At 40.3% G+C, this 228,292-nt stretch overlaps 4 protein-coding genes and 1 non-coding gene across 11 annotated transcripts; 2 read left to right on the top strand and 3 right to left on the bottom strand.

Annotated features, from left to right (window-relative positions):
• Window positions 1-6,463: 6,463 nt before the first annotated feature.
• On the bottom strand, window positions 6,464-6,536 carry Trnak-cuu (transfer RNA lysine (anticodon CUU)). The gene has a single exon. It is a non-coding gene; the product is annotated as a tRNA-Lys (tRNA).
• A 20,692-nt stretch (window positions 6,537-27,228) lies between these two features.
• On the top strand, window positions 27,229-105,582 carry LOC134753543 (GTPase-activating protein CdGAPr-like). The gene is made up of 26 exons (XM_063689453.1): window positions 27,229-27,919; window positions 35,006-35,103; window positions 36,971-37,047; window positions 37,410-37,510; window positions 38,286-38,421; window positions 40,022-40,178; window positions 40,356-40,534; window positions 41,734-41,825; window positions 58,119-58,176; window positions 58,942-59,068; window positions 60,180-60,358; window positions 61,052-61,235; window positions 62,123-62,251; window positions 67,394-67,544; window positions 75,256-75,345; window positions 76,601-76,689; window positions 77,454-77,598; window positions 84,053-84,113; window positions 86,657-86,793; window positions 89,229-89,359; window positions 89,802-89,934; window positions 90,990-91,099; window positions 91,922-92,038; window positions 95,023-95,094; window positions 96,718-98,505; window positions 99,191-105,582. The coding sequence occupies exons 1-26, from the start codon at window positions 27,866-27,868 to the stop codon at window positions 99,267-99,269; spliced, it is 4,674 nt and encodes a 1,557-aa protein (XP_063545523.1). The 5' UTR covers window positions 27,229-27,865; the 3' UTR covers window positions 99,270-105,582.
• A 4,880-nt stretch (window positions 105,583-110,462) lies between these two features.
• On the bottom strand, window positions 110,463-116,614 carry LOC134753591 (uncharacterized). The gene is made up of 4 exons (XM_063689513.1): window positions 116,476-116,614; window positions 115,856-115,942; window positions 110,852-110,961; window positions 110,463-110,635 (listed from the first exon to the last, which is right to left on the bottom strand). Exons 1-4 carry the CDS (start codon window positions 116,546-116,548, stop codon window positions 110,492-110,494), a joined length of 414 nt encoding a protein of 137 aa, XP_063545583.1. The 5' UTR covers window positions 116,549-116,614; the 3' UTR covers window positions 110,463-110,491.
• Window positions 116,615-125,046: 8,432 nt separating this feature from the next.
• Window positions 125,047-207,706, bottom strand: LOC134753497 (copper-transporting ATPase 1). 7 transcript variants are annotated; one of them, XM_063689378.1, is made up of 31 exons: window positions 207,409-207,706; window positions 201,792-201,868; window positions 200,190-200,223; window positions 165,769-165,886; window positions 164,969-165,093; window positions 164,085-164,206; window positions 163,060-163,239; window positions 162,477-162,568; window positions 162,102-162,210; window positions 161,155-161,321; window positions 159,707-159,807; window positions 159,090-159,218; window positions 158,139-158,325; window positions 156,541-156,638; window positions 154,910-155,045; window positions 150,852-150,992; window positions 149,642-149,750; window positions 148,633-148,792; window positions 146,215-146,314; window positions 144,002-144,202; window positions 143,559-143,715; window positions 142,461-142,599; window positions 141,887-142,010; window positions 141,168-141,297; window positions 136,752-136,894; window positions 135,152-135,244; window positions 132,897-133,007; window positions 131,544-131,687; window positions 130,164-130,240; window positions 128,866-129,009; window positions 125,047-125,213 (listed from the first exon to the last, which is right to left on the bottom strand). In XM_063689378.1, the coding sequence occupies exons 2-31, from the start codon at window positions 201,799-201,801 to the stop codon at window positions 125,096-125,098; spliced, it is 3,699 nt and encodes a 1,232-aa protein (XP_063545448.1). In that variant the 5' UTR covers window positions 201,802-201,868; window positions 207,409-207,706; the 3' UTR covers window positions 125,047-125,095. The 7 variants fall into 7 exon arrangements, with proteins under 7 accessions (XP_063545448.1, XP_063545452.1, XP_063545449.1 ...); XM_063689382.1 differs by lacking the exon at window positions 165,769-165,886 and adding an exon at window positions 165,394-165,507 and having other exon boundaries at window positions 200,186-200,223; XM_063689379.1 differs by lacking the exons at window positions 200,190-200,223; window positions 201,792-201,868; window positions 207,409-207,706 and adding exons at window positions 127,279-127,309; window positions 185,629-185,769.
• Window positions 207,707-208,114: 408 nt separating this feature from the next.
• On the top strand, window positions 208,115-222,076 carry LOC134753491 (glia maturation factor beta). The gene is made up of 4 exons (XM_063689365.1): window positions 208,115-208,312; window positions 218,816-218,925; window positions 220,724-220,811; window positions 221,735-222,076. The coding sequence occupies exons 1-4, from the start codon at window positions 208,205-208,207 to the stop codon at window positions 221,852-221,854; spliced, it is 426 nt and encodes a 141-aa protein (XP_063545435.1). The 5' UTR covers window positions 208,115-208,204; the 3' UTR covers window positions 221,855-222,076.
• The last annotated feature ends 6,216 nt before the right edge of the window (window positions 222,077-228,292 follow it).

The following is a 228,292-nucleotide window of genomic DNA, read 5'->3' on the forward strand; positions in this document are numbered from 1 at the left end:
GTTTGTTGTATGGGAGCCCCATTGAAATATTTATATTATTCTGTTTTTAGTATTTGTTATTATAGCGGCAACAGAAATACATCATCTGTGAAAGTTTCAACTGTCTAGCTATCACGGTTCATGAGATACAGCCTGGTGACAGACGGACAGACAGACGGACAGCGGAGTCTTAGTAATAGGGTTCCGTTTTTACCCTTTGGGTACGGAACCCTAATGAGCAATTTATCACAATAAATTCGAAACTTAAAAAATATATGGGAAGATTAAATAAATACAAGACTTAAAGTACCTTATTTCTAATGCTAAAAAAACGAACATAGTTTGAGGCCCGAGAAAGGATATGGGATAGGACTGCGTCTTAGTGTAATGATGACAATGATTAATGAAGTACGGAACCCTCGGTGCGCGAGTCCGACTCGCACTTGGCCGGTTTTTTTAGTATTTGTTGTTATAGCGGCAACAGAAATACATCATGTGTGAAAATTTCAAGTGTCTAGCTATCACGGTTCATGAGATACAGCCTGGTGACAGACAGACGGACAGTGGAGTCTTAGTAATAGGGTCCCGTTTTTACCCTTTGGGTACGGAACCCTAAAAACTATACTGTATTGTATCCTTTCCCGAGCCTCAAAATTTATTTAAATCGGGAGATAACAACCAGTCAGACGGAATTACTTTCGCATTTCATTTTTTTTTTTCATTTTTTTTTAATGTTTTGTTTCGTGTTTAGTCGTCTATCTAAATACAGTGTAAACTCCATATAACGTCACTCGATATAACCAATGAGGATATAATAAGATAGAGCGGTACTGTCATAGTAAATTTTGTAACCACTGTAAATTCACTGCCGTCTATCGACATACTTTAAAACTAAAAATGAAGATTTATAAAAATACGTTAAAATGTATTTAAATATAGATAAATGTTTTTTTTATTTGCATTAATTATTTTTATATGATTTTGACCCATGTTATTTCACTGGTATGCGTTAAAATTATAAATAACAAAGGAAACAGTCAACGCCCTCTATACGAGAGTAGGCCAAAACTAGTGGCGCCATCTGATCGAGACTCAAATTTTCGTGATTTTCGAGGCACTTTTTTTCCCTAGACTGTATCCATCTATTACGGAGTTATATCTATCTTTGATATAACGATTCACTCCCTATAACGTCGACATTTGTTGCCTATAGTTGCTTCATTTCCATATTCATTTATCTCTATATAACAAAAACTCTCTGAAGCGTCAAAAAACGTCCGGTCCCTTGAGTGTCGCTATATAGAGTTTACACTGTATTCTTAATACAAGCCTTTAAATTAGAAACATGAAGATAATTCTCGATGTTATTGTACATTGTACACCAGTCTCTAGGGGACATAAAAGGGGGTGGCAGTTGACGTCATCTTCAGTTATGATATCACCCCTACAACTATCGCTACTAATATTATGTAACTCTGTCTGTTTAGCTAATGCTTAACCTTTTAAACGCCAAGAACGCCTAAAGGCGTCCTAACTAGTCTTGCCCACAGCCCCATGGACAAACTATTTGTGTTATTATTATTATTTAGGGTTCCGTACCCAAAGGGTAAAAACGGGACCCTATTACAAAGACTCCACTGTCCGTCTGTCTATCTGTCTGTCTGTCCGTCTGTCTGTCACCAGGCTGTACCGCATGAACTGTAATAGCTAGACAGTTGAAATTTTCTGTTGCCGCGTTAACAAGAAATACTAAATACAGATTAATATTAATATTTAAGTGGGGCAAAAAAAATCACGTTTGTTGTACGTTTTATGCGTAATGGTACGGAACCCTTCGTGCGCGAGTCCGACTTGCACTTGGCCCGTGTGTTTTTTATTCATTACCTTATGGCGTACGCTGTCAAAGTAATAAATTAGAAACATGAAGATAATTCTCGTTGTTATTCTCTAGGGGCATAAAGTGGCGAGTCATAAGCCAAGGGCAGAAAGGGGTGGCAGGTGACGTCATCGCCGGTTATGGTTACGAATATCACCCCTATAAATAGACCGGTTATAGACACTCCCGTTTTGTTTTGTTGCGATAATTTCGTGTCACGCAATACCACAAAACCACAGTAATTTGTACAGTCACGGACTTTAATTGTTGAGCCATTTAGGGTTTATACTTTACTTTGTTTATTTCATATCGTTACCCAGGTAGCAAAGTGACGCCAGCGACGTCATAATGACGTAATAATGACGCCATTGTTATTGTAATTAATCGTGTAATTGTATTTAATTCAAATTTTATCAGACTGAGAGACTGAGTGATATATATCACTGACAAATATTTTCACATGTCTATCTTGACTGAATGTATAGTGGGAAGCAATGTATATAAATTAAGATCTTATGTTACCATATGTTCATTGTGAATAAACGATTTCATTCATTCATTCATTCATTATGAAGTCATAATGACGTCGCGGACGTCATAATGACGTATAAGTGCTACCTGGGTAGTAATGACAACCAACGATGGTTCATAATTTTTAGTATGTGGGTATTTTTGCACTTTGTATTAGTTTTACCTCAGCCACCCGTTGACCACGAACGCTGTAAAGGGTTCGAAACGTCTGGAATCGGGATGTAAAGCCTGACCAGGAATATATGATCACGCGCCACGTTGCGGAATTTCACTGAAACTAATTTTTTCATACTATACTGAACTGTCACCCTATACATGAGAATAACAGCGCCCTCTTGACAATGATCATATATTTCTGGTCAGGCTTTATTATAAATTCAATATACGCGATATAATCCGTTTTCATAGTTTTATTTCATGTGTAACTATCGCGGTAACCGAAGACAATATAATGACAACCAAATTAGCTTGAACCTTAGATGGATCAACAATTAAAGTTTGTGACCGTACGTTTGTACAGTCAAGTGTAAAAATATGGATGTAGACAACTTACTCAAAAATATGTCCCATACTTCTTAATTCGCTGACATAAGAGCAGATTTTGGAGCTGATTTGTTCACCCATATTTTTACACTTGACTGTACAGTCGCCATCAGATATATCGGAGCGGCCGAGGTGCTCACAAATCTGAACACGCCTCTATTGTCAAGGCGTTAGAGTGCGTGTTCAGATATTGTGAACACTTTGGCCGCTCCGATATATCTGATGGCGACTCTACATATATACTTTACCTATCGCGTGACGCGTCGAACATGACTTGATGGTCCATATGACAGTTCCTTAAAGTCTCTTTTCGTTGGGCTTAATTGAAAAAGTCTTCTTCTTCGTTTGCCATGCCCTAACGGACATCGCCGACGGCGACCACCTTTGCCATCTCTCTCCTGTTCTTAGCCATAGAAAAAGAATTTGGAATTAAAAAGTAATCGAAGAAATAAGTTTTTACCGTATTTTTTAACCGACGAAAAAACGGAGGAGGTTCTCAAGTCGACGCGTATACGGCGTATATTTTTTTTTGTTTTTGTTTTTTTATTTTTTTATTGAAAATTTTACTAGAATTATAACATTAAGTACCTTAAATTCGCCAAACTGTGAAACAGTTTGTTGGCGGTGTGTCTCCACGCATAACTTTTTACAGAGCAGTCCGATTTTGATAATTCTTTTTTTATTGGAAAGCGAGTTTCCTTGCGGTCGTTCACTTGGAGTATCCTATTCTATCGGTACTGTAATTGATCTCCTCGACCCTAAACATTCCCTTCACCCATGTAACGTGCTGAACGCCTGTTACTCCTAAACATTTCTGGATCGTAAACGGCTCCCTTGACCCAAATACGGTTTTGCGCATTGCGGGCGCTCGGACACCGACGTCTTATTTGTCTAAATTTATAATAATACTAGCTTTTGCCCGCGACTTCGTCTGCGTGGACTTAGTAACCCCAGCTAGAGTAAGAATAGCGCCTGGAGAAAGTCTTATAGCAATCATTCAATTTGAGCGTAATATGCACACAAATATTAGGCAACTCATTAATTATCTCAATTCCACCATAATTCCACCCCGCTTGTTACCCTCTTAAGGGATGATTTTCGGGATAAAAACTATCCTATGTCCTTCCCCGGGACTGAAACTATCTCTACGCCAAATTTCAACTAAATCGGTTCAGCGGTTTAAGCGTGAAGAGGTAACACACAGACAGACAGACAGACAGACAGACAGACTTTCGCATTTATAATATTAGTATGGGTATGGATTTAAAGTTTATGGATCACATGACTTATTTTGTAAGTTGTATTTAACCGGCTCTTCTTAGAACAGGTTAATGATAAAGATAGTTTATTATTCAAGTAGGCATACACCGTTTGATTTGATACGGGCTTGACCAAAGGTGAGGGTTTTCAGTTAGTGTAAGAGCTCTTTCTCACTGACGTCCAGTTTTTTGCAGGTACGGTTTTCTGCAGGATCCAGTTTTAAATAGTATAAATGCTAATATAGTAACATAAGTAACGTTAACACGATCATTCGGAATCATGCACGCATACTACAGAAAACGGGATCCTGCAGAAAACCATACCACAGAGCTCTGTGTTGAAGTTCTAGACTTGTAAAATTGCATGTTAGGTTTTTATAAAATGCGTTCCTTAGGTGTACTGCGTAACGTATATTGTATATCTACTCCCAAAATACTAGAAACTAAACATATTTATTGACTAACTTTTTCTGCATTGCATCAGTTTTCAGACAAAGCTTCAGTTAGTCACTGGTGAGTCAGTTCTGAAATGAACATTTCGTGGAACCCGAGGGGGATACGTCTCCCTCGTGTCTCGCCATGGTGTCTGAGGGGGATGCTGTTTGTTTTTGGGAAGACAGGTCCATTAGAATAGGAATTTACCTTACCAACAGAGGGGCATTCCATTCCATGAGCTGTCTCGTACAAACGCAAATGCGTTAATTCGTATATCACTTAAATTTTTTCAACGTTTCGTTTCAAATCGATAATTATATTTTACTGAATATTTTTCACACCCATTGTGACATAATAAAACTTATATACCTTCAAATCCTCAGAAAATTCACTTTGTGAAATGCTCATAAACTTTTCAATCAACTTTCTGGGAGATTCTGTTTTTTTTAATAAACCAAAAATTGATTGGTTTATTAGAAAACACAATCTCCCTAATGAGGGCGCTACAGGTTGGTCGAATCAGTCTAAACCGAAAGGATCAGCTCATTTATACTCTTTTTTTGAGAAGAGCTAATATGACCTTGAATGAAGTATATTATGTATATACATAATTATCATACATATGTATTCTGTAGTATATTCTGTCCTTTTCTTCAGAAAATTTTATTCTGAAAGGTACATTTACTTAACTTAATTCTTAATAGCAAAAAACATAAATTGTCCTGTAGCAAACAAAACATTGAACGGACGACCTCTCAGTACCCTCCAGGGTTCGAAAGGATAATTATCAATGATAGTTATCTTGATAATTATCGCGATAATTATTATCGATTTGATAATAACATTAATAACCTAAAACTTACGAAGATTCTAAGACGAGATTTTAAAATTTACTAAAGAATTTAAAGAAAATAAATATTGCACCATCCACACCTGGGATAATTATCCGATATTTATCGCGATAATTATCAAAGACTATAATTATCTGGATAATTTCGAACCCTAATACCCTCTCAAAGTTTGTCCTATATACATTCCAATTCCACCTTCAGCCCTTTAATAAGCCTATTATATTATAGGTATGTAAGATATGCCTATGACTAATTAGTATTGTCGCGACGTCTAGCCTCGATGGCGTCATTAAAATGCCTATTGACTTGAGATAGATAGTTATGTATATGTTATCATTCACTTATTACCCTTGAACTCTGTAAAGTATATTTGTGTCATTCTTAAGTAAAAGGTACCACATTTGTTGCTTACCATAAGGGTGAGAATTGCTTGCATCTCTACACGAATAACTTGTCAGAACGTCCTTGTATGGTGAGCGACAATGTGGTACCTTTTACTTGTGAACGACGCATTTGTCCTTGTAGTGTTGAAGCTACCATCTTGAATCTCAGCTTTCTATGTATAGTAAAATACATTACCCTCCTTTGCGTCGCGCCGTCTGGTAAAAATTGTGACCTAGGCTTTCGAAAGTTACAAAAAAATACTCAAACCGGATAAGTGTGACAGTGTCAATATAACTCGACTTCCGTCCGAGACTATTTCCTAAAGAATTTCTTCTACATCGGTAATCGGTCCAACCGTTGAAGTATGAAAAGGATACATATACTATAAAGTACAAATAAATATAAATATGGACGTGCGCTTTTCATACATTTATAAAATACTTCAATAAATGGAATAATGTCGATTAACCTTTCGTATGCGCTGACAAAAAATTGCTATTTAAATAGCAAGCTAGACAACTTCATGGATGTTACTTTATGGAGCAGATCTGCTACTAAGCATACCAAAGGTTACTCAAATCAGAAAAAAAAACAAAAAGTTGTTTCGCCCAACGTGGGGCTCGAACCCACGACCCTGAGATTAAGAGTCTCATGCTCTACCGACTGAGCTAGCCGGGCTGTGTCCGAGTGACCCAATTTAGCTTACTGCTTCCGAGCAAGGTTAACTCTTGAAAACGAGTTTGCCTTCTTGTCAAAATGGCGTAACTTCATATAATTTACATGCCGCTTACGCTCTTTTGTAACTACTAAGTAGTGTTTTAACCGTAAGAATTGTGACGACCCACGATCTTATGTGAAAGATTATAAGAATTGTATTAGATTGGAGCGCAGCTACTGCTGTTATTTTTAACTAGCTACCTATGAATAAATTTGATTTTTAAATATCGAATGCGAGCAATATTAGAGTTGCCAGTTTAAAGATTTATTTTTATGTCCCCATAAATACGTAAGAGCTGAATTATGGTTTCCGTTTTGAAATAAAATTGTTAATAAATTATTGAAACGAAAATAAATGTAAAACAACTTTTAAAATAATGTACTATTTTGTTTGCTTTACATTATGTTTCTATTGAAAGTATGAATAAGAGCAGACTTTTTACCGACTACTTTTCTTAAAGATTACAAGCATTATCACGAGTGTATATCAACTTACTCTCTGTCATTATACTCATTATAAAATTCTTTACTTGCAAAAAATAAATGCACCGGTATTTCGCAAAACACGCGCAACATGAAGATGTTGATACAAATCCTCGCCAGTCTGCCTGTGACCACGAACGTAACGTCACATTCGAAACGTCAGGCCATAAATAAACGTCAGTTTTTACGCGATTATTCTCCCGTGGACCCGTGTTAGTTAATAATTCTAAATGTGTTTTTTTTTTTTTTAAACTGCTGTCATTTTACTCCGTAAATCTCATCTGTGTTTTAAATCCTAATAGGACGGTACCATCCATGTGCGGGTCCGACTTATTTCGGCTTTTTAACGAAATCTCAATAATTATTGGCCATTTAGTACCGTTATTCGGTTTGTAAGATATTTGTGGGTCGTTCGTACCGTATCGTAGAACAAATAATTGACCGATCACCGACACACTTAGGCCGTATGTAGTCTTCGCCGCGATTTGTTCTGTCACGTTAAGCTATTTTAGTTCATAAAAATATATAAGCCCTTTAAGTCTTTGCGTTGGTTTCTAGGGACACCCGATATGTATGTGCGGATCAGATTGAACTGAATACATTGTCATACTGCATACCTTGCTTCCATACCTATTTTCATACCATTCCGTTTCAGGCTAATCTCTATATAGTAAATGTCTATTCCGCAATTTCAACTGGCAGAATTTTTCATTTTATTGTGCGGATCAGATTGAACTGAATATATTGTCATACTGCATACCTTGCTTCCATACCTATTTTCATACCATTCCGTTTCAGGCTAATCTCTATATAGTAAATGTCTATTCCGCAATTTCAACTGGCAGAATTTTTCATTTTATTGTGCGGATCAGATTGAACTGAATATATTGTCATACTGCATACCTTGCTTCCATACCTATTTTCATACCATTCCGTTTCAGGCTAATCTCTATATAGTAAGTGTCTATTCCGCAATTTCAACTGGCAGAATTTTTCATTTTATTCTTATCATGCCACTGACAATATCAATGTCATTAAAAGTAATGTTATTCATACGAATATTATATTATATTGATTATATTTGCCCCCAAAATTATAAGTAGTGACATACTAGTTCGTTGACGGTTGGGTACTTAATCCAGTAACTATTTTACACAATAACTCATAATTTACCTGTTTTCGCCGTAATCGGGCAAAAAGCGTTGTTTTCGTAAGCGGAATTTGCTACAGGTTAATTCCTAATGTGTGGATTGGTCGATGATTGATTTTACGTTTTTTTTTTCAGATACGCAACCATGCAACGACGTAGGTTGTGAAATTTGGACACCGACGGCGGAAACGTAAGTTTACTCTTACAAAATAATATTTTTTGTGGATGGTAGTAAAAATGGTGCGCTGGTGGCTTAGCGGTAAGAGCGTGTGACTTGCAATCCGAAGGTCGCAGGTTCAAACCCTGGCTCGTACCAATGAGTTTTTCGGAACTTATGTACGAAATATCATTTGATATTTACCAGTCGCTTTTCGGTGAAGGAAAACATCGTGAGGAAACCGGACTTTAATCCCAACAAGGCCTAGTTTCCCCTCTGGGTTGGAAGGTCAGATGGCAGTCGGTTTCGTAAAAACTAGTTCCTACGCCAATTCTTGGGATTAGTTGCCAAGCGGACCCCAGTTTCCCATGAGCCGTGGCAAAATGCCGGGACAACGCGAGGAAGATGAATGAATGGTAGGAACATAACCCTACTCATAGTGTTGTGTTCCTGCCGGTGAGTATACCTAAGGTTCCCATAGCTTAAAGAGGGCGTGGAATCTACTCGACCATTCATATTATAACATGGCGAATGTTCGCGAGCGCGGCCCTCACGGGCGCACGCTGTAGACCACTTCTAAGGATCCTAACTTCTATGGTGGCATTCGACTGCGCAGTTTTAGTATAGTAACCAGCTGTGCAGTTGAACTGCTTAAGGATTGTTGATCCATCTAAGGTTCAAGCTAATTTGGTTGCAATACTAACGGTATGAAATGTACAATGTAAAATAAACCCTAAATGGCTCAACAATTAAAGTCCGTGACTGTACGTTGTAACTAATTCTAGTCGGCGATGTGCACATACGTCCTTGTGACGAGACGAACCTAATTGACAGTTAACGGAAGTGCCAATGAACTTGACGGGAAACGGACGTTCTTATTTTAAAATTTGGAAATTGTCAAGGCGTTCAGTGTTGCAAGTTTTTAAAATAGACTATTTGTGACGGTAATATTGGATATTGGTGGTAAATTTATATTATCTAACTTATGGTTGAATCCTATACAATACAGTGTGATGGGTCCGAATAATATGACCAATGTTTACGTAGTACTAGAACCCTTGCAGGGTAACTACATACGACACAAGTGCCCAACAACAGCAACAACAACACAACAACAACAACAAACAACAACAACAACAAACAACAACCAGGGCTCGGAACCGGTATTTTTTAAAAACTCCGAAATAGCCCAATATTTTAATTTTTTTTATGCTCATTACGTAGGACTGAATCATGTATTTAGGAAACAATTTTGCATTATTAAAAGTCCCATTAAAAATGAAATTATATTTAACAAAAGAACGAAAAAGAACGTAATAATACCGGTATTTTTGTATGGAGCAAATAACGGTTTCCGACCCCTGACAACAACACACAATCACAAGAACAAGTGTTCTTTGCCCTTTCCATTGGATTATTTTGTCAACAAAATAAGTATAATTCAGAACCAATTTGTCAACATCGCTTTAGATCGCTCCAGATATTCTTTTACGCAATATTAGTGACCTTGCCAAAGAATTAGACATATGTGTCGAAGTCTACTCAAAGGTCCCTCTTTGGCGCTAACCATAAGAACGAGATTTGCTCGTATCTTTATACTAATAACCTGGCGTCCTTATGGCAAGCGACAAAGTGGGACTTTTTGCTGGGAAACGACACATTTGTTCTTAATAAACAATAAATATAGTTTTGCCCAGGACTGTATACCATCTTAACGGCCGGCAACATGGTATGTTTGCCAGACTACAGTGACTGTAGTCTGTGTGTAGTCACTACGCATAAAATACCCTCGCAAAACATTCAACTCGGTGGCTCAGGTGGCTGTAGCGCTGATTTTTATCTTTCTCCTTATTTGTGACAGTTACCCCATATTCAAACCCCCCCCCCCCCCCACTTTGTATAAATAAATGTAGCAAATCAAGTGGGTGCACCCTCGGTGTCTTTTTATAGAATGTTTTGTTTACGTTAAACGTCGTGGTCGTGTCTCGCCCACTAGTAGGCATTTAAGTAAAATGTAAACTGAATGTAGCGTTTGATATTTTTAAACAGACCAGCTTTAGACCGTTTTTAGGGTTCCGTCAACGGAACGGAACCTTATTACTAATACTAAGACTCCTCTATAGTTTTGAATGATTCACGGTTAGTTTCACTAGACTTATATTGACCGAACTCACAATAAAATACAAAAGGTAATCACGGTCTATATCCCGGTCACTATAAGTCTCCTCTGTCCGTCTGTCTGTCTCTCTGTCTGTCCGTCACCAGGCTGTATCTCATGAACCGTGATAGCTAGACAATTGATATTTTCACAAATAATGTATTCGTGTTGCCGCTATAGCAACAAATACTAAAAAGTACGGAACCCTCGGTGGGCGAGTCCGACTCGCACTTGTCCTATTTTTTGCAATTCAGCTTAAATAAAAAATAGTTATAGGGGTAAACATGCGTATGTTTTAAAATCCCTGCCTAACAATAGTATTGCTGCGTGCAATAGTATTGGCACGTTGGCTACGCACCCTGACACCCCCCTTCCTCTTTAGCCACTTCTGGTCACTGTATGAATCTTTAAAGTATCTATTATATAGTTGGCAAGTCAAGCAAGTCTAGTCAGTAGAAAAAGGCGCGAAATTAAAATTTTCTTCATTTTTTAAATTTACCGCCTTTTTATACTGACAAGATTTGCTTGACCGACTATAATTACCGCTATTAATTGCGAAAGCCTTACAGCTACTAATCGCACGCGGTCATTGACTGCTCATGTGCTCATTGGCCACTAGTTGACCTCATCTAAAGTTCAATATCATGTGGTCATTAGTCCAAGTCGTGTAAAAAAAGACCCTGAATTGCTAGCTTTTGCACGCTTGGTATCACTTCTGTATATATGTCGGGGGCCGATCGTAAGATCAGGCAGATCGTAAAGGGGCCGCCGGACGACAAAAACTCGTCGGATCGGTCGGATCAAAAACTAAGTAATCCGACTCACGCTTGATTGCACATTTTAGCACGATAGTTTAAAAAACTTCGTTTTTTGATTTTGTCATTTGCCCCCAGAAGTGGCCCCCATGTTTAAAATTCATTTGTTTACGTTACATGTCCATCTTAGGGTCACAAACTTACTTATGTATACATACCAAATTTCAACTTAATTGGTCCAGTAGTTTCGGATAAAATAAGCTGTGACAGACGGACAGACGCACGAGTGATCCTATAAGCGTTCCGTTTTTTCCTTTTGAGGTACTGAACCCTAAAAAACTAGCCAATGATTCTGTATGTCAAAGTCCTATGTATCTGTGTATGTAAATAACTATGTATGGCTATGTATGATAACTGTTAAAAACTTCACGAGCTAGTACCTTTTGTCATGTTCATGTCAAAGTGAAATTATCAAGTAAAACTGGTAACCGTTAACTGTCGCTTATGAGCGTGGGAAATGCTTTCAATTATGTGTTGATGTTGACAAATTGTAATAAATATCCTTTGCAAATGAAATTCTACCTTAAACCGCTTGTAATAAAGTTTAGTTTAAATCGGTTGATCGGTACATGTTCGCGATGTTCGGTGCTGTTCCTGACTCCTGACGTTCCTGTGAAGTTCTATTTTGAAAAATAAAACGATTATCGACCTTAATAAGAAGTGATAGTGTATTTTAAATCGGTTTAAAATTGATGACGCGTAACGGACTGTATTATTCGATTTACAAAAATTATATACGTTGAATAAGGAAAAATTACGCGAAACTCTGCGCAGGGGGCGCCACTACCACAATCTGAGGGTCTATCGTAAAACAAGAAAATCGTAATTTCGTTATCTAACATCTCTGTCACTCTTATTCGAGCGATAAAGAGGCAGATAGCTAAATTTCGGATTCGCGTTTCCCGGTAGGTCCCCTGTAAACAAACCGCCTTGATGCATCAATGTCATATTTTATGATCTCTGAAAACTTGTCAAAAAACTGTTAAAGGCACAGTATGTATCAGTGTTGGCCGAACGTTAATTGCAATTAACCAGTACAAATTGAACCGTAAACCGCAACGGACGATTACAGTTTACGGTTAAATTTATACTGCTTAATGGTTAATTGCATTAACGTTTCGGCCAACACTGGTATGTATAAGTGTTTATGGAACTACATGAACGTATCCTTTAGCTGTATTTTAAGATCTGTGGCAACACTAACAACAACTAGACATGGCGTCGATTAAAGGCTGTGTTATATTTAACTCTGTGTTTTAATTAAATAAATAATTACAAAATGATGACTCTGTAAAACAATATTATAATAAGAATACCAAGTCTCTGTCAAACCTTAACCCTAACCAAAATTATATATTAAAAAAAAAAAAAAAAAATACAGACCCTTACCTTGGTCTGTTAAATTATAGAAATACAGAAAAGCCATACCAGCCCTCACCGGCTCAGTTAATGTACTCAAGAAATTTAAACTCACTTATACCTGTATCTCTGAACGGTCTTAAACCTAAAGTAGTAACTATTGATAAACAAAAATATGAGCAATATCATGACTCTGTAAAACAATATTATAATAAGAATACCAAGTCTCTGTCAAACCTTAACCCTAACCAAAATGTTATGTTTAAAAAAAGTATTGATTCTCCATGGGTTCCAGGCAGGGTCCTTAAACGTTGTGATGAGCCTCGCTCATATTTGTTGGTGGATGATAGTGGTAGACTCTTTCGTAGAAATAGAAAATAATGATAAGCCTAAAATTACAAATGATGGTAATATGTTTGATGATTTAGATTTAGATATTACAACAGGCACCTTAGCACCAGCTGTTAGCTGTAGTAGTGATAGGAATTTACAAAATAACAATGTAACAGGCACTTCCCCTAATAATGATAATGAAACTTTGATTGATACTCCTGATAATGGTGAAGTTTTGTTAAATAACGATAATTTGGCTGGCCCTTCTGCTTCTGGTAATGTTCCTGTTATAAATGCTCCTCAAGCATTAAAAACTAGAAGTGGCAGGATAGTCAAGGTGCCTGAGAAATTAAATCTGTAAGTTATAGTAGTAGTTTATAAGATAAAACATTAAATTGTTATTGTTTAATATTAATAAAAGAGGGGGGATGTTTATGGAACTACATGAACGTATCCTTTAGCTGTATTTTAAGATCTGTGGCAACACTAACAACAACTAGACATGGCGTCGATTAAAGGCTGTGTTATATTTAACTCTGTGTTTTAATTAAATAAATAATTACAAAATGAACAATAAGTTATTCTATGCTTTACTAAACGGGCTACTGCTGCACTCTGGTGGCAGAACATTGGACTAATACCCCCTATTTACAGCAAATAGGGTATTACACTGTATTTAAAATAAATTATACACATATAGAAATCATCCATATTTAACTCAGGAGGAACACACAAACAAATTAATGCCCTTACCGGGATTCAAACCCAGCTCCACGAACACCGTTATTTAGCAGCTACAACGTATAAGACAGCCAGACAAAATTACTATAATTGTGAATTTCTATCCGAGATTGCACATGTCTGACATGTCGTACAATCTTGGTTTTGCGGTCCGCTGTACCCAATGGCCTGACACTCTTTTATAGAGAAAGATAGTCTTATTGCGATTCCTATAAGAGGAAAGAGAAAATAGTGCCATGCTTTGTCCTTATCACCGACCGGGTGGCATCATAAGTAGGAGGCGATGGCGAAATACCGAAATTTATAAGAGTGAAGGAGAAAAAAATCCTAATGCTGCCCAAATTTTATATGAATATTATTTCTCTTACCCCCTGACCCGGTCGCTCGGTGGCGCGTCTATTACTTGTATATACTATGGCTGTACCCAATTGCCTTAGGAAGCTAGAAAGACTGGGTTCTAGTCTTTCACTAGAACATAATATATTTATCCTTAATACTAAATCGAAGAGTATGGAAATGCATTGTACCGTGTATATATTGAATAGATTTTCAAGCTAGATACATTATAAAGAAAATCATGCTTAAAATGAGAGAATAATTTAATTCCTATCTTGTAGTAGTAGTAAAACACTTTATCGTACAAAAATCAAAACAAAACAGGAAAAATAACATTCTTCATTAATACAAAGGCAAACAACAACAAACAAAAACAACAACAATTCTATATAGGTACCATAATAAAAATATAATAGTATTGTATAATTAATAATGGATGTTTTTTTTTGTTTTTGTAATTTTGGAGACTCATTTGCTGAATAAATGTTTTTACTTTTATTCTGTACCTGTCAAGTGTCAACATTGCTTTATACTTTATATAATAAATAAATATAATGGACTCCTTAACTCAAAAAAGTTAAGTTTGTAAAATGCATGCTTTTTAAAGAAATAAACAGAATATATATTTTTTTACATAGTTAAGAAGGGGAGTGTGATGATTCTTAACTATATGAGGCTAAATTTGTTTATACAAATTTGTATAGCATCTCATTAAAACGTCCCTTGTTGATTTGTAGTATACTAGTATCGTGTAGGTCAGTTTTAATAGCCTGTGCCATATCTTTCGTGTAAAATAGTTTTTAAGACTTTAAAAAGTTGAACTCGGATGTTGACCAGATGGCAACACTAGAGATGTCAAATGGAGAGACGGAAAAAGGCTTGAGATTTTTGTGATAATATAAATAATAGATAATAACGAATAATTATAAGAAAGTGTAATTCCCACCCAAGAACAATTTAAAATAAAAATGTACAAAAGATTCAAGTATTTATCAAAGGAGTAAAGCCAGGATATTAGAGAGGAACAAAATATTTGGCACGTACAATATGAAAACTATGCAAAATATGTACCAGTAACACTAGCCCTAGTCATTTTCGGGTTGCCGCCTACCGTACGTCACAGTCCGGTTTAGAAAGCAGACGACCAACCGGTCGTGAGTACTGTATCTCATATCATCGCCCACACTGTTAACTTACAGTTCGTAAACCTTGTTACAAAAGGCATAAGGTTCACCGATGGACAGTTAAGAGAGTCGCTGTTTGTACAGTCGCCATCAGATATATCGGAGCGGCCAAGGCGTTCACAAATATCTGAACACGCCTCTATTGTCAAGGCGCTAGAGTGCGTGTTTAGATATTGTGAACACCTCGGGCGCTCCGATATATCTGATGGCGACTATACCTACCTATATAATAAGGCGTAAATTCAGCCAGTTCATTGCTTAACAGGGAATCTTAATTGATCGTTGTTAGTCTTTATGTGTTTGTAATAAGGGTTATATTCAGTTAGTTCAGTGTAAATCAGCACTCTTGACCGTTAGTGGACTTTATGGCCTTGAAATAAAGGTTAAAATGTGTAGTACTGGGCTGTCGAACGGACATTATTATATGTCGAATGGCTACTGGCTAGTAAAGTGAGAAAGTTCCGCGGATCAGTAGTAAGAACTAAGAACTAACAACACAGTCTTTTATATATTTTGCAAAAATGCGACACAGACGAACTGTATTGGATTGGACGAACTACATTAAGTTATTATTACTATAGAAAAGCCATACCAAACAATGAAATTGTCGCAATCGCAATCTGTACCATGCGACCAAAACGTCGTAAGTCGTAAGCGCCGTAAAATTGAGATTTACGCTCCGCTTTTATGGAAACAATAAACACACTGAATAGCTAGCCATACACGCACGGATTTGCCCGTCGGATCTGCCTGAAAGATGTGTGTGGCGAGAAATAGACACAGATTTGTCCGCCGGATGCCCGTCCGCTGCCCACCTGTGTCTATTTCTCGCCACACATTGAAGGATTTGTCCGCCAGACACATCTTTTAGGCAGATCCGACGGGCAAATCCGTGCGTGTATGGCTAGCTATTACTGATGGTTTGTTGTCAAAACAACAACAATTCATGGCGCAAAATACTGGTTCTCTATGCCAATTCTATTACAGTTATAACAAGGGCCAATTATTATATTAATAATTATTTACATAACCAACAAATCAAACAATACCCTGATAAGTGTGGATGGCATTCGTTTTTCATTGGGAAACATTCCACCTTGGCTGACAGTATTATTGTATTGTATTCATTGTTCACATGTGAATGAGATGTTGAATGGAATGGTAAATCGGATTAGCGGTTTTTTTTTACAAAAAATGGCAACGGGGTGAAAAACTCGTCACTCAAATTTTTGTTTTATATTGGCTATACGAACCAGAAGAGTATCATACTAAAGTTTACGCTCCGTAGCGAACGAATGTATCTGCCATTGCGAAAAATATTGACCGAAACTGCCTGAAGATGTAATAACAATTGAAACAATGAATATACAGTGGATTTCGGATACAACGACGATGAAGGGACCACCGTAATTTGGTCATTATATCCGGAAGTCGTTATAGGCAAAGTTGAAAAAGTCCAAGAAAAATGTTTACGCTGGTATGGACACATCCTCAGGCATCCCGAAGACCACATGGTGCGAGTAGCCCTAGACATACCAACGACGAAGTGTGGGCGCGGAAAGCCCTCCGCCACTTGGCTAACGACGGTCCAAAAAGACCTGAAACAAGCAGATATGAATATGAAACCCAGATATCGCACAAAATCGCCTGGAATGGAGAAAACTGACAAGGAGAGCCGACCCCAGATGATAAGAAATGGCGCAGGCAGATGATGATTGATGATGTTGATGATAGGCAAAGATTGCCCTTTGACGACCGATTCCGGTCGCAATATCCGAATGGGATTTCTAAGAATTTGTTACAAATAGTTCATTAAAAACCGTCCCTACACCCGGATTCGGCGTTACACCCGAAGTCGCTATATCCAGATGAATCTTGTACTAAAGTATGCTTTTCAATTCATGGGACTTTGAATTTACGTCGCTATAGCCCAGTGGTTCCTAACCTTTTTAGTACTGTCACCCCTTTGACTAAATAGGGAACTCGATTTTACCTCTCCTCCATAATCATTAATATTTTTTCTTGTAGAAAGGGACCACCGTAAAATGCCAGTTTTACCCCCAGGTTAGGAACCGCTGCTGTAGCCGAATGGTCGCTACAACCAAGGTGATAAATAAAATCCACTGTACACTCTAATGATCTGTAGGAAAGCAAATGATACGCTCACGTTGCCATCATAGCGCGTAATAGTCGTAATCATTAGTGCATGGCGAATAGTTTTTCGTAGCTTAGGGGTCCGTGTGTATTTTACTCGTAGTACGGTAGCGACAAACAAGCATCAAGTTGATGTTTTACCATTATAATTGACTAGCGACGCGCCCCGGTTTTGCACGGGTGCAATGCTGATGTATTATACACATAAATCTTCCTCTTGAATCACTATCTATTTAAAAAAAACGCAACAAAATCCGTTGCGTAGTTTTAAAGATCTAAGCATACATAGATACAGACAGACAGCAGGAAGCGTAATTTTGTGAGCTGCGTAATTTCAGCTGCAGGAATTCTAATACATAATGTCGGCAGACATGTTATTTTGCGTCGCCGCCGTGTGAACCAAACAGGCATTTTGTATGAAACTGAATGCAGCCAAAAAATAAGAGCAACCGACATTACGCAGCTCACATGCCTCACATCTCACAAAATTACGCTCATCTGGCTTCACCTTATATAAGGTTTATGAGGATTTGCTGTAACGGTTGACCGTTGAGTTTTTTTTTTTTTTATGAAATAGGAGGCAAACGAGCAGACGCATCACCTGATGGTAAGCGATTACCGCCGCCCATGGACACCCGCAACACCAGAGGGGTTGTAAGTGCGTTGCCGGCCTTTAAGATGGGAATACGCTCTTTTCTTTATGATATAAGACGAACGTTGCGCGAGATATAATGCTTGCCAATAGTGCCAATGGTCTCAGATAATGCCGAAAACCGTGTGACTCGTGTGAGGAGACAGGGCGGATCCAGGGAGAAGGTCATGGGGGACGTGAAGCCCCCCCCCCTCCCCCCTCTTATGGGCCCTGGTTTGAGTATGCAATAAAATCGCTATGTACATTAATTTTGTACCTACGGAACCCAAAGACAATGGACTGGCAACAATATAAAAACACCGCGATCGACCGTGAAGACAGTTATGTCAGTACAAACATACACACATACAAACGGAAGCTATTGTCTAACATTCGCACAATTACTAAAAACTGCCGTGAAAGGGTTATTATTAATTGTACGCTAAATATGTATTATTTTAACACTTTTGCACCTATAAGCTTAGGTATTTATTACATATGTAAGTGTTTTATTTGTAAATTTTATATTAAGGAGCACGGGACGATTTTTATTTTGTTGACTCAAAATTTAACTGGAAACGATCCCTTAAATTAAGAGCCTTCTCTTAATTGTAAGTTACGTCTATTTAGATATGTAATTTTGTGCAATCAATATGAAAATCGCTAGGGGCTAGGGACCTCATACAGTGCGACATTAAATAGTAGAAATTAAATAAAATGTAACAAAAAAAAAAAACATACTGAATTGTTGCCATATATTAATATGGAGTATAGATAGGCCCCTGGCAAGTCATACTTACTCGTATTTGCCACTATCATAACTGCAATAATGAGCCTTTTCAATAGAAACAGTTATAGATAAATAAGTACATAACGGATCATATAACTGCGCGACTATTAACGTTTTTTTGTGTCCACCACGTTATACGCCTTATCTCATCGTCCATTAAAATTAACCATTCGTGAATCTTATTCCAAAGGCATAGGGTCTAATAATGGTCATTTTGAAGTGTTATTGCTTACTAGCAATGACTACAAAAAAAATGGTGGTTAGGTAAAAAATTACTTTTGCTTCATTATTACTCGATTTTAGGGATCCGTTTAAGTTAAGATTTAAGGATCTTAAAAATAATGCAAATTGTGCAATGAAAAAGATAACGCAGCGTACTACGTAGGCGAACAACACGCGAACGCGAAGCGAAGCAATGCGGCGCGGGGTGAATCAATCAATCCTTTGATACCTTAAGTCCCTTAAGATATAAGTGTCCTACGTCCGCGTTACGTTACGTTCGCGAGTTGTTCGCTTACGTAAAGACGCAGCGTAAGCGCGGTCAAAAATAAACGTTGAAGCATTAGGCTTGCGTTTCAGAGATGTGCTAATTTTCGAATTGAATATCCTCGAATGAACCAATATAACTTCATTTACCTATCCTCACTCAGCACAGGACGTGGACGATATTCTATTGGTTCTTAACAAACACCTCGCATATCTCTGGTGACAGGTAGAAGTATATAAGAGCAAATACCTAGGGAATCCATGCATTGCACACTAAAGGAGGCAACTAGCAACCTGAAGACTTTGCTAGGCTTCGTGGAGGAGCTGGGGTGGTTAGAGTAGCGCAACCTTTTTACGCAAAATAGGCACATTGGATGTCGATTTGCGGAAAATGCCCAGCAAAACTAACTAACTATATCTCTGGTGGGAGCAGCACACAAACACAGTGTAGGTATATTTTCACACAAGCATATTCAGTACTAAAATGTTTGCACAGTGCCGCACACCGGTGGAATCCCCCCTTTAGATCTAAGAAGTGAATGTTGATATTGTATTGTATTGAAAAATTCTTTCGGTTTCAGAGTTGGTCCAATATGATGATTTATGTACGAGTAATATCAGCGGAACTCCCTTTATAATTCCTTTTATTAAAATTATAAGTCTTTATAAGTATGTATTGCATTTAACTATTTTAAATCATAATTTAAAAACCGGTCAATAGCGAGTCGGACTCGCGCACGAAGTAAAATAACGTTTGTTGTATGGGAGCCCCACTTAAATATTTATTTTATTCTGTTTTTAGTATTTGTTGTTATAGCGGCAACAGAAATACATCATCTGTCTAGCTATCACGGTTCATGAATAGCCTAGTGACACACGGGACAGAGGGTCCCGTTTTTACCCTTTGGGTACCGAACTCTAAAAAGCAACATAGCAACATTCAATCTTCAATAGGTTTATTGCGACCTTATAATTATGACATTAATTTTTTCTGTAAAGCTCGACTTATTAATTCATTTCGCTCTTGCCCGTTATCATAAGTACATGATTACATATTTGCGTGTGTGTTTATTACCTTACACCATTATTAAGTAGTTAGTGGCAATTTTGATGAGTCATTCCCAAGTAGTAATTTGTCATTGGTATTCTTAGTTCGCGATAATGATTTAAACAGATTTAATCATGTATTATTCATAAGCCTGTTGTACTAACACGTGGCTTAGGAATGTTGATTACCCTGGTGGACTATAATCATTAAAATCACCGGTCTCAATAGGGAATATTAGCTAGCCATACACGCACGGATTTGCCCGTCGGATCTGCCTGAAAGATGTGTCTGCCGGACACATCCGTGTGGCGAGAAATAGACACAGATGGGCAGCGGACGGGCATCCGGCGGACAAATCTGTGTCTATTTCTCGCCACACATTGACGGATGTGTCCGCCAGACACATCTTTCAGGCGACGGGCAAATCCGTGCGTGTATGGCTAGCTATTACACGAAACTCTGCGCAGGTGGCGCCATTACCACAAGGATCTATTATGAAACAAGAAAATCGAAATTTCGTTATCTATCATCTCTGTCACTTGCATATTCGAGCGATGAAGAGGCAAAAATTTTAGATTCGTTTCCCAGTAGGTCCTCTGTAAACAAACCGCCTTGATGCATTAATGTCATATTTTATTATCTGAAAACTTGTCAGAAACATGTTAAAGGCACAGTATGTATAAGTTACTCTATGGTTTACTAAAAAGGCTAGTGAGCTTTTGGCCGCGACTTCGTCTGCGTGGACTTAGAAACCGCAGCTGAGTAAGAAAAGAATAGCGCCTGGATTGTGTAATAGTAATACCAATCAGCAAGCAATTTGAGCATATGCTTAATTGCTTATGTATATCAAATTATCAGGCACTTCATTAATTACAATTCCACCCCGCTTTCGACCCTCTTAAGGGATGATTTTCGGGATAAAAACTATCCTATGTCCTTCTCCGGGAATCAAACTATCTCTATGCCAAAGGCTAGAACAGAAAAGTGTGATTTTGATCCCTCCTAGCACGGAAGAAAAGTGCTACTTTGATCTCTCCTAGCAGGGAAGAAAAACCCCTTTTTCAAATTGGTGATGTGAAAAATAGTACATTTCCGCACGTGTATCGAACGACGTTTTTTAATACAGTTTCGAAAAAATAAGATAAGCAACAAGTAAGGAATGCAATTCGAAACTTTTATATTATTAATTCTGTGACATCATTGACATTATGAAGAAGTGTTTTTCTAGCTTTTATTCGACTAGAATAGATTTTGTTATTATTATTGAACCCACTTCAATGAAAGTTTTTTTTCAAATGCATGTTCTATAAGACAGAAACAATTGTAAATATTAAAACATTGTACTATTATTACCTAAATATCGTTATTTATGATTATTTGTGTATCGTATATTTATAAAAACAATATCGAATGTTGCCTTTGGAAACTTAAAACATTCTTGCAGTAAGAAAATACGCCTCTTCTTTGACAGGCGTTCCGTTCCATTCAGACAACTTATTAAGAACGGTTTTTCAACATTAAAAAATAAACGTGTTATAATACTTATAATGATGAAGAGGTAAGTAATAAAATATGAAATATGCATATTTTTCGTAATCTTACATTAACAGTAGGTTTTTATGTTGATTACGACCAGGGACCGGCCCGCTATCCCTTATCGGGGTTTTATAAGGGTATTGCATAAGGCTTAACTCACCATACCCTTTGCCAGACGAAACCCTTTGTTTTGGTTTTAAAAACCCTTATATAAAGCTACCACATTTGAGTAATCGGTAGCCCAAATACCCTTACAAAACCCTTATCATCCGCTCACCAACACCTTGCATATTGCTTATAAGGGTTAGCCTTATAAAGGGCTTCCCTTTTAGCATATAAGCGTGCTAATTTAAGTCGTCTACCTTGTTCATAAAGCACACATTACTTCAAATCCGAGCGATCGTCGGCGGCGACGGCGGCGTTCTTTGACTAGGCACGTATTTTCTTTCCTTTTCATACACTACCGTAGATATATACTAATCCTGTCTCTTTTACGCAAAGGGAAACCTTTATAAAAAGCGCTTAAAGATAAGGGTAACCCTTATTAAGAGCTAGCCTTATTTTTGGTTAGCTTTTCGGTAAGGGTTAGTCAAAGGTAAGGGTATGAATAGGCTTGCAGTTCAAAAGGGAAAGTCTTTCAATGTGTTAGCCGTGTTTAAGTGTCACCCATTGAAAGGGTTTTATCGCGGAAAGGGTTGTCCGGTCCCTGATTACGACGTTTAAAGGAAACTAATATTAACACTCATCAATAAGTAGTCATGAAAAAAATTGGAAAGGTAAAAAGCACTAGTTTGCGAAAACCAACTTTCCGCACGCTAAACAGCCACGAAAAGTAGCACTTTTTGAGCAACTGTATTAAAAAGTTTTTTTTGTTCATTTCATGACCACGAATTCTAGTTCTTCAGTCTTAATCATAAATAATTAGGGTTACCAGTTACAAATTTAAAAAGTCCTGATTTTTAACTTAATTAACTGTCATACAATCTAAGAATTTTGAAATAAAACTATAAATAACGTAACGTTTTACGTAATTAGAAAAGGTTTTTTTTTAATGATGTTTATTATGTGCTTATCTAAAACTGATTGCCTCTCTAACCGTTATCCAACAGTTATATCTACACGATCAGTGAGTTCAATGACAACGTCATTTTGGCAGCTGACTCATGCTATGACTATGACAATTATCGTTGAACAAGTTAAAATGTTTTTTTTTTTAAATAGACATAGACTAAGCTAACGGTTTATTATTAAGTACTAGGTATTATGCTATTTGTTTTTTTTTTAACGTAAAATACAGGCAATTAGTTGAAACATTGAAGTTATGAGTGTTTTTCATACAGATTAATAGGCAAGCTTGAGCTTATTTTGGCTTTATAACCTCCTAAGACCCCGCGTGCAAATTTTTGTACATATTCCACAATCTATTTTGAACTTTTGTTGAGTAACTAAGGGTTCCAAATTAAAAAACAAAACAGATGCTTCTGGGTCTCAGGACTCTCAGGAGAATTCTAATATAAGTGGCAGACAAGAATACAGAATACAGAACTTTATTGGTAAAAGCAAATTTTACAGGTCACATTTTACATTTACAAAAAAATATATGTACATATGTTCTTTAATATAATGAATTATATATTTCATAACATTTTTAAACTTATAAACATTTTTAGATTTAAATATAGTTAACATGAATATATTTTTAAACTACCATGCATACCAAGTCGCGGGCACAGGCAATTTATAAATCTGCGTAAGCGTTTATTGAAAAATGTGCCATTTTCAATCAAAAGGGTACTTATTGTCGGTTGTCAATAAGGCGCTATTTCCATACAGCTTCAATATGAAATCAACCTTATTGACAAGCGACAATGTGGTACCTTTTGGTTGAAAATGTCACAAATGTAGCTTCTCCCCGCGTCTTCGTCTGCGTATAATGACGATTATTGTAATAAAATGTATCCTATGTCCTTCCCCGGGGCTCACTGTAGGTATCTCCATAGCAAATTCTATCTAAGGCCGCTTCCCCACTTGGCGGCGCGGTACTGCGTACTGTGTGCGTACTGCACCGATAACGCGCCGCCAAGTGGGGAAGCGGCCATAATCGTTTCAGAGGTGTAATCATAAACTAAGCATTAATAGGGACTGTGACCACTCACGATCAAACGGTCTGTGCACTTGCTCGCAATATTTATTGTCTCGCTCGGTTGCGTCACACTTGGTCACACCGCATGGGCGGCAGATGGCGTACGTGTTTTGTTTTGTTTTTGCCGTGTCCTGTTGTTTTAGGACTTATGTATGTAGGCACTTACAGCGACACGATTGACTGACCGTTTTAGACTTTATGAAGTTGTAATAATGTTTATGAATAGACAAGTAAATTGGACAATCGAAGTGCCGTGAAGTGAAGCTTGCACGGGGAAAATATCCCTAATTCGTAATGTCGTACTGTGTCTCTGCGCAGCAGAACGTAGAACATATGTGCCATTTTCAATTAAAAGGGTACTTATTGTCGGTTGTCAATAAGGCGCTATTTCCATACAGCTTTAATTTGAAATCAACCTTATTGAACAGCGACAATGTGGTACCTTTTGGTTGAAAATGTAACATATTATGATTGTCCCCGTTTCCCTGTAAGCTAATGAATGAGCCTGCATGGAATTAACACACCATAAGGCCGGCCGCACACAACCGGAATGTCTCCGAAATCTCCGAATGAAGCATCTGAATTAAGATTATGAAACCAGAGAGACATTCCGGCTGTGTGAGGCCGGCCTAAATTATGGTCTGATGAGAGCTTTGCTGCTATCCGAAAGTACTCTTCCCAACGCCACATCTATAATATGGAGCAGGAAATACCCAAACGTTGATTTGTTAACTTACGTAAAAATCATATCCATTACTTATCACATTTTACGAAATCTAGTACAGCAAATATAACAACTTTCATCTACTTCACCATTTCAATAAACTATGTAGTAAAATTGTATAACTAGCAACTAGCATTATCCCTAAAAGAAAATGTAAATAAACATTAAACTTTGCATAATATCAATCGATGACAGATATGTATTACTTCCTTATTACTACAGTTGGTTCAAACGAATTACAACCTTAATACAGGACGATAAGATCAACTATGATAGTCTAATAAACTTGCTAGTAACACTTTTTCTAAATGGAAATTGACGGGAACTCAGTACCGATGTCTACTCATATTTGCTGTGCAAGTTTGTGCTCTATGTAAACAACTGAAAGTTTATTTTCCAAAATCACATTTGAATCATAAGAGAGCTTGCGTAAGTAATCTGTCAATTGAAACTGGATTAGAATCGCAAAGTTATCTTCGTCAAAGGCAGTGGCGCTAGTGTAGCGTCAAGTAGCATTAAGGGATTAGTTCCAGTTTTTGCCGCGGACTTGAGTTATCTATGTACTGTCTGCTGTTTCTCATGAGATAATGTTGTCAGGAATTAATTATAAATTAAGTATTCATGGGAATATTAAATATAAACAGTATTGGTACTGGTATTAAAGAAAATTACTACATGTACTGTCAAATCTTATTGTTGAAGCTCACTTGATTAGGACTTATTAACGCTCGACTTGGGCCTTAACGCCTTAAAGCGCTTGAGCTTTCAAAGGCCTCAAAAAGCTTGAGTTTTCCAAGGCCCGAGTTGTTAAGGCTCGAGCTCAATCAATACCTACACATCAGTCTAAAAGGCTTGCACTTACGAGCTTATATAAAACTTTAATCGTTAAGGTTCTGAACCTTTTTTCAGGTCCAACCTTCAACACTCGGAGCCTTGAAAGCTTGAACCGTCAAGGTTTCGAGTATTTTACGTTCGAAAGTCATCAAGACTAGTATTTTAACAACACTAGATTGTACACATTTAGGAGATGATTGCACAATGTTATTTACCTAATCAACTTTTTGTTTATTTGCAAAGCAATGTGTGATTCGGTGCGTCATTGCCCCAATTATATTTTTTATCATTGTGCCGACAATGACTAATCCGGGTTTTATTTCTAGAGGAAGTCAATGTTTTGTATACGAACTAATGCTTCTATTGGAACTGGTTTAAAAACATTTAATGTTATTCAATCTACATTTAACACGTTTGTCATTTGTCACTTATAAATCTATAAATTGTTAATATAGAAACGAACTTATGAATTTATGATATCTACTTCTACTAAAAGTTTACGAATGCGTAAAAAAGTTGCAAATTTAGTTAATATAAAACAGTTTTACGTCTAGTGTACTTTTATCTTGTTACAATAAGCTTTTTATTTTACTTGCTCATAATTTCACCAAGCGCAAATAAATAAATAGCTAATAAATACCTTGATGTGTCGGGTATTTAAATATTTGACTTGCGTATCCAACCCTTTTTTTCTATTAGAGTTTCTGTAGGAATTATAGTTTGTCAAAGGACTGTCTCGTTTCAAACATAGACAGAGATAATCATACTATCTTTGTCTTAAACTAGTACTAACACCCAAAAGAAAAGGATAAGTTAAGTATAGTTTTTTTTTGTTCTAATTTACTGACAATTTGGTTTGACCAACTATACCATAACTATAGTTGGTCAAGCAAATCTTGTCAGTAGAAAAAGGCGGCAAATTTAACAAGATTTGCTTGACCAACTATAGCTTCTGCTCGCGACTTCTTCAGCGTGGAATGATTATGAATATTATGATGATGATGATTGATAAAAACTAGAGAATGGAAGCATTTGAAATGTGGTGCTAGAGGCGAATGGAAGGCATTAGTTGGAGAGACAGGATAACGAATGAGGAGGTGCTAAGAAGAGTGAGTGAAAGAAGAGCTATTCTGAACACTATTGCAAATAGACGCGGGAAAATGATTGGACACTTAATACGACACGACTACTTCTTTAAAACTATCCTGGAGGGGCGGATAGGAAGGAAGCGGGGTAGAGGAAAACCCAGACGCAGCGTTTTAGATCAAGTGAAAGAAAAAGTAGGGGTCGTGTCGTATCAAAAAGTCAAAGAGCTGGCGCGGGATAGGGAAAGCTGGAAGATACTCCACCGACAAGAGAATAACTCTTAAGTTAATGATGATGATGTCCTTTCCCGGGCTTCAAACTATCTTCATTTCATACCAAATTTTATCTATATCGGTTCACCTGTTTAAGCGTGAAGATGTAACAGAGAGAGGTACTTTCGCATTTATAATATTAGTAGGAGAAATATATGAGTTAAAAGTAAGCAATTTAAATTACCCCACTGTGGGGTAAATTCTCCGCGTCGGCATCACTGCGATCGACCGCAGTGCGCGGGGCGGGAGCCGCGGGAGGCAGGGCGCTGTCAAATCGAATTATACTCCTTGATTTGCAATTATGCGTTTATTTTACGAGAAAACGCTAATAAAACGAAATAATAGCGTCGCCTAATTAACATAACTGTTAATTTACCCGCGACGGTCGCCGCAGTCGCTTGAAAAGTTCAATGTTTGGTGTTAAAATATGTGCCGTGTATACACTCTGGTTTCTATTTTTGTTTTGTAGCCCAGTTTAACGTTAAATAATGTTTTTTGTGCCGAAATAAACTTTCGTAAGCATTTTTTAGCATTTATAACAGTTTGAAACAGTTCCGTGCGCTTACCGAAGCGTAAATAAACGAGAACCTCGATCAAACTTTCGATTTTTGCCGTGCCAACTTGAAGTACAAAATTGTCCTACTTTAGTGCCAAAAATAGTCAAAATAAACACAACCCAACTTCAAAATTAGTGTAAATGTGAACGTGGCTGTGAGTTTCGCATTAAGACTTCCATAGACTATTTTTTTACTTCAATCCACACATTCAAAATAAATAAAAAAACCTTAGTGAAAATAGCGCGAATACAAGACAAGTTTTGACGTGTAGATAAATATTAAAGTGAACAGATATAAATATGATTTGGAGAATATGAGGCGGGTGTTCGGGGTTTGCTCGGAGAGCTGGTACCTGTGCGGACAGAATGTGAGCCGTAGCTGTTGGTGTTGCTTGTATGTTGTATATTTTACTCCCTTTTTTTGTGTCCATTATCATTGGAATGGATCATACACAAATTTTAGTAATGTCAATGTAAAAACACTACTGGTAAGGGTCAATGTAGGGGTAGACTGTAGAGACGGGCCAAATATTTGGTATTCGGCATATTTTTCAATGTTTGTATTTGGCCGAATAGTTCGGTTCGAACTGCCAAATATATACCGGATAAACAAATTCTTTGAGGCGGTTCCTTTTCCTTTCATAAACATTCCCAGCCGGTTCAGAGGGGAAGGGTCTAAAACATGTTTGGAGTGCAGATCGCATACCTGTATGAACTTGTTTTCAGCGTTTTAGGCAATTTTAGCCCTACCGAATATTCGGCCGAATATTCGTATTCGGCCCATAATCGGCCCATCTCTAGTAGGCTGTCTATCAGGTAAGACTATGTACATACTCCACATGCTGTTTTGTTGCTTCTAACTTGCGTTTTTGCACATACTTCACTTAAAGAAGATTTTAGCAGTTAATGGTAGAGCAGAATGAGTAAAGCTTCCTGTCTGACTGTGTCTAAGTGATATAAACTGAGAATAAATATGAAAATTCTTGCCCTTTGATGGTCTTTTCAACTAAAAAATTGATATGCCGGTCTTCTCCACATTGACCTTATCTTGTTTTTTTTTAAACCCCAATTTTGCCATATTTTTAATTGGAAATAATGAAATGTTTCAATAATGAAGTCAGATTATGTGTATGGTCAATGTATTTTTTTTTCTGATTTGTTTTAGTACCTATGAGTCCAGTTTACTTGACTAAAAGATATTAACAATTTTGTTTTTTAATCATTATTTTGCAGGAACAACTTTTGGAAACAAATAAAATTATTTTATTAAATATTTTGATTTGTGTTTTTTAATTAGTCACGCTACTATATATAAATTATAAACTGTAATAGATGTCATATATTAAAGAAAAAGTGACGAAGCCCTCCAGTGGTGAGGTGGCCTAGGGGTTCATGGCGTTAGCTGCAATAGCTAAAGATGCCGGTTCGAATCCGGCCTTCACCACTATAGGGCTTCACTTTTTCTTTAATATATGACATCTATTACAGTTTATAATTATTTCGCATGTTTCAGTCTTGGGATTTGTATAAATACAGCCAGTTTTTGTGGTTTGTGCTGTTGTATAAACTTTGTTAGTCACACAGTGTTATTATTATGGCTCCTTGTTAATGGTTTAGTTAGCCAGTAACAACACTAACAACTAACATTTTAATTAATTTTTTTACCACCCATATTTACCATTAAAAGCTTAAACAGTATATGATATTAAGTCAAGCAATTAAGCTTATGCTCAAATTGAATAATTTGCTATTACACTTTATCCAGGCGCTAAACTTACTCTAGCTGCTGTTACTGATTCCACGCAGTCGAAGTCGCGGGCATAAGCTAATAAGAATATGGGGCATTTTCTATGAAAAGGGACCTTATTGTCGATGGCGCTTACGCCGCACAGCGTCGCGCGCCATTCTATTTATATCGGAGCATCTTTTATAATAGCGTAAGCGCCATCGACAATAAGGTCCCTTTTTATAGAATATACATATCATTATATTACAATTTACAGTAAACTAACAAACAAACAAGGCAAATATACACAGATTTGTGCCATTCTCAATCAAAAGGTACTTATTGTCGGTTGTCAATAAGGCGCTATTTCCATATAGCATTAATTTGAAATCAACCTTATCGACAAGCGACAATGTGGTACCTTTTGAAAACGTCACAATTGATGTTGTTTAGTATAAATGATAACTATGTCACAGAGAGCAGTTGATGAGTCCGAACAATTAATAGCTATGATTAGTTTTCCTTATTCATCGACAGCGCATGGTTTGTTGTGTCACTTGTTATTTCATAGCATACTTTGGCTGAATGTAAAGCCGCGTATCCACTAGAGGCACATTAGACTCACGGTTGAGGCAGCGTCTCCTCTTGCGCTGCCTCAGAGCGAGGCCGCCGCTCGACCCGAGGCTGTACACAAGATGCGTGTGCGTTGCTTACGTAGCGTGCCCTATTATGCGTAGCAATGTGACATCTGTTAAGAAATTCCATACATTTATATTACCAATAAAGTATGAGTATGAGTATGAGCATTACAACGAGCGTATGAGCATGCATACTTAGATATGATAGTTTTCATAAGTATCTCACGTGTTTCGGTCAATAGAGGATATTACTGCAATGTTTAGCCACCAGGTTACAGCACTAGCCTTTTTAGTAAACCATAGAGTAACTTATACATACAAGTCTTCAGAGATAATAAAATATGACATTGATGCATCAAGGCGGTTTGTTTACAGAGGACGTACCGGGAAACGCGAATCCGAAATTACGCTATCTGCCTCTTTATCGCTCGAATATGCAAGAGTGACAGAGATATTAGATAACGAAATTTCGATTTTCTTGTTTTGCGATAGACCCTCAAATTGTGGTAGTGGTGCCCCCTACGCATAGCCATGTTTTCCCAAGTATTTGTGTTTCATCCCTTTCCTTCATGCCTCAAACGAAAGTGTTGCAGATATAAATAGCTATGTTGTGTAACTCATGATTTCTATGTGTAAAACTAAAACCAAAGTTTAGGCGATTATGTGTCCACAGTACTATAATCATACAGTCTAAAATCGCGTGCTTAAAAATTAGCTTTCTGGTCAGTCATCTAACCGTATTCCATACGATTGACTCGTATACATATTAACATACTCAGATTACATTACCATACGGCCGTCGCACGCCCACGACAGTGTTAAGGTCATATATAATACGTTTATTGCCTTCTACGCGATGAATTTGGCCTTAGGATTCTCTTGAGAATTGAACTTATTAATTTTATTAGGTGACCTGTGACTAGTTTAGGAATAGGTAATTAAATACCAAAATGTTGTAGTAAATATTTCACTATGTTTGTAAAACTGGATTTAAAGGTATGAATCGAATATATGTCGAAATAGAAAAGAGTAGAAGCACGTAATAAGTAATATTGTCTTCGGTTACCGCGATAAAACCCGCCAATCCGTCAATTAATACTCGATATAAAACACACATTATATATAAAATAAAACTACAGAAATTTAGCACACAGTTACTCATGAAATAAAACTATGAAAACGGATTATATCGCGTATATTGATGATGAAGATTAGGTACTTCATCCCGCGGGGCGGGGGTCACGAGGTGATTAGGAACGCTATGACGGAACGTGCATAAAGCGCCGCGCCATTAGCTTAGGCTTAGGCATGTAAGTACACCTCCCAGCTGTGGATAACGTTCACGCAGAAGGCAATGAGCAGAATAAGAGCTCAGTACAATGACGCGTGCCGAGCTCTTATGCGGCTGCCGCGGTGCTGCAGCGCGTCGGGCATGTTCGCGGACGCGGGGGTCCCCGACTTTTTCGCGATAATTAGATCCCGCGTTGCCTCGTTCTGGAGGAGACTGCGCTGTTCCGACAACAAAATACTTGTGGCTGTTTCTGACGATATAAGGAGTCCGGTGTTTAAGCGCTGGATTTCTGTTCACATGGATCAGAACAGAAAATGACTGAACTAGATTTAGATTTATTTTTAACATGACTGGCACCCCTTTACAGTGTCAATTAGTTTTTAAGTAGTATTTAATTTTGTACGCAATATGGGTAAATGCCTGAAATAAAAACTTTTTATTTATTTATTTATAAGTGCGTGGCCCGGTGGTCGAATGGCACCGGCACACCGGCAGTCGGCACCTGCCGCGATAGCAGAGGACATCATCATCATCATCATTAACTTAAGAGTTATTCTCTTCCAGCTTTCCCTATCCCGCGCCAGCTCTTTGACTTTTTGATACGACACGACCCCTACTTTTTCTTTCACTTGATCTAAAAAGCTGCGTCTGGGTTTTCCTCTACCCCGCTTTCTTCCTATCCGCCCCTCCAGGATAGTTTTAAAGAAGTAGTCGTGTCGTATTAAGTGTCCAATCATTTTCCCGCGTCTATTTGCAATAGTGTTCAGAATAGCTCTTCTTTCACTCACTCTTCTTAGCACCTCCTCATTCGTTATCCTGTCTCTCCAACTAGTCCAGAGGACGCTGATTCGAATTCTTGATCACTTTTCCTTAGTATATAGGTATATGGCATTTATTTCAGTTTATAAATAAGTAAAAGGCCTGTATACACTGGATCCGTGACAAGGGATCCGGGTTGTTCTGCTCAAGTCGGTTCAAAGTCTTGGACAGACCACAGGGGCCCGTTTATCAAAAGCTTGTTGCTTGTAATACAAGTGGAAGTCCCTTTTTGACAGCTTTTGTTAGAAAAGGACCTTTACTTGTATTACAAGCTACAAGCTTTTAATAAACGGGCCCCATGTGTATCCGCCCTGTGACAGTGCGTAAAAGGCCTCAGTAGTATTAATTGTACGCAAAACAGACATCTGGTAAACAATTAATTCAACAATGCATGATTCATTCATCGTCGGTTGACGCGTGCCCCATAATAATTACGAGCTAATTCTAATGCTGAATAGAATTTAAACCGACTGGGTACATCCGCGAGACGAAGCGGGGTGAGGTTGTAAAGTATTAAATTTAGTTTTAAAAAAAAACCTTTTATTTATACCTACAGTACAGTACCTATTAGGGATCTCTGAGGAATTAAATAACTTAAGGCAATATCTAATGGAAACTACATATCACATACATTGTTAAGGCGAACCGTCCGTCCGTCCCTCCGCAACTTTGTAGTATCTTTACGAGACATTAAATAGACAAGTGACCCAGTTCACCGACTTTTATTACCGTTGTAAAATGCAGGAAGAGATCCCGAATGCAGTCCAAACTGGGAATACGTGCTCATAAATCTTCGTTTACAACTATATTCATTGTTGTAAAGCCATAAACGACTCGAACATTGTAATTAGTTTGAGTCTAGTACGGTCGGTGCCCCAACTCACATGAGTTAAACGTCTTAGTTAGTTAGTTTGAGTCTAGTACGGTCGGTGCCCCAACTCAAGTACGTTGCCATACTAATTTTTAAACATTTAAAACTCGCGTTTTGAACACATATCGACGCTGGAAATGAGAAATGGGATAAGCGACAGTTTTAGGGATATTGAGTTATATACATCGTTGGAATCGCCAGATTTTTCTGCATCGAATGGACTATTAGGTTTTGTACCCATCTGACGACTTTAGTGTCGCTTATCCAGTCTGTGATTCAGAGAATCACGGACACATTTCAATCACTAAACGACTTAGTTAGTTTGAGTCTAGTACGGTCGGTGCCCCAACTAGAGTACCCACGTTACCGTACTAATTTTAAACATTTAAAACTTTCGCGTTTTGAACACATATTAAATCATCACATTTACAATCGGGTCTAACGCGAATTTATTTTATTACCTTTATTTACCGACGTTTCGACGCAGGTTTCACTGGTCGTGGTCGCGGTGACCCGATTGTAAATGTGATTCAATATGTGCCATACTAATTGTGGCTAATAGGCGAATCGCCTGATGGTAAGCGATTACCGTCGCCCATGGACACCCGCAACACCAGAGTCGTTGCAAGTGTGTTGCCGGCCTTTTAGATGAGAGTACGCAGTGAAGGTTTGAAGGTCGTATCGATCCGGAAATACTGCGAGCTACAGCAAAAGCTGTGCGAGTCAGGAAGTTTCTGGAGAAATGCACAGTTGAATTAGTTGAGGACTGCCAAACTATCTAAGTGGTAAAGATGGAAATGTTGTCTTTCATCTCTACTATTTTACACTGAATTGAATGAACAAGTATCTGTTTCGAATTCGGACATAAAAGCTACATTCAGGGGTTGAAGGAGGGAAGGAAAGTTTGCGGTGTAGCCGAACTAGAGCTGTAGTGAATAGGCGCGGAGACAATTTACTTCCTTTATGTTATGAGGGAAATATACAATAATTCCTAAATAAAATAAAAAAAAATAAAAAAATTGGGGACATCTTACACAGATCGACCTAGTCCCAAACTAAGCATAGCTTGTACTATGGGTACTAGGCGACGATATAAACATACTTATATAGATAAATACATACTTATATACATAGAAAACAACCATGACTCAGGAACAAATATCTGTGTTCATCACACAAATAAATGCCCTTACCGGGATTCGAACCCAGGACCATCGGCTTCGCAGGCAGGGTCACTACCCACTAGGCCAGACCGGTCGTCAATGTACAATATCTTACAAATAACTAAATAAGCGCAATGTGGACGCACTTAAAGATAGTACGTTGTGTCAGTCATCACGGTCATATCTCCAACATTCATCAACACTTATCTGAAATTCTGAGATAAGTGTAGGAGTGGAAATGCGCGTTTATGATCGTTTAACGAGTCTTATCTCGAGTGGCTCTCGGCACGAGACAATCTTAGACAACTCAAGTGGTCACGAACGTTCTTTACTGTGGACGTAACACCTATTTTTATACCCCTAAATAGCTTCTGCCCGTGATTTCGTCTTAGAATTTATATTTCCATATCCTAGTTTCATATTACATCCTAACTCCGTTTTGATTCCCTTAAAGGATGATTTCCGCGATTAAAACTATTCTATATCTTTGTCCAGGGCTCAAACCATCTTCATACGAAATTTCATGTGAGTCAGCACTTCAGCAGTTACAAGATAAATACAATAAATAAATAAATATTATAGGACATTCTTTGTTCACTGATTGACCAAGTCCCACAGTAAGCTCAAGAAGGCTTGTGTTGTGGGTACTCAGACAACGATATATATAACATAAAAATACATAAATACATAGAAAAAGAAGACACATAGAAGATGCATAAAGAAATACGATGCAACAAACTTAAAAATTCCGAACCTCTGGTAGGGAATGCAAACCGGTTTTTATTTGTATGAAATTTCGGCTATTAACCGGCTATAAACCGATTTTCCATACAATTAAAAACCGGTTAATAATTGCGGTTATTATCATCCGACTTTTTACGCACTTCATAGATCTATGGGATATTTTGTTGTATGACAACTAAATGTTCTTTATTTTTGTTTCCAGGGCTCCCCTCACGGCTCCGTGATGTCCTGCCAGTCGCTGGCGGCGCGAGCGTTCGCGGAGCCAGACAAATCAGAGGCGCACTGCTCTAGCTTCCACAGGTAATGCTGTTGTTCCTCTGTCTCTGTGCCCATTGCCATTATCTGTTTTATCCGGCACACATTTTCTTGTTATTATAAGCCCCCAGAGATGGGCATTAATCGATTAATCTTTTAGTTAACTAATCAATCGATTAAAAATATCAATCGTCATTTTTTAATCGCGATTAATTTAGTTGCGATTAAATTAGTTGTGAGAATGTTCGACTAACAACTAAATTAGTTTTAGTTTCAATCTACTAAATTTCACGATTAAATCTATATTAAAACTACGTAGTCGCCCGTTTTTGCATTTTTTATCTTGCAATATGTAACTACAAGTACGTATGTATGTAACATACGGAGGTACTCGTATGTTGTAACTATGTTAGTTTGGGTTCCCCAGTTCTTATTTACCCTTAGATAAGAGAAATTTAATCCAATTTCAGAGAGATGCACTACTTTAGTAGCAAAATAATAGTGAGAACAGATCTCACTCCTTAGAAACGGTCAAAATATCGTAAGTAATACATGACTATTTTATTTTTAAACATCCGTTAAGATGTCCTAATCAGTCTGTCAACATAGCCATACCGAGGTATTCTATTCAATTTGCTTCTAACATTAGTCGCGAGAAAATAGTCTTACTAATTAGTCGATTACAAAATTTAGTTGTCCGAAATCAATCGGCAACTAATTTAGTTGCACTCTATACAACTAAGATTGATCAATCGTCGTTTTCAATCGTCAGTCGCAATTAATTCTTGTAATCTTAATCGTTAATCGTTAGTCGATTACATTTTGCCCATCTCTGTAAGCCCCTCGAGTCCCAGACATAGATAAAAACCGTCATGTGCCAGGTGTTTTGACTTTATACATATCGCGTCCGTGGAAATTAGAGGTAACTTTTCTGCAGACGTTAAATCGCGTCCGCGGGACTTCAAGGGTTATTGTCCAGTGTATCCGTTCTGGAGCACCTAACCTTTCGTTCATAAGAAGCCTATTGCAATGGGACATATGTACAGTAAGCTGCATGCAGACTTGAGTGACCCCGCCCTGCAAAAAAATCTTTACTCTAGCTTACTGTACCTATACTATTATCATAGAGTAACTTATACTAGAGCGGTACTGTCATAGTAAATTTTGTAACCCCAGTAAATTCACTGCCATCTGTCGACACACTTTAAAACTAAAATTGAAGATTTGTAAAAATACGATAAAATGTATTTAAATATAGATAAATGTTTTTTTTTTATTTGCATTAATTATTTTGATGATTTTGACCCATGTTCTTTCACTGATATGCGTTAAAATTGTTAAATAACAAACGAAACCGTCAACGCCATCTATACGACTGTAGGCCAAAACTAGTAGCGCCCTCTGAACGAGAATCAAATTTTCTTGATTTTCGAGGCACGTTTTTTCCTTAGACTGTATCCATCTATTACGGAGTTATATCTATTTTTGCTATTATATACTACACCTAAGTCAAAGGGCGGACGCGCTATACATCAAAACACATTTGCGTTTCTATGTTTGAACGGCACGTCTGTACACGCGGCATGCGTCATTGTGTGAGTAAGTTGCTTAAACCCAGAACTGAGCGGTCGGCAAAAGGTCGTCAATCTGGTGTCGCGGGGCGAGGTAATTCGAGTTGGGGCGGGGCAGTTCTGTATGGATTACTATTACTCATTCTGTGCCTAAGTGCTACTGACAGGTAGATAGAAGCAAAGCGCAAGGTATTTTGGGGTTATCCAAAGAGTGAATCTCGTGGCTAGGGCTTTAGATCCAATGAGTAATCGTGCCAAGCGGCATCGCCTGTGACAAAAGTGCATACTCACTGCACTTACTTCCCCCACTATGTAGGCTGATTGATGATATGTAATTTCAGGTCGGTGCGATTCAGTTCGGAGTCTCGGAGCTCGACGCGCACCGCCAACGATGTGGACTGCAAGAGGGAGACACCGGGTGAGACACTTTTCCATACTCAACTTGCGGCCCGCCGGGCTGTGTTAGTTGCACCTAACCCCCTGTCACCATTAAAATGTTCGTTAAATATTGTTTGTGTAGTTTCATAGTTCACTGCTGAGTGACGTTGTTATCAGTCTGTCAAATGTGGTGGGTGCACCTGGCCCTTTGTGTCAGTTGCACCAAACCGCCTGTCACCGTTAAAATATGTGTTAGTTTTTATTGTATGGGTTTCACAACACGCCTTATTGAGCTTACTGTGGGACTTAGTCAATTTGCGTAATGTCTTATAATATTTATTTATTATTATTGCCCATTCCACAAGTGCTTATATACGATTTCCATTTTGTTTTTTTTTTCAGCGTCGATATCGCTAACGGCGTTGTCGCTAACACCGATGTCTGGCGGGGCCGCCATGAGTCAATCGGCGCCCTCCGGCAGCGGTTTTTCCGACGCCGACACGGTACGTACAGAATACAATATTTGTGGTAGGACTCATACTCGGGTTTTGTCTTATATGGAGTCTTGGCTCATATGTATATTGGCAGTGTGGTGTTATTTAGTGACACGGTACGCGTACTTGCGTGCGAATGAAACTAAACATGACACCACTATTCAATCGATGAGTGCATAACGGAGCTGGTCGCTCTTTATTCCCTTGTGGTGGGGTCTCTAAATCCTTGATGAGACCCGGACCCGGGTATGTCCATAAACTACGTCTGGACCCGGGTATGTCTTTAAACTACGTCTAAAAGAGAGGTATGGGCACTGTGAATGACATCTCGCTCTCTGTGGTAGGGCACAGGACAGCGGATGTCATTCCAGATCTAGAGCAGAGGCCAACTGGGGACGTACCTCCACCTTACGGAAAACCGCAGCCAAATAACACTAGACCCCTCAGTGTAGCAATAAAGTCCAAAATCTGCCGTACCCTCCTTACGCTCCAGACCGGCGTGCCCTGAGTACAATTTTCTTTAGTCTTGAATAAATACGCTAAAATAACCTACAATATTGGATATTTTTGTATATTTTACTTACAATCGAAGTGAAAAGTAGAATGTATAACTCAGGCATAAATGTCCATTTTTATCCTCGACTATATTGTTCCTCGCTGCGCTACCAATAAATTGCTCGTGAGTATTGTCGTGTGAGGGTGTAAGATGAATCGCTTTATGCCCTTGTTGTACAATCTACTATTGCATAGAACAATACCTAAATTATTTCCTTGTTCTTTTCAGCCACCATCGCCTGCCTCCTGCCGCTTTCCTAAGCTAGAGGAATGTGCACATTTCCACTACGAGCGTGTATGCCTCGGCGGGCTCAGTATAGAGCTGGGACCGGCGCAGGAACCCGCTGACTCACCTCAAGGGGAGGGTAAGTTGTCACAACCAACCTCTGTCACTTCCATCCCCTGTAGGCTAGAAGTTAGAGTGTGTACAATAATGAGCAGCGAGGGAGGGTGTTACTTCTGACTCCCCTAAGGAAGAGTGTGCACATTTCCACTACGAGCGTGTATGCCTCGGCGGCCTCAGTATAGAGCTGGGGCCGGCGCAGGAACCCGCTGACTCACCTCAAGGGGAGGGTAAGTTGTCACAACCAACCTCTGTCGCTTCCATCCCCTGTAGGCTAGAAGTTAGAGTGTGTACAATAATGAGCAGCGAGGGAGGGTGTTACTTCTGACTCCCCTAAGGAAGAGTGTGCACATTTCCACTACGAGTGTGTATGCCTCGGCGGCCTCAGTATAGAGCTGGGGCCGGCGCAGGAACCCGCTGACTCACCTCAAGGGGAGGGTAAGTTGTCACAACCAACCTCTGTCGCTTCCATCCCCTGTAAGCTAGAAGTTAGAGTGTGTACAATAATGAGCAGCGAGGGAGGGTGTTACTTCTGACTCCCCTAAGGAAGAGTGTGCACATTTCCACTACGAGCGTGTATGCCTCGGCGGGCTCAGTATAGAGCTGGGGCCGGCGCAGGAACCCGCTGACTCACCTCAAGGGGAGGGTAAGTTGTCACAACCAACCTCTGTCGCTTCCATCCCCTGTAAGCTAGAAGTTAGAGTGTGTACAATAATGAGCAGCGAGGGAGGGTGTTACTTCTGACTCCCCTAAGGAAGAGTGTGCACATTTCCACTACGAGCGTGTATGCCTCGGCGGGCTCAGTATAGAGCTGGGGCCGGCGCAGGAACCCGCTGACTCACCTCAAGGGGAGGGTAAGTTGTCACAACCAACCTCTGTCGCTTCCATCCCCTGTAAGCTAGAAGTTAGAGTGTGTACAATAATGAGCAGCGAGGGAGGGTGTTACTTCTGACTCCCCTAAAGAAGAGTGTGCACATTTCCACTACGAGCGTGTATGCCTCGGCGGGCTCAGTATAGAGCTGGGACCGGCGCAGGAACCCGCGGACTCACCTCAAGGGGAGGGTAAGTTGTTACAACCAACCTCTGTCACTTCCATCCCCATGTAGGCTAGAAGTTAGAGAACTGTGTACAATAATGAGCGAGGGAGGGTAAGTTGTTACAAATGACCCCTGTTACTTCTGACTCCCCTAAGCTAGAAGAGTGTTCATATTTCCACTACGAGCGTGTGTGCCTCGGCGGGCTCAGTATAGAGCTGGGGCCGGCGCAGGAACCCGCGGATTCACCACAGGGGGAAGGTAATTAACTACAGAGCGATAGAGAGGCAAATAGGACGATTTGGTTCGTAAATGTAACACTAGCTCTGTAGCACAGATATAAATATACCATAGATGACGCAAATGCATCTACTTCGCGTGTCCGAACCCCGACCAAGCATCGAGGTTAACCGTCGCTCTTGACAGTCCACGCGCGTCAGTTGTGGGTCAAATGTAACTTGCAAGATTTGACCCGTATAAACATAGTTACATATAACATACATACTTACTTACATAGATACATTGTAAGATTTGTAAGTTAATAAAAAGCTTGTAAAAACATGATATTCAATTAAGTAATTGTTCCAGGCTGGATATCCCTAAAGGTCCGCTCACACGTGTCATGGCGCGACAAGTCGTCCACGCGGGCGCTGCACTGCTCGTGGTCGGAAGCCAGCGACGTTAGAGAGTGGACGCTGGCCAGGAACGCGGACCACTGCCGGCAACTAGACGATATGCTACACAGGTGAGGGTTCCGAGCCAGTATTATCATAACCTCCTAAGGCCCAGCCATACAAATTAAAAAAAAACCAAAACGTGCTACTGAAATTTGAACCTATAGTTCCTAATTCCGGCCTCTGATCATTATGTTCAGAAACAACTGGCATACCTACTAATACAAATTCGTTTCATGCTTTTACAGATGTATATACGACCGGAAAGTCTCGGGCTTGCCTAATCTAACCGAGAAGATCAACAGCTCCATGGACGAGACAGAGTATAGAAGCCTAATAGCGGACTATATGCACCACCTGTCCATTATAGCGGACGACTCCATCAACTGTGGACCCGTGCTGAACTGGCTGCAGATGGACAATAAAGGTATGAAAAACCACATATTAATACACTATTGATGACCTCCACCGATGAACAGCTGCCAGGCGGCTACTCTGGCCTGCACCGATGGACAACTACCAGGTACCCGTAATAACACAGGGGAGTACACTATGTAATAAAGGTGAGGGAGATGGAGAGATGAGATGGAATACAGAAACCTAATAGCGGACTATATCCACCACCTGTCCGTTATAGCGGACGCCTCCATCAACTGAGGACCCGTGCTGAACTGGCTGCAGATGGATAATAAAGGTATGAAAAACCACATTTTGGAGAATACAAAAGCAAATACACTATTTGGAGAATACAAAAGCACTTTTTTAAGTTTAAATGAAATTTATTCCATTTAATAAGATTACAGTGATCGCGGCACGTGTCGTTGAGTTCGGATCGGGAGCAGAAGAGAGCGAATTGCCACGTACAAATTAAAAGGCATCTACATGTTCAAGGCTCTATATGTTTTGTATTTTTTATCCCATAGCTCAGTACTTAGTCCATCGCTTTCACCCAATAACCTAGAACATTTTAGATCCCATTAACTCTCAATAGTCCTAATCCTTACACTCTGGCGCGTGCTGCCTCTGCGTGCGTCCCATGACACGGGCAAGGGCAGCACCACTCGGTGTACCCCTTACATTTCACTAGTGTAAAAAGGGCCTCTACGTGTTGACTTCGGCTCCGCGCACGCCTCCCAAAGGTCCGGAACACCGTTGTTCCGTGATGGGAAAGACATACCAAAGATAGATATAACTCCGTAATAGATGGATAGAGTCTAAGGAAAAAACGTGCCTCGAAAATCAAGAAAATTTGATTCTCGTTCAGAGGGCGCTACTAGTTTTGGCCTACAGTCGTATAGATGGCGTTGACGGTTTCGTTTGTTATTTAACAATTTTAACGCATATCAGTGAAATAACATGGGTCAAAATCATAAAAATAATTAATGCAAATAAAAAAAAATCATTTATCTATTTTTAAATACATTCTATCGAATTTTTATAAATCTTCATTTTTAGTTTTAAAGTGTGTCGACAGATGGCAGTGAATTTACTGGGGTTACAAAATTTACTATGACAGTACCAGTACCGCTCTAGTATAAGTTACTCTATGGACATACTAATAATAAATAACTTTTGGGTAATTTTCCGCAATATATACACAATACAATAGTGTTGTTATGTTTGCAGGGCACAAGCTGCTGGTGGCCAACGAGGACTCCAGCTCTATAAACACGCCCGCCGTCGCCGCGGCATATTCAGTACGGAAATACGTATCACAGGTAAAAACATACTATGTAACTCACAAGCGGTATTGAACCTTTAAGTCTAAGGAGAGACTTCGCCTCCTTGTGTGTGTTCTACCGCTTGTACAATGGGCTGTGCTCTGAAGAATTGTTTGACATGATGCCAACGGCCGCTTTCTATCACCGCACCGCTCGCCATCGGCAGGGTGTTCATCCTCACACCCTAGCACCTAAATGGTCGCGTACTGTGCGGTTTAAGAGGAATTTCCTCCCGCGAACGCTTCGGCTGTGGAATGCCGAGGTTTTCCCGAGGGGCTACAGTATGGGGTTCTTCAAAAAAGGAGTGTACAAGTTTTTAAAGGATCGGCAACGCGCATGTAATATCTCCGGTGTTGCAGGCGTCCTACGGTGACTGCTTACCATCAGGCGGGCCGTATGTTTGTTTGCCCCGACGTAGTGTACAAATAAAATTTAGAACCACAACATAATGAACAGGACTACATACCGGAATCTGCATCAGCTCCTGAGCTTCCTGACACTAATACATCCACACTGCGATTCGACTCAACCACATCATCCACCAATACGTCCACCACTCCTAGTACCTCACACCTACAAGGCACTACGAGAGAGCACGAGCAAACTGGCAGCGGCGGCGGCGCCGGCGCATCAACTAATAACTCAACGAATAGCTTGACGACACCACAAAATAAGACTTTTTTTCTATAGCAACTATGTACAAAATACTACCACACATACCAAAAAACAGATCTTAAATACTGAATTTAAAATAATGTATCAAAACATGCAAAGTCTCTTTAACAAACGGACAATCTTAGACGCATTTTTGAGTGAGAACCCCAATAAATATAATGTACTATGTCTCACAGAGACGTGGTTGTCTAAAGAAAAGCAAGAATTAATTCACATTAACAATTACGTCATCGCGTCGTCGTTCAATAGGACTAACTACACGGGAGGTGGCTGTTGCATATTATTGCGTGATCAACTAGTGTTTACCGAACGTAAGGACATCGTGGACATGTCCATCGAATATGTTATTGAAATCTCAGCTATAGAATTAAGTAAACTAAACATTTTGATAATTGTTATTTACTGGAATAGTAGAGAGACCGAAATTTTCTTTAAACAGCTGTCACGAGTTTTAGATCTCGTATCAAAAAAAGACCGCGGCAAAAAAATTATAATTGGAGGCGACTTTAACTTAGATATAATGCAAAATAATAATCAATCTAGATGCTTTATCGATCAAATGCTAGAATACCATTTTACTCAGCATATTAAAGTCCCGACCCGAGTCACGAACACCACGTCCACGTGCCTAGACCTGATTTTTACTAACTTCACTGATATCACACTGAAAACTGATGTAAGCGACCTTGGATTTTCTGATCACAAAAGTACCGAAATTAGCATCGATGTACATAGACAACATAGGTATAATAGTTCTCTCAAACTTAGTAAAAGACTATTTACTGAGGAAAACATACAAACTTTCAAAATAAAACTACAAGATATAGACTGGAACAGACTTATTAATTCGGACTTTGACATCAACCAAAACTATAAAACATTCAACGACACCCTAATAAATATTCTTAACAACTGCATTCCTATTAAACAAATCAAGGTCAACACACATACTAAAAAACCCTGGCTCACGAGGGGTATAAAAATCTCATGCCGAGCAAAAAGACATTTAAAAATCATAGTTACTCAAACAAAAAACGAGATACTAACTCGACACTATAAACAATATGAAAAGCTACTTAAAAGAGCCATAACCTCATCTAAAAAAATACAATACACCAAAAAAATACGAAAGTCCGACAACGTAGTAAAAGCCATGTGGCAACTAATAAAAGAGCGCACGAACAAAAATCAAATACGCACTCGACAAAACATAGAACTAGCGATCCATAATAAACTTACGTCCGATCCTAAAACTGTATCGAATAACTTCAACACATTTTTTGCGACCGTGGGCTCGGCCAGCTGCGGCAATCCACCGCGCGGCCGGCCTGTAATTCTACCCACCGTAAACACATTTTATTTGACCCCGGTATACCCCGAAGAAATTAAATCAATAATAATGAAACTTAAAAATAAAGTAAGTCATGGAATAGACGAGTTGCCACCAATTCTTTTCAAAAAATGTGTAGAAGAACTAACTTTTCCCTTATACCTTTTAATAAACCAATCCTTTAGCACAGGAACCTTCCCGGACCTTCTAAAAAAATCTTTAATCAAGCCAATACACAAAAAAGGATCCAAAACAGACCCTAATAATTACCGCCCAGTGGCTCTCTTGCCAACGACTTCCAAGATATTCGAATCCGCAATGAATAAACGCTTATACTCCTTTTGCGAAAAATATAGCATTTTTGACGACGCGCAAAACGGGTTCCGTAAAAACCGATCTACGACCTTAGCAGTATTCAAATACGTTCAAGATATATTGACTGCAATAAACGATAAAAAATACGCTATCGGAATACTGTTAGATATGTCCAAGGCCTACGACATGGTTCAACATGATATACTCTTAAATAAACTTTGGGGATTAGGGGTGAGGGGAATCACACACAAATGGTTTGCATCTTATCTAAAAAATAGAGAACAATACGTAGAAATTGAAAATGTCGACTTGACAACACGAGAAATTAAACGCGTTCGATCTGACGTACACAACATGACCCATTCCATCCCCCAGGGTGGAGTACTCGCATGCTTGTTATTTTTAATATATATTAACGACATTCCAAAACTTATAAAAAACGACTATTCTTGCGTTCTCTTCGCAGATGACATATCTCTCCTTACGTCATGCAAAGACAGTATGAGCATCAATAATGAAATAAACCTAGCACTAACTCCATTGATAGAATGGATGGAAGACCACAACCTAAAATTAAACATATCCAAAACCAAAATCATTCAATTTAGGCCGCATCAAAAAAACCCTCTAGACTTAAAAGTAACGTTTAACGGCATGGACTTGGAATGCGTAGGGACAGCAACACTGTTAGGGTTTGATATTGACACTAATATGAATTGGAAAAAGCATATTGCCAAATTAAAAACAAAACTGTCATCTTTTATTTATGCATTGAAAGAGCTTAAGAGAACGACAGATTTCCAATCTGCGCTTACCGCATACTATGCCTATGCCTACTCATGGCTTAAGTATGGTATAATACTATGGGGAAATAGTACGGATGTGAAAGACCTATTTATACTTCAAAAAAAATGCATAAGAATTTTAGCTAATATTTACTGCCCAGAAAGCTGTTTACAATATTTTAGGGAATATAAACTTCTTACGCTGACCTCTTTATACATCTTGGAAATGGGTAAATTTGTTAGGGAAAACCCAAACCTGTTTACCTATATCCGAGATCAGCCGCGACGATATGAATCCCGATTTAAAAATAACCTGGCAACAATAACAGGCTCTAATTTAAAATTATACAGCTCAAGTCCGTACGCCATGGCAATAAAAGTATACAACAAAATAGATAACACTATAAAAGCAGAACAATGTAACAAAACGTTCTTGACTACACTTAAAACTTACTTGATTGACAAATGCTACTACACTCTAGAAGATTTTTTTACAAATCCGTCTGATTAGTAACACCACTATTTTTGTACACTAATTTTAAATTTTAAATTTGGATAATATTGTAGATAAGGTTAAATTGAATCAAATTATTGACATATTGCACTCTAATATTAATTCTATTTCTAAAACATTTACATTCTTATTATTTTAATACTTATATAATTTGACATCACTTAATAATAATTATTTGCCCGTTTATTTCTGTATTTAATACACTGACAATTATCTGATTCAATTCGGCTTATATGTATAGAAACTACTAAATTGACCTACTTTTATATTATACACATAGATTTAAGATTAGATCCTAAGTATGCATGTAATATTGCTATGCCCCCACGGGGTCCATGTGGAACTACCAAGAATTTGTAATACCTATAAAACCATGGTTGCAATAAATAAATATGAAATATATGAAATATATATATGAAAAAAAAGTATTTTTCGCTGTGGGTCGCTGTTGTTCTAAAAAGTGTGCAGAAAATGATACGTTTCTGCACTGGAGCACTGTACCACAGATTATATAATACTATACTAGTACAGATACCCAATCCCATACTAAAAAAGCGCACCGTCCTAAGTAGCATATACTTGTAGGCTATTTTTTAGTTCACAGTAACGAACTAGATGGCGCACGGAGCTAATACAACTCTTACGACTAACATGCGTTGAAACACCTCTCTTGCGACATCTGTTGTAGCTTCCACGCAATAAACCAATACTTCACATTCACTTTTAAGGTAATTTATTACTAGATGGCGTTTCAGATATCAGCGACAAAATTAAAATTTATTTGCATGATTTTGAAGTTTGATTGGGTACTTTAGTAAGGCGTCAAAGTTTCGTTACAAACACTAATTAATAAACTAGTGGATGCGAAATGACTGCTTTTAGTATAAAAACCAGTGTCGCTAAACTCACACATTCATAGCCACGTTAAAATACGTTACACACTTACAAATTTGCTTTGATTCGTAGCAACTTTCCATACCAATAGGTTATTACCGGTTGACATTTCTCGAACGGTTATCAACTGTAGGCTACACGAGCGACGGTCTAAGATATAATGTCAAAGTTATAAGACATACGACTCTTTAACTATCTCATTCATCTCACAAAAGCTCGCTCAACGTTCACCTAATACAAAACACCAGATGGCGCTATTTTTTTATAGTTTTAAAATCACTTACTTATTATAGGCGAGAAAAGGGCTAAACAAACCAGTATAAGTAAGATCTAATTACGCATGGTTTGTTACGGATCTCACGGTCACGTTACACTGGTGTTTTCGAGATCTCTACACGCCTGCGAGTAGCTAACCGTTGGGAACTTCTTTCATTCGATGTAGGGAGGGGACAGTGTAATCCGAGTGTTTTATCGATATTTGTGTGTTCGGTTAGGAATTGATATTTCATTACCGTATGTTTTATAACATTTAGATTATATTTTATTTATGATTATAATATAGGTAGTAATAATCGTGATTGTATGAAAAATAATATGTAGTACAGTACAACAAATATCTAACTAAAAATTTGTTTCTTATTTATTGACCAACTAGGTTGTTAATGTAAACATTAAATATATCTTAAGGTTAAATAGATAAAATCATAGTTCTTTAAAGTCTATTAACTCGGTATTGTTGTTATTTTGTAATCACAAATCTGCAATTACCTATGTCAGTATTCGTCTTTAATAATTTGTAGCAGCATTTAAGCCCAATCTAGACGGGACAACCTGATTCAATTGTCAAATTAATTGTATGGTGTGTAAGCAAACATTAAACTGGATCATCGATCCCATGCCTATCAAATCAGGAAGGGGCGCTGCAAAATTCCAATATTTGACGCTAGTTTGCGTGGTAAGAAACACTTTTTATTAATTTAGTGAGCCCGAATGTCACTAATAATTACTAAATTAGTAATTAAGTTTTAGGCGTGTGGACGCTAGATGAGATCAGATGTGTGTCAATTTTATCCCCAGAAATCTTTCTCTAAGAAAAGCTGCGAGCAAATGGTGCTATATTTTTGGGGAAACTAATTTCCTTGCCCAGTAGCATTAATCCATTTATTTTTAATATCGGCATCTTTTGGAAATCTAAAACATTTAATAATAAAGAAATGGAAAATATAAATCGTTTATTCATGGCACGTTGCATGCATTGTACGCATAAGTACATTAAGTACCTAGTCTAATTATATTAACGATGAAAATATGATGGGTGTAAAAAACAAGAACAAATAAATGTATGTAAAGGAATACAAAGGTTTGAAAGGTTGCCATGAAATGACCCCGACTTAACTTAGTGCTTGATGACCAGAGCTGCCATATTTACTTATAGACATTGATTATCCCAAATAATAATTTATTACCTACTAACCAAACATCAAACTTGAAATATCGTAACAGTAAGCTTTAACTTTATCGATATAAATATCGACATTGCGCAGCATTTAAGTAGCGAAGTTATTTGACATTTAGGATAGCGAATATTCCAGATAAACGTAAAGAATAGTGACAAAGGATTATGAACTCTAAGTTCAAACAAATAAAATATAGTTTTACTTAACGAACATTCGTAAATAATGCAAAATAAACAGATTTTTCGTATTTATCGGATTATATTGAAAGAAATAACCACCGGTGATAGGAAATACCTCCACGTGAAAGGTTTTTTTAAACCGCTGTGATTTCTGCAGCTTAATACTGCACAATATGGCATTTTATTTAATTTTAAAATTTTTACACAACACAACATTTAAATTTAATTAGGTATAAATTTTTGTTAGACGAGCGTACGTATGACGTGAATGTCATTCGAGCATGAAGTTTACACAACAAACTGAGCATAGTCTGTGCAGTCTGTGAGTCGGCCGCTCGCTACTATTACAATTGTGGTATTTTCTATAAAAAGGGACCTTATTGTCGATGGCGCTTACGCCATTATTAACGATGCTCCGATATAAATGCAATGCCGCGCGACGCTGTGCGGCGTAAGCGCCATCGACAATAAGGTCCCTTTTCATAGAAAATGCCCCAATTATCGGTCGGTGTCGGTACCTACTACCTAGTACCTACCCATCGTTTCATCGTCTAATTTGTGCAGTAGACACGCGAGAGTCAATTAGCGTGACTCGCGCCATAGAACATTGTGCTAGCCTCGGGCCTCGCCGCAGTCGCCGCACTTGCCGCTCTCGCTGGGCGACTGGACGAACGGGTGTTGCTTTGCGTGGTTTTAACTCTAAGATTGCGAAATGAAACGCAGAAAACTTTTTTTTTTTAGGATTTATTGATTTTATGGACTAGGTACCTAAGCGTGTTTTGTGGCTTATTCAGTGCGGCTACCATGAGTTGACATTAGAAGTTTATGCCGATCGCAGTCTATTAAGCTCGTACCCCTATAATATATTTTTTAATACAGTTGCTCAAAAAGTGCTACTTTACGTAGCTGTTTAGCGTGCGGAAAGTTGGTATTCGCTTCGCGAACTAGTGCTTTTTACTTTTCCAATTTTTGAAATTAATACTTGTTTTAATTCATGACTACTTATTGATGAGTGTTAATATTAGTTTCCTACGTCGTAACCAACATAAAAACCTACTGTTAATGTATACGAAAAATATACATATTTCATATTTTATTACTTACCTCTTTATCATTATAACACGTTTATTTTTTAATATTGAAAATTGAAAAACCGTTCTTAATAAGTTGTCTGTATGGAACGGAATAGCTCTGGAAGGTAGAGGTAGGAATAGCTGCCGAAACGCCTGTCAAAGAAGAAGCGTTTTTTCTTACTGTTTCCAAAGGCAACATGCGATATTGTTTTTATTCCTTACTTGTTGTTTTTCTTATTTGCGCCGTTTTCAACCAAAAGGGTAGTTATTGTCGGTTGTCAATAACGTTGGTTCTTCCCATAAAGCTTCAATTTGAAATCAACCTTATCGACAACCGACAATGTGGTACCTTTTAGTTGAAAACGTCACATTTTATCGCAACTGTATTAAAAACGTCGTTCGATACACGTGCGGAAATGTCATTCTTCACTCGTCCCGAGTCTTGCCACTCGCCTACGGCTCTTGGCAAGATATCTCGGTACTCGTAATGACATACTTTCCGCACTAGCATCGAAATGTACTATAAAGGCTCCGTCACACACGCGCGTTTTGCGGACGGAGCGGACGCCGGCGCGACGGGAGCGCTTTCATTGCGCTCCGCTCACGCTCCGCCCGCAAAACGCGCGTGTGTGACGGAGCCTTTATGCGGTTTTCACCTATGAATAAGTAGGGTGATTCTCGAGGAAAGTTAAGGGTGGTTAAGGCGTATAGTTTGTTAAGGTTTTGTGTAAATTGGTTGAAATATGAAGATATTTGCTAATGAAGTCAGCTTTCATTGGTTTACCTACTAAAAAGTCCGCGATGGCACGCGATGATGTATGTCTATCTTTTAAGGATAACTTACTAAGTATACCCATTCTTATCTTCTACAAACAGAAACAGATTTCATAGTATGTGGTATTTGCAAAGCTATTTACACGGATACAGTATTAATAATTATCAAATTAAATACATTAGTTCTATTAAGCATTTCATACAGATTACAATGGTCTCTTACAAGATACAATTAAAATGAATATCTCAGCAGTAATCGTAAATTAAAGTTTCATTTCGACCCATATAACTTGTATGAAATGTTAAAGACGTCCGTTAGTTGCCAATTTTTACCACCTTATGCGCTGCGATCGTTTTACTTACCCCCACCATAATCTTCGCACGGTGCCAGTTAGCCAACATGAGGAAACAACTCAAAATTTGCATCAAATGCTTTGCCACTTTGCTCAGTAGATAAATAAAATACAACTGTCCCATATGTTTCTTAAATATATAAAATTTAAATGGTAAACATATAAAAAATGTCGTTAAAATGCACTTATTAAAAACTAACGACACAAGCTATGTATACTAAGAATCATATTTATGATAAGATATAGGATATAATATTGTTTTTCTTTATGTTATTCTCGAACTCCCCATCGGCACACAAACCTCCATAAGGTTTTGCCTACGATGGGTCTTGTAATGATCTAAAAAACTGTAATTTGCTTCCTTATTCAATAAATTAAAAAAAAAAAAAAAAAATATAGAGCCTTCAGAACTGGTATGTCAAAAAAATAACCCTACCTACTTTTAAAAAACCGGACAAGTGCGAGTCGGACTCGCCCACCGAGGGCTCCGTACTTTTTAGTATTTGTTGTTATAGCGGCAACAGAAATACATCATCTGTGAAAATTTCAACTGCCTAGCTATCACGGTTGATGAGATGCAGCATGGTGACAGACAGACGGACAGAGGAGTCTTAGTAATAGGGTCTCGTTTTTACCCTTTGGGTACGGAACCCTAAAAAAGCAAAACATGATAATATCAGGTTCTGTGTGATTCTATTTCTTAAAGATAAACACAAATTGTATTCCTATAAGTAAATTGCTAAAACATAGAGTTAAATAAAAACAACAACAAGAAGTTAAGGAGGATATGTTTATTTTTGATAGCTAAAGATAACCGTGGAGAAGACAACCTGTCATTTAATGCCTCAAATCCCTTATAAGCATTTGATTACCTTATTTGTGTTATAGGCTCGCTCGCTCACTGAATACATTGCAGGTTCAATATAATGACGCATTCAGGGTGCTGTTGCGGCTGCCGCGGCAGCACCCTGAACGTCTGGCATGTTTGCGCACGCGCACGTGGACGGCTGGACGGTTTCCATGCGACGCCACACAAGCGCTGCGCCGCGACGCTCTACGAAGTCTGCGTCAGCCGCCACACTCATAGCCTCCTGAGCGTAGTAGCGGGTAGGTGGGACAGTGGCATAGTCAGGAACTGGGCCTCGCTTCACAGACGCACAGCTGTCCATAGCCAAGACACGACAACGGATGATCGCCCTACACGGTGAGGCGCGACAGTCTCCAAAGCAGAAATGCGGACGAGAACTCTCACATGCACCCTTCCACAGGAAGGGTGTCGAATGATTAGGAATAGATTTAGCGCTTAAATTTATTAATTTCTTATTCTGAATTTTTTTCTGCGATCGCCTATGCTTCATTCTTTCTTTCTTTGGTATCTTCAATAACAGTTTTTAATCTTTTACAATTCGGTGTGTCGCTATCGGCTGGTCGCTTGCATTTTTTCGGTGTCATAATATTTCTGTGTCATATAAATCGCCTTCCTCCTCATTTTTTTCTTGATTTTTAACACCAGGGTAAACTTTTTTGGTGTTAATACTTTTAATTCTGTCGGTCCTTGGCCTAGAAAAAAAAAATAGGTACATAATATTGTAACGAACTGCTATATAATAATATACCTACTATTTTTTAGGGTTCCGTACCTCTAACGGAAAAAACGGAACCCTTATAGGATCACTCGTGCATCTGTCTGTCTGTCTGTCCGTCTGTTACAGCCTATTTTCTCCGAAACTACAGGACCAATTAAGTTGAAATTTGGTATACATATGGAAGTTTGTGACCCAAAGACGGGCATGAAACGTAAACAAATACATTTTAAACCCGGTGGCTTTTGGGGGGTAAATGAGAAAATAAAAATAAAAAAGTTTTCAAACTATATCGTGTTACATACCAAATGGAAGAGCTCATTGTGAGAATCTGAAATATATTTCTTTATAATTTTAAGATAAACAGTTTAGAAGTTATTCAAGAAACGACCATTCCCTCCCTTTATCTCCGAAACAACTGGGTCAAAAATGTTGATAAAAAATACACAAAATAGATCTTTACACGCACATAGGAAAACCTATTATACATGTGCAGTCAAGCGTGAGTCGGACTTAATTACTTAGTTTTTGATCCGACCCCTACGGGTTTTTTAAAGACATTTCACATAAAAAAACATTGTTTAAATTGTGTAATGTACGGGACCCTTGGAGCGCGAGTTCGACTCGCACTTGGCCGGTTTTTTTATTAGCGTAATTTAGTGTCCCACTGCTGGGCAAAGGCCTCCCCAAAACGCTGCAAATTGTGTTAAAGTTATGAAAATCGGCAAGATTGATCTTTAGTCCATATAAATAAATTTGACCCGAAGCACCAGAAAAAAAAAACAGGAGTAGAGTCCTATCGTAACGCGTGTAGTATTCAATAAAAGGGCATCTTGAGCCGGTTCTAAAAATATATCACATCATTACATTCCAGTGACGATAATTTTCAAAACATACCAAGTTTGGGCTCCTTCAGATACGATACCGTTGAATAATTTTTGATCAAATGTATCTCAAATAATACCTAATATCCAAGAAAGTAATTTTGAAAATAATTTCATTACTTTTTTTTTTAAACTGGACAAGTGCGAGTCGGACTCGCCCACCGAGGGTTCCGTACTTTTTAGTATTTGTTGTTATAGCGGCAACAGAATACATCATCTGTAAAAATTTCAACTGTCTAGCTATCACGGTTCATGAGATACAGCCTGGTGACAGACAGATGGACAGACAGACAGACAGCGAAGTCTTAGGGAACGAGACTTTTGGCACAGAATAACTAATAGTATGCTTATGGAAAGTCTCGTAAAATAGGTACTGAAGTAGAACTGTGTTACTTTGTAATATTGAAAATAAATAAAAAAAACAATGGAATTATTTTCAAAATTGCGTTCTTGGGGTTAGATATGAGGGTATCACGTATGATTTGTAGTATATTATACAAAAAAAATATCTGCCATATCGTATCTGCAGTATCGTATCGTATCGTATCTGGGAGGAGGAGGACTTGGTAGGTATTGAAAATTATTTTTATTTAAAACACGTGACTAAAATGTAATGACGAGACATATTTTTAGAACCGGCTTAGAATGCCCTTTCATTTAATACCATACACGATATAATAGGTTTCTAAACAAAAACAAATTTCTCCTGTTTTTTTTGGTGCTTCGAGTCAAATTGATTTATACAGGGTGTCCCTAGCCATTGGACACAGCCGAAATATACATATGCATTAGGGTATTTAGAACCAGTATACTCGTACAAAGTAGGTATCATAACAACCGGTGTAGCGGTTACGAAGAAATTAACAAATTACGATTTTTTACTTTGGAGCAGCCTGTATGTGTTAGTAGCTCCTGAGGTAATAAATAGTATGAAACCTTCTTCGACCTTTGTGATTATCTTTTTTATTTATGACACTAATACGATTCTGACTTTTGACAAATGTCATCATTGCCGCACATTTTCGAACAAATTGGCAACAGCACTGCCAATGATTAATACAGTATGTTTATTTTTGTTGTCGATTATTGGAAATAACTTTTGTTTGAACATTTATTTTTTTATCTTTTGTTCTAATTAAAAAAATATTAACGTTATAGAGCATTAACAAGTTTTGGGAACAAATCAAATAATTTTATTAAATATTTTGATTTTGTGTTTTTAAGAACTGTAATAGATGTCATATATTTAAGAAAAAGTGACGAAGCCCTCCAGTGGTGAAGGCCGGATTCGAACCGGCGTCTTTAGCTATCGCGGCTAACGCCATGAACCCCTAGGCCACCCCGCCACGGCGGTGCCCGTCCGAATTTCTCGACTATATGCCATCATAGTAAGACTAGGCGTCTTTAACCAGCTCTAAGGGCAAGCAGTGCGCGCTTGCACCTCCTAAACGAACTCCTTACGGATTTACGTTGTAGCGAGAGAGACTGGTGCCGCCATCTATGAACAAGTTTTGGAAGTTTTGGAAGTTATAGAGCATTCCTGAGAAGTAACCCTACGTGGGATTTCAGGGTCTGTCAAATGGCTAAGGTCACCCTGTATAGACTAAATATCAATCATGCCGATGTTCATAGCTTTAACACAATTTGCAGCATTTTACTGAATTTCGAGGTGAACCGCCAGGACTATACCGCGAACACCGAAGTTTGCAAACGGGCATCTTTTTTCACATCACCAACAAAGACACTGAATATATACATACGATAGGTATAGGTAACGATATGCACGATCTAATTAATTATAGGTAATCACATACCTTCTGATGTTGATGCAACTGGTGAATCTGGGAAGTTCTCTGTCGATTGATCTCCTTTGTAATGGACAGGTGCGGCTAACTTATTCAATGTTTACCATCTTCCTGTTGAATGAACCGCTTTTCGAAATGATCAATGCAGATATATTTGAGTCGAAGAGCATCTCGAGACAAGTGGGCAATGGTCATAATGTTACCTGAAAATTATATTTATATAATCTCTATTTTTAGTTTTCTGTCAAAAATTTCATTTTTGATACAAACTTTTATTGCTGGCTGTAAGTACTTCTCTTGCGTTGCCTGTGGAAAGCCCAAACCCAAACACAATTAGGTGGCGTTGTTTTATCTCAGACTTCCAATGGCCACCTCCTGTCTCCATCATCAGATCAGCTCGATGGCACCACAATATTGCATTGTCACCCTTCTTACATATGTATGCAAATTTTCGGCTTCATTGGAAACCGGGAAGTGGGCCTGGGCCTAAGCCTAACTTGCAATACTTGAATACAGACGTCCACCAGACGTCTGTCTCTGTCTACACTACACAGGCAGCAACAAGACAGGTGAAACTAAAAGCTTGTAATAAAGAGGATTTAATGCAAAAAGGTATTTACTACTACTTATGCAAGGCAAACATTGTGTCAGCAAACAATTATTAAATTATAAGAACAAGAACTTTTCACTGGTATATGTAAATATCAATATAAACCAACTAAAATATGGCTACATACTTTACATATAATATACAAAATATCAACTAATATTATTTCCATATAAATAAAATGGTAGCCTAGCGCTAAGAGAATGCAATTTTCCATCCGGAGGTTGCAGGTTCAACCCCCGGCTTGTACCAATGAGTTTTTTATAAGTTATGTAACTAACTAGCTCTTCGTTAAAGGACAATATTTATGTGATCTGTGACAATATTATGAGAATCAGCGGGATTGGAAAATCAGCGGGAAATCACTTTCATTAAAACTAGTGCCTATGCCAATAGTTAGAATTAGCTGCCAAATGTACATAATTTCCATTGTTTTTAAGGCTAAATTAGATGCTTGTAAAATGATGTAGGTGGGTATTTGGAAAACTTGATTTCCTAAACATCTATCCGTGTTGAATTATGTTCCATACTTAAAGTTTAACTGCCCATAATTAATACTTTCCAAGACAAAAGACAAAACTAAAATTTCAAAATGCAATGGATTGGAACACAACGATACACTAGGATTGTATGATCTGTGACAATAACATTATTTGTCACTGTATCTCTGTAATATGTAACATACCTGTTACACAAAAAATTATAATTTATTGAAACAAAATCTGTTTAGGTATATTTTATATCAATAGACAAATATGTACATTGTCAATACAACATACCTAAACTGCAAACACTTTTTAAGAGAAAAGGGGATGGCCGTATCTCCATACTATGTTAGTCCCCATTTTCCTCTCTGGATATTGACATTATGGAAAATATTTTTACATAATTGGATGTGCATATGTATATTAACCATAGCTATGCCCCTATGTTTGACTATTTTGAAAATTAGGAGCGAAAACAGATTTCATACAAATTATTAAAAGCTTTTAACTCTTATAATAATTAAAAATTCGAAAAAATCTAACATAGCTGTGGTTTATATACAAAAAATTGTGTCAAAATATTCTCAATAATGTTAATATCCAGAGAGGAAAATGAGGACTACGTTTGTATAAAAAGGCGATTTCGCGCGGGTCCTCCACTTTCGTCTTAAATCAATTATTGAATTGGTTAGAGGAAAGTTTAATGTAAGAAAGCTTTAAGAAAGTAGTAAAGACTTACCACAGTTGTCAATCCAAGTTTGCAATCGAGCACTGTCGCCAGTTGGGAAGCGGAACATCGACTTCTGACCGGTCATGGCCTTGCATTGGTAATACGAACACGTGGGCGACATTTTTCTGCATTACTTCTGTTTTCGAAAGCGTACGGTACGGCGTATCAAATCGTAGCGGATTTTCGAGTCCAAATCCAAGCCAGGTCGTCGTGAGTGCTGCAGTAATTGTCGGAGTCCTATTAATTGCCAGTCGCGTATGTGGAATGTCCGACAAAAGTCCGTTTGAATGCTAGGTCGTCGATTGCAATTATTGGTTGCAGGAAATTAGTAAATAAAAAGGTACTTAAGGTGCGCGTTTGACTTGGAAACCAAGCGAAGTGAAAACTCCAAAAACTTGGATTCTGTTTACAAACAAAGCATTCTTGCGTTTTGATAATGCAGTAGTGAGACATTGCGCTTTGCGTTTTTAATTTGTATTTTAACATCAGGACTACTTTAAAACACCCATTTAGATTATATGTATTCACCGGTCCTTTTTTTACATTTTGTGATAATTTTCGTAATTTATAACTTATACGTAATTATTTGAAATCAAACATAACATCACACCTTAAAAACGAGAAAACGAGAAACAAAACGCAGGATAGATGGATGAAACGGAACGCGAACGCACACACTCGTCCCGTTTTGATGAACATAAAAAGAGGACCTACCGCTAAGCACGTTCGACGTGTTGCCTCTCTGTCGCACTTGTAAATTCGTATGTAAGTGTGACAGGGAGGCAACACGTCGAACGTGGTCCGCGGTAGGCCCTCAGGGCAAAGTATGTTATCTTCATGCAAGGTGATACAACGCACCGCACGCGGTTTGTATGTGTGCGCGACTTGTATCTATGGTCGCCGCACGCACACTCAAACAAAATCTCGACCCGCGTTTCTCAGTGCGCAGGTCGGCTCCATCTAGTGACAATATTCAATATTATTTGGAAAGCCCAAAAACTGTCGCATGCTGTTACTTATGTGTGTTTACGTCGAAGACGGTCGCCATATAGTTGTGATTTATAACTTTCTAAAATAATGCATTGAATTCGTGCTTTTATTGATGTTTGTATTTAATTTATAATGTTTTGAATTAATGACACTCTAAATACCATTAATTAAGTCTTAATCTGTAGGATAAAAATTTCGTAATGGTCGATCGTGACAGTTGGCGCCATCTATTGATATCGATTTGAAAATAATTATAACGCCTTCGGGATGGGAGGGCATGACTGTACTTTCTAAATACGTTATTTTTTTCTTTTTTTTGGATAAGCAATTACTTAAAATTTTGGTTTCAAATGGATTTGTTGTACAATTACCATTCTGATAATTAATTCCATAAATAACGATATTTTTACCTAACTAAAAGTACCCTCAAGAAATGCTATAAAAAATTATATTTAGTCATGTTTTAAAAATCACATGAATTTTGCTTTTCTCCTATTCGAAATGAAAAGTAGAGTGTTTAACTCGGACTATTGGCGCTCTCACTGCGTTCGACCACCAAACTACCTCGGCAAAAATGAGTGCCTTTCATCCCTTGGTTAACAATCTACTATTTCTAGAAATTCTCCTGTTTTTAATGAGGGCTATCGTTTTTTTGCTCACTAGTTGGCGCCTCTGTTGATAGTGGTCCAAAAGACTAAAGAACAGCTGTCAGGCATTGAAGTGACAAGTGACATTTGACATTTCGAACTATGGAAAAGACCACCATCTACACTAGCGCCCCTAGCGGCGAATTCATACGCGTTAGCCCTCATTAGACACGAACAACAATGTGTATTTATAAATGCTGTTTTTTATAGGCAAGGGACGAAATCAGCTTTGAAGTTGGCGATATGATCTCAATAATAGACATGCCTGGTAAGTAACTCTTTTTGTATCTTTTATGCTTAAGGCCGTTCCATCGGTTTGCCCCTGTCTCTGTCACATTTCGCAAGAAAGAACGGGAAAGATCATGCGCGCCAAGTGTCCATTTTGATCGAATTTTGTCGATTTTTATTTATTTTAAAAACAATATCGAAATTCGAAAGCTATGAAATTACTATTTAAGTTAAGATTGTTTTTTCTTCTTTTTTTGTTTATAGTATCACATAATAAATAACCGAGTAAAGTTGGATTAACAGTCCGAGTTAGAGGTTACTTTGGGAATTAATTTTATCAAGCGAAGTGTCTTAATTCGTGTATTGGAAGCTATGCTATTATAGATAATATAGTTAAGAACTACATATATTTTTTCCAAGTCTACGAATATCAGCGCCTCTTAGAAAAACATGATCATATAAGGAGATTTTTCGCCTTCTGGCTCAGAGAACCGCCTTAACTAGCGAGTCTAGCGACCCGCCCCGGCTTCGCACGGGTGCAATGCTGATGTATTATATACGATGGTTAACTTTAACCATAGTATTTAACCGTTAAAGATTGTGCACTACAACTGTATATGTGGGTATCTTTTACTGATAAAAATTCGTGCTTCGCTTCTCTCTAGGCAGAAGGAAAGGTGTTGTATAAAATACAAAGTACACGTGGGATTCTTTCCGACAGTTTGCTATAACAATTTAATAATAATAACAAGAGACTTTTCTCAAACAAATACACGGATAAAAAAATACTTCTCATCTTCTCCAGGCCCTCAAGAGTCAACATGGTGGCGCGGAAAGCGCGGGTTCCGGGTCGGCTTCTTCCCGCATCATTGCGTTGCTGTCATCGGCGACAAGGTCCCGAGGCACATGACGCAGCCTCCTCCTATAGTCGGGTGAGTGTCATGTCTCCAGTTCCTCAAGAGTCCACATGGTGGCGCGGCAAGCGCGGGTTCCGGGTCGGCTTCTTCCCGCATCATTGCGTTGCTGTCATCGGCGACAAGGTCCCGAGGCACATGACGCAGCCTCCTCCTATAGTCGGGTGAGTGTCATGTCTCCAGTTCCTCAAGAGTCCACATGGTGGCGCGGCAAGCGCGGGTTCCGGGTCGGCTTCTTCCCGCATCATTGCGTTGCTGTCATCGGCGACAAGGTCCCGAGGCACATGACGCAGCCTCCTCCTATAGTCGGGTGAGTGTCATGTCTCCAGTTCCTCGAGAGTCCACATGGTGGCGCGGCAAGCGCGGGTTCCGGGTCGGCTTCTTCCCGCATCATTGTGTTGCTGTCATCGGCGACAAGGTCCCGAGGCACATGACGCAGCCTCCTCCTATAGTCGGGTGAGTGTCATGTCTCCAGTTCCTCAAGAGTCCACATGGTGGCGCGGCAAGCGCGGGTTCCGGGTCGGCTTCTTCCCGCATCATTGTGTTGCTGTCATCGGCGACAAGGTCCCGAGGCACATGACGCAGCCTCCTCCTATAGTCGGGTGTGTCTTGTCATCCTGTATACGTCATACAGCATTAAAAATAGATGTATTTTTTTTAACACGGAAATTACTTTGTAAATTAAAAATGTTTAAATTATACATGGAAACTTTGAAACAACTGTCATTCAAACCAAACCACCCTTTCCCGTAGCTATCATGGGCCATTTATTTTAATATTTTAAAATAATTATCTGTGTTATTGTTGTTTCTGGCCGACAGAATAACAACTAGGTACATTAATAGTGATATCTATTAAAGTATATTGAATATCTAGTAAAGTATACTGACATTATTTTTATCGGGTCTACCGCGATTTAATTTCATTGTTTTTACCTTAAATTCCGACGTTTTAGCTGAGTTGTGCACCAGCTGTAGTCACGGAAAGACTCAACAGCTGGTGCAACTCAGCTAAAACGTCGGAATTTAAGGTAAAAATAATGAAATTAAATCGCGGTAGACCCGTTCGTATAATTAAATATGTGTTCAACACGCGAATTTTTAATGTGTTGTATTCTTTTTACTTGCAGATCCTTAGCAGTAGCCCCAATAAAGCCAGTCCTTCGGAAACACGGGAAACTGATCTCCCTGTTTCGGAGTTTCATACTGTCCCGCCCTTCGAGACGGCGGCTCAAACAACAGGGCATCCTGAGAGAGCGAGTGTTCGGCTGCGACCTAGGGGAGCATTTACTCAACTTCGAACATGACGGTAAGTCTTATTGGTGTATTCCTATTAGAAATCGGAACGAGTCATTCCCATTTGCAGGGCAAGTAGACGGATAGGGATACGCGGCCGGCAACCCCGTTTCTCGTCCGAGATATGTATAGTGGTTTTCTCAAACTTGCAATGAAATATCCATAGGCTACGGTGGTCAAAATCGAGAAAAAAACTGTTTAAAAATTGAATTTAGCTTGAGCAAGTACCAGGGCCTCACGAGTTACTAAAGGTGTCGTTGACCAACCCGCCGGCGCGCGGGCCGCGGCTATTGTTCAAGACAAAAGACGGTTGCTTTATAGACCTGTAGTGCTAAGATGGTCGGCTCTTTATCATTTGTCACGTTCTAACAAATATGTAAGTGCAAAAATGACGCATGGCATGTCAGGTGATAAAAATGCGACCATGCTACCCCTGCTGCTGGGTGTGTAAGGCTGTTATGAAATTCCTTTACATATCAACTTCACTCATCGCAACGGATATGTAGTATTTCTGGACCTAATTTGAAGGAAGTCATGTCAACATTTTACCGCAAGTTTGAGAAAATGCTCCTCCCAGGATATCGGCTTCCTAGGCCAGGTCCCTACTGGCTAGGCCGAATTGTCTGATTGTCAGGTGTAAAATTTTACCAGGTATATGGTTCATGTGGGACAAAAGAAATGTAATCCATTGTAAATTTGTGGTCAGTGCCTCTAGTCCTCGTGGAATGCGCTGCAGCCATCGAGGCCCGCGGCGCCGTGGACGGCATCTACCGCCTGTCCGGGGGCTCCGGCCTCACGCAGCGCCTGCGCGCGGCCTTCGACGGCGGCGAGGCCCCCGCGCTGCCCCAGGACCCGCACGCCACGGCCTCCTTGCTCAAGATGTACTTCAGGTGAGTCCAAAACGCTACCAGTACTTCCGGTTCGAACACCATCTTGATAGTAGCCTCGTGATTAATTCCTTTGTTTTTTGCTCATTAATATTGTTTAAAGTGTAATATCGATAGCTTTATTATACAATAATCTAATGTGGTAGTGTGCAGTGAATGGAGAATTAATCTCAAAGCGTGTTTAACCACCATTTTGGAGTCAACGGCCGGTAGTCCACGTGCTTCTCGTAAAATCCAACTATCGGTTTTACGAGACAACTACAACAACCACCGAACAGCGTCGTGCTCTAAGAGCATTTATTTTGTTCCTACCCTTTTACGTGACATTGGCTACGGGCAACACCGCCCTCAAGTCCATCAAGAAAAGAAAGAAAACGCTACTTATGTTCGGTATTTAACCCTTATAATAATATATAATTAATCCATGTTTTTTTTTTAGCCCGAAAATAAGGTCGTGTGATTCGGTAACATGTGCTTTCGGTAGGTAAATAAAAAACCCTCTTTACGTTCAGTATTCTCTGCTATTGCTTCGGGCGTCTTACATGGATTCATATACCGAGACATCGTTGATGTACCTACGTAAGTGAAACGTTATTAGAATCATACAGACGTTCGGCTTGTATAAGTCCAGTCGCCATCGGATATATCGAAACGGCTAAGTTGCGCTTTCACGTCTTGATCATAGTAGTTTTGTTCTCATATTTGTGAATACCGAACCCCAGTACCCGCATAGTAAAGCCATCGAAGCTACATATTCTGTGAAAATTTCAACTGTCTAGCTACCACGATTCATTCTGGTGACAGACAGACGGACAGCGGATTCTTAGTAATAGGTCCCCGTTTTTACCCTTTGGATACGGAACCCTAAAGAGTATTATTTTTAATTTCAGAGAGCTACCTAACCCACTGTGCACGTACCAGCTATATGAAAGTTTCGTCTCCGCCGTACAGACAGAAGAATCCAAGCGGCTGAAAGCTGTCAGAGACGTGGTGGTCAAACTACCACCGCCACATTACAGGTCAGTACAGGTCGATCAGCTGGCGCGAATGGAATGAAAGAGTGAATGAAAATATCTATGTGTGTATCAATTTAACCAATAAAATGGTTGCTCTGACTGTATCAGGTATGAACCGAAAGCGGAACCAGATGTTTCAAATTCAGTTTATCGGAACCAGAAACTGAATCGGAACCAAAATCGGAACCGAAACCAGTATCGGAACTTCAGTCAGTACTGTCTGAAGGTACACATTACGCAACACAACACATACGAATAGGTATTTTTAATTCAATAACACGCATAAAATAAAACAACTAACTAGTGCAGCACGTGGCAAGCGGGGAGATGAGAGAATGACAGGTATAAACCTGTTTGTTTTTGATGTACGCCGCTCATGTCCCGCCGCCGCGCTAAATTTCGACACCCGTTTTTTTTTTATTGGTTCAAAAAATTACACAGCATTACAGTAGGTACTAATGCACTGCGAAATTTAGGACAGAAAGTAATACATACAAACAAAGGTACGGTATACAATCTGGAACTGGGTATGACAAATTAATTTTATATATCAGTACACAAATTCAAAGAAACGAGGTATATACACATAATAAAACAATATACAAAAGAAATATTAATAACTAACTGAGGACGGACGGTATAAGTTGAGATTAAAAAGTAACGGAACCGGAACCGAAACGGATGTGTAATACCAATCGGAAGTTCCGACTTAACGGAACCGGAGCTCCGTAACATCCCTAGACTGTATACCGATACAGGTGTCACACACTCGTACAATGATAGTTTCGTTCATTTCCTTTCGTGAATCGACCTGTAGTTTGAAAATCTTACCCCACTAATGATGAATTACGACAATAATAGAAATTGGGTCTGTGATCAAAGAGGATATAATAGGATAGAGCGGTACTGTCATAGTAAATTTTGTAACCTCAGTAAATTCAGTGCCATCTATCGAAACACTTTAAAACTAAAAATGAAGATTTATAATAATTTTTTTTTTTTTTTTTTTTTTTTATTGAGAAACAAACAGTCTTAAAGTAAACATAAGCAACTTAGCTAATAGCTACAAATTGATTTTTTATAGACCTATAGTTTCCTAATTCACATATAGAGGTACAATTAAAGAGTAATGATAAATAGTGCAAACTTGTAGTACCTAGTAGTTGTACATAATCAAAACAATAGTATACCAACTAATACAATAGCATATAAATGTATAAACAAGAGAAAAGACTTATACTTACACTTTTCACTTAGACTTAGACTTAAATTACTAAGATTACTTAAATTACTAAGGTTGCTTGCAACATTTCACCCTTATTTTAATAAAGAATATACAGTTCTTTTAAACAAGCCTAATGAACTGCTAAACAAATCTGCGTCCATACACTTTTCATTGTACTGCCTACACGCGCGCCCAATATACGAATGCCGTGCGTGTTTTGTTCTGCTGTTAGGAATGCTAAATAATGCCTTACTGCGACAACTACGTTCATTCCTACGGGGGACACGAAAGCAAATTTTATGTAATAAATCGGGGGCATCTACCACATTATTAATAATTTTGAATAAAAATGCTAAATCTGTACAGGACCGTCTAAGTGAAAGTGGCTGGATATTATGATGTGTAGCCGAGGAAGCGTAATTTACATAGTTACGACCCACTCGAAATTCCAGTGCTTTAACGAATTTTTTCTGGAGTCTTTCAATTCGGGTCTTATGGACATTAAAGAGAGGATTCCACACTACAGAAGCAAATTCCAATCTACTGCGAACGTAACTATTATAAAGAAGTTTATAAGTGAGAGGTCTTCGAAAAGGTTTTGCTACACGAAGAACGAAACCCAGTAGTTTGTATGCTTTGTTTAAAATATGATCTATATGAGGGTTAAACGTTAGTTTTGCATCCATTAACACCCCTAGGTCACGTATAATATGTTGTCGTGTTAGAGTACTGCCGCACAGCCGGTAACTGAATACAATGGGATCCCTTTTCCGAGTGAAAGTAATAACTGAACATTTGTCACTATTTAAAAACAGATTATTTTCAATACAAAATGTTTCAAAACTAGTTAGATCATCCTGCAGTAGGGCACAGTCAGCGTCTGTTTCAATGACTCGAAATATTTTAGTATCATCAGCGTATAAAAGAGCTTTCGAATTTGTCAGACACTCCGTGATATCATTTATATATAATATAAATAATAATGGACCCAAATGGGACCCTTGAGGGACACCTGAGGTGGTTATTTTGAAAGCCGATGAAAAACCTCCGAGTACAACACTTTGGGACCTATTTTCAATATAAGATTTCACCCATCGAAAAAGATCCCCATGGATGCCAAGGTTCCAGAGTTTCACCAGAAGCGTATTGTAAGAAATTTTGTCGAACGCTTTGGCGAAGTCTGTGTAGACTGCATCGACTTGATGCTTATTATCCATTGCATCTCGTATGACTTCACTAAAAGACAAAAGATTACTCTCCACACTTCGACCCCTGTAAAACCCGTGCTGACTCGGATTGATATGACGCCGTACAGCGTATGATAATTGATCAGTGACAATTTTTTCCAATATTTTACCGAATTGGCACAACTTAGAGATAGGCCTATATTTTTCGACGTCCTGGCTTATAGAACCCTTGGGTATAGGTGTAATCCACGCCGTTTTCCAGATTTGCGGAACCTTTCCCTCCTTGATAGACTGCTGAAATAATTTGGTGACCGGAACCACCAAAATGCCAGCACATTTTCTAATAAGTAAAGGATGTATACGATCAGGTCCTGCGCCTTTATTTATATCTACAGATTTCAGATACTTAAGGACCATTTCATTTGTTAACATAATTGTACTGAAGTTAAAAACTGGCTTTGGCGGTGGATCCAGACAGTCGATGTCCAGAGGTGGCAAGGTGGAATTTTCAAAGACTGACTGGAAATGATCACTGAACATATTACAAATATTTTCACCGTCTGATGCTGAAACACCCTTGTAATTCATTGTTTGAGGTATGCCTTTATTAGACATTGAAGACTTAATAAATTTCCAAAAATGTTTTACATGTGAATTTATCTTATCCTCGGAACTTTCTATATAATTTTTATAACACTCATTTTCTATTTTTTCAGCTCTTTTTCTTAAAATTTTAAAACTTTCATAATCTAACGGGTTACCATAACATTTCCATAATTTATGATATTTTCTTTTTTCTTTCAAAATCTTTCTTAAAGACCTACTATGCCATACAGGATAATTTGCACACGAGTTTCTAGAATAATGGCAAGGTACGTGTTTATCTATTAAGGTATATAACAAATTATTAAACTTGTTTACGCAACCTTCGATATTTAAATTATTGAAAAATGTGTCCCAATCTATATTTAATAGGTCGCTGTTAATATCATCATAGTTTGCTGAATAGAATTTATATATAAGGGTTTTAGCAGGTTTAATTGGCGCAGTATAATTAAGTTTTAGGTTTAAAAATAATGCAGCATGGTGTATATCCTCTGGAGTTAAAGGAATATTACACCTAGTGACTGTACAAAGCTCGTTACTAAATATGAGGTCAAGGACACGGTTATTGACATTAACAATGTTATTAAATTGATTTAGATTACTGAGTGCCATAAAATCATGTACAAATTGGACTATAACATTACTAGAGTTATTTAGGGATATAACTCCGGAGCCACCTCCTAACCATTCAGCATGGGAGATGTTGAAGTCCCCTGTGATAAGGAATACATCATCAGGGTGATCAAAAATAAGTCGAGAAGTTATGTCAAAAAATGATTCTACAGCATCTTTATGGTTAGATCCGTGCGGAATATATACGCATGCGATATTTAAGTATCTACGCTGAGAATTATTGTGATCATTACTAATAGGGAGCGATATCCAAACACACTCTGCGTGCGCGGGGGCGGGGGGCGGGGGGAGGGGCAGGGCCAGGCGCGGCGCAGCGGCAGCAGGTCGCGGCGCGCCGCCACCAGCACGCCCCCGCCACGCGCAGCGCCGCTGTCGACCTCCGACCGGTCGCACCTATATACTATGTATCTTTCGTCAACATATTCTCTATCATAAAAATTCGAGGTCAGCCAGGATTCAGTGATACAGATAAAATCGTAATCGGCCAGGGCAACTTGTGAAAAGAAACTATGCGATTTAGTTCGTAGTCCCCGTACGTTTTGATAATAACCGTTTAATAGCTTATCCGTCACTGTAGATAAAATTTATTTATTTGCATTATTTTAAAAATAAGAACATAGCATAGGCGTATATATGTACTGTGTGTAGCTATTAACAGCAGTCGCATAAAGGCACCATTATAGTACAAGGCAGTTGAGGCATTACAAAATAATACGATACAAAAACATATATATTGTTTATTGACAGATAAAGTATTTGCGATATGGCGGCGGGCGTATGTAAGTACGGGTACATATAAAGCGTTGAGGTAACGACAGAATTCATAATAATGAGACGCGCATGTAGGTATGTTCATAATAGCCGTAAGCAAATAGATGAAAAATGATGTTACTTGTGCTAAATAGACGAGAAGTACTTTGGCAGTCATTTGTAAAGACAAAGGGCAACAACAGAGTATATAATGATCATATTCACATGCATACATGTACATACTGATATAATATAAAAGTCACTTTAACTTTAATAGATCCGAATCATTATTTATCGCGACGATTCTAGACGTGTCGGTCTTACGTATGAGGATCTTACAATCGCGAGTCCAAAGGTATGCATACTGGAGCTCAGCTTTCCTTTCCCTGGCGCGTTTTAAAAGCAGTTTATTTGCCGGCGTGAGGTGATAATACGATAAAATGTATTTAAATATGTATAAATGATTTTTTTATTTGCATTAATTATTTTTATATGATTTTGACCCATGTTCTTTTACTGATATGCGTTAAAATTGTTAAATAACAAACGGAACCGTCAACGCTCTCTATACGAGCGTAGGCCGAAGGTAGTGGCGCCATCTGATCGAGAATCAAATTTTCGTGGATTTTCGAGGCACGTTTTTTCCTTAGACTGTATCCATCTATTACAGAGATATCTCTGCTGTGTTCAAACGATTTTTTTAAATGTGTTTAAGGTTAAAATAATTTATTTGTAATTTTCCAGAACGCTAGCGTACCTGATGCGTCACCTCCGCCGCGTGTCGCTACTAGGAGACGTGACCGGCATGACGGCGCGCAACATGGCCATCGTGTGGGCGCCCAACCTGCTCCGCTCTCCCCGCCCGCAGCACGCCCTACAACACGTCTCTGTGCAGGTGAGCCTTGTGAACATGTACAACGCTAGCGTACCTGATGCGTCGCCTCCGCCGCGTGTCGCTACTAGGAGACGTGACCGGCATGACGGCGCGCAACATGGCCATCGTGTGGGCGCCCAACCTGCTCCGCTCTCCCCGCCCGCAGCACGCCCTACAACACGTCTCTGTGCAGGTGAGCCTTGTGAACATGTACAACGCTAGCGTACCTGATGCGTCGCCTCCGCCGCGTGTCGCTACTAGGAGACGTGACCGGCATGACGGCGCGCAACATGGCCATCGTGTGGGCGCCCAACCTGCTCCGCTCTCCCCGCCCGCAGCACGCCCTACAACACGTCTCTGTGCAGGTGAGCCTTGTGAACATGTACAACGCTAGCGTACCTGATGCGTCACCTCCGCCGCGTGTCGCTACTAGGAGACGTGACCGGCATGACGGCGCGCAACATGGCCATCGTGTGGGCGCCCAACCTGCTCCGCTCTCCCCGCCCGCAGCACGCCCTACAACACGTCTCTGTGCAGGTGAGCCTTGTGAACATGTACAACGCTAGCGTACCTGATGCGTCACCTCCGCCGCGTGTCGCTACTAGGAGACGTGACCGGCATGACGGCGCGCAACATGGCCATCGTGTGGGCGCCCAACCTGCTCCGCTCTCCCCGCCCGCAGCACGCCCTACAACACGTCTCTGTGCAGGTGAGCCTTGTGAACATGTACAACGCTAGCGTACCTGATGCGTCACCTCCGCCGCGTGTCGCTACTAGGAGACGTGACCGGCATGACGGCGCGCAACATGGCCATCGTGTGGGCGCCCAACCTGCTCCGCTCTCCCCGCCCGCAGCACGCCCTACAACACGTCTCTGTGCAGGTGAGCCTTGTGAACATGTACAACGCTAGCGTACCTGATGCGTCGCCTCCGCCGCGTGTCGCTACTAGGAGACGTGACCGGCATGACGGCGCGCAACATGGCCATCGTGTGGGCGCCCAACCTGCTCCGCTCTCCCCGCCCGCAGCACGCCCTACAACACGTCTCTGTGCAGGTGAGCCTTGTGAACATGTACAACGCTAGCGTACCTGATGCGTCACCTCCGCCGCGTGTCGCTACTAGGAGACGTGACCGGCATGACGGCGCGCAACATGGCCATCGTGTGGGCGCCCAACCTGCTCCGCTCTCCCCGCCCGCAGCACGCCCTACAACACGTCTCTGTGCAGGTGAGCCTTGTGAACATGTACAACGCTAGCGTACATGATGCGTCACCTCCGCCGCGTGTCGCTACTAGGAGACGTGACCGGCATGACGGCGCGCAACATGGCCATCGTGTGGGCGCCCAACCTGCTCCGCTCTCCCCGCCCGCAGCACGCCCTACAACACGTCTCTGTGCAGGTGAGCCTTGTGAACATGTACAACGCTAGCGTACCTGATGCGTCACCTCCGCCGCGTGTCGCTACTAGGAGACGTGACCGGCATGACGGCGCGCAACATGGCCATCGTGTGGGCGCCCAACCTGCTCCGCTCTCCCCGCCCGCAGCACGCCCTACAACACGTCTCTGTGCAGGTGAGCCTTGTGAACATGTACAACGCTAGCGTACCTGATGCGTCACCTCCGCCGCGTGTCGCTACTAGGAGACGTGACCGGCATGACGGCGCGCAACATGGCCATCGTGTGGGCGCCCAACCTGCTCCGCTCTCCCCGCCCGCAGCACGCCCTACAACACGTCTCTGTGCAGGTGAGCCTTGTGAACATGTACAACGCTAGCGTACCTGATGCGTCACCTCCGCCGCGTGTCGCTACTAGGAGACGTGACCGGCATGACGGCGCGCAACATGGCCATCGTGTGGGCGCCCAACCTGCTCCGCTCTCCCCGCCCGCAGCACGCCCTACAACACGTCTCTGTGCAGGTGAGCCTTGTGAACATGTACAACGCTAGCGTACCTGATGCGTCACCTCCGCCGCGTGTCGCTACTAGGAGACGTGACCGGCATGACGGCGCGCAACATGGCCATCGTGTGGGCGCCCAACCTGCTCCGCTCTCCCCGCCCGCAGCACGCCCTACAACACGTCTCTGTGCAGGTGAGCCTTGTGAACATGTACAACGCTAGCGTACCTGATGCGTCACCTCCGCCGCGTGTCGCTACTAGGAGACGTGACCGGCATGACGGCGCGCAACATGGCCATCGTGTGGGCGCCCAACCTGCTCCGCTCTCCCCGCCCGCAGCACGCCCTACAACACGTCTCTGTGCAGGTGAGCCTTGTGAACATGTACAACGCTAGCGTACCTGATGCGTCACCTCCGCCGCGTGTCGCTACTAGGAGACGTGACCGGCATGACGGCGCGCAACATGGCCATCGTGTGGGCGCCCAACCTGCTCCGCTCTCCCCGCCCGCAGCACGCCCTACAACACGTCTCTGTGCAGGTGAGCCTTGTGAACATGTACAACGCTAGCGTACCTGATGCGTCACCTCCGCCGCGTGTCGCTACTAGGAGACGTGACCGGCATGACGGCGCGCAACATGGCCATCGTGTGGGCGCCCAACCTGCTCCGCTCTCCCCGCCCGCAGCACGCCCTACAACACGTCTCTGTGCAGGTGAGCCTTGTGAACATGTACAACGCTAGCGTACCTGATGCGTCGCCTCCGCCGCGTGTCGCTACTAGGAGACGTGACCGGCATGACGGCGCGCAACATGGCCATCGTGTGGGCGCCCAACCTGCTCCGCTCTCCCCGCCCGCAGCACGCCCTACAACACGTCTCTGTGCAGGTGAGCCTTGTGAACATGTACAACGCTAGCGTACCTGATGCGTCACCTCCGCCGCGTGTCGCTACTAGGAGACGTGACCGGCATGACGGCGCGCAACATGGCCATCGTGTGGGCGCCCAACCTGCTCCGCTCTCCCCGCCCGCAGCACGCCCTACAACACGTCTCTGTGCAGGTGAGCCTTGTGAACATGTACAACGCTAGCGTACATGATGCGTCACCTCCGCCGCGTGTCGCTACTAGGAGACGTGACCGGCATGACGGCGCGCAACATGGCCATCGTGTGGGCGCCCAACCTGCTCCGCTCTCCCCGCCCGCAGCACGCCCTACAACACGTCTCTGTGCAGGTGAGCCTTGTGAACATGTACAACGCTAGCGTACCTGATGCGTCACCTCCGCCGCGTGTCGCTACTAGGAGACGTGACCGGCATGACGGCGCGCAACATGGCCATCGTGTGGGCGCCCAACCTGCTCCGCTCTCCCCGCCCGCAGCACGCCCTACAACACGTCTCTGTGCAGGTGAGCCTTGTGAACATGTACAACGCTAGCGTACCTGATGCGTCACCTCCGCCGCGTGTCGCTACTAGGAGACGTGACCGGCATGACGGCGCGCAACATGGCCATCGTGTGGGCGCCCAACCTGCTCCGCTCTCCCCGCCCGCAGCACGCCCTACAACACGTCTCTGTGCAGGTGAGCCTTGTGAACATGTACAACGCTAGCGTACCTGATGCGTCACCTCCGCCGCGTGTCGCTACTAGGAGACGTGACCGGCATGACGGCGCGCAACATGGCCATCGTGTGGGCGCCCAACCTGCTCCGCTCTCCCCGCCCGCAGCACGCCCTACAACACGTCTCTGTGCAGGTGAGCCTTGTGAACATGTACAACGCTAGCGTACCTGATGCGTCACCTCCGCCGCGTGTCGCTACTAGGAGACGTGACCGGCATGACGGCGCGCAACATGGCCATCGTGTGGGCGCCCAACCTGCTCCGCTCTCCCCGCCCGCAGCACGCCCTACAACACGTCTCTGTGCAGGTGAGCCTTGTGAACATGTACAACGCTAGCGTACCTGATGCGTCACCTCCGCCGCGTGTCGCTACTAGGAGACGTGACCGGCATGACGGCGCGCAACATGGCCATCGTGTGGGCGCCCAACCTGCTCCGCTCTCCCCGCCCGCAGCACGCCCTACAACACGTCTCTGTGCAGGTGAGCCTTGTGAACATGTACAACGCTAGCGTACCTGATGCGTCACCTCCGCCGCGTGTCGCTACTAGGAGACGTGACCGGCATGACGGCGCGCAACATGGCCATCGTGTGGGCGCCCAACCTGCTCCGCTCTCCCCGCCCGCAGCACGCCCTACAACACGTCTCTGTGCAGGTGAGCCTTGTGAACATGTACAACGCTAGCGTACCTGATGCGTCACCTCCGCCGCGTGTCGCTACTAGGAGACGTGACCGGCATGACGGCGCGCAACATGGCCGTCGTGTGGGCGCCCAACCTGCTCCGCTCTCCCCGCCCGCAGCACGCCCTACAACACGTCTCTGTGCAGGTGAGCCTTGTGAACATGTACAACGCTAGCGTACCTGATGCGTCACCTCCGCCGCGTGTCGCTACTAGGAGACGTGACCGGCATGACGGCGCGCAACATGGCCATCGTGTGGGCGCCCAACCTGCTCCGCTCTCCCCGCCCGCAGCACGCCCTACAACACGTCTCTGTGCAGGTGAGCCTTGTGAACATGTACAACGCTAGCGTACCTGATGCGTCACCTCCGCCGCGTGTCGCTACTAGGAGACGTGACCGGCATGACGGCGCGCAACATGGCCATCGTGTGGGCGCCCAACCTGCTCCGCTCTCCCCGCCCGCAGCACGCCCTACAACACGTCTCTGTGCAGGTGAGCCTTGTGAACATGTACAACGCTAGCGTACCTGATGCGTCACCTCCGCCGCGTGTCGCTACTAGGAGACGTGACCGGCATGACGGCGCGCAACATGGCCATCGTGTGGGCGCCCAACCTGCTCCGCTCTCCCCGCCCGCAGCACGCCCTACAACACGTCTCTGTGCAGGTGAGCCTTGTGAACATGTACAACGCTAGCGTACCTGATGCGTCACCTCCGCCGCGTGTCGCTACTAGGAGACGTGACCGGCATGACGGCGCGCAACATGGCCATCGTGTGGGCGCCCAACCTGCTCCGCTCTCCCCGCCCGCAGCACGCCCTACAACACGTCTCTGTGCAGGTGAGCCTTGTGAACATGTACAACGCTAGCGTACCTGATGCGTCGCCTCCGCCGCGTGTCGCTACTAGGAGACGTGACCGGCATGACGGCGCGCAACATGGCCATCGTGTGGGCGCCCAACCTGCTCCGCTCTCCCCGCCCGCAGCACGCCCTACAACACGTCTCTGTGCAGGTGAGCCTTGTGAACATGTACAACGCTAGCGTACCTGATGCGTCACCTCCGCCGCGTGTCGCTACTAGGAGACGTGACCGGCATGACGGCGCGCAACATGGCCATCGTGTGGGCGCCCAACCTGCTCCGCTCTCCCCGCCCGCAGCACGCCCTACAACACGTCTCTGTGCAGGTGAGCCTTGTGAACATGTACAACGCTAGCGTACCTGATGCGTCACCTCCGCCGCGTGTCGCTACTAGGAGACGTGACCGGCATGACGGCGCGCAACATGGCCATCGTGTGGGCGCCCAACCTGCTCCGCTCTCCCCGCCCGCAGCACGCCCTACAACACGTCTCTGTGCAGGTGAGCCTTGTGAACATGTACAACGCTAGCGTACCTGATGCGTCACCTCCGCCGCGTGTCGCTACTAGGAGACGTGACCGGCATGACGGCGCGCAACATGGCCATCGTGTGGGCGCCCAACCTGCTCCGCTCTCCCCGCCCGCAGCACGCCCTACAACACGTCTCTGTGCAGGTGAGCCTTGTGAACATGTACAACGCTAGCGTACATGATGCGTCACCTCCGCCGCGTGTCGCTACTAGGAGACGTGACCGGCATGACGGCGCGCAACATGGCCATCGTGTGGGCGCCCAACCTGCTCCGCTCTCCCCGCCCGCAGCACGCCCTACAACACGTCTCTGTGCAGGTACCCAATATGTAGTTATAAAAAATAAAATAAATAAAATAAAATCACTTTATTTCAGACAATAGTCCATATACAAAATTATGCTATTATCTAACTTAAACTAAGAGTTGCTTCAGTCCCCATATGAATAGTCTTATATTTATTCTATATTAATTTTACGATTACTGTCACGTATATGGGGCATTTTCTATGAAAAGGGACCTTATTGTTGATGGCGCTTACGCCGCACAGCGTCGCGCGGCATTGTATTTATATCGGATCATCGTTTATAATGGCGTTAGCGCCATCGACAATAAGGTACCTTTTTATAGAAAATACCACATATGTTTTACATTTTGTTCTCGCTATGGTGAACGGATGACCAGTAACGAAAAATGGGGCTGTGCAGGCTCTCGGAGACGGTCTTAAGTATTCGATTGTCTGAGTTATCCATCTGTAAAGGTACCTGGTGATCAGCGCTTACGTCATTATTAACAACGCTTCTAAACGTAAGGTGCCTTTACCCGTGTAACGTCCAGGGACCGGACAACCCTTTCCGCGATAAAACCCTTTCAATGGGCGACACTTAATCACGGCTAACACATTGAAAGACTTTCCCTATTGAACTGCAAGCCCATTCATACCCTTACCTTTGACTAACCCTTACCGAAGAGCTAACCAAAAATAAGGTTAGCTCTTAATAAGGGTTACCCTTATCTTTAAGCGCTTTTTATAAAGGTTTCCCTTTGCGTGAAAGAAACAGGATTAGTATATATCTACGGTAGTGTATGAAAAGGAAAGAAAATACGTGTCTAGTCAAAGAACGCCGCCGTCGCCGCCGACAATCGCTCGGATTCGAAGTAATGTGTGCTTTATGAACAAGGTAGACGACTTAAATTAACACGCTTATATGCTAAAAGGGAAGCCCTTTATAAGGCTAACCCTTATAAGCAATATGCAAGGTGTTGGTGAGCGGATGATAAGGGTTTTGTAAGGGTATCTGGGCTACCGATTACTCAAATGTGGTAGCTTTATATAAGGGTTTTTAAAAGCAAAACAAAGGGTTTCGTCTGGCAAAGGGTATGGTGAGTTAAGTCTTATGCAATACCCTTATAAAACCCCGATAAGGGATAGCGGGCCGGTCCCTGGGGGAACTTCGATGTGACAGACACGCGCAGATACACACGTTAAAATATTATCAGTCGCAATCTTGCTAGAGTTAGAAACATTTTTTTTATCGATATCGATAGTTGGGTAATGGAAAAAAAAAACAGTCCACCAAATAAAAAAAATATTTAATAAAAAAAATTACTTGAGGGTTTTATAAAATTATATAGAATCAGATGCAATTTCTTCTTCGAAATCTACGCCAGTACACGCAGCAGCAAATGGCATTTTATTTGATTTGTGATATTGATAGGAGTAGATAATCATTAATTTCTCAACCTTCTCTGAGAGTAAACAGTTTCGTCATTCAAAGCCATTTATGTATACTGTTAAATTATGTATACTAATTGTATCTGTTTCTATATAATTTTATACAAACCTCATTTTTTTTTTATATATTGTTTTTCTTTGGTTGACCATCTTTTTCTTCTATAACCCAACGATATTTTATCGATATCGATAAAAAAATGTTTCTACCTCCTAGTAACATTGCGACAGTCTTTCTTTTTTGGCTCTGACTATTATTAACACCCCAGTTTTCGCATTTAAAAACTAAAGGACAATATTGTGTTAAATTTCAAAATAGCAAATAACTAATTGGAAAGTCATAGTTGGTTCAAAGTATCGTATTGTATAAATCAAGGAATATATTTGTTACAAATCGAGGACCTTCTTTTTGAAGTCAATCTAAATTATGTTTTTTTTTTTTCATTACAGGCGGTGGTTACGGAATTCCTGATTTGTTACGCGGAGGAACTTTTCGCCGAAGAGCAAGATTGGGATTCCGGACCGGAGTCGTTAAATTCGGTAAGTTGATTTTCTATGAGATATTGTTTAGGTCTCTCAAGAGGAAAATGGAAACTAGAGTAATTTATTTTTAGACATAACTATATTGTTACCAGTCGGTACAAGGGCTTAAGAGTAAGTGCTTAAAACTAAAATCCTATGCTAATAAATTGAAGAGCGCCGTAGCGCCGACGGGTTTGCGGCGAGGTTTGTATCAGGCGCAAGAATTCTTCAGGCATTCTTCAACATATATATATGTTAATAGTATGGTACTTGAAGTACTCAGACTGCGGGAATCAGCCAATAGCAATCGCCGATCAGTTTATAATAATAATAAAAAATTCAAAGTCAAGTCCACCACCCAACATAAGGAAACAATTCAAAATTTGCATTTGATTATTTTGCCACACATGTGGGTAAAATGCAACTTTCTTATCAGTTTTTGAACAATCAAGAGGGTATTTACCAGCTGGGGCCCATTTCTCGAACGATATTAGACTAATATTATTAGTGTATTGCTATGGAAACTCATACAATTTGACAGTTCGTGGACTAATAATATTAGTATAGGGACCGTGCGCGTTGGAGGGTCTGCCATCTTGTGGCCTGAATCGGAACCATAAAGCCACGCCAAAGCAAGTGCTGCCATCTTGTGGGCTACTTTGGAAGCATAAACTACACATTTAAGCCTCGCGCCAAAAATCTGACGTCTCCTGTGCTGCCCCCTACAGTTTATGCACGCTCCCTATAATACCTTTCGAGAAATGGGCCCCTGGTGTGGTGAAAATACCTAACTATTTTTTGTCTATTCACTTTTTGGATTTTTTCTAAATGGCGGAGCAATGGAGGTCCGCAAGGTCTACAGCTCACAGAATCGGGTTCCCCTCATCTGGCAGAATATTATTTGTCAGAAATACACTTCGAATAACACGTATCGCAGAAAACTTTTCGTCGAATGATACTTTAGCATAAATATATACTTGCCATAATAGTCATTTCGCATAATATTCATTTGGCAGAATTTTCTAAGTGGGTTAGGTTAGGGTTTTCTGCCAAATAATATTATGCAAAAGTAAATTCTGCAAAGTAATATTATGCGAAAAGCAGTATGCCAAAAGTATTTTTTCCAAGTAACATTAATAACATTATGCAGTACAAAAATATGTCAAAAAACTTTCTGCAACACAATAGGGAACCCACAGAACCACTAGTATAAATTGATTTTGTATTTCAAATTTAAAGTTTGATTCTAAACTGTGATTTTGTATTTGTTCAGGAGCAGTTGGAGCATGTCGAGTTGAGAGGTCACGACTCATGCCGACGTCCGAAGAGTTTACCGCTCAATCCGCCTACTAAATTACTCAGGTATGTATTACAGATGAAGTGCATAATTTTCTATCGTACTTTCTCGGAAACGTTCGTATTTGCAAAGTGGATATAATAGGATAGAGCGGTACTGTCATAGTAAATCTAGTAGCCATAGTAAATCACTGCCATCTATCGACACACGATTAAAACTAAAAATGAAGATATATACAAATACCATAAACTGTATTTAATTTGCGTTAATTCTTTTTATATGATTTTGATCCTTGTTTTTTCACTGATATGCGTTAAAATTGTTAAATAACAAACGAAACCGTCAACGCCATCTATCCGAGAGTAGGCCAAAGGTAGTGGCGCCCTCTGATCGAGAATCAAATTTTCTTGATTTTCGAGGCACGTTTTTTCCTTAGACTGTATCCATCTGATACGGAGTTGTATCTATCTTTGGTATTTGTAACCTTAGTACTTTTTGTACGGAGACTGACTGAAATAGCAACACACGTTCGTACGTTTCAGTGAAAATACGATGGAAAATAAATATGCACTATATTTTGTACGTGTTTTAATGTTTGTGACAAAATCGATTTGAAACTATTTAATTTATATGCACTTGAAAATGGATACCCTCCAAACATGGATAGTTAACATAAACAAGGACAGGAAAGATGCAAATGTCACATCTGAGACCACCCGGGACAGAGCGTCCTGAATTGTTTATTTTATAAAACACAGTACATATAATGTGGGGGATGGTGTCTCCCGGTAAGCAATATTTTAGCCTGTTATATCGTGTTGTCCCTCAGCCTGGAGGAGGCCCGTCGCCGCGAGAAGTGCACGTCGACGGTGTCTCCCCCCCGCCTGCCGCCGCCCTCCGGCGCCATCGCGGCCGCCGCGCGCGCCGGCCCACAGCTGCGGCCCGCGGGACATCTGCGGCCCAAGTATATCGAGGTACCCACCAACACCAATACTGCCGCCGCCCTCCGGCGCCATCGCGGCCGCCGCGCGCGCCGGCCCACAGCTGCGGCCCGCGGGACATCTGCGGCCCAAGTATATCGAGGTACCCACCAACACCAATACTGCCGCCGCCCTCCGGCGCCATCGCGGCCGCCGCGCGCGCCGGCCCACAGCTGCGGCCCGCGGGACATCTGCGGCCCAAGTATATCGAGGTACCCACCAACACCAATACTGCCGCCGCCCTCCGGCGCCATCGCGGCCGCCGCGCGCGCCGGCCCACAGCTGCGGCCCGCGGGACATCTGCGGCCCAAGTATATCGAGGTACCCACCAACACCAATACTGCCGCCGCCCTCCGGCGCCATCGCGGCCGCCGCGCGCGCCGGCCCACAGCTGCGGCCCGCGGGACATCTGCGGCCCAAGTATATCGAGGTACCCACCAACACCAATACTGCCGCCGCCCTCCGGCGCCATCGCGGCCGCCGCGCGCGCCGGCCCACAGCTGCGGCCCGCGGGACATCTGCGGCCCAAGTATATCGAGGTACCCACCAACACCAATACTGCCGCCGCCCTCCGGCGCCATCGCGGCCGCCGCGCGCGCCGGCCCACAGCTGCGGCCCGCGGGACATCTGCGGCCCAAGTATATCGAGGTACCCACCAACACCAATACTGCCGCCGCCCTCCGGCGCCATCGCGGCCGCCGCGCGCGCCGGCCCACAGCTGCGGCCCGCGGGACATCTGCGGCCCAAGTATATCGAGGTACCCACCAACACCAATACTGCCGCCGCCCTCCGGCGCCATCGCGGCCGCCGCGCGCGCCGGCCCACAGCTGCGGCCCGCGGGACATCTGCGGCCCAAGTATATCGAGGTACCCACCAACACCAATACTGCCGCCGCCCTCCGGCGCCATCGCGGCCGCCGCGCGCGCCGGCCCACAGCTGCGGCCCGCGGGACATCTGCGGCCCAAGTATATCGAGGTACCCACCAACACCAATACTGCCGCCGCCCTCCGGCGCCATCGCGGCCGCCGCGCGCGCCGGCCCACAGCTGCGGCCCGCGGGACATCTGCGGCCCAAGTATATCGAGGTACCCACCAACACCAATACTGCCGCCGCCCTCCGGCGCCATCGCGGCCGCCGCGCGCGCCGGCCCACAGCTGCGGCCCGCGGGACATCTGCGGCCCAAGTATATCGAGGTACCCACCAACACCAATACTGCCGCCGCCCTCCGGCGCCATCGCGGCCGCCGCGCGCGCCGGCCCACAGCTGCGGCCCGCGGGACATCTGCGGCCCAAGTATATCGAGGTACCCACCAACACCAATACTGCCGCCGCCCTCCGGCGCCATCGCGGCCGCCGCGCGCGCCGGCCCACAGCTGCGGCCCGCGGGACATCTGCGGCCCAAGTATATCGAGGTACCCACCAACACCAATACTGCCGCCGCCCTCCGGCGCCATCGCGGCCGCCGCGCGCGCCGGCCCACAGCTGCGGCCCGCGGGACATCTGCGGCCCAAGTATATCGAGGTACCCACCAACACCAATACTGCCGCCGCCCTCCGGCGCCATCGCGGCCGCCGCGCGCGCCGGCCCACAGCTGCGGCCCGCGGGACATCTGCGGCCCAAGTATATCGAGGTACCCACCAACACCAATACTGCCGCCGCCCTCCGGCGCCATCGCGGCCGCCGCGCGCGCCGGCCCACAGCTGCGGCCCGCGGGACATCTGCGGCCCAAGTATATCGAGGTACCCACCAACACCAATACTGCCGCCGCCCTCCGGCGCCATCGCGGCCGCCGCGCGCGCCGGCCCACAGCTGCGGCCCGCGGGACATCTGCGGCCCAAGTATATCGAGGTACCCACCAACACCAATACTGCCGCCGCCCTCCGGCGCCATCGCGGCCGCCGCGCGCGCCGGCCCACAGCTGCGGCCCGCGGGACATCTGCGGCCCAAGTATATCGAGGTACCCACCAACACCAATACTGCCGCCGCCCTCCGGCGCCATCGCGGCCGCCGCGCGCGCCGGCCCACAGCTGCGGCCCGCGGGACATCTGCGGCCCAAGTATATCGAGGTACCCACCAACACCAATACTGCCGCCGCCCTCCGGCGCCATCGCGGCCGCCGCGCGCGCCGGCCCACAGCTGCGGCCCGCGGGACATCTGCGGCCCAAGTATATCGAGGTACCCACCAACACCAATACTGCCGCCGCCCTCCGGCGCCATCGCGGCCGCCGCGCGCGCCGGCCCACAGCTGCGGCCCGCGGGACATCTGCGGCCCAAGTATATCGAGGTACCCACCAACACCAATACTGCCGCCGCCCTCCGGCGCCATCGCGGCCGCCGCGCGCGCCGGCCCACAGCTGCGGCCCGCGGGACATCTGCGGCCCAAGTATATCGAGGTACCCACCAACACCAATACTGCCGCCGCCCTCCGGCGCCATCGCGGCCGCCGCGCGCGCCGGCCCACAGCTGCGGCCCGCGGGACATCTGCGGCCCAAGTATATCGAGGTACCCACCAACACCAATACTGCCGCCGCCCTCCGGCGCCATCGCGGCCGCCGCGCGCGCCGGCCCACAGCTGCGGCCCGCGGGACATCTGCGGCCCAAGTATATCGAGGTACCCACCAACACCAATACTGCCGCCGCCCTCCGGCGCCATCGCGGCCGCCGCGCGCGCCGGCCCACAGCTGCGGCCCGCGGGACATCTGCGGCCCAAGTATATCGAGGTACCCACCAACACCAATACTGCCGCCGCCCTCCGGCGCCATCGCGGCCGCCGCGCGCGCCGGCCCACAGCTGCGGCCCGCGGGACATCTGCGGCCCAAGTATATCGAGGTACCCACCAACACCAATACTGCCGCCGCCCTCCGGCGCCATCGCGGCCGCCGCGCGCGCCGGCCCACAGCTGCGGCCCGCGGGACATCTGCGGCCCAAGTATATCGAGGTACCCACCAACACCAATACTGCCGCCGCCCTCCGGCGCCATCGCGGCCGCCGCGCGCGCCGGCCCACAGCTGCGGCCCGCGGGACATCTGCGGCCCAAGTATATCGAGGTACCCACCAACACCAATACTGCCGCCGCCCTCCGGCGCCATCGCGGCCGCCGCGCGCGCCGGCCCACAGCTGCGGCCCGCGGGACATCTGCGGCCCAAGTATATCGAGGTACCCACCAACACCAATACTGCCGCCGCCCTCCGGCGCCATCGCGGCCGCCGCGCGCGCCGGCCCACAGCTGCGGCCCGCGGGACATCTGCGGCCCAAGTATATCGAGGTACCCACCAACACCAATACTGCCGCCGCCCTCCGGCGCCATCGCGGCCGCCGCGCGCGCCGGCCCACAGCTGCGGCCCGCGGGACATCTGCGGCCCAAGTATATCGAGGTACCCACCAACACCAATACTGCCGCCGCCCTCCGGCGCCATCGCGGCCGCCGCGCGCGCCGGCCCACAGCTGCGGCCCGCGGGACATCTGCGGCCCAAGTATATCGAGGTACCCACCAACACCAATACTGCCGCCGCCCTCCGGCGCCATCGCGGCCGCCGCGCGCGCCGGCCCACAGCTGCGGCCCGCGGGACATCTGCGGCCCAAGTATATCGAGGTACCCACCAACACCAATACTGCCGCCGCCCTCCGGCGCCATCGCGGCCGCCGCGCGCGCCGGCCCACAGCTGCGGCCCGCGGGACATCTGCGGCCCAAGTATATCGAGGTACCCACCAACACCAATACTGCCGCCGCCCTCCGGCGCCATCGCGGCCGCCGCGCGCGCCGGCCCACAGCTGCGGCCCGCGGGACATCTGCGGCCCAAGTATATCGAGGTACCCACCAACACCAATACTGCCGCCGCCCTCCGGCGCCATCGCGGCCGCCGCGCGCGCCGGCCCACAGCTGCGGCCCGCGGGACATCTGCGGCCCAAGTATATCGAGGTACCCACCAACACCAATACTGCCGCCGCCCTCCGGCGCCATCGCGGCCGCCGCGCGCGCCGGCCCACAGCTGCGGCCCGCGGGACATCTGCGGCCCAAGTATATCGAGGTACCCACCAACACCAATACTGCCGCCGCCCTCCGGCGCCATCGCGGCCGCCGCGCGCGCCGGCCCACAGCTGCGGCCCGCGGGACATCTGCGGCCCAAGTATATCGAGGTACCCACCAACACCAATACTGCCGCCGCCCTCCGGCGCCATCGCGGCCGCCGCGCGCGCCGGCCCACAGCTGCGGCCCGCGGGACATCTGCGGCCCAAGTATATCGAGGTACCCACCAACACCAATACTGCCGCCGCCCTCCGGCGCCATCGCGGCCGCCGCGCGCGCCGGCCCACAGCTGCGGCCCGCGGGACATCTGCGGCCCAAGTATATCGAGGTACCCACCAACACCAATACTGCCGCCGCCCTCCGGCGCCATCGCGGCCGCCGCGCGCGCCGGCCCACAGCTGCGGCCCGCGGGACATCTGCGGCCCAAGTATATCGAGGTACCCACCAACACCAATACTGCCGCCGCCCTCCGGCGCCATCGCGGCCGCCGCGCGCGCCGGCCCACAGCTGCGGCCCGCGGGACATCTGCGGCCCAAGTATATCGAGGTACCCACCAACACCAATACTGCCGCCGCCCTCCGGCGCCATCGCGGCCGCCGCGCGCGCCGGCCCACAGCTGCGGCCCGCGGGACATCTGCGGCCCAAGTATATCGAGGTACCCACCAACACCAATACTGCCGCCGCCCTCCGGCGCCATCGCGGCCGCCGCGCGCGCCGGCCCACAGCTGCGGCCCGCGGGACATCTGCGGCCCAAGTATATCGAGGTACCCACCAACACCAATACTGCCGCCGCCCTCCGGCGCCATCGCGGCCGCCGCGCGCGCCGGCCCACAGCTGCGGCCCGCGGGACATCTGCGGCCCAAGTATATCGAGGTACCCACCAACACCAATACTGCCGCCGCCCTCCGGCGCCATCGCGGCCGCCGCGCGCGCCGGCCCACAGCTGCGGCCCGCGGGACATCTGCGGCCCAAGTATATCGAGGTACCCACCAACACCAATACTGCCGCCGCCCTCCGGCGCCATCGCGGCCGCCGCGCGCGCCGGCCCACAGCTGCGGCCCGCGGGACATCTGCGGCCCAAGTATATCGAGGTACCCACCAACACCAATACTGCCGCCGCCCTCCGGCGCCATCGCGGCCGCCGCGCGCGCCGGCCCACAGCTGCGGCCCGCGGGACATCTGCGGCCCAAGTATATCGAGGTACCCACCAACACCAATACTGCCGCCGCCCTCCGGCGCCATCGCGGCCGCCGCGCGCGCCGGCCCACAGCTGCGGCCCGCGGGACATCTGCGGCCCAAGTATATCGAGGTACCCACCAACACCAATACTGCCGCCGCCCTCCGGCGCCATCGCGGCCGCCGCGCGCGCCGGCCCACAGCTGCGGCCCGCGGGACATCTGCGGCCCAAGTATATCGAGGTACCCACCAACACCAATACTGCCGCCGCCCTCCGGCGCCATCGCGGCCGCCGCGCGCGCCGGCCCACAGCTGCGGCCCGCGGGACATCTGCGGCCCAAGTATATCGAGGTACCCACCAACACCAATACTGCCGCCGCCCTCCGGCGCCATCGCGGCCGCCGCGCGCGCCGGCCCACAGCTGCGGCCCGCGGGACATCTGCGGCCCAAGTATATCGAGGTACCCACCAACACCAATACTGCCGCCGCCCTCCGGCGCCATCGCGGCCGCCGCGCGCGCCGGCCCACAGCTGCGGCCCGCGGGACATCTGCGGCCCAAGTATATCGAGGTACCCACCAACACCAATACTGCCGCCGCCCTCCGGCGCCATCGCGGCCGCCGCGCGCGCCGGCCCACAGCTGCGGCCCGCGGGACATCTGCGGCCCAAGTATATCGAGGTACCCACCAACACCAATACTGCCGCCGCCCTCCGGCGCCATCGCGGCCGCCGCGCGCGCCGGCCCACAGCTGCGGCCCGCGGGACATCTGCGGCCCAAGTATATCGAGGTACCCACCAAACCTATCACATCACGTCACTTTGTTTAAAGGCTTGGCAGGTGACCCGAAAAAAATAAATATAAAGTGGGGGTCGTGTCGTATCAAAAAGTCAAAGAGCTGGCGCGGGATAGGGAAAGCTGGAAGATACTCCACCGACAAGAGAATAACTTAAGTTAATGATGATGATGATGAGGTGACCCGCCAGCTGATCGAAATACACAGGTCAACATTCTTTTCCATGTCTTGTTTTTTGTCCCCCAAAAAATGTGACGGACTGGAGCTTTTTGTATGAGATGAAATTTAGTTTTAGTTTTTTCGCATTTAAAATTTAATCTACAACTAGAAAGACATGCTATATGTATATAGTACTCGACTTTTTTTATTTATTTGATAGAAGAATACAAGCGTGACAGAATAGTCAAAAAAAATTTGACATAAGGTATGTATTAAAATATAATGTTTTTACAGGTCGGATCGGGGCCAGACAATCTTCCGCAATACCACACCGTATTAGATCTTCCGCTGTCAGGTTGGTTTGTATTCAATAATGCTTAAAAGCGTACCGGTGTGGACACAAATCAAAATCTGACACCGTTTTTACATGAGAGCAAAGAGAATTAAGAAGACAGAGTGCTCACTATACATCGGTTTCGTTACCAAAAGACTATTTTTTTCATGGTCTACATCTAGCGTCAAGTAGCGGAACTATCAGTACTGCTTCTCGACACTAGATGTCACATGTGTTGCGACTGACGAAAAGCTCAACAATTTATAACTAATATTATAAGCAGGAGTTGAAAAGAGTTCCCGTTATAATATTAGCTGAAAATCGTTTAGCATTAGACTTTCCGTTTACCGCGACATCTATGGTCGAGTAGCAGTACTGAGAGTTCCGCTACTTGACGCTAGATGTAGTTGTAGACTACGAAATTAATAGTCAATTGTGAGCAGAGATGGGCAAAATGTAATCGACTAACGATTAACGATTAAGATTACAAGAATTAATTGCGACTGACGATTGAAAACGACGATTGATCAATCTTAGTTGTATAGAGTGCAACTAATTTAGTTGCAACTAAATTAGTTGCCGATTGATTTAGGACAACTAAATTTTGTAATCGACTAATTAGTTAGACTATTTTCTCGCGACTAATGTTAGAAGCAAATTGAATAGAATACCTCGGTATGGCTATGTTGACAGACTGATTAGGACATCTTAACGGATGTTTAAAAATAAAATAGTCATGTATTACTTACGATATTTTGACCGTTTCTAAGGAGTGAGATCTGTTCTCACTATTATTTTGCTACTAAAGTAAGTAAGTTTAATGACCACACGTTGAAAACAAAATAGACCGCGTAGATAATAAACAACATGCAGATGTGTCATTCAATAGAACGTGTTATTTTTAGAAGATGCGTCGGCACTTGCACCAAAATGCAACAAACAACTTCCAGTTCCAGGTAAGTAGGATTATCCCATTGTTGTGTCACCGCGTGACACTAAAAAGAGTTTTACTATTGTCAGAGACAGCAAAATATTGATAGTTTCTATGTCTAAGATTTACTCAGTATCGTATAATTCAAAGTATTAATAATGCACCAACCTACTTTATTGTTTGCGATTTGTAAACAATGCAGTTTTTCGCTATTTGTCGTTATTACCAATATATCGTTATAATAATATTATTGCATTATTTGCATTGTCATTCAAGCATTTCAAATTAAACGTGTATACATAATTTTAGCTCAATCGGATGAAGATATCTGCTTCAAAATAAGTCGCAAAATTCTACCCAAACTAACATAGTTACAACATACGAGTACCTCCGTATGTTACATAGATACGTACTTGTAGTTACATATTGCAAGATAAAAAATGCAAAAACGGGCGACTACGTAGTTTTAATATAGATTTAATCGTGAAATTTAGTCGATTGAAACTAAAACTAATTTAGTTGTTAGTCGAACATTCTCACAACTAATTTAATCGCAACTAAATTAATCGCGATTAAAAAATGACGATTGATATTTTAATCGATTGATTAGTTAACTAAAAGATTAATCGATTAATGCCCATCTCTGATTGTGAGTACTCTATGTCTTCTTTATTGTCTTTAGTAAGACTGAAAACCACTTTACTAGATATAAGTTTATAATGTAATGTATGAATTGTAACTATATAATTTACATAAATAAAGAAAATATGCATAATGCAAGACGCATAACCTTGCTTTCTAGTTAAATAATAATAGTAAATACTTATTTTTTACTGTGTCAATTAAATATATACTTGTAACGTTTAATCTAAATAATTTTGAAGTTACGAAAGTCTGATATTTTATTTTCATGTTTAAAAGCGAACTTGTTAATTCATTGTAATTATACTAATACTAATGTACTAGATGTTTCGTAGTACTAATGTACTAGATATAAGTTTATAAATGTAATGTATAGTTTGCAACTACTTACATACATTCAATGTAATGTAATGTAATGTAATGTAACTGCTCTTAATATAATGCGCAAACGTGGAGTTACGAGATAGCCTAGTGTGATCCACTAAATTGATGTTTATGTAACTGATTTAAAAAATTAAATTTATTTTTCATCTCAGCAGCTCGAACAAGTCTACTTTCTTCACTCCAGGTAGTGAAGAAAGTGCGACTTTCCTCACTCCGGGGAGTGAAACAAAGTAGCTTTTTAATTTAGTGAAGGCCATGAACTGCCACTTCATACTTTGATTACAATTTTTTTTCTGAAATATTCTAATTCTAAATACATTTTAACCTTTAATATGTTCTCACTACTGAGGTGAAAAATTATGTGTGCAACACGAGAGCAAAGATATTTTACATCTCGTGTTTTTGAGTCGCTCGCTACGCTCAAGATTCTACCTTAGAATCACTCGTTTCGCTCGTGATTCAATTATAGAATCTTTCGCTTTCTCGGGACTCAAAATAAACACTCGCAAGAAAAACCAACTTTCCTCTCTTGTTGCACAAATAACTATTTCCTTGTTGTAATTTTTTTCGCACACCTTTTGATTGAAAAGCATTGTTTTGTTATTAGGAGCGAAGCGTGGCCTGAAGCGGTCTCCGTCGGGCTGGCGGACGCTGTTCTCCCGCAGCAAGCTGCAGCGGCACAAGGCGGCTCTGCGCCCGCAGATCACGGCACCCGCACCCGCACCCGCACCCGCACCCGTAGAGGTACTGATACAAGTATTTAAATCTATGTTATCTAATGTTAAATTTAAACTGAAAACACGGTTTTTGACCCTATCCTACAATGATACTGAAAATATAATACATTCTTATTTTTAAGTCTGTCGTCAAGTTGTCCTGACTCGCTCGCTTCGCTCTCCTACTCCTTACACACTCACACACACACTCGCATACACATCCTCCCAAGCACAACTGCATCACCTTGTCACCCATTCTCACACATAATTTTTAAGTTATCTAGATTTAATTATTCCAATGTTTATACTCTTTTGTTGAACCCCAAGATACAGGCTCAGCCTAGTTTGGGGCTTACCGGACCCCTTTTTGTGCATGCTACTATTCTTAATTATTCTCAATAAATTTATTCTTATTCTTATTTTGACGTTTTCTAAAATATATATTGCTCGACTTGGCGGGGGCACTGCCGTGCCCAGATTGAAAACCTGATTCTTTAAAATCTGGACATTCTTCGGCTCAACACTGATTTTAACTTTCACGATTTTTACTCATTATTATTCACAACGGCGTGACTTAGGGCCAGTTGCACCAACCACAATTAACAGACTGATCAACGTCAAGCGGGTCCATATTGGCTCACATAACATTACTTGTCATATTATTTTTCATAATAACGCTTTTTGATCATAATAATCATTTGTCATAATTTTTTTGCGTACAAATTTGTTGTATATAAATTTGTATTACCAAAATCATTGCTCATAATTATCTGTAGGCAGATTTTTTTAACAACATAATGTCATTTCCAACTATTCGTCACGACTCATAATGGTTTTTATAATAAACTTAAATTGTATAAGTATTTGAAAGCATGACATATAAAGTATGGGTGTATTGGAACGTACACAGCGATTTTTAGAAAATTAAAAGTAATAAATAAAGCCAAATTACATGCAGTTATTATTTCATACCCCATTTAATTTAATTATTATTATTAATTTTTATTAGTCATGTCTTCGCAACTTTTTTATTTTTATGTACCTAGCCTATTAAGCAATTTCGGCCCGCCAAGGAGTCGACGAAGCCCCGCATCGCGGGGCTCCTTTTTCCGCTCTGAGGAACACAAGAAACCTAACACTCCTCCTCGCTTCGCTCGTCGTCGTACCTATCCCGACTCTGGGACTGTATTTCTTTTTTGATAGCAAGTTGAATGTGGTGTGGATGCAAGATACCTGACAGTTTATAAATAAAACCAGGTAAAGTTTAAAATAAATATTATATAAAATTTTATTATTTAAAATCGTTATATTAAAAGAATATATGAAAATTAACATTAGTATTACAGATATTTATTATGATTGACATTATTAACATGAATGATTTGGTGTTACGATAGTTATGCGCAAAGACAAGTTATAAGTAATGATCATTATGATATAAAATTATATAACCAACATTTTCGGACTTCCAATAATCGAAGTCGCAATTTTATGTGAACTTTGGCGCACCCACGTCAAGCAGCAGAGAACTATGAAACATCCCATGCAATAAAATTTAGCGAACGTTAAAACGGTGACAGACGGTTTGGTGCAACCCGACCTTAATCGCGTAAAATAAGTTTTATATTTGCCCCCGACGTTTCGAGGACGGCGTTGTCCCCGTGGTCTCGGAGAAGACTGGCTAAAGTTGACATCAACATTTTCTAGGCGCGCGAGTTTTTCGAACTACAATTATCTGAACACGCCTCTATTGTCAAGGCGCTAGAGTGCGTGTTTAGATATTTTTGAGCACCTCGGCCGCTCCGATATATCTGATGGCGACTGTACTAACAAACGTAACTGTATTTACAAACGTTTTGCATGTTGGCTTTATGTCGACTGAATACTGACTCTAAAACTGTATTAAGACCTAATTGTAACGTATTCTGGCAAATAAACATTTCTATTCTATTCTAAATAAAATAAAATACTTGATTACCAACCATTATTGAAATAAGTTAGCTGTACTGACATTTCTTATCGCTATATAGTATAAAACAAAGTCACTTTCCACTGTCTGTCCGTCTGCCCCTATGTATGCTTAGATCTTTAAAACTACGCAATGGATTTTGAAGCGTTTTTAGGGTTCCGTACCCAAAGGGTAAAAACGGGACCCTATTACTAAGACTCCGCTGTCCGACTGTCCGTCTGTCTGTCTGTCACCAGGCTGTATCTCATGAACCGTGATAGCTAGACAGTTGAAATTTTCACAGATGATGTATTTCTGTTGCCGCTATAACAACAAATACTAAAAAGTACGGAGTCCGACTCGCACTTGGCCGGTTTTATTTTTAATAGATAGATTCAAGAGGAAGGTTGTATAATTTGTTAAGGTTTTGTGTAAATTTTTTAAACTACCCGTGCGAAGCCGGGGCGGGTCGCTAGTGTAAAAATAAATATGTAACAATAATACATTAATAACAGTGTTCGCAGGACATACCGATGTACCCAGCAGGCTTGAGGCCGGTGAAGTCGTGCGAGTCGCTCGCCTCCGACGGCGACACGGTGGCGCCTCTAGCGGAGAGGGCCATGAAACCTCTCAAACATCACACCAGGTATGTGCCCAACGATAAATTACTTATCGAATAATATAATATCATTTTTTCCTCGCAAGTGTGATGAAGTATGAAACGCGTGTGCATTGGTCATTACACACATCGGCTTTCTTATTGCGCGCTCGCTTTCAGCTCGCGCGCACAATATGTGCCGTTTTCGACCAGCGCTTACAGCGCTTGTCAGTAAGGCGATATTTCCATATAGATTCAATTAGAAATCAACCTTATCAACAAGCGACAATGTGGTACCTTTTGGTTGAAAACGTCACATATCATCTCGTGTGCCACATAGCAGACTTGTATCACAATGTACTATTTCAATCTCGTACCTGACTTAGGCAACTCAGCAAGCTTAGTTGCCTAAACAAGGTACTCCACTGAAAAGCTTTCCATTATGTCACGATTGTATACAATACTATTATATTGTTTCTTTTTATCCTAGATCGTCATCATGCGACTCTTATTTCGAGCCGTGGCAAGCGGAACTGGCTGACATGAGGCTCCGACTGTCCCCGCAGGAGAGAGACAGACACATGTTCAGTGAAGAGGATGATACGCACTGTGTGCCGGCACAGGTAACATTTACGTACCGTCAACCGGGGTGAATAGGGACGGCTGGGGTGAAAAGAAACAAAACTTGAAAGTGTGATTTACCCTGACAATTTCTTAGAAAATACCCACACAAATTGTACCATACAAAATCTACTATTATTTTTAATCGTATTACACATAATTAATTTTCGAACGGGTCTACCGTGATTTAATTTCATTGTTTTTATCTTAAATTCCGACGTTTCAGCTGAAACGTCGGAATTTCCTATTCACTTTAATTCAATTCAATTCGTTACGGAAATTACCCTGCTTGCCCTTAAGAGTTGGTCAAAGACGCCTAGTCTTACTAAGATGGCATATAGTCGAGAAATTGTGACGGGTACCGCCGTGGCGAGGTGGCCTAGGGGTTCATGGCGTTAGCCGCGATAGCTAAAGACGCCGGTTCGAATCCAGCCTTCACCACTTTTTCTCTCTTTTTCTTTACATTATTATTACGAGCCTATTGTGTCCCACTACTGGGCAAAGGCCTCCCCCCTCTTCTTCCACTCCTCCCGGTTTTGAGCTACATCTGGCCAGTCGCTCAAAAACGAGTCCAAGTTATCCAGCCATCTATTACAGTTTATAAAAAAACCGGCCAAGTGCGAGTCGGACTCGCGCACCGAGGCTTCCGTACTTTTTAGTCTTTGTTGTTATAGCAACAAAAATACATCTGTGAAAATTTCAACTGTATACATCCTGGTGATAGACAGACGGACAGCGGAGTCTTAGTAATAGGGTCCCGCTTTTACCCTTTGGGTACGGAACCCTAAAAATGAATTTGTTTGTCAATGTTATTGAATTCATTCATTCATTTATTCCTTTATAAAACATAGTTTTACATGTCAAATACAGTATTTCATATTTACAACTATTTACATCTAAATTACATAGCAAAACACATCAGTATCAATATAATATTAGGTATAAGATAATTATGTCAGGTAGGTACAATTATTATTTAAAATTTATTATTTACATGTTTAAATGATTACAGTAAGTTCATATAAGTATATCAAATCAATGACAATTCGTTTGACAGGACGATTCCCTATGCTCGACGCCGGCCGAGTCGGGCCCCGGCAGCGTGGACCCGAGCCCTCGACGGAACCTTAGGGTCGATATAGAGGCCGCCAACGAACTTGCAGAGAGGTAAGCAAAAACTGTCTGACAATATTTTAAGCTGTTGAAGTACCCTATAGTTTCTCATAATAGTTTCCATTTAACCCCTATTCAATAGTACATTACGATACAAGTGCGTAAAGTAGGAAATTCGGACGTGTAACGTTTTACAGTAGCCTTTAAATTTTCCACATACGCGCGTATAGTGCTAGTTACCGCACTAGGGCGGTAAAATAGGACTGTAAATCGTTGTGACGGATCGGCGCAGACCAATCTCTCTCCAACCCCGTTATTAATATATACTCTTGACTACTGCATGTAATGTCTTACGGGGAAACTCGGACTGCCTTGAACTGGTTGCACAGCTCGTACGCCTGTTCGTTCCATCTATAGCTAAGGCCCAATTTAATTTACGACCGCGAAGTCCTCACCTGTTAGCTGTGCCTAAAACGCGCACTATGTCTCATGGCAAATCACCACTTGTCCGAGCTCTACAGTATATCAACGCGCTCCTCGCATCAGCACCGGAATGTGATTTATTTGCAAGTAGTTGGATGGATCTGTGTAAAGAATGTATGAAGTACTGTGAGGCGATGGATAAGCGTGAATCATCTGTTTTGTATTAGTTTTTCTTTCTTACATTTGTTCTGTTGTCCTTTCTAGACTGTATCATGTACCTAGTTGTATAAATACTTTCTATTATAAATTTCTCAGTGTATTAGTTCGCTGTAATGATGTGTAAATTGTTTGAATTAATAAAATAATAATAAATATTGAATATGTCTGTGTCTCGCGGAAGTTTTGCTATTGAAATTCCATACGTTAATTAGTTTAATATTTGTGTGGTAACAGGAAACGCAGCGCCCTGGAGGAGCAGCTGGCCGGCATCGGGTACATCGACGGCGACTCCCCGCGCGCCAAGCCCGCGGAGAAGCGGCACTCCGCCCGCCACGACAACCTCGCCAAGCGGTCAGTACACATACACACGTACACACGTACACACATACACACATACACGAGCACAGAATAAGTTATAGCATAGAGTAACTTATACTAGAGCGGTACAGTCATAGTAAATTTTGTAACCCCAATAAATTCACTGCCATCTGTCGACACACTTTAAAACTAAAAATGAAGATTTATAAAAATACGATAGAATGTATTTAAATATAGATAAATGATTTTTTTTTATTTGCATTAATTATTTTTATGATTTTGACCCATGTTCTTTCACTGATATGCGTTAAAATTGTTAAATAACAAACGAAACTGTCAACGACATCTATACGACTGTAGGCCAAAGCTAGTAGCGCCCTCTGAACGAGAATCAAATTTTCTTGATTTTCGAGGCACGTTTTTTCCTTAGACTGTATCCATCTATTACGGAGTTATATCTATCTTTGATTATAGTATTATCATACAGAACGGCCGCGCACCGCCCCGCCCCGACTCGAGTTACCTCGCCCCGCGACACCAGATTAACGACCGTTTGCCGGCCGCTCAGTAATATTTTTAGGCAACTTACTCACACTATGACGCATGACGCGTGTACAGACGTGCCATTCACGCATAGAAACGCAAGTGGTTTTTGATGTATAGCGTGTCCGCCCTGTGTCACAAGTATGGTTTTATACTATGAATTTTCTTAAATGATTTTTAGGCCTCAGACCCTAATCCTAATTCGTTAATCAAAAACCTTTGTTTCTTTTATGAAGAGGCGCCTTAGACCCGTGCCGAGCGCGTGCCAAAGCAACCATGTCGTTAAAAAGCAACTATCGTGATAGTATTAAGGTTCAAAATGTAACAACTAATTCTGAAGTAACGAGTTTGGGTAATGAAGGACGAATTGCCTGTGTTAATAGGACCATATAAATAGGACGGTAAAAATTATTTTTAAACGAGTTTGTTCCCGTTCAGTCAGTAGCGGTAGCATTGGTAACCACTGAACAAAAGAAACAATAGTACATTACTACAGAGGCCGGGAAGTAAGGGGTTGCCGGCCGAATGCATATATACGGCCGAACGTAGTGAGGCCGGATAGTTATGAGGCCGACAACCCCTTTTCACGCCGATGTATGTATAGTGCTTTTCTCAAACATGCAATGAAATAAATAAAGAAATTACGAAATCAAAGTTTTAATTCTAAAGAAACTAAAAGTAAACTAGGCACAAAATATAACTACCACCTGTACCTATCTTTATCACACGTGTCGTATATTTTACACATGTACCTATAGTTAATCAATTTATTACACAAATGTTCAAAGGTATATTTATGTTTTCTTTGATTTTTCGCCTTGCATCCTTCTGACTGTAGTTTTAGCCACATAACTAAGATTACATCGTTTTTTATGTTGATATTATGCTTCACATACATCGTCGCCTTAAACATGGAGTATAATTAACAGGTATTCATTTAATATTTTCGTCGGATCTCATATTAAACAACACAATAAACAACGCACAATAAATCCAATAAAATAGAATTACAGATACACAATGAAAAATGTTCAACTTTACCTCCAAAACGATTAAAAAAACACCAACGCGTGTTTGAGTAGACATTTTTACCGCTAATATTTAAATGAAATATAGTTTGTCAAAGGACTGTCTCATTTCAAACATAGACAGAGATAATCATACTATCTTTGTCTTACACTGGTACCAGCACCCAAAAGAAAAGGATGAGTATAGTTTTTTTGTTCTTATTTACTGACAAACTGGTTTGACCAACTATATTTTAAATCTGTATTTGTAGGTAAATTTGCAATTCAATATTATTGAAATTTGTTAATAATGTTTTATTTATATATTTTTTGTAAATTCGATACAAATAAAACTGCAAAATGTATTAATTATCGTTTATTGTTTTTTTTAAAGGGGTATTGGCAGAATGTCATTCCGAACCATAAGCAAATATTGGTTATAGTTTTTTTTTGGCTGAATGCCATAATGCTGTGTCACAAATATATGTGAAATGGAAATTAATAAAGAGCCACTTCCCGGCCTAGGCCTGCAACTTTATTACATAGCATGTTTGAGAAAAGGCTTTTGTTTAACAGATTAGAGTGTGAGGCGTAAAAATCATTTGAGAAAATTCATACTATAAAATGGCGGGATCTACTTTAGAGATTACCTGACGATGAATGCCATTGTTATTTTGTTAAATTAAACCAAACCGCTGATTACCTGTGCAAAATGAAATGCAATAACAACAATAGATTCCATACAGATACCAACCTTACCGCTTGAAGAATAGAGTTAAAATTACGATATAGGACCTTTTGGAATTCAGCGCCGTAATCGCCCAGGTGTTGTTTATGTTTTGTTTAATTTCCAAAAGTTTCTAGTTCTATATAACTACTGTAATTTAACTATTCTTCAAGCGTTAAAAGTTGTTATCTGTTTAGAATCTTTTGTTATTATTGCATTTTATTTTGCACAGTTGGTTGGTTGGTTAACAAGAGATACCAATGCCATTCATCGTCAGGTAATCTCTCAAGTGGATCCCGACATTTTAAACATTTTATGCCTTAAAACTACGACATTCAAAAAATATTTACTTGTAAAGAAAAATGTTGATTGTATTTCGGACCATAGTTGACAGTTTACTTACTACTTACTTTGCTGGCTCAGCGACCCGAAGTGGATCTTGGCCTCCGATACTAGATTCCGCCATTCGTTCCTGTCCTGTGCGATTCGACGCCATTCGGCCGCTTGGAAGTCACATAGGTCTTTCTGGGCCTCATCGATCCACCGGTACCTTCCGACCGGACATCTCCCAGTTAGTCGCCCCAGATAAGCTCTCTTGGCCGCACGATCCTCTCCCATCCTCTCCACGTGGCCGAGCCAGTGAAGCCGAGCAGCCTTGCTCTCGCCGATGATGTTGGGCTCGCCCACCAGTTCTTCCACCAGTTTCATCTTTTTAATAAGGAAACTTTTATTTATTACAGCCTGTGCAAAGACCGCGATAGCCCCACCGCCAGCTCGGACTTCCAGAACTCGACCAGCGGTGTCAAAATGAGGTGAGCATTCAATTTCCTCACAGACTTGTTTCCTTGCAGATACTAACGTTTTAAATTAATTTTTAACAAGCAGAAACGTCTGCGAACGGTGCTATTGAGCTTTGAATAAATTTAAAAGTGCAAAAATTACTGCCTTGGGTGAGACTTGAACTCACGGCCTCTGGATCGATACTCCAGCGCTCTGCCGACTGAGCCACCAAGACCTCACCTTCTAAGCTTAACCTTTTGGACGCCAATGACCGATATATACGCACCGTAGGTTCAACGCCAATGACCGATTAATCGGTCATAGACCACAGAGCAACATAGACCTACATGCATATGCATAAAGTTCAATTTCAGTTTTGACACTTCAGTGACGTGGCGTCTTGATGACAGCTTTTGTGTTTAACACGGCGTCGAAAAGGGAAATAGCGTCGTCGTTTCTGCTTGTTAAAAATTAGAATGGGTAGCACATAACTGGTGAATTTCCAATATGAAGTGTAACGCTCTTACGGTGGATGTCGCTAGGGTCCCCCAGACTCATATAGTAGGAAGATATCCTGACTATGGATGACTTGGTGGCTCAGTTGGCAGAGCGCTGGAGTATCGATCCAGAGGCTGTGAGTTCAAATCTCACCCAAGGCAGTGATTTTTCCACTTTTTAAATTTATTCTAAGCTTACTAACGTTTTGATTGGCAACTGCGTTTGTGATAGTTACGATATTCCTACATCTTTACCAACAACAATTTTCAAATAAATATATATGCCTTATTTACGAGTATAAAACGCTATGAAATGACATTAAAGCGCACATGTATTTTTCGATAAAAAACAGAATCTGTACGGTTTGTTCATCTATTGGCTTTACGATTTGGTTGGTGTTATATGACTAGAACTATCTATATCTATATATACTTCGTTTTTTTATCATTAGAAAAAGACTACACGATCTTGACGTATCTTTATTGAAAAACACTTAAAAAATAAGTCTCAGCAAATATGTAACAATTATGTAGCATATGTTAATTTACCTTCTTTTGGTTTCATAAGTAATAGTTATTATTTTAATAGGGTCCCTAAAAACGAGGTACACAATTATATACTCGTGTTTTTCCTCTCGTTAGTCATAGTACTAATATAGTTAAAACTTTATGTAGTCCTTGATGTATTTCCTGAAAATAGTGTGGATCTTCTCAAATGATTTTTACGCCTAAGGCCCACGCGCTCAGACACAATGGCCGATCGCTCGCACAAAGGAAACAATGGCTTTTGTTTAAGAGAGTAGGGTCTTAGGCGTAAAAATCATTTGTGAAGATTCATACTATACTAAAATGAAAATTCGGTTGCCTCAATTTATCCGACTGTTATGTTATGAAAAGCTCTTGCTTTAATAGGGTAATTTGGATAGTAAATTAGTCAATGGCACTGTCTTTATAATATGGCATATATAAAAACAGTGTTTACGTGGATATGTCTAAAACTCCATAGAATAACTTATGAGGATACATGCCATTGTTTGTATTAGACGAATAGCACGATAGGGATAGAATAGTCATATAACGCCAACCAAATCGATCAAAATTAATTCAATAATCGTCTATGTCTAACCTCTAATTTTCCGCTTGAAATTAACTCAACAGAGAACGAACCTCGCCCAAAAAGTGCAAGTCAGCCCGCTACAGCAACCTCCACCAACACGATGACGTCACCGTCTCAAGGCTCAGCTGGCACGGGAAAGACAACCATTCCACTCTCATCAAAATAGACTGGCCTGTAGAAAACTCTATAAGCAACCTCACTAGTTCAACGCTAAATACTCCCATAACTCCCGCTACCCCAGTTTATGATCCCTTAGAGAGCGATTCCGAAGTAAGTGAGCATAATAAACAGACAATCAAAATTAACAATTGTGACAATTGCGATGAAGAGAAATGCTTAAAATGCGAGTTGAAGGCGGCGGATTATGAAAATATTAAAGTTGAAGATTACACAGATACTTTAAAAGATAGCTTGGATGCTAGTCCGGCTAATTCTACTAATATTAGCTATCATAATCTCAACAGGCTCTCTGCGGTATCTTCATCTACATCAGAAGGCACAGGTAAAAAAGAAGTGTCATATGAAAACTGCGATATGAAAGTCATGACTTCTTCCCACGAAAGCTCTTCTAGTTACAGTAATATTAGCCCTAAACCTGATGAACTTTACGAATGCTACAGCTTCAGCCGCCCGAACTATATAAATCTACAGTCTTCCAGCTCTAAAAGCTCTCCTGGCAGCCCTTTGAAAAGCCCTTTAAAAAGCACTATAAGTATCACCTTTAGATCGCCTACTAAAAAATCTCCAGACTATGAAGGTATAGATAATGACACTCCGACTAATGAGAGGGACTCAGTCTATGAAGATATAGATTTAGAGAAGAATTTGTCTATTGTTGAGGAAGCGAGCATACCGGAAGCGGATGCAAGTCTACCAACGCAACAAGCGTGCCAACCTCATAGTTTCACTGAAGATCTAATCATTCTGGAAACTCCTACAGACTCTGATGTGGATAACACAGATGTATACAGCCAAGTTAAATTCTTCAAGAAAAGTATAGAAGAAGTCAACGCTATGATACTAGAGTCACCACCGAAGGAATCGCACTATGAAAACATTTCTTTTGAAGGTAGACAATATGAGAATGTCGATATAAAGTCTACGCAAGAAAATGGAAACATTATTAAACCAAAAGAAACTCTAAATGTAAGGGAATTGGCGAACAGATTCGAAAGTCCAACAGAACAGAAGGGACCGTTCTTCGAAAAGTTTAAGACTGAAGTCAAATATCCTGACAAAGAAGAATCCCAACCACCACCTTCCCCTAAATGCTACAAATTATCAAAAAATTCCTCTAACGCTAGGTCTTTAGACGAAAACGCTTTTATAAAAGAGTTCGCTCCAGAAAAGAATTACGGCGACCGGAGAAAAAGTCTAGAAGTGAAAGACGTGAAAAAACAAAACAAATTCCTGCCAGATTTAAATCTAAATTTAAATATGGAGGAAGACAAACAAGCAACTACGCCTACCACTGAGAATAAAATATCTTTAATACAAAGATTCGATGCTAAAAAAGACATTAAAAACCTAATAGGTTTCGACACAGAAAAGAAACTAAGTAGGGAAAGAATAGAGAAGTATAAAGAGGAACGTAGAAATTTCCTAAGAGAGAAATACAGTTCTCAATCTTTTAGAAGTAACCCGGAGCAGCTTACTAGAGTTAAAGTGAAGAAAGAGGAAGTGAGTCCAAAGTTTGAGAGGAGGAACACGGTAGACTTGGGACAGAGGATGAGGTTTTCACTCGCTAGAAGTAGTCAGCAGTTGGACACCATCCCCTCCCCCACTAGCCCTGAGAGGGGGGAGAGCAGCGCTGGACGCCATTTTGAAAGGTACAATATGCTGTTTTAACCTCTTAAGGCCACTTGCACCATTCAGTAACCCGGGGTTAGCTGGTTAAACCTGGAGTTACCATGGTTACCAGTACAATTTGAGACTGGGTTAACGGTATAACCGTTTAACCCCGGGTTAGGGGGATGGTGCAAGTGGCAAGCTTAATAATTTTAACTCCCGACGCAAGAGCATGGATTTGTATCTGGATTCTGGTGTTGTCGTTCTGTCCCGTTGTCCAAGGGACAATAGTGGTACAGGTTGTTAGAACAAAATAAATGTTATATCACATTCTACTATACTATTTTTCAAACACGATGAGTACGGTGACAGGTGTCATCTCCATACAATTTATAACCTTAGAACGCCAAATCTCGCATAATTTTATTGATGAATCGGCGTACCCTCCCTGTTTGTAAAATATTATTATATGTATAGTAGATGGTCCATTACTATCATAGAACTCCATGTATGGTAAATTTAAATTTAAATAAGGTTATTTAGAGTGGTCCAGGGGAACGTAACCATGGTAACGAGTGACCCAAATAAATTGAATTACCCATTTACCTTTTGGCTGAACAAATTTGAACTTTATTACCGAGAAAGACAGGTGATCATTTTTTAATACTGTCCGCAGCTGAACAGACTTAAAAAAATACGGTATTCATATATTGTACATTATTACAGGAAAGAGAAGATGTCCCCGTCGTACAACATTAGAGACATGGCCGCCATCTTTGAGCAGAAGACGCAGAACAGCGGCTGAACGACAACGTGTCGTCGTGTCGGCGACGTGTCGTGACTTGGTAATACCGACGTGGACCTGTCAGAGCTGTGCTGTTAAAATATTTGTGTCACTCCACGACAAAAGGTACCTTATGACAGTCGGCGCTTACGCCATTATTAGCGGCGACCAAATACTAATGCGGTACTACGTCCCTTTCGTCGTGGAACGTCACATTTTTTGAGTTAAAACTAACTGACAAAAAATGTTGATGACGGTATAATTTAACTGCGGATAAGCGCTACGCTATATTTTCGCTCCATATGGGAATAGGGAATATTACGAAAAACTCTGCGTAGAGGGCGCCACTAGCACAAACTGGAAATAAACCACCTTGACGCATCAATGTCAAATTTATTCGTTACAAATAATCTGTGAAACAAAAAACTATTTAAGGCATAGTGTATATAAGTTACTCTATGGTTTACGGATTACGGTTTGTGCCAGTGCTGCCTCTGGCGGCAGAACATTGCAGTATACACCCTAAGAAACTGTTTCATCAAAATTACAAAATCTCTTATAGGTCGATGAAATTAAGTTTATGAATCTCATTAAAAAAATCTCTAGTGTACATTTTGACAGGGTCCCTAAAGTCGGTCTGACATTTTACCAGTACCCCTAGTATAAATTTCATTCGTTAGCGTTATTTTTGTATGGGATTTTGAACAGCGCGCCAAGCGGGACTTTTTGGAAACTCAAAATCCCATACAAAATAACGCAAACGCCGTACGTCACGTCACGATATATAGTATGAATTTTCGCAAATGATTTTTACGCCTAATCTGTTAAACAAAAGCCTTTGTTTCTTTTGTTCAGCGGCTACCAATGCTACCGCTACTGACTGAACGGGAACAAACTCGTTTAAAAAGAAATTTTATCGTCCTATTTATATGGTTCAAATTTATGTAGCAGCTCTGTATTCTGAAGGCCACAGGCAACCGATCGTCCTTCATTACCCAAACTCGTTATCTCAGAATGAGCTGTTACATTTTGAACCTTAATACTATCACGATAGTTGCTTCTTAACGACATGGTTGCTTTGGCACGCGCTCGGCACGCGACTAAGGCGCCTCTACATAAAAGAAACAGGCTTTTGTTTAACGGATTAGGGTCTGAGGCCTAAAAATAATTTGTGAACATTCATACTATAATGAATTAATGAAATTTACACTATGGCACAGTGCGTCACGCAATTATTGTTATTATGTACTGCTACCTGTGAATATAACTAATACTCTACTCATTGTAAATACGTTTGTATGTATTATTTTAAAGTTCTCGCTAGATTGGTTATTCAAAGTATAATTACACGGTGGCTAAAAAATAAGTGCATTCCCGTTGGCAGGGAGGTTTTGGGATTATACTGAGCAACTTTTACTATGGGACCAACCACGAAATCGCGAAAAAAAATTGTCTGTTTCATACATTTTGGCTGGTCCGTTTTCTATGGGAGGGTCATTTTTTTTCGCGATTTCGCGGTTGGTCCCATAGAGTAAAAGTTGCTCAGTATAATCCCAATACCTCCCTGACAACGGGAATGCACTTATTTTTTAGCCACCCTGTATAATATAATGTGGCAATATAGTTCATCCGCTGAGTATGGAATTTCGGTCATTGACCCTTTGCAGAGACAAGTAATATTTAAAGACTGGTAATCTCCGATAAGCGGTGGTGGCCGAATGGATCTGACGTCCGACTATCAATCCGTAGGTTGCGGGTTCAAATCCTGGCTCGTACCAATGAGTTTTTCCGAACTAATGTACGGAATATCATTTTATATTTACCACTAGCTTTGCGGTGAAGGGAAACGTAAGGAAACATCCGCGAAGAAATTCAAAGGTATATGTGAAGTCCCCAACCCGTATTGGGCTAGCGTGGGGACTATAACCCAATCCATCTCGTGCATGAGAGGAGGCCTGTGCCCAGCAGTGGGACGTATAGTTGGTCAAACCAAATTGGCAATAAATAAGAACCAATAAAACTATACTCATCCTTTTTTTTGGGTGCTAGTACTAGCGTAAGACGAAAATAGTATGATTATCTCTGCCTATGTTTGAAATGAGACAGTCCTTTGACAAACTATATATAGGCTGAAATATAAATCTCCGATAGCACATTTATCATTGACGGCATGATGTTAAGCTAAGTCACAAACATTCGTGGAATTAATCATAATTTTATGCCTATCCGTCATTTTGACATTTCTGTTTGAGTGAAAGAGACAAAATGTACGAGGTTGCATAATTTTACGGATAAAGGGGGTTAAACGCCTTAATAGTGGTAGGTTTTGCGTTTGACGGTGTGCGATTGTCTTCTTGACTAGGCCCCCAGGCAATCATATGAAAACAAATGAAGAACGCGAAATAGCGATTTACAGTCTTCATTTTACTTGTCTCTTAAGTCAACGTATTAATTTTTCCGTACTTGGTAGTCGGCCTCTAAAATGTATAATGTGGCATCACTTAGCTTGGTCCATTCTGAATAAAATATGCATACTGTCCTTCTCTTACTTAAAGAGTTCGATAGAGACAGCAATATGTTTGTGAGTGCAAACTGTTGTGAGACTAGTAGCAATGCACTGACCGATTTAAATAAATATTAAAATTTGTACCTTAAACTCATTGATATAAAATTAAAATTTCAAAAGCAGTTTTAAAATTAGTATTTGAGCGTTTCTTTTTTTTGCCATTTTTTTATGTGACCTTTTTTGCCACTTTTGTGTTATTTCTAGTCAGGATCACGAGCTCTTTCGATCCTAATGGGATAAAATGTCCCAAGGTTTTTTTCCTATTGGGTTACTCGTACCATCTCCCCATATACTTTGTATGGCGGTAACAGAAAGGAAAGTTTGAAAAATGTATGGAAATTTTGGGACGCTTTTTTTTCTCCTATAAGGATGAAAAGGGCTCGTGATCCTGACTAGAAATAACACGAAAGTGGCAAAAAAGGTCACATAATAAAACCGGCCAAGTGGGACTCACACACGAAGGGTTCCGTACCATTAACTATAAAAACGGTCACCCATCCAAGTACTGACCCCGCCCGACTTTGCTTAACTTCGGTCAAAAATCACGTTTGTTGTATGCGAGCCCCACTTAAATCTCTATTTTATTCTGTTTTTAGTATTTGTTGTTATAGCGGCAACCGAAATACATCATCTGTGAAAATTTCAGCTGTCTAGCTATCACAGGTCACGAGATACAGCCTGGTGACAGACAGACAGATGGACAGCGGAGTCTTAGTAATAGGGACCCGTTTTTACCCTTTGGGTACGGAACCCTAAAAAATGGCAAAAAAAGAAACGCTCAAAACGGTTTATTGTTTTTTGTGAAAAGTTTTTGTTTTAAAAAATCCACTTGTTAGACTTTGAAATAATGTATCCAAATATTATTTTGTAAAAAGTTTGTTTTTTTGTATTAGTTTAAAGAAAAATCAGGGTTTTGAGTTTTCATATGCTGTCAATCGCCACAGATATATCTGAGCGGCCTAGGGGCTCAAAAATATCTGAACAATAAGAGTAACTAATAATAATTTCTTGATGTAGTACAAAGTATTGAGTCCGAAATTATGATAGCTAAAATAGATGGCGCTGTCTATTTTTAGCTGTAAAAATTGCTATGTTAATCTTGTACAAAATGTGACGTTATCAATCAAAAAGGTACCACATTGTCGCTTACCATAAGGACGAAAATTGCTTGTATCTTTATACGAAAAACCTGTAAGAACGGCCTTAGGGCAAACGACAATGTGGTACCTTGAAAACGACGACAAATCATGAGGTATTTTCTTTAAACTAATTCAATTAAAATCTTAGGTTAATTGTTATGTTGAATTTATTTATTACTCTATATTATTAAAACGACTGCATTTAAACGTTTCATTAAATGCACGAGCATCACAACTTGAGTATTATTAATTATTATTATTTTATTAATAATGTGAATACGCGCCTGTCCGTGAATTGCTCGCACTTGACCATAATATAAGGTATCCCTTTTCGACCGAGCGAAGCGAGGTCTCAGGGCTAACTCTCACTTTCATGTTTACTTTCTCAACATTTGTAACAAAATATGTTTGTTGTTTCATTTGTTTTTTTTTAAATACTGAAATTGTATCCGAGTTTGCGAGCGGATCGCGGTAGCGCAGTGGTTTCGTTGCCATATTAAACATCATAGCGGGTGCTTTTAAAGGTAAAATATGTATGGGTACATACAACCATTTTAAATTCTAAAGGCATAGAACAGAAACAAAGTAGGTAGGTACATCTTACCCGGTAACAATTTTTGAAGTAAAACTTCTTTAGGCGCGACTAGAGGGTAACTCAGATTTTTTTCTGACGTAAGTAACGCTCAGTAATGACACACGCACAATAGTACACACGTCAAAGTGCCAACATAGCGATAAACGTCATCATCAAAGAAGTTTTACTTCAATCGCGCGTAAAGATTACACACACACACTTTTTTTTTTCATTATTATTGTTAATATCTTACTTTTGGGTGGCTTTTACAAAATTTAACAATTTCAACAGTATTTATCAAATTTAGAATTCTGATAACCTCCATAGACATCTGACAAGCGCCATCTAGTGAGCTCTCTGAGAAAGTTAAAAGTAGATTGCGCCATTAAATAATGGGGTTGACAACTATCAAAGGTTTGCATAGATGGCGCCATTATCAGGTAAATCTCACTCCAGATTTTATTCCTATTCACCCCCTTTATGCCTATTAACCCCGGTTGACGGTGGTTAATGTTTTTAATTTATTTTATTGCTAGTGACAGCGGTTAGACAAGTCCCATTTTAAGTTATATAGTTAAAAAATATAATTAGTAAATAGCGCCATCTATAACAACGAATACATGAATATAGACCGTTGATAATTATTTTTCCCTATCTGTCATTTCGATATTTCTGTCTGTTAGAAAGAGAAAAAACAGAGGTTGCTAAGTTTTATGAATATGGGGGTTATACTATACCTACCTACCTAAAACTACTAATAATGATAGTAATTTACACCCCTTACATTAAAGTGTCAAAAGGGACTCTACGTGTTGGCTTCGGCTCCGCGCACGCCTCGCCCAAGTCCGCAACACCATTGTTCCGTGATGGAAAAGACAGTTACCTACTATTAATCTATTTGGAGCAGCCTGTATAGTAACAAGTTATACAATTTTTGTATTTATACAGTTAAAGGCATTGGACCCATATTTGTGTCTTTCTCCAGTAAAAGGTACCACATTGTCACTTACCATAAGGGTGAAATTTGCTTGCATCTCTATGAATAACCTGTCAGAGCGTCCTTGTGGTAAGCGACAAAGTACCTTTTACTCGAGAACGACACATTTACCTTTAAAAGTACGTACTGAATGCATTTATCATTTTTGTAAGCAGTATTTAAAACTGTTAGGTGTTAGCGTAAGGGCGTTGCAGGAATGATAATTAGCAAATCAAGATGGCGTCACTCACACGCCAACATCGTGTCCGCAAGTGAGCCAATGTGAATCTTATTTGAATGCACTAAGGTTTAATTGACAGTGTACACCATAACACGCATCTCAGGTAGCATTTATACGTCATTATAACGTCAGCGACGTCATAATTACGTCATTATTATAAAACTATTTCCCAGGTAGCAAAGCGACGTCATAATGACGTCATTTATACGTTATAATGACGTAACGGACGTCATAATGACGAAATTAATTTTGTATCAAGCAGATACCTCTGCGAACGATGCTTAATAAGCATAAAAATAAATAAAAAGTGTAAAAATTCACTGTCTTGGGTGGGACTTGAACCCACGACCACTAGATCACTAGTACAGTGTTCTACCATCATAATGATGTATAAATGCTACCTGGGCTATGAATGTGTTTATATGTGGCGTTCTCAATCAAAAGGTACCAATTTGTCACTTACCATAAAGACGAAATTTGCTTGTATCTTTATACAAATAACCTGTCAGAGCATCCTTATGACAAGCGACAATGTGGTACCTTTTGATTGAGAACGTCACATATACAGGCTGATTCAAGAAAGCCAGTGTTTGTTAAATTGTGTCAGAAATTAACTACAAGTATGGTGAATTTGTTTTTGTTCATGTTATTTTTAAACGTAATTTGCCAATTATCATTCATGTAATGAAAGCTTATCTGTATATAATAACATCAAAATTGCACATTTTGTAACAAAATCAAGAAAAATCACACGAAAAACACATAAATATGGACAATAAATCAAATATCGCATTTTTTTCAAATCCTTCTACCTAATATAATAAACTTTTTGATAACTTCTATAAAACTGTCAAATCAAATAATATGACAACTTATGAATACATACATATATGACAAATTTTCAAGTCTGATTTTTATAAACTTCAGATAAAATATTAACTTTCTCTTTCTTATGTCATATGAAAGAAAAGGATTGAAAAATTACTCTTAGGTTAGGAGAATTACTGTCAGTTGTCAAATTGTAAAAGAAGACAAAATCCACTTTTATCTCTTTATATAGGGACAGTGCACGTTGTAGGGTCTGCCATCTTGTGGCCTAAATCTGAAACTTGAACTTCACATGGACACCACGCCAGAGCGAGTGCTGCCCTCTACAGTTCTTAGATGAATCGTTTAATGTCACTCGTTGTCATGGTTACGGTTAGGTTAGTTGAGCATGTTAGTAGACATTTTTTCTAACAAACTGTGCCACTTTTTTCTCTTGGACAACGGACCCACAACAACACAAATAAGTTTTTGGCGAAAATTACATTTTTGGTACGAGCTATTATCGCTGACTGTACTTTTCGTTCCACAGGCAACTAATACTCATCGAGACAATTCTAATAACCCAAAACACAATTAGGTTGCGTTGTTTTATCACAGAGTTCCTATGAGCACCTCCTGTCTCCATCATCAGGTCAGCTCGATGGTGCCATAATATTGCATTGTGACCCGAGATATATGTATGCAAAATTTCAGCTTCATCGGAAACCGGGAAGTGGGTCAAATTAAAGAGAATTAAGTAGACAGAGTGCTCACGCCATTCATCAGTTTTGTTACCAAAACGACTATAATTTTCGTAGTCTACATCTAGTGTCAAGTAGCGGAACTATCAGTACTGCTACTCGACACTAGATGTCACATGTGTCGCGACTTACGAAAAGTGTATTGCTCAACAATTTACAACTAATATTACAAGCAGAAGGAGTTGAAAATAAAGTTCCGGTTACTCTGGTTATAATATTAGCTGAAAATAGTTGAGCATTAAACTTTCCGTTCGTCGCGACATCTATTGTCGAGTAGCAGTACTGATAGTTCCGCTACTTGACGCTAGATGTAGACTACGAAAATAATTGTCATTTTGGTAACAAAACCGATGTATGGAGTGAGTACTCTATGTCTACTTAATTCTATTTGGTCAAAGTTAACTTGCAAGATTTGACCCGTACAAACATAGTTACATAGGTACATTGCAAGTTAAATAATTGATAAAAAAACTGTTAAATATTTTGGCTTGTAAAAAATGTATTCACCCTTATACACTTGCGCGTTGTAGTGTCTGCCATCTTGTGGCCTAAATCGAAATATAAACAGGTTATTATGCTGCCCCCTACAGCACTCTCCCTATATCTAGTAAGTTATTGTCAAATAAACATTTTTGAAATGCTTTTTTAATAAATGTTTCTACCTAACCTATCATCTAAACTAAATTCTATTTAAAAAATAGACTGTCTCAGCCAACATTTCTATTTCATTGTTATTTCGAAATTTATACGTAAATATGATATGAAGAGAATACTCGATTATGTATATAATTATAATTAAAATAAAGCATATGGAAAAAAAATCATATGTCTTACTAAGTTATACTAAGTATTTATAAACTACCATGAAATTCTACAATTGAAAATAATAGGAATGTTCTTTCCTCTCTTACTAATACCTATAGGCTTACGTAAATAGAACAAAGTACGTAGAGTGACAGGATGTCTGTGTGTACAAACGAACACTTCAATTATTTAAAAAAAAGTTGCAGCTTAAGTACTATGGATGTCTGATACATCATCAAAATGATTCGTAAATAGATTTTACAATACATCTGGTGCTCCATTACGACACCCTGTGCTATAATAAGCACATTACGTAACTACGTCGAAAATTTAAAGGGTCATATGTACTGTAAAACGTACGGTACACGTGCGAATAGGTAATTCGCAACTCGTGTCGATTTAAAACACTCCCTTCGGTTGTGTTTTAAAATTCGCCACTCGTTGCAAATTTCCAATTTTTCACACTTGTATCGTAAATAACTATTAATTATACAATCACACAACCCATGGTGAAAACAGAACCCTCATTAGCTTTGTCTTGTTTAGAGTTAAGTACTGATCTTAAGTAAGTACCTACTATTTCTGCTAGCCACTGGTTTGCGACAGTAATATTAGGAAATAAATTTCGCATTATTACCGCATAAGAGGGAACACACGCCTAGTATCATCACTGGTAGGATTTTCTGGTAGTAAAAAAGGGATAATTTTAATTCCGACGGCAAGCAGCAGCATATTAAAGAAAGAAAGAAAGAAAAAGCATTTATTAGCACAACATAACATAAGACTAAAACTAGAAATATACACAGAATGAGGTTGCGCTAAATGGTCCTTACTCAGCTTGGATATTCGTACTAAATTGAACCATACTATTAACATACACGGTTCATTTTGCTTTAATGCAACCCTGAGGTTTGAACTTCGCCTTTATACTTATTTTAATCGTTACTGCACAATAAATAACCAATCGTACAAAAGGCAGACTTAATGCCAAAAGGCATTCTCTACCAGTCAATCTTAAAACTCACCACTTGAAATTGAGCACCTATTTTACTTTTAGTACATGATTAATAATGATGAAATTTTTCCCAGTTGTTTCCAGTGGTAAAAGATGAGAAAGAATTCAGGTGTTATCACTAACAAGTATTCCTTTAAATACGGTTTAATTTAGATTGCGTCGGAACGTGTTGCCGCTTGCAGTCGCAGTTGAAATGATACCTTTAGTGGGATTGTAAAATACGGGCCGAGTCTGGCCAGTCGCGAGCTTTAAGCAGGGCCATGCTGTTATGTAATTAATATATTCTTATAAAACACACGCTTATGCGTAGCTGAAGATTAAACAATATTCAAACTATTATATGTTTTATTAAAAAAAACTAGCGACCCACCCCGGCGTTGCACGGGTAAACCTTAACAAATTACACCTATACCTTTCTCAAGAATTCCCGGCTTCGCACGAAGATTCTAAGCATACAGGGACAGACATCCATCCAGACAACAGGAAGCGACTTTCTTTTATATATATATATATATATATATATATATATATATATATATATTTTTTTTAAGTAAGATTTCCCACTTAAACAATTGTGAGACATATTTCAAAAAATATTTATCAGTACGGTTTTTACTCACTATTATTTTTAGTCGCTTTTGGCGACATGTTTCGGATTCTTTGGGAATCCATCCTCAGGCACGAGTGTCCGCGGCGGTTGTACGTCGTGCACTGTCCGCGCCGCCCGCCTCGTCGCTCGTTGCGCACGCGGTGATAATAATAATAATAGTGAGTAAAAACCGTACTGATAAATATTTTTAAAGTAAGATTTGTAAGGTCTAAGGCTTATCATGGGTCAAATATGACAGCTAATGTAGATTGCGAAGTACGGAATCGTATATTATGTGATAACTTCACAATTGATCTGTCTTAGGTACTACAGAGTGCATGTAGACATAGAGGAAAACATGAGAACGTAAATTTATTTTACTTACATATACGAATACATTGCTTATTATAATTTCCTATTACAGTATTTGCAATGTTAATATACTAAAAACCGGACAAGTGCGAGTCGGACACGCCCACCGAGGGTTCCGTACTTTTTAGTATTTGTTATAGCGGCAACGACTATGAAAATTTCAACTGTATCTATATATGTAATATGTATCTCATGGACCGTGATAGCTAGCTTTCACGGTCCATGAGATACAGCCTGGTGACAGACAGACGGACAGCGGAGTCTTAGTAATAGGGTCCCGTTTTTACCCTTTGGGTACGGAACCCTAAAAATGAGTTGGACAGGTTCTTTTACACTAGCTATGTTAATAATGCATAAGACAGAGTGCACAATATGCTCAAAGGTCCGAAACTATCCAGGTCATAACCGCAGTCGCATAAACACGCCCATGAGGAAAATAAAACTTTATATTAGATACTGGTGACAGACAGACGGACAATGGAGTCTTGGGTACGGAACCCTAAAAACAAATACTTTGTTAGCCGACATTAAATATTAGCATGTGGCCATGTACGATCGTCATCTTGGGTAGGCCGTGAGCATTACCAGTTGTGTGTTCGGACAATGCATATTTCTAGGATGTTGACACTGACGGCGCTGCTGTGTGCCTGGGCTACAAGCGCCCATGGCGCCTGCATGAGGGACACGCCAAAAATAACTATAAATGGAGCCACACGAGACCCAAACACAGGGAGATATCTGAAATCGTACGGCGAAGACATCATTCTGCACTGCTTCTCCGAGGACGCAAACCTTGCAATAAAAAAAAATGATAAACTTCAAAATATAGGAGTACTTAATAAAACTACCATTCAATTATTTGAAGGAAAGCCAGACATAGGTGTGTATAAAACCAACTTTTGGGATATTTAGACTTAATATATTATATTTAGATTGAATGAGACAAAGAAAAAAAGTGTCCTCAGTTTTTCATACAAATTTTCGGTGTCCGTTTTGTAACGGTCTATACATTTAAATCTATAGTCCTCGTTATTCTGAGTAGAAATAACCCAAAAGTTGATAGATTTTCGAAAAAAAGTAAATGGTACATTTTAAAGTTAAAATGCCTTATGTACAATAATTACAATCAATTGTAAAAAAAACATTAGACAGTTGTACGGTTTTTATTTCATCAACACGTTCGTTAACATGTGCATGACTTAATAATCTTATTTATCCTTCCTGCTCAATTTTATTTTTGGCTTCTGAGAGCGTCCGTTTGTGTCCGTGTATGTTTGTCTTTGTCTTATTCTCCTTGCTTATGCTTCCCAAAGCTTCCTTCCCATTGACGAATATATGGTATATTTCAGAATCTGGAGCGTCATTCATCCGTAGAAGCTTTTAAACTATTCTAAAAACACTATTTTCTCGTCTTCTTATCCTCCTTCCTCAGCGCCTCCTGCGCAGCACTCGTCCCTGCCTGGAACGCCGCCGCCAGCATCCCCCCCTGCTCCTTCACCGCCGCCCCCATCTCCTCAAACGCCTTCTTCTGGTCCTCCACCACCTGCAACACAGCCGTATTTACACTACGGCCGAGGGGGCTACGGCCCTACGGCAACCTGCCGCCCCGCCCTTTTAGCTCATAATTAACCATAGGTTGACCAAGCCTTGTTTACCTGCAAGCTTGGCCTTCGGCCTCGCACAAGAAGCACCAAGAAAAATAATATTGTATTTACTTCATGGGGCGGCCCAGGGCACCAAATAAAAATACGCCTCTTACCTGGAACACTGTGTTCCGGAACTGCTGGAAGCCGACGTCCTTCTTATCTGGTGCTTTGTCGAGTTCTGCGCGGACTTTTTCTTCGGTTTCTTTTGAGGAGATCAGTTTTACTGGTGAATAAAATTAAGCACTATTAACATATGTGACCCAATAAATGGGGGTAGGCTGTGGCTGTATCAGGGACACAGCCGCAATGGTTTATGTAAAACGTGGCGTGGAAAGTCTTTGCAGAGGCCGCTTAGGGCCGAAGGAAGCTTACGGGGGTTATTGCTCAAACACAGAACAATAGTACAAGTGTCTTAATTGCGAAGGCCGAAGGCCGAGCGCCGCGTAGGGCTAGAGCTCAGACACAGAATAATAGGTACACTGTGAAGGGCGCCCCAGACGCTGAGTAGGTATCGTCAGAGCGCGCAAAACTTACGAAGCGCGCTCGTAATGTCGGGCTTCGTCCGAACTTATAGTATGAAGAGCAACGCAGGAGCCCTCTATATAAGACCGCGCAAAGCCTTCGGCCTTCGCATTTAGACTGTACTATTGTTCTGTGTTTTAGACTGGATATAAGTACGCGCGTGTGATAGAGATAGGTTCCTATCTAGATTCCTATCAGAGATAGGTGGGTCAATGTACAAAATTCTTAAGAGTCCCCGGCAAGCTCGGCTGAACTGCACCTTTTCATAGAAACGTGTAGTTCCGCTCTCATTTTAAACTACGTGTTGGATTGTAATGAAACTTTGCACATACAATGACATGAGGTACTTATTATCTATATATATATCTATAGGTCTGTAATTAGTTTATATATGTAGCTCCAGTTTATAAAACAAACGAAATAGAGCAAAAACAAGTTTTGTATCAAAAACTTAAATTCGCTGTATTTTTTAGGATTCCGTACCCAAAGGGTAAAAACGGGACCCTATTACTAAGACTCCGCTGTCCGTCTGTCTGTCTGTTACCAGGCTGTATCTCATGAACCGTGATAGCTAGACAGTTGAAATTTTCACAGATGATCTATTTCTGTTGCCGCTATAACAACAAATACTAAAAACAGAATAATATAAATATTTAAATGGGGCTCCCATACAACAAACGTGATTTTTTTGCTGTTTTTTTCCGTAATGGTACGGAACCCTTCGTGCGCGACTCCGACTCGCACTTGGCCAGTTTTTTTAACTATGGTATCTGAAGCTACATAAACTAATTACAGACATAGACCTACAACTAATACACGAACCTAACTAATACGTAACTAATTACAGATATATATATACCCATAGAGTAACTTATACTAGAGCGGTACTGTCATAGTAAATTTTGTAACCCCAGTAAATTCACTGCCATCTGTCGACACACTTTAAAACTAAAAATAAAGATTTATAAAAATACGATAAAATGTATTTAAATATGGATAAATGATTTTTTTTATTCGCATTAATTATTTTTATAGTTTTGACCCATGTTCTGTCACTGATATGCGTTAAAATTGTTAAATAACAAACGAAACCGTCAACGCCATCTATACGACAGTTGGCCAAAACTAGTAGCGCCCTCTGAACGAGAATCAAATTTTCTTTTTTTTCGAGGCACGTTTTTTCCTTAGACTGTATCCATCTATTACGGAGTTATATCTATCTTTGCCTGTCAACCTTCTGTCTGTCACTTTGCACAGTGATATTTTTGGCTTATTTTTCAAATTATACATGGCTCTAGATGCCTGAAACTGCTTTTATCTTATCTAAAAACATCAGATTACTGTGCAATAGTGTGGGCAGGCCCAATACTGAACAAATAATAACATATCTTTTTGTTTCAGACGTTGCGGCCTTGTACGGCTACGTCGTGTCGTCCTGACGGCCGACGTCAACGTCTATTACGAACTATAAATTTTATTTTTAGTGAATACTGTTATTTTGTGTTTAAGTTTTTTGTGCTTTAGTTATTGTAGATACTGTTACGGTAAGTGGATGCATGCCGCAACTCAATCAGGCGATGGCACACCATATCTAAATTTTAATTGTGTACAATGCGACAACTCTTTTAAAACGCAGAGAGGCCTCAATATTCATATTTCCAAAAAACACCGTCTTTGTATCAGCCAAAATGATGCCGTTTTAAATTTAGACCAACCCTTTTTGACCACCCCCCTTTCTGACCAACCAAATTCCATCCCTTTCCATTCATACCTTAGCGAACTTAAAAATAATGTGCCCGTTGTTAAAAGAGTTCCGCGCGGCGCCAGGATCACAGTCGCTAATCACCTTTCAGGCCTAATTATAAAATGTGTGGAAAATAATCAAATTGATGATTGGCATAATCTTTTCCTTTTTTCATTCAAAACCCTTCATGCCAAAAAGGATAAGACAATTTCTTTAACACAAAAAATCAAAAACAATTGCGTTTCGAATACAATTCCACACATTTCTCGACCTTCTGGATGCGCCTCATCCACTTTCAATAGAACTAAATTAATTGAAAGTAAAATTAGCGACGGCGATCTTAAAGGTGCCGCTCGTCTTCTTTTCACAAATGACGTGCTATCGCCAGATACTCCTGATACCCTCTCGGCTTTACGTTCTAAACATCCCCCAGCTCCTTCAGTACCACACTTGTTTGCCCCACCTACATCTGACCGGGCCTGCCTCCAAATCGAAGACAAAGACGTTATTGACGCCATATTTTCTTTCAAAAACGGTTCGGCGGCCGGCCTGGATGGGATCTCGCCCCAACATTTGAAGGATCTAATTTCTCATTCCGTGGGCGACGCAGGTGTGCAGCTTATCAGTTCCCTTACTAAATTAGTAAATTTTATGTTTTCAGGCAAAATTAACACTGAAATCCTCCCTATTCTATACGGTGCAAACCTGATCGCCCTAACCAAAAAGGACGGAGGGGTGAGACCCATTGCTGTGGGGTCTACTTTACGACGTCTGGCATCAAAAATTGCGGTTAGACACGTTAGATCAAAATTGCAGTCCCTTTTTGAACCAATACAGCTAGGTTTCGGCACGAAAGGTGGGTGCGAGGCAGCCGTCCATGCCCTAAGGACCTACCTTTCACTCAATGATTGCGAAATTGTAGTCAAAATTGACGTTAAAAATGCTTTTAATTCGGTTAGTAGGGACACTTTGCTGACAGAAGTAAAGGACAAAATTCCAGAGCTATACAATTACCTTTTCTTTTGCTATTCAAACTCATCTAAATTAATGTACAAGTCACATGAATTATCTTCTGAGGTTGGCTGTCAGCAGGGTGACCCTCTCGGGCCAGCAATTTTTAGTTTGGCTATAAATCCAATTATTAAAAATTTAAAATCAAAATTCAATGTCTGGTATTTAGATGACGGAACTCTAGGAGGCGACGTGAATACTGTGCTCTCTGATTTGTCTTTTATTAAGAGTAGTTTCGAAAATATTGGTTTAGAACTGAATTTCAGCAAATGTGAACTCTTTATTCAAAAACCTTCTTGTTCTTTGGCAGACTTACAACCCAAATTTGACGATCTGGCTCCTGATATCAAATCAGTAGACAAGTATTCTCTTTGCCTCCTGGGATCTCCTATATTCGAAGAATCTTTTCCCGGTTATATTTCTAACTCTATAACTAAATTCAAAAGTCACACGAATCGCTTACTCGAAATTAGCCCTCATTATGCTCTTGTGATTCTTAAATTTTGTCTTTTTGTCCCTAAATTTACATATGTGCTCCGCTGCTGTCCTTTTTGGAAACATCAAAATTTATTGTCGCCTTTAGATGATTTGATCAAAATTAGTTTAGAGACTATTCTAAACATTCAGCTAAGTGAGCCTTCCTGGTCTCAAGCGTCCCTCCCTATTCGGTTTGGAGGTTTAGGAATTCGCAAAATTTCCAGTGTGGCTTCCCCAGCCTTTTTGGCGTCCACTCATAGCACGTCTGGTCTCATAGGAAATATTTTAAGGGCTTTGCCCACAAACTGTGAGATTGCGGGCTTTGAGGACGCCAAAAATGCTTTTAAAATTGCTTGCCCGGGAAAACAATTTCCAGACAACCCAAATTCACAAAGGAGTTGGGATAATGTTTACTGTGATTTAACTTACAATATTCTCCTAAACAACTGTACAGGTCCAGACCGCGCGAGGCTTTTGGCGGTCGGAGCCCGGGAAGCGGGTTACTGGCTACATGCCCATCCTTCGCCTAATACTGGTACTTTCTTGGATCCGGCCTCCCTTAGACTGGCGACTGGTTTGCGACTCGGGTTTTCGGTGTGTACGCCACACATATGCTCTTGTGGCACGGACGTGGACCGACTGGGACACCATGGATTATCTTGTCAAAAAAGTGCCGGCCGTTTTTCAAGACATGCGTCGCTTAATGACATAATCCGTCGGTCTCTTGCCACCATCAATGTACCCGCTCTTCTTGAGCCGACTGGCATTATCAGAGATGATGGCAAGAGGCCCGATGGGATGTCCTTGGTTCCTTGGAGCTTGGGACGGATGTTGGTGTGGGATGCTACCTGCGTAGACACACTGGCACCGTCCCACCTCCAACGGACTAATGTAAAAGCGGGCGGAGCGGCGGAAAGCGCCGAAATTTTAAAACGTAATAAATATAAGAGCCTCGGTAGAGAGTATCATTTCGTTCCATTTGGAGTTGAAACTCTAGGTCCATGGGGTCCCAGCGCGCATAAGTTGTTTGCAGAAATCGCGAAGCGTCTGGTTGACGTAACTGGTGACCGAAGAGCTGGCGGCTTTCTCGCACAACGTATCAGCATTGCGATACAGCGGGGAAATGCCGCCAGCATCCTTGGTACAATGCCTCAAGGGCCTATTTTAGATTTAAGCTAGTTATTAATTTCGTTTACGTAGTACCACTGTATATATCTTGTATGTAAATAAATGTCTTTGCCTTATCCTATTGATGTAAGTACAAAGTTTGAGAGCAATCTAGCTAGTCGTTTTAAAATGAGAGCGGAACTACATTTTTATGGAGAACCGAGCTTGCTGGTTAACTAAGAATTAACAGTCTCACCATCGTTCATCCACTGCACGATGCCGTCGACGGTGTTCTTGCCCGTCTTCTTCATGGTTCCGTACACGGCCGCCAACTCGGCCCCCGCTGTATCAAATCATCCATATACAGTTCACAGGTTATTATTTTTTTTTTTTTTTACTTTATTTAGAACACAAACAGTCACATATACAAATGGGTTTGAAGTACAAATGTACTTAACATACTTAAGAAAACAGACCTGGAGGTTCATTAGTAAGTACATAATGTTAACATACACACTAAACAGCAGAGATAAAAAGGAGATAAAAGAAAAACATGAGCCTACGGTTGTCCTACCGGAAAGCCGGAAAGTTACATTTATACATTTACTTATTTATATTTATACTTGACATATTAAAACAACTTATGTCTAAGTTTCATTCTAAGACTAGACAGGGAAGTGTGAAAAGGATCTATGTCATGTAGGTGCTTATTATAATAATTTGGGACTCGTCTGAAAAATGTGTGCCGAGCGTAATTCTTGCGGGCAAAGCTGATATGAAATAGAGGTCTAGAACGTAGGGGTTGGTGCGGACAACTGAAAGTGAGTGAGTTTGTTATAAAATGAAATAGAAGAAAAAGTGACCAAGGCGTCTTACAATCTGCTGTCCATTTCTTCAGCTCTTGAAGCAATTTCTGGCTTTCTCCCTTCAGTTGGTTGAACATTTCCATTTTGGTGCGATAGATGGCGTTTTGTATAATTTGAATTTAGTTTAGTTTTGATAATAGGAACAATATTACGGAATAGGGTGGAGGGATGGTAGAAAAATCTTGAGAATTTAGAGTTACATTAAGTTTGAAATACAATCGTGTAGGCTTAGGTACATGTCATTAAGAATCATGGCTTCATCGATTTAGCTTTATTCGAGTAGGTACGCAATAACTATAAAAATTAGATAGGAATATTGGTTCGTCTCCCGTTTCCACATTAGGACCTAATTGTGAGAATGAGACGAACTTCATTTGATTATTTGATCAGATTTGAGTTGTATGTTAGAGCTGAATAGTCCTAAATATTCTTCAGTTTCAGACTTAATAGTCTTAGTTGTATTTTATAAATTACGTACGTGCTTAAGTATATTTCTAACTAAAAAAAAAATACGTAAGTAGGCGTAGACTTGATATAAAGTTCGTGAGCAACTATTCTCATAGTGAGTACTAAATGGCAGTGCATTTAGAAGAAATGCATACAGTTTTGAGATCCGGCAGTTTTAGCGACGGCGCGAAGTTTTCTATCATACATAAGTGGTTTAAACAATGTAACATCATAGATGGAAGATTTTTAACCGAAGACCATTTTACTAGAGTGTACTCAAGACTAGACCCAAACTTCGTTGAGCTCAGTTTGCGTGAATTCATTATTTTCATGGCGATTTTAGCTCGGGAAACTAAACAGGATATGATGATTTTTGTGGAGAAATTTAGTGATGTTAAAGAGATCATAATTGAAGAAGTGCAAAAATACATTAGGGAGAATAATATACCATACATATAGTTTTATGAGTGAACTGGTTTACTGATGTTTCGGCGAAAATTACTTGACAAACTTTCAGTTCCCAAACTATTTATCCCATATCCCAGGTAGCAAAATGACGTCAGCGACGTCTTAATGACGGCATAATTACGTCATAATGACGTCATAATGACGTATAAATCATAGACCTAAAATTTATGCTTGTCATCCTAGTTCTGTGGTATAAATGCTACTGGGGATTTTTAGTTGGGCGAAATTTAATTTCGCAAATTTACATAATCCAACCTAACCTAACCTAACATAGTACGTCATTTTCATTTCGCAAGTATGGGGTTGGGAAATGAAATGGTTGCGAAGTAAGGTTATGCCAACGATTGGTTTGCCAAATGAAACTTTGGCGAAAAGTTGGTTGCCAAGTGAAACTTGGCGAAATAAATTTCGCCAAAAAGGAAGTACACAGAGTGAACTAGCGACCCGCCCCGGCTTCGCACGGGTATAAACCTAAACAGATTATACACCCAAACCTTCCTCAAGAATAACTTTATTGATAGGTGAAAACCGCATGAAAATCCGTTCAGTAATTTTTGAGTTTATCGCGAACATACAGATAGACGTAGTTCCGTACTCAAAGGGTAAAAACGGACCCCTATTACTAAGACTGTAAGACTCCACTATCCGTCTGTCTGTCACCAGGCTGTATCTAATGAACCGTAATAGCTAGACAGTTGACATTTTCACAGATGATGTATTTCTGTTGCCGCTATAACAAATACTAAAAAGTATTAAAAAACTGATTTCTCCCGGCTGAATACCGGTTTAACGAAGCGAAGTTGATTTGGCTACTGTGTTATTATTCTATTTTTTCCATTGCCAATATTGCCAAATACTTATCGCCGCATTATTGACCGAAAGTTAGCGAAGGTCTCCGTTTGAGCTTGGGCAAGAATCCTTTCGTATGTCCGGATGTACTCTACAGGGCGCAATTCTCAACCGATTCTCGTGAAATTTTGTGAGTGCAGATTTAATGATCAAATAGACTTTTTGTCGATTCTTCTACTGTTCGAAATGACGGAGCCATTTATTCAGTCTTAAGTTATGCTGGCGAGGTCTACACCCAGCCACTAGTATACCTATAAATATGATGAATATATAATGACTATGTTTTAATAAAAATAAATGTTTTAAGAACAAAACTTCCGTGAGACATAGACATATTAAATATATTAATAACGGGTCCTGATGACGCTCCTCGGTACGGAGTGAAACATGTCGAGCGTTTTCGACTTAAAACACGTGAGTGACCCGTTATTAATATATTTAAAATAAATGTTATAACGTTCACACAATTCAAGTAAACCAAATAACATTAATTTTGAAATATTACTTGGATTGTGTGACTATTAAACATAATCTTTTAGTATAAGGTGTCCGAGTAGAAAGGACCGAGTAAAGACAAATATTAAAATAAAAAACATTCTCAAAAAAGTATACATTTTTATTCAGTACAATAAAAAAATAGAATACTTGCGATAGAGTACGTTTACGACGATATATCGAAGGATTAGCTGGGATACATGATAATAAATACAAGCAGTACAACAACTCCAGAAAAAAGCTCCATATATTTTCGATACAGGGGCCCGTTTCTCAAAAGCTTGTAACTTGTAATACACGCGGACGTCACTTTTTGACAGCTTTTGTTAGAAAGGTACTTCCACTTGTATTACAAGTTACAAGCTTTTGAGAAACGGGCCCCTGGTCATAAATATACATATATATATATACCCCTTGTATTATGTATATTTTGTTTTTAAGTTTTTATTAATCTAAATTATTATTATTGGATCGAAGTAAAGTAATGTATAATTGTTTTTTATCACGTATATATATATATCTTTACTTGAAAAATAATTATAGTGTATAACTAGCCTTATGAACCGATTTTGCATGTACAACCAGCCTTAAAGTTTGTAGTCTATGATTGTTCATTATTTTAGTATGTGGGTATTTTTGCATTTTGTAATTTTTCCTCAGTCACCCGTTGACCACGAACGCTGTAAAGAGTTCGAAACGTCGGGATGTATTATAAATTCAATATACGCGATATAATCCGTTTTCATAGTTTTATTTCATGAGTAACTATCGCGGTAACCGAAGACAATATAATGTATAATTGGTCAAGCAAATCTTGTCAGTAGAAAAAGGCGGGAAATTAAAAAAAATTAGGCGCAAAGAGTTATCGTCCCATACAAAATTTGAATTTCCCGCCTTTTTCTACTGACAAGATTTGCTTGACCAACTATATGTCATAAAGAGTGTACAACGCACACATCATGCAGAAAATCTGACGTAAGTACATATTTGTCATTCAGAGAGGCAGCTATATCAACGCGGTGTATTGTGTGACTAGCTAAATATTAGGTACTTAAGTATCATGGTTTTGAGCAAGGATTTTTGACCTTTACTTATAAAATGAAACTAGGTACTTTTTTAGTTTTGTATTATCAATAGGGAGTATTACGGCAATGTTCTGCCGCCAGAGTGCAGCACTAGTGCACATACTAAACCATAGAGTAACTTATACATACTAGGCCTTAAACAGTTTTTTGACAAGTTTTCGCTATGACATTGATGCATCAAGGCGGTTTGTTTACAGGGTGGCCTACCGCGAAACGCGAAAATCGAAATTTCGTTATATGCCTCTCTATCGATCGAATAAGCAAGTGATAGAGAGGCAGAAACCGACATTTCGATTTTCGTGTTTCGCGGTAGGCCCTGTGATTGTGCTAGTGACGCCCTCTATGCAGAATTTTTTTACGCCCTATTACCACTAATAAACACAGTTCTTATTAATACATTTGTAGTACACATAGTCTTATAAATAAATTTGTAGTAGTAGTTTAAGGAACATTTTTATGGAGTCTTTGTACTGCATTAGTTCTTTAATTGTGACTAAAGGCTTTATAAAGAGATCCCTGATTAATTGTTATAATAAAGCCTTAAGAGCGAGATAGCAGGTAGTAATGTCGTCTCTTTCACACACAGCGCCTGAAACATTATAGTTATTTAAAGGCAATAAAATGAGTACGAAAGGTGCGAAAGAGAACGCCTACACCTCTCACTTTACATAAGACGATACAAAATTTAATTACACATTAAAAATAAACTTTAAAAAAATTGGCCAATAAGAATATTTACAAGTCTTTAGAGGATTAATAGGATTATCTAAACTTCTTATAGAAAATATCAAACATTCATTCATTGTATTAGATAGTATAAAACAAAGTCGCTTTCCGCTGTCTGTCCGTCTGTCCCTATGTATGCTTAGATCTTTAAAACTATGCAACGGATTTTGATGCGGTTTTTTTTTAAATTGATAGTGATTCAAGAGCAGGGACCGGACAACCCTTTCCGCGATAAAACCCTTTCAATGGGCGACACTTAAACACGGCTAACACATTGAAAGACTTTCCCTTTTGAGCTGCAAGCCCATTCATACCCTTACCTTTGACTAACCCTTACCGAAAAGCTAACCAAAAATAAGGCTAGCTCTTAATAAGGGTTACCCTTATCTTTAAGCGCTTTTTATAAAGGTTTCCCTTTGCGTGAAAGAGACAGGATTAGTATATATCTACGGTAGTGTATGAAAAGGAAAGAAAATACTTGCCTAGTCAAAGAACGCCGCCGTCGCCGCCGACGATCGCTCGGATTCGAAGTAATGTGTGCTTTATGAACAAGGTAGACGACTTAAATTAGCACGCTTATATGCTAAAAGGGAAGCCCTTTATAAGGCTAACCCTTATAAGCAATATGCAAGGTGTTGGTGAGCGGATGATAAGGGTTTTGTAAGGGTATTTGGGCTACCGATTACTCAAATGTGGTATCTTTATATAAGGGTTTTTAAAACCTAAACAAAGGGTTTCGTCTGGCAAAGGGTATGGTGAGTTAAGCCTTATGCAATACCCTTATAAAACCCCGATAAGGGATAGCGGGCCGGTCCCTGTTCAAGAGAAAGGTTTATAATTATTAGTTAAGGTTTTGTGTAAATTAGTACTATCCGTGCGAAGCCGGGGCGGGTCGCTAGTAGTTTATAAGAAAACTAACGACCCGCCCCGGCTTCGCACGGGTTACACTTTACAAATTGTGATGTTTTCAATCAAGAGGTACCACCACATTGTCGCTTGTCGATAAGGTTGATTTCTAATTGAAGCTGTATGGAAATAGCGCCTTACTGACAAGCGACAATAAGTACCCTTTTGGTTGAAAATGACACAATTATACACCTAAACCAAAGATAGATATAACTCCGTAATAGATGGATACAGTCTAAGGAAAAAACGTGCCTCGAAAATCAAGAAAATTTGATTCTCGTTCAGAGGGCGCTACTAGTTTTGGCCTACAGTCGTATAGATGGCGTTGACGGTTTCGTTTGTTATTTAACAATTTTAACGCATATCAGTGAAAGAACATGGGTCAAAATCATAGAAATAATTAATGCAAATAAAAAAAATCATTTATCTATATTTAAATACATTCTATCGTATTTTTATAAATCTTCATTTTTAGTTTTAAAGTGTGTCGACAGATGGCAGTGAATTTACTGTGGTTACAAAATTTACTATGACAGTAACGCTCTAGTATCAGTTACTCTATGACCTAAACCTTCCTCAAGAATCACTCTATTGATAAGTGATAATCGCATGAAAATCCGTTCAGTAGTTTATTGCGAACATACTTACAAATAGACAGACGCGGGGGGGGACTTTGTTTTAGCGATGTGGTTTTTCCTGGACGAAGAGTCCTTACGCACATGGAGCATAAGCACCGTTTAGGCATGGAACGCCACAAATATCGTGCCTCCGACTTTGACGGCTGAACAAGGTGGCGCCGTACAAACAGCAACACTGAACTGTTTATTAGTGGACCTTATGCCATGTACGTTGTATGTCATGAATCTAGTAGTTAAAGCGACAAGGGGACGTTCAAATGTTACGTAAAACAGATAATGGAAGAATTTAAACAGTTCATAAACTTATTTTCGTAAATACTGACAACAGCTTCATCATTAATAACATTTTTCCATTAGAATTTCTACAAATATAATATCACTGATTATAAAACTCTAACGTACAAATATAAAAAGGTAAGCAATGTAAAAATACAGTTTCAAAAACATTTGTGACATTTTCAACAAAAAGGTACCACATTGTCGCTTGTCAATAAGGTCGATTTTCAATTGAAGCTATATATGGAAATAGCGCCTTATTGACAACCGACAATAAGTACCCTTTTGATTAAGAATGGCATATTTATTTGCAACATGTATGGCGCTGGTGGCCTAGCGGTAAGAGCGTGCGACTTGCAATCTGAAGGTCGCAGGTTCAAACCCTGGCTCGTACCAATGAGTTTTTCGGAACTTATGTACGAAATATCGTTTGATATTTACCAGTCGCTTTTCGGTGAAGGAAAACATCGTGAGGAAACCGGACTAATCCCAACAAGGCCTAGTTTTCTCTCTGGGTTGGAAGGTCAGATGGCAGTCGTTTTCGTAAAAACTAGTGCCTACGCCAAATCTTGGGATTAGTTGCCAAGCGGACCCCAGGCTCCCATGAGCCGTGGCAAAATGCCGGGACAACGCGAGGAAGAAGAAGATGTATGCGCGGAAGCCCCTTTTGAGGTGCAATGTGTTCTGGCAGCATTTTTTGGAAAACCGTAGGTTTTTTTTAGATTATAATACAATTGCACGATTGAGTTCATAAAAAAAATATATATATTCATTTTTATAAACTACTAGCTTTTGCCCGCGACTTCGTCTGCGTGGACTTAGTAACCCCAGCTAGAGTAAGAATAGCGCCTGGAGAAAGTATTATAGCAATCATTCAATTTGAGCATAATATGCACACAAATATTAGGCAACTCATTAATTATCTCAATTCCACCATGATTCCACCCCGCTTTTCACTATCTTAAGGAATGATTTTCGGGATAAAAACTATCCTATGTCCTTCCCCGGGACTCAAACTATCTCTACGCCAAATTTCAACTAAATCGGATTAGCGGTTTAAGCGTGAAGAGGTAACACACAGACAGACAGACAGACTTTCGCATTTATAATATTAGTATGGATTTTCGGGTAGTTTAGTGTTTACCCTATCTCCGTTGACATTTTGACGTCAGTCGTCCAAGACCACTGCTGGTGCAACCCAATTGAATTAATAACATATATTGAACATGTATTTGTAAACAATACTCAGGTAATATAGGACAGGTAACAAATATGTCTTCACATAATTTTAAACTAGCACGGGACTTAGCGTAAAAACTTACGGCACGAACGTAACGTCACGTTCGAAACGTCAAGCCATAAATAAACGTAAGTTTTTATCAGGGACCGGCCCGCTATCCCTTATCGGGGTTTTATAAGGGTATTGCATAAGGCTTAACTCACCATACCCTTTGCCAGACGAAACCCTTTGTTTTGCTTTTAAAAACCCTTATATAAAGCTACCACATTTGAGTAATCGGTAGCCCAAATACCCTTACAAAACCCTTATCATCCGCTCACCAACACCTTGCATATTGCTTATAAGGGTTAGCCTTATAAAGGGCTTCCCTTTTAGCATATAAGCGTGCTAATTTAAGTCGTCTACCTTGTTCATAAAGCACACATTACTTCGAATCCGAGCGATCGTCGGCGGCGACGGCGTCGTTCTTTGACTAGGCACGTATTTGCTTTCCTTTTCATACACTACCGTAGATATATACTAATCCTATCTCTTTCACGCAAAGGGAAACCTTTATAAAAAGCGCTTAAAGATAAGGGTAACCCTTATTAAGAGCTAGCCTTATTTTTGGCTAGCTTTTCGGTAAGGGTTAGTCAAAGGTAAGGGTATGAATGGGCTTGCAGTTTAAAAGGGAAAGTCTTTCAATGTGTTAGCCGTGTTTAAGTGTCGCCCATTGAAAGGGTTTTATCGCGGAAAGGGTTGTCCGGTCCCTGGTTTTTATGCGATTAAGCCCCGTGATAGTTTAAATAAATATGTCTTCACATGCTTAAGACAAATATACACACTGGAAAACATCGTAAGATAATGACCGACCATCAATTTTAATGGCCAATAGTTCAGTCATTCGTGTGACGGAAAACGCATAATATAGTCTGGCAAACACAACTTGTCAATCAGTAAAAAACCAAGAAAACTATACTCATCCCTTTTTTTAGTGCTAGTACTAAGCGTAAGATAAAGATTCTCTTCGTCAATGTTTGAAATGAGACAGTCCTGGACCAAACTCTAGAATCGTCTGTAGGGTGCCTTATGAAGGAACTTTTAAAGATCAAACTAAACTACACGGTAATAAAATGGGGCATTTTCTATGAAAAGGGACGTTATTGTCGATGGCGCTTACGCCGCAATGAGTCACGCGGCATTGTATTTATGTCGGAGCATCGTTTATAATCGCGTAAGCGCCATCGACAATAAGGTCCCTTTTTATAGAAAATACCACAAATATGGATATGAAAATTCTATATGGCGCTCACAGTTTGTAAATAATTTTACTTCTGTACCTACTCATTTCTTTCTCATTCTTATTATGGTATTTTCTTTGTGATTTAATTTTCTTTGCTAGTGTAATAATAATAATTTATTTTTTCTGTTATGGTGTTTGTAATTATATGTCATTGCAGCTGTCAACTGTTAAACATCTCAGTCCCGATTTCAGTCTAGATAATATCCAGTGTGAAATGCTCAGTGGTTGAGACTGGGCTGGTCCTTGGTCGGCCGCTTCGGTATGAAAGAGACGGTCATCAGGTCGTCCTCTTCTTGCAATAGGCAGCCGTCACTTATTTTGTGTCTGTTGAACAATCTGGAACACGAATTGTAAAATGAATTAAAGTATACAGGGTGAGGCATGTGACAAGATACTAGTTAAACGGTAGACCCCTTACACTATCTCCAGTTACAAGGCCTAAGGCGAATGTGGAGAAGACCGTCTATCAGGTAAGACCGTCTGCAAGCTCTTTCGTCGCTTTTAACTCATGCGTACACATACTCCACTTACAGAAGTTCGGTAGAGCAGAGCGAGCGAAGCTTTTCTTTCTGGCTGTGTCTGAGCGAACGTACGTATCTGTACAAATACGAGAGTTCTTGCGTTTCTATGTGTGAACGGCACGTCTGTACACGCGTCTTGCGTCATTGTGTGAGTAAGTTGGTTAAAAACAGGACTGAGCGTTTGCCAAAAACTCGTCAATCTGCTGTCGCGGGGCGAGGTAATTCGAATCGGGACGGGGCGGTGCGTGGCCGTTCTGTATGATAATACTTTTACTTATTCTGTGTCGTAATTACAAATTGCCGGTCTTCCCCATATTAACCTTATTTTTAAGTGTCTATACATTTTGATGGTATTTTTGGTTGTTCGGTAGGAGTCAACCACAATCAGACAACTAAATAATCAAAATGCCGAAATACTTCGTCAAAAATGTCCAAAGCAATTGGAGGGCAAAAACGCTCTGATATTGACCCTAAAACTCTCCAATAATGTTTAATTGTCATATTAATTTTGAATAATCTAATGGTACCTTGACATTAGAAATATTAGAATATCTTAGTTTGCACCATCACAGTACCTAGTTTATCTAATTTTGTGTAGATATTCAAGTAAGTATTTTAGGCAGTATTTATACCACACTAACCATAAAATATGAGTCTGTAGTTACTTGAAATAAATGATATTTATTTATTTAATACAAAAAACAATTTTTTTCTAGTAGTCAAAGCATTTTTTAAATATCACTTCACTGAAGTCATCATTCGCTTGCCCTTGTCCCATTCACTTGGGGTCGGCGCAGCATGTCTTTTTCTTCCATACATCTCTGTCACCCGTCATCTCATTATTCACTTGCGTTAGTTTCATATCATCTTTCACACAGTCCATCCACCTTTTCCTCGGTTCTCCTCTCCTCGTACTTCCCTCCACATTCATACTTCACTGAAGTATAACCACATAAAAAAGAAACTCTTAAAACAAAACAAACAAACAAACAATGCAAAGTGCAAAAGCATACGTTTAGTAGGGTGCGTTGGGGTAAGATTGAACGGATTCATGAGGGGTAAGACAAAAAATCGTAGGTATGCCGAAGCATTACGGGCGACTTTTCATCTTACCCCGCATGAAAAATCCGTTCAATCTTACCCCAACGCACAATACATGACACCCCTGAAGTTGCACGCGTCCATAGGCTACCGTAACCGCTTACCATCAAGCGAACTTTATGCTATTTATTATATTTGTCACCGACGCAGTATAAAAAACCGGACAAGTGCGAGTCGGACTCGCCCTACGCGGGTTCCGTATTTTTTAGTATTTGTTGTTATAGCGGCAACAGAAATACATCATCTGTGAAAATTTCCACTGTCTAGCTATCACGGTTCATGAGATACAGCTTGGTGACAGATAGACAAACGGACAGAGGAGTCTTGTTTAGGGTCCCGTTTTTGCCCTTTGGGTACGGAACCCTAGAAACGATTTCCATACGCGTATGCGAGTACTAAAGAGGTTGTAAAACACCCCCGATAGAGAGTGAAAAGATAATTATGAAATTTAACAGTACATATTATTTTCAAACTACTCACACCAAGCAGGGGGCGAAAATTAATTAAATAGGGGCAAAAAAAAAGAGGGGGAGGGGAAAGCGGGGATTTTGTGAAAAAAAAATATATACCTACATGTATGTACGATGAACCTATAGGTTAGTGAATGAATAAATATATTTTTTAAGCAAAAAACCCTAAAACAACACGAAAACAAAACATTGCCCTTCACCAAAAATGCAAAACTGACGTAAAAAACATATGTTAATAAATACCTTCACCGTAAAAAACCGACAAAAAACACGAAAAATCGCAAAAAAACTACACACCAATAACTACACCTTTATAAGAGACTTCCAGTCGCCGTTTTTGCTAGAGTGAGAAAGATAGACTAGCATTAGTATAAGTGCGAGTGAGAAGCGAATATACAGGGTGTTGCCTGTGAAATCTAAAGCTATATTAGGTTTCAGACTTGATCTCTTAGTATATTTTTATATCCAAATAAATACTGTTATTTTTTCTACATAACTTGTTCTATTGATCTACAAATATATGTAAAATCGTGTTATGATTTAAACAATAAATAAGTAAAGCCTGACCAGTAATATATGATCATTGTCAAGAGGGCGCTGTTATTTTCATTTATAGGGTGACAGTTCAGTATAGTATGAAAAAAATAGTTCCAGTGAAATTCCGCACTATGGCGCGTGATCATATATTCCTGGTCAGCCTTTACTAAAAATGGAGCATGCAATATACTAAATTACCTAAATCTAAATAAATACACATAAAAAATGCCCATGTTTCTAACTTGGAGGATATAACCAACGGAGACGCCTTGTCTGTAATTTGCTCTACAAAAAAGTCTGCCAATTTTTGCGGGGGAGGGGAACGTCAAATGTATACGTAACGTCATAATAGCCATGTCAGATAAACGTCAGTCCATACATTATGTATGACCATTAGCCGACTATTTTCGACAGAGGGGAACGCATGTTAATGGCTACTCCGTTTGGTTAAAACCTCTAAGGTTTCTAAAATAATATGTAGATGAAATTAAAAAAAAATGTTAATGCGACAAAATATTTAGATTCTCATTAGACATTTAAAGGTTCCTCTTGCAAAACAACCATTTCGCAAAATATTTCGTCTCTGAAATACCTGTAGAGAAGTAAGTGACGTTTGGTAAAGTAACATAGCTTGGCAGGGTCGGCAAGTCGCATGTGACACCCTCTGAAATTATAGGCGTCCAGAGGCTACGGGCCGTATGCTTAGATGCAAGTGTTGCAACAAAAGATAGATATAACTCCGTAATAGATGGATACAGTCTAAGGAAAAAACGTGCCTCGAAAATCAAGAAAATTTGATTCTCGTTCAGAGGGCGCTACTAGTTTTGGTCTACAGTCGTATAGATGGCGTTGACGGTTTCGTTTGTTATTTAACAATTTTAACGCATATCAGTGAAAGAACATGGGTCAAAATCATAAAAATAATTAATGCAAATAAAAAAAATCATTTATCTATATTTAAATACATTCTATCGTATTTTTATAAATCTTCATTTTTAGTTTTAAAGTGTGTCGACAGATGGCAGTGAATTTACTGGGGTTACAAAATTTACTATGACAGTACCGCTCTAGTATAAGTTACTCTATGGTTGCAACAGAAAAAACCGGCGCATTAAAAAAAAATTAACGCGTCGGTTGCAAACGATATCTGGTTTAATTTCATCACTATTGCTTAATAATGTACTTAGCAATTGCTATCCGATTTCGAATAAATGAAATGAATGAAAGAATGAACGAATGGATGAATGAGTTTATAGATGTTAAAATAAATGGACGGATGAATGAAGGGAATGAATGACTAACGATGAATGAATGAATGACTAATAATGAATGAGTGAGTGAGTGAATGAATGAACTTACTTGGCGATGGGGGAGTTCCCTCGATCCCCGACGTCGATCCTCTCGTCCAGGCCCCTGTGTACCGACACGCTGTCCAGATCCTCCAGCCTTATGGACTGCAGGTACTCGGGAGTACGGAGCTCTTCTTTGGTTGGTTTTCTGAATCTGTCATTACGAAAAGTACAAATGTGTTAAGCTTAGAAATAAATTAAAAGTGGAAAAATTCACTGTCTTGGCAGACGTTTCTGCTTGATACAAAATTAATAGGGAATATTACTCGAAACTCTACGTAGGGGGCGCCAGGGCGCCACTACCACTACAATCTGACGGTCTATCGCGAAACAAGAAAATCGAAATTTAACATCTCTGTCACTCTTGTATATTCGAGCGATAAATAAAAATAAATAAAATAAAAAATAAATTATCTTTATTTCAGAACATTAAATATTATTATATAAAGAGGCAGAAAGCGAAATTTCGGATTCGAGTTTCTCGGTACTCTGTAAATAAACCGTCTTGAATACGCTTTGATGCATCAATGTCATATTTTATTATCTTTGAAAACTTGTCATAAAACCTGATAAAGGTACAGTGTGTATGTTACTCTATGATTTACTAAAAAGGCTAGTGCTGCACTCTGGTGGCTGAACATTGCAGTAATATCCCCTATTTACAGATATGTTATCTGAATATATAAAGTAGCACTGAAACTAATAAAACCATAACTTTGTTCTTTTATATTGACTTCGGTTATAATGGTATATAAAATTGTAGACATTTTTTTATTTTATTTATTTAAACTTTATTGCACAAGCAAAGAAAAATGTACAAATGGCGGACTTAATGCCAAAAGGCATTCTCTACCAGTCAACCATTAGGTCAAACAGAGACATAAATGTTGGTGCAGGATAGATTCATAAATTATAACGAGAAATAGAACCAAAAAAATTCAAATATTATGTATATATATATAAACATAATAACGTAAACTAACAAAATTATGATTAAATACTAATACTTATATGATATACAAAAGATAAACTAATACATATTAGTACATACAAGATGGAGAACATTATTTAAATTCTTCTGACAGAAGATGCTTGCGGAGTAGACGCTTAAAAACAGGCTTGCTTGGGGCTTGTCGAATCGAGAGAGGGAGGGAATTCCAGAGACGGATTGCCTCAACGGCGAAAGAGTTCGACATAAAACCAGTATTCATTGAGGGCGCCACTGAGCTTCAACAGGCAACACATAAGTGCGTCCTTGACGTTTGTTTTTGACATTTGACGTTCGAAGAAAGAAGTGAATGTACTCACGTCTTGAGCAGCAAGCTGGAGCACACCACGGACACGGAGCTCATCGCCATGGCCGCTGACGCCATCCACGGTTGCAGCTGAGGTTAAACAAATTCTTTATAAAAACATGACGTCGTATAACCTGACAAGATTTCATTTGGCCTTCGCCATGTTGCGGATTTTCTTTGGTACTAATTTATTTTTCATCACACTTGCTGGTTGGGCTGTAAAGCTCTAATGTCGGCACGAATTAGGCAGAAGTTTTATTAATCTCCTTTGTAGGGTTCCGTACCCAAAGGGTAAAAACTGGACCCTATTACTAAGACTCCGCTGTCCGTCTGTCTGTCTGTCACCAGGCTGTATCTCATGAACCGCGATAGCTAGACAGTTGAAATTTTCACAATGATGTATTTCTGTTGCCGCTATAACAACAAATACTAAAACCAGAATAATATTAATATTTAAATGGGGCTCCCATACAACAAACGTGATTTTTTTGCTGTTTTTTTTCCGTAATGGTACGGAACCCTTCGTGCGCGAGTCCGACTCGCACGTGTCCGGTTTTTTTCCTCACAAGTGTAATGAAAAACATTGTGTGTGCCAGAGTGGTGCAGGATTACGAGCTCTTGTTAATTTGGAGTCCTCGCCTTCGGCTTCGGGCGTTAACTCACACTCGTTCGTGAGAGATTGTTAAGTGCCCTTAATACACAACGCACTATTACTGGCAAGGAGACTCTTTGACAACACAATGTTGAAAATCATTGTCAAGTATTTGAATGCACTAATCATCATCATCATCATCATCATCATGTCAGCCGATAGACGTCTACTGCTGGACATAGGGCCTTCCCCAAGTCTCGCCACTCCGACCGTTCCTGTGCCGCTCGCAACCACCGAATTCCCGCGACCTTCACCAGGTCGTCGCTCCACCTCGTTGGAGGCCTACTAATGCACTAATCCATACTAATATTATAAATGCGAAAGTCTGACTGTCTGTCTGTCTGTTTGTGTGTTACCTCTTCACGCTTAAACCGCTGAACCGATTAAGTTGAAATTTGGCGTAGAGATAGTTTGAGTCCCGGGGAAGGACATAGGATAGTTTTTATCCCGAAAATCATCCCTTAAGAGGGTGAAAAGCGGGGTGGAATCATGGTGGAATTGAGATAATTAATGAGTTGCCTAATATCTGTGTGCATATTATGCTCAAAAAGAATGATAGCTATAAGACTTTCTCCAGGCGCTATTCTTACTCTAGCTGGGGTTACTAAGTCCAGACGAAGTCACGGGCAAAACCTAGTACATAATAAAACCTCTCATTATGTAGCTACATAAACTACCTGCGCCAAAGAGAGAGAGCTATATACAGCGGGAGTATGTGGGACAAGGACGGATATAACTCACTTGCAGACCGAAGACAGCCAGAGCGCCGCTAGCCAATGGTATGCCGAGTAGGTTGTACACGGACGCGAACAGGAAGTTGAGACGGACGCGCCGCACGCACGCGCGAGAGAGCAGGAGGCATGCGTATACGTCCAATAGGTCGTTCTGTGGAAAAAATATAGTAGTATACATTTTTATTATATTAAAGAAAAAAATTAAAAATTCATAGCTTAGGGCAAGACTCGAACTCGCGGTCCGGAGCTACGGTAACATACCAGAGAAGTGCGAATCATTCCATTTTTTTTGGGTTCCGTACGCAAAGGGTAAAAACGGGACCCTATTACTAAGACTTCGCTGTCCCTCTGTCTGTCTGTCACCAGGCTGTATCTCATGAACCGTGATAGCTAGACAGTTAAAATTTTCACAGATGTATTTCTGTTGCCGCTAGAACAAATACTAAAAAGAACGGAACCCTCCGTGCGCGAGTCCGACTCGCACTTGGCCGGTTTTCTTGTATGTTTACTCGCACACCATACACACTTCTCATACCTATTACAATATTATCCTAAACTGGTTAACTATTAATCATTTGTGTTAATCTGTCATTCTGACTTATGTAGTAGAAAGGGATAAAACAAAAATTAACTGGTCCAGGCTTGCAAAGTTTTATGAATGAGGGGGGTAAGTGAGGGTAAGTACACGTCTCCAAGTGCAGTGGCATAGCGTGAACTAATCTAGCCGTGGGCGAAATCGCATCTGCGAGGCCATTTTCTTTCACTGTGCCCGAAGGGGCCTCGCACGAGGACCACCTTGGGGCGCGAGGCCGTGGGCGACGGCCCACTTCGCCCACGCCTAGCTACGCCACTGTCCAAGTTTCATTTATTTTATTCTTAAACAATACAATTATTGTGTAAGTGTAAGTTCGCCTTTGTACTGCCTATTTCTGTGCCATATTTGATTTCTATGTCTTTGTACAATAAAGAGTTTATACATACATACATACATTGTGTCAGAAATCACATTAAACACAATTATAAATAACAATAATAATAAACACGTTTATACTAATACTAAATAACAATTATAACAATTTTAATTACCTTAAATTAGCAACCTATCAAATATTTCCTCAATACAATAGGAGCAATAGTCATTAAGAATGACTTCAACCTACGCTTAAAAAAACCAATCTGTAATGACTTTTAGGTCAGTAGGGAGCTTATTGAATAGAGTGACTGCCTGGTAGTGACTAAAAATACGTGACTAAAAATACGCGAATAAAACTACGTGAGTTAAACCGCATTATTAGCTTGGGGGGAGGGGGGTGAGGGGGTGGGGGGTGGGGGGGGAGGGGATCGTGTTTGACAAAGTTACCCTCATGAGCACGAGGTCGGCGGCCTCGACGGCGACGTCGGTGCCGCTCGCGATGGCGATGCCCACGTCGGCCTGCGCGAGCGCCGGGGAGTCGTTAACGCCGTCACCCACCTGACACACATATAATAAATAAATAATAAAAAGCCTTTTTATTTTCTTATCAACTACTTACAAACTTGGTAACACTTAATATTAACAAGTTTGGAAACAAATCAAATTATTTTTATTAAATATTTTGATTTGTGTTTTTTTAAGTAGTCACACTACTATATATAAATTGTGTTTTTTTAAGTAGTCACACTACTATATATAAAAGGCAAATCGCCTAGCATGGTACGGGCATGTGATGCGGAGGGATGAAAGTCATGTGTCAAGAAAGGTATTAAGAATGAATGTGGAGGGAAGTACGAGGAGAGGAAAACCGAGGAAAAGGTGGATGGACTGTGTGAAAGATGATATGAAACTAACGCAAGTGAATGATGAGATGACGGGTGACAGAGATGTATGGAAGAAAAAGACATGCTGCGCCGACCCCAAGTGAATGGGACAAGGGCAAGCGAATGATGATGACTACTATATATAAATTAAAAACTGTAATAGATGTCATATATTAAAGAAAAAGTGACGAAGCCCTCCAGTGGTGAAGGCCGGATGCCGGTTCGTCACTTTTTCTTTAATATATGACATCTATTACAGTTTTTAACACTTAATATTGTTAATTTATTTTAGTTAATATATATATGTTTACTTTTTAAAACTTATTTTACTCGGTTAGTATAATTATTTCACTTATTTTTATGTTTATGTATTTAAAACTAAAAGTTGATAGAAACCCCACTTTATTGGGTAAAGGCCTCCTCCAATTTGTTCCACTCGTCTCTGTTTTTTGCCTTATTTAGCCATCTTAGACCGGCCGTGGCTACTATGTCGTCGCTCCATCGCTTTCGTGGTCGTCCTGCCTTTGACACTTGACACACATATAACTTGTCAGAAAAACGTTTTCAATAATATAATAATAAATCTAATATGTATCTTTGTGTGTTATCCGGCTCGAAGGACCATATGTAGCCGCCGTGCAGGTCTCGAACTCTCGACGACAAATAAAAAGACTTCGATTTGGAGTAAACTTATAATCTCGAATAGGTGCTGGTTACGTTACAAGGTACAGTTGACGAAAACGGTTAAAGGGTGTAGAAGTGGTGGTAATGGAGGCTGATGCGAGAGTGATTAAGTTTATTTTGAATGGTAAAAAGGTAGTCTAAATTTAGGTGCGATTTGGCCGCGATACAGGTTATGTGGAGCGCTCCTATTGGTGCATTTAAATAAGCCTCCGCATAGTAAGCGAGCCCGACGGCTGCGTTTAGCTACTGCATTATACAAATAAAGGGTTGCGTTCGCAACAGTCGTGGCATCACCGAATGGGCCCTTATAGCTAGCATTATGGAATTGAGTCAATTTCGTGATGCACACTTGATGATTTCTTCTTTTCTTGCTGTTATTGTCTGTACATGTTCGTACTGTTGTCACGAATAAATATATTTTATCTATCTTTATCTTTTTTGATACGAGCTTTTATCGCTGACTGTACTTTTTCAACAGGCAACTGATACTCATCGAGCCAATTCTAACAAACCGAAACACAATTAGGTTGCGTCGTTTTATCATAGTAGAGTTCCTATGACCACCTCCGGTGTACATCAGCAGAGACCGGAATTTTTGCGGCAAAACGAAAGACTGTCGCAATCGCAATCGTGCTAGAGTTAGAAACATTTTTTTATCGACATCGATAGTTGGGTAATGGAAGAAAAAACGGTCCACCAAATAAAAATAATAATAAGAATATTTACGTGAGGTTTTTATAAAATTACATTATAAAGAAACAGATGGAATTTCTTCTTCAGAATCTACGTCAATACACACAGTAACACATGACATTAATTTCTCAACCTTCTCTGGGAGTAAACAGTTTCTTTTATCATTACAATTAAATAGTATTATTACATAAATTAAATTATATATACTAATTGTATCATTCTATACAAACGTCACTTTTTTTTAATATTTATTTTTATTTGGTTGACTGTCCTTTTCTTCCGTTCCCCAACTATCGATATCGATCAAAAAATGTTTCTAACTTTAGCAAGATTGCGACAGTCTTTCGTTTTGCTGCGATTGATTTTGAGTTTCGAGTTTAATCTATTTGTAAATAAAACATTTTGAGTTTTATGTTTGAGTTTTGAGTTTAAGTGACTCACCATGGCGACCTTCTGCCCCTGCTCCTGAAGTTTCTGTATCTTGGCCACCTTGTGGGAGGGCAGCACCTCCGCGTACACCTTGTTGATGCCCACCTAAACAAACAACCAAACAGTTAACACTCAATAATTATGTATATGTTACCGTAAAATATACAGTGCATGTACACCTGTATAGGTAGAATCTTGGTGAAACAAACTCAAAATATTGTACCCAACATCTACTTATGTAACCCAATATTCATATGCAAATAAATCATTAATTCATTCATTCATTCAAAAACGCGTTTACCCTAGTTAAAACTTGTTATGCGTATGGCCTCAGTGAAAAGTAGTTTTAACTGAGATTTCTCAGTCAAAACTAATTTCCTAGTTTTCACTAATAAAATAATTATATTCTATCTACAAAACCTACTTCTACTTACAATACTTGTTTATAAACAAAAAATGTCAGTACAAAAATAACAAGACGGTGTATATGGTATTCAGGGCTCCGAGCACGGAAGGCCCGGATATGTCACTACCTGTAATACTAAACGGAGCTCCAGTTAATAGAGTTAGTCAGTTTAAGTATCTAGGCCACTGGGTAACAGACAATTTAAAAGATGATGTAGATGTAGAACGGGAACTGGCGGTTCGGGCGAACATGCTCGCCCGCAGATTCGCGCGGTGTACACCTGCAGTCAAAACTACGCTCTTTAGAGCATACTGCACTTCGCTGTACTCGGCTGCACTGTGGGTGGACTGTACGCAACGGTCGCTCAGCTCTGCGCGTCCAGTATAATAACGCTTTCAGGGCGCTGCTGGGGTTGTCACGTTTCTGCAGTGCATCTACCATGTTCGCGGAAGCACGCGTAGACAGTTTCAATGCTCTGCTGCGGAAAAAGATCGCATCGCTTCTGAACAGAATACGTGACAGCCCAAACAGCCTCCTGAACACAATAGCTGTAAGGAATGAGAGCTCAATAATGCAACACTTAATTAAAAATACGTTGTCATTAGTGAGGTACGAATACTAACATAGTTTTTAGGTTTAGTTTGTACTAACAAAAATGGATCTTGTTATCTAAATAAATAAACGTTTTATTATTATATTATTATTTATTAAAAATAAAAACAATTCAATAATAACTTAAGACTAAACTTAAGCCTAGTCAAAGAGTCCCCCCCCCCCTTCCGAATTGTCCCTGGCGCAAAGGTGCCCATAACACTAGCCGCGTCTCCACGTTGACTAATTGTTCAAATATTTATTTCAGACATGTAATGACAGGAAATAAATTAGTAGGTATTCTTTTTTCGTACCGATAGTAAGTTGTCACCAAATGAAAATTGAACCAAAGTTTCTTTAGATTTAAACTTTTAACTTTTTATAGATAATGGTACGGAAACCTTCGTGCGCGAGTCCGACTCGCACGCGGTTTTCTTAGTTTAATATAGTGCGAGTCACATTTGATCATTCATTCATTAATTCTTACGATTAGTACTGTAGCTGTTTGTGTAATCACCTCAACTCTGCTGGCGATACCTATATCTGTCATTAGGCATAAAATCCGCTATTTGTATATTATTTCTGTATTTTGTGCAATAATTTCTGAATAAATACCTGTCTGGCGATAGCCACGGCAGTCTTCCTGTTGTCCCCCGTCAGGAGACACACCTCGAGCCCCATCTTCTTCAAGCAGTACACCGCCAAGTGCGCCTCGGGCTTCACCTCATCGGAGACTCCTATCGTGCACACCAGCTCGTCTGTAACAGAAATAAGTTGTTATGTATAGACAATGGGGGTAGGTTTTGACATTTGGGTACAAAGTGGGGTAGTTGTGAAAAGTCAGTCTGTCAACGCGAACCTGATCCATTCCAGTGTCTGGACCCCTAAACTGTGAGTTATATTAGTGGCGACGAGAAAAACTAGGACGATAGTGTGCAATTACAGTGTAAAGTGTGTGATTTGAGTGAAAAACGCATAAAAGTAGGTATCACTGTGCAAAATGGGCATCAAGTTTGGGGAGTTTGATGTGGCGCTTGGCTGCTGGAAAAATTACATAGAGCGGTTTACTTTTTGTCTGCACTGCCGTGTCAGACGTATCTCTGCTATCTTTAGATAGCAGAGATACGCCTAACCAGTGCAAAATGAAACTAGACACTATCCTTTATATAATACTTACACAAAATTTCAAAAAATGTCTTTAGTTACTGAGATATTTCATGTTTTAAGATAGACGTTTTCGAATTTTTGGACATTGAGTTATGCGTATCTCTTCTAACTCAAGTTAGAATAATTATGCGTAACTCTTCGCAGTTTTTTTACGGCAAACTGGATATCTACTATCTCGAGTTATCATAGTTTCGCGTAACCACACGCAGGTAGTACGGCGATAGGCGGCTCGCGGTGAGGCGGGGGGCGGGGCGCGGAGGGAGCGGCTCGTCGCTCCTTGCCACGTGTATTTGTTTATTTGTGTCGTTTTCAAACAAAAGGTACCACATTGTCGCTTATCATAAGGACATACTGACAGGTTTTTCGTATAAAGATACAAGCAATTTTCGTCCTTATGGTAAGCGACAATGTGGTACCTTTTGATTGAAAACGTCACATTTACATTTCATTACGAACGTAATATTGACCCGGTTAAGTTAGCGTTCCGGTGTTTTGTTATGTTGTTTGTTCAAAATATGATAAATTAGTCTTTGAAATGAGTTTTTTACGAAGTAAAGCCTTGTTACGAATGTGTAGTGATAGAAATGTGGTAGAAAACAAAGGTTGTGCGACTAATTATCTTAGCTAATTTCACTTTGTAATCATTGCTGAAAACCCTGTGAAAAACTATTTCGTTTTTTTTTAAATCTTAAGATAACCTACATAGGTACTGAACTGTTTATCGTCGTCCGCTGTCTGTCATGAACTAGTCGTCAACTGGTCTTGTGATTGTCATGTCTAATTTTGAATTTAAATGTCGGTCGTTCCAAATGTTCCAATATTCCAAATATGTATGTCAGTCAGTCAGTCGGTCTATGTCAGGTCGCCACGGAGGTTAGAAGCCCCGACAGGTACCTACTTACAAAAATCTTAACGTAAATAAAAAATGACAAACACAAAATTAATTGAAATAACTGACAATATAATATAAGTAATGCACGAGTACTATCTTGTTACATACTTATGTAGTAGTTTCTTTCTTCTGTAGAAGATTACTAATAAATGCATAAAAAGTAAGTAAAGTTATGAACATAATTTATAAAACATATTTTTTTACTCTTCTTTTCATTTTTATTACTAAAAGCAAGAAAAACTTTCAAACAGTGTCAGTAGAGGCAAAATATTAGTTTAAACATATATTTGGATCGCTGGAGTGTCTTATTTTGAAATACATAGAAACGTATAGTTAATGATTCTGATTCTGAATAAATTTTTTGGAGTAACTGACCTTAATATTTTTACTATATATCTTCTAATACCCACAATAAATTTACACCAAACCTGAACCAAAACCTGAGTTCCACTAGGTACAGCCGGGGTTCATCATCAGCTCTATCTTGGGTACTGCTCTCCCAAGTGCTCATCAAGGCGTGTCGGATGACCAAAACAGCGTTTGCCTACGTTGCACCAAACCTGAGTTCCACTAGGTACTACCAGGGTTCAATATCAGCTTTATCTTGGGTACTGCTCTCCCAAGTGCTCATTAAGACGTGTTGGATGACCAAAACAGCGTGTGCCTATGTTACACCAAACCTGAGTTCCACTAGGTACAGCCGGGGTTCAGCATCAGCTCTATCTTGGGTACTGCTCTCCCAAGTGCTCATCAAGGCGTGTCGGATGACCAAAACAGCGTTTGCCTACGTTGCACCAAACCTAAGTTCCACTATTAGGTACAGCTCTCCCAAGTGCTCATCAAGGCGTGTCGGATGACCAAAAACGGCGTTTGCCTATGTTACACCAAACCTGAGTTCCAATAGGTACAGCCGGGGTTCAGCATCAGCTCTATCTTGGGTACTGCTCTCCCAAGTGCTCATCAAGGCGTGTCGGATGACCAAAACAGCGTTTGCCTACGTTGCACCAAACCTGAGTTCCACTAGGTACAGCCAGGATTCAGCATCAGCTCTATCTTAGGTACTGCTCTCCCAGTTGCTCATTAAGACGTGTTAGATGACCAAAACAGCGTGTGCCTATGTTACACCAAACCTGAGTTCCACTAGGTACAGCCGGGGTTCAGCATCAGCTCTATCTTGGGTACTGCTTTCCCAAGTGCTCATCAAGGCGTGTCGGATGACCAAAACAGCGTTTGTCTACGTTGCACCAAACCTGAGTTCCACTAGTTACAGCCAGGGTTCAGCATCAGCTTTATCTTGGGTACTGCTCCCCCAACTACTCATTAAGACGTGTTGGATGACCAAAACAGCGTGTGCCTATGTTTCACCAAACCTGAGTTCCACTAGGTACAGCCAGGGTTCAGCATCAGCTCAGATCTATGTATACTAAAACCTTCTCCAAAATGTAACAAACATTTTTCTGAATCCAACTCGGTTCAGCCAAACGCGAGATAATCTCGGACAAACATACGGGTCAAACTGAGAACCTTTTTTTTAAGGCGGTTAAAAATTTTGGAGTTACTGACCTTCTGCCGTTAATTCCGCCTTTTACACTTACTGGGATTAAATATTAAATAAAGTACATACAAACAAACACACACACACACACACACACACACACACACACACACACACACACACACACACACACACACACACACACACATACATACATACATACAGACATACATACATACATACATGCTATTAAACATAAGGCTCTTTCCACCATACGATTGATCTACTTTATAACCAATGATGTAAGGACTGATGGAAATCGGGCTCCTTGTATGTAATGTGAGTTAGCACAATATAAAATGGATTATCTTGTGTAGTCTGGTTACGCGTTTTACTAGGAGCACTAATACAACGAACTCTTACAACTTAAGATAAAAGAACTACGCGTGACCACCTCAATATTCCCCATGCCCTGGTTACACGTTTTACTAGAAGTTGATACAATGTAGTCTTCTAACTTTAGATAAACGAAAACCGCAATAAGCCCGCGAGCCGTGGCCACGCGAAATAGTATGAGCGCTCATACAACGAACTCGTCTAACTTTAAGTTAACATAGTTACGCGCAACCACCAAATGTATGAAACAGTGGTTACGCCAAACTATGTTTATGCGTTTATTTCAAAAACTATGTACTTTTACCAAAAAAAAGTTAAGAAATATTATTCTTCACGTCTATTGAAACACAAAACACATATTAAAAATGACTTAACTCAATAAACTCACGAAATATATGAGATTTTCACCGAGTTCATAGGAACTCTGGCCATAGGGCCACCTCCGGTCTCCATCATAAGATGTCACCCGACATACATATTATGTATGCAAGTTTTCAGCTTCATCAGAAACCGGGATGGGTCAGATTTAACTTTCAAGATCTGATTACAAACAGACAGACAACTGAAGACAGGTGAAGCTTAACACACAATTTAATAATAACTATTTCATGTTTCAATAAACGAATTATGAATTATGTAGCACTATATGCATTCCTTAGTGAAAGTCGTCATGGTAGTCGTTTTCGAAGTTTTCGTGAGTGCGGATTAAATGCATAATGAATATTATCGTTCTCTAAATCGTTCTTTAATCTATTAAATCCATTAGAAGTGTCATAGAGTATCCAACATGAAACATATAAAATATATAAAAGTAGTAGTAGTTACACATATAAGTAGCAAGTATAGAGTAAACAAGTAGAAAGTTAATTCAGTAACAGTTCAATAGTCTTAGCTAACTTAGCGGTTTCGCTCACGTATTTTTAGTCACTCGCACGACACGTTTCGGAGAGCCTAGGTCTCCATTTTCAAGCACTAACAGTGCCTGAGTGAGTAGCGGTCACGAAGGGCGGGCGTCACGACTATGTACGTAAGTTAGTATGTCTCACGATAGTTTAAATTCGATTAATTCAGTAGTCCTCACCATTAATGGCAGCCAAAACGGCAGTTCTGCCCAACTGCTCATCCGCTTTAAGCGCCTCCTGCACTCTCCGACCGACTTTGACCCCGTTGCGAGACATCCACTCCCTGTTCCCTATTAGTACTACTACTTCCTGCCAAAAAAATATTAAAAAAATTGTTAAATAAGTTCCTATTTAAAAAAATAAGAGAGGCTTACTTTTGTGTGTGATCAAAAGTTTTCTTACAAGCTAAAACGTCGTTTTATATAAGAATAAAAGAATTACAGAATCGTTTCTGAATAAACTAAGTAATAAATAAAATAAAAATACTGTACAAAGACGTTTCTTAGATAAGGGGGAAATAAGAAAACTATATTTTTATAAAACACCACGCCAATGTGTAGAAATAGGTCCAAAATTGTATTGAAGTATTCTATAACTTGTCGAAGGCGTTGACCATAATAATTTATTAACAGTATTAGATCATTGTAATATAAAAATGAGAGACCTGGTCGTATCTTATCGCATATCTTTCGAATATAACACTGCGAGAAGTTATCAATAGAGTTCAATCACCTGCTAAGCCAAGTTATGCTGCTCTTAGAGTGCCTCAAGGTTCAATTCTAGGGCCCTTCTTTTTGCTTTACTTTACTCACTGAACCGTTGTTTCATACCACGTTTTTGGCAAATGAGCATACTTTCCGCCTGTAAGCGGTCACTGTGGCCTGCGACCTACACGTACCCGCTCGTCCGTGGGTATGAGCGCGCTGAGCCGGTGCTGCGCCTGCGCGGAGCTGAGCGCCGCGTCGCCCTCGCTGCCGACCACCTCGACCGGCACCCCGCTGACGGTGAACGTTGATCCAGCCCTGTTCACAAAACACAGTATGTTTTATTAAATACAAATACTAAATACATTTTTTAATGTGAATGAATTATATATATTTTTTCTCTTTTTTTTTCATCTTTATAGGGCTGTATCGACCGAAACCGTGCGTCGTAGAGCAAAAATAATAAAACTTTCGTTCCCCTTTATAAAAAACACAATGAAAAAATTACAATATTTATGTCTTCCCCTTCAATGCCCCACGCACTAAATAAACTATCACATTAGGACACGAAACAATCATCATTATCATCATATTTGTATTATTATTTCCTTGCATGTTTGAGAAAAGCACTATACATACCACGGCGTGAGGGGTTGCCGGCCTCATAACTATCCAGCCTCGCTACGTTCGGCCGTCTATTATATTCGGCCGGCAACTCCTTACTTCACGGCCTCTGTAGTAATGTAGGTACTATTATCTGTAACTTACTCGTATTTAGGCGTGTCGGCGGGCAGCCCGGGCGGGAGCGTGACGCGCGCGCGCAGGCCGCAGCCCGGCGCCGCCACGAAGCCGGCGCACGGCGGCGGCGCGCCCGTCCCCACCGCGCTGCGGCAGAACTTCACGATCGCTGCAACAATACATATCTTGAATACCGATCATACTACAGATATGGCATACCCTAACCATAGAGTAACTTATACTAGAGCGGTACTGTCATAGTAAATTTTGTAACCCCAGTAAATTCACTGCCATCTGTCGACACACTTTAAAACTAAAAATGAAGAAATAAAACTATGAAAACGGATTATATCGCGTATATTGAATTTATAATACATCCCGACGTTTCGAACCCTTTCCAGCGTTCGTGGTCAACGGGTTTTATTTCATCTGTAACTATCGCGGTAACCGAAGACAATATTAAAAATGAAAATTTATAAAAATACGATAGAATGTATTTAAATATAGATAGATGATTTTTTTTATTTGCATTAATTATTTTTATAATTTTGACCCCATGTTCTTTCACTGATATGCGTTAAAATTGTTAAATAACAATCGAAACCGTCAACGCCATCTATACGACTGTAGGCCAAAACTAGTAGCGCCCTCTGAACGAGAATCAAATTTTCTTGATTTTCGAGGCACGTTTTTTCCTTAGACTGTATCCATCTATTACGGAGTTATATCTATCTTTGCCCTAACATAAAAACCGGCCAAGTGAGTGTCAAAAGTTCCGTACCATTACACAAAAAACGGCAAAAAAATCACGTTTGTTAGTTTGTTGTATGAGAGCCCCACTTGTTGTTATAATGGCAACAGAAATACATCATCCGTGAAAATTTCAACTGTCTAGCTATCACGGTTCATGAGATACAGCGGAGTCTTAGTAATAGGGTCCCGTTTTTACCCTATGGGTACGGAACCCTAAAAAAACATGTCTGTCATCTTTAATTCGAAAACAGTTATCATTTTTGTCATCCGCAGCCCCAAAAACCTCGGAAACGACTACCATGACGACTTTCACTAAAAAGTGTATCATCAGGACAAAAAGTTAAACAGCATGTTCGTTCACGTTGGTTCACTCACCGGAAGCTACAGGGTGTTCTGAATTGAGCTCCGCCGAGAGTATGCAGGAGAGGACTTCGTGTAGAGAGTCCGCGCTTCCAGTCAACAAGGAGACCTTGGCCACCGCGGTGCTGCCGCGAGTAATAGTGCCCGTCTTGTCAAAGATCACCGTTTTCACCTGAAATAAGTTTTATTTAATAATACATTTTTAACGCTTGTTTTTATAGCGACATTATATTGAGACAGCAAGAGGGACAGGTGCTCCGTCTCGCTCTAACTATACATACCCTATGTGCATTTTCAAGCGGTTCCGCGCCTTTGACTAAGAATTCGTTTCTCGCCCCGAGCCTGGTCACCACCACAGCAGGAGCGGCCAGTCTAAGCGCACGGACACGCTACAGCTAGGACACTAAGCGCGAAGTGCGAGAGGGACAGGTGCTCCGTCTCTCTCTAACTATACATACCTTATGTGCATTTTCAAGTGGCTCCGCGCCTTTGACCAACAATCCATTCCTGGCCCCGACTCCTGAGGCCACCATGACAGCGGTGGGCGTGGCTAGTCCAAGTGCGCAGGGACACGCTATGGCCAGGACACTTAGCGCGAAGTGGAAGGCCGTTTGCACGATCAGCTCCCAATCGGAGAAACCGGAATTTAGGTATGAGTCCTGTAGACAAACAATAGATACATAGATAGATAATAGTTTATTCATCAACACATGGTAATCGATGTACTGTAAAAAATGTACTGTATGATCTCATTAACATTGTTGAAAACCACGGCAGATGTATGCCAAGACTGAAAAAATACTACCCAAGTCTAGAGTAATGTATAAAATAGATGCAGAGATTTGATGTGTATAGATTAATTTTATATATACCTATATATATATAGATATATAATAGTATAATAATTATATACCTAATAAACCCTAGAGGTTTACAATAGTGGCATGTTGGCAAAAGTTGTATTAATATTTAAAGTGAATAAATAATAATAAAAAAAAGATACATTTAAAATATACATCATGTACACAATATCTATACTACTAACAGGGGCGACTAGTCAGGAAATTATTAAACTAAGGTGCATGCATGACATAATTTGAAACATTTACATTTCATTATATGATTATATAATTAATATAATTATGTAAAAGCCTAGTCTAGTCGGTAGAGTTAGACCAAGATAAGTCTGCAGCGATTTTAATAGCCCAAACTGTACAAGTTTTTTTTAAATTTCAAGCTTCTATGAAATTATGACTTCTAAATAACACTTGCACAGTTTGGGCTATCAAAATCACGCTAAATTGGTGTAACTCTATATATATTTTTTCTATCCAGCTAAAGTTGTTTAATCAGGTTTCGAATCGATGAAGTTACTAGAGAAAGTCCTTATGATTGCTATTCATATTTTTTGGCAACCGTATTACTATCTAAATAAAACGGGCCAAGTGCGAGTCGGACTCGCGCACGAAGGGTTCCGTACCATTACGAAAAAACGGCAAAAAAAACACGTTTGTTGTATGGGAGCCCCCTTCTATTCTGTTTTTAGTATAGCGTCAACAGAAATACATCATCTGAGAAAATTTCAACTGTCTAGCTATCACGGTTCATATCTAAATAAAACCGGCCAAGTGCGAGTGGGACTCGCGCACGAAGGGTTCCGTACCATTACGCAAAAAACGGCAAAAAAACACGTTTGTTGTATGGGAGCACCCTTTAATATTAATTTTATTCTGTTTTTAGTATAGCGTCAACAGAAATACATCATCTGAGAAAATTTCAACTGTCTAGCTATCACGGTTCATATCTAAATAAAACCGGCCAAGTGCGAGTCGGACTCGCGCACGAAGGGCTCCGTACCATTACGCAAAAAACGGCAAAAAAAACACGTTTGTTGTATGGGAGCCCCCTTCTATTCTGTTTTTAGTATAGCGTCAACAGAAATACATCATCTGAGAAAATTTCAACTGTCTAGCTATCACGGTTCATATCTAAATAAAACCGGCCAAGTGCGAGTGGGACTCGCGCACGAAGGGTTCCGTACCATTACGCAAAAAACGGCAAAAAAACACGTTTGTTGTATGGGAGCACCCTTTAATATTAATTTTATTCTGTTTTTAGTATAGCGTCAACAGAAATACATCATCTGAGAAAATTTCAACTGTCTAGCTATCACGGTTCATATCTAAATAAAACCGGCCAAGTGCGAGTCGGACTCGCGCACGAAGGGCTTCGTACCATTACGCAAAAAGCGGCAAAAAAACACGTTTGTTGTATGGGAGCCCCCCTTTAATATTAATTTTATTCTGTTTTTAGTATAGCGTCAACAGAAATACATCTGTGAAAATTTTAACTGTCTAGCTATCACGGTTCATGAGACAGACGGACGAACAGCGGAGTCTTAGTAATAGGGTCTCGTTTTTACCCTTTGGGTACGCAACTCTAAAAGCGTTACGATTTTTCAAAAACTGCTGGCTAAACGCATTGCACCACGCTATGCTCAGTGATTTTCGACGCCGTGTCAAACACAAAGGCTGTCACTCGGACGCCACGTCACCGAAGTGTCAAGACTGAAATTGAACTTTATGCACATGCACGTAGGTCTATGTTGCTCTGTGGTCTGTGACGGATTAATCCGTCGTTGGCGTCGAAAAGGTTAAGGAGTAACACTTACCGGCATGATCTTTTTGATGACGTCCACGTTTATAGCGCCGGCGACCATCCAACCAACCAACGTAAGAACAGACAGACCTATAACTATCGGGACGAAGTACCTGGAAACAAATGAGATATACATTTTTATCTACGCACATATTTTTAGTGCTCTAAAATGCGTTCAGAAACCGTAGGAAATGACCAGCATTGTTACAACCAATTTTACTATGAGAACTTTCTTATCTGTGGTAGTAGGTAAAATCTGTATTTTAATGTTATTAGGTTATTACATTATAATTTTTTGTAAGGTTATGAGTTTAAATTTGGAACAGTTAATTAAATTAAATAATCATTTATTGCAGATTATAACAATCCGTAGATTTTGTTAGTTTGTCTTAAGGCCGTTCCATCGGTTTACCGCTATCACTGTCACATTTCGCAAGAAAGAACGGGAAAGATCATGCGCGCCAAGTGTCAATTTTGTATCGAATTTTGTCGATTTTTATTTATTTTAAAAACGTTACCTTACAATATCGAAATTCGAAAGCTATGAAATTACTATTTAAGTTAAGATTGTTTTTTCTTCTTTTTTTGTTTATAGTATCAAATAATAAATAACCGAGTAAAGTCGGATTAAAAGTCCGAGTTAGAGGTTACTTTGGGAATTAATTGTATTCGTGTATCGGAAGCTATGTTGTTAAAGATAATATAGTCAAGAACTACATATATTTTTTCCACGTCTACGAATATCAACGCCTCTTAGAAAAACATGATCATATAAGGAGATTTTTCGCATTCTGGCTCAGGGAACCGCCTTAAGCTAAGTACCGAATAACTAGTGTTAGTATTTACTAAGTTAACCTACAACTAAAAAAGAACTAAACACCATACAGGTTAACATACAGGTATAGCTTTGATAGCCAACTGTTATTTTTATCGTTATCAAAATCGCTATATGCAAAGAAAATATGTTTAAGATTTAAACGATACAAGTTCGCGCCATGAACGTAGCCACCATTCGTGTGACTGTGACGTCATCATAGCAGTGCAGTAATGTCAAATGTGAAGTGCAATTTGAACACTTGTTTTTTCTATAGTGACGTCACTCACGAGCAAATGGCTATGGTGTCGGCTAGACGCTGCATGGGGGCCTTACTGCTCTGGGCGTCTTCCACCAGTCGAACTATTTGGGTGAGAGTACTGCATTCGCCTGTATGAGTGACGGACACGAGTACCTATAAAATGATTACCAGGGAACAAATGATTAAATAACGAAACGTACCCGGCTATGGTGTCAGCCAGCCGCTGTATGGGGGCCTTACTGTTCTGAGCGTCTTCCACCAGTCGAACTATTTGAGCGAGAGTACTACATTCGCCAATATGAAGGCGGACACGAGTACCTATAAAACGATTACCAGGGAACAAATGATTAAATAACTACACGTACCCGGCTATGGTGTCAGCCAGCCGCTGTATGGGGGCCTTACTGCTCTGGGCGTCTTCCACCAGTCGAACTATTTGAGCGAGAGTACTACATTCGCCAATATGAAGGCGGACACGAGTACCTATAAAACGATTACCAGGGAACAAATGATTAAATAACTACACGTACCCGGCTATGGTGTCAGCCAGCCGCTGTATGGGGGCCTTACTGCTCTGGGCGTCTTCCACCAGTCGAACTATTTGAGCAAGAGTACTACATTCGCCAGTATGCAGGCGGACACGAGTACCTATAAAACGATTACCAGGGAACAAATGATTAAATAACTACACGTACCCGGCTATGGTGTCAGCCAGCCGCTGTATGGGGGCCTTACTGCTCTGAGCGTCTTCCACCAGTCGAACTATTTGAGCAAGAGTACTACATTCGCCAGTATGCAGGCGGACACGAGTACCTATAAAACGATTACCAGGGAACAAATGATTAAATAACTACACGTACCCGGCTATGGTGTCAGCCAGCCGCTGTATGGGGGCCTTACTGCTCTGGGCGTCTTCCACCAGTCGAACTATTTGAGCGAGAGTACTACATTCGCCAATATGAAGGCGGACACGAGTACCTATAAAACGATTACCAGGGAACAAATGATTAAATAACTACACGTACCCGGCTATGGTGTCAGCCAGCCGCTGTATGGGGGCCTTACTGCTCTGGGCGTCTTCCACCAGTCGAACTATTTGAGCAAGAGTACTACATTCGCCAGTATGCAGGCGGACACGAGTACCTATAAAACGATTACCAGGGAACAAATGATTAAATAACTACACGTACCCGGCTATGGTGTCAGCCAGCCGCTGTATGGGGGCCTTACTGCTCTGGGCGTCTTCCACCAGTCGAACTATTTGAGCAAGAGTACTACATTCGCCAGTATGCAGGCGGACACGAGTACCTATAAAACGATTACCAGGGAACAAATGATTAAATAACTACACGTACCCGGCTATGGTGTCAGCCAGCCGCTGTATGGGGGCCTTACTGCTCTGAGCGTCTTCCACCAGTCGAACTATTTGGGCTAGGGTGCTGCATTCGCCTGTGTGAGTGGCGCACACGAGTAATGCCCCGTGTTGGTTTATACTGCCTCCGATTACTAGGGAATCTGGAAAACAATACGTATTTCAAAATGGTGTAAACTCATTTCATTTCAAGAAAGAAAAAAACGACCGACGACCGGTCTGGCCTAGTGGGTAGTGACCATGCCTGTGAAGCCGGTGATCCTGGGTTCGAATCCCGGAAAGACATTTATTTGTGTGATGAGCACAGATAATTGTTCCTAAGTCATGGGTGTTTTCTATGTGTTTAAGTATTTATATATTTAATATTATATATATGTGACGTTTTCAACCAAAAGGTACCACATTGTCGCTTGTTGATAAGGTAAGGAAATAGCGCCTTACTAACAATCGACAATAAGTACCCTTTTGGTTGAAAATGGCACATATAGTTGTCTGAGTACCCATAACACAAGCCACCTTGGGCTTACCGTGGGACTTAGTCAATCTGTGTAAGAATGTCCTATAATATTTATATTTATAAATATTTATTTATTTATTATGAAAAGGTAGATATTTGCTGAGAGGGTCGAATGGATTAACCCGATTTTGAAGTAAAGCGAACGGGATACCGCCGTTTAGCCAAAATTATTTTTTGCCAAATTTCACTTCCCAACAAACTTATGGCATCAGTTTCATTTCCCAAATGAAATTTTAGCAAGTTTTTATTTCGCAACCATTTCATTTCGCAACCCCATAGTTGGGAAATGAAAATCACGTACAAGGTTGGGTTAGGTTAGGTTGGATTATGTAAAGTTGGGAAATGAAATTCGGCCAAATGAAACTTTGGCGAAAAGTTGGTTGCCAGGTGTAATTCTGCAATGCAATTTTCGGCAAAAAGGCAGTAAACCAAAGCGAACACAATTAAGGAATTAAGTTGGTTTGGATTAAGTTACCTTTAGTTTTGGCCACTGGCATGGATTCACCGGTAATAAGTGACTCGTCACACGTACTCTGTCCGGATATCACTTTGCCGTCCACTGGTATTTTCGCTCCCGGCACTACCTGATCAAACGGAATTAACATTATAAATTAGAGTTTTGAATTATTCACGGTTAGTTTCACTAGACTTATATTGACCGGGATATAGACCGTGATTACCTGAATACAAAAGGTAATATTTGTTTAAATAATACAAAAGGTAATCACGGTCTATATCCCGGTCAATATAAGTCTAGTGTAACATTATAAATGCGAAATAATGCGAAAATGGCTCTCGGGTAAGACTTACACCTTTAAGCACAACTTGCACCATCCCACTAAATCGGGGTTAACCGGTTAAACCGTTAACCCAGTGTCAAAGGGTCATCAACAATTTTTACTATGGGACCAACCACGAAATCGCGAAAAAAATTACCCTCCCATAGAAAATGGACCAGCCAAAATGTAAGAAACAGCCAAATTTTTTTTCGCGATTTCGTGGTTGGTCCCATAGTAAAAGTTGCTCAGTATACTCCCAAAACCTCCCTGGCAACGGGAATGCACTTATTTTTTAGCCACCGTGTATAACGAGTGTGATAACTCTGGCTACCTAACGGGTATCAGTCGATCAGGTTTGTTTTGAGGATCAAATGTCTGTATGGGACCCATTGTTTAAAAGCAATACAAAAGTCACAAATGATGGTCAAAATCGCCACATTACTGAGCAAACGCTCTAACAAAATGGCAACACATCGTGACGTCACTGTGTCACTTTGCTTAGAAGCCGTTCCGATTCCGATGTATGGAAAACAAGGAAATTGCGACTTTGTCGGTGAAATGTTGCGTTTATGTATATTGTAGCAATACAATATTTTTGTAAATAAAATGTAAGGAATCGAATGGTACCGTTTTTTACCTATTTGAAAGTAAAAAAAAAAAAGATTTTTTCGAAACTGAGGTCTTGTATTTTTTTTCCATAATTTTTTAAGTTTCCAATTTATTGTGATAAATTGCTCATTTTCTATCTACATATTTAACTAGATTGAGTTATAAAATTCGACATGTGTCAACTACCCTATTGTATACTCAAAGTCAAAATCAAAATATTCTTTATTCCAATAAAGCCTAGCCGGCCTAGCAACAAGCACTTTTAAATCTCTAATGATTCTTAGGATTAAAACTCACTTTTAACACGTCCCCCCGCTCCACCAGCTCCACCGGTATGTTCTTTTCACTAAGCACTTGTCCGTTTGCGTCCAGGTTCACTAGCACAGCCTCCGTTGCTTTTAGCGATAGCAGCTTGGATAGAGCTTCTGACGTTTTGCCCTGGAAATAAAAAAAAGTGAAAAATGAAAATGAAAAAAATGAAAAAATCTTTATTGGTTCCTTACAAGTAGTTTACAGCATGGGATGGGATCTTCTTTTAAGCATTAGATATGCTTGTGACAGAAAACCCCGCTCTTCCGAAATCGCTAGGGTATAAACTATTATGTTTGTGTCTTATACTAAAAAGTAGTACTAGCAGGATGGTTACAATAATTACATTTTTTACTATTTAATACTTATAATAATAATAATAAAATAAAAAAAGTGTATGCGTGTAATATTTACGCGCGATTGAAGTAAAACTTCTTTGACGATGACGTTTATCGCTATGTTGGCACTTTGACGTGTGTCCTATTGTGCGTGTGTCACTACTGAGCGTTACTTCCGTCAGAAAACAATCTGAGTCACAGAACTAGGATGACAAAGAACAACTGTCAGGCTTTAAAAGTGCGACCAAAAATGAAATGCAAGTGTGTGCGTAAATTGTCTATGTGAGATCAAAACCAGTGATGTCAAGTTACAGCATATTAATAATCTATCGGTGTTTGACTGCTTTATCGACTACTCTTTCAATGTTTCTTTTTTATTAAAATAAAATGTCTCAACTATTACTATTATTAGATCCTATTAGCGCCTATATTCAATTTTCTTTTATAGCGGACGCAAAGTAAATAACAAAACTAATAACCGAGTGTACAGTCAGCATCAAAGTGGTCAAATTATGTATATCCTTAGTATATTCTACAGTACCTACATATGGTGCTACTTAAGCAAGCGTTGATAATAGCCATAACATACTACCGCACCGCACCGTTACAGCTTTAAAGCAGGTTTCTCGTCGTATGCGTGTGTGTGGTGCAACGTCGTTAACACAAACACATGCCAACAGTAGGCGCAAATAGTTGACTTACCACAGAAAATATTAATTTCGCCACAATAAATAATAGTACTACCGTACAGAAAGGAAACTTCCTACAAAACCGAAGTGACAGCGGTTCAGGGTCGAATCATGATGTCCCTTTTTAATATATGGCACTATCCCTTTAGGCTATTTAGGGTTGGCAAAATTCAGATCATTATCTTATCTGTGACCACTGTGTGCACGACCGTGCACGCAAAGGGACGTCAAGTTGTGCCAACCCTAATAAGTGCTCGGAGCAATGCTGAGCCGAACAGAGCCGAGTTTGCCCGAAGCTAGGAGTTTCGCACCCCTGAGATCGCGCCTTTTTCTACTGACAAGTTGGATTGGGTGTGTATACGCTGTGTGCAAGTATACGCTGTCTTGTGTTTCCTTGTGTTGGCGGCAAAGTCGTAGAAAAGTGGCTAAAATGTAAGTAAGTACCTACTGTGTTGGAAAGTGAAGTTTAAATTTACCGCTAAACATGTGCACCTTCAAAAAAGGTATTATAACAATCGTTATTATTTTAACTCGGTTATAAAGGCTAATATCTTAATGATGTAAAAAATAGTTAAATATATATTGTACCTATTATACCGACAAGTTATCGATACAGTCATATGAACATTTTGTCAAGCCCTAGCGTATAGTAACAGTTTAAGTTTTTACACAAAATATTCGAAATTGTTGACTAATATGATAAAATATTAGCACACAACTGAAGAAAAACTTATAATTAATTGTATAAACCGGCTTTTTACACTTTTTATGCTGTTAATTTGACAAAATATCGTTATGAAAACTTCGCTCGGAATTTCATAATTACCTGTGAAATGAATGTTTGCCTGGGTTATTTCGCCCTGTGATACAACAATCCGGCACACTACACGACACCATCTTCACTACATTACGTTATTGAACGTTTTCTTCCCGATTTCTTTTTATTTTCAAGTTTAAAAAATACGGCAATGCGCTCCGGGTCGTCGAGAGCCTCCCCTGTCACTCAAAAATGGTCACGTTTTCTCATTTGTAGTCTGACTCTTTCGCACTCATGGGATGTTCATATACGTGATGGCTCCCTTTCCCACACTTCAGCTGTCTTTATGCGTAAGCATAAACATTCTAGGTCTGTGATCTGAGTTACCCTCTAGTCGCGCCTAAAGCATTACACATTACATACATACATTACACGTACATTTTTATTTTTATTTATTTATTTAAAGAAGTTTTACTTCAAAAATATTTTAACGGAGATAAAGATTAACTAGGGAACAAATCAATTATAAATAAATAAATTTAATAAAACACGAGAATTTGGGACGGGTACCGCTACAGGCGGGTGATATAGTATTCAGGACCTTAGCCGCGTAAGCTGAAGATGCCAGTTCGAATCCGGCCTTTGGTCACTTTTTTTAGTACCCGGGTATGTCCTTAAACTACGTCCAAAAGAGAGGTATGGGCACTGTGAATGATCTCTCGCTTTGAGTGGTAGGGCACAGGACAGCGGATGTCATTCCAGATCTAGAGCAGAGCCCAACTGGGGAAGTACCTCCACCTTACAGAAAACCGCAGCCAAATAACACTAGACCCTACTCATAGTGTTGTGTTCCTGCCTGTGAGTAAGGTTGCCAGAGCTCAACGAGGGAGAGGAGTGTTAGGGTCGGCAACGCGCATGTAACACCTCTGGAGTTGCAGGCGTACATAGGCTACGGAGACTGCTTAACATCAGGCGGGCCGTATGCTTGTTTGCCACCGACGTAGTATAAAAAAAAAGTATATGACATCTATTTCAGTTTATAATTTATATACAGGGCGGCTAAAAATAAATGCCGTTACCAGGAAAGTTTTGGGATTATACTGAGCAACTTTTACTATGGGTACAACCTCGAAATCGTAAAAAAAAATATTACCCTCCCATAGACAATGGACCAGCCAAAATGTACGAAACACCCAAACTTTTCTCGCGATTTCGGGGTTTCTTCTTCTGCTTTTTCTAGGGGCTATGTAAGGCTCCAGAGCCTATGCATCACTGCGACCATCTCTGATCTATTGTGATCGCCACCTACTACAACTCTCGATCCAAACCTGCAACTTCAAACAGCTGCAGGATCTTTTTGGTTTCGAGAGACTTTAACTCCTCCGGGCGCAATATATGTCCACCCAGGATCAAGTCACGAGTGCGCATTAGGCAGGGGCACTCTGTGAGGATGTGTAGGGGCGTCTCCTCTGCCTCCATACAGAGTCTGCACCGCCCCATGTCACGTTTCCCCATAGTGTGCATGTGCTTATTTAGGCCGCAGTGCCCGGTAAGCACCCCAACCAAGTTGCGCAGTTGGTTCCTAGGCAGCGCCAAGGCGCTCGAAGACGCCTTTTTGCTGAAGGCCTTGATAATTGATTGATTGATAATTTTCAAGGTTGGTCCCATAGTAAAAGTTGCTCAGTATAATTCCAAAACCTCCCTGGTAACGGGAATGCACTTATTTTTTAGCCACCGTGTATAATAGTGTGACTAGTTAAAACACACAACTCCAGACATATTAAATCAAATAATTTGTTACGAGTTAGACTATAGTAGATTGTTAACCAAGGGACGAAAGGCACTCATTTCTGCCGAGGTATTTTGGCGCTCGAATGCAGTGAGAGCGCCAATAGTCCGAGGCAGAAATGATGCCTTTCACCCGAGTTAAACACTCTACTTTTCATTTCGAATACGAGGAAAGTAAAATGCATGTATTTTTTTTAAAACATGACTAAGTATACATTTTTATAGTATTTCTTGAGGGTACTTTCAATTAAAAATTCAGACAAAAGTATCGTTATTTATGGAATGGAGAGTCAAATATCAAAATGAAAAATTTATTACAAATCCATTTAAACTCAAATTTCAATTGCGTATCGTAAAAAAATTAAAAAAGTCGTACTTCGAACGTAAAATGCTCTAGTGCAGACACGTATCATTTTCTGCACACCTTTTAGAACAACAATGACCCTCTTTCAGAGCATGAGAAATGAAAAATACCTTAGCGATATGCTCAAGCCACCGTCCCAATGACACGAACACTAACAACATGGGTGGTGTGTCGAAAAACGTCATAGGACTTGTGTCTTTCTGTAACGCCATCGCCGCCGCCACCACCGCCAGGGAGTACGCGTAACTGAAATGGGAGAATATTCATTATTATATATTTACAGTACAATGGTGCTACTTTTTCGCACTAGTGCGGGAATGAGCACTTTTCGTGCATATGTCGAAAGTTTAAAGGGCCATATGTACTGTAAAACGTTGTACGATACACGTGCGAAAAGGTAATTCGCAACTCGTGTCGATTTAAAAGACTCCCTGCGGTGGTGTTTTAATTTATCGCCACTCGTTTCGAATTTCCTCTTTTTCGCACTTGTATCGTAAATAACTATTCTAGCCGGCCTATAGGTTGACCTATGTAACTTTACTTTTGAGTGGCATTAACGTGAGGCACTTCATTCGGTTCTTGTCTGTTTGTCTGATTTAATATCTTGTCTTTTTATTAATTATATAACAATTCAAGTCTTGGAGACCCTTTACATCTTTGGATAATTTGATGATCTTTTTTATTATTATATACATTTTATCTCTGACACCTAGAGACTTTTCCATCTCTAAACAATGTTAGTACTTCTGTTGTTTGTATATTTTTTAATTAGCTTTTTTTGTGTAATTTTGGGTTAATTTTATTGTTTGTAAAAATTAACATGTAAAAGTGACCCTGTGGCCTATTTGCTAAATAAATGTTTGATGTTTGACCATTTTTACCAATTGTGGCAAAGATAAACCATTTCTTTGATAAAAACAAATTATTTAATGCTGCTTGTAACCTTACCCACTCACATGCTACCAGTAGGCCGAGCACATGATTGGCGCGACAGTATCTCGCCGCGAGAACGACTACCCGTCTTCTACTAACTGTATGAATTAAAGGGGGACGGGTGGTCTGTGTCACGGCGAGATACTCTCGCGCCAATCATGTGCTAGCCCGGCTGGCCCTACCACGGTAACAAAAAACAGGTAAGTTGTGACAATTGTCACAATATTTAAAAGAATTTTCGGTAATTATTGACGGGAAACGAGTTCTGTGTCGGAATTTCGTGACAATTGTCGTGTTTCTTGTGACAATTGTCATAAGCTTCGCAAAATAAGTACTTATTGATTGGCGATATAATGGAGTTTTTTTATTTTATTAAAATGTTGGTGGCAAACAAGCACACCGCCCGTCCGATGGTAAGCGGATACCGTAGCCTATGGAGGCCTGTGACGTCAGTGGCAGTGATGTCGACAATTGTCGCACCTGTCACCGTGGTGAAATAGGGGTCAGCTGTCACTCTTATTTTATTATAATAATTTCGACGACCGGTTTGGCCTAGTGGGTAGTGACCCTGCCTGTGAAGGCGATGATCCTGGGTTCGAATCCCGGTAAGGGCATTTATTTGTGTGATGAGCACAGATATTTGTTCCTGAGTCATGGGTGTTTTCTATGTATTTAAGTATTTATATATTATATATATCGTTGTTTGAGTACCCATAACACAAGCCTCCTTGGACTTACCGTGGGAACTTAGTCAGTCTGTGTAAGAATGTCCTATAAAAAATATATAAGAATTTAAAGGAATGTGTACCTTATGGTAGTAGTCATAGAGATGAGTACGTCCATGTTCGACGTCCCGTGACTTAACGCCTTGTACGCTTGCTTATAGAAATGCCATCCGCCGATAAACTGAAACAATCAGAGAAAATTAACTAAATATTGTCTTTGGTTACCGCGATAGTTATTCAAGAAATAATAGTAGACTGTGCAACGTAAGTGAAATATTGTACGAAAGTATATATTCAACGCCGCAGGCTGGAGTGAATTAAAGACTCGAGTAACAATATTCTTACCTCCGGAGTTACACACAATGTTTTTCATCACACTTGCGAAGAAATAAATAAAAACCGGCCAAGTGCGAGTCGGACTCGCGCACCGAGGGTTCCGTACTTTTTAGTATTTGTTGTTATAGCGGCAAAAGAAATACATCATGTGTGAAAATTTCAACTGTCTATATAGCTATCACGGTTCATGAGATACAGCCTGGTGACAGACAGACGGCCAGACGGACAGACGGACGGTGGAGTCTTAGTAATAGGGTCCCGTTTTTACCCTTTGGGTACGGAACCCTAAAAACTAAGTTTAAAGCGAAATCATTCTTAAATACGGTGACATTTGAAACATTCGTCCGCCATTTTGAAATTCTTTGGCAGTTTACGCATCGAAGGCACAGACCCATCGGCATTCAGCCACAATTGAAAATTGTGTAAAAATATTTAAAACGGCTATAAAATTAATCAAATTAAATATTTAAAAGATAAACAAAAAGTAGTTAATTGTTTTACAAGGGGGCAAAAGTGTTATTTATCCTATCGTGCTAATATTGATACCCGAGCGAAAGATTATAAAATTGAACCACGAGCGTAGCGATTGGTTCGAAAATGGAATCTTGAGCGTTGCGAGGGTTTCAAGGCATGAGAGTTAAACAAATTAAAACAATGCAAATGAACGCTCTTGCTTGTTCCTTTGTTAGATGGACTACAAAAAAGTGAATGACTGAATGAATAAATAAATGAATAAAAATTAATGAATAAATGAGAACGAATTAGGCAATTAATGAAGTACCTGCACAGGGGTAGCCAGCAGGAACATGATCAGATTCTACAAGCTGAGGCCAGGCAGCACGCAGCACATGGCCCTGGGGTCATGGTGGCCCAAATTGGCCATGAAATACGCAATCGCCATCATGCATGGCCCGCCGAAGAGAGAGATTAGGAACGCGTTCCATTTTTTTTATTTACCTGCGCGCCGACACGGCATTCCTGACTGTCACACGTCCTCGCGTACTATGAGCCATTTAGTCTTACGAGATCTACACTCTACAGCTCACAGAGCCAGTTAAGTACCTGTACAGGGGTAGCCAGTAGGAACATGATGAGGTTCTCCAAGCTTAGGCCAGGCAGCACGCAGCACATATCCCGAGGGTCGTGATGGTGACCCATATTGGCCATGAAGTACGCCATCGCCACCATGCACGGTACGCCGAAGAAAGAGATTAGGAACGCGTTCCATTTTCTTATTTATGTTATTAAATGCGCACCGACACGGCGATCCTGACTGTCACACGTCCTCGTGTGCAGTGAGCTATTTAGTCTTACGTGATTATAGCTCACAGAGCCAGTTAAGTACCTGTACAGGGGTAGCCAGTAGGAACATGATGAGGTTCTCCAAGCTCAGGCCAGGCAGAACGCAGCACATATCCCGAGGGTCGTGATGGTGACCCATATTGGCCATGAAATACGCCATCGCCACCATGCACGGCCCGCCGAAGAGGAGAGAGATTAGGAACGCGTTCCGCCATTTTCTTATTTCTTCTCTGGAAAATAAAACAAAAATCAAATCTTGGGTTAAGTACCCTAATACGGGAAAATATGATACAGTGATGCAGTGCGGTGTAAGCGCTATCAACAGTAAAGTCCCTTTTCATAGATAATGCCACATATCACACAACTTGAAAATTTCAATAAAAGTAATTCGAATTACAACATTTTCATAACATATGGTTATAAAGTGCGGAAATAATGATGTGACGTAACGTTTAGTTTTCAATTGGCGTGTTTCGATAAGGACTTTATGTGATGAACGAATAAAACAATAATTGAATGATTGATTGATTGACTTTAACATATGTACAGGTGAGCCACAAGGGTGTTGGCACTTTGAAGTTTGAAAATTTAATAAGAAACAAGTACAAAACGTATAACAATTTTAACACTACTTTTAAAAACTACAAATTATGGGAATTTTATGACTTAAAATATTGTGTACATTATTGGCCCCCCTGAGTTTCATGGCACTCTTGAAGGCAAAGTCGCAAATTCTTGTTTTTTTTTGGGTTCCGTACCCAAAGGGTAAAAACGGGACCCTATTACTAAGACTCCGCTATCCGTCTGTGTGTCAACAGTCTGTATCTCATGAACCGTGATAGCTAGACAGTTGAAATTTTCACAGATTATGTATTTCTGTTGCCGCTATAACAACAAATACTAGGACGTAACCCTCAGTGGGCGAGTCCGACTCGCATTTGGCCGGTTTTTTTTTTATAACAGAGTAAACAAGAAACTACTAAATGATACTTACTTGTGTTCTAAATAGTTGGAAGCGCCTTTACTGTTCGGACTGGCGACGGTCGCCTCGAAGCCTAGGTTGTTGATCGCTTCACATATCGTTCGTGGGCCTATTACTTCAGCATCATATTTCACTTTGCCCCTGTAAACGAAATCGGGATGTGTGTCAAATTTAGCTTCCAAAATTTGATCCACACTAACTAACAAACCAACAAAGCTAGCGCCACTTATCCCACTAACCCGGGGTTAACTGGTTAAACCGTTAACCCAGTGCCAAATTGTACTGGTAACCATGGTAACTCCAGGTTTAACCGGTTTGGGGAGGCGTCGTGGTTAGAATCCTAGCGATCACATGGCGCCTCCGCCGCAGGGGATGTTAGTGGGTATTCTCCTCCTCTCCCTCTGACTAGCAGAGGGAGCCTTAGGAGGAGCGAGTCCCACATATCATACCAACCCCCCAATGGGCTTCCCCAACCCGGAGGGTGAGATGCGTAAATGCATTTACCCCTGCGTCAAAAAAAAGGTTTAACCGGTTAACCCCGGGTTAGTGGGATGGTGTAAGTGGCCCTTATTGAAAGGGCAAGCTAATAAAAGCTTGTAAAAACTATAAATGAAAATGAAGATACTTACTTGCTGGTGGTGAGTGCGACGGAGCAGGACGCCACGCCGGTCAGTTTAAGTACAGTCTTTTCTATTTTGTTGACGCACGACGCGCAAGTCATGCCGCGTATCTGTAATGATTGAATGAATAAAATGACGATCGAATGAATAAATTTAAGTCAATGACATCAAACTATTATTTTCGTAGTCTACATCTAGCGTCAAGTAGCGGAACTATCGGTACTGCTACTCGACAATAGATGTCGCGGCAAACGGAAAGTCTAATGTTCAACGATTTTCAGCTAATATTATAACGGGATTAACCGAAATTATATTTTCAACTCCTTCTGCTTATAATTTTAGTTATAAATTGTTGAGCAATACACTTTTGGTCAGCCGCGACACATGTGACATCTAGTGTCGAGTAGCAGTACTGATAGTTCCGCTACTTAACGCTAGATGTAGACTACGAAAATAATAGTCGTTTTGGTAACAAAACCGATGTATGGAATGAGCACTCTATGTCTTCTTAATTCTCTTTAGTATTGTCAAACATACCAGAATAGATTTCTCCTTAAATCCACAACGGCAGCATGTAAATAAACAAATTATAGTCAACACTTATAATTATAACCTATAGCGTCCCATCATACTATAATCTTCAGTCAAATTTGAAAAAAAAACCCGGCCAAGTGCGAGTCGGACTCGTCCACCGAGGGTTCCGTATTTGTTGATATAGCGGCAACAGAAATACATCATCTGTGAAAATTTCAACTGTGTAGCTATCACGGTTCGTGAGATACATCCTGGTGACAGACAGACGGACAGCGGAGTCTTAGTAATAGGGTCTCGTTTTTACCCTTTGGGTACGGAACCCTAAAAATGGTATTAGAAAATATAATTTGAATTTGTTTCGTTTTAAAATCGAACGAAACGAAGCAAAATCGACTCTGTTCCATTAAATTACGATTTATATTTCATTGCAGGTAATTTGTACTAGTATTAAGACCATGGGACGCTAGAGGTTGACCCTTCACACAGACAGGTCAAAAGTTTAAGTTCACTATGATTTCGGTAAAAAATGGGCATTTTTTTGCGATACTTTTTTGCTGTGCTAATGTCAACATTTGATACGATAAGTTTTAAAGTAGCTTTGAACATGTCTAAACAACCCCTTCTGTAGTATCAATAATACTGTATCATATAGGCATGATGAGTTGGAATCACATGAAGGGCTGTTAAGAGTCCCCGGCAAGCTCGGCCGAATTTTTAGGTACGCTTTGAGTCTTGGTTTAAAGGAACCAATAGTACTGCTCTGTCGGATTGGTGGAGGAAGATTATTCCAGCACTTTGTGGCAGCGTAGCGAAAGCTGCCACAGAATGCAGCGGTTCTTTGCCTTGGGACCTAGACTCTAGTCTGGGACCACGTCTGATGTGCTGATAGATGGTCAATTTCTCAAATAAGTACAATGTCATACCGTGAGTTGTATTTCCTTAAGCCCTGTTCCGTCGTCAATGCTGAGCACTTCAGAGGGGAAGCCTAATTCAGTTATACTGTTAGCGATGTCTGTCGCCGAGATCTTTCTAGCGGAAAAACTGACTTCTGCCTTAGCTGCTAACAGCGCTATGAGAATAGAGTCCACACCTGGAAAATATAAACAACCTCTACTGTTATTGGTCATTTATGGGTCTCTATTGTTTCCCATAAAGTTTAAGTCTATAATGTATTATTTGTCCACATTTTAGTTAGTCATAATTTTGTTTTTCTCAGAAACGCGTAACTTTTTAGGGTTGCCATAAAACAAACCTAACCTAACCTATCTATAGGGTAACCTTACGAAAATCCTGAAAAGTTAACGGTTTCAGGATTATGACTAATGATGATTTGACAATCATTACATTATGACCTTTAATAATTATGTCAAACATAGGGACCCCGTCATTTAAACATTCATGAACACTAATATAAGAACATACATAACATGTTTTAAGGAAAGTCTATATTGTCTATTCCTTATAACAACACTTGTGCTTTAAAATCGTTAAAACGATACTGCGACTTATGGCTACCAACCTGATAAAATCATAATTAATACAGTATTCAAGCAAAGTGCATTACTGCCAACTAACAAAAACTATTTTTTTAATGTCACCACCTAGTAAACATTAATTAAAAACAAAGTTCACCATAGACAACGTTTTTCATTTTGACGCATCCCGCGCTTATAAAGTTTTTATTTTTTTAAATTAATTTTGTATTTTATTTATAAGCGTCTATTAACAAGATAGACCCTAATAAATGTTGGTCTTTTGAGTAGACCAGCGGTTTTTCAGTAGACCAACGGTTTTTTCTTCTTCAGTAAAACAGCGGTATTATCAGTAGACTTGCAGTTATTTTAGTAGACTATTGTCCCCGATAGCTTACCATATAACTTTGAGCAGTGTTTCTCGATGGCTGCTACACATGACGCGCAGGTCATCCCTTTCACTTCTAACGTACATCGTGTTAACTCTGATTCTGTTGGTATTTTGCCCTGAAATCAAAAACTGTTATATAGGTTCCGTTCTAGTAACACCATGCACTGGAACACAGCTACGATCGCAAAAACGGTAGACATCAAATTAATGAATGAGTGTACTAGTGACGTTGTTGTGGGCTTAAAATCTGATGCTGATACCTATAATAATATTCTTGTACAATGGCTTTTTTTTATTACCACTTCGGTGGCGAACAAAGCATATAGCCTCATGATGGTAAGCGGTCACCATGTCTTTGGGCGCTTACAACGCTCATACTTACGTTAGTTTGTGTTTTACTCTTGACGGGCGAAGATCTGACTAGCACGCCGTCACCTGAAGCTTCTTGGTTGGCTTTGCCTTGTGAATTTGGTTCTGGAAAGATAAAAAAACCTTTTAGTTAAGAAGCAAAAATTTTGAAAAACCCGTTGTCTTCTTTTTGTAATAAAAATGTCACTTGCGTCATAAAAACGAATCGATAGACATCTTGCACGTGATACAAACATAGCCACATACATACACGTTCGGTTAGTTTCGCAAAATCGCTACGAATCCATTTTCGTAATGAGTCAGTCTAGTATCAGGGTTATAAACCTAGAAGACCGTTTTTATTTTCAATAGGTACATCAACAGGCTTTTTAGTAGACCTTAGGGTAATACTATTTTTAGCACTGACCTACGAACCCTAACTGGACTTTATCAACACCTGTATGGATGTTTTGAAGTCTACGGACGTATCTGCGGTCTGTTGAGGTGTAAGAGTGAGCAGCAGGTATGGAGTCTGGCTGAACTAACGGTCTTTCCAGTAGACCCACGGTATTTCCAGTAGACCAGGGGTATATTTAACAAATAAAAACAATTCTTACCACTATCTCCATTGGTTTCCACTCCATCAACGCTCTTGATCGACGTATCGAATCCCAGCTCGTATATGATATCTGCGATCTGTTGAGGTGTCAGAGTAGAGCGGCTGGCCCGGACTCTTGCGGTGCCAGACGCGAGGTCCACTGTGGCGTGGACAACGCCAAGGGTTTCTCTTAGAGCTCCTGTAACATATTTTACATTAATTAGGAATGTTCGTCTAGTCTATTCGACGAACAAAAAGTGTCACGATTACTCTAAATACTGACCTGCACGGCGGCTACAATTTGTATTAGCTGATATAAGGGGATGGGGCAAGGCCGGCAAGGGGCTTTAACAAAATGATTATTGAAAGATTTTATTCTAAATTTTTAGTTAGGTTTTTATCGTTGTTCAGAGCTACAATTCGTGAACTGTTATTAAGTTATTAATTTAGGCCACAAGGTGGCAGAAATTAATACACCCAGTACCCAGTCCCTATATGTAGAACAAGTAATATGATCATCAAATGCTGTATAAAGACAACGACGACGACCTTTATTCTGTTATACGTACCCTCTATAGTATTAACACAAGACTAATACGTCGTCATGCCGCCGACTAAGATGAGTCCTCGCTCTCTTCAGCTGACATGTCTATCAGATCTGCTGGGATGTCTTTCGGTAGATTTCTAGAAGGAACGTTATCGCATCAACCGGTATACGCACCCATAGTGTTGACGCAAGACTAACACGTCATGCCATCGACTAAGATCAGCACGTCGCTCTGCTCACCAGATCTGTTGGGATATCTTTCGGTAGATATCTAGAAGGAACGTTGTGGCATTGGTATACGAACCCTCTATTGTATTGTAGTTCGGGCGATTTTCCACGAACCCTCTATAGTATTAACAGAAGACTGATACGTCATGCCGCCGACTATGATGAGCACGTCGCTTTCTTCGGCAGCTGACATGTCTATCAGCAGATTTGTTGGGATTATTTCGGTAGATTTCTAGAGGGAACGATATGGCATCAACCGGTATACGCACCCTCTATAGTATTAACGCAGGACTGACATGTCATGCCACCGACTAAGATCAGCACGTCGCTCTCCTCGGCAGCTGACATGTCTATCAGCAGATCTATGGGGATTTCTTTCGGTAGGAGATTTCTGGAAAAAGAGAAGAAGAGATTTTGTTAAAACGTTAATGTGAAAATGGGAGCTAGGTCGAAAATTAATAATAAATATACTTTGATGACTTTACCGGCTAAATAATTATCCAAACTAAAAGTTTGAGTGTTCGAAAATACGACGAAACGTGCGAAATATTAGGGGCAGTGCACTTTGGCTTGTCTTGGCGGAGGCACGGCCGTGCCCCCAGATTAAGATCTAAATGGGTGCAAAGTTCTATAAATAATCAAATAAGCAGATTTACAGTAACCCCCCAGTTTTTCAAGTCAAAAACAGTCAAAATGGTCGTGTTTTTATTACAAGGCTCTTTTGAGTCAATTATTATTCTTTAAGTAGACAATCTATGAATTTTACGGATACACCGTCAGTTTATTTAATAGATCGTTGGCATTTTGAAAATATTGTCTTTCAAGTAAACCAATGTGTTTTTAAGACACTACCAATATTTTGAGTAGACCCATAAACTTTTTGTCTTCTCACGCTAGCCCAGATCCAGCCGTATCAGAAGTAATCTAACTTTTCAGAAGACCGTCGGTGTTTCCAGTACACCATAGCATTTCAAGAAGCCCAAGGCATTACTAAGTATAATATTCCTACCTGTTCTCGTCCTGAGCAGTATCAAAGCCCATGTCTTCTATTCTCTCCGGTGCAAAGCGGAAGTAACCGAGGTTTTGAGTAGACCATCGTAGACGTCTTTCAAGTAGACCATGGTATTTAGAGTAGACCAATGTACAATCTCACCTAGTCTCTTCCTGCGAGGTGTCTTGTGTGTCAAAACCCATGTCTTCTATTCGCTCGCGGATCGCCTCCGCACTGCACTCTCGCGGCGCATAACGGAAGTAACCCGCGTTCTCTGATAACTCCACCTGCGGAAACATTTACATATTATGGATTAAGAGGAAAGGGGCACAGCAGATAATCCGACGACTTTTTACTACGTGGTAATTACCGTGTTTTGCGGTAAACCTAACAATTGCTTTCTATTCCTAAATACGTTGACTATACCTACTTGTTCGGTATTACAACCACCTACAGAACCTCCTCCGTCTCCCTTTGGGATTAGTAATATTTCTAGCTTTCTTTGGGGTTGACTACAGATCTTTTGAGTAGACCACCAGTCGAAAGACCACCGATCTCCCGAGTAGACCAAGCAATTAAGGGCTCACTTTAGCATGCTCGACGCCTCGCAGTCCGCGGATAGTGTTCTCAATGTTCCGCACGCAGGACTGGCAAGTCATGCCCTTGATCGGGATTCGAACCGCCACCAGGGCCTGCTCCGTCTTAATGTAAATGTAATGTTCTGTTATGTAATGTTTTGTTCTGTTTGTTTTGTCTAATTACTTGTAATACTAACTCTAGATTAAGTTATTGTATGACCTAACCCTATGGACGTCAAGTTCGAAATAAAGAATTTCAATTCAATTCAATTCAATGTACACTCAGTAGGTCTTTCCAGCAAACTTCCGGTACTTCGAGTAGACCTTTGGTCTTTCGAGTAGACCGCCGGTCTTTTGAGTAGACCATTGTAGATTAGAGCTTACCTTAGCATGCTCGACGCCTCGCAGTCCGCGGATAGTGCCCTCAATGTTCCGCACGCAGGACTGGCAAGTCATACCCTTGATCGGGATTCGAACTGCCACGAGGGCCTGCTCAGTCTCCCTGTGGACAAAGAGAAATCGTATATAGTGTTTTGTTTCAAACTTTATTAGCTGAGGGGCTTAAAAATACACACTTCTCCATTGGGTTCACAAAGCATCGCAAGGAGTGAATGAATTAATTACTACAAGATTTAGTGTCGTGTTTAGGTAGAGTTGGACCAAGCTAACTCTGCACAGGCCTCAGTGACAGAGTGTTAAAGTGACGTTGGCAGTGGCACACCACACGTTGTCACTTATTATCCTTCCGTGTGAACGAGAATGGCACCAGCGGCCGCCAGCCTCTCAACACGTCGAAAATCGATCGAAATAATTACAATTGTTCATTTATGTCAAGCGTGTATTGAGTTTGTTTTGATTTACTAATAAAGTTATTCGCTCTGAATGTTTTTATCTCCGCGCCGGAACGCTAAATGTGACGTCAATAGAGTTAAACTGTTTTATCAAAGTGAAATTATTGTCATAATAAATTTGTGACAACCCGTCACTCGTCACCCGTGAACAAGACGCATGTAACTGCGTCGAAATATAGGGAGCTCAAAAACAATACAAAAGGTAATGACGGTCTATATCCCGGTCAATATAAGTCTACCGGTAAGCAAATTGTTGCCTGTGTTGGGAGGGGAGACACCGCTCTTTTTTTTGTTAGTGTCGTTGGCGTATGTGTCGCCACCAACTCATAGTTTTAAGTCAGGTCCCCACTGAAAACCAGCGCCGCGGGTTACCGCGGCATTATGCTGAGTGGGGTCCTATTTTAGCGTCCAATGTTTTTTGTCTGTATGTTTCCTTTTGTTTCATATATGTAATCTGTTGTGGCGTTAAATAAATGGTTTTTTCTTCTTTCTTTCTTTCTTCTTTAGGTAGTTAAGTTAAGGGTTTTATTTACACAGGCTATAAGATCCTTTTTGGGTCAATGAGCCAGTGAAGTGAGTAGGGATGTTCACCACGTCGCTGATACACTATTATAAACCGGAATTAAAAACAGAGAAATTGACATTTTCGACTCACGGCAGGCAGTATTCAGGAAGCAGGTTGTTAGGGTTTCGGCCATCATCACACTTCCCAATAATATTAAGCAATTTAACATGTAATAATTATTTAAAAAAAATTGTAATTTGTAATTTAGTGTAATTTAGAGTAGTTTTAGGATATTTTTTATAATTTTAGGATAGTTTTTTCTCGTTATTATTTTTTCTTGCTGTGCATGCTTGCTTTGGATGGCATTCTTAAGTAATTAATACCTACCACTTTAAAACTATTATCTTTGAATCACAGATTGTTGGAGAACACATTCGTTCCACATTAACCAATTTCATGGCAATTTGTCTTGACTGAGGCGGTTTTATGCACGAGGCTTAAAATGAGCATTGTTTCGCTATTCTATTAATGTTTGCGATTTAGAGATTTGTAAGCGTCTTACGCTGAGGCCACACTGACGGGAAACTGCGACAAACGGCTAATTATCGCGTGTAACTCGAATCTATTCGAGTATAACTTGCTCTTGAATCTTGATATTCTGAGGCACGTTTTTTCCTTAGACTTATCTTATTCGGACTTACATATATCTTTGGTTTTATGTTAATTTTAATACCAGTATGACTCACGACTCACGATAGTCTCTATATTTTATTTATTTATTTATTTATCAAACAAGTTAAACAGTATGACAGTAAAAATACCAAATCACTGCTAACTTACACAGAAAATACAAAAAGAAAAAGAAACAATATACAATTAATCACAAATTACAATACTAACATATAATAATAATAATAAATCATTTATTTCGAGTTACTTTTGCAGACTCATAGCATATTTGGGGCATTATCTATGAAAAGGGACCTTATTGTCGAAGGCGCTTACGCCGCACAGCGTCACGCGGCATTGTATTATATATAGGTATATGTAGATGGCGCTTACGCCATTATAGCACCGCTTATAATGGCGTAAGCGCCATCGACAATAAGGTCCCTTTTTATAGAAAATACCACATATATATAGGTCGTTTACAGTAGGCCGTTGACGGCAGGGTAATTCAAAGCCCCCTCTGCTGGCTGAATGCACTGCACCTTAAGAGTGATGCTGTTAAAGCCTGACCAGTAATATATAGAACACGCCCCATGTTGCGGATTCTCACTGTAACTAATTTTTTCAGACTATACTGAACTGTCACCACATAAATGAGAACAACAGCGCCCTCTTGACAATGATCATTTACTTATTACTGGTCACAGGTATGCATGGTATAGAAAGGATCGCAATCTCTTATGGCAGAATTGTTGTAAAAGTGACCGCGTTAAGCTTTAAATAATAGTTCCTAATCTCTCCGGTGGCGCTAGTTAGGCTCTGGGACATGAGTATAACATGAACCATATAACGCAACAAATAACCCAACCAAATTACGTAGGTTGTTTTTGGTAGTATTTCGGTGTATGGTGGCGCCGCCTAATTACTGTTTTTTGATAGACACTTTTCACACATAGAGATTTGGCTCCTTTATACAGTCTCCATGGTCACAGGCTTCAGAGATGGGCAAAATGTAATCGACTAACGATTAACGATTAAGATTACAAGAATTAATTGCGACTGACGATTGAAAACGACGATTGATCAATCTTAGTTGTATAGAGTGCAACTAATTTAGTTGCAACTAAATTAGTTGCCGATTGATTTCGGACAACTAAATTTTGTAATCGACTAATTAGTTAGACTATTTTCTCGCGACTAATGTTAGAAGCAAATTGAATAGAATACCTCGGTATGGCTATGTTGACAGACTGATTAGGACATCTTAACGGATGTTTAAAAATAAAATAGTCATGTATTACTTACGATATTTTGACCGTTTCTAAGGAGTGAGATCTGTTCTCACTATTATTTTGCTACTAAAGTAAGTAAGTTTAATGACCACACGTTAAAAACAAAATAGACCGCGTATATAATAAACAACATGCAGATGTGTCATTCAATAGAACGTGTTATTTTTAGAAGATGCGTCGGCACTTGCACCAAAATGCAACAAACAACTTCCAGTTCCAGGTAAGTAGGATTATCCCATTGTTTTGTCACCGCGTGACACTAAAAAGAGTTTTACTATTGTCAGAGACAGCAAAATATTGATAGTTTCTATGTCTAAGATTTACTCAGTATCGTATAATTCAAAGTATTAATAACTAGCTGTGCCCGCGGCTTCGCCTGCGTGGAATTCGGTCTGTGTCAGTAAGCGGCTAATTCACCCCTAATTTATCTCCCTGTCCCCGGGAGACGGAACTTAAAGTAAAGTTGACAAATGGATACGCTAGAGGACTGTAGTCCAGATAAAATATTTTACAATTAGGTACCTACCACCAAAGATAGATATAACTCCGTAATAGATGGATACAGTCTAAGGAAAAAACGTGCCTCGAAAATCACGAAAATTTGATTCTCGATCAGATGTCGCTACTACCTTTTGCCTACTCTCGTATAGAGGGCGTTAACGGTTTCGTTTGTTATTATTTAACAATTTTAACGCATATCAGTGAAAGAACATGGGTCAAAAAAATAAAAATAATTAATGCAAATAAAAAAGATCGTTTATCCATATTTAAATACATTTTATCGTATTTTAATAAATCTTCATTTTTAGTTTTAAAGTGTGTCGATAGATGGCAGTGTGGTTACAAAATTTACTATGACAGTACCGCTCTATAATATTACATCCTCTTTGCTACCACTAAATAAAATTACACTCCAAAAGGTTTTTGTTGCCCTTATTCAAATTTTTGACGTGATTTAAACGGCATAGAGTAGTAGGTGTATATCGAACGATACAGTACCATTTTTGTATTTTTACGTCCTTGACTGTACCTATCCAAATCGGGTACACTACATATTTCCGAAAAAATATTATTCCGAATTTTAGAATGTCGAATTTTATCATTCCGATTTTTAAATGCTCGACCCATCAAAATTCCGACTGTCATAATTACGAATGATGGAAATCACGAAGATTTATATTTCCGAAAACCCAAAAAGCCGAATTTTGTAAATTCCGAACTACATAATTTCGACTATAACAATTCCGATGGTGGCAAACACCGAATTTAACATTTACGATTTTCAAAATCACGAATTCGGAATTGCCCTTATCCGATTCCTGTTTTAAATATCCCAATTTTTAAATTTCCACTTTTTTGGCAACAGTTCGTTTTCTTGGGGGTCGCAGTTCTAACCTAACCTAACCCACTTTTCTGGCAACAGTTCGTTTTCTTGGGGGTCGCAATTCTAACCTAACCTAACCCACTTCTAGCAACAGTTTGTTTTCTTGGGGGTCGCAGTTCTAACCTAACCTAACCCACTTCTAGCAACAGTTCCGGTTCGCAGTTCTGTCTAATTTATTTATGCCGAATTTTTATGCCAAAAATATTTTATGCCGAATGCCATGACGCGGCACGACAGGTACCCGTAATAATTACTAAAACGTGAGTCTTCATTTGAATATCACGGACTTCATTTTTCCAATCTTAAAAAACCGAATTTCTGAATACCGAATTATTTTATTTCCGATCGGACAATGATTTTTCGGAATTTAGGAATTCGGAAAAAAAATATTTTCGGAAAAGTGTAAAATCGGAACTTTAAGCTTTCTGTCAAGTGACAATCGGATTTAAAGTTTTCGGAAATAGCACATTCGTGATTTTATTCCATCGTGTTTTTAAAAATCGTAATTTTGATATTTCGGACTTATAAATAATCGGGATTATGAAAGTCGTGGTTATAAAAATCGAAAAAACGTATTTCGGAATATTTGGGTGTTCCCATCAAAATCATGTCATCCAAATCGGTCCTCCAGTGAAATCAGTCTAAGCATGACGCCGGCGGCGGGCAGTGTCTGCCCCTTTTTTTGTTGTTTTCGGAGTGGGAAATGCAACTGCGTAGCGTCTGCCCCTACGACTTGTTGATAGTCATAGCGAAGCAGGCGCTCACGGGGACCTGTAGGCGCTTAAAGCGGAACGGGAAGTTGCTCGGAATGGAGGGGGATACGCAGGATGAACACGGCTTCTCCGGCGCCACACTCCGTCAGGATCTGCGCCTATATATGTATTGCGTACGATGTATTTGGGATCACAATCGAGACTCGCGCTGGCTTGCCGTTTCAGCCGAAAGCGAAGCGACCTGCCTGGCTAGCGCCACTGAGTCTCTCACCGTGGTTTTTCTTAGACTCCTGAGACCGTGCTCCTTGTGGCCGCAATGCATTGCGAGACTTTCGCGAAAGATTCGATTTTTTTCGGGAAGGCATGGCAACGCGTATAAGTCCCAAATCGTTTGACATTTACTGAAAAATTCGTGACCATTATTAAGAGGAAAGGGCACGGCCGCTTCTCCATGCAAACGCAGTCTCCATTTTTTGGATAAAAACTACCCTATGTTCTTCCACGGGACTCAAACTATCTCTATACCAAATTTTATCTAAATCGGTTTAGCGGTTTAAGCGTAAAGAGAAATTAAAAAAAGTTTTTTTCATTTTTTTTGTGTTTTCACTCGGGAATGGTGTCATTTTGATATCATAAATGAATTCGGCATACCCGATTTATACAAAAACGATACCTAACTTGGCCTAGTAGCTAAAATAATATAGTTATCAAGATAAAGTTTTTAACCCCTTTTTCCATGGGGGATGAATTTTTAAAAACGCTGAAAAAAAATTTCTTGCTTTTTAATATAATTAACGTTTTGCAAAGTTTTAAGTTCCTGACTTAAAATAAAATTTGCACCCCAAGACAAACTTTCATCCCCTTTTCAACCCCCTGAGGGGTTAAATTTCCAAAAACGTCAAAATTAGTTTTTTTGTAATCGTCTATCATACATTTCTAAGAAGTTTCAAAGCATTTGTAATGGATTCAAACTTTCAACCCCCTTTTAACCCTGTTAGGTGACGAATTCTTGAAAACGCTAAAATTACTTTTCCTGTATTATAATAATATGCCTATTATACAAAGTTTCAAGTAACGCACTCAAAAAAAAATTGAACTCCATACAAACTTTCAACCTCTATTTCACCTCCTTATGGGATGAATTTTCAAAAACGCTGAAATTAGTTTTCTTGTATTTCAATAATATATCTTCTTACGAAGTTTCAAATTGCTAGCTTAAAATAAATCTTGAACTCCATACAAACTTTCATCCCCCTTTTTAACCCCCTTAGGGGTAAAATTTCTCAAATTTTTATAGCCTATAACCTGGCCGTGGATTTTTTCGACAGATTAGTAAAGTTTGCATCAAAATCCGTTCAGCCGTTTTCATTTGTAGCGCGGTCAAATAAACAGACAAACAGACAAACAGATAAACAGACAAAAATTCTAAAAACTGTTGGAATGTTATCGATTCTAAGTATCCCCAGCCAATTTTTTTTCGAATATCTTCCATGTACAGACTTTCGACCCTCTTCCGCTTTATTATAAGTATAGAAGATGCACCAACCTACTTTATTGTTTGCGATTTGTAAACAATACAGTTTTTCGCTATTTGTCGTTATTACCAATATATCGTTATAATAATATTATGGCATTATTTGCATTGTCATTCAAGCATTTCAAATTAAACGTGTATACATAATTTTAGCTCAATCGGATGAAGATATCTGCTTCAAAATAAGTCGCAAAATTCTACCCAAACTAACATAGTTACAACATACGAGTACCTCCGTATGTTACATACATACGTACTTGTAGTTACATATTGCAAGATAAAAAATGCAAAAACGGGCGACTACGTAGTTTTAATATAGATTTAATCGTGAAATTTAGTCGATTGAAACTAAAACTAATTTAGTTGTTAGTCGAACATTCTCACAACTAATTTAATCGCAACTAAATTAATCGCGATTAAAAAATGACGATTGATATTTTTAATCGATTGATTAGTTAACTAAAATATTAATCGATTAATGCCCATCTCTGACAGGCTTTAATAATTAATGTTTGCCGCTAGGGTAATAGGTCGTGTGTAACTGTGTACCTGTGTGTATGTACTAGGCCTTAAATTACCAGTAAAAAATCTTAACACATTCCCTGTCCGGGTGCCGCCAATGTGGGGTAATGAAGTTTTTTTTTCAGAAGACCGTGCTTCCACTGTGGGTTCACAAGTTCAAAGTGGAAGCACACTTGGACGTGTCTTTGTCATCATTTTGTATAGCACAGTGAACATGTTAATAGATTTTTTATCGCATGATCTCGAAGACACCGTTGCTAAAAACTTTTATTGTTAACTATCGCCGCTATACTTACTCATCCTCGTATCTGCAACATTCATTTGATGACAAAAACACCCGTATTCCGAATGAAAGAAAAGCGACATTTCTATCAAATGATTGTTGCAGATATGAGGTTGAGTAAGTATAGCGACGCTATGCTTATCGTAAATTTGCCTATTTTTTGCCAAGCAGATTCATTGCCAAATCCATCGAACCGAGACGTCTCGTTTTCCGCATTCGAAAACTTTTGCGGTCTTATACTTACCTATAGCAGGTATAACCGCCTATTTGATTATGGGACTTATTGCGTGAGAATACGATGCACAATTAAATGAGTTTTCCAAGGGTGTTGTGTTACGGGCCAAGCCTATACCAACGAACACTGAAAATCGAAAATACGATTCGCGGTAGGTTCTCACTTCTCAGTTTTTGCTTGTCTTGAAGAAAATTTATTTCTTTTAGCTTTGATAATCGTATATACATCGCAAAAATCATTTGCAAATCAAATGTAAATTCGAAACATAAGGCAATTATAGGATTGATGTTTCGAATTATTCGGGAATGAATGCCCAATGTTTACTAAGTTTTCACTTTTTAGAAGTATTTTGCGAATGTTTTATTTAACCGTCTTGCCAGTTCAGCAAAAACATTTCATAAGTGTCAAAATACTTTTGATCTACCTGTGTAGCGCTAATTATCAGTTTTAATTCTAAGTGTGTTGTTTAGTTTTAGCAAAGATAGATATAACTCCGTAATAGATGGACACAGTCTAAGGAAAAAACGTGCCTCGAAAATCACGAAAATCTGATTCTCGATCAGATGGCGCCACTAGTTTTGGCCTACTATCTTATTATATCCTCTTTGGTTTTAGTAATCTAAGTGGAAACGTAACAAATGAAGGTTGAATAAGATATAATCGTAACGTAAAGATTAAATATATACCCCATTCATAAACATATTGAGAGGTTCATTTGTCAAAATCCTTTTAATCGCTACTGTACAGTCAAGGGCATAAATATATATACATTCCCAAAGTTTCAAAAATATGTGTACGCTCTTACACCTTAGTTAGACAATAAAGTCCTGCTCACATATTTTGAGCCATTTGTCTGGATCGATATTTTTGCCTTCGACTTCGAGGGTCTTCTCCACATTAACCTTTGTTTAATAATAACATCACGTGCATCTTTTGTCTGTCAAGGTGTCTTGTATAAGGAAAAACCTCGATCACGAACCTTATGTTATATATGTGTATACTTTCATATGTATAATGTCACGCGGAAAACACCGTAATGACGATAATAAACACGTTAATACCTAAATAAGTATTTTGGTGAATCTGCCGGGCTAGCACATGATTGGCGCGAGACTCGCGAAAGTATCTCGCCGCGACATAGACTAACCGTCCCTCTTTAATTCATACAGTTGGTAAAAGACGGGTAGTCTATCTCGCGGCGAGATACTGTCGCACCAATTATGCATGTGCTCGGCCTACTGGTGATATTTATCATAAGTTGAGTCATAGCGTTATATCGAAAACATGGATGATGTTTTGCTTACAAAACACTAATTATCAATCTACATAAGTATATATAATTTATAAAATGACTCACTTAATTAGTAAAATCATTATCATCAGCCACAAAAACTCCCAAACCGAACTCAAACACAATAAAATTAGAGTATAGTTTCGTAAACTTCTCAAAAATTCACACGCTCGCTAACAAAGCAAATGCAACTTTATAACGAAACCAATTAGATTCAATTTCCAACGTCCTAACACAACACGTTCACAGTTGCCGAGATTCTGATTTGACTGAGCGAGTAGCAGAAATCGTTTAAAAAGTGAAATCTGGTCCTCGTTCCAAATTGAACTTTAATTTGATATAAATAAAACTCAAAATCATCTCAGCATATTCACCATACACACGGCACGATCTGCGTTGAGTGCAAATTGTATTTCAAATTAACATGAAATAACTGAACAGTGATAGTTGTTTGATTTTAAGCCTACAGTTAAACAAGTTAAAGTTCAAATTTCAATGTATATGTTACTCGATTTAATACTGTTTAGTTTCAAAAGAGTATTTTGAATGAGTAAGGTCAGTACAAACTTATATTTGCGGCCAGTTGCGGTATTGTCCTAATCAAATAGTATGGATACATGATAGTTTAGCTGTTTTTTAACTGTGTTTGTGGATTTACGCGGATTTTCCTCATTGTTTACAGATACTATGGATAGGTACAGTCACGTCTAAAAGTATCGATAAGGACAAAGGGCCAAAAATATGTATATACGACGTTATTGCCCATATATTAAGGTAGTGTATACATAACAAAACTTCCGTGAGACATAGACATATTAAATATATTAATAACGGGTCACTCACGTGTTTTAAGTCGAAAACGCTCGACATGTTTCACTCCGTACCGAGGAGCGTCATCAGGAGCTTGCGTCGACGGTGACGGACCGGCGCAGACTGCGGGCCGCAGCCCTCCGCGCCCGATGACTCGGCGCGGGCGCCGGTGGCGGCAGGGGGGGCGAGAAACTACCCTCGTTTACGGCATTATTGTCAAATGATGGGTTGCACACAACACTCACTACGTCATTCGCTAATGGTTCGAATGGTGAGTGTTGTGTGAAACCCATCATTTGACAATAATGCCGTAAACGAGGGTAGTTTCTCGCCCCCCCTGCCGCCACCGGCGCCCGCGCCGAGTCATCGGGCGCGGAGGGCTGCGGCCCGCAGTCTGCGCCGGTCCGTCACCGTCGACGCAAGCTTCTGATGACGCTCCTCGGTACGGAGTGAAACATGTCGAGCGTTTTCGACTTAAAACACGTGAGTGACCCGTTATTAATATATTTAATAGTGTATACATAGTTTTGGCACTTTGTCCGTATCGATATGTGTAGACGTGACTGTACTTCGTTCGCATCTCTAGTTCACATGACAAACTTATTTTTGGTACAAGTGCGAAAGTAAGCATTTAAAAACAAATTTTGATGTGTTGAGAGAAATTTATGCACTTATATCTTAAATTTTGGGGTTCCGTAAAGACCACTTACTTAATGGCACAGCGACCCAAAATGAGTCTTGGCCTCCGACACGAGTATACGCCAGTCGTCTCGATCCTGTGCCATCTCCCGCCAGTTTTCGGTATGGAGATCGCTCAAGTCTACTCCAACAGCATCGCGTCAGCGATACCTCTGGGACGTCCGATCGGCCTCCGCCCCACCAGGCGTCCCAAGCATACCCTTTGTTGTAATGGAACTATTGTACTTAGAGTAAGACCTGTACACCAACATGAGAGCACTAAATATTCTATTCTATTCTATTCTATTCTTTAACGCCGCGATCCTCCTCCATTCTCAAAACGTGGCCGAACCAGCGGAGACGGTGAGCTTTTGTCTCGCCTATAATGTTGGGTCCGTAAAGACCAACGGCATAGAATTAGTCCGTAGCTTGCGAGGCTGCTCCGAAAGTAGTTAGCTGCTGCAGCTCTACTGATGAACTGATGCGATTGTAGCAATATTATTTAATTTATTTATACCATTTGTGAGGTATCTTCCAGTACTTATAGAGGCGGTGTAAATTCATTTTTAGAAAACTTTTTTTTTTTTTTTTTGACGTGTTTGAAGCCTAACATCATGTCATGATGATCAGCAATTGCAACTCCATGTGCTATCATTTTATAAACAGTATTTGTTTACAAAATATTAGATTTTTTTGCGAATCGTGACAATCGTTTTGATTGAGTAAACATAATTATGACTTCTAGATCACCAAATACAGACTATTTTTTGCTATGGGCTACCGTTTACGAGTTATTTACGAAAAAACGACCTTAGAACAAATTATAAGTAAGTTTTCCACTTTAATATATTTTAATATACTGATCCTAGCGAAAAAGTGTACTGAATCTTTTTTGTAGAAAATTTTATGTAGATTACTTATGTAGTAGAACATTTTTTGCTACGGGCCACCGTTTAAAAGTTATTTACGAAAAACTATAAAAAGGGACCCAAATTTTTGTAAACAATTTCTATAATAACTCCATACAAAACAGCTTTCCGTAAAAAATATATTTCCGTTTAAAATAAATCATGGCCATAATTAGTATTATCCATATTGCTCTTACAAACTTCTTCTTCTTGCTTTTAAACTTCTATGAAATTATGACATTTAAAATAACACTTGCACAGTCTGTGCTATCAAAATCGCTGCGGAGTTAGCTTGGTCTGACTGTAAACTTTCGGAGCAGCCCTCGTAGCAGCTAATGAGTCAAACTAACACTTACGTGTCAAAGCGCCTAACGCCCGACACTCAATGGTATTGTTGAGTTCCAACTGAACTATTGTTGAGATTGAGACACCGGGACAATAGTATTTTAGTTCCATAACGTTCATATTGATTAAATATAGATGTGTTTATGCTGAATTAAGATAAACTAAGGCATAGTTGAATAATCTATATGTGTGTTTTGTTTCAAGCTTTTATAGCACAAGTGAGAAATGGTTACAGAATGTGATTGTATTAAATAAATGTAGACATTTTACTCGCTGGTGGTCTAGCGGTAAGAGCGTGCTACTTTCAATCCGGTGGTCGCAGGTTCAAACCCCGGCTTGTACCTAACAATGAGGTTTTCGGAACTTATGTACGAAATATCATTTGATATTTACTAGTCGCTTTTCGGTTAAGGAAACATCGTGGGGAAACCGGACTAATCCCAATAAGGCCTAGTTTCCCCTGTTGGTTCAAACCCCGGCTTGTACCTAACAATGAGGTTTTCGGAACTTATGTACGAAATATCATTTGATATTTACTAGTCGCTTTTCGGTTAAGGAAACATTGTGGGGAAACCGGACTAATCCCAATAAGGCCTAGTTTCCCCTGTTGGTTGGAAGGTCAGATGGCAGTCACTTTCGTAAAAACAAGTGCCTACTTGGGATTAGTTGCCAAGCGGACCCCAGGCTCCCATAAGCCGTGGCAAAAAGCCGGGATAACGCGAGGAAAATGAAAATGACGATGTACAGATGTAGAGCATAATTTTAATTTTAATATAATAATTTTATGTACTAATATTATAATTTAATATGATCCTAAGATTCCTAAGTTGGTCGACATAAATGAATTTATTTATTATTATTTATTATAATTGTTTTCCATCGTGTTTTCTCGGCAACGTTCGTATTTGTCATACACCTTCCAACCCAGAGGGTAAACTAGGCCTTATCGGGATTAGTCCGGTTTCCTCACGATGTTTTCCTTCACCGAAAAGCTACTGGTAAATATCAAATGATATTTCGTACATAAGTTCCGAAAAACTCATTGGTACGAGCCGGGGTTTGAACCCGCGACCTCCGGATTGAAAGTCGCACGCCCTTACCGCTAGACCAGCACTTATCTGTAGATCAATTTATTTAAATTATATCGTACGCAAAAATCCAAACAGCATTGTAACCGCACTGTTTATAAAGTGACTACTTTTGATTTGATTGGACGCTCAAACATTCCAACTAACTAAAACAATGACTAAACACTTGTAGTACTTGCAGAATGGGGGGCCTAAGATTACAACCGTTTTCCAGAAACGAAACGAAACTATCATTTCCATATCACGCACGTTTATCTTAAGAGCAGTGGGGGGGGGGGGACTCCTTTCTGGCTTTCTCGGCTCCGTTCGGCTCAGCATTGCTCCGAGCAATCATTATGGTTGACACAACTGGACGTCCCTTTGCGTGCACCACCACAGATAAGATGACTTGAATTTTGACAACCCTAAATAGCCGAAAGGGATAGTGCCATACATTAGAAAGGGCCAGAGTGATTTGTCGATTCGTCCCTGAATCGCTGTCAAACTTCGGTTTTGTAGGAAGTGTGTCCTTTCTGTACGGTAGTACTATTATTTATTCTGTGCTTAGTTTCGTTTTTTAGGGTTCCGTACCCAAAGGGTAAAAACGGGACCCTATTACTAAGACTCCGCTGTCCGTCTGTCGGTCTGTCTGTCACCAGGCTGTATCTCATGAACCGTGATAGCTAGACAGTTGAAATTTTCACAGATGATGTATTTCTGTTGCCGCTATAACAACAACTAAAAAGTACGGAACCCTCGGTGCGCGAGTCCGACTCGCACTTGGCCGGTTTTTTTTCTGCGAACTATTTTCATCTTGGCTAGACCCCAAGAATGAAATAGGTTTTTGGTCAAAAAATTCATTTTGGATACAAGATATATCGCTGACTGTACATTTCTTTCTAACAAATCGAGAACATTACTACAATAACAAATCCAAACACCGGTGGCGTTATTTTAGTTCCTATTGCCACCTCCTGTGTCCATAAGCAGATCAGCTCCATATTATCGTAATTGCATTGTCATCTGATATACATATGTATGCAAAATTTCAGCTCAATCGGAAATCGGGAAGCGGGTTGAATTTAGCTTCCAAATGTTGACCCATACTAGCATACATGAGGAGCGTCTTTTTAAAGAGGTTTTCATAGAGAAATAAACCCTGACAAACCCTTTGAAAAGAGACTCTTCACATAGTATACTTACTAATAAAGGGGCCCACTGACTATTAGTCCGCCGGACGATATCGGCCTGTGAGTTGTTCGGAACTGTCGAATTCTTGTTCCAACTGACAGGCCGATATCGTCCGGCGGACTGATAGTCAGTGGGCCCCTTAACAGAGCAAGTTAAATGAAAGCTTGTAAAAAACATTGTATTTCCGAATAATTTTTTCGCAATAAATAGTTTAGTTTACTATATAGTTTCGTATAGGTAATTAGGTACATCAATATGATTCGATAAAAAATGTATGATATTTGATTGTTGTTTTGCTGAAACACACTCATTCAGTGGTTTTTTGTTTTTTGTTCTAACTGACAGGCTGATATCGTCCGGCGGACTGATAATCAGCGGGCCCCTTTAAGTCTTTAGATTCAAATTTGTGTACCTTCAAGATTAAGACTACATTATGATTTCGTATTATATGTGCATTGCATTTAGGACAATGTTATTATGGTACCATCGAGCTGATTTGTTGCTGTTACGTTTTAAACAAAACCGGCCAAGTGCGAGTCGGACTCGCACACCGAGGGTTCTGTACTTTTTTAGTATTTGTTGTTATAGTGGCAACAGAAATACATCATCTGTGAAAATTTCAACTGTCTAGCTATAACGGTTCATGAGATACAGCCTGGTAACAGACAGACGGACAGCGAAGTTTTAGTAACAGGGTCCCGTTTTTACGCTATGGGTACGGAACCCTAATAACAAAATTCGCAATACATTGCGTCTTAGAATAAAATCTATAGTATAGCTAGTACTAATAATCAAAACTAATGTTATTTTTAAAGTAGTTTAGTATATTGCTCCTATCACAGGCCAAACCGCGTATATATAAACCTATTTTTGGAGCATTCCATGAAATTGTCCACCGTTGTCCCGTACGAACGCGAATTTTCTAAAGATTTGCAGGTATAAAGTTTCCTTTTCTATGGCAAAGTGATGGCAAACGGTCAAAAATATGCACAGCCGATTAATGCCGAAAAAAAAATCGCAAGACAGGAAATAAAATGCGTCTGTACGGGACAGTCCGTGGAGTGCTCCTTTTGGATGAGTTTTATATAAAAGATATCATATTGATCGGTTTAGAAAAATTATAACAGGTTAAAAACAACAAAAGGCTTCCGAGTCTTGTCGAATCGAACGGTTAATTTAGGTGAAAGTAAAATTCATAAACTTTCGCGTTCTTCAGAAAAAATCGTAGGTATATACCTAAACAGAAAAAAATATATAAATAGGGAACTTACTTATTCTCATCAGAAAGCACTTTTTTAATTAAACTCCACTTTAATTCTGGACACGAGTAACGTCAAATGCCATGGCGCAAGTTTTACCGGCTACCAGTAAAATGGTAAAATCGCGTAGAAATGCTTACAAAACAATAGCGCATTGTTTACAAAAAGTTTTGTAAGCAGGAAATGCATGACTTAGAACTTGCTTTTTGCATTTTAGAGGTCACCTGTGGTCTGTGGTAAAACATTTGCATATTGACGCTCATCGAATATAAACCGTCGTGAGTCATAAACATTAAGCTTCACAATAACAACCGGGATAGCGGCTGGGCTGTGCCGCGATGGAATCCTTCGACAGAATTCCGGTAAGTGTTGTGCAGTGGACATATTGAGTGGGTTCTGTTTATCGTTACAAGTGTTGGGTGACCCAAAGCCACCGTGCCCGCCTATAACGACAGCGCAACCACCCTCAACCAGTTATCTCACATGCAAGTCATGCATCGCGCGCGTTCATTCGTGTAATGCGGAAGAGTCCTGGATTTTCCCCAGGCTACCATCCCCCCACGCTACCATCCCCCCACACAGCCCTACCGCTGTAATTCTAATTACCCTAGTGTAATAGACCCCAAGTAAGGTTAAAAAAAACGAATATGATGCATACTTTAAACTAAAAACATCATCTATTATGAATTATTTCCAATCCGCCATACTTCTGGTCCGTAATGGTAATGGCTCCTCTACACGATGGGCTATCATAACAACCGGGATAGCGGCTGGGCTGTGCCGCGATGGAATCCTTCGACAGAATTCCGGTAAGTGTTGTGCAGTGGACATATTGAGTTCGTTTTGTTTATCGTTACAAAGTGTTGGGTGACTCAAACCCGCCACCGCCACCGTGCCCGCCTTCAACGGCAGCGCAACACCACCCTCTACCAGTTATCTTATGCAAGTCATGCATCGCGCGCGTTCATTCGTGTGATGCGGAAGGGTCCTGCATTTTCCCCAGTCTACCCCCCCCCCCACACACAGTCCTACCCCTCTAATTACCCTAGTGTAATAGAGCCCAAGTCAGGTTAAAAAACCGAATATGATGCATACTTTAAACTAAAAACACCGTCTATTATGAATTATTACCAATCCGCCATACTTCTGGTCCGTAATGGTAATGGCTCCTCTACACGATGGGATCGTACTGGCTCACTAAGATGAGCCAGCGTGTAGAGAGTACTGCGGGGCTACCGCGAAAACCGAAATTCGCAAATGGCATGGATCTTTCTCTTTTACTTATATGTAGGCGTAATTAGAGTGACAGAGAAAAATGACCGCAATTTGCGAACTTCGATTTTTGCGGTTATAGCCGTGGTGTCGGATGGCTTAAATATTATGGCGCGGCGGGATGGCGATGGGATGGCTACGGTGTCGGTTTTTCGTCCGTAGGTCCGCACATCAAAGGTAAGGCAATGGTGCGAACGTGGCCCATTCCACAGTGCGTGCTCTCAACAGTCTCAACCATCGCATCGCCATCTCGCTGGTCCAGCGCTAGCCATTTTAGAGCCATAAAATGACTGGATAATTTCCATCCGCCCCCGCATTCGAGATGAAATTCCTGAAATCGCAAGCGTTCCGTTCGTGCGCATTGGATCTTAATGAAAAACTTGGAATGTTTGAAATAGGTCTGACAACACTATGAAGCTATCGAAAACTTATTAACCAAGGTTTTAATTAAGTAATTGAGAGTAATGAGAGGTTTTATATTTCTATCATAAAATAGGTAGGTGCTTTATTCATATTACACTCGGACTAATACAGAGACTATATAGAAAATAACGGCATATAAAAAATAATTTTGCTACTTGACGGTTTGTCAAAAAAAAATATACTCGGATATAATATTTTTCACACAAAATTGAGATGCAAGCCACAAATCATATAGAGTCTGCTCGAAGAAAAGTCGTAGAATGTCCCGTACATGCGATTCCAATGTTACGCTTTTTTAATACTTAGGTATATATATAGCTCCATGCCGTAATCGGCAACGGCGACCCTAGCTAATTACGAGCGTGGGCTCTGACATGGCTGGCAAAGCCGAACTTATTTTTAAAAACTCTATCGCAGGTGGGGCAGTAAAGCTGACCAGAATCATTGTAAGTGTAATTATAGGAGGGTTTCGGCCGGGACTTACGTATCTGACGTTTCGTATCAAGTTCAATGAGACGAGCGTCTTCAAAGTTCTTTACGCTCATCTTAACACGAGAACGCCATTCTGGCCGCTGAGAAGCATACTCCTCCCATTTGTCAGGTGGTATACCGCAGGCAGTTAGGTGACGCTTAAGCATGTCCTTGTAACGTAGGTGCTGCCCACCTTGCTTCCGTTTACCAGCTGATAGCTGGGAGTAGAAAACGGCTTTAGTTAGTCTACAATCACTCATACGCCAAACATGCCCACACCACCTCAGCTGACCCTTCATCAAGAGCGCCTCCATGCCAGGCATTTTACAACGACGAAGTATAAGCTTGATGACAAATTTTTATGAATGGTATCAATCGATAAGGTTTGTTTTTGGGATCAAATGCCTATATGGGACCCATTGCATTAAAGCAATACAAAAGTCAGAAATGATAGTCAAAGTCCGACAGTCGTACTTCACTCGCGAAACGCTCCTAACAAAACGATAAGTGAACGTGACTTCAAGGTCACTGAGAGCCCGTCTTGAATGTATGGAAAATAAGTAAAAATTGAAATTTTGTCGGTGAAATATTGCGTTTATGCCTATAGTTGCTATACAATAATTTTTTTGATAAAATGTAAAGAATCGAATGGTACCCTCGTTATTCCTTTTTGGAAGTTAAAAAAAAAACTTTAAATTTTGAAACTTAGGTCCTGTATTTTTTTTTATCATTTCCGTATATTATTTTAATGTCCACATTATTACAATAATTTGCTCATTTGCAATCTATTTTGCTAGATTTTGTTATAAAATTCAACATGGGTCATCATCCCTATTAATTTTTCTTTCCGAATAAACTTAATTATGACTTATAAGCTTTTTAAAGCATCGCCCACAAAGGTGATATAAATAGAATATCTCAACTGCGTGGGCGTCCACCGCCCTATTGATTTCTGAACGCCCACGGCGCTCCAATGACATTACATTTATGAGAATTCCATGATATCGGCGCGATTCGGGAAATGAATTAGATTCCTATGAAATAGTAAAGATATGTGACATGTGACGTCCCACGGGTAAAGGTACTGTCCGCGCGCCAATTCCGTGCATTCAGAGGTCGAGGAAGTGGGAGGGTGTGTGCCGCGCCCGTACGTACAAAATGACACTACTCTGTCATGACGGCCAACATTCCTAACATTCCTCAGCCGCGCACGGAATTGGCGCGCGGACTATAATATGTCGCATAGCGCCGCAATAATTTGCAGCGCTATGCGACGTAAGCGCCATCCGCCATCCGTGGAACGTCACATATCTTTTATTATTATTTATTATTTGTATCTCCTTGTGGATTTCACGGGCCTATAAATCCCGGTCTTTTGATAGGCTTGCGTGGGGATATAGATCCAACACGTAGAGGCCCCTTGGAGAGCTTTAATGTCATGTAGAACTCCTGCTGGAACCCGTTCATAGGCGCAACAAAATAGACACCCATGAACCGGTCGCAGCATTATTATTTATTATTATTATTCAGAGCCCACTGTGTCCCACTGCTGGGCAAAGGCCTCCCCCCTCTTTTTCCACTCGTCTCTGTTTAATGCTATATCTGGCCAGCCTGTCAAGAAGGAGTCCAAGTTATCCCGCCATCGCCGACGAGGTCTGCCGGATCCCCGGTTAGACTCGTGGGGCTCCCACTCCGTGGTTAACTTGGCCCACAAGTCATCCATCATATCTTTACTATTTCATATCTAGTGAATCTCTTATTAATTTCCCGAATCGCGCCGTTCGTCTTTGTCCCATATATTACGGGAATTTTCTGAAGATCTGCAGGAATGGAAGTTTCTTTTAAATTTAAAATGATTATTTTTTACATTTATGTGAAAAATGGTCAAAAATAGGTATGCCCAGTAAAATAATCATCACCGGTTTTAGACGCCGAAAAAATGTTTCAATACACGAAATAAAATACGTTTGTACAGTCGCCATCAGATAGAGTCGCCGAAGCTCTCACAAATATCTGAACACGCCTCTATTGTCAAGGCGTTAGAGTACGTGTTCAGATATTTTTGAGCACCTCGACCGCTTCGATATATCTAATGGCGACTGTACGTGACACCCCGTGGAATGCTTTATAACTTCATAAGGGCCATTTAACACTTTACTCTCGCGTTTTGTACACATAATTAATGTATTATTATAATGGAACGTCGGAAGCAAGGTAAAATAATGAAATTTAATCGCGTTAGACCCGGTAATGACATTAATTATTCATAAGGGCCAGTCCAGACGGGACAATTATTCGCCCAATCTGATAAAATTGTCAATTTAATCAGGTGGTGTGGACGCAAAATTAAATTCAAGGACATTGGCTCGCAGATTTCACTATGAAATTGTCTACGGACGCTAGATGAGATTGACGACAAATTTTTTTCCGATCAAATTGTGAATTAGATCATCCCGCTTAGACGGGTCTTGAGGTATAGTCAGCATCGCAGCAGCAGGGGTATAAAAAAAGATTGTATAGAAGTCAGAAATATTAACTCACCCAATCTCAACATCGTCCAGCCTCTGGTACTTGACGTTCCGCGACATGTTGCCGTCACTGTCACACACTATGTTTCACTCACTCACACATTATCGGTCCATAAGTTAAGTAATCATCAAGTTCTACAATTGCTTTAATTAAATTAACACGTGGTTAATTTGCACTTTAAAAGTAAGGATTAGTTTTTTGATAACTACAAATAACTTGTGGCGTTAAAATTGTTAATTTATAACTGTGACTGTCTTAAAGGCTGCCTTTCCACTGAGGCGAAGATGAACGGAGATGAGAGGAGACTAAATTGCCTTACGTAATAAATGAATGGCGCCCGACTGTCATACCACAGGGCGGACACGCTATACATCAAAAATCACGCGTTTCTATGTCTGAACGGCACGTCTGTACACGCGGCGTGCGTGCGTGTGAGTAAGTTGCTTAAAAACAGAACTGAGCAGCCGGCAAACGGCCGTCAATCTGGTGTCGCGGGGCGAGGTAATTCGAGTCGGGGCGGGGCGGTGCGTGGCCCTTCTGTATGATAATACTATTACTTATTCTGTGGTAATATCATCGACGATAGTCCTGGTTACAGTTAAGATAGTCGTCACTAAAGAGTCCTTGTCGTGATAGCTTAATTGATATTGGATTTGATGACTTGATAAGACACTCATAAGTCGGCACGACTGCACACGGGTTTGTTTACATACAATAAAATGTTATATTATACCTAATTCCGCTATGTAAACCCGTGTAGTAGTGCCGACCGCAAAACTTCAAATGACGACTGGAAATTTCAAATGACGACATAATTTATTTATTTATACTTTCATTATCATATATACATAGCCAGGAAGACTGGAGACAACCTGGAAAAACTCATGGTCACTGGTTCGGTGGAAGGAAAGAGAAGGGGCCGCAGTCCAACGCGGTGGTCCGACCAGGTTAGCAAATCGCTATCCATCAAGGTCCATGATGCCTTGGAAGTCGCAAGAGATCCAAATGCCTGGAAATCTGCTATCCGGAATCATGTGCTCCACGTAGGAGGTCACGACCCTCAGCACTGAGGAGAACGAAGCAAGGAGGAGCACTTTCATTATCCTCATCATCATCTCAGCTGAAAGACGTCCACTGCTGGACAAAGGCCTCCCCCAGGGATCTTCACAACGGTCATTCGCTGCCCTCAAGGATTAGCCACACTGGATGCGTTCTGCGAGCAGCGGTCAGGCCAAACTTCAGCTTCAAAGGTTGCTGTCAATGTTGTTCATACATAATGCGGATTTGACCTGACCGCTGACCGCAGAACGCATCCAGTGTGGCAAATCCTTCAACCAACGGTTTCCCGCGACTTTAACCAGATCATCGGCCCATCTATTGTGGTCTATTTATACTTTTTTGCACATAAAATAATAAGTACAAACGGTGGACTTAATCCCTTAAGGCCTTCTCTACCAGTCAACCACAGGGCCAAAAAGAGACGTTTGTTGATAGTGGAAAGCAGGTGTTGGTTTGCTTTCTCTCTCTGGTCGTTTCCTCATGACTGAGGAACGTGGTCATCACCATCTGACCTAACATGTGGAGTGTATGATTTCGCAGAAAGCAAACCGGGACTGGAACCTCAGGTGGCATGAGCTTTCTCTGCCAAAAATGTGGGGGGTCGTGCCACTCACGCATCAGCCTCCACAGTCACTAAACCCGCTGTCTAAACAGCAATGCATAAATCGTCTGCAATAGACGCAAAGGCCTGTGATGATTTGCTTCCATCAGCTTCTGACCACCGCATCCTTCACTATAGAGCAAAACTTAGAGGAAGACGAGTTCTTTAGCTGGTCTGTCCACCTGGTGGGAGACCGGCCTCTGGCACGTTCGCCATCCGTGTTCCCGACCACTATTAACTTTTCCAGGCTCTCCTCTCCCCTTTGCACTATGTGGCCGAAATATGCCAGTATTCGCTGCAGGCATATCGTGGACAAACGGGTCTTAATTTTAAGCTGATCGAGGATTGACTGATTTATTTGCTTTACAACATTTGAAATGTCCACTGCCGATTACAGAGGACCGACTACACTAAACTGTCTAATCGACCGAGCGATTCGAGGTCTCAGGATCAACAAGAAGAACTAAAATAGAGTAGCTAACTCTGCGCCGACTTGGAAAGCGACAGATTATGGGAGTGCCACTATCAGCGTCAAAATCCTGTGTAACGTTTATGTTAGCACTTCCACACTTTGTCACTGTAGTCAATGCAGCGATAACTTATACGGACTCTATCTACCACATTTTACGAGATCTTGACTATTGTTGATCACATATAAGGTATTTTATATTAAGAGTTTCACCGTAATGCTTGTTTGCCACTTTTGTAGTATTAAAAAAAATGGTCCATTTCTTGTGTTTTTATCGATAAATAAATAAAACACTTTAAAAATAACCAATAATCTCTTCATTTGCCACTATTTCGTCACAAAGTCTGGTTTACTACAATCACTGCACTGATAAAGATCACACAAATAACGTGTAACGTGAAACGCGTCGATATACTTTGGACGTATTCTAGAAACTGAATGATAACAACTATCACTATGTAAACGGTTTATCTTCCAGATTAGAGAGTGTCTTTCAAAAGGGCTTATTTCTCCATGAAAACCATACAAAACTAAACCCTTTTGAAAAGCACCTCATATGCTGTCGATAGCAGGGCAAATAACGATTAACAGTAAAGTGGGAATGGTTAGATTAAGTGCCAGTTGCACCATCTACACTTGACAGACTGATGACGGCGCTGCGGCTGTTTACTATGAAACTTTCCATACAATAAAATTTTGCGAACCCTTTAACGACAACAAACAGCTTGGTGCAACCGACCCTAAGAGCGTTTTCACATTGCACGATCCGATATCGGATGTCGGATGGTTGTAAAATTTAACCTCCTAAGACCCCGCGTACAATTTTTTGTACATATTCCACAATCTATTTTTAACTTTTATTGAGTAACTAAGGGTTCCAAATTCAAAAACAAAACAAATGCTTCTGGGTCTCAGGACTCTCAGGTGGGTAAGATATGTGTTTTTCTATATTTATTTACCTATGCATTTAATAAATCATTCTTCGTCCTCGCGTTATCCCGGCATTTTGCCACGGCTCATGGGAGCCTGGGGTCCGCTTGACAACTAACCCTGAGAATTGACGTTGGCACCATTTTTTACGAAAGCGACTGCCATCTGACCTTCCAACCGGGAGGGGAAACTAGGCCTTTTTTGGAATAGCCCGGTTTCCTCACGATTCTTTCCTTTACCGAAAAGCGACTGGTAAATATCAAATGATATTTCGTACATAAGTTCCGAAAAACTCATTGGTACGTGCCGGGGTTTGAACCCGCGACCTTCAGATTCAAAGTCACACGCTCTTACCGCTAGGCCACCAGCGCTTCCAGCTTTTTTTGTAATAATTATTTATGGGGCTAGATTTTTCCTAATGGAATTTTTCATTTCAAATATATACTATATGAGTACCTAACTAATCTAAGCCACAGGGCGGACACGCTATACATCAAAAATCACTTGCGCTTCTATGTGTGAACGGCACGTCTGTACACGCGTCATGCGTCATTGCGTGAGTAAGTTGCTTAAAAACAGTATTGAGCGGCCGGCAAAGGGCCGTCAATCTGGTGTCGCGGGGCGAGGTCATTCGAGTCGGGGCGGGGCGGTGCGTGGCCGTTCTGTATCATAATACTATTACTTATTCTGTGTCTAAGGCACGTGTATACATCGCATGTATGTAGGCATCGCAAATCGGATAAAAAGGAATTATTATCTTCAAATCGGAGTTAATAACGATTTTGGTAAAGACAATATTTGTGCCATTTTCAACCAAAAGGGTACTTATGGTCGGTTGTCAATAAGGCGCTATTTCCATATATCTTCAATTCGAAATCAACCTTATCGACAAGCGACAATGTGGTACGTTTTGGTTGAAAACGTCACATTTACTTGAGCCCGGGACCACCTACTTCGTAAGCAGGGTCACTAAGGACAAGGCTAAGACTTCGCTACATTTCGAGTTACGTTTATTGAAACAAATCTATACTACTTGAAGTAACATAGAGCTGATATTACCATGAAATAAAACTATGAAAACGGATTATATCGCGTATATTGAATTTAGAATACATCCTGACGTTTCGAACCCTTTACAGCGTTCGTGGTCAACGGGTGACTGAGGAAAAACTACAGTGCAAAAATACCCACATTCTAAAAATAATGAACCATCATAGACTATAAACTTTAAGGCTGGTTGTACATGCAAAATCGGTTCATAAGGCTAGTTATACAATACAACTATTTTCGAGTAAAGATATATACACGGTGTAACATGAGGATACCGAATAATTTTAACAGCGTATTCCTGACCTGATCATATTTAAAGACTAAAATGTCCTATAAACTTTTCTGTAATTTGCCTAGTTTCAGAGTTAATACCAATTAAAAAAAAAAACAAGTTTTTTATTGTTACATAGTGCAAAACGCATTTTTGATATCGATGTTACCACTGTGGGACGTAGTCTAAGTAACCTTATTGATAGATGTCAAAAAGTGACAAGTAACACTTTGTAAAAACTACGTTTTACGGAAAAGAAAGTAAAAGCATTTTAAGTGACAAGTTTACCAATAATATTTACTTTTTATGTACAAATACATCTGAAAAATCGAAAAAAATATAAAAAAAATTTTTTTTTGCGAATTTGACCTAAACTTATTACATTTTTTCCTTCTTTTGGCCTCAGTAAAGCGTGGTTAAAATCTTTCGGTTTCCTCGTGAACACCTTGTATATACGCGATAAAAAGTTTTATTTCATGAGTAACTATCGCGGTAACCGAAGACAATATTATGATATTACCATGTTAAATAATTATAATTGGTTACGCCACCGCTCCAATTCGCGGGTGAAAGTCGCGTTACCGAACGAGGTAAAAGCGAGCGATGCGATCTGAAGCTGATCATGCGCACACTTTTAAACTATCCATACTAATATTATAAATGCGAAAGTGTGTCTGTCTGTCTGTAACCTCTTCACGCTTAAACCGCTGAACCGATTTAGTTGAAAATTGGTATAGAGATAGTCTGAGTCCCGGGGAAGGACATAGGGTAGTTTTTATCCCAGAAATCATCCTTCAAGGGGGTGAAAAGGGGGGTGGAAGTTTGTATGGGAAATCGATAAAAAGCATATTGGATAAAAAATAAGCTACCCAAATTACTAACTCCACGCATACGAAGTCGCGGGCAAAGGCTATTAGTCTTTTATATTTTTCAACCAAAAGAAAATACAGTCGACATCAGACATATCGGAGCGGCAAAGGTGCTCATAGATATCTAAACACGCACTCTCGCCTTAGCTATATTTAAAGCTAGTTATCTGTGAAATACAATTATTTTCAAGGTTTCAAATCATAGATACCGTTTTATCACAGAAAGCGTACCAATCAAAACATAATGAACGGTTTTTAATAAAGATTCGACGATAAATAATGATAGTAATTAAAATTAAATCAGGCGTAAATAATATTTGGAGATTATTGCGTTGGCAACTGATATACAGATAAAAACAGATAAGGCTGACGCCAGTTTATACAGGGAGCGAGCATAAACGCCATAAATAAACTGTAGACGGCAGCACAGAAGCCCCCTATTCATTGGCGCGAAGCATTATGTCAAGTTTCCATTTTTAGGGTTCCGTACCCAAAGGGTAAAACGGGACCCTATTACTAAGACTCCGGTGTCTGTCCGTCTGTCACCAGGCTGTATCTCATGAACCGTGATAGCTAGACAGTTGAAATTTTCACGGATGATGTATTTCTATTGCCGCTATAACAACAAATACTAAAAACAAAATAAAAGAAATACTTAACTCCCATACAACAAACGTGATTTTTTGCCGTTCTTTGCGTAATGGTAGGGAACTGTAGGGAACCCTTCGTGCCCGAGTCCGACTCGCACTTGGCCGGTTTTTTAAGTAGAAACACTACTATATATTTCAGTTTATCAGAAAACTAATAAAAAGCTGAAATATCGTGATCGTGACACAAAATCATCGACACTAACCAGCGTGATAAAAAAATACATTACAGCCCTGAGACGATATTAAGCATTTACTGACCGACCATTAACACCTTTTACAAGCAAGGGTGATGAAATAACTATAATTTAGTTTCGTAACAATGATTAATTAAGTTGGTAATGACATTCAGTGAACCCGTACTTGACTTTTATTAATTCTATTCTGATTTTAGACGCAATACTTGTTAAACGCAGCAAACTCGATTACAGGTCTAACATTAAACTGAGGCAGTTAGTAAGAAGTTTATAATTATGGTTAGCTATGGGATGTACGCCGAAGCCAGGGTCACAGAATAAGTAATAGTATTATCATACAGAACGGCCACGCACCGCCCCGCCCCGACTCGAATTACCTCGCCCCGCGACAGCAGATTGACGGCCGTTTGATGACGCATAACGCGTGTACAGACGTGCCTTTCACACATAGAAACGCAAGTGATTTTTGATGTATAGCGTGTCCGCCCTGTGCCAGGGTCCATTGTTTCTATGCCACTATCCGCAAGAGGAGGTCCGCTTATCGGTCGGAGTGGCGAGTCTTGGGGGAGGGAAGGCCTATGTCCAGCAGTGGACGTCTATCGGCTGACATGATGATGATGATGATGGTCCGCAAGAGGGCCGCATCCCTGGTGCGCCGGGTGCGCGCCAGCCCCAACATCATCATGAAGATGACAGGGGACAGGCTGGTCTCCCCTATTTGCTACCCTGCAGTTGGTTACATGTGGCGTACTCAGCTGACAAGAAAAATAATTAAGTTTATAGATATAGTGTATCCCTATTCATTAGGTTTTAAGAAATACTAATAATACCTACATAATTTATTATTAAGTTTTACTAACCACATTAAGTTACACTCATAATGTGGTTAGTAAAACTTGAAATAAATAAATAAATATTAAGTATATTATACGCCTGCAGCTGTTGTACTGTTTTTTAAAACGCTTTTATTTTTCGAGCCCATCTCGTTTTTTCCTTATTCTGTTCCTAACAATTTTAATGTTGTTTTACAAGTGTGATAGAAAAATAAGTAAAGTTGAAACGTGTAACTAACTATACTAGGTAAGTAGGTCATGTTGAACAACTTTTACTATGGGACCCATGATATCGGAAAAAATGGCTGTTTCAAAGTTTTCAAACATTTCGACGGATCAATCTATTTCACCAATTTGACAATTGACATTTTTGTGTGGATTTCTGGGTCGCTGGTGCAACATGGTGGAGGCGGATCTGCGCGAACTTCGAGTCACCAATTGGCGAGAGATAGATAAGATAAGATAATCGTTTATTTGGTAAAACACGAGTTACATATAAGATGTTAATATATACAAATTCAGTTCTTTACATGTCTGGCCGGAATTTCAGCACTCAAATATTTATCACAAAAATAATTACAAATATTAAATAAGAAGTACCGAAAAATGTTGAAAAAATTTCAATGTGTGTCAATGTCAAACTACTAAACTAAATTATCTAAAAATTATTAATTTTAAATAGTTATATTTAATTATTAATGTGATAAAACAATTTTGAGAGGTCGCACAGGATCGAGAAAAGTGGCGCTGTCTTGTGTCGGAGGCCAAGTCTCATTTTAGGTCGCTGAGCCAACGGAGTAAGTATTTCTGGGTCGGGAAGATACGACGGTACGTGTCGTGTAAAAATATGGGTGCATACGACTTCTCAAAAATATATCCCATAGTTTTTAATTCGCTGACATAAGAGCTATGGGACATGGGACATATTTTTGAGTATGATGAGTGGACGCATATTTTTACATACTTATTGAACCAGCAATGTTATACATGGATATGCATTAAATCTATGAAACTGTCAAAGCCATATTGGTGTAGGTTTAGTAAAGTTTGGGAGAGACTAGGTCCCCATTTTCAAGCACTAACATACCTAGGCTCTCCGAGTGACTAAAAATACGTCAGTCAAAACTGTAAAATTAGCTTAATGTTAACTATTTATTTTAAACTAGCGAGTCTAGCGACCCGCCCCGGCTTCGCACGGGCGAAATGCTGATGTATTATACATATAAACCTTCCTCTTGAATCAAACCTCCTTCCTTCCTTTCTCTATTAAAAAAAACCGCATCAAAATCCGTTGCGTAGTTTTAAAGATCTAAGCATAGGGTCATTGCGCTAGTTTTCGTCCAGCTCTAGTTTTCGTCCACTTGACGAAATTTGAATATAAACCTACATTACTGCACAAATTTGGACTTTTTGCAAACCTTAATGTCTAAATAACATATCTATCTACATAAAAATGATATTTCGCAAGTAGCAAATTAAAAATGAAATATATTATTTGCTAATCCGTCAAGTGGACCAAAACTAGAGCATGGACATAAACTAGCGCAATGACCCTACATAGGGACAGACATCCATCCAGACAGCGACTTTGTTTTATACTGTGTAGTGATGATATCGATTGTTTTTTTCAAACAATTCTCTACTATATTACAAGAACTTACCTACTCAAGTTTTTTATCTATTAAGAAACTTTGTACATCCCATACTCGAACCTAAGACCTCGCTCCACGGTCGACCAAGCCCTGCCGGCAACGCAACCACATCACTGCGCAATACAGGTCGTTTACGATTATGCACCGAGCCGCTGGAATACCAGAGGGCCTACCGCGAATACGGCCTAAGGCGTAATTAGAGTGCCAGACAGGGATGTTGCGGATGCCTATGTTTTGACATACGCGGACGCGGATTTTTAAAGGCTCATATCCGCGGATGCGGATGTCGGGATTAGGCACATAAAAAACGTCAAATATTACACTTTAGTAATTTCTATTTAAAAAAACGAAACTTTTAGTATTTGAACAAGAATATAGGTGCCCCACAATCGCATTACTATACTAAAGTCCAAAAAAAATAAACTGGAAGACTGGAGTTCCTGGAAGACCAGCATCTATAAAGGCAAGGTTTTAAGAACTATTTTTAAGAATATATGTGCTATACCCTGTCAGGGTCCATGTGAAACTTTAATCATCTGTAACAACATATTTACCATGGTTTGCAATAAACATTTATGATTATGATTATGACTTTTCACTTCTTGTCGCTGTCCGTCATAGGCTAAAGTGCTCGATCGACAAATCACAAAAACGAAACGAGATTCCTATTGGCTAATGACGAAATTAACTAGCACTTACTCCGCCGCTAAGACGTTACTGTACCTACCTGTTCCACATCCGCATCCGCATTAAGCTCCGCATCGATTTTATGCGGATGCGGATGTTGAAGTTCCGCGGTTGCGGATGCGGATGCGAATATTCGCAACATCCCTGTGTTAGAGACAGATGGCAGCAATTTGCGAATTTCGGTGTTTGCGGTAGGCCCCCAGAATGCAAGTGATACTGATTGCCGGTCTTACCATCACTGATAGATCGCCTACACTGATCGTGAACATTTTTTAAGGTTTTTGTTTTTTTAAGTTGGTTAGTTAATTGTTAAATAAGAGTGCAGCTGATCGTACATAAGAGTTGCGTAAATACTATAGTCTGTATCTTTAGGTATTTAAAAGAACGTAAACAAACCACAATTAGGTATTTTATTGGACAAGAAAATTCTTCAAGTCAATAAATTTAACTCGATGTGCCAAAACTTACAGAAGTTTTACTACGTAGTATTTTTATTTTTACATTTTTAGGGTTCCGTACCTAAAGGGTAAAAACGGGATCCTATTACTAAGACGAAATACAAGTCGTAACACTGGCACTCTAATTTTCGTTTAAGGTGAAGCGGAATTTCACGCCGAATCAGCTTCTCTCCCTATACCAAGCACAGGTACGTTCGTGCATGGAATACTGCTCCCACCTATGGGACGGTTCTGCTAAATATCAGCTGGCGGCCCTGGACTCAATAGAGCGCCGGGCTCATAGACTCTTTGGCGATGACCGATCTGTCAAGTCAAGGATACAGAGCCTTGAGCATCGCCGTCGAGTCGCTTGCCTATCGGTGTTCTATCGGATACATTTCGGGGAGTGCGCACAGGAACTACACGACCTGATCCCACCTTCCCCTTTCCATCATCGGACATCCAGGCGCGGAGAGCGAATGCACCCGTTCGTGGTCCACATTCCATTCGTTCGGACGAAACGTTTTGCCTCCTCCTTTTTGGTACGGACGGCTAAGGAATGGAATGCGCTCCCGCCATCTGTATTCCCTGATCAATATGACCTCGGTCTCTTTAAAACAAGAGTGAATAGGCTGTTACTGAACCGGTGAGCTCCATCTTAGGCCCTGTCTTCACTTTCCATCGCCGATCAGTTTATAATAAATAAAAAAAAGTCACCAGGCTGTATCTCATGAACCGTGATAGCTAGACAGTTGAAATTTTCACACATGATGTATTTCTGTTGCCGCTATAACAACAAATACTAAAAACAGAATAAAATAAATATTTAAAGGGCTCCCAGACAACAAACGTGATTTTTTTTCCGTTTTTTGCGTAATGGTACCCTTCGTGCGCGAGTCCGACTAATACTTATTCGGTTTTTCAAGCTTAATGAAGCTTTCCGTGAAGTCTACAGCTCACAGAGCCACTTGTTATAAATGTATATGCCGAAAAGACACTATCAGAGAGTATAACATTCATTTTAATAAATATTTTTGTTCCCTATCTAAGACTGTCTAATTTTACTATACACCAGCAAAAGATCTGTACCTATTCAACATTAAGATCAACCACATAATTTTAACACCACAAATAAACCAGAGAGTTATAACACCACACCAAACTTACAAACATATCAAGAACACAAAACACAATTCACAAATTTTCGAGCGAATTTCGAAATACGAATCGAGACGTTCGAAGTTCGAAAACTTTCGCTTCGGGAAAGCGAGACGTGATAACGCGGCGGCCGAACTAAGGAACTGAGGCTGTAGGTCGCGCTGAATGGGAGTAGAGGTGGGCTGAGTCGATATCGATAGCCTGCTATGATCACCGACTATTTGACGTGTGGAAGTGCCACAGTAAATGTCATATTTTCATCCATCCATCCATCACTATAACATAACTACATAGTATAAAACAAAGTCGCTTCCTGCTGTCCCTATGTATGCTTAGATCTTTAAAACTACGCAACAGATTTTGATGCGGTTTTTTTAATAGATAGAGTGATTCAAGAGAAAGGTTTATATTTATTTTATTTTATTTATTAGGAAAACTTACAGCTGAAGTAACACGTTAGGTAATAACATAGAAGCAGTGAGCCAATTACAAGTTTCCACAGATAGAAACTGCGTAAAGTGCATTGTGTGCGAAATTACAACTAATAATATACTTACTAACTTATAAATATACTTTACTTCATAATACATCAATAATACATAACACATCAATACAATAATAATACATCAGCATTGCACCCGGGCGGAGCCGGGGCGGGTCGCTAGTACTATATATATGTAAGCGTGAAGAGGCAACGCACAGACAGACAGACAGACTTTCGCATCACTACATAGTATAACTATAAAACAAAGTCGCTTTCCGCTGTCTGTCTGTCCCTTGTATGCTTAGATCTTTAAAACTACGCAACGGATTTTGATGCGGTTTTCACCTATCAATAGAGTAATTCTAGTCGCTAATAATATTATAAATGCGAAAATTACAGCTGAACCGATATCTATTTGGATTTGATGAGATGCTAAACTAATCAGATTAAAAAACGTGCAAATCGAAACATGACAAAATATCGACAAATATACAATCGTCACATCACTAAAACTATTACGCACAACCCATTCAAGCACTTAGCAATTTCTTACAATCTCATACACATCTCGCAATGAAATATCAACTCTATCATAATTACTTAAGCTTCTTATTTCCTTAAAGTAGCGTAACTACATAACTCTACATAACAAGGTGATTTGTGTCGTATCGCCAAGTAATTAGAGTCGATAATGATTTGTTGGTTATAGATCCTATTAAGATCGGAATGTGATATCAAAATGATTGTCAATTTTATACATAAGTAGCTTAAGACTTAAAATGGTTTGTAATTTTGTAACTGTTTTTCTTTGTTATGGTATGATAATATAAATTAAGGTGTCTGACTTGTCTGGGTAAGGTAACAAAACAAATATTTCAACAGAACATACACCTGTGAAATATGTAACTGTCCAGATTTTCTTTTATTTTAGACCGCTCTTTTAATGCACATACCATTTATAGTCTGCATCTTCTCAAATGATTTTTGCGCCAAAGACCCTAATCTGTTAAACAAAAGCCTTTGTTCCTTTTGTGCGCGTGCCCATTGTTGGTGAGCGCGTGACCATTGTTGGTGAGCGCATGCCACTCGCTGATACACAGGCTGATACGCTGTGGCTTTTGTGTTTTATTTTGATTTTTGTACAATAAAGTGTTTTACTAACTGGCAGCGAATGCGTTAACAGGATTTCCCGCGTCCGCGACGATTAATTAAGGTACTTAAGGAAAAATACGTTATTTCTAATAATCAACCTAGACCTAAAAATTTCCTTTACAGTACATATGGTGCTACTTTCTCGCACTAGTGCGTAAAAGAGCACTTTTCGTGCATATGTCGAAAGTTTAAAGGGCCATATGTACTGTAAAACGTTGTACGATACACGTGCGAATAGGTAATTCGCAACTCTTGTCGATTTAAAATACTCCCTGCGGTCGTGTTTTAATTTATCGCCACTCGTTTCGAATTTCCTCTTTTCCGCACTTGTATCGTAAATAACTATTCTGACTTTTAGTCTTAGGCCCACTTGCAGAATCCCACTAACCCGGGTTAAGCGGTTCAATCATCAACCCAGTGTCAAATTGTACTGGTAACCATGGTAACTTCAGGTTTAACCGGTAAACCCCGGGTTAGTGAATGAGGCAAGCGGCCCCTAGCGGTAAAATGTAACCTGTCCCTGACCATAAGGACGAATCGATTGACATTTGGTATCCGACCGAAGCTTCGGATTTGGCAGGTTTCGGCCAAAAAAAACTGCCGACCTGTATCTGTAGTATCCGGCCGAAGTTTTGCTTTCGGTTTAGGCAGTTGTTGAGCGAAACATTGGTATATCGTGATGAGGAAAGAGTCAAAATATTCTTTATTCAAATAGGCCTAGCAACAAGCACTTTTAATAAATTAAAGAATCGATAATTGAGTTTATCGATATAGGAACAACTTTTCATTTTTTTTTAATTCTTTGCCACCTACCGTATATTCTAATTCTACTGTCTCCGATACCCAAAGGTTGTCTGGAGGAGATCGCTCTTAAGTGATAAGACTGCCTGGTGTTACCTCTGTCCAATTGTGTTTGTTTATATTTCTGTGCATTTTTTGTAAACTATGTGAGGTGTGCAATAAAGAATATTGTATTGTATTGTAAACTTTGCCCCCTAAAATCCGATATCTGGTAAAGTGATAAAAAAAACCGGCCAAGTGTGAGTCGGACTCGCGCACCGAGGGTTGTGTACTTTTTAGTATTTGTTGTTATAGCGGGAACAGAAATACATCATCTGCGAAAATTTCAACTGTCTAGCTATCACGGTTCATGAGATACAGCCTGGTGACAGACAGACTAACGGACAGCGGAGTCTTAGTAATAGGGTCCCGTTTTTACCCTTTGGGTACGGAACCCTAAAAAACAAACAATGCTTTGGTTCTAAACGCATATCACATTCCGTCAGTCCGTCCGCATATCACAATATCTATATCTATTCCGTCTTATTGTTGGTTGAAAATCACGATCTAAAACTTTAACCGGATATAAGTTTTTTTAAGTTACCGAGTAGTTTTGACCTTCGAAAATATTGTACTCCTAACATTGATTAAAAAAAGCGCCTACTAATCAAACATCAAACATTTATTCAGCAAATAGGCCACAGGGGCACTTTTACATGTCAATTTTTACAAACAATAATATTAACTCAAAATTACAAAAAGAAAAAAAAAACAATTACACAAATATAAATGTCAAATTACACAAAAAAAGCTAATAAAAAATATACAAACAACAGAAGTACTAACATTGTTTAGAGATGTAAGTATCTAGGTGTCAGAGATAAAATGTATATGATAATAAAAAAGATCATCAAATTATCCAGAGATGTAAAGGGTCTCCAAGACTTGAATTGTTATATAATTTATAAAAAGACAAGATATTAAATCAGACAAACAGACAAGAACCAAATGAAGTGCCTCACGTTAATGCCACTCAAAAGTAAAGTTACATAGGTAAAATGAAGCCCGTGTAAACTTAAACAGACCGGTCTCCACAAACAGCACCCGTTCACGAGTATGACGCGTATCTCAGCCATCGTCTCCCTCAAATAATTTAATAGCAATCATGTTTGTTGTAAATTGATTGCTCTGACGAATATGACGGGTCGCTAGTGGATAATTAATATAATAGTCGTAATTTAAGACTTGAGTTGACTTGACTGTTTTAATGAAATGTAATGAAAATCTTAATACTCACTTTAATGGCTTTTCGAGCATTTCCGTGGTTTCGCCTGTAACCAAATAAAAAACACAATTATTATTTGTATCTCCGTTATAAACTCTCGGGTTTTCAGGCCCGGTCATTTATAAGGCGTGCGTGGGGATATAGATCCAACACGTAGAGGCCATTTGGAGAGTTTTTTTATTATTAATTCTTTATTTCAGATAATTATTTTATCCATAGAATTGTTAGTTTGGCTTATGACTACGTTAGTTACTTACTACTACTAAATTATTTAGTTTTGATGTCATGTAGAACGCCTGCTGGAACCCATTCACGGGTACATAAATAGATACCCGTAAACCGGTTTCAGCAGGCATTGGGAGCTATTATAGAAAAGTGGAAAGAGTCCTGGTCTATGGCTTAAATTTGGGTGGAATATAAGACTGGGCTATTGCTAAGAGTTTCGGACACCTGCCATAACATTGTGCTATATGTACAGTGCTATCGAGGCAGGCGGTGACTCGCCACTCGTTAGATGGGCACCTGATGCGCCATCGTAAAGACGGCCAGGCGCCAGGCGCAACACCGGCGTGGGCGGCTCAGGGGTGTCGAGAGGTGTGCTGTTATTATTATGTGTGAATGCACAGGCAGCTTAAAGCTGATACGTGCACATCAATGTCCACTTGTGCTTTGTAGTCTTCGAAAGTGTTCATCGAGTTTGATTTTAAGTTTATCGAGGGTGCACTGATCACTGACACGGGCAAACAAAAAAAAAAGAAACAAGTTGATGATAAAGTGCATTCGAACTTGTAACCGTCAGCAAAGAGATTTTAAGTAAACATAGTGCTCACTCTATACATCAGTTTTGTTACCAAAACTACTATTACTTTCGTAGTCGACATCTAGCGTCAAGTAGCGGAATTATCAGTACTGCTACTCGACACTAGATGTCACTTGTGTCGCGACGCGACTGACGAAAAGCGTATTAATCAACAATTTAGAGATCGGCCGAATATGGACTTTGGCGAATATTCATCATAATCATCATCTACTTACTAAAACTGCCTAATACGCTGAAAACAAGTTCATTCAGGTATTTCAGGTCCACGGTCTGCACTGGACGTGTTTTTGACCCTCCTCCTCCCGACCGACCGGGAATGTTTATGAAAAAAAAACGGAAACCAGGTGCATAGCTAGAGGATATGGCGCCCGGTGCAGTCACCAAATTTGCGCCCCCTGACGACTGACAAAAGCTTCCCTGCTGCTACCTTTTGCCCGTTTTGGCGCCCCCCCTTGGATGCCGCCCGAGGCACTTGCCCTCTCTGCCCCCCCCCCCCCTAGTTACGCCACTAACGGAAACGTCTCATACATGATCGCGAAGTGCATCCGGGCTAACTACCGGACGCCCTTAAAAAAAATTGTTTATTCGGTAAATATTCGGCAGTTCGAACCGAACTATTCGGCCGAATAAGAACATTTAAAAATATACCGAATACCGAATAATTACCGAATATTCGGCCCATTTCTAGATTTACCAAACGTTTATGAATAACACCATTACTCTTTACACCTCTTCTACTATTGATAACTCTTTGCTTTGTCATTGATAAATGATAATTATAATAGATAACTTACACTCCGTCATGTTGCTATCTGGGTTTTACTCGATTCAAATCAGGTCCTCGCGTGACATTGCCTAAGGGCAATGACCTCTGCAACAAAGATATGTATAGGGTTAATTATAAAGTTAAATATGGTTGGGGAGCCCAAGAGGGAACTTTTGTAGTTACTCGAGCATGTAAGATTAAGATATGAGTGATATCTTGCTACCCTGTGGAATCTACCTTTACCACTTTTAGCCGTCTATGTTGAGTCGTTGGTTGGTGGGGGGTTGGTAGAGGGTTCAACAAATTGTTAGGCAGATTGTGGATTTGGTCATTTTAGTCCAAATTAATGCTATAATTGTGCTATTACTAAATCTAATAATTATTTGTACGCATTTCCTTAATCTGACGGTTACAATGTGAAAATCGGGCGTTGAACTTGTGGTCGTCAGATTAAGAAAATGTGTACAAATAAGTGTCAATATGAAGTTTTAATATTAAAGAATAAAATACGCAATATAGAAAAAAATGCCAGAAAAAACAATATTATACTACACGGAGTCGAGGAAAGCGAAGAAAATACGTACGATCTCCTGGAATTAACATTAAAAACATTAAACAACATGGCCAAAGAAGCAAAAATAGAAGACTTCGACAAATGGGAGATTAGCGAGATGTACAGATTAGGAAGAAAAGACGGCAAGAAAAGAAGACCCATATTGATTAAATTAACACTAGCATGGAGAAGGCTGGCGATCCTAAAAAATAATAAATACTTTCCAGAGAATACATATGCCACAGAGGATTTTCCAAAAGATATTCTCCAAATTAGGAACGAGTTGAAGATGGCACAACAAGACGAAATAAAAAAAGGAAATCTAGCAATCATCCGTTATGACAAGTTAATAATAAAGAAGAAATCAAACACAGGGAGAGGCCAGGAAAAAAGGAAACGTTCCCCATCAAAAACGCCTGAACAAGCACACCTGAACAAAGAATATGTTAGAAACATAGCTCTTAACAAGATCAACAAAACCGGGGAAGTCGAGTTCTCAAGCCGTCCTAGTCCCAGTCCCATTTTAAGTACAAACGAAATCCCACAACCAGAAAACAACAACTTATAGCAACTAACACGCACCAGTCCCCGGAGGACAAACAAGACAAAAACAACCACAACCAAGGAACAACAAGCACAAAAACCTTCCCCAAGCCGGAATGTGGTCGCCGTGGGGAAAAACGACCGCAACCTTCCAGAAACCAAAGAACACCAAACCAAACAAAAACATATAAACAATATAAACAACAACAATCTCTACATAGCGACTTACAACATTAGGACACTATCCAGTTATGAAAGATTAATAGAATTAAAAAAAGCAATAGAAACAGTTAAACATGATATTATAGGATTAGCAGAGGTGAGGAGACTAGGGGATTCTATAGACGAATATCAAGACTATATACTATGCTATAAAGGGGAAACACCAGGCCAGTTTGGAGTAGGTTTCCTCCTCAAAAAACATATTAAACAAAACCTAGAAAGCTTCACTGGCCTATCTGAAAGAGCGGCTATAATAAATTTAAATTTTGAAAAACAGTTTTTATCTATAATACAAGTATACGCCCCAACCGAAGCAGCAAGCGAAGATGAAATTCAAAAATTCTATGATACCCTAAACACAGCAGTGGAAATGGCCTATAAAAACATTATAATAATGGGTGATTTTAACGCTAAAGTAGGCCAGGGACTACAAGAAGAGAGAAAGATAATAAAAAACAATGGGTATGGAACAAGAAATGCAAGAGGTGAGAAACTGGTGGAATTTGCATTTGAGAATCAACTGTCAATTATGAATACATACTTCAAAAAAAGACCAAATCGCAAATGGACCTGGTGCTCACCAAATGGAAAAATAAAGAACGAGATAGACTACATATTAACAAACCAACCAAAAATGTTCCAAAATGTTGAAGTCCTAAACATAAACTACCCATCGGACCACAAGATGGTCAGGTCTACTATCAACATTCATTCTACTAGAAAGAGCAGCTCCCAGTTCAACAGCAAAATAAACATCAAATCAACACTATGTAAAACAGAGAATATAGAGAAATACAAATTGAACCTTTCTAAATACATACCGGACCTTCTTGCCCCAGACCACAAAGGAAACAACACTGTACAAACATACTATGATAGCCTAACAAACGCAATATACTCCAGCATACAACAAATTGAACGACCAAGTCAGGAATCTCAAGAAAACCTGGCTCTGTCAGAACGAACAAAAGCACTGTTGTCCCGCAGACAGCAATTACAAAAAACGAAACCAAAATCACGGTCCATGAAAAACGAGCTTAGGGCGTTATACAAAATAACAAATAAATGCATCAAAAACGACTACAAGAACTATAAACTTAGAATACTAGAAAAGCATCTCACCCAAACAAGCAGCTTAAAAAAGGCTTATAAACAATTACAAACACACAAAACCTGGATTAAAAGTTTAGCAAACCAGCAAACAACAGCTCATAACCGCAAAGAAGTCTTGGACGTAGCCACAGCATTCTACAAAGATTTATATAACACAAAAGAATATGAGAACACAAATATAAGTACAAGCCAAGATCATACAACTCTGCAAAACAACAACATACAACAACAAGATGAATTAGAAAATATCACGAAGAACGAAGTATCAAAGGCCATCCAACTTCTGAAACTTGACAAAAGCCCAGGCCCAGACAACCTGAGCAACGAAGCCATAAAAGCCGCAGAGTCTCTCCTGTGTACTCCACTGACATTCCTATTTAACCTTATATTGAAAACTATAGAGATTCCAAGTCAATGGTCAGAATCAAACATAATACTGCTTTACAAAAAAGGGAATCCTAACGATGTTAACAATTATAGACCGATAAGTTTAATGCCCATCCTATACAAACTCTTTTCATCAGTTATAGAAAAAAGAATAAGCACCATCCTAGATAGACACCAACCACTTGAACAAGCGGGCTTCAGACGGGGTTTTTCAACAGTAGACCACATACACTCGTTGGAACAAATCATAGAAAAACACCAAGAATTCAACACACCACTTTATATAGCCTACATTGATTACAAGAAGGCTTTTGACACCATACTACATTCAGCCATTTGGGAAACACTAGAAAACCAACAAGTTCACAACACCTACATAGCAGTAATTAAAAAGATTTACATGAATAGCAAAATACAACTTGACAAAATTGGCCCATCATTTCCCATTAAGAGAGGGGTAAGGCAGGGAGACCCACTATCCCCAAAAATTTTTATAGCCGTGCTAGAATCAGTTTTCAGACAGCTAGATTGGAAATCACTTGGCATAAATATTGGAGGAAAAAACCTGACACATCTAAGATTTGCGGATGATCTGGCCCTGTTTGCAAGAAGTAGTAAAGACTTAGAATATATGATGAACACATTGAACATAGAGAGCAAAAAAGTTGGACTTGAAATGAATTATAGCAAAACTAAAGTTATGTCAAATAGCAACAAAAATCAGATAACTATAAAAAATGAAAATATAGAGTATGTCGACCAATACATATACCTGGGAAAACAAGTAAGCTTCAACCCAAATGCAAACGAACAGGAAATTGAGAGAAGAACTAAAAACACCTGGAATAAGTACTGGAGTCTAAAAGAAACCCTAAAAAGCGACCTACCTATCAAGCTTAAGAAGAAGGTAATGGATATGTGCATACTCCCAACAATGATCTATGCATGCCAAACATGGAAATTCACTTCAAAGGCCAAAAGGACCATAGTTTCATGCCAAAGGGGCATGGAACGGAGTATACTTAAAATAAGAAAAATTTACAAGATCAGACATTCCATAATCCGAGAAAAAACTAAGCTTATAGATGCACTAAGCCAGGCCCAGAAACAAAAATGGAGATGGGCTGGCCATGTTGCCAGACTCCAAGACGAGAGGTGGACTTTTCACACAACGGCCTGGAAAGGTCCAGACGGAAAGAGGAAGAGAAGACGGCCATTGGCACGATGGTCGGACGACATAATTAAAACAGTGGGGGCCAACTGGATATGGGAGGCCCAAGACCGAAGAAAATGGCAGATTCTGGAAGAGGCCTATACCTCTTAGGAGGGTTCTGGAGTGATCATTAGATATTAGACCTTTAGAAAAATTTAGATTAAGTTTCATCCCAGAAATAAAAGGCTTTTTTATTTTTATTTATTTATATATGAAGTTACTGAATTATAGCATTAACTTGGACCTAAAAGGACCAAATCAAGAATCTACTTAATGATTTTTTTGTAGCTAAGATTTGATTGTAGCAATATATCAAGATTGTAGGCGCATATGAATTTAAAGCATAATGTAGTAATTATATTATATTGTTAAATACACTAGCAGCTGATAGCTGATGCGTGTACATCACTGCTCTCTCTCTCTCTCTGCACTTGTTGCTAATGGCTTGCGGCTTGTTGCTAATTTATTATTTTTAATTTTTCTTAACATCTTATCTTGAACAAGTTTGGGAACATATCAAATTATTTTATAAATACAATAGTAAAATAAAAAGTCACATATAAATTAAAAAACTGTAATAGATGTCATATATTAAAGAAAAAGTGGCGGGGTGGCCTAGGGGTTCATGGCGTTAGCTGCGATAGCTAAAGACGCCGGTTCGAATCCGGCCTTCACCACTGGAGGGCTTCGTCACTTTTTCCATAATATATGACATCTATTACAGTTTTTTAATCTTCTTATCTTATTAAAATGTTTAGAGTAGTAGATAGTGTTTACTAATGCATGCTGTGTTCACCTGTTTGGTGGCGCAATTATAATTAAGTAGCATCCAAGTGTGTTAGTCTATAAGTTATTGTTACCACTGTTGGTGAACCTTTCCAATATCACCTTGTACCATATTTTACGCAAATAAAGGAATTTTTGTTTTTTGTTTTTAAAAAACAAGGACGAGTCTGACTCGCCCACCGAGGGTTCCGTACTTTTAGTATTTGTTGTTATAGCGGCAACAGAAATTCATCTGTGAAAATTTCAACTGTCTAGCTATCACGATTCATGTGATACAGCCTGGTGACAGAAATATGGATAGATGGACAGAGGAGTCTTAGTAATAGGGTGCCGATTTTACCTGTTTGGGTATGGAACCCTAAAAATCAACTAACTACATATTTAAGTTGATTTACGGAAATAAATGAATGTTGTCTGCTTAAACTTAAGTACTAAATCTTGTTTATGTATTTAATTTTGCCTTATTAACATAAGCGTAAGCACCATTCAATCTCACAATAAAGATCAGTCTAAGGTCAATTAATCAGCATGGAAAACGTAACAAACAAATCAACATTGTGTCTGCGAAAACACACAAGTATCTCAATTTCATACAGCATAATGTTAAAAATGAGTGGTAGGTTTGAATAACACTGCTATAGTATTTGTGATATTGTATATAAAAACAGGCAATGTGGTTTTGAATGCGATAATAATCCATCGTTCGTTACGGTCGGAATCCGTCACCACTCACCAGTGAGACAAAATGACTCCAATGAGACAAAGACAAACTATAATACAACATTTTACAAATGAATATGCATGCATTATCAAAAAAGAGCTACTCACAAGTTATTCAGGTCTCAGATTACGCTATTGTACTCTAAATAGGGCATCTAAACCTCTTCAGCAAGCACAATTGACGATAAACAAAACATCCTACATACGAAAACCACTTTCTAAAACACGCACCATTCACTAAACAAACTCGAATTTCGTTAAACTTATATCGATACAGGCCCCATAGAGTATTTTTATGTCATTAATATTAAATTTAAGTGTAAAATTCTAGTTTTGTGAGCGGAATATCGCTGTAACCTTTGACAGAAACTACCTCAAAAAATTCCGATTGTCACTTTTACTTTTAGTAAATGTAGACACTAATTACGTCATTAAAAAATAAATTTTAACGCATTCTCTTAAAGTATCAACTGTATACAAAGCCAATAAGAGATACTATCGCAATCGGACTATCTATCGAATATTAAGAGACCTAACAGCATCTACCTAAACAGTGCCATACGTCAAATAGCGTTTTATTTTCGCAAGATTCATTCAGCAAGGTAAAGGTTAATCAAGGTGTTTTTAAATTTAAGGAATAGAATTAGAAAGCGAATACCTAATTAAAGCTTAAATTTATCTTGAAATATTATATTAGTAATTTATTGAGTTCTAAAATATTTTCTTTCATAATCGTATGAATTATTCCGTTTTGCGATCTCAACACTATTTGACACTATTCTAGTAGGACTTCCTTACTGTCAAAATTGTGTTGAACTGTTGACGGCGTTGACGCGTGTCCTTAGCTGTTGAAGCGTCTCAATCGAAATTTAATAATTACAAATTATTACCGAAATAAATAAGCATGTCCGGGCACAATGTTAACGTGTGTGATATAGGAGACGACGTAAAGGAAAAACTGAAGAAGTTCCGCTTCTCTAAACACAATGAAAATTGTGCTTTAATACTGAAGGTACGTACTCTGCATTATCTTGTTTCCTTTACATATTTATCCTTAATTAAACTTTTAATCTGGACAGGATGTTAGCTGCAACGAATCATATAACATATACTTTTAAAGCAGTTTTTTGGTACTCATTCAATCAATAACAACTAAACATTACTTAGTGAACATTAATTGGTGTATACTCTATAAAATATTGCTTTCATATGGTCAAAGCGTTATTTCTCTGTTTAGTTAAAGGTTTCCTACCGACAATCGATAGATTTATCACTTTACGTCATAAAAGTGGTTATATTTTGATTATCTGACGTGATACGCGCGGTAACTCACATTCATGAGTCATGTAATAATATTATTATGCATCGTAAATGCGTCACGAGCCTAGTTCATAGTTCGGTCATGGTTTTTTTCCTTATTTAAAACCTTTTCCTTAAAAAAATCCTTATTAAGTTGACTGTACCTTGTTCCAAGCCTTCAAATTGAGATGGCAACATTCGTTTCTTACTGGCAACACCACAGTTCCGATGACGTCAGGCGCAATACCGGCTTTTATGGCGGGTTTTTTCCATGTTTTTTACGAATCCAGCTGGCAGGCTGCGCGCCAATGCTCAGACCATTGGCGATTTGTTTCTGGCAGAGGAAACACCTATAAATTAGCTTAGAAAATTTTCGAAGTATTTTCTAAATAAATTCAGTTCTAATATGAATAGTTCAAATCCTGATAGTGTTCAACATGATCCGGGCGCATCGGCTTTAACTGAGCACGAGCGCATGGCCAGGTTAGAGGATGTAGTGTCCAAATTAGCCCACGAGGTAAGGTCTTTACGTGACAATTTTTCTACTCGCCCGCGGGAATACTCCAGTGATTCAGACGTGCTATCAATTGTCTCGCCTGAGGATCTGGAAATTCCAGAGGCTCCTCCGGCGCCTGTCCCGGGGCCTGCAAAGGATATTAGTTTTAAACTTGAGACTACCCTCAAGTCGTCGGGCGCGATAACCTCAAAGGAGCATGCTGATATTTTGGACAAGTTGCAGCATTTCAATTCAAACGACTGGTCACAGGTACGGTACATAGATGCTCAAAATACGTACATGTCATCTCCTGGCTTTACTGATTTGGAGAGTAATGACATGATAAAGTCTTTTGATCGTAACCGTGCCCTCGCCGTTACGGAAAAGACTCTAGCCGCTGTGTCTCATGCTCTCATCATACAAAATGAGAAATTGAAAGCTGGCTTTGAAACCTTCGTGTCTTGGATAAGTTCGCAGGGTGATTGCACGGTTGAGGCGGTAGCAGACAAAATCAACGAGGTGTTCTCGGAGGGTGACTATTCTCGCATTCACCTGGACCTCTTGCAGATGGTCTGTGGCCGTCGAGCAGACATTATCCAGCAACGGAGAGATGGAGTATTGAACTTCGTCAAGGATCGCTACATGAAGGAATCTCTTCGAAAGATCCCTCCAACACAGGAGCACCTCTTCGATGATAAGCGGTTTTCTGACTGTATAACGAAGAATGGCGGAATTGACAAGGTATTTTTCTGTCCACGCACTCCTGCGCAAGGAGTTGCTAGCAAACGAGCTCCTGCGCAAGGAGTCTCACAGCCGGAGCAGAGCAAGAAGGCTGCGGACTATTCTAGTTTCCGCGTGTATTCTGGACCCTCTGCTGCTCCCGCCCGGGCTCCTCAGGACAGAAAGCGAAAAGCCGAGCCATTTCGATCCAATCAGCGAAGCGACAAATATTACAGGAACAGGCAAGGTAAGCGATCTCGCAGGCGCTACGACTGACTATCACAGCTTCCAAGCGGGTCAACTGGAGCTATTTATAAATCAATGGAAAGCCATGGGGGCTCCAGACTACATAATCAAAATTTTGTCTGGGTACCAGATACCCTTTGTCAAAAAACCGCCTCCAGTTCACCCCTCCAGACTTTCGTCAAAATTATCCACGAAGGAAAGTCCGGAAATGATCGTTCAAATGAAAGGCATGATAGAACAGGGTGTGCTAGAGCCGGCTTCGTTGACCCCAAGTTTTGTATCGAACATGTTTCTGGTTCCGAAGAAAGGTGGGAGCGTACGCCCAGTCTTCAACCTAAGACAACTAAACAAGTACGTATATGTGGCCAAATTTCACCTCATCAATATGTACAAGGTCCCAGACTTTCTTCAACCAAGAGATTGGCTCGTAAAGCTCGATCTCCACAACGCATACTTTCATATTCCGGTCAAGCCCTCACACCGGAGATTCCTGAGAGTAATGTTTCAGCACCGGCTTTGGCAGGTGACCTCCTTGCCGTTCGGCCTTGCATCTTCTCCGCGGACATTTGCTCTAGTCACAAATTGGATTGCGGAAGTGCTGAGATCTCGCGGTATCAGGGTCATCGTATATTTGGACGACTTTCTTCTTGCATCCCAGAGCCGTTCATTGCTTCAGAATCAAGTAAGACTCACCCTTCAGATCCTCGAGGGTCTAGGCTGGACTGTAAATTACGGAAAGTCCGTGTTAAATCCCCAGAAGTCCATGGAGTTCCTGGGTATTCGTTGGGACCCTTGGAGCAACCTGAAGTGTCTTCCAGAGGCCAAGATTCAAAATGTTGTGCAGAAATGCCGGATGATGGTAAATCGCAGGTGCGCTTCATTAAAGCAGGTCCAATCTTTACTGGGTCTAGTGAACTTCGCAAGCTTCGTTGTTCCGCGGGGTCGACTCAACAGCAGGCTGTTGATGACGTTTTGCAACCAGCTGCTGCACATGTCTCCAAGAGCGAAGGTAAAGCTTCCAGTAGTCCTATACACCGAGCTGGATTGGTGGATCAACCACGTAGCTGCCACATCTCCTCTTCATCCTCCAGCGCCCCAATTCTTTTTGACTACGGATGCGTCAGGCCAGGGCTGGGGCGCTCTGCTCAACAACAAGCAGTTAGCTGGCCAATGGTCGCAGTGGGAGGCGCGTCAACATTCAAATCTCCTAGAGATGATGGCAGTGCAGAAGGTAATAACATCACAGAGCCGCTTACTGACGCAATCGTCTCTAATGATTATGTCGGACAATCGAACGGTTGTGTCATATCTGCGCAACGAAGGCGGTACGAGGTCACAGCAGATGATGGAGATGACTTACCGGGTGCTGGATGCATTGGACCGCTATCACATTCACATGACAATCCAGTTCATTCCCGGCAGATACAACACGGAAGCAGACAGACTTTCAAGGTTTCGCGGTCAGTCGGAGTGGCACCTGCTGTCTCCAGCGACGCACCAGATATTCCAGGTTTGGGGTACTCCTCAAATAGACCTTTTCGCATCGAGGAGAGCTCATGTGGTACCGACATATGCGACTCTAGACCAGACGGATCCAGATGCGTCCTTCGTCGATGCGTTCAGTCGGAGATGGGAGTATCAACTGGCGTGGATATTTCCTCCCCCGTGTCTAATCCCGAGAGTTCTCGGTCACCTGAACGACGCAGAGGGTATGTACCTATTGATCGTGCCGAATTGGGAGAAGGTGTTCTGGCGCAGCGACCTGAAGAGCCGATCCCTGGCCCCTCCAAGAGAAATTTGGGACCTGGAGAACCGGTTAGTAGACACACAGACTCTGAGACCTCCAATCGATGTCAAGCGGATAGCTTTAGAAGTCTGGCTGATACAGGGTCGGCCGCATTGTTAGGTACGTGGAACGATAAGCAAAAGGATTTACTTGCAAGCGGTTGGCGAAAATCCTCGTTAGCTTCTTACAAGCCAGCGTGGCTAAGATGGTGCAGATGGTGTACTGCCCATCATGTCGCCAGAGACAATCCAGAACCACAAGATTTGGCAAGATTTATTACAGACTTGCACCTGGTAGAAAAGTTATCGCATAGTACAATTTGCTTACACAAATCGGTTGTCTCAACTTTTTGTCCCGTACGTTCAGGCCCACCGCTTAGCTCGCATATAGTTGTTCGCCAGGCTTTGAAAGCTATAGCTTTGAGTAAACCAATGTCTCGTAAGGAGAGTATATCGGATGTTAGAGATTTATGTACTTATTTAGAGAATAACGAACCTCTACAAACCAGTTTATTTGAGGTGTCTAAGAGATGTGCGATTTTGTTATTGCTTTGTTCAGGGCGACGCGTACATGATCTGACGTTATTGAGTATAAATGATTCCAGTTGTAAGATTGATTCTGACTGTATTATATTTTGGCCCGAGTTCGGTTCCAAGACAGACACTGCATCGCGCAGACAATCTGGTTGGAAATTGTTAACATGTGATTACAATAAAAATATTGATCCCGTTTATTGGATAAAATTATTAATTTCCTTGTCTCAGAACCGAAGAGGGAATATAAATAATCTATTTATTTCTATATGTGGTCCTGTGAAGCCAGCTTCACGAACCATCATTGGTGGATGGATAAAGGCAGTCCTTAAAGACGCTAATATAAACAGTAGTGCGGGTAGTTTCCGTTCCGCAGTTGCTTCGTCTGGCTGGCTTGATAATCATAATATTAATGATATCTTGGAAAGAGGCAATTGGCAAAGTGCTAATACATTTCACAAGTTTTATAGAAAAACAATTAGCACTCATAATTCACATTCTAATCCTTTAGATAGATGTTTTAATACGATATGATTCACGCATTCTAATCAATGTTAATATAAGGTCATATGTCATATACCAATTATGTGTAAAAGTTGATTTTTATTTTAATGCAATACAGATTTCCTTATAAGTCTATCTATTATTTTATTCACATTGGCGATCTATTGAATATTACCAATCCTCACTCATCCAGCAGTCGATAACAAACACTTCTCAATTTGAAGGCTTGGAACAAGGTACAGTCAACTTAATAGACAAATTTTACCTAAAAATAAAATTTATATTAAGTTACTTACCTTGTTCCAAGCCTGATTCCATTGCTGCCTGCTGGCAATTTGTAAAATTTTAGGTTTTTTATACTTACACGATTAATTTCATTCACATACACATTTTATCATATTCATAATACTTATATTTCAGCAAAAGTAAGTATTGTTTATTAAAGCTTTTATTTCAGCAGTAGGGTTTAGTTTTAAGCTTGTCTTTTCAGCTATGTCAATGAAATACCGTGCTACCTCAGTAAACAAAACAAGTACCTACAGCTGCGCTGAATACTGTGTTTGTTTACATAATAAAACGTCGCCACCTGTCTACCCACAGTGGCTATTTTGCCACCAGTCTATCTACAGTGGCTACCTACCGTCCACCATCATATTGGACGGTAGGTCAAGGTAATCAAATTGAGAGTCCAATGGTCTGAGCATTGGCGCGCAGCCTGCCAGCTGGATTCGTAAAAAACATGGAAAAAACCCGCCATAAAAGCCGGTATTGCGCCTGACGTCATCGGAACTGTGGTGTTGCCAGTAAGAAACGAATGTTGCCATCTCAATTTGAAGGCTTGGAACAAGGTAAGTAACTTAATATAAATTTTATTTTTAGGTAAAATTTGTCTATTTAATTCCCTGTGCTGGTACCTGCTAACAGCCACTAGTCATAAGTCATAGTTCAATATTAAATCTTTATTGTATTGTAGTTATAAAATGTAGTGTTAATCAACAATAGTGGCTCTGTGAGTACCCCATTCTTCCACTATTTTATATTGTCTATTGTCATTTTTCATATTTCATATTTCATTTATTGCACAGTCATGTACATATAATAAGGTGTTACAAATAAAGTAAGTAAATTCATGACACCCTGTTAGGGCACAACAACAATGTTTAACTTACTATCTAATACCTATTAAAACATTTCTGTTAAGATGAATATATTTTACTGTAGTAACATCAAATAAACTGTGTGTGTATGTTGGCATTACATACTGTATGTTACTTCTTCTTCCGTTTTACCGTTGCAATAAAAGAACGTGTTCGTTAACAGCTCTCGCCTTGTTTTATTTATAATAGGTTTTGGGTCCAGTTATGCCCATTAGGCAATAGTTCAAAGTTAGTTTTAGGTAGCTAGCATCAAATTAGTGCCAGAAAATTGTTATCATAAAAGTGGTTCGTGATTCAACATCATGGCTTCAAATTCGTTCCTGAGCAACGTTCCTAAGTTGAAGGGACGTGAGAATTATCGGGAATGGGCTTTTGCAGTGGAGAATTTGTTGATTTTAGAAGGCACGGGAGATTCAATAAAGACTGAACCCGACGTATCAGTTACATCAGCAGCCAAAAGTGATGCAAAAGCAAAAGCAAAATTGGTTTTAACGATCGATCCTTCGCTGTATGTTCACATAAAGGAAGCAAAATCAACTAAAGATTTGTGGACGAAGTTAGAAAAAATGTTTGATGATTCTGGATTTTCTCGAAAAATAACGTTGCTGCGCAATCTAATTTCGATTAGACTCGAAAATTGTGAATCAATGCAAAATTATGTTACACAAATCATCGAGACGGCTCAGAAATTATCGGGAACCGGTTTTTCCGTGGACGACGAGTGGATCGGGTGTTTGATGTTAGCTGGATTACCTGAAAAATACATGCCAATGATAATGGCAATAGAACATTCTGGAATCGCCATTACTGCAGATGTCATAAAAACGAAACTCATCGACTTGGCTGTCGATAGTGAAGTTGGCAACGCATTGTTGAGTAGAGGGCAGCACTACCACAGAAAAAACTTGAAAGTTGGTAGCTCTGACAGTAAAAAGAATCATGGCGGCGGATTGTCTGTGGCAAATGTTAACAACAACAATGGTGATAAGTCGAAAATAAAGTGTTACCGGTGCAAGTCTTTTGGTCATTATAAAAATCAATGCCAAGCAAGTAATCAGCAAACGGAACAAATAAAGAAAACACACGCTTTTTCGGCAGTATTTATGAGCGGGAACTACGGCAAAACGGACTTTTACATAGATTCGGGCGCAAGTGGTCATTTTGTACGTGATGTAAACATGATCCAGAATACATCATTTACACCCAGCGTAAAGGAGATTATAGCAGCTAATCGCAGTGCTATGCCAGTATTGTGCTCGGGCGATGTGGATATTGTGACAGTGACTCCAAGATGTAAATACGAAGTGACATTGACAAACGTTTTGTGCGTACCTAACCTTAGCACGAATGTTAGCCAGTTAATTGAGAATGGCAATAAAGTGGAGTTTGAGAAGAAAAACTGCTTTGTTTATAACAAAAACAAAGAACTCGTTGCTGTGGCGGACTTAATCGATGGTGTATACAAATTGATTATGGATGAAAGTAAACTTTGTTTATTTACGTCAAGCTCGTCGGCAAGTAGTGAAGTTTGGCATCGTAGGACGGGACATTTGAATATGAACTCGTTAAACCTTATGAGAGATGGGGCAGTTACGGGTATATCATACAGTGATAAATCAGATATCAACAAAAATACGTGCACCGTATGTTGTGAGGGGAAGCAGTCTCGCTTGCCATTTAATCACACAGGAACACGGAGCAGCCAGATACTGGAGTTAGTGCATGGAGACGTATGTGGACCAATGGAGACTACTTCAATTGGCGGATCAAGGTATTTTCTGATTCTTGTTGACGATTATAGCCGTATGGTATTTGTTTACTTTCTCAAAGCAAAAAGTGAGTCATTTAAATGTTTTAAAGAATTTAGAGCCATGGTTGAAAACCAGAAAGGTAGGAAAATTCAGTATTTTAGAGCCATGGTTGAAAACCAGAAAGGTAGGAAAATTCAGTATTTTAGGACAGATAATGGACTTGAGTTCTGTAGCCATGAGTTTGAGACTTATTTGAAGGAAGCAGGCATAGTGCATCAAAAGTCTAATCCCTACACGGCAGAACAGAATGGATTGGCAGAACGGAGTATACGTACGGTCGTTGAACGAGCTCGCTGTTTGTTATTTGATGCAAATTTAGATAAAAGATTTTGGGCAGAGGCTACTAGTACTGCAGTTTACCTTAAAAATAGATCAGTTGCATCAGGATTAAATAATAAGACACCGTTTGAGCTCTGGACTAATACAAAGCCAGATTTAAGCCATGTCCGGATTTTTGGCAGCCCAGTTATGGTTCATGTACCCAAGGAAAAGCGGCTTAAGTGGGACACTAAGTCAAAGAAAAACATCCTAGTTGGTTTTCCAGAAAATGTCAAGGGGTATAGAATTTATGATCCCATTAGAAAATGTATAAGTACAAGTAGAGATGTGTATATACATGAGGATACTGAAAGGAAGTGTTCGGATGACACAGTAACAGTTTCAGTTCAGAATACTTGTCAGGATTGTTCAGATGACAGAGTATCAGTTTCAGTTGGGGATACTTGTCAGGAACAGGAAACTGCCTGTGAGGATAAGCAGGAGACAGTCTCGAGTAGGAGTGAACCTGATCACTCAGATCTGAACATTTCTGTAGAGTCTGTTTATGACAATGCAATATCTGATTTGGACAATACATTACAGCATGAGGAGTTAGAAGAGGAGCCTGCACCAGAGGAAGAAGTAACTAAAAGAGTCCGGAGGGAACCAGAGCGCTATGGATTCACTAACATATGCACCTCATCGAACCCTGATTACATCAGCGATCCTGTGTCTGTTCAGGATGCCCTGTCTAGGCCAGATAAGGATAAATGGATTGAGGCTATGCAGGATGAGTTACAAGCATTTGAAGAAAATCAAGCTTGGGTGCCGGTGGAACAGTTACCTTCAGGTAAAACCTTAGTGCAGTGTAAGTGGGTTTTTAAAATCAAAGTTAACAGTGATAAAAGTGTGCGTTACAGAGCGCGTTTAGTGGCTAAAGGCTTCACGCAGAAGCCAGGTATAGACTATGAGGAAACTTTCTCACCTGTGGTCAGACATTCCACGTTAAGACTGTTATTTGCCTTGTCTGTGCAAATGAACTTTGATGTTACACATCTAGATGTTAAAACTGCATTTTTAAATGGTTACCTCAAAGAGGACATTTATATGTATCAACCAGATATTTTTTGTGATGTTAACAAGAAAAAGGTGATTGTTAAACTTAACAAAGCTATATATGGCTTGAAACAGTCATCTCGGTCTTGGTACGAAAGAGTTGAAAAATGTTTGTGTGAATTAGGTTTTAAAAAATGTAAATTGGAACCTTGTGTGTTTACAAAAATGAATGATAATGTTAAAATTATTATCGCATTATATGTGGATGATTTCTTTGTTTATTCAAACAGTAAAGAAGAGACAGACAAATTAGTTTCAGTTTTGAGTTCTAATTTTAATATTAAAAACTTAGGACAAGTTCAGCAATGCCTGGGTATGCGTGTTAAAATTGATAAAAATGCAAATGTTATTACATTAGACCAGGAAGAATACATAAACAATTTGTTAGAAAAATTTAATATGTCTAAATGTAAAGAGGCTAATACTCCAATGGAATGTAAATTGAGTATAGAGAAGTCAGAAATTTGTGATAAAGAAATTCCATATCAAAACCTTATTGGAGGTCTTATGTATTTATCAGTGATGACTAGGCCTGATATATCTTACAGTGTTAGTTTTCTTAGTCAATTTAACAAATGTTATACTAAAGTTCATTGGAATTATGCCAAGAGAATACTTAGGTATTTAAGTAAAACTAAAAACTTTTGTTTGATGTATGTAAAAGAAAAGGCTTACAATCAACTAGAAGGATATGTAGATGCTGATTGGGCTAGTAATATTGTAGACCGGAGGTCTTATACCGGTTTTTGTTTTAAGATGTCAGGCTCAGCTGTTTCCTGGCTTAGTAAAAAACAGAGGACAGTTGCTTTGTCTAGTATGGAATCAGAACTGATGTCTATAGCGGAAGCTTGCAAAGAAGCTATGTATCTTAGAGCGTTGCAAAAAGAAATTACTGGTGATTGTTATATTGTACCTTTGTTTAATGATAGTCAGAGTGCACAGAAGTTGGTGGCAAATTATGGTTGTCATAGAAAAAGTAAACATATTGATATTCGGTATCATTTTGTGAAGGATGCAGTTAATGATAAAATAATTAATTTAAATTATTTGCCAACTACTGCTATGCCTGCTGACGTATTAACAAAAGCATTAAATGCATTTAAACATTATAAATGTATAGAAGCTATGGGAGTTAGTCAATGTTAATAAAAGTTTTTTCCTATATATATATACATATGAAAGTTTTGTTTATTTGCTGTAGTTGGGGTGTTAAGATGAATATATTTTACTGTAGTAACATCAAATAAACTGTGTGTGTATGTTGGCATTACATACTGTATGTTACTTCTTCTTCCGTTTTACCGTTGCAATAAAAGAACGTGTTCGTTAACAGCTCTCGCCTTGTTTTATTTATAATAATTTCATTACAATATATCTACCGTAATTTGTGTAAAGAAATAAAATAAGATAATTATAATCATCAAATAATAACATTGTAAAAGTGATAAAAGATAAAAGATAAAATTTTTTGTATTTTTATAAGTAGCTTCATTTCTTTTTTTTTATCAATGTTATTTTTATATTTTTTTATTTGCCCCATAGTGGCATTTGCTCTGGCTGATCTTACAGAAACTTTTTGAACCCTCTAGGTAAACAGAGAAAAGCAGATGCTGGAGGTGGACGAGGAACTGGAGAGTGTGGAGCTAGAGGAGCTGCAAGATATATTGCCGTCTCACCAGCCACGCTTCATTGTATACAGGTCTGTACACTTAACAAAAGTTTATGAGCCACATCCTAAATGTAGAACTTAAGAGTCCCCGGCAAGCTTGGCCGAATTTCACCTTCCCATGTAAACAGATTTTTGTTCTCATTTTAAAACTATGTGTTGGATTGTAATGAAACTTTGCACATACAATGACATGAGGTATATCTAGGTCTGTAATTGGTTTATATAGCTCCAGTTTATAAAACAAAGGAAATAGAGCAAAAACAAGATTCATATGCAAAACTTAAATTTGCTTTTTTTTTTACTATGGTATCTGAAGCTAGATAAACTAATTACAGACCTAGATATACCTTATCCTATTGTAAGTACAAAGTTTCAGAGCAATCTAGCTAGTCGTTTTAAAATGAGAGTGTAACTCGCTACGAGCGGCTTACATATTACAGTAATGTGCGTACATCATGTACACTCAAATAAAATAAGTAAATCTTTATTAAAGACCATGCTATGTACCTATGTTACAAATTATGTAGAGTTTCACATGGACCTCAGCCGGTGGGGTGTAGCAATTTTTGTTATAACTAGCTTATACATAATTATATAAACTAAACTTTGAGTATAATGAGTGCACCAATATTTTTACACTTGACCCTACTAAAATGACAGGAGGAGGGAATGAATCTGTCATTTTAGTATCTAGGAAGAAAAACAAGTAATAATTCTGTATGCACATTGCTATTGATGTATTTAGGTAGGTCTAAAATACGGAAATAGATAATAGATTCATACTTGTACATATCCTCAGACAATAGCCACACCTACGTTCGAAACTATGGAACTTCCTTAATTTGCAATCTTCAATTGATTAATGCCTTTGTACAGTCGCCATCAGATATATCGGAGCGGCCAAGGTGCTGACAAATATCTGAACACGCCCCTATTGTCAAGGCGTTCGGATAAAAAATAAATGATTGGTGATCTTCAAAATGTAAATGAGTTAATTAGAATACTGGTGTCTTTGAGAAATTAACTTAAAATAAGCTCAGGAATGCACCCTTAAAATTAACTTAGTTAAGAAAATCACGGTGTAGATATTTTTTTTAATATTATAGGACATTTTTTACACAAATTGACTAAGCCTTACGGTAAGCTCAAGAAGGCTTGTGTTTTGGGTACTCAAACAACGGTATATATAATATACAAATAAATATAAAACAACCATGACTCAGGATTCCTGAGTCAGGAACAAATATCTGTGCTCATCATACAAATAAATGCCCTTACCGGGATTCGAACCCAGGAGCATCGGCTTCATAGGCAGAGTCACTACCCACTAGGCCAGACCGGTCGTCAATTTAAACTTAATATAAGCTCAGGAGTGCACCCTTGAAATTTAGTTAAGAAAATCATGGTGTAGATTAGCCGGCCTAGCCGTAAGTTACAATCGCTATCGCTTCGCCATTGAATCCCTTTGTGTCTCTCTATCACTCTTCCATATTAGTGTGACAGTGACAGTTGCGTTTCGTTCGCTACATAGCGTTAGCGATTGGCATGTTGTCTACGGGGCCTGTCTTCATGTTTTTCACCCATGAAAGAACTCAATAACGAACCAGGGGGCGCCACAAGCCTTCGGGAAATTATCATATACTTGGAAATTTCGACCCATGCCACTGTGACCTATCCGGATAGGCGAGCGGTTCAGGCACCTGTCCGGTATACGGGGGACGCTGGTTCGATTCCAGCTCTGGACACTGAAGGCTTTGGTCATTTTTCCTTCGTATATGACATTTATTTCAGATTATAGTCTCAATAACGAAATTAACATCTGTTGCAGCTACAAGATGGAACACGAAGATGGCCGCACGTCGTTTCCGATGTGCTTCATATTCTACACTCCGAGGGACGCACACATGGAACTTCAGGTTTATACCTCCCTCTTTCTCTCTCTTCCCTCTTTCACTCGCACGCTTTAAGGCACTGTATCTCACAGTAAGTACACTATAGTTGCCACATGCCGTCCGTGATGGACAGACCGCAATGTGAGGAAAATTAAAACCACGTTTTGACGTTCCTGACAACGGGGTCCCTTTGTTTGACAATTATTGAAAGTCATAATGTAATGATTTTCAGATTATCATTAGTCATAATTCTGAAACCGTTAACTGTTCAGGATTTTCGTTAGGTTATCCTATATATAGGTTGGGTTATGTTTGTTTTATGGCAATCCTGAAAAGTTACGCGTTTCTAAGAAAAACCAAATTATAACTAACGAAAATGTGGGCAAACAATACATTATGACCAAAAACTATATGGGAAACAATAGAGACCCCTGACAACATACCAAGAGCAACCTACGTAATTTAGTTCACTTAAACTATCTCTACGCCAAATTTCAACTAAATCGGTTCAGCGGTTTAAGCGTGAAGACTGAAGAGGTAATACACAGACAGACAGACACTTTCGCATTTTTTTTAATACTACGTTGGTGGCAAACAAGCATACTGCCGCCTGATGTTAAGCAGTCTCCGTAGCCTATATACGCCTGCAACTCCAGAGGATAATATTAGTATGGATTAGGATGTTTTCCAGATTGTTACAATGTTTTCCAGATTGTCATGGGACGAGGTTCGAACCCCGATCTCTCGACGACGTAGCCCCCTCCACCGTTGAGTCCATTGATACATCTTGGACTGTTTTTTTTTTTATGAAATAGGAGGCAAACGAGCACACGGATCACCTGATGGTAAGCGATTACCGCCGCCGATAGACACCCGCAACACCAGAGCGGTTGCAAGTGCGTTGCCGGCCTTTAAGATGGGAGTACTAACTGGTTTTTTTTTTACAGGTGATGTACGCGGGCACCCAACGCGCCCTAGCGGCCGCCGTCGGGGCCCCGCGGCTGCTCGAAGTGAGGGAGATAGACGAACTCACCGCTGATTGGCTTAAAGAAAAGCTTTCCAGGTAGACGTAACGAAGTACAGCACCTTGGTATACACTGTTAACTGACGGTTATTAGACCACCCCACACTAGTGTCTCCTGAGCGTCTCGAGCGTCCGCGTTTATAGTCTGTACCTTTAGTAATTTAAAAGAATATTTGTGGTATATTCTATAAAAAGGGACCTTATTGTCGATGGCGCTTACGCCATTATAAACGATGCTCCGATATAAATACGATGCCGCTCGACGCTGTGCGGCGTAAGCGCCATCGACAATAAGGTCCCTTTTCATAGAAAATGCCTCATTTGATTTATTAATACGTGAGTGACCCGTTTTAAAATAATTTTGACATTCTGAATCGACTTGAGATGAACATTTAAGTAACATATATCTATAGTCTGTTTCTTTAGGTAATTAAATAAATGTAAACAATGTGTTTTTACATTTTCTGGTACAACATTTATCAGTTAACCAACCAAATAGAAAACTGCCTGGATCTGTTTCTCATCGTTCTGGCTTTCACCTATTTCATTTAATCGTGTAATGTTTTCATCTACCCTCAAATGGCTATTTAGGTTCTCGTTTTAGGTTCTTTACTAGGGCGAAGTAATATCATATATTACACAACTAAATTCATCATCATCATCATCATGTCAGCCGATAGACGTCCACTGCTGGACATAGGCCTCCCCCAAGGCTCGCCACTCCGACCGATCCTGTGCCGCTCGCAACCACCGAATTCCCGCGACCTTCACCAGGTCGTCGCTCCATCTTGTTGGAGGCCTACCGGCAGTTCGTCTTCCGGTACGCGGACGCCACTCCAGAACCTTCCGGTCCCACCGGCCATCAGTTCTGCGAGCACTGTGCCCCGCCCACTGCCACTTAAGGTTTGCAATTCTGCGAGCTATGTCGGTGACCCTAGTTCTACTGCGGATATCATCATTTCTGACTCTATCACGCAGAGAAACCCCAAACATAGCTCTCTCCATTGCCCTTTGCGTGACCTTGAGCCTTCTTATGAGGCCCATTGTTAGTGCCCACGTCTCAGATCCGTATGTCATCACTGGCAACACACACTGGTCAAAGACTTTTGACTTAAGACACTGCGGCAATTTGGCAACTAAATTACTATTGATTAATCAAATCATTCCGATATATTCCTATTAACAATATAGCACAATTACAGCAGCTTAGTTGTTACGTCGAGTAAGTAATCGTAGTAAAACTTCTGTAAGTTTTGGCACATCGAGTTAAATTAATTGACTTGAAGAATTGTCTTGCCCAATAATATACCTAATTGTGGTTTGTTTACATTCTTTTAAATACCTAAAGATACAGACTATATGTCTGGTACAGATGTAGAGCATAATCCTTTGCTATCGTATATTCTCGGAAACATTTGTATTTGCCATGCTACTTCAGCAGTCAACCTCAGTACTTTCGTGCGTTGATTGCGATGGTTAGGATTATGCATTACGTCTGATACTTTGGTAAATTTGCCGGAATTAAAAAGTTAGTAGACGGAGATCTTTGTATAGTAATATATTTTAATTAAATTAGTAGACCATAATGGTAGTAATGAAGTATTAGAGAAATTTTTAGTTTTGAATGATTCACGGTTAGTTTCACTAGACTTATATTGACCGGGATATAGAACGTGATTACTTTTTGTATTATTTATGAGCTCCCGATATTTCGACGCAGACGAAGGGAAGGGAAGGGGTAGGGGGGGGGGGTGACCAGGTAATCACGGTTTGTATCCCGGTCAATATGTCTATTAAAGAAGTGCTAAATTTGGTTTTAATATTACTTTATAAGACCGCGTAGTTTAGTAATGGAAAATGAAATTTTTTTTTTAAATATAGTCCTTTTTATGGCTTATAAGTTCAATAAAAAAAAAGGAATTCCAACAAAAACTTATTTACATATTAACATTGTTATCAAAGGTCCATTAAACGATTATTTCAAAAAGTGGTGATTTTTCCTTTAAAAATAATTAAATTAGAGTTTTGAATGATTCACGGTTAGTTTCACTAGACTTATATTGACCGGGATATAGACCGTGATTACCTTTTCACCCGTGTGTTTGTCACCCGTGAACATGATGCATGTAACTGCGTCGAAATATCGGGAGCTCACAAATAATACAAAAGGTAATCACGGTCTATATCCCGGTCAATATAAGTCTAGTGAAATAATTAAATATACTAGGAGTTGTTGATAAAATCGGCTCCATATAAATGTTTTATTTTTCAAGCAAATATTTAATCTTGCCAGCAATGTGTTGAAATTGTGAATTTATTTTGTTAATATTATCAGTTACTTTTAGTGTCTAAGGCACTAGACCAAAGTTCTATTTTTACATAAATAATATTTATTTACAAAAATAGGCAAGCATTCCAACAATACTCGTAAGATACATAATTGTCATTCATGATCTTTATGACATATTTGTGGTATTTTCTATAAAAAGGGACCTGAAGCTGAAGGGAGCGCCTGGCGTTGGCGCTTACGCCATTATAAACGATGCTCCTATATAAATACAATGCCGCGCGACGCTGTGCGGCGTAAGCGCCATCGACAATAAGGTCCCTTTTCATAGAAAATGCCCCATTTCATGTTTATTATTTTGGAACGTACTAATCTTTTGGACGCCAATGACGGATATATCGGCACCACAGGTCCAGCGCCAAAGACAGATTAATCGGTCAAAGACCGCAGAGCAACATAGACCTACGTGCATGTGCATAAAGTTCAATTTCAGTTTTGACACTTCGGTGACGTGGCGTCCGAGTGTCAGCTTGTGTTTGACACGGCGTCGAAGTTTATAGAAAATACGATTTGACTTGACTTCCGGTTCGAGCGCCATCTTGATAGTTAGCATCGTGATTAATTACTTTGTTTTTTGCTCATTAATATTGTTTAAAGTGTAATATCGATAGCTTATTATACAGTAAACTAATGTGGTAGTGTGCAGTGAATGGAGAATTAATTTTGAAGCGCGTTTAACCACCATCTTGAAGTCAACGGCCGGTAGTCCACGTGCTTCTTGTAAAGTCTAGCTATCTATTTACAAGAGCTAACAAATCACCGTACACTGTCTTGTACAACCGTACAATTTTTGTCGTTTTTAAACCTCTTAATACCTTGATACTGGCGAAATAGTCCCACTGGGCTGAAGCCATAGTTTTAAAAGAAGAAGAAGATACGATTTGACAGAAATGACACGATATTTTTTTTTTTCAGATAAATATGTATCTACACCTTGGTTACCTCTAGTTTGTAATGAACAGAAGATTTTTATACATTTGTTTAAAGTGTACATTTTAAGCATAATAAGTTACGGCGTATATTAAATATCAACCTTATACATATTAAATCACATTTACAATCGGGTCTATCGCGAATTTATTTTGTTACCTTTATTTACCGACGTTTCGACACAGGTTTCACTGGTCGTGGTCGCGGCTAACTGACGCAACCGTATACTGCCTACTTTAAGATAGAAAATTAAATGTATAAAAACCATCGGTAAATCACAAACTAGAATGAATTAAGCCATACGTAACCTCCTGAGACCCAGAAGCATTTGTTTTGTTTTTGAATTTGGAACCCTTAGTTTATAAAGGGGCCCGCTGACTACCAGTCCGCCGGACGATATCGGCCTGTCAGTTAGAACAAAAATTTGACAGTTCCGAACAACTGACAGGCCGATATCGTCCGGCGGATTGATAGCCAGGCTTAAAGGGGCCCACTGGCTATCAGTCCGCCGGACGATATCGGCCCGTCAGTTGTTCGGAACTGTCAAAGTTTTGTTCTAACTGACAGGCCGATATCGTCCGGCGGACTGATAGTCAGTGGGCCCCTTAAAAGGTCAAAATAGATTGTGGAATATGTACAAAAATTTGTACGCAGGGTCTTAGGAGGATAGAGGTACAGTCGCCATCAGATATATCGGAGCGGCCAAGGTGCTCAAAAATATCTGAACACGCACCTAGCGCCTTGACAATAGAGGCGTGTTCAGATATTTGTGAGCACCTCGGCCGCTCCGATATATCCGATTGCGACTGTACATATAGTACATGTAGTAGTATTTTTTATTACAATATTCTTTTAATGAATTTTGCACGTACAATAATAGTGTTTATAGTCTACATAAGATATATCGGAGCACAAATATCTGAACACGCCCCTATTGTCGAGGTGATATAGAGTGCGTGTTCAGATATTTTTGAGCACCTCGGCCGTTCCGATATATCTGATGGCGGCTGTACATATAACTAATGACAAGTGAATGATAAAAACTAACATAAAAAACTGCCAAATAAAAGTTTCTTTGTCGATGGCACATTAGCAAGATCTCAGTCCCAATTTGGTATGGTTTCTTGAGTTTCTTCTTATACAATAGGTAACTAAGACATATTGAAACGAGTGTTCATTATACTTCATTAGATGTATTTATTATTTTTATGTCTGATATAATATAACGCACAATGTTGAATTGAAATAAACAAAAAAGAAGACAATTTTAAATTAATTTTTAACAAGCAGAAACGTCTGCGATCGATGCTATTAAGCTTAGAATAAATTTAAAAGTGGAAAAATTACTGCCTTGGGTGAGACTTGAACTCAACGAACTTGAACGGACTTGAACTTGATCCAGAGGCCGTGAGTTCAAGCCTCACCCAAGGCAGTAATTTTTCCACTTCTAAATTTATTCTAAGCTTAAGACAATTTTAATTTATATGAAGTCCATTACAAGAGTGATACTTGTATTATATTGAAGTCTCATTTTTATAGGAGACTAATATAATAATTTTAAAACTAACACGAGACTTAATCAGACCATAAATAAACATAAGTTTTTACGCGATTAAGTCCCGTTTTAGTTTTAAAATTATGAGTGAAAATCGTGTTAGTTTAGACCAAAGAGGATATAATAAGATAGAGCGGTACTGTCATAGTAAATTTTGTAAAACCACTGTAAATTCACTGCCATCTATCGACATACTTTAAAACTAAAAATGAAGATTTATAAAAATACGTTAAAATGTATTTAAATATGGATAAATGATTTTTTTATTTGCATTAATTATTTTTATATGATTTTGACCCATGCTCTTTTACTGATATGCGTTAAAATTATAAATAACAAAACGAAACCGTCAACGCCCTCTATACGAGAGTAGGCCAAAACTAGTGGCGCCATCTGATCGAGAATCAAATTTATGTGATTTTCGAGGCACGTTTTTTCCTTAGACTGTATCCATCTATTACGGAGTTATATCTATCTTTGGTTTAATAATTAATGTAAAATTTATATGTTTACAAGTGATTTAAGACGCATTTATGTATTTGTATATCGTAGATATTTGTATAGATATTTTTTCGTGTGATTTTGATAATAAACATGTATTAATGTGTCTATATTTTCATTTTAATCTAACCTGACCCTTAGTTACACATTTAAGCGCCACTTTCATTATCCCACTAACCCGGGGCTAAGTGGTTAAACCGTTAACCTAGTGTCAAATTGTACTGGTAACCATGGTACCATAGTTAAAAAACCGGACAAGTACGAGTCGGACTCGCCCACCGAGGTTTCCGTACTTTTAGTATTTGTTGTTATAGCGGCAACAGAAATACATCTGTGAAAATTTCAACTGTCTAGCTATCACGGTTCATGAGATACCGCCTGGTGACAGACAGACGGACAGCGGAGTCTTAGTAATAAGGTCCCGTTTTTACCCTTTGGGTACGGAACCCTAAAAAGAACACTTAAAATTCGTTTTATATATCGAGGGAATAGGAAGAATTTTGGTAGTAGCGACCTCTAGTGACGAAAATCATGAACTTAAAACTGATTTGGCTACTCGCTAATAGATGGCGCAACTTAATACATAGCCAGGAATGTGTAAAAGCTTTGTTTTCCCCTCGTATTCGAAGAAAAATATAAACAAATGGACCACCCTGCCTAGATATACGAGGGATTACAGTATGGGGTTCACCAAAATAGGAAAGTACAGGTGTCTTCGGCAACACGCATGTGACACCAGGCTTGCAGGTGTTCATACGCTGCGGCGACCGCTTTCCTCCATTCCATCAGATGGATATGCATTGTTTGCCACAGACGTTGTGTAAATAATAATTATTATTGTGATTTTCTTCTCATTTTCCTCGACAACTGTTTACCCGTCAACCCAGCGGCGAATCGAACGAAAATAAACGATTCGCTTCCGAGAAATACACGCAGGTAGGTAAATACATACGTATATACCTACACATATACAGTATAGTACTGTACTACATGTATGTTTAGGTAGGTATATCGGTACTACTAGTACATGTTGGTACACTAGGTACAGTCAGGGGTGCGAAACTCCTTTCGGGTATTCTCGGCTCCATTCGGCTCAGCACTGCTCCGAGCAATTTTTAGGGTTGACACAACTTGACGTCCCTTTGCGT

This window comes from Cydia strobilella, chromosome 27 (assembly GCF_947568885.1).
Source record: "Cydia strobilella chromosome 27, ilCydStro3.1, whole genome shotgun sequence".
Taxonomy (NCBI): Eukaryota; Metazoa; Arthropoda; class Insecta; order Lepidoptera; family Tortricidae; genus Cydia; species Cydia strobilella.

What these genes read in the sequence shown, in the direction of transcription:
- LOC134753543 (XM_063689453.1), top strand. Translation starts at nt 27,866, where the DNA reads ATGAGGCGGGTGTTCGGGGTTTGCTCGGAGAGCTGGTACCTGTGCGGA. An exon ending in TACAACACGTCTCTGTGCAG is followed by an intron (nt 67,545 to 75,255) that starts GTGAGCCTTGTG and finishes TTTTCATTACAG; the next exon opens with GCGGTGGTTACGGAATTCCT. An exon ending in ATTAGATCTTCCGCTGTCAG is followed by an intron (nt 84,114 to 86,656) that starts GTTGGTTTGTAT and finishes TTTTGTTATTAG; the next exon opens with GAGCGAAGCGTGGCCTGAAG.
- LOC134753591 (XM_063689513.1), bottom strand. Translation starts at nt 116,548, where the DNA reads ATGGAAATGTTCAACCAACTGAAGGGAGAAAGCCAGAAATTGCTTCAA. An exon ending in GAAGAAATGGACAGCAGATT is followed by an intron (nt 115,943 to 116,475) that starts GTAAGACGCCTT and finishes GATTTGATACAG; the next exon opens with CGGGGGCCGAGTTGGCGGCC. An exon ending in TCCGGAACACAGTGTTCCAG is followed by an intron (nt 110,636 to 110,851) that starts GTAAGAGGCGTA and finishes GCTGTGTTGCAG; the next exon opens with GTGGTGGAGGACCAGAAGAA.
- LOC134753497 (XM_063689377.1), bottom strand. Translation starts at nt 185,675, where the DNA reads ATGTCGCGGAACGTCAAGTACCAGAGGCTGGACGATGTTGAGATTGG. An exon ending in TCATACCCACGGACGAGCGG is followed by an intron (nt 141,298 to 141,886) that starts GTACGTGTAGGT and finishes TTTTTTTGGCAG; the next exon opens with GAAGTAGTAGTACTAATAGG. An exon ending in GGGAACTCCCCCATCGCCAA is followed by an intron (nt 125,214 to 128,865) that starts GTAAGTTCATTC and finishes TTCGTGTTCCAG; the next exon opens with ATTGTTCAACAGACACAAAA.
- LOC134753491 (XM_063689365.1), top strand. Translation starts at nt 208,205, where the DNA reads ATGTCCGGGCACAATGTTAACGTGTGTGATATAGGAGACGACGTAAAG. An exon ending in CCACGCTTCATTGTATACAG is followed by an intron (nt 218,926 to 220,723) that starts GTCTGTACACTT and finishes CATCTGTTGCAG; the next exon opens with CTACAAGATGGAACACGAAG. An exon ending in ACGCACACATGGAACTTCAG is followed by an intron (nt 220,812 to 221,734) that starts GTTTATACCTCC and finishes TTTTTTTTACAG; the next exon opens with GTGATGTACGCGGGCACCCA.